Source organism: Centropristis striata, chromosome 15 (assembly GCF_030273125.1).
Source record: "Centropristis striata isolate RG_2023a ecotype Rhode Island chromosome 15, C.striata_1.0, whole genome shotgun sequence".
Taxonomy (NCBI): domain Eukaryota; kingdom Metazoa; phylum Chordata; class Actinopteri; order Perciformes; family Serranidae; genus Centropristis; species Centropristis striata.
In genome coordinates this window covers 9058381-9309438 of record NC_081531.1, presented here as the reverse complement: position 1 = coordinate 9309438, position 251058 = coordinate 9058381, and the positions used below count along the sequence as shown (strand labels likewise).

The 251058-nt window shown below is 38.2% G+C and overlaps 6 protein-coding genes and 1 pseudogene across 9 annotated transcripts in view; 2 read left to right on the top strand and 5 right to left on the bottom strand.

Moving 5' to 3' along the window:
• LOC131986496 (carbohydrate-responsive element-binding protein) overlaps nt 1-5258 on the bottom strand; it is a 38351-nt gene extending 33093 nt beyond the window's left edge. Inside the window, exon 1 of one of the 2 annotated variants that reach the window (XM_059351484.1) lies at nt 4719-5258. In XM_059351484.1, coding sequence (XP_059207467.1) covers nt 4719-5053 — 335 coding nt within the window. In that variant the 5' untranslated portion in view covers nt 5054-5258. The remainder of the gene's footprint in view (nt 1-4718) is intronic. The other variant, XM_059351483.1, reaches the window with a different exon arrangement.
• A 2593-nt stretch (nt 5259-7851) lies between these two features.
• c1qbp (complement component 1, q subcomponent binding protein) lies at nt 7852-13485 on the bottom strand. Its single transcript, XM_059351599.1, has 6 exons — nt 13109-13485; nt 11197-11347; nt 11021-11111; nt 10796-10891; nt 9630-9755; nt 7852-8974 (listed from the first exon to the last, which is right to left on the bottom strand). Exons 1-6 carry the CDS (start codon nt 13359-13361, stop codon nt 8825-8827), a joined length of 867 nt encoding a protein of 288 aa, XP_059207582.1. The 5' UTR covers nt 13362-13485; the 3' UTR covers nt 7852-8824.
• A 2064-nt stretch (nt 13486-15549) lies between these two features.
• Nucleotides 15550-25112, bottom strand: dhx33 (DEAH (Asp-Glu-Ala-His) box polypeptide 33). The gene is made up of 12 exons (XM_059352209.1): nt 24732-25112; nt 23333-23493; nt 22594-22821; nt 21823-21993; nt 20427-20612; nt 20179-20290; nt 19293-19452; nt 19050-19138; nt 18841-18968; nt 18525-18728; nt 17784-17870; nt 15550-17069 (listed from the first exon to the last, which is right to left on the bottom strand). Exons 1-12 carry the CDS (start codon nt 24940-24942, stop codon nt 16761-16763), a joined length of 2046 nt encoding a protein of 681 aa, XP_059208192.1. The 5' UTR covers nt 24943-25112; the 3' UTR covers nt 15550-16760.
• Nucleotides 25113-32887: 7775 nt separating this feature from the next.
• LOC131986313 (uncharacterized) lies at nt 32888-34589 on the top strand (annotated as a pseudogene).
• A 3187-nt stretch (nt 34590-37776) lies between these two features.
• p2rx1 (purinergic receptor P2X, ligand-gated ion channel, 1) lies at nt 37777-60868 on the top strand. The gene is made up of 13 exons (XM_059351779.1): nt 37777-38056; nt 44854-44998; nt 48918-48989; nt 49308-49377; nt 52818-52905; nt 53547-53627; nt 54763-54904; nt 55087-55232; nt 58385-58475; nt 58562-58627; nt 58714-58809; nt 60652-60687; nt 60785-60868. Exons 1-13 carry the CDS (start codon nt 37920-37922, stop codon nt 60788-60790), a joined length of 1176 nt encoding a protein of 391 aa, XP_059207762.1. The 5' UTR covers nt 37777-37919; the 3' UTR covers nt 60791-60868.
• A 2716-nt stretch (nt 60869-63584) lies between these two features.
• Nucleotides 63585-157194, bottom strand: camkk1a (calcium/calmodulin-dependent protein kinase kinase 1, alpha a). Of its 2 annotated transcripts, XM_059351140.1 has the most exons (17): nt 156630-157194; nt 122056-122510; nt 113069-113116; nt 110734-110787; nt 102692-102743; nt 100643-100776; nt 94933-94969; nt 94541-94562; nt 91325-91413; nt 85738-85937; nt 81589-81642; nt 81255-81328; nt 76698-76785; nt 74972-75100; nt 71472-71575; nt 69287-69334; nt 63585-68961 (listed from the first exon to the last, which is right to left on the bottom strand). In XM_059351140.1, the coding sequence occupies exons 2-17, from the start codon at nt 122386-122388 to the stop codon at nt 68889-68891; spliced, it is 1539 nt and encodes a 512-aa protein (XP_059207123.1). In that variant the 5' UTR covers nt 122389-122510; nt 156630-157194; the 3' UTR covers nt 63585-68888. The 2 variants fall into 2 exon arrangements, with proteins under 2 accessions (XP_059207123.1, XP_059207124.1); XM_059351141.1 differs by lacking the exon at nt 69287-69334.
• An 18090-nt stretch (nt 157195-175284) lies between these two features.
• Nucleotides 175285-246437, bottom strand: atp2a3 (ATPase sarcoplasmic/endoplasmic reticulum Ca2+ transporting 3). Of its 2 annotated transcripts, XM_059351486.1 has the most exons (22): nt 246064-246437; nt 226310-226327; nt 225884-225966; nt 216499-216603; nt 214553-214691; nt 208845-208925; nt 208507-208592; nt 207325-207789; nt 199265-199353; nt 198277-198379; nt 196447-196578; nt 191080-191196; nt 190763-190981; nt 189171-189506; nt 185374-185594; nt 183398-183600; nt 180778-180863; nt 180361-180494; nt 178787-178904; nt 176808-176925; nt 176634-176667; nt 175285-176514 (listed from the first exon to the last, which is right to left on the bottom strand). In XM_059351486.1, exons 1-21 carry the CDS (start codon nt 246179-246181, stop codon nt 176663-176665), a joined length of 2976 nt encoding a protein of 991 aa, XP_059207469.1. In that variant the 5' UTR covers nt 246182-246437; the 3' UTR covers nt 175285-176514; nt 176634-176662. The 2 variants fall into 2 exon arrangements, with proteins under 2 accessions (XP_059207469.1, XP_059207468.1); XM_059351485.1 differs by lacking the exon at nt 176634-176667.
• Between the last annotated feature and the right edge of the window lie 4621 nt (nt 246438-251058).

The following is a 251058-nucleotide window of genomic DNA, read 5'->3' as shown; positions in this document are numbered from 1 at the left end:
TTTTTTTTTAAATGTGTCTTTTTTTTTTTTTTATAATTTTGTGTCTTTTTTAGTAATTCTGTCTTTTTTAGTTCATTTTGTTTCTTTTTTAAGTAATTAAGCTTTTTTCTGTCATTTTGTATCTTTTTTGGGTCATTTTGTGTCTTTTTAAAGTAATTTAGTGTTTTTCAGTCATTTTGTGTATTTTTTGGGAATTTTGTGCCTTTTTTGTCATTTTGTGTCTTTTTAAAGTAATTTAGTGTTTTCCAGTCATTTTGTGTATTTTTTTGGAATTTTGTGTCTTTTTTGGTAATTTTGTGTCTTTTTTTTTAGTAATTTTGTGTCTTTTTTTTAGTAATTTTGTGTCTTTTTTTGGTCATTTGGTCATATCCCCATGAAACTTCCCCAATTTATTACTTACATTAAGATTTCAATTAAGTTTTCAGAATTGGCTGGTTGAAATATGTAAATTAGGCATAATCTATTAACATTTAACCCTCCTCTTATGTTGCGGGTCAAATTGACCGAATTCAAAGTTTAAAAATCAAAAAAATTGTTAAAAGTATTTTTTCATAAAAATAAAAAAATAAAAATTGTAAAATAAAATTTACAAAAAAATCACTTTCATGTATAACAATTGTATTTTATATGTTGATTTTTCAATGTACATAAAAAAGTTTTAATGAAAAAAGTTTTTATGAAAAACATTACACTAAATATTGATTGAAATGGTCAATAATGGAGGTATCAATCAAATATAAACAATGATTATTAGGATTTTTTTAGTTTCTTACACTTTTGGATAGTTAAACATGCACTGGGTTATTGCTGTTACTGAAAAAACTAACATAATAGGAGAGTTAAACAAATAGATAAAGTTTAGTGAAATGAACACCTAACTGTGTATTTCATTACTGTATGGCACAGAATGCTGGAAAACTACAGAAAATGACTGCCATAAACTATCCACCTTCCACACATCATGCCTGCGCAAGGTCCTGCATATTTTCTGGCCCAAGACCATCTTCAACAATAACCTCCTCAACATCACTGAACAACAAGACATGTATTATGTACATATACATGTATTCCTTCCACATGCCATCACACTGTACAATAACAAATAATAACCTGGTTCATTACATACTGTCTATGCACTTTATGTGTTCTTTATGCACACTGTTCATTGCACCTTATTTGTTTCATAGCACCAACCTTTTTATACTGTATATTCATATTTATTCTGCACTGGAATTCTATTCTACTCCTTCTTTAGACACTTTATATTTTATTGTATTTTTATTGTATTTTTATATTTTATTGCTTGAAGTATGCCTAGGTTGTTCTTTTTATTTAATTGTGTTGTCATTGTCTATGTGTGCAATGCTGCTGCTACACTGTAGTTTCCCAGCTTGGGATGAATAAAGTCTATCTATCTATCTCTCTATCTCTCTATCTATCTATCTATCTATCTATCTATCTATCTATCTATCTATCTATTATATAGTCAGTAAACGTAGATGGACCTGGATTGGCCATGTCCTCAGAATGGACATCAACACCATCCCAAGAGTGGCACTGCACTGGACCCCAGAAGGCAAGAGAAAGAAAGGGAGGCCAAAAACAACCTGGCGTAGGACAATAGAGAAAGAGCTCCAGCAGCACCAACAGAGCTGGGGGACCATAGAGAAGATCGCCAAAGACAGATGCAAGTGGAGAACCTTTGTTGCTGCCCTATGCACCAGCCGGCGTAATGGGGATAAGTGAAGTGAAGTGTGTGTATTTCAAATGTTTTCGTCCCATTAGTCTAAGAGAAGAGGCAAAATAGCCCAAATTTTCCAAACTGCTGTGTCTCAGAGGGACAGACATGCAGTAATAGCTAGATATGACACACTGGAAAATGTCCGGTCGCCTCCCCCGTGTTAGTATTATGTCCTGATTTTGACTAATAGTGCCCAATCAGCTAATTCACCAGCACACTGTCAGGCTGTTTGCACTCTTTCAGCCTGCTGAGTGCTGCGAGGAGGAGGCCTCCTAATGTGAGGTGCTCAGGGAGTTGCTAGGAAGCCTGGAGAATCATTTTCTACCTGCTTTTAATAGAGTGACAGCACTATATGTCTCACTGCAAAACAGCAGAGACAGCATATTAGTGAAAAAAACATGTTAGGAGAAGAACCAATTAGCAGCAGTTTAGTTAATGAGACACTGTGCAGCAGAGCATTACTCCACACTAATACGTCTCCCTGCTGCACATAATGCTCATAATATACATTACATATTACACCTACATCCATTTAAAAACTGCAAACACACCTTTATGTTTGTTAAGTTCTTCTAAAACTGGAGGATTTATTGATTTTTAATTATTTTTTATATCTTTTATTATGAAGAACATAATGGAGTTAAAATTATTATCCTGCAGCACATTATTTTATATATTATATTACTATTTATATACTGTATATTTCACAATGAAAAATGCTTGCGTTTTGTCTTGTGTTATGAATTGTGCAATTAAGGGAAAAACAACTTTTTGCTGTTACCAACTTGAATGTATAGTATGATATAGTTTAGAAAAATGTTGAATATATGTTTAGTTGTTTTTAGTAGGTTGTGGCAGTGCATTGCAAAATATTTAATCTATTTCATCATGGTCTACTTTATTTTAATTTATTCTTGTTTTATATCAAATATGTTGTAGTTTTCATTAGAATGTGGAAGTGCACTAATGTTGATAGAACTGTCTCTAGACCTATTTTATCTTATTTATTTTTATTCATTATTTAAAACTATAGCCTGAAGTTCTTCATGCCCTGCCTGTAACCAAACCTGGCTCAGGATTTATTGTGCAACTATCATCAAACTATAAAAAATACCAAATTGGCACGGACACTGGTAGGGGAAATGTCTTCTTCAGGCCAAAGGTTGATGGCAACTCTTATGAAAAACATTTTAAATCTGGACTAAAGACTAATGTAAAGAGTAATTTAAAAAAAAGAACCAAACAAACCAACTTAAAATGGCAGGTAAAAAAAAACACACAAATGCTAGTTTGGATTCTATTCCTGTCAAATTACTATGTGTATGTGTGTGTAATAAATTATAATAATAAACACATATGCTAAAGTAAAGCCTGAGGCATCATTTCAGGATCTTGTCTCCTTTCCCTCAGTTACACTGCAATCTCTCCTGTGCTGCCAACTAGAATCAAAGTCCACATTTCAGTGAAGACTTTCCAAGCGGTTGCACAAGAGACAGAAAAAGCCCTCCAACACATCCACATTACAGCCCAACCAGCTGTCAGGCTCATGAGGGGAACCTGCTGAAACACACGCTCGATACAACATATGTAAGTTATGAAGTACAGAGAGATCACTGCAGGGGGAAAGAACTGTCAATTATAGCCTGCAGGTTAAATATACATAATTAATGTGTAGATTTTAATACTTTAATACTACTGTGTAAGGAGGACTGACTTTCTTGTGAACATAGCTCCTAAAAATTAAAATAAAATGTAGGGGAGAGAAGTGAAAAAAAAAAAAGTTGGCTGTAGACTAGGGCTGGGCGATATATCCATATAAAAGATATATCGATATATTTTTAAATGTGATATGGAATTAGACCATATCACATATATCGATATAGTTACATTTTTTTCTTTCCTTATATATAAATACTGCCCTTACTAGGGTTTGTCATATTTAGTTCTTTTGTAATGTCCGTTATTCTTTTCTCATACAAATATATTTATTTCAGAAAAAGATTGGCCTATTTCATTTCATAGGCTATTTTTATTTAAGATCTTTTCTTATTTAAATGTGCACTTTATGGAGCTTTGATTTTTTTTTTTTATGTACCCCTGTTGTTATATAGTATTTATATTCACTTAAATAAAAGGCTTCAATAAAACTACTTGTGATATGTCATATTTGGCTTTGACTGAACATTTGCTCTCACTTGACGATAAAAATATCGGGATATACATACTTTTGAAAATTAGTCTTTTGTAATATTAAACTTTTTTGAGACACTGAATTTTAGGTCTTCATTAAATGTAAGCCATACTCATTATAATTAGAAATAAATAAATAAATTAAGACATGAAATGTTTCATTTTGTGTGTAATGGATCTATATAATGTGTTATTTCTACTTTCTGAATTGAATTACTGACATAAATAAACTTTTCTATGATATTCTAATTCAGAGATGGGCAACTGGAAGCCCGGGGACCGCATACGGCCCTCTGCCTTACTTGAAGCGGCCCTCCGTACAACAACATGCATCTGAGCATGAAATCTTAAAAGTGCAGTGTAAAAATGCACAAAATTACTTCTTGCAATTAATGTTGGTCAGCTGTTCTTGCATTGAAAAAAAAAAGAAATCGCAGTAAGTGGTTGTTTTTTATTTGCTTCAAACCTTTTGTATTCCTATTTATAGTGTTAAACATGCATTTGAGCATGAAATATGTTAAGTTACTGCACTTTAAACATATTTAAAATTGCAGTTTCATCATATCTGGTGAAGTGCACGGTCCTATATATGGCCCTGTGGTAGTGTCGATGAAAAATTGTGGCCCCCTGCAGCATTTAAGCTGCCCATCCCTGTTCTAATTTATTGAGATGCACCTGTGTATCGGGATATGACTTTTGGTCCATATCGCCCAGCCCTACTCTAGACTACACAGAGAAGGGAAATCTGCAGAATGAGGTGTGTGCATGCTGCAGCCTCTGACTATACCTGTAGGCCAGGGACATGCAGTCAAACAGGCGGGTCAGAGTGGGGTCGATGCTCAGGCAGCCGGAGCTGAACCGGTACGTCTGGCACCAGGTCCGGTTCACCGTGTCAAAGTCATATCTCATGGAGCCGCCGCTCTTCCTGCGCGGCGCCGAGTCGCTGTGCGGGGACGACACCATGAAGTGTCCGCTGTGGATGACCTGAGAGCGGGGGAAGGCTGCGGCGGAAGGGCCGCTGCCTGTCACCCGGACGGGCTCACCCTCCGGCTCCGAGTCCGAGTCCGAGTCGTCCTGGAGCTGGCTCTGTCCGGCGGGACAAACTTTCCCCCTGCCCGCCATGGTTGCTTTTACACTCAGTGTTGACCGTCCGTCCGCCAAACGGTGAACTTTCTCCTCGAGTGACTCCCCCTCCTGCTCCTCCTGCTCCTCCTCCGCTGTTGTCTTCAGTTATTCCAACACCTCCTCAGAGTGGAGCTCAGCAGCGAGGCCCCTCATCTGTCAGCTGAGAGACACTGTCTCCCCTGCACAGCACAGCTCGGGACACTATGTGTGGACTGTTGTGCAAGAGCATACTATCATTATGTCAACTTCCTATGGTGGTAAAGTCCTCCTAACCACCAATCACTGGAGACGGTAATTATTAATAGACCGATACGTGCAGAAAATATCAGTATTATTTTTTTTGTATCAAACCCCTACTATTGACTTAACCTGTGACAGAATGTAACAACCGTCATGAAAAAAACACATTATTAGGCAATTGTTTTCTTCAATTTCTTGTTCATTTAATGCCTGGTACAACTAAAGGTACATTTGTTTGAGCAAATATAATGATAACAACCAAACTAGCTCATAAGAGTTTAATTAAAGAGCTGATATCTAGACATTTTCCATGGTTTTCTTGATATTGATTTTGGTTATAATCAAACTGAATTATTGGTATGGCTACCGATGGCATTTGCACCCATTCTGCAGTCCAGTGCTCTGCTGGACAAACAAGGTGATGATGGCACTATTTCTAAATCACCCCTATCGCTATACAGGTGCATCTCAATACATTAGAATAAGATGGAAAAGTCCATTTCCAGTAGTTCAAGTCAAATAGCCCCAACCAAGTATTGAGTAATATAGATGGACATACTGTTCAGAGGCCAACATTTCCATATTAAACATACTTTTGAAAAATGGTCCTGTGAAAATATTCAGACACTGAACGTTAGGTATTTACTAAATGTAAGCCATAATCATTATAATTAGAAGAAGTTGGATAAATTAAGACATGAAATGTTTCATTCTGTGTGTAATGGATCTATATAATGTGTTATTTCCACTTTTTGAATTTAATTACTGACATAAATAAACTTTTCTATCATATTTTAATTTATTGAGATGCACCTGTATGTTCTGTACAAAGATGCATATCATCGACATGTACACTGATACCAATGGATACCGATATATCATCTGATAATATCACACAGATATACTGTATCTGTCTTGTTGAAGTGGAGAGTAAATTTACTAAAGTACTATACTTGAAGAATAGGTTAACACATTCAGTCATCAAACAATATTCCAGTACACATCAAAAGTATTTTTGCTTTCAGTAATTATTTCTGGCCACAAGACTTCACCTCCTACATAAAATGTGTTTCCTATGAAAGTGAGGAGAGAAAGTCCACAGTCCTCTATGTGTTAAAATAGAATCCAAACTTTATCTAAACTTCATAACTAGGTCAGGCTGCCGAAACCTCATATTACTTTAAAGTTGACTTCATTTCTAAAGCACTTTAAAAATCACTCTGTGTGTCTGTGTGAAGCACTTTGATGTAAAACATTTTGAGCTTTAGGTGAACTTTTTAAAGTGCTATAAATGAAATAAAAATATAAGGCTTCAGCAGGATGAGTTTCTGATTCTTTTTATTACAAAGTGTCTTCTGTGTGTTACTTTCCCCCCACTGCAGCTCAACAAAGAATCTCTATCAGGAGACACACAGAAAGAGGGAATTTCACACGAGAAAATAATAGGAAAAAACTTTGTTTGACTGGGTCTGGTTGTTTGGGGATTTTAAAATTCTAATTCACACACAAATACACTTTTATATCATGTTCATATTTTTGTTTTTATATTGTTAATTTTGCTATTGTCATTATAACTTGTTGATGTTATACATGTTTTTTTCTATTATCAGTTTATTACTTTCTTATAACTATTACATTGTAGTTGGAGGCTTTAAATAAGCCAATCTGGGTTTTCTGCCTCTCCCTGCACTTTATATGATTTGTTATTTTATGTAATTCCAACTTTGCAAAATAAAAAAAACATGAGCATGTGCACCAAGTATGTGGTGTGCAACCTATGTCCTTTTTTACTTTAACCCAATATTAAAGGTGGGCTGAATATGAACACCAATTATTTTTTGCAGCGCAAACAGAACGGACAGCTCGATGTCAGTGAGATCTTCACTGAATTTAACAAAAAGCTTATTGGATTAGAAAGGCAAAACTTCACCTTTTAACTGAGAAAATGCTGAAAATTAAATGTTAGAGAAAATGCTGGTCTGACTAAAGTCTTTTAACATTCACAGTCCAATTCTATCCTTAATCATAATGGAAATATTTATTATAATAGAGCCTACAGGTGCATCTCAATAAATCAGAATATCATAGAAAAGGTTGTCAGTAATTCAATTCAAAAAATGGAAATAACACATTATATAGATCCATTACACACGGAATGAAACATTTCACGTCTTAATTCATTTAGTTTCTTCTAATTATAATGATTATGGCTTACATTTAATGAAGTCCTACAATTCAGTGTCTCAAAAAAAACTGTCATATCTCAAAAGACCAATTTAAAAAAGTATTTAATATGGAAATGTTGGCCTCTGAAAAGTATATGGCTCAATACTTGGTTGGGGCTGTTTGACTTGAACTACTGGAAATGAACTTTTCCATAATATTCTAATTTATTGAGATGTACCTGTACACTTTATACAAGTGTATATATATTTAGGTCAGATACCCAGAAGTCAAAACAGTTTCTCTCAACTATTTGTGCTTTGTTGTGTTCTAATAAATATAGTTTTTAAACTTCTGATTTACTTTGCACAAAAAACCCAAAACACCATGTATTAATATCAAACTGTTTAATTGAACACTGATCTTTTTTCTCTTCACATGTTATGGTCTTACAGTCAAATCAATATTAGTCAACATGAACTTCTTTACCAAGCAAGCAAGAAGTGAGGCTCAAGCTGAAAAACCAGGAGCGCTCACATGTGCTGAAGAGGGGGTTGATTATGTAAACCGTTTCACTTTGTGGAGTTTTTTATTTTAAATCTTGACACATTGTCCCTTTAATTGGCTTTCGGATAGTTGGACGTTCACAAATACCGACTGGACCGTATAAAAACCACTACAATTAAGACGGGTCCTCTACAATTGAGAGACATTTCTTAAAAAGATGGTTTCTGCACAGTCATGACCTGTATTAAACAGTCATGGAAAAAAATATTAAACCACCTTTTTTCTTCAATTTGTGTTCATTTTAATGCCTGGTACAACTAAAGGGACACTTGTTTGGACAAATATAATGATAAACAAAACAGCTCATAAGAGTTTATTTTAAGAGCTGATATCTGGACATTTTCCATGGTTTTCTTGATAATAACCAAAATCAAGGAAAATGTCTAGATATCAGCTCTTAAATTAAACTCTTATGAACCATTTTTGTTGTTCATCATTATATTTGTCCAAACAAATATACATTTAATTGTACCAGGCATTAAAATTAATAAATTAAAGAAAACAGTGGTCTAATAACTTTTTCCATGACTGTTTATGACCTTCATATATTTTAATTTAAACTACCTCATTTAAGTTACAGAAAAATAAAGTCACATTTTAACAAAGAACTTATTTGCAGCCAAGAACTGAAGTGCTCACTGTCACCGACACTGAAGCACGTAACCATCAGTCTCTTTAGTGTATCAGATCAATCAATCAATCAGTGCTGCAACATTTGCTTTAGTCGTATTGTATCATGATACTCGACTCTGCCAGGGTGTGTATGGAGGAAAAGTGAAATATAGCTAGTATCTAACATTAGTTACATTTGACAAAGATTTGGAGGTTTTCCAGGAACTTGATGTACTCTTGATGCTCTGCGGCGGTGCTCAGCTCCATCAGTTCATCAGCGAAGGTGTTGTCGACCCCCCGGTCAGCCAGGAAGTCCATTAGGTGGTCGTACAGGGCCTGAAAAACAACAGCAATGAGGTTATCATACGTTAAACACAGCTGTCCGCTCCATTAACTGTTATTATGAGTATTACTATTCAGGGTTCATACACTTTAGCAGTGGTCAAATTCAACCATTTTTCAAGGACTTTCAAGGTAAATTTTCAAGCTTTTCCAGTATCTTACACCTGTTGTAAATTGCATGTTTAAGATGAGTACTTACATACTAAAAGGGGGAGATTTCACTTAACCATACAGACAGAGATGGTATTACACTTTTAGGAGGAACGGTCTTCATTTCAGATAGGCTACTCATTATTTTTACATTAAACATGTGATCATCTATAGTCTACAGATGGATATAGTCAGATTGTAGGGTTGTCAAAAGTATCGATACTCAAAAAAGTATTGATACTAAAACGTTGTATCTGGATACGATACTCATTTTCAAAAGTATCGAGTATCTGAAGCTTGTTATCATAGTTGCAGTTTCTTTTTGCACAACTGTTTTTTATTGAAATACAGTAAGAATTTCAAGCATTTACAAGCACTTTATCCAAAATCCAAGCACTTTTTAAACCTTGGAAATACAACATTTAAATTCGAGCATTTTCAAGGATTTCAAGCACCCGTATGAACCCTGGCTATTATTCTGCGTTTACTGAAACCTTACCCAGTCCAGAGAGTCTGTGTTGAGTGTGTAGCTGGTCTCCTTCCAGTCCGTGTCTCCCTCGGGCTGGAAACTGACCTCACGAATGGCAAAGATGTCACTTTCTTCTTCTCCTTCACCGTGACTCATCTAGAAAATGCAAATCCAGTGTTATTATTGCGTTGAAACTATCAAGAGTCTTCCATCTGTCAGACATGTTGCTGCTGTCAATATTACACACCTGATAAAATAAAGGGATAGTTCAGATTTTTTGAAGTGGGGTTGTATGAGGTATTTATCCATAGTCAATAGAAGGTAGTCAGTACAGCCCCAGTTTAGAGAACCATACCAGTACTCCTTTGTGCTTCTCTAAACTGGGGGGGTGTTAACAGTGTGTCAACTGAAGGCAGACAATGTGTAAGAAAGATGGTGCAATCAGACTGTTTAACAGCAGCACCACATAATACAGCAATGATCATATCACCAGATCACTTTACTGGTTTTCTTTGCTTACATCTCTGTTTACATCCAACCACAGAAAGTATAATGTTTTATATTGTACTTTTTAATACTGCATTATTATACTTATACGTGTACTTTCAGGTAAACACAAATAATACACACACACACATTGCCAAATAGCAGAAATGTATGTATACGTCTTATTTTTTATATTCTTATTCTGTCTTCTATGTGTCTGTATCTTGAGCTGCTGTGAAAACTAAATTTCCCCACTATGGTATAATAATAATCTCATCTTATATTGTAGTATTATCATACTTATAATCATACTAAATACCAAACTTTATACTTTAACATATTTGTGGCAGAGCATACCTTACATATAAATATCTTCTTTTTCTATATTAGGTTTTATACTATACTGTGTATAAAAAAACAAACTGCAATATTAATAATAAATGCCAAATAGCAACCATGTAAGTATATATTTATATAAGATGTTTGTAATGTATGTGTACGTCTTATTTTTTATTCTTTATTCTGTTTATATATCCAAGTCTGTTACTTCAGCTGCTGTGATGACTAAATTTCCCCACTGTGGGATAAAAAAAGTCATATTTTATCTTAATTCACTGACCGTGGATACGGATATCTTACAACCTCACTTAAAACTTAAAACAATCCAAATTCTCTCACAAATCTTAAAAATGAATGCAGTCTCTGTTTACCTCGTCTTCAGGGAAGTGGCAGTCAAATACCAGGGAATGTTTTCCAGCCTGTTTCGTTACTTCAACAACAAAGTTGGGTGTCGACACAATGTCCTCCTGTAAGGAGAAACAGAAATAACATTAATAATGTTCATATTTTAATATTAACAGCTTTATTACATTTCACATACATCCAATACATTTCACTTAAACCCCCAGATGACCAACAGGTCTGTTGAAACTCACCTCTTCTTCTGCTGACTTCTGCTGTCCCTGTTCTGCTTCTTCTTCAAAGTTAGGAGGGATGCTGTTATTGACATTGAATGTGACAGTGACTCTGTAAAAAGAGGACAGATCAAAAGTTCATTAGTTTGCCCACGTGTCAACAAGGATTGGATAACCACCAACTGTGCCAGTCTTACGTTTCTCCAGCAACATTCCTGGTGAGTTTAGCTTCTGTGCCGTTCATCTCCAGCTCCCATCCTCCAGACATCTTGGGCAGGGTTTTGGACTTCTGGATTTTTTTCTCCTCTTTGATTTCATCGGACAGGAAATCCCCGAATGCTTTGTCACCTATTTACAAGACATGACATGTTTTTCAAAAGTGGTAAAACAAATTATTTCTAATCCTGCAATTTCATTAGCTTGGCCGTTAGCACCTATTTCGCATAACATTTCATTCACAATACACAAAACTATTCTATACTTTTGTTTCAGTACCTTAAGGCCTTTTGGAAATTTAAAACATATCTGTTAAACAGAATATGCACATGCTGATGGTTAGCTTAGTTAGATTAATAATAAAACGTTACTGTGTAATTGCATTTTGTTAAGTAGGTTTGCAGTTCACACAGAGTACAGGTACAGCACCCCGCTCGATCTCATTGGACAGCATGTGTCAGGAGCCAATCTGCTACTTGGAGTAGTTAAGCTTTATACTGGCTCTTGGTGCAGTTTTGGCGTTTTTTCCAGCTTTCACCTTGGGAGAGAGGTTGTCATTCTAGTTAGGGCTGGGCGATATAGCGATATAAAAAAATGTATCGATATATTTTTTAATTCGAGATGGAATTAGACCATATCGCATATATCGACATAGTTCACCATTTTTTCTTTTATATATAAATGCTGCTCTTACTAGGGGTTGTCATATTTAGTTCTTTTGTTATTCTTCTCTCACATAAATATATTTATTTCAGAAAAAGATTGGCCCATTTCATAGGCTATTCATTTTCAAGATATTTTTTATTTAAATGTGCACTATTTAAATGTGTGGTCTATGTCTAGTACCATCAGGTTGAATGCACTTATTGTAAGTCGCTTTGGACAAAAGCGTCTGCTAAATGACATGTAATGTAATGTAATGTAATGTAATGTAATGCACTTTATGGTTGATGTTTTTAATTTTTTTTAAAAGGTACTCCTGTTATATAGTATTTATGTTCACTTAAATAAACGGTTTCAATAAAAACTACTTGTGACATGTCATTTGGCTTTAACTTTGACTGACTCTGCGATAAAAATTTCGGGATATACATCGTATATCAATATTCAGCCTAAATATATCGGGATATGACTTTTGGTCCATATTTCAGAACCCTAATTCTAGCTGTATATGCGGTTATGTGCGTCAGTTAATAATATGTAAGCATGCTTTAATATGTGTCTTCATTGTAAAAATGTAGGAATAATAAGTTATATGTTTAATGTTTAATTTCAGTCATGTTCCTTAAAGTTCAACGTTTAGCACAAACAAAGAGTATGTTGCTTATTTTATATTGTGCTGTGTTAAAGATTATGCTATATGGTTTTCTATTGAACTAGAAACCACATTCAGTAAAGAACAAGAAACTTTGGAAGAGTCTTCTTGTGTATTCTAACGAAACACCACTATGGAGCACAATTATTAATAAAATGCATGTCAAAAATTATTCACTTATCAGTCTTTCAGTGATTAACCTTTTAACTTTAACGTCACCATATACCACACAAAATGTAGTGACTTATTTCAATTTTCTGTTATTTATTTTCTTTTAACTTATTTTGTGGAGGGCACTTGAACACATCTTTCAAGGTGAATGCTAACCTGAGGCTAGCAGTCTGCAGTGGGAGGATGCTATGACTCCATTTCTAACAGGAAAACGTGTTATTTCATAACTCCTTAAACACCAGCAAAGTCACGATTAATCGAGCCACATTTGGCGTGAGGACTTCTCTTTACAGCTAGCGTTAATAAGCGTGTTTCTCTCATCATGGAGGTTAATATCGCCCTTTATTAGACGAAGCAAGCTAACGCGAGCTAGCTTATTTAATAAGGACTTTAACATCAAACTTTACCTTCTGTGTGTAGTCCTCCACATCCACATGATACTGACGGACTCAACACTTTTGAACTGAACAGTTTTGGTCTGTATCCCGACGAGGCTCCGTTGTTATTCAGCATCCACAGAGACCGGGTGAAGGGCCGAGTTGTGGCCGAACTTGGAGCGAGCAGAGTCGGGCAGCTGAGTGGCAGAGCTCGGGCTGTGGACGTAGTAACTGAAGAAACGCGAACAGCGGCTCCCACCGCACGAACAACCGACTTAAGCATGACTGTGTAGAAATATAAAGACGTTTAAAGACAGAATAAATGAGTCTGACACAAGACAAGAGCCGGCCGGGTCCCCCTTACTGCTGCTGCTTCTGGAAGATGACAGAAAACACGTGTGGAAGGACACATTGACCTCCGTCACTATGACCTTTACACCGGAAGTAGTACTTTGAAAGCGAAATAAATAAAAAAATTAATTAATCAGAGTTTTAAGGAAATCTCGAATACGATCATAGCTACGTGGATAAGTATTTACAATATAATAAAGTAAATTATACATTTAAAAAAAAGTTATAGGTAATAGTGCGTAACAACGATAAAACTACCCTACAGCGCCCCCTGTGGCTTGATAAGAAAAAAGGTCGTTTTTTTTGTTTTTTTAAGACAGTCAGTTTGTAGTTCATTTTAATGCCTGACACAACTAAGGGTACATTTGTTTGGACAGATATAATGACAACAAGAATAGCTCAAAAGAGTTTAACTTAAGAGCTGATATTTAACCACTTTCCATGGTTTTCTTAATAATGATTTTGGCTGTTATCAAGAAAACCATGGAACATGTCTAGATATCAGCTCTTAAATTAAACTCTTATGAGCTATTTTTGTTGTTATCATTATATTTGTCCAAACAAATGTACCTTTAGTTGTACCAGGCATTAAATATAACAAGAAATTGAAGAAATCAATTGTCTAATAATGTTTTCCATGACTGTAGTTACATTCCGCCACGGATTAAGTCAATAGGGGTTTCATGCAAAAAATAAAACTGATATTTCCTGCTCGTATTGGTCTATTAATAATTACCATCTTCAGTGATTGGTGGTTAGAAGGACTTTACCACCATAGAAAGTTGACATAATGATAGTATGTTGGTATATACAGTCTATGGTTGGTATAATAATGTTTTCCATGAGTGTATCTGTCTCTGTATGACTCCCTATGATAGAAAGTAAATGCATCATCAGTAAATCTAAAAGTTAGGCCAGCATCATCACAGCAAGGAGGCTGTCTCTCATATAATCGCATACAGTCAGAATTGCTACAGATCCACATAATCTGCTGCACCAAATCAAAATCCATGACATACAATCAATGCCTGGCTACGGTGGGCATACGGGTTGCATCATTCTCAGTATTTTTCAGGGTAATAAGGTGAGCCAGTTGCATCATATAGACATGATATGCCCTGTTCTCCAGAAGATGGTGCCGTTTTCACACAACTAACCCAAGACAGCAACCTTTCAGTTGTCCTCTGTCCTACAAATTAGTGAAATGAATGCTTAATTTTTCATCAGATCTTTGCCAACACTGAAAATACATCTGAATGCTCAGTTCAATTCCTCAGGAAATGTGTTCAACATGGAAATGTATTGATCTAAATATGAGTAAATAATTGGGAATGTTAAACTGTAACAAATAGAGCTGTTAACTGCATAAAGCTGCAGTTGTTGGGTTTTTGCAGTTTTGCATCATCTGTGAGTGTCTAGAAAAGCGATATATATATATATATATATGGAATGTATTATTACGATCATCTTTTAAGGCAGCTGACATTTAAAAGAATATATGTTGATTTCATCATGTGAATGTGGAAAAAAACAAGGTCACAGCAACCTTGGAAGACATTGCTCAACTCTACAGTCATGGAAAAAATTATTAGACCACCCTTGTTTTCTTCAATTTCTTGTTCATTTTAATGCCTGGTACAACTAAAGGTACATTTGTTTGGACAAATATAATGATAACAAAAAAATAGCACATAAGAGTTTAATTTAAGATCTGATATCTAGACATTTTCCATGGTTTTACTGATAATAATTTTGGTTATTATCAATTATCAATAATTTTTTCCATGGCTGTATATTAAATTCTGATACAGCAGCATTTAACAGACACACAGATACAGACTGTGGGACTGTTAAAAATCCCCCTGTGCCTCTGAAGCTTTACTCTCACATGTAGACTTTTTCTGTAGAACAGTGGCTTGATTTTATTCGAAATGAAACCAATAGTGGTTATGCAAGACTGATCATTTCATCTAGCGAACGTATTAACATGCAGATCTTAATGGTCTACTCTTCCTTTGCGACTGAAAAAAAAAGTCTTATAAATATGAGCTGTAAGCAAGTCAAACACTGAACACAAACCTCTTTGTAACATGGTCTGATGATTCTGTACCCCAGATGCATTTGGTATTTTAATAGTTAGAAATGTAATTTATTCAGGTTACAGTATATATTTTACAATCCTGAGTCCAGTGTAAAAAAACAAAAACAAGAGGAGCATCCACCCTATTCCTAAACATTGTGTGATTTACATTCTACAAAGTATGAAAGACCTGAGGGATCAGATCGTTAACTATAACCTCCATGCATTGCATACATATGTTGTTGTTCAGCATACGTCTGTGGTTAGTGTGTGTCAGGACTGAGTAACACAACAGCAAAGAGTAGAACCTGGAGAATAAGGCATGCTGCTTCTCCTCATGTGCATGTATGTGGGGATACAATCAGAGATGTGAAAGAAAAAGGCATGCACCAGCTGACAAGTGCTGCATGAAGAGTAATTAGAAAAGTGAAGTCATGTCACTGTGACGTGTAAAAACCTCATAATCCAACTCCAACTTTGGTGATTTTTCATATTTTTTTGTATTTACATAACCTCATAGATTAAGACAAATCTACTGTCCTTTGCATATATAAAACCCCTTAAGACCACTTTGTATAAACCCAAAACTACGTGGTGGGAAAGCTTAAGACAAGACTGCTTTACTTAACTTCTGAGAAGCTAACATTTCAAACACTCCTCATTATTATTCAAAATGACACTGAAAATAACCACGAGCCAGTCTGCTATGAATTTCTGAATCTTGGTGGAAAGGTAACTTAACAATTAAGAATTAACAATTAGAATATTTTATGAGATTAACATATAGAGATTCTATTGAGTTTGATTTAAATTTGAAGAAAAAAAACAAATCATATCAGACAATGCTTACTGGTGAGGTTATCAGTGCTGTTAAAATGCATGCAAATGCTTAAAGAACTGATGCATGGCACCTGAAAAATACTTTTTCTTTAGGTGTTGAACAGGTGGCCGAATCGCAAGACGATTAAACTACCAGGCAGAAGGAACACAGCTTACAAAATGTGAATTACAGTCTTACAGGAAGTCAAAGTTGTGAGGCCTCGATATGCAGATTTCTGCTGCAGTGACACATGCCAAATGCTTGTCAACTGGGAGGTAGTGAAATCCAGAGAAGTTTACCACACAGAAAATGTTCTGTTCTGATTTGTGTCTTTATCCAAATTCAGCTTTGTGAAGAGAATACATGTTCCAGTTGTATTGTCACTGGGTGATCTGAGGAAGGGATTTACTCCAGTCCTGTTTCTCTGTTGGTTAGCTCTTGGAGGGGTGGAGCTTGCGGCCAAAGTACTCTGGTGCGGCGTCCAGCAGCCAGTCGGCATCCACCAGACACAGGTCTCTCATGTAGCAGCGGGACGTGTGCAGCAGCTCGTTGAAGACCACGTACGCCGGCTTGGCCTGGAACAGGACGGAGGAGGGGTGGATGGACACGGGCTGGTGGGTGTCCAGAGCCAGGTAGCTGCCGTCAGGTTGGAGCTCCGCAGCGTTGACGAACATCCCGTGGGCCAGGCAGCGGCGGACGTTCCCCGTTTCTGCTCCGCATGACTCCAGCTTCAAATTGAGCTGGTGAAACAACAAACACAAGCGGGTGAGTTAACTCAAAGAGGTGATTCACTGACAATCTGTGACAGTATTTAGTGATACAACCTCCTGTTCAGGCAGTCCTACATCTCTATGGAAACAGCACAATCATGGATAGAAACAGGGTGAATGAAAGTGTTGCCAATAATAGGAAGAAAGTGGCTCCACATACTCTACATACAGGTGCATCTCAATACATTAGAATATCATAAGTCCACTTCCAGTAGTTCAAGTCAAATAGCCCCAACCAAGTATTGAGTCATATAGATGGACATACTTTTCAGAGACCAACATTTCCATATTAAACATACTTTTTAAAATTGGTCTTTTCTAATATTAACATTTTTTGAGACAATGAATTTTAGGTCTTCATTAAATGTAAGCCATAATTATTATAATTAGAATAAATTAAATAAATGAAGACATGAAATGTTTCATTCTGTGTGTAATGGATCTATATAATGTGTTATTTCCACTTTTTGAATTGAATTACTGACATAAACAAACTTTTCTAAGATATTCTATTTTTGAGATGCACCTGTAAAATGAAGAACTACTGACTGCTGTAACAGTTTCATTAATCGTTACGGAGATAAATGTGGCAGTTACTTGTAATACTGATAGCAGGTAATATTGCCCAGCCCTACACAACACACCGACATACACAGCATTCATCAATGTGTTTCAGATTCATACCTTAAGGCAGATATCTTTGAGTTGTGCCTGGACGTCTTTCACCAGACCCATGTTCCTGCTGTTGACAAAGTTCTCTCGACACCACTCCTGGAACAGCAGACACAAAGCAGATTATATATATATATATATATACACACACAGTACTATGCAAACGCCTGTTTTGATAACAGACACTTTTATTTTGAAAGGACGAAAAGAGACTTGATACTGTCAATCGTAAAACTAACTCAAGTGAGATAAAACAGTAAAGATAATGTCAAGGAGTCAATGTTTTATGTTTTAGCCCTGAAGAGGCATGATGTTAGTTTTCACAGTAATCTTGATATTTAAATGTGTTTTGTGTTTAAATAAGTTTTGGATAAAATTAAACTCAGTAATTCATGCTAGCAAGGTTTGATACAGTAAGCTAGTTTTGCTCCAATTAATACTTGTATTTCTCTGTGTTTTATAATTGATATTGCAACTTTCAGTTTGTAAAACTGTAGCTTTATCCAACTTAATTCTCAGCTCATTTACTTACTGACTGAACGCTCGGCCGTGTTTCAGTTCAGTGATACTGATACGCAGTCAGAGATAAAATGAAAATGAAAAAATGCACAGATCAATTATAAATTCCTCATGATCGACCAAATTCTTAACAACCATTAATCGATCATCGATTAATTATTCCCATCCCTAGCCATGACATCATTTGATTTCTGGGTTTATTCACATACATGTTCCTCCTCCATCTTTACTCACCTTATTACCGCTGACTTTCTTGAACGCTCTGTAAATGTTGAGCAGCGTCATGTGGTCTCCTTCGCTGGAGGAGAACTTCTTGCGTGCGGCGAGCACCTCGTCCCGCCGGGCCGGAGGGTTATACAGCACGGTGTCCACTGACAGCAGGGACACGATGCTCAAAATCTCCTCAGAACAGGAGTAGTCGGGGGACACCAGGATCGTCTGTGAGCAAACAAGGCAGGGAAGTGTTAGGCCGAATTCTGTCTGGCTGCATGTGTGACCCACTCACGCTATGAGCCACAGGCTGTCACTGTCACTTTTTTGTTTTTCTTACCTTGGCATATCTAGGCTCCAGAGGGAAGCTTGCCATCTTCTTTCCCAGAGCAGTGAGGAAAGCCTGGCCGTCTTTCCTCTCCACAGCCCCCAGCAGCTCTAAATGCTCCACAGCAGAGCGGACGGCCTCTGGGATAAACACAACTGGTTACTACGGGCGATCAAGCCTCCAGTATGACCACAGGGCATTCATGATCAATAGCATCTAACCTGGAGAAGGCTTGGACATGAAATCAAAATTCATCACATCTGGAATCCCCAGAGCCATAAGCTGCAGCATCACACCAGCCAGGTTACACCTGCAGCACACACACACACACACACACACAGAGGAAGAGACTATTCAATCATTCTGACCTAGATAAATCAGCACTCTCAGCTTTCCTGCGGATCAGCACATACTGAGCTTTATTATCTGCATGGTGAAAAAATAAAAAGTGTGTCCTACAGTACCTCTGGATCTCAGGCACAGTCATGGGGATGAGGTTGTCGAACTCCTGCTCCGTGTAGAGTCGATAGCAGGAGCCGGAGTCCTCTCTGCCGGCCCGACCCGCTCGCTGCCACGCCTGGGCTTTAGAGACCCGCTGCACCGCCAGCACCTCCAGCCCGCTGTCTGAGGGTCACACAGCACATGTACCACAAGATCAGAGAAAAATGATAGTAACAAATAACAATAAATTCAAACTGAGCATCAGGATGGGGAACAAAGGTGATTTAAGTCAGTGATTCCCAACCGGGGGGGCCCAAAAGATCCACGGGGGGTCGCAAAGCCCTCTTGATTTTAAGGGATGTAATAAATCTAATGGGTTAAATATATACATCTATACCTATAAATTTGATAAAAGTCAATCTCCAAGCTCACAAAACATGGCGAGGCTTCATTCAAGTTTGAATGTCTGCTTTTTCAAAAGTAATTTAGCATATAAGTGTAAATTTAACCTCTTAAAGCCAAAAGTCCACACAAACTTGGTCCCTTGAAAGCAGAAACTACGCTGATTATAAAGATATGTGTCACATCACTGTGCGGCGAAAACTCTAAGCTAGCCCCCAAAGAGGGGGGTCGCCAAAGTTTACAATGGTAAAAAATGTGGGTCCCTCAAGAAAAAGGTTGGGAATCACTGATTTAAGTGACTGTGAACATGGCATGGTTGAATTGAATTACTGACATAAATAAACTTATGCTCTATGCTATTCTAATTTATTGAGATGCACCTGTATATCAAAACTCTACTTACAACTGTATTGTAATAAAAAAAACTAGGTTGCCTCTTCCTCTGTGATTAAAAAAGGCACTTGTTATGAGTAGGTGTTTCATGATTCAATAGACTGCTTTGTTTACCAGGATTGAAACGTTTGGCCTTCACCATGCCCGTGTCTATGACGAACTTGATCCCAGAGATTGTAACTGACGTCTCGGCGATGTTGGTTGAGAGGATGACCTTCCTACAGCCCTAAAAACAGGGTAGAAAAGACAAGACAAACAGTTGGAAGCAGCAGATTTCAGCTGCTCTCTGAAAACAATGTGGCTATTTTTTGTCCCTTTGTCTCCACTCCTCTGCTTCTCCTGCATGTTGCCTGTTTCTCTACCTTGGGAGCCGGCTGGAAGACCCTGAGCTGCTGTGCTGGGGGCAGCGATGCGTACAGAGGGATGACCACCATGGGACCGCAGCCGTCGGGCAGATGCTTGGCGATGTCCCGGCATGTCCGCGCAAGAGCCTCGATCTCCTCCTGACCCGTCATGAACACTAAGATATCATGGGACGGAGGTGCCTCCTGTGGACAACAACAGGACAGCGTTATGTTCCAGTGTCGAGAAGAATCAGCAGCGTAACAACATGCACACAGGAGAACTTGACCCCGAGGTCTGTGTTTTATATAATGCTAAAGGAAAGAGAGCCCATTGTTTTGGCTGTGTCTTAAATTGGAAATAAAACTTATTTCACATGAGTGGTCAAATAAATTGCTATTTGTCAGGATCCTTTGTACTCAACTGAAATAAAAACAATAGATTTGAAGCACTAATACAAACCCAAGAGAAATATTAACCCTCTGAATCCCAAGTAGTTTCAGGGTTGTTTTTTTTTGGTACTCTCACATTTTACTCAATGTGGTCTCATTTTTCACTGGAATTAATCAGTGCTGCACCTCTATGGAAACAACACAATCATGGCTAGAAGCAGGAAGACCACAATCGTGTCTTTTGTGCAGGATAACAGAGTTATAAATGCCATTTTTACAGGATCTGGTTAGTGCAAATAATTTATTTTTGGCAAAAAAATAAAATAATATATATATATATATATATATATTCCAATCACCTAAAAAGGGTGAAATGTCACTTTTTTTTCTTTTTGAAAAGGATATGTGTAGAATAAAGTGATTTCGATAAAAAATTACCATTATAAGCTTAGATTCCATTATTTGTTACATTTGATGCGTTCAAGGACTGTCAGAAAAGAGAAATTCCGACAATAATTTCTGGTTTTACAGTTTCTGGCTTTGAGACAACATGCCCTTCAAACCCTGTTGGGTTCAGATGGTTAACCCTCCTGTTATGTTCGTTTTCCAGGAACAGCAATAATATCGTGGGTCAATTTGACCTGGGGTATGTTTAATTAATTATCCAAAAGTGTCAGATCCCAAAAATCCCAATAAACATTGTTTATATTTCATTAATAACTCTATTACTAACGCAATGGTGTTCTTTACCTCTCACATGTCATTGTTCAATGAGGATAATTCACTAGTTTTTCATAAAAAAATGCATGTTAAAACTTTTTTTTTTATGCACATTGGAAACACCCACATAAGAAATACAATGGTTTTACATGACATTGATTTTTTATTTTTTTATTTTATATTTTTTTAAAATGTATTTTTAAGAAAAAATACTTTTAACTTTTTTTTTTTTTTTAACTTTGAAATGGCCAATTTGACCCGCAAAATAAGAGGAGGGTTACTATAAGAGTTTCCTAAAGTCTACCTGATGGATCTGGAAGACGGAGACGAGTGCAGCCTGCAGGTAGTCTGACTGGGGCTGCTTGGTGTAGTAGATCTGAATGGGATGCTGCCTGCCCTCCAGGTACAGTACAGGTGACTTGTTGAAGTACTCGGAGAACAAATCCACATCCATCGTGGCTGACATCACTATGACCTGTGTAGGTCACACAAAACAAAGAGGTGTCAGTTTGGGATTTGAATATTAGTAGAAGCTTAACCCATTTAAGCCTAAAACACCTGTAAAAAATGCCTGTAAAACCTCTGGACCATTTTAAAATAACCCCCTAAAGCCTGAAGTTCTTCTGGACATTCAACAGAAGTGTCAACTCCTACTAAATAATAGATTTTTCAGCCTCTGTAGCAGATAGAAATGAAATTCAAAAAGTATTTGAGAGCTTATAGCTGTTATATCTGAGCTCCCTCCACTATAGTCGCCATGATTTCAGTTCTGGAAAAGTCCCATGTTGCATTGCGACACTCCCACATGTATTCTGATGCATTTCATTGGCCAAGAGACTGAAAATAGGTGGAAAAAACTACAAATACTACAAAACGACGTATCCACTTTCCGAGCTTTAATGGTAGAATAACACAACAGCGCCCCCGGTTTTAATGGTAGAAATGCAGTAATGCTTTCCAGGCTTAAATGGGTTAAACACACTGACCCAGCAGGAGCAGAAAATGAGCTGATAGAAATTATGTAGAGCAAGCTTTTTATCTCATGAGCATGTGCCAGGACAGGTGGAGCTCCTACCTTCAGAGGAATCTTATTAAGTTCTCTGCGTCTACGCTGAGCAGTCTTGACCACGCCGAACAGCACATCGGTGTGCACGGTGCGCTCGTGGGCTTCGTCCAGGACCACCACGGTGTAGCGCAGCAGCAAGGGGTCTCCGATGGCCTCACGCAGGAGCATGCCATCTGTCATGAACTTCAGCTTTGTCTCAGAGGAGGTGACATCCTCAAAGCGCACTGTGTAACCAACCTGAAAAGTAGTTTGTTGATTTACCAAAAATAGCTTGGAACGACTTACAGGTGCATCTCAATACATTAGAATATGATGGAAACGTAAATTTCCAGTAGTTCAAGTCAAATATCCCCAACCAAGTATTGAGTCATATAGATGCACATACTTTTCAGAGGCCAACATTTCCATATTAAACATACTTTTAAAAATGGTCCTGTGAAAATATTCCAATTTTTTGAGACACTGAATTTTAGGTCTTCACTAAATGTAAGCCATAATCATTATAAATAGAAGAAATGAAATACATTAAGACATGAAATGTTTCATTCTGTGTGTAATGGATCTATATAATGTGTTATTTCCACTTTTTGAATTGAATTACTGACATAAATAAACTTTCTTTATTCTAATTTATTGAGATGCACTTGTATAGGTTTCCCAAATACCCGCATAGTCTATTCTGCAATCTCTTACAATTACACCCCCTTTTCGTAGGTAGGACTGGGGAACAGGGCTATATTGTGCATACCAGTTTGCCGAGCTGAGTCCTCTTCTCCTCGGCCACTCGTCCTGCCAGTGAGATCGCAGCGACTCGGCGGGGCTGAGTGATGGCGATGATGCCCTGCCGTCCGATGCCCGCCTCATACAGATACTGGGGGATCTGAGTGGTCTTCCCAGAGCCAGTCTCCCCTGATCAATGAGAGAGAATGGGTCGGGTTAGACAGAGTTCAGATATCAATATTCTATTGAGTAGAAATCATTATTTCTGAGCATGATTGTTATGACACAAGTGCAACTCAGCAGTGCTGGAAGAATTATTCAGAACTTTTAATCGAGTAAAAGGAGCAACACATTTCAAGAATACCATGTTCCAAGTTATGCAAAATTATTAGCATAACATACTTAAAATACCAAAAGTAAAAGTGACGATTATGCACAATGGCCAATGGTGGAAGTAACCAAGTTCATTTACTCAAGTACTGTATTTAAGTACAATTTTGAGGTACTTGTACTTTACTTGAGTTTTCCACATATTACTTTGTACTTTTACTTCACTACATTTTGAGGCAAATATTGTATGCACTTAAAATGCACTTAAAGTATCAAAAATATAAGTACTCGTTACGCAGATTGTTTTATATATTCAAGCCATATATTTGAAAAAAGTACTTATGTTAGCAGTGTTGTAATTTTGTAAAGATTGTGCTAATGTGAAATATTTAATATACTGTTATGAGGTTTAATTAAAATAAAAGTCTAATCCTTTCAAATTGATCATGTACTTTATGTTAAATTTAACCCGAAACGTAACTAAATATTTATTTTGAAGGTGTATACATAAGAGTGACATGAGCGTGTCATTAACATGACATGGGATGTGTCATGAACATTAATGACACTTTGAAGTAACATTAATGTTCATGATACTTGTCATGTCATGTTTCTGACAGGCTTGTGTGACTCTTATGTAGACACCTTCAAAATAAAGTGTTACCATATCTTGCTTAAGTCACAAAGGCATGTTCAAAAAAAATCATTTTAAAAGTCATTTATTTCTCTTAAGTTACATAATTTACACACAGTGTTATTTCTATGTTAATAGCCATCCTTTGTTACATCCTTTTTGAGTGAAATGATCAATAAATGTCATATGTTACACTTTTGGTGAAGTTTATTGTGTTTCCTGCAAAACTTGGGGGAAAAATGTAACTCATTTTCCCCCCAGAGAGGTGATTATTTTAACAGGGTGACAACATTGAAATAAAATAATTCAGGCTATAACAATCACTTAAATCGAGTTGTGAATCAGAAAAGGGCATTTTGTTGACATTTACAAACGTCACAATAAACAGTATGACAGAGCTGACGACATGTTTATATTTCAGAGTGCTAACGCTGTTAGCATCTTTAGCTCACGAGCAGCTTACCTATGAGAATAGCATTGTGTAGCTGTCTCAGTTGGTTCAGTAGCTGAGGTTTCGCCTGGTAAATTGGAAGCTGTTTCCTCTGGACTTCTAATGGAGTGGTTGCATTTCCCTTTCTAGGCAGCAGCATTCCAGGTTTATTCTTATCGAGACGGAAAAAAACAGACCCCGGCTTGAATTTTTTAGCCGGAGGAGGGTCGGGGTCGTGGGGCATGGTCTAGAAAAAGTGACTATGATAGCGAAACGTACGTAGCGTCTTCTTAAGATTGTTTTAGAGTCAAAAAGAAACAGAAAAAAAAGTATTTTTCACGCTCACTGACAGACGAGCAAGCGTCAGCGTCACTGCGGATGTTTTGCTACCTCTGCAAAAACGTCCCCACGTGGTTCAATTCGTCGCAGTTCATTGACGTCAGAAACACAGGGTGAATTTTAACCCGAGTAAGGACTGTCAGGTAAATTTGACAGCTACTGAAAACCACAGGTGTGCATATACAATCATGGAAAAAATTATTAGACCACCCCTTTTCTCATTTTTTTTGTTCATTTTAATGCCTGGTACAACTAAAGGTACATTTGTTTGGACAAATATAATGATAACAACAAAAATAGCTCATAAGAGTTTAATTTAAGAGCTGGTATCTAGACATTTTCCATGGTTGTCTTAATTATGATTTTGGTTATTCTCAAGAAAACTGTCGAAAATGGCTAGATATCAGCTCTTAAATCAAACTCTCATGAGCTATTTTTGTTGTTATCTTTATATTTGTCCAAACAAATGTACTTTTAGTTGTACCAGGCATTACAATGACCAATATGTTACAGTTTTTCTCAGTCGCTTTGGTGCATTTCTCACATCACTATTTACATTTGCACAACAGTTAATGCATTTCTCAAAACAATTAGTACAAACTGCAAAACCTAGTTGATAACCTGCAAAAGTGTTTCACTTGCTCAAAATGGATAGCTCATTCCTCAAAAGCAAGTATTCTTTTCGATGAAAGTGTCAGTGACATCAAGATGAAAAGTCCTGACACCATGTTTATGAACAAGATAGTCAAATGGCTCTGTCATGTTTTCATTATGACAGTTTACTCTGTAAATGTTTTCCAATACAAAAAAAGTCAGATCTTGGTGTTATTACCTGAAAATGCTCAAAACAGCACTATATAGGCCTACTTTTTTGCACAGCCATTTGAAAACTACAGTAAAGTTACTAATTACTGTATTTAGTGAGGTAACTGAGTACAACACACTGAATATTTATATTTCATATTTTTACTGCATATGCTCTTTGCAAAAATCTTATTTGTTCAAAGCATTTTGCAAAAGAAAAAAACACCCTTATTTACAACAAACATAAACTCCCTTTGGGTAGAGCTGTGCACAACTGTAAACAATATTGCAGCACATAACAGAACTGAACATACAACATACATAGTATTGTAAATCATTGATGCACATCCAGATGTTCCTCTCTGTCTGGCCACATAGTTTCATCTACATCACAGCCAATATCATCTCTTGCAATGCAGCGAGGAAAGTATCTCCTCGAGTGGTGAATCCACCCTCTGCAGGACTCTGCTGTGATGTCATCACATGTCATCCCCTTCCTCCCCGAACCCTCTGCCCTCTGCCACGAGGCTGACCTTTTATTTCTGTGTCAAGGTATTGTAGAAATGGTCCACACTATGTCCTGCCTGGTTCATATATGTTGTAAAGTGTTAATGGGTTTATGGATTCAGCTCTGAGTGATTGTAGAGAAGTGGCTTATCATTGGTTGCAACTAACGCGTCACACAGCCCTTCTAATCAGTGAAAGCAGGAAACATTTTCAGGAAAAAAAAAGATTTAAAAAATTGTATAAAATTTGCTTGACAGATTTGACAACCAGTTCAACATTTTTGTATGTAATGACTCAAACAATGAAATGAGGACTATTAGTTTTACATGGAATGACGATTCAGCATTCACAAGTATAGTTAATTTCGATTATGAAACAGCAGAGAGTTCTATGAAAGCAATTGATGACTGTTAATATAGATGTGAGAAATGCACCAAAGTGACAGAGAAAAACTGTAACCTACTGGAGTGTTGCCATGCTTATTATCTACACCCTGCAAATCTGGTAGTTCTAAACTGTCTCACTTATCTTGTGCGCCCTCTGGTGGCAAGGAAGTGCAGTATGCACACAGAAGAGAACCTTCATATGAATGAATGGGTGCCAGCTTGTGTGAATATGGTACAAGTTCTCTTTAATAAATCCATGGATGCAAGAAAGCTTTTTCTCTGTTGACATGTACATGATTGTGAATGAAAACATGACAAACTGTAGCTTGGGGGCGGGACTTAGCATAACTGAAACGTCTATCATATTACGATAGCTTCCTGGGGCCTAACCCGCTGGAGGGCCACCAGGATTTTCTGTCCATTTAGTTCCATTTCCTCACACTGTTAAAATAATCGTCATTTTTTGTCAATATTGTTTTTTAGCCTAAATCATCTCCTCATTACCACCTATGGTAAAATCGCCTGCATCCTCAGTTGATCAGATCATGTGATTTTACCCCTTTAAGATAATGGCCTATGTCAAGTGTGTGACTTAAGCTGATTTATTATGCCTAATTCAAAATAAAATGTGATTTAGGCAATTTTTTGAACATGCCTTTGTGACTTAAGCAAGATATGGTAACACTTTATTTTGAAGGTGTCTACATATGAGTGACATGAGCGTTATCATGTCATGTTTCTGACAGGCTTGTGTGACTCTTATGTAGACACCTTCAAAATAAAGTGTTACCATATCTTGCTTAAGTCACAAAGGCATGTTCAAAAAATTGCCTAAGTTATTTATTTCTCTTAAGTTACATGATTTACACACAGTGTTATTACTATGCCAATAGCCATCCTTTGGTACATCCTTTTTGAGTGAAATGATCAATAAATGTCATATGTTACACTTTTGGGGAAGTTTTTGTGTTTCCTGCAAATGAGTTAGGCGATTATTTTAACAGGGTGACGATTTGTGATTGACTGTGTGCAGTTTGAAGTGACGGACTGTGCTGCAGGAAGCTGTGCACACACTTAGAGAGATCATCTGGGTTAATGTTGACAAAGTAAAGGTGTCAGTTAGCTTTTGTTAGTCAGTAAACACTTATTGGTTTAATGAGGTGGGACAAGTTAATGACATCTATTAAGTTGTCCACAAGGTAAATAGAAAGTGATACTACAGGATTGGTGGATGTTTGCAGTGTGCAGCAGCATTACTGCTACAGACGGCAGTATTTCAGTCATGTTTAATCGCTGAATGTAGCTCTGTGTTGTGTTGTCAGAAAAGAAGCAATAGTGACAGCTGACTGTCAGTAATTCTTACAGACATCTAAGCCTTTTAGCTTTAACTAATCTTCTCCTATTAAACTAGTGATAAGCTAGTGATGACAGTAATTAGCTGTCAACACTTACCAGGATTTCTGCCAAGAAAAATTCTGACTGTACAGCAGCACAAGCCACTCTCATATTCAATCTAATCAAAAGCAAAATAATAGTTGTTCAAACACCCTTTTCATTAGGACACAGTTAATGCACACATGATATTAAAATATGAATTACAAAGTGTCCTGAAAGTCGTTTTATTTCTTTGTTTGGTTTATGAGAGTTGAGGCATTTCAAACCTTCTTAGCCTTTGGGTCCCGACAAAATAAAGGTCACAATTGTGTTAGTTCCCTTTGATGCAACCACCAGAGGGCAACATGGTGACTTCACCTCACAGACAGACTGACAGACAGACTGTAAATCAGCTTTGTGTGTCTGTTTCATATGATCTGTTTACAGTTTATTTCTGATTCTCATAAGCCTCTTGATGCTGGATTTAGCCGACTACTATGATCTATGAGGAATAAAAATACCCCAGATACAGACAAGGAGATGAACAGACACACATCTAAACAGACAAGCTAATGAACTTAAAAAAGAAATAAATGTCAAAATAACTGTTATAACATCTGGCAGTTAATGTGACTTAATTAGTGAAATGAAATACCAAATGTTAAAGGGTGTGTGTGAGTGTGAGTGTGTGTGTGTGTGTGTGTGTGTGTGTGTGTGTGTGTGTGTGTGGAGGTGACAAAATAAATAAATAAACAAGATAACATAATAAATAAACACAAAGTCTAAAGGGTGTGTTAAGGTTGAATAATAATGGGTCATGGTGTGACATTCAAAGCTACAAATATAAGTACGGATTTTTCTCTTCAGAAAAAAAACCCCAGTAAAATAATTTTCTCATGTTGTTCTTTAATAAACATCTATTGGATATATTATTCTCACCCTCTCCTGCCCCTGGTTAGTGTGTCAACAGCTCTGATTTTAAGCAACAATAGCTACATCCGGAGCCGGGGGGGGGGGGGGATCTGAGGAGCAAAGCGTCCTCAGATTCCTCAAACTTTATCAGGTCAATACAGGACAGCGGTCTGTGAGCATGGCTTCACAGACCGGACTTGTCATGACTCACAGTTGTTTTGAAAGCCACCAGCTTGATTTCGGCAGAAGGACAGGACATTAATCAACACACAGGTAATGATGCAAATTCTCCTTTCTACATAAGTACAGTGCAAAACATTTATTACACCACCAGTTTGTGACACAGCTGTCCTAAATTAACCCTCTGGAGTCCATGAACGCACCTGCACATTACTTTTTCATGACGTGAAGACATAAAAATGAAGCAACATTGAGTCTTGCCATCAGCTGCCCTCTAAAGTTCTGGCTTGAAACTCCATACCAGATTTTTTTTGGATTATATTCGGCCAAGTAGAACCGGATATAATGTCAAATATATTTAGTATGAACATATAGAACTAGAGATTATCCTCATTTTCACTCTTATATGTAATATTTGCAACCTGTGTTCATATTTGCAACATTTAAAATTCTGTGTATTGAAATATAATTTTCAAGATCAGATTTTATGTTTTCCTTTATTTCTTTTGGGTTCAACATTTTTACCAAGTAAGTTAAAGTTAAAAATCAATTATCAGGACATATATCGGTGAGGTAACGCTGAAAAAACTGTAAAGATTTTTTAACAGACATAATACAGGACATAATACATAAGATTTCAGAGGGTTAACAGCATTAGTTATTACCAAAATCAGTTTGTATGTTTCTGTAATGGTTAATGCAGCAGTATATAGAAGCTCTTTAACTGAGTTGATATTTTAAAGCTAAAATATACAACATGGTTAGACATATATACAGACACAAATATAGGAGCGAATAAGTTTTCATGCAGCACAAACAGATGGATGTTAATAACAGAATTTGCACATTACATGCAGACCACTACAACGTCTGCAACTCCATAAAACACTTACTTTTCATAAGGTACGCACACCATCCAGCACATACACATTGAACATTGATATTGGTCGGAAACTATTTGAATATTATTGGAAAATCAAACCTTGTAGCGCACTTTAAAACTCCTAAAGATAGGTAGGCTAAATAGACTTACAGATGAGATGAGTCAGTGTGGAAATCCAGAGTGGATTGTGTTACTGACCAGGTGTAGGCCTATCACACAATGGGGCGGAGCTCCCCTAAAAGGCGTCCGATCAGAAACAGTGCAATGCCGCAACACGTCCTACGTAAATAATATTTTGAAAAATGAATTCAAAAATCTTCAAAATCAAGGATGCACACCTTCGTGCCATGCGCAAGCCACATACGAAATCTGAGGTCAGTCTGACTAACGGTCAGCGAGATATGACCTAGACACACACGCGCTTCTTGATTTTATACATAGATATACCGCTACCAGTGGTGAAATTTAACTAATTACATTTACTTAACTACTGTACTTAAGAACAATTTTGAGGCATGTCTTCTTAACTTGTGTATTTCCATTTATGTAACTTTATACTTCTACTCCACTACATTTTGAGACAAATATTGTACTTTTTACTCCATTACATTTAGGCGACAGCTTTAGGAACTTTTCAGGATTTAACATAAAAACATGATCAATTTAAAATTAAACATGTTTTTAAATTAAACCTCATAACAGTATATTAAGTAGTTAAAATGAGCCGTACATTGAGAAAATTAAAACGCTGCTTTCATAAATGCATCAATAAGAATAATCCAATAATATGTTTAGAATGTATAAAACAATCTGAGTCTGGGTCCATTCTGCTTAACGAGAACTTTTACTTTTGATACTTTAAGTACATTTTGATGCTGATCCTTTTGCACTTTTACTTCAGTAAGTTTTGAATGCAGGACTTTTACTTGTACTGGCGTAACTCTACAGTGTGGTATTAGTACTTTTAGTTAAGAAAGGGATCTGAATACTTTTTCCACCACTGACCACTACTAATTGTTAGATTCATCAGATAACAAGGATGAAGCACTCCTTCAAGCCTCCATATTACAAAGTCATCAATCATTAACATTAGTACAGGTGACCATTCACAAGTCAAATCACACCATTGTATAAGTGCATGTATGGGTCAGTGACAAATAAGGGTTGGCAAGATGTCAAATGGTGTAACCACAAAATATTTTTTTAACGAATTAAAAAAAAAAAAAGAATATAAACATTTTTCCACCTACAGTGTATTTAAGTGGACTTATACATATAATTACTTCATTTTAAGAAACATAGTTCTGAGTATTTCTACATTTACACATTTTGTCAATATTGAGCAGAACATATTCTTTAAACAACCATTTTTTTCTAAAGTTTTGACAAATTGTGTACAATCTGTTATATACCATAATGTTGCAATGAAAATATGGATTGTATTTTTTTTTCTCATTTTAGTTCACTTTTGTTTTCCTGTATTCAGATATAAGATTTTTATGGGGAAAAAAATACTGGTTACACCAACTGACAATGGATTAGATCACGTCATTGACCCGTATGCGTCATGTATGCCCACAAGGAGACACCAGACGAGACGACCACAACCACTTGTCATGTCTAATAGTTTTGTTCTGCACAGGTTTGCTTGTGACATAATGAAGGCTTGCATGATTGCTCTGTTCCGGAGCTGACCTGCATTTTGTAAATATTTCATGTTCCTTTTTCTCTCCTAGTTGAGCAGATGTTACACTTCTCACTGCTGTGGCCTCAGTAACCTGCAGTTCCTCTTTACAGATCAGCAGTCCTCCTTCAGAACTGATCAATGACAATCATGGACAACCAGTCTCATGCACTGCCTAGATAACCAGATAATCACCCATCTGCTTCATTACTGGCATCCTGTGCACTGTCAATATGAACAGAGGTATCACCCTGAGTTTCCTGGAGCTGAAGCTGCACACAGCTCTACACTTCTGTCATGTTATCACATCCTGGCCTAAGGTGAAGAAATCTCCGTCCTCTCTTATGTAACCAGAAGTTCCTTCAGAGCCACATGTGGCGAGGCTGGGAGTAAGGTTGGCACGACAGCTGAATTTAAAACTTCCATACAATACTAGTTTGAAAATAATAATAATAATAATAATAATGATTAAAAAAAACCCAATACTTTGTACTAGGGCTGGGCGATATGGACCAAAAGTCATATCCCGATATATTAAGGCTGAATATCGATAAACTATATATATATCGCAATATAAGTGAGAGCAAATGTTCAGTCAAAGTCAAATATGACATGTCACAAGTAACAATAAAAGATGATAAAATAGGCCAATCTTTTTCTGAAATAAATATATTTATATTTATAACCCTGAAGAGTTATACCCCCGGGGGTGCCCGAGAGGGGGGGAGGATGAACACCCCAACAGGACCGACACACAGGTATCGACCCAAGCTAATGGAATGACGACTACGAGTGCAGTTTGTATTGCGGCAAGGTCTGCAAAAACCCGCGTGGTCTGAAGATCCACCAGACCAAAATGAGATGCTTGACTGGAAGGCAAGTGGTGCAACGCACAGGACCAGTGCCTGGTGAGACGGAGGAGGAGTCCGGCCCGGAGTCACCCCACAGTGCCCAGACCCTCCATGCTCCACAAGCCCCACCCCAAGTCAGGCAGTCAGAACACCGTCGGGTCAAGTGGCCTTTGGCCAAAAAGGTGAAAGAGTGGTGCCAGTTCGATGAGGATGTCAATCAGGTTCTCGAAGCCACAGCCAGAGGGGATGCTGATCAGAAGTTGCGCATAATGAGCGCGATGATTGTCAGCATTGCCGCTGAGAGGTTTGGCACCAAAGAGCGGCGCCCTACCAGCGGTGAAGGGGAGCCTAATCCACGGCAGAAGAAGATCAAACAACTGCGGCAAGAGCTCAGACTGCTGGGACGGCAGTACAAGCAGGCAAGAGAAGAAGAGAAGGCCGGGCTTGCAGAGCTCCGTAACAACATAAGGAGGGACCTGACAACACTCCGCCGAGCCGAATGGCACAGGAAAAGGGGGAAGGAGAGAGCCAAGAAGCGTGCTGCCTTTATTGCAGGCCCGTTCAGTTTCACCAAGAAGATCCTCGGGCAGAAGCGAGGAGGACAATTGGCTTGCACTCAGGAAGAGGTTGACGAGTACCTCAGGGCATCCTACAGCGACAGCGCAAGGGAGCAGGACCTCGGACCCTGCAGCGTTCTGATAACACCGCAATCTCTTCGAGAGAAAGGTCAGTGGCTACCTTCGCAGGTGGTTAGGCCTACCACGTAGCCTTAGCAGCATAGCCTTGTATGGGAATAAGAACAAGCTGCGACTTCCCTTCAGCAGTCTGACGGAGGAGTTCATGGTCACCCGTGCAAGAGAGGTGCTGCTGTATAGAGACTCGAGTGACACCAAAGTCTCCTCAGCTGGGATTGAAGTGCGGACTGGCCGGAAGTGGAGAGCCCAGGATGCGGTGGAGCGAGCTGAAGCACGACTACGCCACAGTGTGCTGGTGGGATCAGTTGCGTCAGGCCAGGCAGGGCTTGGGAGCAACCCAAGACCCCAGTACAACAAGACACAGGGGAAGGAGAGGCGTCAGCTCATCCAGGAAGAGGTTCGAGCAGGAGTGGAGGAGACCCGCTCGAGCAGGATGGTCGGAATGAGACCACAGGGCGCATGGACTAGATGGGAGCAGGCACTGGACCAGAAGATTTCGTGGTCTGACATTTGGAAGGCGGAGCCGCTCCGGATAAGGTTTTTGATCCAGTCAGTCTATGATGTCCTCCCCAGCCCATCCAACCTCTTCTGTTGGGGACTGGCAGAAACACCCGCCTGCCCTCTGTGTCAGAGGAGAGGATCACTGGAGCACATCCTTAGCTGCTGCCCAAAAGCCCTGGGGGAGGGACGTTACCGGTGGCGCCATGACCAGGTGCTGAGAGTCATAGCAGATACCATCTGCACCGGGATCTCTCTCAGTAAGCAACAACAGCCAGCTAGGCACTCCATCAGCATTGTTAAAGCTGGAGAGAAGCCACAACAATGCGCAAGCCAAGCAGCAGGGCTCCTGGCCACTGCTAGGGACTGGCAGCTGAAGGTGGACCTGGGGAAACAGCTCAAGTTCCCAGAGACCATCGCAGTAACAACACTCAGGCCGGACTTGGTTCTCATGTCAGAATCAACAAGGCAGGTGATACTGTTGGAGTTGACTGTGCCCTGGGAAGACCGGATGGAGGAGGCATTTGAGAGGAAGACGGCCAAGTATGAAGAGCTGGCAAGCGAATGCAGACGAAACGGATGGAAGACCCGATGTAACCCCATTGAGGTTGGATGCCGTGGGTTCGCAGGCCAGTCACTCTGCAGGGCTCTCAAGATATTGGGCATAAGGGGACTGCACAGCAAGAAAGCCATCAGGAACACTACTGATACTGCTGAGAAGGCATCAAGATGGCTGTGGATCAAGAGGGGTGATCCGTGGGCCATAAAAGCTACCTAGACACAAGCCGGGGACTGATCATCCTCGGCTGGGTCACCTGGGCGAGGATGTCTGATGTTGAAAGACCCGAAACACCCGATGACCCCAGGTTACATCACTGATGATGTGTCTAGGTTGCACCAGGAGGTGTATAATAAACCATATGAGAAAAGAATAACAAACATTACAAAAGAACTAAATATGACAAACCCTAGTAAGGGCAGCATTTATATATAAAGAAAAAAAAATTGAACTATATCGATATATGCGATACGGTTCCATATCACTTTTAAAAATATATCGCCCAGCCCTACTTCATACCTTTTTTGATGGCACAGCAAAAATGAAAGAAATCAGAGACACAATAATATGAGATTTCTTTCCCTCTTTTACAATTATCAACCTTCACACAGTGCCGTTTAGAGGTGTGAATCAGCGGAGGCCCCACGATACGATGTTTACCCGATACTGATATTTAAGCATTTTGCAATATGGTGAGCATTGGGATACAATATATTGCGATTTAACTGTTTATCTGCATTTTGTGTCCACAAAATTAAATTCAATCAAGAATTGTTTTGTCAAATAAGAGAAAATTCTCAGTGTATTGATCTCACTTCAGTCTTTTTATTTCTCCACAATGAGAGTCAAACCCACAGACTGACCAACAAAGTATTCAGTCCAACTGAACTGAACTGATATCAAACATGTATGGACGACAACAACTGCAGCATTTTATCAAACTTTCAAAAACTTTAAGCTTCTCTGCCCTGAATTTTTTTGAAAGAAACATAAAAAAGCAGAACTTTGCAGAGTTAGATACGATATCCTGAAATTCTGCAAACTGTTGGAAAACTTAATACCGATACTTGGCGGCTGTGAATCAATATAATATTGCCACTCAAAATATCGAGATATTATGCTGTATACATCTTTTCTATCTCACTTCCTTCCCAGTTATTTTATCTGTGCAGACTGGGGTTGAGTATCTGATTGTAGATCTGTCTCTTCTCACAGCTTCATTACTGTCAAAACTATGAATGTGGATATTTTATCATTTTCAAACATGAGGTATTGAAAAAGTATTAAAGTATTGACACTTTTCACAATCTTAGCTGTAATGACAGTCTGTCTGTCTGTCGATCTACAAATAGAAAGTACATGTTTCTAATCTGTCAAAAGCTGAATAGGCGGAAATGGAAGGAAGTGTGGGGGCGGAGGGTAGAAATCTCTAGATGAAAGTGGTTTGTGAACATTATTTGAAGGGCTACTATAAAGTTTCAACTCACGCTTATGATTAGTAAATCATTAATTAGTTGTTTGTTTCATTCGTTGGGCCCCATTTAATCTTTTATTGATGATCTGTAAATTAGATTGCTTGTGCAGCAAAAATGTATATCTAAAGTATAATTTTAAATACTTTAAAAAGGTTTTGATAACTATTTAGTGTCAAGTATTATAATCATCAGTTGAAATTGTATGATAAACATTTTAGATTGGTACAACAATAATAATAACATAAATTATAGCATTACTAATAATGGATAAGCATGAATAACGGACATTTTATGGTTTACTAAAAGTTAAATATTAACAGTAAAATAAGTTGAATAAACTCTGAAATTATTATTTTTATGAGCAGTGACGTTTAGATAGTTTCATCTGCAATACAAACACTCATTTATTTAGTTTGTTTTATTTTATTTTTTGGTTTATTGTGATCGTTTCTTGGATTATCTTCAAACACTTTATATAAATAAATTCTGTACAACATAAACTAAAAGGTTATGTAGGTTTATAAACAATGATATTTAGTCAAATATTATTATAATTATTAAAATTGTACCATCAATTAAAAAATGTTTTTTAAATCAGATTTTACTAAATAAACACATAATATTTTAACTCAACTTTATTTGTAAATCACTTTAAAAACAACCACAGCCGCAACAAAGTGCAAACAAGAAACAATAAAATAAACAAAACAGGAATACACACTAAAATAAATATTTGCTTTGCTTTTAAAAAACAAAACAATAAAAAAATAAAAATAAAAGCAAACCATAAAACACTAAAACAAGCGCAGAGTCTCATGCGCGATGATAATGATGATTATTATAAAGTATTACCTATGATTACAAGCAGAGCCTTAACTCTGTCTTTTTTATCTCCAGCATCCCTTTAAAAGCACTTTGTGCAAATTGGAGCACAATGAATTGTTCCTATAGAGCGTTTTAGGTTATTATTTAGATCGTCATACTGCCCCATTTTATTGCAATCCTTGCAAAATCCGTACAATCCTGCCAAATCCTTGCAATCCCACCAAATTCTAGACATGGTTATTTTGTGGCGATTCCCAATAAATATATATTAATTTGGAACGGGCTTTAACCAGATTTAGATTTGGATTTTGAGCATGATTCCAAAAGAAGATGTTCCATTTGCTAATCTCTGGAGATTAGAAAGCGCTGCGAACAAGTGAAAGAAAACATTCCACAGATGGGAAACCTTTTATGTAATATTATTAATATTTCAATGTATTCATACCGAAATGGAGTTTTATTATGATTGTGCCACTTCCTTTCCTCTAAGAACGTAGATTAGAAATGCAAAGCGTCTCTTGCAGTATATGAAAGGAGAGCAAGTAAGTGAATTTTTTTAGGAAACCCAAAGTATTTCCCCAAACGAGCTGATGATAAAACATAAGAGGGCTTAATGTCTGAGAACGGTGACATGAGAGTAGGCAATAAGCTCAACTGTGGCACTGTGTGTGTTTGTGTTGAGCTTATGTGTCTGTGCCTCGCATGCAGGAAGAGGGTGTCAGTGGAAACGATAAGGTTTGATTGCACAGAGAGGAGGAGAAGGAGGAGGAGGAGGAGGTGGAGGAGGTCCAGCGCTTGTGTGGCAGCTGTTGAGTTATTTGCAAGCAAGTCATGAATGAATTCCAAAACTGTCTTTTCATTAATTTGATGTGCAGCACATAAGCAAAAAAAAGGGTAAAAGGGATGCAGTGAAAAGCCAGGAGATACAGTTGTGATGTGAATGGGGAGGGGGGTGAAAACAGAGTGACCCTGTGCAGGAAGAGAGAGAGAAAGCAAAAGAGAGAGAGAGAGAGAGAGAGAGAGAGAGAGAGAGAGAGAGAGAGAGAGAGAGAGCAGCGTGGGAGGGAGGAAGTCCTACACTTCAGGACTTGTCATGAAGCGTGTCAGACGTTACTTATGAGAGGAGGCAGAGGACCTTCGTCAGCAGTGAAGAACGAGGCAGAGGTGACCAGGAGGAGAAGTGGAGTGTTTTTATGAAGAAGAAGGAGAGAGAGAGCCTCCTCTCTTGTGGGTCAGCCGATGAGAGAAGATGAAGAGCCAAATCACCAACGCCCTCTCCGACTTCTTCTTTGAGTATGAGACCCCTCGCCAGGTGCTGGTGAGGAACAGGAGGGTGGGAGTGGTGTGCCGTCTGATCCAGCTGGGCGTCTTGGCTTATATCATTGGGTAAGACTTGCTACATTCATCCCATTGTTTCTGTGCTGTTCAGAGGGAAAACAAGCAGACTTGAGTGCAGAGAAGTCATGTTTCAACTTGTTTGGAATGATGTAAAATGACCTTTCAGTGTGACCCTGCACATTCCTGCAACTTTATCCTTTATTGTTGGCTCGGTTTAGAGTTATAATATAGTTACATGATGATAAGAGCATCATGTACTGATCATATTGTTGGAAAAACAATTTTTTAAAATCCTATTTGACTCCTGGAGGGTGCCACCGATGGTCAGAGATACTTACTGTAAGTTGGCAGGTAATGTTGACACAGCAAACAGGCACTGCAAACAAACTGCAAGTCAGAGGCGCTCTGCCCATTAAGAGGTATAAGGAGTTAACCAATTATAAAAGGAACTTCAGAAACTTTCTCAAGAAAAACTGACAACATTTTGTGCTATGTTTGAACACAAAACAATAAGCTCAGAGATGGAGAATATACCCAATATGCCAACCCGATTCCAAAAAAGTTAAGATTTAATATAAGATATATATTAAGATATAATGATTTTTGACCTACGTTCAACTGAATACAACACAAAGACAATAGATGTAATTCATAAACTGGAAAAATGTTCTCTTTCTTTCTTTCTTTCTTTCTTTCTTTCTTTCTTTCTTTCTTTCTTTCTTTCTTTCTTATTTCTAAATACATACAATCATCATTCAGTCTTTCTGAATTTGATGCATTCTGTTTTTATTTACATTTGACACAGCATTCCAACTTTTTTGGCATGGGGGTTTTAAGTAATTAACTTTCTCCGACAAAACCAGCACTCCCTTTAAAGGACCATTCATAGAGACAAATACTATTTACTGTAATCTATTAAAAGTTAATTAATGTTGCTGCTTATAACTTTAACTTTAGTCTTCACATGCTTCTTTGTAAATTATGTTTGCGTAACATATTTTTACAATACACAAATTGGTTCAGCTTCATGTGGAGTGGCACCATGTTACAATGGGGGGTGGGGGTGGGGATCTTGCTTCGGGCCCCTAAAAGTGTAGGGCCGGCCCTGCTCTGAGTAATATCTGTTATCTTATCATCTGCCCATCTCAAGTTAAGACTAAAGAATACAACATGCTTGTTGACTGACGCAGACTTTCCCCACACACTTGTTATGACATGTTGGGAGTCATTCCTTAAAAAAATCATTCCGTAGAAGGGAGAGTCTTTCAAATATCATTTCATGAGTTTCTGCTGTTCCAGTACAAATTACTCATTGACCGTTTGTGTTTGTGCATGTTTGCGCTTGTGCATGAGTGAGTGCTTTTTTTCATCCCCAACTGTCTCTGCACCTCTGAGCAGCAGAACCTGAGGAGCTGTGTGAGATGAACACGCTGAGGCATATGCTAACACGTATCACAATCAACCGCTGCCCAATTCGAAGCCAAACGGCAGTGAGACGTGTTACCTTCTGCTGGTGACACTCAGAAACGTGATCGAGACAGACAAATATCAAGAATATTCTCTTGCTAATGGCAAGGTTTGTTTTAGTCCAGGGTGAACAGGAAACTGATATAAACTCGTTGAACAGGGTTCACTTTGATTTTGGATATTGTAATATGATTGGTTGGTTTTAAAGGCTCAATAACAGTAAAGTGATGTGCTTTTCTGAACTTACAAGACTTATTATTTGCCTTTACCCAACTAAACATTATTTCCACAATACTGATGATCTATTCAAAATATTTTGTGAAAACCCCAATACAACCCTAACTCTACAGTGTAGTCACATTATTGATATTGAGGCTTTTAGTGAAAATTATAATGATATTTGATATTTTTTTTGTAATATCTAGCATGGAATAACCAAAAGGCATACAAATAACATGTCAATTTCAAAGTCATTTTGTGTATTGTCAGAATGGTTTTTGCTTTTCATGCAGCAGCAATATATAATAAAATAAATGGTCGGAGCCCGGAAGTGAGGCGACGAAGCATAAAGGCCATTAGAGTATTCTCAGAGTGGGCCAGAGGGCTGGTGGATGGAAACAACAAGAACAGGACAAGGAACTGGACTGTAGCTCAAATATTTTATTGAGTCATAGTTATTTCAGCAGAACCTTTTGTTTTGAAATGTGGTTACATCCTGAGACACCACATGATTTCCTCTGACTTAATGTGTTACTTTGTTTTTTTCCCTAACCTGAACAAGTAGTTCTGTTGTCTAAACCTAAACCTAACAGTAGTTTATAACCAAGTAGTTTATATGTACATCTGTATAACGGTGTGTATGTGAGTATGTATATGCATATGCATCTGGCTTACATTGTTGTTGTTTACGTTGTAGTTTATTTTTCCATTTGAAAAGAAGAACTAACAGCCCCGGATAAGCGGAGGAAAATGGATGGATGGATGGATGAAAAAAAAAAGTAGTTCAGTTTTACAACATTCATGATCATGTAACCGTCAAGTCCTTTATATGTTTAAAACAGCAGCCAAGCAACAGTTTCACAATGTTTTAAAAGCCATAAAATGGGCTGTAAAATTACACATATATAGCTCTAAATGCTTTATATGCAAATGTCCTTAAAGGTGGCGTACTATGTCCTAATTAGGGATGGGAATAATGAATCAATGGTTGATTAATGGTCGTTAAGAATTTGGTCGATCACATGGAATTTTTAATCGATCTGTGTATTTTTTTTGTTATTTAAGTTTTGATTTAATTTCTTTTATGTCAAACATCATACAAAAGACATCAAACTTCAACACAAACAAATCAACCACATTCAACAAAAATACACAGAATAAAAACAAAACAATGCATAAACATGTAAATATAGATAGATCTGTGTATTTTCTAATTCTATCTCTGACTGTCTATCAGTATCAATGAACTGAAACACGGCTGAGCGTTCAGTTCTGCGACCGTAACTCAATTAGCCAATAAGCTGAGAATTAGGTTGGATAAAGCTACAGTTTGCAAACTGAAAGTTGAAATAACAATTATAAAACACACAGAAATAAAAGAGTATTAATTTGAGCAAAGCTAGCTTACTGTATCAAACCTTGTTAGCATGAATTACTAGGTTTAATTTTATCCAAAAATATTTTTAAACACAAAACACATAAAACATTGAACTCCTTGATGTTATCTTTACAGTATAATCTCACTTGATTTAGTTTTACGATCGACAGGAAGCCTCTTTTCGTCCTTTCAAAATAAAAGCGTCCGTTATCTAAACAGGCTTTTGCATAGTACATAGTACACTTTTATTTTGACAATGCATAGCGATTAATTGATTGATCTTTAACGTTAGGTTTCTTCCAAATCCCTATTACACAAAAAAACTTTAAATGCCTAAAATGTCCTTAAAAGTGATGCACTATGTCCTAATCATGTTGCTATAGTGCCTGGCCTTACTACAGTACCTTGCATTGTGCACACTTCAGAGTCAGGCCACAATAAATATGGATGAACATTCCTTCCATTTCAAACCTTGAAAAAGAAATCTTAAGCTGAGGTGACTGTGAAATGCGATTTTAGCTTCCACCGTGGGCTGGTATAAAGGCAAAAAGAACAATCCTGATGTCATTCAAAGATTTTATTTCTTTTAGTGTTAAGGCTCCCGGTGCGTGACAGAACTCCTCCTGTCACCTGCCTTTTGCAGTCATCAGACCACATTTAGGCTGAGCGATGATGGGCATGAAATGAGATGTAATTATAAAGCTGTCCAGATTCTCCTCTTCAGGATTCTAACAGCAGGCTGACAGGTCGGAGCAGAAGTCAGCCTGTATCTTTCAGACACTTGCAGTGAACCGGGGAATCACTGGTTGACTTGTTAGGAATTTTAGATGCATTTTTAGATGCATTTTAACCTCAGGCATGCTGTGAAGACATTTATTATTCAACAGTCTCTGTTTTTATCAGCAAAAAATAAGAAATTATTGTACAAATAGTCGTTGACACACCTATTTTATATATGACATGCAGTCATGGACAAAAATATTAGAACACAATTGTTTTCTTCAGTTATTTGTTCATTTTAATGCCTGGTACAACTAAAGGTACATTTGTTTGGACAAATATAATGCTGATATTTAGCCATTTTCAATGGTTTTACTTGATAATAACCAAAATCAAGGAAAATGTCTAGATATCAGCTCTTAAATTAAACTCTTATGAGCTTATATTTGTCCAAACAAATGTACCTTTAGCTGTGCCAGGCATTAAAATGAACAACAAATTCAAGAAAAAGGGTGGTCCAACAATGTTTTTAATGTCTTTATTCTTGTGATTTCATCATCACAACTAAGAATTCTTCTATATGAAGATGTAAGCACTCATGGCCAGCTACAGTTTGGGAATACACATACCATACAGCACTGCATAAATCACACATGAATGGTTTTTATTAATCAACCGGAAGTTAATCTCTTAATTCAGAAGCAAAGACTAAATTAACAGAGAACAGCAGCCTCAGCAAGCCATAATTAATTATCATCTTGTCACTCTTAAGTTGACAAAAATGCTAATCTATTGTTTGCATTTCATAATAATTAGCTGAAGGTTGACTTCTTCTTTTTTCATTCTAATTTGTCTTAACAAAATGAACACTAATCTCAGCGCCACAGTATGTTGGAAAGAAAAGCCTCCGTGGCTCTCTGTTCTGCTTCTGTCGGGGCAGATACAGATCTCACTTAGACTGCTGTTTTGGAAGATCCTTCCATTATTTCACGCTCATGCGTTTCTTTATTCCATTAATGTGCTCTATTTTTTTCTCCCCTTTCCTCTTCAATGTAAGCTCCAACTTACATAATTTGATTTGCATAACTGATAGAAGTTGTGGTTTTTATCTTGTTGAGCAGCCGGTACATTATTTAGGTCTGCAGTTTGAAGGATGTTACTGGTCGTTTGTTGCTGTAAGGTGCTTTCATTGTACATGGACAAATGAGCTGGTGCTGCAATACATGTGTTCTGTAGGCTTTTTGCTGCGGGGTAATTGCTTTTTCACACCCTATATAAAATATCTATGCATGTGTGTGTGCACATACATCGTCTTCCCAGTGCACGCCAGCTGTCGCCCATATCTCCTGGCTAGACACACAGATAGAGCGGCACGAGCAGAAGCTTCACTACAAGATGAAAAAAAACCAAACTGTACCAGAGAGTGACCAGAACAAACCGTGAATATTTAACTTTGAACCAAAGAGTTCTACTGTGGATTTCATATCTCTTTAAAGATTATCGTCAGTGGTGCAAGAAGCCCTTAGATCCTTTGCTAGTAAGTGAAAAAAAAAGAAAAGAAATACCAGTAGTATTAGTAGTATTGTTTAGCAGAGATTTGATTTAAGCCATTTGGTCCAAAACAGGTCACAAGTAGGGGTGGGCGAAATGGGAAAAAAAAAAAAAAAATCTAATTATTTTTTCAAAATTTCCAATCTGACAATATCCTTTAAAATAATAATGATAATAATAATAATAATCTTTAATTACAGAGCACTTTTCAAAACACATGTCACAAATTGCAATACAAAGACAAGTTAAAAACAGACATACAGCTAAAAATAATGTTAGAAAATGACATAGTTCTGTGCAATTAAAAGACAGTTCAAGGGAAGGGAAGGGAAGGTAAAATCAGGAAAAGCTATCTGATAAAAGTATGTTTTAAGAAGAGATTTAAAATGTGATTTCTTTACCAAAAAAGTGCTAAAATTCTTCTCGCTTATCAACACATCTATGTATGGACACAATGTTTCAGAACAGCAGCTCTTGTTCATTTTCTTTAAACTTTCAAGAGACTCCCAGTTAAACTTCAATGTAGAGACATTAAATAGTTAAACATTCAAGTCGAGTCCTTAGTTCATGCAAGTCAAGTCCCAGGAAAGTCACAACATAAAACATAATTATTCAATGACCAAGGTTAGGTAACTTTTTAGGTTTCAATTTGTTTAAATGTATCCGTTGTTTGCAGAAATTTAACATTACAACGCCAGTGTTTTTATTCTAACGATTGGGTTGATTGGTGACATCGATCATTATTAGGCTAACGTTAGCTTAGCTCGCTACGGAGTTGTGAGAGACCAGATTGTATCTCGCCAGTGGTGAAACTGAGTACATTTACTCAAGTACTGTACCTAAGTACAACTCTGACGTACATGTTCTTTACTTGAGTATTTCCATTTTATGTAAATATAGGCAAATATTGGACTTCTTACTCCACTACATGACATTTTTTTTAAATGAAGCAATTAAACAGTATAACAAGTAATTAAATGCAGCTTTCATAAATGCACCAATGCAAATAATGTAATAATATATTTAGAATATATAAAACAATCTGAGTGGGTCCTTTCTGCATAACAAGTACTTTTTTTACTTTTGAAACTTTAAGTACATTTTGATGTGGAAAATTTTGTACTTTTACTTAATAATTGTTGAATGCAGGCATTTTACTGTAGTGGAGTAATTCTGCAGTGTGGTATTAGTACTTTTACTTAAGTAAGGGATCTGAACACTTCTTCCACCACTGTATCTGGCTAACATCAGTATATTAATAAATGTCTGCACTCTGATGTCCCATTTATCTTTGTGGTCATAAAGGACGACCACCGTAACATTGCACAGCCACCATCACTTGCACATGTGCCCCTGCGAGGTTTGCTGCTGGCATGTGAGATATGTGGAGCAGGATGTCGACATCACCACCATACATGCCCTTGCCTGTGGAGCTGGATGGTTGGCTGGGGTGGAGTGGGACTCTGAGGTGTTGATGGACCTGTAAAGATACTTTCTCTGTCTCCTACAGGTGGGTGTTCATCTACGAGAAAGGCTACCAGTCCACAGACATAGCAGTAAGCTCCGTCTTCACCAAGATGAAAGGCGTGGGCTACACTAACGTAAACGGATCTGAGAGAGTCTGGGATGTGGCCGACTACGTCTTCCCTCCGCAGGTTGGTGACTGGTTGGCTGAACCTTTTCACGCATGCCAGAACATTTGATATGTACTCATCACATGACTCTAATTGGTCAAGAATTTCTTTCGCACCTGGTACAAGTCACTGGCCATGGTTAGGATTATAGTAAATCTGGCCTAGAGTCACATGTCATATGGTCCATATCCACAGTCCATGAATCAAACTGTCAAAGTGAATAAACATAAGTTTATGAGTCAGACTAGCAACGTCAAAACGCTTTGAAGAGAGTTCGAGGTTTAGTCATGCTTGTGTGCCTGTGCTTTGCCAAAGTCTTTGCGTGCATCCAGTAAAAAACTGAACAAACAGCTTAACTAACAGAGACTCTTGTCAAATATATCTTTGTTTACTTATTATGTCACTGTGCCCTGTTATCTTTGGGAATGAAATAAAGAGACACAATGAAGATTGTCATGTTTGCTTTGAGATCTGGGTGTGGACCTTTTTTAATTGAGAGTGGGTTTGGCAAGATAATCCCATCCACAAAGATGAAAAGGTCACTTAGGTATAATTTTTTACTTTGATGAGGTATCAACCAAGACCTTGTATATATTTAATAAACCACATTTTATCAATCACAATGAAACGATTCAATACAGGGACTCGGGTGCAGAAGAAAAGTGGCTGAAACCAGGACTGGTGTAAAATCCAACCTTTAATTAATATCCAAAATAGGCAAAACAATCCAAAAGCAACAAAACATTTTGCATCCCCGCTTCGCTCACCTGCGTCGTTCACTTGCGTCTTTGTCCCGCCCACTGGGGATGTATGGAGAGATGCAGGGAAACGAAGTGAGGAGAGAGGAGACGTTTTAAGAAACGAGACGTCCTTCCCTCCGAAAACACGAAAGGGAAAAAAGCTTCTAGAACTTTCTTTCTTTTAATTATTATAAAATGTAGAAATGTGTTTGTGGTCTTTTTGGTGTTCAGAGCCACAATAAAACTGATTTTCACTTTAAGGCGAATCATATAAATGAAATATAAAACTTGTGGTGACACACTTGAGTTTAATCTGTGATCTGTCTTCTGTCCGGTGTGAAACTACAGCGATGTTGCGATAAGATCAGTCCGATGAGCAGCAGCGTCTAGTCAATATCCTTCAAGCAAACAAACAAATAAGAGCTTTGGGATGGTCGTAAAGATGGCGCACACGAAAGAACTTCCAGTTTAAGCGAGGACAGAGGATAGAGGAGACATAAAATAAGGAACATGGGACGCACACAGGGTAAAAAATGGGGAAGCCTAATCACAAATGAGACACAGGTGTGTGGGGACAAAAAAGGAAGTGAAAGTAGACACAACATACAAGAACCAAAACTACAAAATAAAACAGGAAGTGCACACAAAAGACAAGCAAACCATTATAAAAGAGAAGCAGACCATAACATAGAAACTTGATATAGGTCACACATTATGTTCTAAACAATGACCTCTGTGACAATAAACTTATTCTGGTAGAACACCCAGCATCTTGTCTCTAGTATATCAGTGATACCACCTTACATTAAGCCTGACATTAAAGCTTAACTGCAGCCAAAAAGTATATGAATATATGGATTTAATGGAAAGAGGCGATAAGATTTGAATTTGATAAATTAAAGTAACACAAAATCTGGAGTTTCTGGGACGAACAAACGGTGGACTATCACCCAGGAGAGCGGGGTTTGGGTCCTGTGTAAAAACAGAAGTGAACGATTTTTAACTTAAGTTACGTGAATCATGTTTTTGTATCATGAATCATGAACGTAACTTGCGTTAGGCATGGGACCCTTGTAACTACTTCACATCCGGCATTTATGTACATTTATTTATTTTAAACTGTCTTTTATGACACCTTACCAGAAGTTTTTTTCCCTAAACCTAGGTCAGTGGTTTTACAACATAAATCCACAGAAACTACAGCCTTTTTTACAACCGCAACTGTATGTGTATGTATAATGACGTGCATGCTATTTTTAGATTGCGCCGCTGTACCGCCAGCCGATGGGTTTTACTGTCACACGACCTCCTCTCTGGTTTAGGTTGGAGAAGTTGTTGGGTTGGTACATTGGCTCTTTGGTGTCAGTCAACACTGCACAGTGGTCCAGCAGTCAAATTTGCGCAAAAGGACACCTACTAGTTCGAGTTAAACTGTTTACCGTTGCAAAATAAAGTTCTGACATTGTGGTATCAGACGTCTACTATATATAGTATCTAGTATCTTAAATCTGAACACCCCAGGTTGGTGAGCCCATCTGCTCTTCAATTTCCTACTTCAGGCTGTGGGCGACAGTGCACATGGGGTATCATGTGTTCGTGAAAATCTTGATAATGATTTGGGGTTAGTAACATGGCTGGATAGCTGGCTAGTCTTGCTCTTTGTCTTACTGTCAAATGTATATTTGTAATCTGTGGACTGTGCACAGTGTGATTAACTTCAAACCTTACAAGCATAACGTTAGCTTTCTGGCTCATTAAGCCTTTAAGGGTCATTAACCCCTTTATCGGGCAAATAACCATGTTTGGTAACTTCAGCACACATACCAATAACTATATGGGTTCCTCACAGCCAATCAGCAACGATCAGGCTACGCCACAGACAGTGCCACCATGGCATCTGACCAACCAGTATAATAATAATAATAATAATAACTCAATTGACCTTGGTTTGCAACATAAAAATGAAACATTTTGAAAAAAGTCACAAAAGTAAAAGTCTTGTAATATCCTCCAACAACACTTGGTTGGTAAGTATTTCATTAAGTGCCCTACAGTCATGGAAACAATTATTAGACCACCATTTTTCTTCAATTTCTTGTTCATTGTAATGCCTGGTACAACTAAAGGTACATTTGTTTGGACAAATATAATGATAACAACACAAATAGCTCACAAGAGTTTAATTTAAGAACTGATATCTAGACATTTTCCATGGTTTTCTTGATAATGATTTTGGTTATTATCAATAAAACCATGGAAAATGGCTAGATATCAGCTCTCATTACCATTTGTTTGGACATATTTGTCCAAACAAATGTACCTTGTTGTTGTGCCAGGCATTAAAATGAACAAGAAATTGAAGAAAACAATGGTCTAATGTTATTTCCATGACTGTATAAAGGGCTCTTTGGCAAGTGACCATGCCAAGTGGGATAATGCCCTTTGAGGTTTCCATAATCAGGAATTAACGGTCTCCACATGGGACAGTTCTAGCCTCCCAATCATCCGTTAACTTGTGAAAATGGACACCTTGATGGACATTAACCCTTATAACTTGTTTCATACAGGAAGTCCTTGCTCGTGGCCAGGAAATAGTCCAGCACATAACCACTGTAAACAAAAACTTTTTCCATTTCAGTTTTTGAACAGATTAAACAATTGAAATAAGATGTAAAGTAATAGAGTTCGATTGGAGGTATGTGTACCTGCAGTAAGTATGAAGCTGCAGGAACTGGTTTATACCTGACTTAGCATAACGACTAGCATCAGGGGAAACAGCTAGTCGCCTGGTTTATGGGGTGTTATACCTCACATAACACCCCATAAAACCACAAGGTGTGTTGTTTTTGTATTTATATGTTAATTGGTGAGCTTTTAAAAGGTGCTTGTGGGTGGATTTAGTTAAATTTGAGTAAAACAAACTGTCTGTTTCGCCAGCAAACTAAACTAAACTAAAACTATTAAAAGATTGAAGAAGACAAAGATGCAGGACTTATTGGGATGTGAAAGTTTTGGTTTGAGTTTTGGTTTTCGGCATGGTCACTAATTGGACACAATTTATTAATGTTTGACAGGTTGTTGACAATACATTTTAGCATGTTGCCTCAGAACTCACTATGCCTGGGTCACTATGCCATTTATGGCATAAAAAACTGATTTAATCTTTTTTTTAACATATTACTTGTTTTAATCAACCTTAGGGAGATTCATCTTTTGTGGTGATGACAAACTACATCATAACTGAAGGACAGAAGATGGGAAAGTGTCCAGAGGTAAATGCAAATGCTCCCTCGTTTTTCCTTCTCGTCTCTCCTTTTTACTCAGACTTACACACTTCCATAAATAGTCAAAGCAAACAGGAATTGTGTGTCATTCCAAGACTGTTTCTGTAAGTGGGTAATTGTGAAGCCGTCAAACAGCTAACTGTAATTGCCTCAAGATGACATAAACAGCAGATTCTGCATGCTGCAAAACAGCAAAGTAAAAGCAAAACTCTACTTTGTCATTGTCATATTGTTTTCATGTTGTTTACACCCACATTCCACAGTTGTTTGTCCACTCACTGACCCCGATCTCTTTGTTTGCAACAGCTCAAAGGCAAGCACAACTGCAGCTCTAACGCTGACTGTGAAGGAGGGAGTATCAAACGTACGGGACATGGTAAATCCTGACGGCCCGACAGTGTGTGACATCAGCCGTCCTCACTGAGTAACCGTCTGTGCATCTGTTGCGGTGGTGGAAAGTAACTAAGTACATTTACTCAAGTACTGTACTTAAGTACAATTTTGAGGTACTTGTACATTACTTGAGTATTTCCATATTACTTTACGCTTCTACTCCACTACATTTTAGAGGCAAATATTGTACATTTAGCTGACAGCTTTAGTTACTTTTATAGTCAGGATTTAGCATGAAAAACGTGATCAATTTAAAATGATTATGCATGTTTCTAGAATAAACCACACAACAATGTATCAAGTGGTTAAAATTTACCCTGCCTGGACAACATTAAAATGCTGCTTACATAAATACATCAAAAATAATGATCCAATAATATACTTGCAGCAGGGCTGGACTAGGACAAAAAAAAAAAACGGCCCTGGCATTTTTGCCCTGACCAGCCTACCACGTCTAGTAACTCACCAACTATCTTAGTGCTCTTCTAACCACATAGATAATCTAACCATATCACTCCACACTACACTACATGCAGGCTACATAAGACAGCCCTCACACTTTAATATACATGCAATAACATGCAGCACAACAAAGCAAGCCCATAGGCCTGCAAGAAAATATGAGAGAACACACAGTACTGTGAAAGTACAGTGGAAACTTCATTGCTCACTGTAAAATTGTGCTCTACCAACGCTCAGGAAACAAATGTTTACAGATCGGAAAAGATCCCTTTGGGTGGGCAAATTACCCTACAGAGACAGAAATGTCCTACTAGCACATTTAACACTGCTATTATAACCTTCACGTCTAACTGCTGGTCTGTTTATCATCACCTCCAAATCTATCAACAACTGATCACGCTGACGCAGGTAACAGCAAATTAGCTTCTCAACACTAACAGGACCGACCAACATGTTATTATGACAAGGCACTAGAATGTTAAACTGGTAATATAACTGAACAGTAACAAGAGCAAGCCTAGCATGTTGCTGTGCCAGTCAATGAACTTCAACCAATTAAATGATTAAGTTAAGTCCATAACTGTTAAACTCCATTAAAAGTCCGGACGGGCGAAATTTACAGTCATCAGTGGGACATAGTTGAGGCAGCAGAAACTTTACTCTTCCCGGGCTTCTGCCCCCTGGCTGCGCACGCACCCAGTAATATTTGTAAACAAGTCACAATCTATACAGGAGACGTTGATGATGTAGCAAGTAAACTACACATGCTGTGTTAAAAAGTTAGCAAGCTAACAAAATAAAGTTATTAACCTGACTTCATGATATTTGAGCCAGGCAGAGAAACATTTATTGCTTCTTACCGCATGTTGCCAGTGCCGCCGTCTCTTCTACATTTTTATTTTCTAGCTGTGCCGTGACTGATTATTTGATTGACAGCCGTTGGGCCCAAGGAGGCGGGCTCTCGGACCTCTACCTGTTCTTTTAATTGACCATTGGCCAATGAGAATGAGTCTACCAAAAACAAGGTTGTTCGGCCGAAAAGACCTATCGGGGCGTGACGTGATTGGCTGATTGATTGACAGCAGAAGGGGCCAAGGAGGAGGGGGCCCTCCCTCTACCTGTTTTATTGGCCATTGGGCAATCAGTCTACCAAAAAAGAAATAAAAAAATATGTTTTTAAATTTCTATTTCGTTTTTTATAGTCGTTCAGCCGGACGGGCCATTTGCCCAGTATGGCAGATGTCAGTCCAGCCCTGATTTGGAATATACAATCAATAAACAATCTGAATGAGGGGCCATTCTTTTGTAGCCTACTTTAACTGAATACGGGACATTTATTTGTAGGCTAGTTGAGTAATTCTGAAGTTTGGTATTAGTACTTTTACCTAATTAACCCTTGTGTAGTCCTCCCGTCGACTATGCACTGGTGGTCCTCAGGGTTCAAAAAGGACCCCATGACATTAGACTGGTTTTAGACATGTAGAAAAAAAATATTCACAACTTTTTTTCTCCACATTTAAAGGCAACTCATGACCAACAAATTGATATATGATTTTGATATTTTTTCATTATTATTGGTCAATTTCAAATATACAACATTAGGCCTCATTTAAAGAGAAAAAATGTAATAAGACCTAAATCTTTTTTGAAAGCATTATACATATTTGGATGGCAGCAAACATAATAAAATAATCACACCTGTGGTCCTCAGGAGTCAAAAAGGAAGACTGGTTTTAGGACATGTAGAAAAAATTATGAACAACTTTTTTTTCACCTTTTAAAGGGATCTAGATACTTATTCCACCACTGTCTGTCGCCAAACTCAGATCAGTCCAGATCTTTGGCTTTCTGTTATCTGCTTCTGTTTGGCCAGGGATGAAAACCGATCTCAAAATTCATAAACTCTAACTTCTAGAAGCCAGTGACAGGACCATGATGCACTGAGGGAGGTAAAGGATCATGTCATGTTAACGACCAGTGTATATTTGCAGAATTGGTTATGGCTCTTGAGAACCACTATAGAATGATCTTATGCAGTAGAAACTTAAATACACCGTATGACTCCTAAGGTAAACATTTACATTTAACTCCTGCATTGCTCTTGTCCAGTAGCAAGAAAAACACATAAAAATTAACAGCCTTAGTCTAAGCAACTAGAGTGTGTTTGGATCAGGGCTTGGAGATCACTGAAGCATGCCAGAAAAACCCTGCCTTAAGCAAGTAGACACATGATGCATGTATAATCACAAACGTCATAGTAAACACAAGTTATAGGCACACAGAGACATTGAAAACAAATTCAAACATGCTTTTCTAATAACATATAGAGTATCTTTGAGTTCAAAGAGCAGTTATATAAATTTATTGTCCTCCATCTGTCCCAGGGTTAAATTATGGGCCTTTGAAGTCCTCTCTGTGCCCTACATCGACTTCAATGAGACAAACGTTAGCCAAAGCTTTAGATCTGTCCGTTTCAGACCAGTCAAATTCACCTTGAGGTGCCAGTATCTCTTTAGAGGCGGCATACTGTCTCTATGCTTATGGACAAGTAAACACAGGAGGGCGTCCCTGTAGCTAAACAGACCGGTGGCCTCCAGTAAAAGGTCAGAGACTGAAGCTGAGTGGCCAAACGCCTGCTGGAAGAACTGTCGGTGAACTCAACCAGCACATGATGAGATAGCAACGAAGCCAATCGCATGCAGAGAAATTCTATGTTAGGATCGGGATGAGATAAAGGAAACAGCTACTTCAGCGCTTGCTTTGCTCCCTTGCTCTTCTATATCTTGCTTACTGCTGTTGATGCTAATTCAAGATAAGATGATAAAAGTGGTGGCGGAGAAATGCTTAAAAATTGCTTTAATTTTTCAACTCTATGACTTCTTTTTCATTGCTGCTTGAAAACACATGCTCCAGTTTGAAGTTTGGTCTAATGATGAACTCTAATGATGTTTCTATTTCAAGGACAAATGACGGGAGTCTGTGTGAATAGCACCAAGACCTGTGAGGTGTTGGCTTGGTGTCCCGTTGAGGATGATCATGGCATACCAGAGTATGTAAAAACAATTTTTTTTTAAATTTTTCATGATGCAAGCTGATACTGGCTTGCAATGCATGTGATGATTCTGTGCCATTAGCTGGGTCACATATATTGTCTGTACTTGAGAAATAAGATAAGATAAGATGTGACTTTATTTATCCTGCAGTGGGGAAATGTAGTTGTCACAGCAACTCAAGATACAGACACATAGATATAGAAGACAGGATAAGAATGAAAAAAATAAGACATATACATACATTCTGTAGAAATTATATACATACATTTCTGCTTTTTGGCATTTATTATTAATACATATTTTTTGTGTTTGTTTTCCTGAAAGCACTTTGCATTTTACAGATATTGCATACTGGAAAAATATATTTTAGCATGCTAATAATTAAGTCGTTGCATGTAGCAATATGAACATCAATGAATAAATATATTTGAATATATGCAGAGATATATACAGTATAGTATAAGTGGTATGTGACATACATAATACGGGATAAAAAAATACAGAAGGCCTAATATAGGCCTAATGTGCAAATAAATAAACCGGTAAAGTCATAATATAATAATACAAATATAATTTGTGTTGATTCCTCAACATACTGGTTTTAATGCTGTTCTCTCCTCTGTTTATTCCCATCCAGTCCTCCTATGCTGATGTCTGCAGAGAACTACACGCTGTTCATCAAAAACTCCATTACTTTCCCCTTATTTGAAGTCTCAAGGTGATGGACCTTTCCATTCAAACCAGATTACAATTGTTACAATTGTTTCTACATGTAGATGAACAAATTGAAATTCGCTATTTTACATTAATTGATTACAAAATCATATGTTCAAGCTTTATTTTAAACAGAATAAAAATCAATAAGAAAAATAAAAATAATTAAGGGCATTTATCCAGGCAGGTAAAAATCTGAATTGCATTATGGGAATTGTAGGATCCTGTGATTTTCTTAAATCTGTCCCTCACAAGTTCTCAAACTTTATGAAAGTGTGACACTAAATAGCTGGAGTGTCCCTTAAAGTTTTGCCATAAGTGTTTAAAGGTTCAATGTGTAAGATATGGTCAGACTTTTAGTTTAACGCTAAAGGCTGGAGGGCCGGCGGGACTTTTTGCTTATTTCTGTCTTTCAGAGGCTGTCGCAGACTTAATTTTAAGGCTGCATAAAATATCTTGATATCATATGAAACTAGAAGATCTGAGAAGTGCCGTGATATCTTGTCAGGGAATAACGTTTTAAAGCAGGGGTGGGCAATTCATTTTCCCAAGGGGCCACATGAGATACTGTATAGGCTTATAAAATGCAGTAAAATGGATGCTTTTAGAGCTGTTACTGGTAAGAATATATGTTATGAAAAGACTATGTTAATGTGGAGTTAGTCAAATATAGCAGTAAAAAACAATTTATTTTAAACACAACATGCATTCAAACCACAAAAACAATATAGACCATGTTTCTTATGCAGTAAACAAACAATTTATTTACCCTGTGCAAAAAACAAAGTGTTTTTAACAAGATAAATCTGTGCGGGTGCTTATGCATGCACGCACATACGTAAATCGCCTTCAAAATAAAAGCACTGTGGTTAGATTGATTTCTAATTTCGGGGTAACCTCACGTGGGCGAGACAGGTACTACCAACAGGCCGGATGTGGCCCCCGGGCTGCCTAATGCCCAGATCTGCTTTAAAGTTAGGCTATATTTTAACAAGGGAAAAAATGACAAGGCCATTTCCGAGATATCTGTATGAAAATGGGTTCTATGAAACAAACAAAAAAGTAATTTGAGGTCATGTTTTCCTGGACTTTAACATAGCACTATTTATGTGTTCTATAATGCTCAATTGTGCTTTCAGGAGTAACCTGGTGGAGGGTATTGATGCTCACTACATCAGCAAATGCCTTCATGATCCAGTGACGGCTCCACTGTGCCCCATATTCAAACTGGGAGACATAGTCAGACTGTCTGGCTTCAACTTCGAAACAATAGCCAAAGTGGTAAGTTAGATGATCTCTACCTAACAATGAATGAATAGGAATGATTGTTCAGGTAGAAGAAGATATCTACTCTATCTAGTCACAGCTGCACATGTACTGACTGTCTTTTGGTGTTTTGTTTCTTTTATTTCTCGTGTTTTATGGAGACTTGTATTGAGTATTATGTTCTTGTGTTCTGACAGGGAGGGGCCATTGGTATTGTGGTGGACTGGACATGCAACCTTGATGTGGATGTGAAACACTGTAAACCAAAGTACAAATTCCACGGTCTGTACGGAAACCCTGCTGAGACAGACAAAGCCAGAGCTTCAGTAGGCTACAATTTCAGGTGTGTGAATATACTTCACTGAATAAACATAGGCTCAGGTATTTTTACACAGCAGTAGTGATATAATACGCTTATTGTGGGAAATACACTTATCTGCTGTTGCCACATTAAGCTATGTATGACGCCGGAGCCAGCAGCTGGTTAGCTTAGATTAACATAAACACAGGAAACACCGGGAAACAGCTGGTCCGGGTTTATCGAGTGTACATAACACCTCATAAACCCATAAAGTGTTATGCTTTACACTTTCAGTTTTTGTACAGATAAAACAAACAATATATAAATGTGTTAATTACTGAGTTAGATAGGCTGTTAAGTGAACGTTGTGACCTCTGGATAGAGCTAGGCTAACTGTTTCCTGTTTTTATGATAGCTAAGCTAAATTTGAGCTTCAAATTGAACGGACAGATGAGAGTGCTTGTGGGCGGCTGTGGCTCAGTTGGTAGAGTTGGTACAGCCCTGTGATAGTCTGGAGACCTGTCCGCTTTTGCCTTAAGGGGCTTTAAAATACAAAGGACAACTATGCCACCCTGTGTCATCATAACCTTGATTGGGATAAAAAGAACTCATCCCCTTAAAAAAACCTTTAAAGGAGAAGTGTGTAGGCTTCAGAGGGAGCTAGCAGTGAGGTAGCAGATTGCAACTGAATACCCCTCCCTTTTCCAAGCATGTAGCAGAACCCATGGTGTAAAAAAAATGTGAAATTCCCTCTCTAGAGTCAGTGTTTGGTTGGTCCGTTCTGAGCTACTACAGAAACATGAAGGTGCAACACGATGGACTCTGTAAAGAAGAGCCACTTCCTTTGTAGATATTGTCACAGGTAAAGTTATGCAGCGCTGGACTCAGACTGACATCGCTCTTGCAGGATCGCCAGTTACCTATGACATGGACAGGCCAACAGCTGTTCAAAAGTCTCGTTCAATGATTGTGATACACAAAATGTGTGTGTGTGAGTTGTCCTTACAGGCCTTAAACATGATTGTAGTCACATCTTACTTCTGTGAGAACACAATTATTCAAATATAACAAGAATCTATGCTAATGAAAGCACAACAATGCTTAGTTTCAAGTGATTAGACATCAATGAAAATATATTAAGGAATATTATATTTTTTGCCAATGGACCCGACTTTCACCTTAGAGACTGGTCCTTTAGAGAGGACAAATCCCTCTCACAGGACGGACATGTGCATATGCATAACACAAATGTTGTGTGCAGTCTGACTCACCAGTTGTAGACCATGGCTATAGGCCTGCCGTTGGCTGCAGACGGCATTATTCTGCTATCTTTTGCAGGAGCACCATCGCTGCCTCCTGAATGCTGCCCAAGACGACTGTGACTGTTTTTATCCCCTTTTGTCAGAATGATAACAGGTGCAGGCAGATTGTTCTGAGATGGGTCTGGCTATGTTAGCCTAAGAATAGACCAAGAAAGTAAAATTACAGTATGGACAATCAGGATGACAAAATTCTAGATAATAAATAATGAATAAATAATAGATTGCAAACATGCATTCATGGAAAAAATTATTAGACCACCCTTTTTCTTCAATTTCTTGTTCATTTTAATGCCTGGTACAACAACTAAAGGTACATTTGTTTGGACAAATATGATACATACATGCAGACATTTTCCATGGTTTTCTTGATAATGATTTTGGTTATTATCAAGAAAACCATGAACATGTCTAGATATCAGCTCTTAAATTAAACTTTTATCAGCAATCTTTGTTGTTATCGTTATATTTGTCCAAACAAATGTACCTTTAGTTGTATCAGGCAAGGGTCTAATAATTTTTCCAATGACTGTATATTAATGACTGATCTAGGAAGACACTTTAGGCGCCGAGAGCTGAGCTAGACGACCTCCTCTCCACCACCATGGCAACCTGGAATGAGGACAGAGTATACAAACAAGCCTCATGTCCTGGAGGATCCAAAAAATCTGGAATGAGCAGCAACAGCCAGAGGAAAGAGAGGGCAAACAGCTGTTCACGAAAAGATATTAGCAAACAGACGGTTAGAGAGATGCAGTGGTTTCATTAGTACTACGGGCTTGATTGATTCATCAATCTGAGACCAGCCTGCCGGACAGACAACCTTAACAAGTAGAAGCCTGTAGTAACCAAGTAATAAGCAACTAACAGGAAGTGGAGAGGAAAGCTGCTCTGCTTCATGTCTGTTGAGTTGAGCAGCCTGTCTGGAGTTTATGATGTTTACTTGCCCTCAGTTAAACTGCTCAACGTGGCACTCAAGTGTTCTTCAAACCTGCTATAAATAATATGGGGACAGTCCGCTCGCTGTGCAAACACATAGGATATTATTTGAGAATCGGTGGTTGTGCGCAGTGGATGTTTAGGGGGAGATAGCAGGTTAACAATAAATGCCACATAGAAGTGGTGACTTCATCTGAAAACTGTGAACCTGAAGATTAATTTGAGATGCAGCTCAGCACTGTGTGTCAAGTTGTTCTGGTCAAAAATATATAATTATAATGACTTAATGAATAAATTAATGGATTATTTATTAAAACCTATTATGGTGTATAAAGGGTCATGATGTTAGTGGTGGTTCTTAAGTCCATTTCCATGTTCAACTATGTCTCATAAATTGTTGCAGCAATTTTTGGGTTGATACCATTTGTTACACTCATTTGGTGCTGAATAATGCAATTTTATTGATACCAAGAATGGAGAAAAATGGTCAGAAAAACCCTCCAGAATATAACATCAATATGCCAAGAACTTTGGAACAACATGGAAAAATCCATGAGGTGATTTGGGTTCAAAAACTTTGGTCATTTTGGAGATTTCTATATTTTCTGCACCTCTGTTCTTCAAACTTATTGGCTGCCAGATCTTCTGAACATTAAGTAGTTAATTTGCATTAGGGGCTTGATGATTATAGCTGCATGGGAAGTATTCAATGCCATACCACTATAAATACTGTTTTTATTGGTAATAATTCATTAGATTCTGAAGGTTTAAATGCCACCATGTAGTTTATTATGTGGGAGAAATGTGCTGATATTCAAGCTGCACAGCATTAAGCCTAGTATCAAACAGATGATTGGGGATATGTGGGAAATGTAAATATTTACTTGTGCACGCTTCTATGTAACCCGTTGTGATGGTTCCCACGGCTGTTTCTAGGTTTGCGAAGCACTATTTGGAGGACGGAGATCAGAAAAGAACTCTTCTAAAGGTGTTCGGGATCAGGTTGGATATCATTGTGCAGTCACTGGTGAGTAATATATTTTATTATTCAGATGAAATTCTGACTTAAGAAATAAAGGAAATGTGGAATCATTGGTACTTTGTCATTCACAGGCGAGAAAGTTTGATATCATCCCAACACTGACAGCTATAGGCTCGGGAGTGGGCATCTTTGGAGTGGTATGTTAAAGCCTGACTACCTGCAATTATTATTCATTTTCTGTGGAATACTTTGTATTTTAACTATAATTATTCTGATTTTACAGGCAACTGTAGTATGTGACTTGGTGCTGCTCTATTTGCTACCAAAAAGAGATTTTTACAGAGACATGAAATTCAAATACACAGACACACATGTACAGGTAAGCTTTTATTATACATAAAACGTGATAATAATCTGATATTAATTCTGTTGTGATAGAAATGTAGTATGAACACAAGATGGCAGCAGAGAGGCTTTTAACAATACCACTGCATACAGACACAGAACAGACATCAACAGTGTCATTCTTTATCTGATTTATTTTTTATTTTATTTATTTTGGATACATTTCAGTATTTGTGAAGGAATGCTACATACAGCGTCAGAACTAGTTCACCATGGGCGGATTATGAGACAACAGGCCCCTGGGCACAGATCTTTATTATATTATTTAGCCTCTGTTTGTTGTTGTGTGTCTATTTTGTACTTATCTCTGTATATTTATGTTACTTTATGGTCATTTTGTGTGTCTTTCTAATCGTTTTGTGTCACATATTTTTGTAGTTATTTTTGTCTATGGTTGTTTCGCCACTTTTCTAGTAATTTTGTAGCTGTTTTGTATCTCTTTGCAGTGGTGTTGTGTCTTTTTTGTGTCTGTTTTGTGTATATGTTGTTGTTTTGGTCTCATTGTACTGGCTTTGTCTCTTTGTAATATATTTGTGTCTGTTTTGGAGCTGTTTTGCATCTCTTTGTACTTGTACAGCCTTGTTAGCTTTGTGTGTCTTTGTAGCTGTTTTGTGTTTCTTTGTAGTTTTTTTTTTTTTACTATTTTGTATCTCTTTGTACTTGTTTTGTCTTTTTGAAGCAGCTTTATGTTTCTTTGTAGCTGTTCTGTGTACCTTTGTAGTTGCTTTGTGTCTCTTTTTTGCTATTTGTATCTCTCTGTAATTGTTTTGTCATTTTGTAGCTGTTTGGTGTTTCTTTGTAGCTGCTTTGTGTTTCTTTGTAGCTATTTTGTATCTCTTTGTAGTTGTTTTGTCTTTTTGTAGCTGCTTTGTGCTTCTTTGTAGTTGCTTTGCGTTTCTTTGTAGTTGCTTTGTGTGTCTTCATAGTCATGTTGTCTCTCTTTGTAGCTGTTTTTTGTATCTCCTCCTAGTTGCTTTGTCTCTCTGTAGTAATTTTGTATCTCTTTGTAGTTGCTTTGTGTCTCTAAAGTCATTTTGTATCCCTTTGTACTAGTTTTCTCTCTTTGTGGCTGTTTTGTGTCTCTTTGTAGTTGTGTTGTGTCTCTGTATTTCTTGGGGGTTGTTTAGCCCCTTTTATAGCAATTATGAGTCTCTTTGAAGTTGTTTTGTGTGTCTTTGTAGTCATTTCATGCCTCTTTGTAGTTGATTTGTGTTATGTTTTTGTTCTTTAGAACTTTTCATAGCCATTTTGAGTCTTTTTGTAGTTTTTTTTAATGTTTCTTTGTAGTCATCTCTTCCTCGTTGGTACAAGTCTTTTTGAGTGATTTTGGAGGTGACAGCCAGGGGGGTCCATGCCACTTTTGCCCCCTTGGCCTGTGCCCAGTTGGCCCATTCAGTAATCCTTCCATGACGCACACAGAGAAGGTGAAGAGTCACCTTCAGATTAATGCTGTGTTTACAACCTAACATTCACAGGCTTGGTACAGTAAATCCATTTATCTGATCGAAGATGAAATCTTTCCCCCATCCCTCCCCAGACAGTTCCCCCCTTTAACTGAAACAGGCAGAACATTTTGTATTTACAGCATGACAGCGAGTCGCTTGGTTTAGAAACAAGCGTCTATTACACCCTTGAAGCAAATGCAAGACAAGTCCAAGGCACTGGCCAGTCCAACGTGAGTGCTTGTAGAAGTCTAGACAGTAGAGTAGATTCTTTATTTCCATGTATTTTGTGTGATCATGAGGAGAATCCTTTTTGCCATTACATTAGAGGTCTAAATAGTTGCTATCCTGTGGATTTGACTTTTATCCTACAGGACCCTGACTCAGAGGCATGTAGCACAGCGACAGAGGTATCTAAAGTAAGATAATTATATAGTTCTTACAGCAACGAGGTTTATTTGCTTTTTTGATGATGGCTGATGTTTTATTTATCTGCTTTTCCTGTAGAAGTGACCTGGGAGCAAAGTTTTAGTGGCGCTTTGAAGGAGTACAGAACTGGGACCCTGCAATAGATCCTGCAACACACACACACACACACACACACACACACACACACACACACACACACACACACACACACACATACTGGTTTTCATAGATCATGGGGACTGACTGTTTTAATCATCACTTGTGGGGACCACCCTTTTATAGAGGTTGTAGAGAGCTGAAAAAAATTGAGTAAACTTGCCATAACTCAGTTAGCCTATACATGCCTTCAAACCTCTGAAATTATGAAGTGATGTTTTAATCAGGCTTTATGGGGACATCCGGAAAAACCAGTAAACATGCTTTCAGGCTACATCACTTACATGAATTGGGATATTTCACACAGATTATTTGGTGACTAATGGGGACCTTCTTTTACATAAAACAATGAAAATTAGATCCTTTTCTAAGAAGCAAATTCTATAATTGTGGAATTTGCAAAAATAGTAAAACTTCAATTCAAACCTTGAAGCAATCACACACACACACACACACACACACACACTCTAAATGGACTTGGGATTGGAAAGGACACAGCCTAAAGACTATGGTCCACGTGTCCTCAGCAGCATCTCCTCTCTTACAGCCACCCTGAGTGACTGTGACTCCTGCTGTTGTATGTAGAGCTTTAGCGTAGCTCAGCTGTATGTGTACTTTTTTGGGTGTAGCTCGGTTTGCTTTTGTTCACAATTTTTGGGTGTAACCTCCACCTCCTCCGTATTCGTGCAGGTAAAAGAAACACTTTGTGCCACTTCAGTTTGTCTGTGTGTACACAAGTCGTCAATTACCTCTGTCTAAACACATGACGTGTGAATGTGCCGCTATCGGAGTGACTCATCCCCCGTGTGCACCTTGTGATCGATGAATAGAATTCAATAAAAGATGTACAGTAAGATTTCTGCTTTTTCTTTTGTCTCACAGTGTGAGAAGTCGAACATGAATACAGGCAACACATCAGAATCCTTCAGATTTGTTTTTTTATTGTCTTTGATTATGTCTAGGTGTACAAAAGCATGCAAAAAAATAGCTTCTTTATATATATTGGTACATATTTACATTGTAACAACTGCATTCCATAGGGATGTGCCATGCTTCTGTTTTTGTATGAGCGACACAGGTGAGTGAACATTCAGAGAAATGCACAAGACAACAGGAGACACAAAGACAGCAGGCACCTTCAGCACACAGCAGCCACCTCATCGTCCCTGACTGAGCATTATGTACAAACTCACTCACCCAGAATCTTCCTTTGGACATAATTCTGACTTGAAAACAGGAGAAATTAATTCAGTCACTCGTTTTCTGTGCTGCCACTATGGCAACTGCACTCATTGATTTTTCTTCTGTTTCACTAAGCAGGAAAGCCTTTAGAGTGAGCAAACCTCTGCCAGGGCTACAGTTAATTATGTCTAATATGTTTCTGCATCAACATGGACAGTTGTGCTGATTTTTTAGAGAATATCTGAAGCACGTAAGTGTTGGGGCTTTCTCCAGGGACGAACTGTGCTGCAAAGAGAGTCATACAGGTGAACACTACGTTATGGCCATTTCAGTGTATGCAAATGCTTTAGTCCCACCTTTGAACAACATTAAATTGATCAGGCTTGATCAGAGTTGATACAATATGTCACTACTATCTATCTCTCTATCTATAAAAGCAAGAAACGCCTCAGATTCCGTATGTGGCTTGCGCATGGCACGAAGGTGTGCATCCTCGATTTTGAAGATTTTTTAATTAATTTTTCAAAATATAATTATTAACATAGGACGTGTTGCAGCATTGCACTCTTTCTGATTGGACGCCTTTTAGGGGAGCTCCGCCCCATTGTGTGATAGGCCTACACCTGGTCAGTAACACAATTCACTCTGGATTTCCACCCTGAGTCATCTCATCTGTTAGTCTATTTAGCCTACCTATCTTTAGGAGTTTTAAAGTGCGCTACAAGGTTTGATTTTCCAATAATATTCAAATAGTTTCCAGCGAATATCAATGTTCAATGTGTATGTGCTGGATGGTGTGGTACCTTATGAAAAGTAAGTGTTTTATGGAGTTGCAGACGTTGTAGTGGTCTGCATGTAATGTGCAAATTCTGTTATTCGCAATTCTACTTAATCTCCCACTATACGAATACATACTTTCTACGGGTCTGCACCAGTGTTTACAAAAACTAAAAAAAGATAGTTTTCTGATCATATTTAATAAAGTTGGGCAAACACTTGTAGGGGTGTTTTTTTAAAAATAGAAAAGAAGTCTCAGGAAATCATTGTAAGTGGAAATATGTATCATCTTAATGGATTGATTGACACATCTTGGAGTGTTTATGTGGTCATAAAAGCCCAGTCTCACTCCTCCCTTGTCAGATACTGACACTTTGTCACAACCCCCAGCGTCTGATACTGACACATTAGGCACCTTTGTTTAAACCAATCAGGGGCAATATTAGACAATTGGATATGCAACAAAGAGCGCAAAAGTCTGTCCAGGGTGTACGAGATTGGTGGTCCGCTTTGACCCAGGAGACTTTATTTGGGTCCTGTGTGAAACCAAGAGCCAAAAGTTCTTATTTGGAGTCAATCTGTGTAACGGTGTCAGGTTGTAAGTAGTTGTTTTTAAACCCCACGCTCTGCTCAAACCCTAACCTTAGTCAACTGGTTTTATTGATTCAATTAGAGTCACTTTTCCTGCATAGAAATTTGTTTCCCACTCTATCTGGTTAAAAATGATATGTGTTAAAAACACATATCATTTTTCAAAATGATGAAAATGATGATGAAAATGATGAAATTCAAAATATTCCCAGAGAAAAGCAGAAAAGTGACCCATCAGAGAAATGACTGATGGAAAAGCAATAAATCACAGTGGGGCCGATGTAACCATTTCTTGTGAACATAGAAGATTATGTTGAAAAGCCAATATGCATGTAACTAGCAGAAACTGAAACTGTGTCTGACATGTCCAAGACCGAAACAAGAGGTGCCTTGTGTGGGGCGGTATGAACGCAGACGGCCGTGAGAAAACGTTGGTTTCTGATGAGTTGGGATGAGAATGGATTGGGCCATGTGATATTGTTATTTGCACCAAATCAGTTGTTTGTTTTCTACCAAATTAAAGTGAAATCTGTTTAGAAGCTGACGACAAATGCCCAAAACTGACACAAGCACAGAACAGACACTATAACCTTTGCAAAGGCAATAACAAACCTTAACTGTTGAATAAGTGGTAGCTGGGAGGTATGAAGAGAATGTCCTAGCTGGAGGGTTAAATGTTTTATCTTCGGGGGTGTCTACTGATCAGCCATCACTGTGTCTCTCGAGAAGATCTCTAACACAAAGCTGCTATTTCAAGCTGCTGCTGTGCTCTGAGCCCTACTCATATAACAGGCCTGATAGTCTTCTAGCAGTATGCATCATTTCAGCAGTAAAATCCAGAAGGCTCTTACCCCAGTTACACAACATCCACAATTCTGTTGTTATATGAATATGCACAACATCTGCAGCTGTTACAGCATTTTGACACAGACAGGAGAATAACTTAGTGGAAAATTGAAACATTTAGTTATAAAAATTCTCAAAAACGAAGTGCTGTGACATGCAGATTGATATTAAAAGTACAGGGGACTTTGACAACATACCGATACACAGTAAATATGGTCTTTTACAGGTGAAGCACACAGTTTTTTCCTTGATCAGAAACTGTACAGTGTTAAATAACTGGCAGGTACCAGTAGTGTTAAATGTGACCTCAATAACATTAATATCTATCTGTATGGGAAAAGTGCAAAGATGTATATATCAGCAGTTTTGTATTACACAGACAAAAAAGGATGAGCGGCCTGCTCTGACAGCAGGGGAATAATGCACCAATGACAAAGACAACGACAATATTGCACCTCTGACACGACAAATGTCCGGACAAACACACAAATGTAAAGCCGGCAACATTCTCACAAGAATGTTACAAGTTTTAAACCGTTTCTAAGCAATATATAACACATCATTTCATACTTTTTTGGTTCAAACAGCCCTTCATTGAAGGTTACTCTGCAAACAGACCTCAGCACCTCCTTTCACGTACACCATCCTCAGCAGAGAGAAGGAACAAAAACAAAAGATTATCAAATGAACGACCCTTAATTTCAAACTGCATATACAACATATCCTGTACAAATTAACATCTCTTTTACAGAACATTTAAATAAAAAGATATAAAGCTTTACATTCCCCGGCACACACACCATAATAAAGTTTCCATTCTAATGTCAACAGCATTCATTTTTTATGCATAACGTCTCTGAGTCCCTAAACACAGAGGCTCAAAAGCAGTATCTGGAATGTTTTCCTATTCTGACTGTCCCTCTCTGTTCTCTGTGTTCTTGCTTGCATCCTTCACTGGAGGATACTGAGGGCAAGATTAATAGAGGAAATGCAAAGCGCTGCACTCCCCGTTTCTAATCAGCCACACTGGGGACGGCACTGAAGTGGATGGGGAAGTGTTGTTGTTGTTGTTGGCAGCCTGGGCCTAATCATGACATTGAAATGCTCCTTTTCACTGCGGTGCAAGTGATCAGAGCGCTCTGCCTGCCAAACTTTTTTTTTTCTTTTTTTTTTACAGGCCGATGACCCAGGCTAGCAAAAGAGAGGGGGGGATGAAAAATGGAGTTATATAAACATTTATCTGAGAAAAGCTGCTGCGGAGGCAGAAATGTTCTCATTGATTCGAGTCGGCGAGGACAAAACTGCCCACAGACTCAGCTTTTTTTAAAATTCAACTACCACCTTGAATGGCAAACAAAGGACTTAAATCACAAAAAAACACAATTTTCTTTTCCATTCATCTGCAACAATTGTGCTCTCAGATTGCTTCATGAATGTCACCCAGGCAAAATAGTTAGGGACTGTCATAAAATTACTGGAGTGGGGAGGGCGGATATATTTTAATGCTTTATTTAGGCACTACTCTTGACTTGTTTCAGGTCCTCTAATAAATTAAATGTCATTCAAATTCAATCCAGTTATATTTTATAAACATACTTTTGTATTAGGCTTAAACTGTATCTATGTTTTCATACCTTCCTGACATTCGCATACGGTATATGAAGGTATTTCTATTAGTGTGTGAGACGGAGGCAGTCCGTAAAGTATTCCAAAATAAAATGACAAAAGCTGCCCACAACAGCTTGGTCCGTGCTCACCTTTATCATCGGGACTTAACCCAAAAATTCCCAACAGGCGCAGAAGCTTTGTACTTTCTTAATAATCCTGAAAGTCGCCATTTGTCTCTATGAAACCAATATTTATACGATAATCATCTCCCCAATAACCACCAATGCCTACATGTGAAATGGAATTAACAATCTCCTAATTTATGACAAACATTAAATAATTAAATTTGTTTAAAATTATACTTGTCATGGGTAAAATAAATACCCGAAACAGTGACAGGATGGTTGTGCTTTGCATATGGCAAAGCAAAACTTTATGACCCACTGTGCACACCTGTGATCTTATCCCAATATTTTTATTAATCTCTGAAGGAAATACTGAAATATAAACCTAGGGTAAAAGACACTTTTATAAAGACCAGATAAAGACACTTCTTTGCTCTTCCAAAAAATCCAAAGTGCTGTCCCCTCAGCACAAAGGAAGCGTATATAACCCTTTTCCTTTTTCTGGCCTCTCCATCCCCATAAATAATTTGTGTACAGTCCCTTAACCTGGATAACTTTACATGTATAAATTTAACTTCCTCTGTAAGACCACTCACTGATTTTTAACCTGGACAATGAGGTTATTCTTGCATTTAAATCAGCCCTGCTTCCAAAAATGATGTGCAATAAAGCATTCTCATTTGTAAGAGGAATTATTTAAGGTACAGGCAATCAGAATCCTTTTTTCAGTCGGTTCAAATTTGCCGTTGAACAGCATACTCTTCGAAATGCTCCAATTTCTGTCACAATTACTTCACATCAAATCAAACTGTACAGAACGACAAGAAAGGAAAGAAACAGTGTGAGAGAACAGAAATCATCAGACAAACAAGAATAGGAAAGTGAGCGTGAAATGACTTCTAACACAGAAATAATTACACATTACACAGTGACTCAAGTCACTATGAAATGTGTTCAAGCATGGCAAAGTCGCTGTCCTTCATGTGTGTGAACAGCCTCAGACAGCTGACTTCCTTATCTTTCTGTCGGAGAAGTTCAACGAGTCGGGCTTGAAGACTGTGAAGGCAGCACAGTAAGGACTTCCTCTGGCACAGATACAAGAAGGGGGCTGTGAGACGACAACACTGATGTTACCTCAAGTCGCTATGTACAATAAAAAGCCCTGTAGGTCACTGAAGAGACAATATAGTGTAATTTACATGCTGAAGTCTGTGATGATTATCCTCTTGGTCAGGCCGGCTATGACAGACTGGCTATCCGTTGTTTGATGATGAGGCCCAGCGATTCATCCATGCAGACGCGGAAAAAAAAAGTGACAGTTTTTTTCCCACATTAGAGTGTAATGCCAGCTGACAAACATGTTGATGCCTTTCATCCCGTTAATAATTTGAACTGTTAATGATCCAGAAAGATTGAGAAGAGTTATTGGTTCACTGACGCCAGTCACAACAGTTAGTGGTTGAGCAGGTAAGACAAACAAGATTGTAGATTGTATTCAGAGACTCCATAATGGAGAACGAAAATAGGAAGCAAAAAAAACAAAAGCAAGCCTAAGCATACTGAAGTCTGAATGCCGGCAAAAGCTGAAAGCAGATTTAAAACTTTGAGTCCGTCCAGTGTATAGAAAGATACGGCTGTATTGTGTCACTGATGCTACATCCACACTAATACATTTCAAAGCGAAGTACAGCACAGTGCAAGTCGCAAGTGCAGTGTCGCCCATAGACGTGTTGGTCTTAAAACGAGTTGTGGTCAGGCGCTATCCTGAGGCAGCAGAAACTAATTACACCATTGACCAACAAAAACACGGTCTAAAGTCAGTGGTGCAGTATTTCCTGCCATTAAAAGTGCGCACCAGGTTAACAAGCAAACACTGGTGTAACAAGGATTGCCGTGGGCTCTGAGGGATTGGGTCATAAATATAACATTAACATATAACATTCTGATTAATAGCAGACATGAAATCACAAAAAGAATGTCAGCAGAAGTTACTGATGGGAAAGTTGGATGTACGTGTCTGCTTGATTGTTACCAGAAGTCTCCGTATATCAAAACATTTACAATGCATGCCAGTTGCAAGAAAACAACAACAGACCGCCAATAAAAACAGTGTGATCACAAAGAAAACTAGCGATTAAAAAATAACTTTTTCTTTATTTTAATGACAAAATGCTATCTCAATATTATCACAACTTGTATATATTAATGTTAATGTATGTAATAACTTAGTGCCATTTCTGGTTTTGGCAGCCGACTCTTATAACTCTTGCTGTAATTAAAGTTTTGTTGTTTTCCCTCTGCAACCGACGTGCGTGTGTGACGCTAGAGTGACGTGCTCAACCAAGCCCTCAATCGTGCTATTACAGCTCCCTTTTTTTTTTTAACATCAAATAACCAGCTAAAACCAAAATTTTCAGAGACCTGAACAAACAGGATAGCGGGATAAGAACTACCTAAAATGACAGAAAACATTTTGGGACCTCTTTTGGGACTTTAGCTTTTCGTTTGGCTCATGTCCCTTCACTAACACGGAGGAGTGGGATGTATAACATATACTGCAGCCCACCACCAGGGGGCGATCAAGAAGTTTTGGCCTCACTAGTGTAGAAGCGCAGAACTGTCATAGAGTCTGTCGTCCAGACTAAAATGCAACCACCAAGTTTTTCTTAACCAAAACTTGTCGTTCCTGTATTACTGAATTTTAAGGGTTCGTAAACACTACAGTAGTGTGGACGTGAGGCATCGACGTAGCAAATGACTCGCTTTTTAAAACATAAAGGTATTAGTGTGGATGAAGCTTATTTGAAGGAAATGTGTGGATGAAGGGGTGAGCACACAGTGGTTCAAGCAAAGAAACTTGTTGAAATTTAAGATGTTGAGGGGAGCATCGTTAAGACTCAAGAGGAGGGCTCGTCTTCGTGCAGGTCCTCCAGCTCTCCTTCTCTGGGGCCATCTCCTGTGCTGCTCTTTCTGAAATAAGAAATGAACGGATAGACAGAGAAAGCAGTCAATATAAAATCATTTTACTATTAAACTTGTGCTTCCAAATGCAGCACAACAAGAGAATCTTTTTCCCCCGTTTTTTTGTTACATGACGAATGTTAAAGACACAATGTAAGACAGCATTGGATGACAGCAGGAGGGAGATGAGAAAACTCTCTGAGATGATAGCTGGGGAAGGGTTAGGCTACTCCATTAGTTCTCATGATGGGGAGAAGCGAGTCGAGGAGTTTAAGATGATGATGGGCGCAGCGGCTGGTAGATGTTGGACAGACTGCATTGCACAAAGTGTTACCTGAGCGAGGGGTGAAGTTTTAAAGTGGGCCGGAAGGGCCACGAGTCCCTGCAGCAAAGTGGGAGAAAAGATGGAAAAGTCACAGGTGAGAGGTCAAAGGTCACCTCAGGGGGTCAAAGGCATGGTCGCTGGTGGAGAGGAGGTCCCCCAACACACTTTACCTGACGCTGCTACTTTATGTGTAGCTTCAATGCAAGTGCTGAAATGGCCCATCAATTGATCGACCAACAGAATAATGATCAACAATTAGTTACAAAACAAACAACAAAAAGTTATTGCTTTTCATACAAATATTATAATTTAATATTTTGGGATGCTGACTGCTCAGCCAAAATAAGCAAGATTAAAAAGTCAACTTTTTAAAAAACTTATTTACAGTTTAAACATTTAACATTTTTAAAGGGGCTCTCCACCAATTTTAGAAATCAAGTTCAGGTTACTCATCATATAGAGTACTATTCAGAGTGTTAAAACAGTTGTAAGACGTCTGAAGGAGTTTTGTCTGAGAAAAACAACTTGGTGATGTCACAGTGATGTCATCAGGGTTATCTCAACTAGGACTTGAAACCGACACTGGAAATCTGTGTAACAATCTGAGGATGGATATTTTGAAAAACATGTCCAACAAACATGGTCTAACAATGGCATTGTTGCATTATGGGAAATGTAGGATTGAGTGGGTTTGAAGCCTGACACACTATGGACCAAAAGTCAGGATATATTGGCCCATTGCTGCATATTCTGGAAAAAATATTTAATTGCGATAATTTTTGACTGATGTTGCAAGCGTGATATGATTCATGATATTGGAAAAAGTTATCATTTTTGCAACATAATTCATATTTCTATTGACTATTATATTAAATGTGAGGATATAGAATACAATGTGTTGGCCAGGACATCTCTGCAGCACCACACTACTTCATTGAGGTATGGTAGGTTTGGTATTTTGACACATATTTCTTCCATGGTTTGGTTTCTCAGTTTCTAACTTGACTAAGAAAACCTTAATTAAACCAAGATGCTGTAAAAATATTATCTCATTTCCTCCATAGTGTTCAGATTCAGAGATAATAAAACAGGCCTACTATTTTCCACACAGAAAATGGATCAGGAATCAATAAGGAATTGGGCCGATTAGCAAAATCAATAATGGTATTGATTAAAACTTATCTATATCCATCCCTACTCTTTGGGCTCATAGAGGATGTTGTTTTAATCGACTCAAATATGTACAATAATAATGTCAATAAAGCCTTTAAGGCAAATTTGTAATGTTTGATATTGGCCCCAATAAACAAAACTGAAAGTGAAACAGACTGGTGGGAACAGATGCTACAAAATGCTCCATATAAGACATAAGGTTGTTGTTCAGGGTCTTTTTTCTTTTATAGTCAGAAACTGGGAGCTAACTCACTCAGGGTTTCATCCTACTGAACGCTTTATCTGACAAAACCTCTGTTTTTCTATTTTCCAGCAGGGGGCAGTATTGTTCTAATCTCCCTACACGTCCTCTGAAAACACCTTCACCTTAGATGGCAGCTCTGTGACTGCCTCAGTGTAACAGGGGAAACCTCGGCCTAGATAGATGAGAAATCATCTAATAAAAGCCTCAAAATGGGAGATTAAGAGTCTCCTTCATATTCAGCACTCAGCAGAAGCCAATCTTTATGACAAAGTCTACTGGACACATGGCACAGATTATTGTCCCAAAGGCACCCACAATAGAGCAGCTATAGATGCTCCATCTCACCCACGGCTGCACTGTATATGTTGGAATCACACAAAGGGATAAGATGATTGGCTGTTTCCCCTGTGAGGCGTTCAATCCAGGGAAGAGAAAAACCAAGGTCAGCCTGATCTGTATCATTCTTTGTCACTCTGAATCCCTCTAGCCTTGAAAGCTTAAAGCAACACACAAACACACTTATAAAAGCTGTAAGCTCCACAGCATACAATGAAAGAATGAATTATGGTGCTATGGCAACCCAAAGCAGCAGCTGCTGCCGCAGGAGTGAATGGTAGTTAACCTGAAAGAGCAGACAGAGGAGACAGGTGCGAAGTAGCGATCTATGTCAGAGTCTCAAGCATCTCTGCAATAACAATAAGCCTCTGTGGTTTGCTTCTTTATCTCCATGGATGAGATATAGAGGTAAGTGGTAAGAGGTAAGAGGAGTGTGCTTACATGAGCAGGCTGCCAGGTGCAGACATGGACCTCTCCTCTCTCCTGCTAGGACACTCGAAGGGGTTACTGAAGGAGCGCTTCCTCAGCATGGCTCTGACCAAAATCTGAAATATTCACAGACACAGCACAGTTACAAAGACGCCTGCGGTTCTGCACAGACAATACAGAAGACGGATACATTGTGAGACTTGCACAAAGGGGGTCGAAGCAAACTAGAATATGTGGTTGCAGTTGTTTTTGTGCCATAAACTGAACAAAAAGGTAGAGTGCATATAGCTATTTGCACGAAGCAATTTGCTCAGAGTTTTACTGCATAGTGGGTGGTTTTACACAGAAACTGGTGAGGAAGAATCGCTTGTTTTTAAGGCTTTAAGACTCATCGTGTTACTGTGATTTTTTTAATGAGTATTAGAACCTTTTATCAGACTATGATCAGTGCTTGGTTGATCATTTTAACATGCATTTAGAGTTTCAGTGTGAGACTTTATGATAGCTGATAGATGCAGCAGACTGATGGCTCTGGATGGATAAAGCACAAAGTTGTGTTTATATGTTTATATAACCCCAGTTCCAAAAATGTCAGGATGCTGTGTAAAAATGTAAAACAGAATGGGATCATTTGCATTGAAAACTGTAAAAAGATAATGTAAATTTAATGTTCAAACTCATAAACCTGATTGTTTATTGTAAATATACATTATACATATATAAATTCTGAATTTCATGCCAGCAACAGATTTAAAAGAAAGCTGGGACAGTGACAAAAAACATCTGTTTGGAGAATTCCACAGGTAAACATCTTCATTTGGTAGTATCATGATTGTGTATAAAAGTACTGATATTTGTTTAGCTATTTCATTTGTATTTCATTTGTTTTCTTTTATAGAACTGGTTGAGTCATTTGTATAACACTAAATACAATTTTAAATATAGTTAGCCTAATAGCATAGTTGTCTAAGTCATATTTGAACGTTTTAGGAAAACAAGAAAAAACTAAATTTTTAGCAAGCACATTCATTTTTTAAAAATATTGTAACATTAAGTTAAAATTACTTAGGCATTTATGCTATTAGGCTAATGATTGACAATCTGTGAATTTTCCCTCTAAAATTAGTATCCAAAAATTCCACTTGAGTCAGACTCTACTGTCAGAGACGTGCATTAACAGAAGTTTCACGTTTAAATTGTATTATTATTGGTTTCCAACCTGTTTCTCTATTTGTAAATGTCAATTGATTGGTAGTTTGGTGGCTCCTTGGACAAGATGCCGATACTGTGTTACTGGTTGTATGAATGTTGAATGGTTTACTCATTGTGGCCACCAGTTTATGGATGTGTGTTTGTGAGAATGGGTGAATGATTGTTTGTCCTGTTAAAGCTTTGAGTGGTCGCTACATCTAGAAAAGTGCTTCACAAGTGCAATCCATTTACCATTACATATCATTTCATCATTATTACATGTGTAAAACTACAGTGTTTAAAGTGTACATATGAACACACCATCAACTGCTGCTAACCAGGGCAACTAAATATGCTGTGAGCAATACTGTTGTATGGACTCAAGGTTCACACACAAATCATCTCTTTCCTGTACAGTCATGGAAAATAGTATTAGACCACCCCTGTTTTCTTCAGTTTCTTGTTCATCTTAATGCCTGGTACAATTAAAGGTACATTCATTTGGACAAATATAATGATAACAACAAAAATAGCTGATAAGAGCTTAATTATAGAGCTGATACCTCGCCATTTTCCATGGTTTTCTTGATCAGGATTTTGGTTGTTATCAAGAAAACCATGGAAAATGGCGAGGTATCAGCTCTATAATTAAGCTCTTATCAGCTATTTTTGTTGTTATCATTACATTTGTCCAAATGAATGTACCTTTAATTGTACCAGGCATTAAAATGAACATGAACATTGAAGAAAACAAGGTCGGTCTAATAATTTTTTCCATGACTGTATGTACACTACCGCTCAAATTTTTAAAGTTTAGGGGGTCATTTAGAAATGTCCTTATTTTTTAAAGAAAAGCATAATTTAGTGTTGAAAGGCTGATTGATCATTAAAACACCTGAGCATTATGTTAGCACAGCCCAAAACTGCTTTGAGAAGCAATAAAATTATCCTTCCTATATAGAGGTAAAATTGGAGATTTGTACATGTTAAAATGATTATTTATACCCTTGTCACGTCCTTACTATATTTTTGATTCATTTTGTAACTTATCTCATGAATAAAACAGTTTGTTTTCATGGAAAACTACACTGACATTTTCTGGGTGATCCTAAACTTTTGAGCGCTAGTGTGTACCATGCTCTATCTTTAATAACCTATATATCTCATATTGCATAGCTCATTCCCTTTTCTCATTACACCATTATTACTTTACCCACAAGCCTAATTTCCATACATTTACAAAGTGATACGTTTTATCTATCTCATCCCATCTTATCTCACATCTTACTGTCATTTATTTTATTTAATCTTTACAGGACTAGTGCTATAATTGCATCTTGTGCTTTTATTGCTGTGCTGACCTCTTCATTATACTGTTGACCCGGTAAATAAAACTGAATTGATATCATTGTGATCTTTAGAATCGACCCCCTGCTTCCTCATTAGTTTGTAAACATGTAACGTGTCTATATTGCGCTATAGATCCAAGGATCAATGGTATTAATAATTTCAAATGTGCCCTTTATGAGAAGCTGTGCATGCTTATGCAACTACATGAGCTTGTTTCCAAATTAGTGCAACATTAGAGCATATTATATATATCATATTATATTATACAGTCATGGAAAAAAGTATTAGGTGGTTTATTTTAATGCCTGGTCGACTAAAGGTACTTTTGTTTGGACAAATATGGTGGTAAAAACAAAAATAACTAAGGGTAAAAAAAAAAGTTTAATAAGAGCTGATATCTAGCCATTTTCCATGGTTTTCTTGATAATAACAAAAATCATTATAAAGAAAAAATATGGAAAATGACTAGATATCAGCTCTTATTAAACTCTTATGAGCTATTTATGATGTTATCATTATATTTGTCCAACAAAGAAAACAAGAAAATGAAGAAACCAAGGGCAGTCTAATAATTTTTTCCATGACTGTATTATATTATATATAGAGCCAGATGATGTAGCATCTGGTTTCCCCCATTAAAAGGAAGTAGTTCATTTGCAGTTGGAGTGTTATGGTTTATGTAAAATATTGTACATGTTTACCCTTATGTTCAAAGGAAAAGCTGCAAAAAAAGGTGGGCGCCAATATGCTTTTATTTTATTTCAGAGATAAGAGGAAACTTTGTCCTTGTGATCAAGACTGCCTTCTAAAATGTACAATCACTATGTTGCTGTACTTTGTCACAATCATGGAGCAGAGGGGACTGCAGGCAGTCGTTTGGGAACAGCCACTCTCAGAGCTTCACCTCTCTTGGAAATAATGAGCATAAAATGTATCAATTTGACACAAAAGTGCCTCTCAGGGCTCCTTACCACAGCAGAGAGGCTGGGGACAAACTTGACAGAGTTCTGGATGTCCTCCTCTGTCACCTCCACCACAGAGCAGTGCTCCTCCTCCAGAGGCAGGGGGTCGGTGCCTCCCTGGGTCACCCACTGGTCCATCTGTACGCACACAGGACATGATGATACATGAGCAGCTGTACAGCTTTATATGATGCCCGTTCACCTGTATACATGTTTCAAGTTTATTCTAGAGCTGGGGTCTCAAACTCAACTGTCTCGCTGGAGGCAGTATCAAAATGACCAAAAAAACACACAAAATTACAAAAAAAAGGACTCAAAATGATAGAAAAAAACTAAATTACTTAAAAAAAGACACAAAATGACCAAAAAAAGACACAAAATGACAAAAAAGACACAAAATGACTGAAAAAACGCTAAATTAATTTAAAAAACAAAACACAAAATGACCAAAAAATGAAACAAAATGACCCAAAAAATACACAAAATTACGAAAAAAAATACACAAAATTACTAAAAAAAGACACAATCCCCCAAAAATGACACAACATTATTTAAAAAAGACAAAAAATTACCAAAAAAAAGACAAAAAATTACCAAAAAAAAAAGACAAAAAATTACCAATAAAAGACACAAAATTATATTACATAACATTTCCACTTCTTCCGGTAACAACAACACGGCAGATAATAAACGTTCCGGTAGCAGCTGCCTTTCTTATGGTTAACGTCGTCATAGAAACAAGTGAAACAAAGCTCCAGCTTGCACAATAAAGGGACCTTCCACACACAACACGGTAAAGTGCCATTCATATAAAACTCATATTAAACTTATATCAAGGTAAGGGCCACAAAATATCGTCACAAGGGCCACAATTGGCCCGCGAGTTTGAGACCCATGTTCTAGAGGATGTCTGCAGTTTTTATTCATGATCAAGCCCTGCAGAGCATTCATATTTTATATCATCATTCTAAAGCAAGGCAAGCTGTTTAGATTTATATACAAGCATTTTCTTCCAGTCACACAGCCAACTGTTTTGATAAATGTTGTTTTGCTACAAAAACCCAACTGCAAAAGACTAAAAGGGTGCTTGAGACAGATAATCCATCACGGTGAGTGACCAGCTTATTTTTGTCAAAGTTTTATTTCTCAGGGTGGCAAAGGCTGGAAAACAAGCAGTATGCATGGCGAAGACGGTTTATAGTGGCTGCTATAGTATACACAACATCCCATACCCATACTCCCATACATAAAAAAACTGCTTTAAAAAAATGAGACAGAAATGTTAGTTAATACACAGTGTAGCACTAGCAGAGCATGTTTTGTTTGTGTGTGCACACAGGGTTATGCATGATGCCTAATTATCTCTTGTTCCATAAACACAAACAGAGTCTCTGGTGAGAAAATGACTCACTGACACATGATCAGATTGTGTCATGGAAAGACCGTGGGTAGAGGGGAATAACATCTGTCCATGCTGGTCCTGAACGTCCCCCTGTAACTACTGACTCAGTCCTAATGCAGCCCTCGGTAGGGACTAACAGGTTTCATCATGCCCTGGAGCATCACGGCATGTGGACTGAACCCTCCTGTACGTACCACAGTGAGGTCTTCTGAGCCAATCACAGGCATGCTGTGTCCGAGCATGTAGTCCTTGTTATGATAATGTCTGTTATCCTGGGGAAAAAAATGACCGACCCCGTGGTCTCGTTTACATCTGCTTTATTCTTTGCGTTACCTTGATCTCAGGGATGGTGATCCTGGTATCTGGGTTCTTGTCCAGCATCCGCAAGATCAGAGTCCGCAGCTCTTCACTGATCGTTGGTCTGCAAGAAACACAGAATAATGAGTTGAGAAAATATCTGGACATTTTGAAATTATGAGAAAATGGACATCAGGGATATTCATAGCTCTATTTAGAGCAGCTGTGGCATCTTGTGACTGCTTAAAATAAGCTATGTCTTCTTATAACCCCTGTGTATACCACACACAGACAGAAAGTACACAGTCTTTGTAATTTTCTCACCTTTGTGATAATGCTGGATTATTTTGGTGTCTATTACGTTGTACATGCTTAACTCCTAAAACTTATTGTAGTTGTTGATGGGTAAAATAATCAGCTGTTGAAGTAAATGAAAACTATTTGTAACCGTGATTCCTATCCAGGGCTGCTACTTTTTGATCAAGATAAATTGGAATATTGTTGACTAACTCGCTCACCTAATTAAAAAAACAAAAAAGAAATCATAATTTGATTTAAAAAACGTATCCTCATTAAATCAGCTCCAACATCTGAACACAACATGTAATGAGACTGCATGAAAAAAGAAGTACTGTAGTTAACAAGCAAGCAAAATAATGGATGATTGGTTGAAATAGTTAGCATAAAGTAAGGAATTAACAAATAAAATACTAAAAGTAAAGGATACGCAGGTAAATGAATCAGGGATTAACAAATGCATAAACAGTTGAAACAGTTAGCTAAATGTAGGCTAATGATAAACAGTTAATTTTTTAGCTAAAAGTAAAGGATATAAAATGAATAATTTGCAAGAAATTAATAGATAAGCAAGTGAAACAGTTTGCTAAAATTATGCTAATTATAAACAGTTAATATTTAGCTAAAAATAGGCCTACTGTCATGGATAATGTGTTGAAATAGTTGGCTGAATGTAATGGACAAACAATTTACTAATAGATAAAGGTAATGTACAAATGGTAAAAAATAGGCGAGTAGGCTAAAAGTAATGTATACATGGCTGAAATAGTCAGCTAAAAGTAATAGATCAACAATAATTAGCAAAAACATTATGGATAATCAGTTGAAACAGTTAGAAAAAAGTAGGCTAATGATAAACAGTTAATATTTAGCTAAAAGTAGGCTACAAATACTACTGTAATGGATAATGTGATGAAATAGTTAGCTAAAACAAATGGCCAAACAATATGTTAATATATAAAAGTAATGTATAAACAGTTAAAATATGCTAGTAGGCTAAAAGTAATGTATAAATGGTTGAATTAGTCAGCTAAAAGTAATAGATAAACAATTAATAATTAGCAAGAAATAATGGATAAACAGTTGAAATAGTTAGCTAAAAGTATGTTAATGATAAACAGTTAATATTCAGCTAAAAGTAAAGGACAAAGAATGAATAACTAGCAAGAAAATGAATGATAAACAGTTAAAACAGTTAGATAAAAGAAGGGTAATGATAAACAATTATTTTTTAGCTAAAAGTAAAGGATATATAATTACTAATTAGCAAGAAAATAATGGATAAACAGTTGTAGCAGTTAGCTAAAATAAGATTAATGATAAATAGTTATATTGAGCTAAAAGTAAAGGACACAAAATTCAAAGCTAAAGGTGATGGCTTAATGGTTGAATTCACTGAAATGAATGGCTAAGCATAAGAAATAGCTAAAATAGCTAAATAGCCTCAGTAATGGATACAGTAATTGGATAAAATAAATGGTGGTGCTTAGGGAGTTCTTGAGATCCGACAGCCCTGTGGGGGTGTAAGTGACACAGTGTGGGACGGGGGAAGTAGTATACAGCCTATTTTATTCTTCTGAGCTACTGTAGGTGAAATGCTCTAAAATATATATAACAGTGAGATTAATCTGTGATATCAAGTTTCGAGTTTACCATATGGAGATGGACTTTCATTGTTGCATTTCACTGACACTGATACAATAAAACCATAATGTATGGTAGAAATAGAGGAATATAGAGGTTATTAGTGTCTCAGTAGAATAAATAGATGTGAGCTCAGCCATTGATCACAATGCACTACACCTACAGTATAATGGCCCCATCAGTGCTGACAACAAGGTGCTGCTAACCGTCATTGATTGGTACAGTGTGGAGATGATTGAATTAGGTGATGCGATGTGATACTCTGTCTGGGAGAAAGGTGGCGTTTAATGAACGATCCTTCCCCACAGTCATGGAGTCTGTCGCGGCCACCGGGGGAAGACACTTATCACCGACAATATGACACCCTGTCCTCAGAAATACTCCAACTGCCACTCACAGCCCCTTCACATCGGCTGTGTTTATACTTACTCAGTCTATCACCACTTCCAGCTTCTGCCTAGGTTTCTCTCTCTTGTTCTCCCTCTGTCTTTTCATTGTCATTCACTCAATAAGACTTCCATGTTAACCTTCTATGCAAAGTGAAGAGAGGAAGCACATGTAATATATTCTAGCAGGTCAGGCCTATATGGTATTGCATAATCCATCCATTCTTGATCTGCTACCTCTCTACGAAGCATCCAGACCCCTTAGGTCATCCTGAACTGGCTTGTTGCGTGTCCCAAGAACAAGAACTAAGCGAGGTGAGGCAGCTTTTAGTTATTATGCTCCTCACCTGTGGAACAAACTACCTGCAGATCTGAGGTCAGCTCCTTTAAATCAGGACTAAAAAACTGTTGTTTACTGCAGCGTACTCTTAACTTTAACACTTATCTGCTCTACTCTACTGCCCTTACTTTTTAACTACGCAATGTTTGACTTGTGCTTTTTATTATTTTATCTATTTTCTTATCCTGCTGTATCTTATTTTATCTTATTTGTATTTTTATTCCTATTTCCCTGTTCTAATTGACTGTTTTTACTGTTTTAAATTGTGTCTTGCTGTTTTTAATGTGTATGTAAAGCACTTTGAATTACCTTGTGTTGAATTGAATTGTGCTATACAAATAAACTTGCCTTGCCTTGCCATTCATCCATCCATTTATCTGGGGCCAGGTTGCTGGGGCAGCCACAGCGTCCAGCTCCACCTGGGGGACCCCGAGGAGTTCCCAGGCCATGCGACAGATATAATCCCTCCAGTGTATTCCGGGTCTTCTCCGGGGCCTCCTACCAGGAAGTGCCTGGATCACCTCTAATAGGAGGCTCCCGGGAGCCATTCGTACCAGATGCCCTAACAACCTTAGCTAGCTCCTTTCGACGCGAAGGAGCAGCAGCTCTACTCCGAGCTCCCTCTGGATGTCTGAACCTCTCACACTATCTCTAAGGCTGAGCCCAGCCACCCTACGGAGGACGCTAATTTCAGCCGCTTGTATCTGCGATCTCATTCTTTCTGTCACTACCCAAAGCTCATGACCATAGGTGAGGGTTTGGGACATAGAGTCGTGGAAAAAATGATTAGACCACCCTTGTTTTCCTCAATTTCTTGTTCATTTTAATGCCTGGTACAAGTAAAGGTACATTTGTTTGGACAAATATAATGATAACAACAAAAATAGCCCATAAGAGTTTAAATTAAGAGCTGATATCTAGACAGTTTCCATGGTTTTCTTGATAATGATTTTGGTTATTATCAAGAAAAGGGTGCTCTAATATTTTTTCCATGACTGTAGATGAACCGGTAAATTGAGAGCTTTACCTTCTGACTCAGCTTCTTCTTCACCACAACAATCCGGTACAACGCCTGAATCACTGCTGCACCAAACCGTTCTTCTCACTCTCCGTTCTACCCTCACAACAAGACCCCGAGATACTTGAACTCCTTCACATGAGGCAGTACCTTTCTCCCAGCCAGAGGGGGCAGTCCACTGTTTTCCGGCAGAGAAACCACAGCCTCAGACTTGGAGGTGCTGACTCTCATCCCTACCGCTTCACATGTTTTCAAAATTTCAAGGCCACTCTAGTGGGGCACCTCATCATGCTTTCCTCATAATGTTTTCTCATTTTAAGGGCACCCTTAAAATTTTCTTCACTAGAAAGACACCCCAGCAGGCACTGCATCATCTTTTCTCTATTGTAAGTTAACCATAGAGGATCACCCTTCTCCCAGACATAGAGAGTCTTTCAGGTGAAGAAAACGAGATACAGTTCACTCATAAATAAGTATTTATGAGTGCACTGTATCTCGTTTTATTCACTGGAAAGACTCTGAATACTTGTTTTTCATGTTTTACCTACCGTTGGAGCACCCAAGAGGACACTTTTGCAGCATTCTTTCTTGAACCTGGAGCCCCCCACTGTCCTGTATCCATGTCCACCATTGCCCACATTTGCTTTTTTTAACGTTTGTTTTGATCACATACAAGTGACATTTACCGTGTGCTGGTACTGGCTGTTGTGGCAAGCTATTCATAATTTCACAGATGCAATTTGTAACCGAAAAAGATGAAGAAAATGGTTTTGCCACTGAGGTGCAGATGAGAAGATAGCAAACAGCTAAGACGATGATTACAACTGTGGAGTGGAGGTGGCTTGAACATCCCTGCTGTCTCTTTTAATAAAGTCAAGGAGAGGGAAGGACGCAGGAGATGGACTCACGTTTCCGGAAAATCCACAAGCTTGGTCCTTATCTTGTTGTGCAAAGCCAATATGTACTCGTCAATAAACGGGCACTGCAGGTGGAGAAGAGTAAAGGTAGTGAGAAAAAGAGATAGATACATTGAATTACTTCTGTGCCAGAGAAACTCTCTAGTAGCATTTATTAAAATAAATGATGCCACTAGAAAGCTGTTGTATCAAACATAAAATACAAGTGTTGCTACTGAGGTGCCACTGGGTGCTGTTAACAAGCATGGGTGTCTGTGAAATGAACACTTTTCCCAGCCTTTACTGCTACCTTTTGTTGACCAGATGACACAATGTGCAGACTTGCCTTTCCAAAGACGAAACAGTAGAGAGTAACTCCCATGGCCCACACGTCCAGCGCCTTAAAGAAAAAAGACATTAAATGTGACATAACAGACTGCAAAACATACATTTAGAAACACGCTTCAGCGATCCAAACACCTACTTGCACAAACAAACACAGTGACGTAAAAAATGCAAACTGCCTGCAGTGATTTATGAGACATTTTGAGGTAATTTTTTGGGGGGACGAGCATCGGCAGATCCCTTGGAGATGGATTTGTGTGATCAGGTAACAGAGGCGCTGCAGCTATCCGTCAGGCTCTTTGTCCTCTCTCTCTGTCTGGGTGAATAACTCTCACAGGAATCCATTTCTATCCCTTGATAGATATGGGATGATAAAACTAGCCCTCTGAACCTACATAATCTATCACAATGCCACAGACATGAGTTATCAGACACGCTGCTGTATGACTAACATGTAATGGCCCTGATGTGCCACTGGGAATGACAAGTGAGAGGGTATTAGTGATAGACGAGCGTCAGATATTAAATATTTCACTGCCGATTTACTACAAAATCACAAAAGTTGCTGCATAAGGGGCGCAAAAGCTCTCTGGAGAAGCTTGAATGAATCCACATCATCAGGACTAAAAGACTAATCAGACAGAAAGTGGACAAAAGGACTGCATATATTTCTACAAGCACTCCGAAATCGTTTCTGTCTGCAATCAAATGTTGTAATCTAGCCCCTCTTTTGTAGACACGCAATATCTTTCCTTGTGAAAAATCAATCAGTGTGCCATTGGTGATAAGCACTAGAGGAAGCAACATGACCTGTACCTATGGAAAGCCTCTTAACATTTAATCAAAGCACACTCCTTACTGTAATGACATTTGAGATGTCCATAATAGCATTTCTCATGGTCAGAATTAAAGATATCCACAATAATATTTTACTAGTAGAAAATGTTTTAGTCAAAACTAAATTTAATTATGTGGTTAAGTCATTTTAAATGGCGGTTTTAACATTTAACAGCTAGACTGGATATGTACACTGACCAGCCACTTTATTAGGTACACCAGTACAATGTAATGCAACAGCTCTGTAATTAATTCTAAAATTACAAAGATTGTTGTTTTTCAGGTTTGGTTGACTGTCAGAGAGGTAATATTTCTACTTTATGTTTATTATGAAGGTCACAGTGGGTGGTGGTGGTTGTCTCTCTTAATATAATACACTCCAGTTCAAAACTACTGAAAACTAAAACATCTAAAATAAAGATATATTTGAATTAATAACTCTGTGACAGTGCCAATAAATCAACACAGAACATTATTAAACATTAGAAATAGTGAACTATGTAATAGTGAACAATAGCCTTCCTGTTTGTATTCAAACAAAATTAAGAGAAGGAAATTATAATTTAAGAAGGTTGTTTATATTTGAAACATGTAAAGTGAGAACGAATATAAAATACTATGGAATGGACTCAAAGTGTGTTAACAATAAAAAAAATTATAGTAGAAAATGTCAAAACAACTTTTAATTATGTGGTTAAGTCATTTTAAATGGTGGTTGTAACATTTAACAGCCAGACTGGATATTTGCACTGACCAGCCACTTTATTAGGTACACCAGTACTATCTAATACAATGTAATACAACAGCTCTGCCATTAATTCTGAAGGTTTTCAGGTTTGGTTGACCGTCAGAAAGGTAATATTTCTACTTTATGTTTATTATGAAGGTCACAAAACTATATCTAAAATAAAGGTATAGTTGAATTAATTACTCTGTGACAGTGCCAATCGATCAACACAGAACATTATTAAACATTAGAAATAGTCTTTCCTGTAGTGAACAACAGTCTTCCTGTTTGTATTCAAACAAAATTAGGAGAAGGAAATTATAATTCAAGAGGGTTATATGTGAAACATGTAAAATGAGAACTAATATCAAATACAGACGTTTCAGTTTTGGGGGTTTAACTGTGGAATGGACTACGAAGAACTTTAAAAAATAATTAATGATTATATTGATTGATTAATTTAAATGTATGACAATGATTATTAATTAGACTATCATGTAGATGTAGATGCTGATATTCTGGGGTTTTCCTTGGATGATACAGGATAGTCAAAATAAGCCATGTGCTTCAGCCTAATCCTTTAATTTTTATTTTAATATATGATAAAAGTGTGAAATTTGATTATCAAGATGTACAGTATACAGCTGAAAACGAAGATAAATTATTAATTCATTTTTTATATATTTTAATAGATTCCCACTAGGATAACCTCCCATTTCAGATATCTACAGTCTAATTGGTACTACATAATTTATATAAGGGGTGGGAATCACTAGAGGCCCCATGATACAATATTATTACCATACTTATTTGACAAGACAATATTAATGCTATTTTAAACATTTAAACATTTGATCAATATGCTGTGTATTGTGATAACATATATTGTGATAATATATATTTTGATGGATTCCCTTTTTTCAACTGCATATTATGTCCCCAAAGGTGAACTGACCAGAGTTCAGATCAGCAGTTCAGGATAATGAAGGATGATTATCTTCAGGCGCCATGAGGATATATAAGCTCCCTCTCATCTGCCTTCATTATATCCAGTCTAGTTATTAACTATATACTGTATATATTAACTATAATGTAGGGTGGGGTCTTGGCTGCCGATTAAATCAGTCATTACTTTCACTTGTATTAAAAATCGAAGCTTTATGATTGACTGAAATGCAAATAAAGTGGGTTTATTGTAGAGCCAAGTGGAAATCAATCCGATCGTTATGGAAGAATGGCAGAATATAAACTAGAGGTGGGGGGAAAAATCGATACTATGCGATATTCGCAATATTTTGCGTAGCAATATAATACCGAAAGTATATATATATAAATATATACAGAATATGTATATATATATATATATATATATATATATATATATATACTGTATATATATATCCAAAGTATTGATATTTTCACTTTTAGGAATATACTGAAGTTACTGGTATCATATGAAACTAGAACATCTAAGGAATCTATAGGCACCATGAGTGTCAGGAAATCATGGCGGGAAGTTGTCGAAATAATGCTGAGTGCAAAGCTGCAAAGTTAGGGTTTTTTACATCAACGTATTAGGGCCAAGTATTAAAAAATAAATTAATAAATACGGATCCGCGGCAAGGAAAACACAATTATTCCGACTTTTTTCTCATAAATCTGCAACTTTTTTCTCGCAGATTTGCCACTTTTAATATCGTAAATCGGCCACTTATTTTCTCTAGCAGATTTGCCACTTTAATCTCATAAATTTGCTACTTTTTTCTCAGATTATTACCCCGCTTCCCCGGGTCCATATTTTTTTTTCTTCATACTTGGCCCTAATACGCTGTTGTACTTTTTTATGTTTCATTCAAATCAAATTGAGAGCAGTGAAGCTTAAAGTTGAGGGAAGTTTGATAAAAAGCTGCAGTTGCATGTTTGATATCAGTTCAGTTCAGTTTGACTGAATACTTTGTTGGTCAGTCTGTGGGTTTGACTCCTGAAATAAAAAGACTGAAGTGAGATGAATAGACTGGAAATTTTCTCTTATTTGACAAAACAATTCTTGATTGAATTTAATTTTGTGGACACAAAATGCAGTTAAACAGTCAAATCAAACATATTGTATCGCAAAACTCACCATATAGCAAAAGGTTTAAAATTGCAATAATATCGTATCGTGACTCAAGTTTCGGGATAAAATCGTATCGTGGGGCCTCTGGTGATTCACACCTCTAATACAAACGTGATCATTTGTCCAGCTTGACTGTAAAAGTCGAAACAGTATGATGATGTAGAACATTCCCAAACAATATCAGGTAAGTAACAGCCTGTAACAGCTTGTGATGGTGCAGGTCTCAGCTGTATTACTGGCTTCGTGGTATTAACACCAGCTGGCACACACAGGGGAAAAGACTCACAATGACAATTTGCTCCTTGGATTATCCAGCCGGCAAAGGTCTGAAAGCTCATCTCGCTTTAATGGTTCTCATTTTCATATCATGAGGCTTTAGGCTTAGGCCGACACCTGCAGCTGCTCTAACCACAGGAGTTCAAGCTCAGGCATGCTCGCTGAATGAGTGCATGAATGTAAAGTTAACTCACTTTCCCGCTGAAGCTCTTTCGCGTGTCTGTGAGCGTCTCTGGTGCCATGAAGGCAGGAGTGCCAGCAGTGCTGGACAGCAAAGCATCGTTGCCCTCAAACTGGTTGCTGACCCCGAAGTCTGCGATCTTCACATGGCCGTCGTCCCCCAGGAGCAAGTTAGACGGTTTGATGTCCCGGTGGACGATCTTCTGGTAGTGCACTGAGGAGAAGAGGAAGTCAGATTTTTAGACCTATTATCACATCAAAGCTGCCATGAATCAGTGAAAAAACATCCAGACAATTATCTTAGTCTTAAAACTTTCCAGGAGGTTAAAAAAAATAACAATTTTGAAAAACTAAGGTTTATCCTCTGGGGATGTGTGGTAGGATTTTTACGTCATTTCTTCCCAATCATGTTACTCTGTAAGCTAATAATATCCACAACAACTTTAATTAAAACTGGGCCATTTGTTTTTTAACCCTCCTGTTATGTTCAAATTGACCCATTTCAAAGTTTAAAAATCTAAAAAAAATAGCTAAAGTATTTTTTCGGGATTGAAACTTCTTCTGCATGGCTTAATAACATATAAAATGAAAATGGTTCTTTTCACATATTTGCATGTTCATATTATATAGATACTGTTCAATGGTCAGTCTGACCCTGAACAGAAGAGGTGACTTAATTTATCAACTCAATCCATAAAAGAAAAAAAAAACAAAATGTAAAATAAAATTTAAAATAATTCAATCTCATGTTTTTAACATGCATTTTTCATGAAAAACGAGTGAATTATCCTCATCGAACCTGATCTGTGAGAGGTAAAGAACACTAAACACTAAATATTGATTGAAATGGTCAGTAATGGAGTTATTGATGAAATATAATCAATGTTTATGGGATTTTTTGGTTTCTGACACTTTTGGATAATTGAACATGCCCGGGGTCAAATTGACACACAAACATTATTGCTTCTCCTGAGAAACAAACATAACAGGAGAGTTAACACCTTGTCATAATGTGAGATGGTGCCAGGAAACAACAGTAAGGAATCATGTGGGGAACATGAATATCTACAGCAAATGGTGAGGTTCAATTTGGCTTCAGTTATGATGTTAAAATATCTCACAAGAAACTATCTAAGAAATCATCTAGGGTTGGATCCATCTAGTATCTAGTACATTTATTTTGAATATGTACATATATACTATAAAATGTTTAGTGTTATTCATAAACAATGCAGGGTGTCCACTATATTAATTTAGTGTTAAAGTAAATTATGCCCACCGCTGCTTCAGAAGGGGATTGTTTTGTTGTTTTTTGCATGCATTTACTAAGCGTTACGGTAAGAACCCGCCTTCAAAATAAAAGCAAACACATGTAGCTTTCAAAATAAGAGCACATGGATGTGTCAGCAGAGTCCACCACAGAATTTACAAGAAGACTGTCAAAATACGATGTCATAAAAACCCCCAGAACAACCATTATTGTCCTTGACAACAATTCATTAAAATATGCAACAATTAAGCTGGAATAGTGGCATTAGAATGTGTATCATAGTCTCAGAAAATCCTATGGGAAACACTGGTTCTACAGCTTGTTTTGCTTGTTATGTTCTACATAATTTTATTTACTTTCTAAGTTGCTGATTGATATTTACATGAGCACACCATCCTGGGGACAAACAACCGTTTACCCCCGCTGCTGAAAAAATCCTAGAGGAAACACTTCAATATATATGTGGCAAAAATCATGATTAGACCCAAAAATGAGATGAACAGTGTGAACCTAAGTTGATCTAAGGCTGAAAGTTAAGTAGATCCTCTCAGCCTGAACACTTCCAGCAGCTGTTTGGAGCTAAGCTCTGGACACTTCACTGATTGGATGAGTGCTGGTGTTCTTGTCTGAGGGGGTCTTATTAAAACATGCAGCACTTGACTTATTAGAAGGCGAGACAATTAAATATCACTAGCAGCATTAGTAATACTCAAATTAAACACACAGTCTCAATGACCTACCAGAAGTACTATTGACATGTACAATTTAGGTTTTCTTTTTAACCCAAGTGTCCTATTCGATAAACAGACTACTTTAGGGGCTTACTATGGAGCCTTTAACTGTTCAATATTAAATAAATGAAGAAGTAATCATTTTAATTAAAAAAAATGAATTGAAATGAAATGAAACAATGATTTGTGAAACAATTTAAGTAATTATTAAAACCCAGCTCGTTATTATAAAATGTTCTAATTCTTATTTATTGGAAATTATAATGTAAAAATACCCTTTTAATTGCAACTTTCACACTTTAAATTCATAATGTCACATTGTATATTATTTTTCATCATGTCTCTTATTATGAATCTGGCAAACCCCTCTCAGCCAATCACATGCCTCCTGCTTTCAAATTTAGTACATAAGCACATTAGTTAATGTAATGCTTGAATTTCCCTTGGGATATATAAAGTATGTATGTATATCTATCCATCCATCCATCCATCCATCCATCCATCCATCCATCCATCCATCCATCCATCTATCCATCTATCCATCTATCTATCTATCTATCTATCCATCTATCCATCTATTCATCCAGCCATCCAGTTGCATTCCAAACCACATACCTCTTATAAAAATGTTTGCACATACTGCAGCTGCCCATACAAAATATGTACTGTTGCATGCAGCGTGCATACAACTGAAACATACGTCTCCATCATAACACTGGGGCTTGAACTTTGACCATCTCGCTCATTTGTATGCTGCACAAAGGATTTTAGCCAGAAAAGTATCCCAATGCCAGAAGAGGCTTTACGATCCCGTTGAGAAAAATCACATTTAGCCAGACCGTTTTCTCCTTCAGAGCATCACATCAGTGGAATACAGTCCCACAGTCCTCATCATATCACCTATTAAAAGTTAATACAAAGGAATGGCTTGTTGTTTCCCAAAGATGAGAGCAGTGATTATTATTATTTTATCTGTATGAGATGATGAACTTTGTGTTCTTTTAAGGCCATATTTTGTTTTCTTTTAAATGTTGCACAATGTTATATCTGTTGTTTTTACTTATCCTGAAAAGCCTATTATCATCTGGCAGAAGGACTACCGATGAAAATTAACTCGGATGCATTTACATTGTGAAGAAAAGTTGATTAATGGAGGCTCCCTTTACAAATAAAGAATTGATAAGAAATAAGATATGGAATAAAACTTTTGAAAAGGGGCATTTTGACATTAGAATATATATTATTAAACAAATTCCTTCATGCTGTGTGAAACCACGGTAATAAAGAAATAATTGATAAAATATAATTTTATAATGACATAATTACATATATATAACACAAATTGTTGGTAAATGTATATATTTTCGACAATAAATTAATATATCAGTTTGTAGTCAAGACTATATTTCAGTATAGGCTACTCCAATCAATGGGTTGTATTTAAAAAAAAAAAAGAGAGAATAAGCAATACAAGCCAAGTGGTGTATACAGGTGCATCTCAATAAATTAGAATATCATAGAAAGTTTATTTATGTCAGTAATTCAATTAAAAAAGTGGAAATAACACATTATATAGATCCATTACACACAGAATGAAACATGTTATGTCTTCATTTATATAATTTCTTCTAATTATAATGATTATGGCTTACATTTAATAAAGACCTAAAATCCATTCATAATGTCCATCTATATGACTCAATATTTGGTTGGGGCTATTGGACTCGAACTACACTGTAATAAAAGAAAAACAATAGCTACTCAATACAATTGAGGCAACAGATTGCACGCAATATTATTAATTAAATCTAACTACGTTACAAGTTGAGTTAATAACAACTTAACAGGAAGTGCCTGTCAATTAAAAACGGACTAATTCTACTGTGTTGGATTAATTCGAAATTCTCTTGATTTAGAATTACATACACATAAAGATTATATTTAATGTGATCAAAATAAGTAGATTCTATCTCAAACATTTTAAGTTACTTAAACAACTGCCTCAAAATCAAGGACGCATTTATATTTAATACATTTTTATCAAATATATTAAGTGAAATCAAATGACTACAGAATCATTTATTACAGTGTACTGGAAATAGACTTTTCCATCATATCCTAATTTATTGAGATGCACCTGTAGTGTTAATAGCTTTTCAACCAGTGAAACCTGGATCATCTGGAAATGTCTCTGAAAAATACCAGAAGTGTATATATCCTTCACTTGTACTTTTGTCTAAAATGAACACATGAATGGCATCATGTTTGTTTCTATGAGTGTCTGAAAGCTTATTTTCAAGATGGACCTCACAGCTGAGAGAGCAGCATTGATCCCTAATCATTAGGCTCATCGCCCGGTGAAATGGATCCAGTACAGCAAATGAGGACAGAGCTTTCACTGAACACTGGCTCAATACTGATGAGGTGGACAGCACATATCTACAGCCAGACCCCAGGGCCATGGGAATACAGGGTCAAGAACACTTTGTTCTTTAACAAAAAAAGAAAAGAAAAGGAAAAGCCACCATATCATTTATTTTATAAGAGACGTGAAAGAGCACAGTGTTAGTAGAAATATGAAACAGTGGTTCAAATACTTCAGCTTTTACACTGTGAGTATCATAATGGGTGAGAATAAAAATGGATATCTTTAGAAATGTAATATCCAATGCTCTCCTGGCCACTAGAAACATCCCAAAAAAGGCATGTAGTTCTGTAAGTGGGAGCAGGAAACCAGAGAATTAATCACTTCAACACTAAACAGATTTGGCGTTGTTCTGTGTTAGATCTGGTTTATCTCTGTTTACATCTGATCACAATAGATCTATATTAAGCCTTCTGTATTTTTTCTATATTATGTATGTCATATACCACTTATACTATACTGTGTATATCTCTGCATATACTTAAATATATTTATTCATTGATGTTCATACTACATGCAACAACTTATTTAACTTATCTAACATGCTAAAATATATTTCCTCCAATGTGCAATATCTGTAAAATGCAAAGTACTTTCAGAAAAACAAGCACAAAAAATACATACATATATTAATAATAAATGCCAAATAGCAGAAATGTATGTACATAATGTGTAAAGAATGTATGTATGTCTTATTTTTTCTGTTCTTTATTCTGTTTTCTACAGTCATAGAAAAAATTATTAGACCATTGTTTTCTTCAATTTCTTGTTCATTTTAATTCCTGGTACAACTAAAGGTACCAGGCCATTTTCCGCGGTTTTCTTGATAATAAAAAATAAAATCATTACCAAGAAAACAATGGAAAATGGCTAGATATTAGCTCTTAAATTAAACTCTTATCAGCTATGTTTGTTGTTATCATTATATTTGTCCAAACAAATGTACCTTTAGTTGTACCAGGCACTAAAATGAACAACACATTGAAGAAAACAAGGGTGGCCTAATAATGTTTCCATGCCTGTATGTATATAATGTGTATATAATGTGTATATGTCTTATTTTTTATATTCTTTATTCTGTTTTCTATATCTAGGTGTCCGATCTTGAGCTGCTGTGACCATTACATTTCCCCACTGTGGCATAAATAAAGTCATATCTTATTTTAGATACTCACAGTACTCTATGCCCAGGATGATGTCTCTGAAGTACAGCCTGGCCTGCTCTTCTGACAAAGGACTGTCTGAGGGAACCTCCATCACTGGGCTACAAGTCCACACAGACAGGCAGGCAGGCAGGGAGAAACAAACACACAGACAGCCAGGCAGATAATCCACAGATTATGTATCGCTTGTTTCTATCATTAGCACAGCAATTTGATGCCAAAAGTGAAGATATTCAAATACAAATACACATCTAAGCAGACATGAACATCCTGATCAAACATCACTGATACACTGAATACATCACTAATTCACTAATCTAAACAGCCTCTAGAAAGACAGATAATATTAATATTCATGTTTTATGGCACCGTACTGTGGTTCCAGGGTTTAATTGTGCTTATAAAGGGAATTATATTTTTACTATCCCCGCAGTAACTGCACTTTTATTCATTTATATGAACACAAGGGATTCTTGTTTAAAGCAGAGATCAACTGATCTAATCTGATGCCATTAACAGCTTGTGTTGAACAATCTGGATCCGTTCCAACAAAACTGTTTTTATGAGTCGGTTGTTTCAAAAGATGAAATATTCATTACAACCCCGTGGTCCCAACAGGGGCTGATATTTTCTTTCATTCTTTAGTTCTTACAGTAATTTTTGTATCCTGAGGCATTCAAAAATGTAAAAGGTAGTGTACTGGCAAATATTTTAGGGCTGCCAGTTCACTATCATTTTCAGGAGGATTAATAAGCACTATATAAGCATTTAATAATTGTTTTTAACACACATATTAAGCAGATATAAGGACATCTTTCATGATTATTAATGTGTTATGGATGTCACAAACACACATCTGCAAACTTTAACAGCAGACTGACTAACATTTTAAAACAGAAAGAAAGAAAACAGAAGCCAAACAGGCACCTTCACTGCTTATAAGGGAAATAAAAATATGCTTATATTTTTTACTATAATTTTATAACACGCAATGAAGCATTGGTTGAAATTCAGAATGGTTTTGAATGTCCTGAACAGGTTTAACTAACTTTATTAACTTTACTTATTTTAATGGTTTTAAGTTGCCATTGTCAATGTACACATTTATTAGTAAATTCATTCAAAATGTTTAACTTATTTTATATCATATCAAACTGAATATCTTCAAGTTTTGGACGAACAAAACAAGATATTTAAAGACATCCTAAGAGAAACTGGGACAGACATTTTCATCATAGATCAAGAAACAAATAATGGATTAATCAAGAAAATAATCGGCAGATTAATCGATAATGACAATAATCATCAGTTGTAGCCCTACAAATATAAGCACTGAAGTTAGACGCAGTAGAACGAGTTGCATATATTCTGCCTTACAAAGCCTAACTTCAGTAACTACGCAAAGAGTAAAACTGAGAAAAACTGCTTCAAAGTTTTTAACGTTTTTTTTAAACAGACCGGCCAAATGGTTATAGGTAGTGATATTTGACCTATGACCCCCAAAAATGTAGTTACTGGTTATGCATTGCTGTAAAATGTTTTGCCAGATGGTTATAGGTAGTGATATTTGACCTATGACCCCCAAAAATGTAGTTACTGGTTATGCATTGCTGTAAAATGTTTTAATAGTAATGCAAAAACAGTGTAGTAATTACAATGTTGTTGTCTTCTTTTAGCTTTTATATTTTGTTTTCAGTGAATAAACATTTTCAAAAGGATTCTGTTAAGTGTTTTTAAAAGTGTTTAACAACTCTATTCAAAGATTTGTGTATTATAGACTTAATATTATAAAGAAATGTTGTATTTTAGTCTTAATATAATTTGATCTCACTTTAATTTATCTAGACAATAATTTCCCTAACAAACAAACTTAATAATAATTATAATATAATAATCATTTCTATGTATTCACTATTCAACACAATGAAGAAATACAAGGCTACACTGTATCACAGCCAAAGGAGTCTGCTTTGGTTTGGTGTTTAGATTCATAAATATATCCAAAGCAGACAGTTTTGAGTTGGATTATATAGTAACTGCGATTTTTATATTATTAATTCTCTGAAATACAGAAAATTGAAATCTAAAACTTAATCACAATATAAAACAGATATCAAGGAGATCATTTTTAACTCAAATCAATGACCAAAAATGTAGTTACTGTAGTTAGGCTTTGTAGGGCAGTATAGTAATTAGAGGTAGACCGATATATCGGGCCGATATTTGCATATTTTACTTGTATCGGCATTGGCCGATACGTGCGTGCGTTCGCAGATCAATTAGCCCATTTGACTGAGCCAACACCAGGCAAGGCTCGGTGCAACATCTCCATTCTCTGGTGAGCTGCTGCTGATACCAGAAAAAAGAAAAACACATCAAATATGTGGATCATCTGAGGCGCCTCCACCTCCAGGCTGATAACAGCATACACATTGTTTGCTATCCAACTGTTAATATGTTTTGTTTGTTTTGTTAATAAATGTTTCTTTTTTTGCTCAAATTGAGACTTGTGTAACATTTGTTATCATTGTGTCATTTTTATCATGTAAATGGAGGGAGAAAAGGCAATATCGGCCCAAATAAATCAGCAGCATATATCGGGGATCGGTTAAGACTGATGTCAAAATAATCGGCATTGGCATCGGCCTTAAAAAACCCGTATAGATATAGTAACAGAACAAATAGTACAAAAAGCAGCAGCAGCAGCAGCATCTCACGTGTGAAAGACGGAGTATAAAAACAGTTATTCTTGTTCTGATTAGTGGGAGCTCTATTAATCAGCTCTGTTGTCTGTCATCTTCCTCCGAGGGAAACAAGAGAGCAATCGCTTTCTCTCATTATGAGAACAAATAGAACAAAGGTATACATAACTTATTAATGCACAAATGTGAAATGATACCAGCTGCCCCCTCCCACCTCCATTCTCCGAGAATAACAAAAGGTCGCGGATCATTAGATCATCACGATTTTTTTATGTGGTGTAGGAAGGAACAGCTCGTGCATCAGGATGTGAAACATTTACACGGATTACTGCCACTGGTAATAACTGTGAAAACCTAAGAACATTATGATTCCCTTTGAAGATGAGATGTAGCAAACACCCGCACCGTGTCAGCTTGGAGTAATGAAGGAGAGAACAGTGCAGGGACGGAGGGATGGATGAAGAAATGAGGAGACGAAGGCTTAAATTATTATTATTTTTTTAAAAAGGACGTGTTTTCTACTCACCCTTTACGCATCAGCTCAAACACTGTCAGAAAAAAAAGGGATGAGAAGGAAATAGGAACATGTAAGACCAAACAATGTACTAATAGAGCTGAGTTTGACCTCCTCTGTCATTAAAGCAGCAGCATCACATGAATGTGTCACATTAAGCACATGGAGAGTTTGACGTGTCTCACTAATAAGGGCACCCTAAGTGTGACCTGGCACTGCTGATGGAAGGCTTCTGCATAATGTGTGAGCCCTGAGGTGGCGTGGAAGGAAGCAAGAAGTGATCTGAATTATGAATAAGTTATATGAACACTTGTTGGGCGGCATATGTGCCGAGTGCCAAAGGCTGACAGAGGGCGAAAATGGAGCGAGAGACTTGGACGGAAATAAAAATATGGTGTGCGTACCCATGTGAAGGTTGTCCTCGGCTGGATCATCAAGCACCTGAAACATAAACACAATCAGCATGAATAGAGTCTTTCCACTTGAAAAGCCCAAGGTACAGGTGGGTGTGAAAAATAAAAACTATCTGGACGATTTAAAAAGCTGACAGCATTCAGAACCAAAGTCTTTTCTTCCTCGCCAAGGACTCAGCAGCGCTAGAAGAGATAAATGTGATGATGGAGCCTTGGAAAAACGTTTCTAAATGACCTTTTGCCTTTTTCTTTGTTCTCATATGAAAACTGCATGTACTTCTCAACAGTAAAGACAAAGGTGGGAGCTGTAATTTATACACAGGCTTTGCACGTTTGTGAAAATTCACAGCTCAGTCTGCAGGTGATGGCTGGGGCTAAGGGAGCTTTAGGGTCCTGTTCAATGTGTACAGCTTTCTCCATTTAGGAACACTAGCTGGCTTTAAACACAGATTTTAACACAAAACGAGTTTCAAGGCAAAAGAGGGGCTCCACCTCATTTATGCATCAGTCTGTATAAAAGGTCTTGGGGAGTCCTGCTGCATGTTTGATAAAAGTTACACAAAGCTCTTAGAGTTCACCAGACCTCTGTAGCTCCTTATCTCGGTTCTCGGCTAGCAGCTCAAGGCTACATTAGCGGCTACTAGCATAACACAGACTCCACTGAAGAAGTCTGAAGTCATTGTCTAAAAGCTTAATAAATAATAATAAAAATAATAATAATAATAATACATTGGATTTATAAGCGCCTTTCTATCACTCAAAGACACTTTACAATAGTTTAAACAAGACAAAACAGGAAATGAAAACAAAGAAAGAGAAAGCGGTACGGTTACAGAAAAGAATAAAACCAAGAGAAAAAAAAGAAGTGCAGTGCATTCAAACAGAGTAAGCTAATTGGAACAGATGAGTTTTGATTCTGGATTTGAACAATGGGAGAGAGTCTGTGTTTCTGATGTCAGGTGGGAGTGAGTTCCAGAGTTGGTGGACAAAGCGGCAGAAGGCTCTGCTCCCTTTAGTGGTGAGGTGGGCGGAGGGTACAGAGAGGTGGATGGAGGAGAAAGATCAGAGGGAGCAGGAGGAGGTGGCAATGTGGAGGAGATGGGACAGATAAGGAGGGGCGAGGTTGTGGATGGCCTTGAAGGTGTAGAGGAGGATTTTGTAAATGATGCAAGATTTGACCATGAAGCCAGTGGAGCTGCTGGAGGACGGGGTGGGTGTGGTGGTTTAGGTGATGATGCGAGCTGCAGAGTTTAGGACCATTTGAAGTTTATGGAGGAGCTTGTGAGGGAGACCAAAGAGAGGAGAGTTGCAGTAGTCGATGTGGGAGGTGACAAGACTACGGACAAGCAGGGAAGTGGTGTGGGGGTTGAGGGAAGGGTGGAGACGGTTGATGCTGCGGAGGTGGAAATAAACAGACCGGGTGATGTTATTGATGTGAGAGTGGAAAGATAGGGTGCTGTCGAGGATGACACCCAGACTCTTAACCTGGGGGAGGGGGAGACTGAAGAAACTGTCAACTTTGGAGAGAGTGGATTTGTTGCCAACAAGGAGGATTTCAGCTTTGTCATATTAAATCAGAATGGGATAATTTTCTAATCCTTCCTGACTTATATTTTATGAATATACACTTTATCTGCACTTTTTTGGAATCAGGGTTGTACTAAGAGACCCTCTGAGGTGTAAGCTGGCTGTTCATTTTAGCACCTTGTTAACAAAGCTAGCTAGCTAGCTAGCTAGCTAGCAAGCACTAGCTGCTAAATTAGCTCCTCTCCTTTGACCAAATATGGTTACTATGGTCCACAAACCAATGGGTGACATCCACTGGTAGAATATAACTAAGTACATTTACTCAATTATGGTACTTAAGTACAATTTTGTGGTACTTGTACTTTACTTGAGTATTTCCACATTTCTAACTTTTTACTTTGTAGTATTTCGCTACATTTTGGAGGCAAATATTGTACTTCTTACTCCACTACATTTAGCTGCCAGCTTTAGTTACTTTTCAGGTCGAGATTTAACAATAAAAACATGATCAATTTAAAGTGAATATGCATGTTTATCAATTAAATCACATAAAAGTATATTAAATAGTTTAAATTAGCCCTCCAGGACAACAGTAAAATGCTGCTTACATAAATACATCAATGCAAATAATCTAATAATATATTAAGAACAAGCAGTTGTAAGTACTGTACTGAAGTACAATTTTGAGGTACTTGTACCTTATTTGAGTATTTCCATATTATGTAACATTATACTTCTACTCCACTACATTTTAGAGGCTCCACTACATTTAGCTTAAGTTACTTTTCAGGACAAGATTTAACATAGATACATGATAAATTGAATATGATTAAACGTCAGTATATTAAGTAATGAAAATGAGCCTTATAAAAAATGAAAACAGTGCTTACATATATGCATCAATAATAATAAAAATCCAATAATATATTTGGAATATATAAAACAATCTGAGTGGGTCCATTCTGGTAACGAGTACTTTTTATTTTTCATGCTTTAAGTACAGTTTGATGCTGATACTTTTGTACTTTTACTTAAGTAAGTTTCGAACGCAGGAGTTTTACTTGTAGTGGAGTAATTCACAGTGTGGTATTAGTACTTTTACTTAAGTAAGGGACCTGAGTACTTCTTACACCACTGGTGACATCACAATGGGCATGTCTTATATACAGTCTAAGAGAACAAACCTCAATCTCTAACTGAGCTGTCTGTGCTCAAGTTGCATTGTGGGTAATGTAGTCACCATGTTTTGATGAGGAAAAATAACATGGGGCCAAAAAACGTGACATCTCTGATTCTGTAGCATCGATTTTTATCCTTTTCTTAACTATCTTAGTGTTATAGGAGGGGATATTGTTTTTAGAAGAGATATTTTCACAAATTTTAATCTGGATTAACACAAACCAGTTAATGATCCAGAGTTGACCAGGTTCCCACTGGACTAAATGGCCGATGCTTCTGCAGCTCAGCTCTCCCACAAAACCCGAGACACACAGTCTACCTGCAGCATCGCTTCAAACACAACATCCTGGTGAATTTAAATGACCAGAGAGAAGGTAAACATTAGCCAAGGACACGGGGTGGAGGGAAAACAAGGGCAGGAAATTTCCTCTAAAGCAACAGGAAGACTATTTAGTTTAAACAGGACATGAAATATTCAGTAGCTGAATTTTTGCTCAAACTGTCCTATACATTTAAATAAATGTATTTTTTGCTATTTGTTCTAAGTAAAAGCACAAACAGGAAATAAACTATTGTGCGCAAAGTGCAAAGCATTAGTAGCCTTGTAATCCTATTTGAATCTGTTGACTAATGCTGTGCTGAGGAAGCATTAAAAGGGTTCTTGATTTAGAAGGAAAGCATATAAACTGAGCATGCCTTGGCGAGTATGGGGTCTTTTCCCAACAGTCTGTGACAAATGACCATATCACTTTCATCAGTTTTAATCTGTTCCACTTGGCTTTCATGTTTTAAAAGTATATTCCTAATTAGATGGACTGGACTGCAGCTTCACAGGAATCAGTTGGAAACCGGTAATGAATGTGATCCTGACCCACTTAAATGGATGAACAGAGAGAGATGGAGAGGAGGAAAGCAGGTTTTCCCATTGCCCACATACATATGCCCATTATGAGAGTGAGTGTGAGGGCGGACAAAGACGGGAAGAGATGTGTGTCTCAGTGTGTGTGTGTGTGTGTGTGTGTCTTCACTGCTGTGGCGAGCACACAGGAGCAGAAGTACTCGGCTTTTACTTAAAAACTCAAGATTTCTGGCACACTCTACACCCCAGCGAGCCAGACAGCTTTCCTACCGACTGACTCCCTGAGCTTGACTCCCGACCACGACGGCAGTGCCCCCGCCATCTGCCCAAGATTGAAAAACACTCTGATGATATCGCAAAGGGAGCGGCGGGCATCTTGAGTCACGTCTTGAAAATCAGCTATCATCTCTCATAAACAGCCGCCTCTGTAGAAAGTCTATCCGTCTTCAAATTCCCCGACTCAACCCAGGTTTGAGAGCGTTGGCTGTTGTTAGTATTATCATCTATTTACAGGGTGGAGGCTTTGTTTTCACAGAATATATCGCCTAAACATTATAAATGTCCAGTGACAGAAGTGTGATAGATGTGCTGGAGGGTAAATCAATCTTATTTCCCCATCTGTGTCCAGGCAGCACAGGGTTTATCCACCTTTTTCCGTCTGATATAAACTGATATGACATAAATACAAACAGAGAGCCAGGGTACACAGGGAGAAAGGTTATCTGAAGACACAGTGGTGAACGATTATCCTCACCACAATGGATTTACACTGTGTGTGGATGTCCATATGCTATTATCAGAGAAAATGGCACTTTCCTCTGTTTTTTTTTAAATTGTGTTCATTGTTCATGGAGAAGGTGTGTACATGTACAAAATGTGTGCTCGCAATTAATATGACAAGACTGATCAGAGTGGCGTATCCAGACTATATCCAGATTGATTTTAAGAAAGTCTGGACATCAAAAATTAGATTAAATTTTTGAAAATCCTATCTGGTTATATTTCTTCCAATACGTCCCCGCCGGAAATCGGATTTGATGACAGACGATGGAGCTGCCACACGTTGCCCCCAGCCTGTTCTAATACTCTGTAGATTGTCTTCAAATGGTTCTTTGCCGATTGCACCACACCTCTCGCTGCACAGCGATAGTTCACTGGTGGAGCCTGGGGACTTCTGTGCTGCTGACACCGCCACCTTTGCAGGCGGTGGCCTTAATGGCTGCGTTGATGAATTTACTCTTTATCAGACAGCAAACGAGAAAACAATTAGCACACCCCCACAGACCCTCCGCCTCACTCCTGGCCAGGACATTTACTAGAGGTTAGGGCTGGGCCATATGGACCAAAAGTCATATCCCGATATATTAAGAATATAAAAAAAATAAAACTCCATAAAGTGCACATCTGAATAAAAACATATCCTTAATAAAAATAGCCTATGAAATAAAATAGGCCAATCTTTTCCTGAAATGAACATATTTATATGAGAAAAGAATAATGAACATTACAAAAGCACTAAATATGACAAACCCTACTAAGGGCAGCATTTATATATAAAGAAAGAAAAAAATCCCTGACCATGGCAGCCTATGTCGAGGTATCCTTGACCAAGATACTGAACCCCAAATTGCTCCTGATGCTGCATTCATCAGTGTGTGAATGAATTCCCAATGGTGGCAGGTGGCACCATTTAAGGTAGCCTCTGCCACCTGTATGAATGTGTGTGAATAAGCGTAGTCTGTAGTGTAAAGTGCTTTGAGTGGTCGAAAGTGACTAGAAAAGTGCTATATAAGTGCAGGTTTTTTTTTACCATTTACCATTATAGTCAAAACCAAAGATGGGGACCAACTGACAAAGCCGACCCTAGTGCCCTGCTGCCAGCATGCTGAAAAACTCATAAGAACACATTCTTATCCAGGTATGCTTGTGCTTTATCAGTGTAAAAATGCTGTTTCCGAACCATCTTAGCTTAACAACGACAGTAATTAAAGAAATAGGCAACATAAGAAAATGCAACCAATTCCCAGCATTAATACATGGTTAAGTGTGCTCCCAATATGACTGATGCATTGGTTTGTTTCTGAATGCAAAGGCAGGAACTGTTTGATGTCCAATATAAGACAGAGAGACTCTTACCTCCACCAGCTTGACAATGTTGACATGGTCCAGTTTTTTAAGGATGGCAATCTCTTGGTAGACCCTCTCCAGGGGTCCTAAGATTTTGGGCTGCTCTCCTTGGGCTGCCTTGGGTCCTCTCGGGGGCGGGCGACCTGCAGACCAATACACAAGCCACACACAACTTCACTAACTGACTCATTTGATTGTGATGAGTCTAGTTATAGTAATAAAATGTGTAAGAATCAAAATGAAGAGAAAGACAGAATAAAATGAAAAGGGGTTCATACCCGCTCTCCCTGTGCTATCTGCTGTTATAAATTATAAATGAATTTTTATTTAGGTTTTGATAATATTGTTGTGGAAGAGTTAAAAGAAAGTTGTCTAAACTGTTGCCTGGTTTAAGTTTAACACAATCTTGAAACTTCAAGGGAGATAAAAAAATAACAGTGACACCTCTTCAAACCCACCACCTGTCTGCTGGTAGCAAACTCCTTTTACATAAATATTCTTCACTGAATATAGTTACCCCCTGCCTTTGCACACATTGTTCTTTTTTTCTGACAAACCGTGGCGACCCAATTCACAATAAGATTTCTCTACAGAGTGAGAGAAGAACGAATTTCTGCATAAGTTATTGTTTTCTGCATCATCTTATATTACACGCTCGCCCATAAAGTTGGAATAATTTTGTTTTCAGACACAATCCTCTGTTAATATGGTTCCATTTTCATTGTGATATGTTTGGAACAGATTAATAAATAACGTTTTGAGAAGATAAACACTTCATCTGTCAAGAATAAATCACATTGTCACAATCATTTCATGGAAAGAGGTCAAAAATATTCTATTACAACTTTATCGGCGACGTGTAGATTGTTTGGGTGTAAGTTGTGTAAGTGTTGGCAATATTGACCATTAAGATGTCTGCTTTCTCTCCAATATAACTGAACTAGAGGTCAGTTTGCTTGTGGTGCTTAAAGTGTCAAAAACAGTTGAAAGAATCAAAAGTACAACAGCTATTTCAACAAGATATAAGTTTGATTTGAACTTCGTTAAATGCATATTATTATTATTATTATTATTATCATTATATTATTATTAAAAAAACAACAATAACAAGCTGTAGAACTAATTTCCATAGTGTTGGCACAAAGCGTGTCCCAGTTATTGTTGTTGAAATATGACTTATTATTAACATTACATAACATTACATTACATGTCATTTAAGCTTTTGTCCAAAGCGACTTACAATAAGTGCATTCAACCTGAGGGTACGAGCCTTAGACCACAGGAATCAATTAAGTACATAAATTTAAGAGCCAACTGTAATCGCTACAGGAGTGCTTTACATTAAAGAAGAAAAGAAGAAGAGCATTTAAAAAAATTTTTTTTAGGTGACCATGACTTAAACCTCTGAAGTCCTGGAGATTTTGGTTCAAATTTGTCATTTGATATTTGTACTTTTAATTAAGTAAGGGGTCTGAATAATTTTTCCACCACTGCACATGGGTTTATCAAATAGGCACAAATTAAAAAAAAAGTGTGGTTGTTAAAAGGGTAGAAAAAAGAGATCCTTATTTTAATGACAAACAAGTTGTTTTTATGAAGTTACATAATAATTAGCAGCATTCCTGAGCTCCCTTCAGTTTCTATATGTCGATCATGTTGGAGAGTTTTGTCTTCTTTTGGCCTCTTTCTTTCTACAATTTGTCTGTTGTTGATTTTTTGTCTTTTGGCATTTGCCATCACTGATTTAAAACGTGTTCCTTTTTAGATAATGAATACTTTTGCGATGACTTGAAGCACATGATTTCTCTGCTCCTGAGTTCTGTTTTAAATTTTTTTTTTTAATCTCATGCTGCTTTGAAAAGTCACATATCAATATGATGACTGTCAGACCTCTGAAGTAGCTGACAAAGACTGTCATTCAACCCAATATGACACACACACCTTCGTGGCAGTGTTTGTAATTGTGATTATGCTACTTCCTAGTTAACATCCTCTGTAAACACTTGTACAGACAGTGACAGTGTGTGATTGTGTTCAGGAGAACAGGACAGGACTCACGTGGAAAGCCACACTGCTTCATTAACTTCTTCTTGGACACCACCTTCATGGCCTAGGAGAGTGGAAAATGAGTTTGGTCACAGTGTGTTCACATGTAGAAACCTAAAGAATCATTAATCAATCAATAATAAAAAACCTTATCCAAAATGAAAAAACTACAACTGAAAGCAGGTGAACCTATGAATAAAATAAAGTCTTCTCTCAGATGTACATGAAAACAGAACAGCACAACGTTACACCTTGAAGATTTAACGAGACACATCAATGCTGATACGATCCTCACATGTGCCTTTATCAAAGCCAGAAAGATGAAAGTTTTAAAGTCAATGGATTTATTATCTGTGTTATTATACTTTGTTAAAGGTCACGAGTATCTGCCTCTGAGGCAACTGAATCTTTCATGGAAAAGAGCATTTAAAAAGGACAACTCTTTGTGTGTGTGTGTGTGTGTGTGTGTGAGGGAGAGAGAGATAAAGACAGAGCGGGGACGACTTGTCTTGTTACAAGGAATTGGTTATGCAAAAGCAGAAGAGAGACATTGAATAACATTCAGTGCATGTCAGACATGTGGTTTCACAATGTCTAGTGTCTACGATTTCATCACCACAAGCTGCTGCATTGGGGCGACACAATGACAATGGGTGCAATTCGGGACAGGAGAGTTTGGGGAGCCACAGTACAGGTGTGTTCGCACCAAATGCAAAGATAATTTTCACGGCATTTATCACGCAACTTTGATTGTGGGATTGTTTTTTTTCCTTCTTTTTTCTAAAATTTACTTGTGCAAGATGCACTGATGCATCATCAACCATGGCCTAAATAACCACTATCACTTGCTGAGTTCCAATACCCATGCTTCCCGTACTTACTATACTTAGTTTGAGTATGCAGGGTGTTCCGATTGCGGCGAAAAGAAGTGTACCTAAAGGACCCGGATGTTGCCCTCATAACGGTCAAAACGCTGAGTGTGGAACGATGTACACTATACGCACTCAACGGCCGCCATCTTGTCTACGTAGCGAAAGAGGCGGAGCCAGGCAGCTCGAAAAAAATGTTTGTAATGGCGGCCAACGACGCCGGCGCATTCTCCAAATTTGCTGCATTAATGGAGCTATATTACCGGATTGTAGAAGAAAAGATTAAACAACAGAATAATAAACAGGATAATTTTTTCGCCGTTCAAATCTGGAAGTTTTTTGTGGGTGACGAGCCGCGGCGGCTGTCGCGAGCGTCATTTCCGGTAAGTGCACCACGGAGTATTAGATTTGGAACAACACTCACCTGCTGAAATCTGCGTACTTAGTAAGTGCGGATAGTGTACTGCGTTTAAGTGTACTCATGGAAGTATGGGGATTGTAACACAGCAACTGTTTTACACCTGCTGTGGAAGTCCCAGATATCTTCGAAAACTAAACGCTGTCGTGTCTGGCTTCATAACATCATGTGGAGGTGCACTCAGCTCAGTGAATTTCACCGCTTCTCGACCAATCTGTGTCTGCATGACTGCTGGTCCAGCGTCACTACAGCAGTATGAAAATGAAATTCACTGATTTTGCTGTGATTTAATTGCAATAAATAAATCAAAAGTATGCAGAAATAACTAAAACATGATGCCAATGTGTAAAAAGTCTGAATTCATGCTTTGTCAGGTCTGTTTGCAAGATGACAAGCAAACAGCTTTTAAAATGCTTGTTTTCTGAACAGAGTTTGGATCGATCAGGGCTATGTAGCTTTCCTTACACAGCGTCACATGAATTACACGTATCATATATATAGTATATACACGTATCACGGTGAAATCTTTCAATTTGCAGCACTCGCAGAAATCCTGTTGCATGTAATCATGCTGTGAGAAAAAGTTGCTTAATGTCTGGTGGGGTTATTACTTTGCGTCTATAGCATGCTGGTGACACAATTATCCAAGTTAAATTGTCATATATTGTGATTTATGGCCTCTTACTGACATCCGTTCTCAAGTATACCATTTCTGAGTCTTTCGTTTTGATAGCCAAAACTAACATTCCAGTTAATGCTAACATGAATTAGCAGCAGCTTCTCTCAGTCAGGTTGAGGTGTAGAGAGGCTGTAGTCAGTGATCAGATCCCTCTCCTCCTCCACAGTCCAGATATGGTCTGCTCCCCGTATCGGAAACAAGATGGCAACACAAGATGTAAGGCTGACCGCGATGCTTCCAACAGGCCACAAACCAACGGGTGATGTCATGGTCACTACGTCCATTATTTATATACAGTGTATGGCTTCATCAAAATGATGAGTATTTATTTGATTTTATAGACTACAATGAATAGAAACCTGGGTTTAGTCCAATTTTTGGGACAAACAGGACAGGACAACTGCTTGTAAATACAGTTTTGCATTTTTCAGGGGAAGTCTGGTCGCTCTATATGGAGCTTTAGTACATTATTATTACTTTATTATGGCTATGACTGTGCAGAAACCAGGTTTGGAAAGAAAGCAGATCTTCCCCTGTACGCATTTTCCATGATGTGCTGTCTGTGTGTGTGTGTGTGTGTGTGTGTGTGTGTGTGTGTGTGTGTGTGTGTGTGTGGGAGGATGGTTAATGACTCAGCTACAGAGTCATCAAACAGTTAAAAATTGCTTTTGGGTTGTAAAGTTCATGTCGCTGTATTCGGACAAGGACATTATTTATAGCAGAGATCATTACAGAATCTGGGATTGATGGTGGAGCTCCAGTAACCAGCTGTCATTTCAAAAGCTAAATTCTGACTGTAGGTAGGTGTCAGTGCGTCATCACAGTTTTACTCACAGTTTATATATTGCCCAAACATGAAATTGGGGATGACTATATTCTGCAGTTTGGCAATAACTATGGAAACACGTTTTAAAAAGGTAATTGGAGTTCAGATAAAGACCTTCTCTTTGTGTGCTGAGGAGGTACTGAGTGGTACAGTATGTGCTGTTGACAGTAGGAACTTTATTTTGTAGGAGGTGGAACATGAAAAGGTTTAAGCATGATGCCAGTCATCACATTGTTCTCTCACTGTGCCTTTGTGCCTTTTCTGAGTTCTTCAGCACTCTAATCTGCAGACAAACAAGTCTTTGCAAGTAAACAAGACTTCTGCACTCAAGTTTGCTAAGAGATGAAAATCGAAATTGGTACACCCAAGAAATAAAGGCTGAGTGAGCTGACCTTTACCGAGTGTTGACATCAAGGCCGGATTAACATCCACAGGGGCCAAAATAAAAGGTCGTGTGTCAATTAGTTTGCTGTACTTTAAATAAACAAAGCTTTAAATAAAGAAGGCAATTGTTCCATCACTCCTTGTAATATTTAAATTGGACCAGCTGTAAAAAATAAAAATGCAGAAAAGGCCTTGCTTTGTTTTGTGGGTGTATTTTGATATTAACCTCTGGGTCAAATACATTCATAATTCAATCACTGCTTCACAATAAAAGCCACTCTGTGTTTGCCACTTGAACACTTGTAATGTGCTAGCAGTAGGACGCTTTGGGATTGCATTTGCATCAACTTTAAAAAAGGTCTGACAGCTGTAGAAGAGCAAACAGTAATAGTGTGTTCAGACTTAAGGTGACAAAGCTACTGGCTACAAGTAAGTTTCAATAGAAACAAACAAACTGATACCAAGTGTGACTTTTTTTTTTAAGCATTACAATGATTTTGTGAAGCATCAACCAATCACATACAGTATTGTTCAATATAATAGCAGTCCAATGTGGCTAACCAGATTAATCCAGGTTTTAGTATATTTTTTATTGCTGCATGGCAAACAAGGTACCAATAAGTGCAGTAGATTCTCAGAAAACCAACAAGACCCAGCATTCGTGATATGCGAACCTGGTCTCACAGGAATCCATGAAATAGCCACGGATTCGTTTCACTCAAAATCCGTGGAATAGCCACGGAAGCACTCAAATTTCCGTGAAACTGACACGGATTACGCTACAATGCAAGTTAATGACAGTCATATCTCGTGGCTATTCAATGGATATTTTTTCCTATTGGTTTGTGTCCAAGTCACGTGACTTTCAAGGTTCTGGTAGTCAGAACAAAAAACATGGCGGACAGTTCTCTCATTTTTAGTGAAAAAAAAAAAATCAATATTTTGACTTAGTTTCTGCATAAAAATGGATTTTGATCACATTTCTAGCGAGAAAAATATATGTTTTATTTTCTAAATATTCACTCAGTGAATGTACATAATCACTTTGTATGTTGGAATAGCCACGGGATATGACATTGTAGCGAAATCCGTGTCAGTTTCACGGAAATTTGAGTGATTCCGTAGCTATTTCATGAATTCCTATGAGACCAAGTTGGATATGCATGCTCTGAAGGTTGTGCAATTAGTAGAAAGGGGTGTGTATAATATTTGAATGATTATAACTTTAAGAACCTTAGGAATTTAGTTCATATTTAGCTTTATTGGTTAATATTACCAATTGTGAAAGTGAATGCAATTGATTTACCTTTTACTCCACATAGGACATCAGGGGCAAAAAATACATTTTGTACAAACATGCATGATGACATATGGACATTTCTTTTTTAAATTCTGGATATATTTTATATTATTATTTTTGTCCCAGAATTCTGCTTCCCTGCACAGCTGCTGTGTACATATGTGATTGTGTTGGTTATGGCACCTCCAGACTTCTCCTGGAGGTGAATTTGCGAGACAGGCACTTAATAAATAAATGAAACAGAAGCAGAAGAGGCTGCGCTTCTGCATCTTAGAGCAATATGCTCATAATTAGCTCTTCAAATGCATCGCTCAACCAATTGAAAAATCAGTTGAGTGAATGTTGCACGGATTCATTTTACTTAAGCCCCCTGAGGCTGAAAAACAGCTTGCATCACGACTGGATACCTGCCAATCAAATTGTGTTCATGGTAATTATACAACACAGGACGCCATGACAAGCACATGCAGGATTCAAAGACCATTAATGAAATGCGGATGTGTTGGACAATAACACCTGGTGGCTGCCAACACTCACATGGACATGATTTTGTGTTAAAACAGAACACTGGTAAGAATTAGTCTTCAAATGATTTGATATTTATTCCCAGATTGTCAAGTCAAAAATTATGCCCTTTCCATTCATCTCAAATGTTAGGACCACTGCTTTATCTACATAAATATCACAAAAAAATATATATATTTTCAAGCCCCTGGGTATCTGGTACATACAGTTGAAGTACTGGAGTATCCTGTTCAGATATGATCTTTCCTGTGTCTGCTATGTGTGCGCGAGATGGAATTTGTGCATACTGTAAGTGGGAAATATCCAATCAGTTTTGTGTGAAAGCCACTCAGATTGCCAGGAAATAGAATCAGCCTTCCATGCCATCATTACTCATCTCCTCCTCTTCTCCTGATTCCTGTCATTGTTATTTCAGATGTGCCTGCCATTTGAGCCAGACCGCAATAACCCACAGTCTGTCCCGGAAGGTAACATTTACTATCAGTGTCAACAATCAGCATCAAATGATAGAACACTTCCAAACAAAGCTGAAACGGAGACGAAAACAAGAGAACTATAGCAGACACATGCACAGGAAACAGGTAGATTAATGCACCTATGTATACACAGAAACACTGGAAACAGATGGGACGGATAAAGGAGGTGGAGAAAATGAGCTGCACTGGACATATTTTAATCAGAATTTTTCATTTTGTTGGTTTCAGACTGGGTGCTTGTGACAAAAGGAAAATCTGAGGCTCCATCTGCACCTCTCATACTGCAAGACTGTCTGCAAAAAATATGCTTATATTCTTCTAATATGTTCCTTTTAAAAGGGAATCGTTTTAGTCTTTTTGAAGGGCAATTTTTTTCGTGCAGTGTGGGTAGAGCTAGATATGCTGTATGCAGCGTGCTCTAGCTGTAGAGTGGGGGTCTGAGTGGTGATGGTGGGTGTACAAAGCAGAGCACTTTAGTCCACATGTAGCGCAGATTTTAACCAAATTTCTTGAAAATCTGCAAAAGAAAATGTTAATAAACAATAGAAACCACCATGGGTCACAGTGGAACTGAAAACCACCAACAGATACAATTTACCTGCTATAAGAACACATTGATTTTAAGTTACAAGGATTTATCATTCTACAATACATGGTCTTATGTAGTAGAAATAGGGTGTTTATCTATGAGTGTGAAATGAATAGCGTGAAAATGCCTGCATTCTCTGTAGTTGTGAGTGTCACTGGGTGGTATAAATGGTCATTTTTTATAAGAAAAATAGCTTAATCTTGATCATTTTTATCAATAGAGGGAGCTACATAACACACATTATACAACATTATGGGAAAGACAAAGACTGGGGGTGGTGTTTCTAGTGTTAACATGCGTTTCCATCCACTACTGTTATGTGAATATTTCTGTAGGAGTTGGACACATCCAGAAAAACAGTTGCAGCTAATTATGTACTCAGACCAGATGCAAAGCTAATTTCTGCATCACATTTCTTTGCAAACTTGACTGAGGGATCATATCTGTGTTCATTTACATTACTTGTGTAAGACGCACCAGCGTGAATGACGATGTTATTTCTTTCAGGCATCAACCATGACATGAAATAATCACTATTGCTGCTTTGTATTTGCTGGTAAAGTTTGAGATATGTTGGAAAAAAACGTGTTTACGTTCATAATATCACCTGGAGGTGCACACAGCTCTGTGAATTTGGATGATGGGATTGGATTACAGTGCTATTTCAGCAGTATGATCTCAAAATAAACATATTTTAGCAATTTAATTGCAATAAATTTGTCTAAAATATTCTAAAAATAACTCCATCATAATGCCTATGGTGGAAAAAGTCTAAATTCATGCTTTTTTCAGGTATTTCTGAATAGAGTTCGGCTTGATGCATGGCTTTGTGTATGTTCATGCCGCGTTAAAAATTCACTTAGCGCCTGGTGTGAACACGCCAGTCAGTCAACATTAAACCTTTATTAAACCATGTGTAAAATAAGAGCAGTTCCTCTTTCAGGCTAGGGAAAGATTATAATTTCAGTTAATGTTAATTAAGTGTGTGACTCATGCTTCAAGTTGACCTTTTCTAATACTAAAACAAGACCATGATCTTTCTCAACCTAATCTTAACCAGGTGCCGTGTTGTTGAAACACAACTACTAAAAAGATAAAATAGTTTGCAACAAGCAAATATTGAAGGAAAATGTTGATAAAAAATGTGATCTGGGCAGCATTATGTCTCTTACAAAACATATTCACACCTGCCAATTTGTTGATACGGACATCCTTTCTGGGAGCCAGGGTTGCAGCTCTGCAGGTTGACATTATTTGAAGCTGCATGTCATTATTCTTCCAGGGTAAAGTGTGCATTAGCACTCCCTCATTAAAATAATATCATGCATGTTACAGGGCTCGTCTGTGTCCTTACATAAACTCCTGTTGTTTACCATTCTGCATCAGCCCATTTACAAGCTGCTGTTTAATACTGGGTTGTGTTTGGCTCCGAGCTCTTACTGGCTCCAGTTCAAAAGTACATCTTAAACCCATCCAGGGTTGGCAGCTTAACTCGACATCACTCATCCAAACACTTTTTATTGTTGTTACTGTACAGGGCGGCTTAGTTGTGTGCAAACATAAAACAGCTTACATTTGGAGGGGCCCAGAGCTTTTAAGGGAACAAATCACCTTGATGAAAACACCTAAAATGACCTCATCTCAGTGTGCCGGCTCGTACCAGGATTCTCCCTTGAGAACTGACCTCAGAGCAGCTACCCCAGCACACAAAACAGCAGCTTTGGAGATAGATAATGAAGTCATGGATGCACTTTAAGTGGAACCGGAAGCCACTTTCATTTTCAAGTTTCTTCCAAGGAAACTGATGCAATCTGAGGGGATGGATCTCGCAGCTAAGTAACAAGGTGGGGGGAAAAAAATCAATAGCACTAGTGAGATTCTGTAAAGCTCTTCAGTCCAGACAATAGAGGCTGAGAGGCTGTGCAGCACAGGGGCACTTCAGTTGGTAATCAGAGAGAAGTCTCTAAAATGTAAAATGATCGACTTACATAATGTTTGTCATCATCCTCATTGTAGGCGAGTTTGACGACACCGTAGGAGCCCTGAAACACAACAACAAAAACATTAATTTCCATATGTAGACATATAGCAACACATGAGAACACTACACCGATGAGAATTCAACAATATAACCATGGATTGTGGTTCGGCTTCACATTAAACCAACAAAACGGATTCCTAAAGCATCACTTAGAGAACAGACGGCAGCCTTATACTGACAGAATGTTTTGAAGCCAGCACAGTTTCCATTCAAAAACAACATTTTTATTCTTTGGCAGCACAGAATGGCTCCTCCTACACACATACACACACACACACACACACACACACACACACACACACAGTACCCCAGGTTGTGTGCGTTTACCATCATTTCTTTCCTCGCATGGGTTCTTAAGTGCAAAAAACTGCTTGAGAATCTGATCAAACACATAAAAAATGTAATAAAGCAAGTTATATCACCTTTGATGTCTGGTACAGCCAAATTTACCAGCTGGCTGATGGTAAATGAGTCAGGATTTATTGGTACAGAGAAGAAATTGGTCTTATGGACAAAAAAAAAAAAATCAATTTGTGGGTTTAGTCAACACACACAAGAGTGTGAATTCTAGTTAAGTTATGTAACAAAGTTTTTCAAATGTCACAAATCAAAAGCACTCATATTTCCTCTGTAGATTGTTCTCCAGAATGTTAACGCCAAACATTCACTATGTTTCCTAATAGAGATTGCTTGATGTTTATTCAATTGAACATTTGAAAATATAACTAACAGTCTGATGCTCATCTTCCTCTCTCTTTGCTGTTAATAGGCCCTTTGAATGTTATGTCATACTGATCAAAAACACTGCCTTTTGCATGTGTCTGGCTGGCCTTGTTTTGTTAAATGATGAGCACTTCACTCTTTTCAATTTGCCAGTTTTTCAATTTCCGTCTCTGTTGCTGCCACAGTGAATTCCCTGATGTGTTAACCACAAAAGTGTTTATCTCCAAGCGTCACTTTTTGAAATGCAAAACTTGAGTCGAACTGGAGTGCTGTCAGATTTAGTAATGCTGCAGCTTACTGTCTTCCCTAAAGTTTGAAATGGTGTAGCATTCGACATTGGTTCTATTGCACTTCAAATTCTGCGGAATATAAGACCTTTGGAAGATAGCACCCTGGGAACATAGGAAATAGATCCCAAGAACATAGGACCATTGGAAACATAGGACCATTGGAAACATAGGACCATTGGAAACATAGGACCATTGGAAACATAGGACCTTGGAAACATAAAGCCCTGGGAACATAGGACCTTGGAAACATAAAGCCCTGGGAACATAGGACCTTGGAAACATAAAGCCCTGGGAACATAGGACCTTTGGAAGATAGGATCCTCGAAAAATAGGACCTTTGGAAAATAGGATCCCAAGAACATCAGACCTTGGGAACATAGGACCTTGGAAACATAAGGCCCTGGGAACATAGGACCTTTGGAAGATAGGATCCCAAGAACATAGGACCTTGGGAAGATAGGATCCTGGAAATATAGGACCTTTGGAAGATAGGATCCCAAGAACATAGGACCTTGGGAACATAGGACCTTTGGAAGATAGAATCCAAAGAACATAGGATGTAGGGAACATAGGACCTTTGGAAGATAGGATCCTTGAAAAATAGGACCTTTGGAAGGTAGGATCCCAAGATCATAGGGCTTTGGGAATATAGTACCTTTGGAAGATGGGATCCTGAAAACATAAGACAATGGGAACATAGAACCTTTGGAAGTTAGGATCCTGGGAACATAGGACCTTTGGATGATAGAGCCCTAAGAACATAGGACCCCAGGAACATAAGACCTTTGTAGGATAGGATCCTGGGAAAATAAGTGCATGGGAACATAGGACCCTGGGAGCATAGGACCATGGAAACATAAGACCTGAGGAACATAGGAGCCCAGGAACATAAAATCCTGGAAACAAAAGCTCCTAGGAGAGCATATATGTAGAACTGGGGAACAAAGGACGCTTGGTTCAGTTCCCATTATGTGCATTATAGATTTTGGGACATAGGACCCTGAGAACAAGAATGCCTGCCCAAAATAAACCATCCAGTCTACAGCATGTATTTTATAATCTTATTACTATTACAGTTTACCAGAAAAAAAGTAAGAAGTACAAAGTAAGACAACTTGCAACTTTCAGTGTGTACATGCTGTGAATGTTCTCACTTAACAGATAAATTGAGCAAAGGTTGAATCTTCTCCAAGCTGCTGCTATTCTCCCAAACCACTTTAAATTGAGCAAATGGCAGAAACTTAAAAAAACCCAACATGACAAACTCACCTTTCCAATCTCACTCTTCAGCTTGTACTGGTTCAACTGGATACAGTCCTGTGAGGGGGAGAGAGAAAAGATGGGCACATGAGAAGCTAAATCATCACCATAAACATGACAGAACGAATCCTTTCATCATCTGAAGCAAAGAAAAACAGGGCCGTCTTTGGTACAGGAACAACACGTTCCTGCTGTGTGTGTATATGTGTTGAGAGTCATTTATTTCAGAGATGTAGGTAACGATGCAGTCTGTAGTTTCTGTTTACTGTCTGCAAATCCATTAGAGTGCTACTGCTTAAATGGCTGATTTGCAGTTCCATAGCAACCGCTGCTACAGCAGAGAGTCAGCCGGGGGCACGTCTGAGGAAAGCAGACCACAGCAGGACAGAAAGGGAGAAGGGGGTGGTGGGGAGCATTTCACGGGGGTTTGCTAAAGCAGGGGGTGCACAGACAGCAAAGTCAATGAGCAGAAAGTGAGCAGTGCTATAAGTGTGAAAAAAAGGAGATGGGGCTGTGGAGAAAATGGATTGAAACTCATTACAGTTGGAGGGAGGCGATGGCTTAGTGTGTGTGAGCCCAACTGGTGCCTGAGGCTGGATACTGGGACGTGTTTACAGGATGAGAGGAGGTAGGAGCACACAGATGTAACGAAACACACAAATGTAGCAGAACTGAAAGTAGCGCACGGCATAGGGCAGGACTTCACTCGCCACCAGGCAAGGTATTTTAGAAAACATGACATTATATAGTGGGTTACATAATACCCTTGTTATGTAGCTCGCACTGAGCATGGTGCTGCAGGAGATGTGAGGATTGTGCATTGGAGGGTTATACACTGTAGGGCACGATGGTGAGAAGTATTGTGGGCAGGGATTAGGACAAAGGGTAAGAGATACAGATAGAATAGAAGATGGTGCTTCGGTAGGTGAAGCAAGCAGTGGAAGTTGGATCGCTTTGATTGGTTGGAAAGAGATAAAGAGAATAAAGAAAATAGGGCAGCGAAGGATAAAGAGAAAGGCAAATGAGGAGAAACCAAAGAAAGGAGCAGTAGGAGGGATTGTCTGAGTGGACTTCCATTGGGTTCACGGCTTGCCAGCACATGCTCAGTGGGCGCTGCACTGCAGTTAATACTCTGTCAGGACTGATGGATAAAAAGGGCCGTGCAGAAAGCCTTAAATACATCTGCCACACATGCAAACTCAAATGCTTCACTGGCTCTTTGGGTCACACTGTCACGTTATTGCTTTGCTAACCAGCACAGCCCTGCAGTCTTCCTTCAGTATGCAACACAGCCAGCCCTCCTTTTCCCAGATTCCCTTCACATTACACCATGTCCTCCATTGTATCTGATCAGCACCAAACTCCCCTCATCTTTTCACCCATTACTCAACAACTGATCAATATCACCGCATAACAAATACATCAGTGCCACTGTGGCGGTCAAAATCAATGGCCGTGCATTTCATTCTTGTGATGAATAACGAGCATGCTTGCCTCAGGAAGTATGGTATATGAATTTGTGTTTAAAGTATTTAAAGCCTCTAAGTGTAAAAATCATTATCTCAACCTGTCGATTGAAAAATTATTTTGATAAAACTGCAACCATTGCAGAATAAAAGGGTGCATTATGTGTTGTTTTATATGCCCTCTGGTCTGGTTCAAGTGGAAGAATTATGCAGAATATGACACAAAGGATGAGGATCAACTAGAAGACGCCTCTCTTTACTTTTAGATTAACTTAAGGATGAAATATGAAATGAACACACACAGATTTGGCTCTGTGAGTGTCTCCAGGACTGCCGTAATGATTCCAGATAAGCACATCATTTAATGTGCTAATGAGCTGTGAAGACGGATAGATGGAAGCATTCGTCTTTGCTCAAGGGGCTGCCAAAGTTACTTATTTTCACATTTCTTCTGCTGCTGCTAATTGTAATACACAGTTAGTCAGACGTAACAGATACAACATACAAGACTGTGGGATGTTTGTAGAGGAAACTTCCCAAAGAGACTCATGAATGCAAGCACTTATAGTTAACATAGAGACTTCACTGGTACAGACATTTCCAAAATCACCACAGTCATTTCTACTCCTTTGCAATAAAAAGAGAAAAGCATTTTATTTGAATCCATTTTGATGCAATACAAAGAGGACAAAGGCAAGCAGAGAGGGGACTCGTCAGCAAGGAGCTGCAGAAATCAATTTAGAAAACTGACCCTGAGAATCTTCACAGAGTACTGCTGGATTAGTCAGTGCAAAAAAAAATGTTCAGATTCCTGTTGTTCCTGCTGGTGGATGTCGTTTCCAAGTCTGAAAAGTGAAACCAATGCATTATTTCTCATTTTCAGCAGGGGGCGAATCTACTGGTTGCAAAAAGAAGTTTGATTATAGAAGGCTATGAGAAAATGACCCTACTTCTCATATGATTTATAACCTCAGATAACATTTTAATAATATGTTTTTGGTCTCAATCACTAGTTTCAAGTCTTTTTTAACCCAACATGATGTCAGTTTTGTAAATTATGGTACAATTTGAACAAATATAGATGATTAAGCAGGGTATGCTTTAGTGTTTATACCCTGTGAATAACAAATCGCTACCACAGCGACCTGTCAATAGGATAGAGGCGTAGTAATGCATATTCATGGCACTGTGTATATTTATAACAAGAATGAGAGCCTTGAACTTGTGTGTTTTCATCTTATGGTGTGTTCACACTGGTTGTTATACTAAGTGTTTTTTGGCATGGTACAATGCCACTGACACTGTTGATTGTGCAATTTTAATTCTTTTAGATCTCAGCTCTGCTTTTGATAACGTGGATCACTCGATTTTACTTGAAAGGCTTTGGGTCGGCATTAGGGACACAGCCCTAGAATGGTTCAAGTCTTATCTCTCAAACAGAACCTTCTCAGTTATCTTAGGAAATGCCTCATCATCTGTGGCCCCTTTAACATGTGGGGTCCCCCAGGGCTCTCTTCTTGGCCCATTGCTGTTTTCTGTTTATATGCTTCCATTGGGCCAACTCATCAGTAAACACAATGTGCAATATCACTGTTATGCTGACGACACACAAATTACATTACTTTTTTTTGGTATGTGCTTGTTTCTGTCTTGTACGCTTGTTTTACTTGCTGTTCAGCACTTTGTAACGTTTTGTTTTGAAAAGTGCTCTATAAATAAAGTTTATTATTATTATTATTATTATTATTATAAATACAAAGTCAATGCAAATACACAAGTAATCATTTGTTGTGCTTGTCTGTCTCACAAAAAGACCTGACAAAGTATGAATTCAAACCTTTTACACTTCTGCATCATGTTGTACTTATTTCGTCAAAGTTTTAATCTGCTAGTGCGTTGTCAAACTCGCACAAGTAAGGCAAGGTGAAAATTTGCTTCAGGTCTGGGGTGAACAACTTTGACTCTTTCAGAGTGTGTTTTCAGTTCATTAAAGTTAATCATCATTTTTTGTCTTTTTCAGCATTTGGTTGTACTAAAAGACACTAAGGAGTCAACTTTTTCTGGGGAGTTCATTTAGTTTTAAGCCTGTTTTACGCGATCAAAAATTAGCAACTCAATTAATATTACATTACATTACATGTTATTCAGCTGACGCCTTTGTCCAAAGCAACTTACAATAAGTGCATTCAACCTGAAGGTACTAGCCTTAGACCACAGGAATCAAGTAAGTAACATAACTTTTATGCGCCAACTGTAATCACTACAGGAGTGTTATATAAGTGTAACGCAATGTGCTAAAGAAGAAGAGCTAAAGAAGAAGAGCTTTCTTTTTTTTCTTTTTCGTTTTTTTTATTAGCGACCATGACTTAACCGAGGTATTGTTGGAAGAGGTAGGTCTTCAGCCTGCGGTGAAAGATGTATAAGCTGTCTGAGGTCCTGATGTCGGTGGGGAGCTCATTCCACGTGTCAGGACAGAGAAAATATCAGTTAACATGAATTATGGATGCACATTCCCAACCTAGCTATCACTAGCTGATAACTTAGCTTCACCCTCTTGCCAAATATGGTCACTCTTGGCTCCAAAATAAAAAATCAAGACGACGACAGGCAAAATGCCAAACTCGAAGCTTCAAAACAGTAGTTCACAAACAAATGGGTGTTTTTCATGTTGTTCATCATTTTCAGTTATTATTTCATTCAGTGGGTGCTGTAGATCTTTGTGATTAATGGCTTTATAAATACACTTGACTCGATATCCTGTTTTGCAAGTAAACATTTTGCCCTGTGTTTTGGGTCAGTTTTTCTCAGAATTTTCTGGATAAATTAAAATTCATCCCACTTCCAGAAAGCGGAGAAAATTATACACATTACATTTATGTGTACACAACAGAGTGAAAGACAATAACAAATCCCATGAGAAAGTCAGAGTGGGAACCCAAAGAAGATGTTCCTGCAACAAACAGAAAACAAAAGGAGACAGAAGCTTCTGTGCTTCAGTTAAATCATTATATAATCTATATATACACAGTATTACCTCACGTGGATTAGTATGGGACTTCCCAAATTGCCAGGGAGGATGACTATAATGAGGCTGGGTAGATGGAAACTGACACCCATTATGAAAACATGCATATGTGAATAATTCTTCTACATTTCCTCACTGTGGAAACTGCTGTTATATTAAGAAACAGTGAAAGAACAACAGAATGTCAGCCATAACTGATGTTTGTGCATGCAGGAAAAGCTCCTCTCTGTGTGCTGTGTCATACTGTAGATCCAGGGAGAGCAGGGAAATACAAGCAACATGAGTCCCTTTTATGGTTCAGTGCAAGAGCTGCAACTCCATTTTCAGATAGGAAAGGACACAATGACAGGTCTGCGAGTCTGTGGCAGCAGTCTGTTAAATTCAGAGGGGTTCCACATCCTGGCAGATGTCATGAATATTTAATGTTCACTCCGAATTGGAAAAAGTCAGAGGAAAATGGAGATTCAGCAGTCACCCGCAGCCACAGGATACTCTTTGTTTTTTAGCACAAAGTAATCCTTTTAGCTGCATGTTTCTCGTGTAATAGAAATACTGATACTCATCATTATTATTCTACAGATGTCTCCAAAGGTACAGTTTTAGGACGAGTACAGAGTACATGTGGACTAGGCCTTAAAGCAATAGTTCAGTATAAATATGCCTAAATCTCACCTGTTTGCTGAGAATGCAAGGATCTAAACTTTTCTTATATGTGCACGCAAAATATGAATCTACCGCCAACTCCAGGTTAACTTAGTTTAGCATTTAAGCTGGTATGGTTCTGTCCAAAGTCAACAAAACCAATCGGCAACTCTAAAGCTTGCTAATTAACACTTCGTTCCATACAAAAACCCAAATGGAAAAGGATACTTTGTGGTCTAACGGGATGATGCAGGGTCATGTACAGGACTATTTCTTGGGTTCTATGCAACTTTTTGACGTCCCGTTGGTCGGACAGCTCAATAGTATGAACAAGTGATCTTTCTAGCCAAGTGGTTTTGTGCCTAAAGATAACCGTTTATTGACCACAGCAATGGAACATTATTTTTTAAAGAAGCATGGCATTCTGTCCATGATAACGTATTCTCAACAGCTGACTTGCTCCGGAGCAGGTTATGTTAAGATCAACACGGAAAAGCACCATCAACACTCAACTCTCTTAAAAAAATGAATAATATAGATTCAGCTTGGAGGCATTGACCTCTCTGTGTCATCTTGAACCGTATGTTTCTTCTGGCACTTAGAGTCCTGCAGACTGTCTGCACGTCAAAACCATTTTATTTTACACCAAAATCGTCCTGCAGCAGAGACTCATTGAAGCACTAAAGCCTTGTACAAGTTGTACACTTATGCACAATTATGTTTTTATACATATATTTTTTTATTGGCTCCCAAGTGACACACGCCAAAACAATACATCAAGGCAACATATTAATTTAATTAGACACATTAATGTAATTACAGTCAGATCTACTGGTGGCCTATGGGGCATGATAAAAGATGGAAAAATTGAGTGTGCACACTAGATAATGCTCCCAGATACTTACTTTAATTACCATACAGTGATGTTTTGAGCTCTTTTAATGACTTCTTCCTGTCTTTTACAAGTTCTTCTGCCCACCTCGTCTAGATGTGGATGTTAGTTCAAGTTTTTGCAAAATTTATTTCGTTTATGCAGTCACAAAGTCTGGGATTTTTGCCAACTGTTTCGCTTGTGTTAAACTTAAATTAGCCTCATATCAAAGCTCTTCTTCTGTGAAAGACAGTAGACTTCTCTGTGTCTGTCATATGCTGCAAACACGGATCCTTTCATGTGAACGTTCTAATAACTACATCAGAAATCCCTTGGTTGACTTAACGAGTTGATAATAAGTGTTGCAGGACTGTCAGGACCATAGGTGAAGCCAGATAATGAAATAACACCCTGGCTATGTTGAACTTGCTTTGCCGTACAGGGCCCAGTAGCTTTAATTGTAGTTGTTAAAAAGGGTCTTGATAATACACTGCCAAAATGTATCCACAGTTAATGTGTCAAACTTTATTTAATTTATTTATTAACTGGTATTTTTATAAATGTGTGTCAGTGTTAGCCAGCTGGCTTATTTTCAACAGCAGCTCTTTGGCAAGATGGTTTGAAACCAATTAGTTTCGGCTTTTTTAGGCATCCAGTGCACCTACATGGTTGATGTGGTGAGTCTATCACTCTTTGATTCCCTGCAACTCTGGAAAGCAGGTGATGAAGTAGGTGATTACAGAGGTTTAACACCTTTAAATCTGCTTTACGGGAAGAATGATCAGACATGCAACAGGTATGCAAAGCTTCCAGAATAACAGCCAGCAAGAAGATGATATCTGATATCCTACAAAGCCTAACTGCAGTAACTATGCAAAGGGTAAAACTGAGAAAAACTGCTTTAGTTTTAGTTTTTTTTTCTTTTTTTTTTCTTTAATGTATTTTAACTGGCCAGCCAAACTGGTTATAGGTAGGTAAGTGATATGACACTTATTTCTACATGTATTGATGATGTATTTTTTATGCTCAAAATCATGATGATTTATTTGACCTTTGACCCCAAAAATGTAGTTTTGCTGTAAAAGATTCTAATAGTTATGAAAAATGAGTGCAGTAACTACAATGTTGTTGTCTTCTTTCAGCTTTTATATTTTGTTTTCAGTGAATAAACAGTTCCAAATTAACTTTGTTAAAAGTGTATTTAAAAGTGTTTAACAACTTAACTAATATTAGAGAAATGTTATATTTTAGTCTTAATAGAATTTTATCTCATTTTTTTCACTTGATCACTATGTAGATAATAATTTCCCTATCAGATAAATGTATAATTTCTACTATTCTTGTCTTCACTATTCAACACAATGAAGAAATAGAAGGCTACACTGCTTTTGTTTAATGTTTAAATGTGTAAATATATCCAAATCAGACCACGGTAAGTGCAATTACTGCTTGGTTTTGAGTTGGATATTGTAGTTACTGCAATTTTTATATAATTATTTCCCTGAAATAAAGCAAAATTGAAATCTAAAACTTTGCCACAAGATAAAACAGACATCAATGAGTTAATTTTTAGCCCTAGAAGTGGGAGAATTGCCTGAATAAATACTCCTTGCCTGAATATATTTAACCAGTCCAACCACCAGAATGTCTTTCTGTCAAAGATGCTCTTCTCAAAGCCAGCATCAGAACTAAATGCTCACTTGTTCATGCATTATATAGGAAGCAGATCCGTGACAGAAACTTGCATAACGATGCATTAACATAAAACAGCTGACATAATGGCCTTCTGCTCTTCTTCCTGTGGTGATAATTCAGAGATATTGAGCTGTACAGTACCACTATCTAGTAATGACAGCTGCTCCCATAAGCACAATGGAGCTTCTTTCTATCAGTTTGTTCCACTCCCTGCTATGGTACCACCTGTCACAACCTCTCGCAGCAAGCCATGTCAGTAAATGGCCAAATCAGGAGTGCAGATCAGTGTTATCTGTGTTTTAGGTGAAAGATTAAAGCTCTTCTGCTTTTTGATTAGACTTCTTCTGATATTTACAGGTACATCTCAAAAAATTTGAATATCATGAAAAAGTTCAATATTTTTTGTCAATAATTTCAGAAAGTGAAACTCATACATTATTTAGATTCATTAGAAATAGAGTTGAATATTTCAAGCCTGTTTTTCTTGTAATTTTGATGATTCGTGCTTAGAGATAATCAAAACTCAGTGTCTCAGAAAATTAGAATATTGTGAAGAAGTTGAATATGCTGGTCCTGGGTCAGTGGTGGTTTGGGGCCATGTCCTCTGCTGCTGTTGGTCCACTGTGTTTTCTGAAGTCCACAGTCAACATAGCAGCCATCTAGCAGGACATTTTAGAGTCTTCATGCTTCCACAAGCTCTTTGGAGATGCTGCTTTCATTTCCCAGCAGGTGTTACTGGGCTGGACTGGCCAGCAAACTGGGCTGACCTCAACCCCATAGGAGTCTATGGGCTGTTGTCAAGAAAGGAGAGACACCAGATGAGCTGAAGGCTGCTATAAAAGCAACATGGTGCTGTAGGCTGATCTCCTCCATGCCACCAAGTATTAATGCAGTAATTCATGCAAAAGGAGCCCAACCAAGTACTGATGTATACAAATGAACAGACTTTTCAGAAGCATGACATTTGTGTTTAAAATATCCTTTTTTTTATTGATCTTATGAAATATTCTAATTTTCTGAGACACTGAGTTTTGTGTTTTCATTATCTGTAAGCCAAAATCATCAAAATTACAATAAATACAGGCTTGAAACTTTTCACTCTATGTGTAGTGAATCAATATAATATACGAGTTTCACTTTCTGAAATAATTGACAAAAAATATTGAACTTTTTCATGATATTCTATTTTTTTTTAGATGTAACTGTATTTATCACAAACATAATGATGATGCTGATACAGCCTTTTTAAAAAAAATAATCTAAAGGCTAATAAATATGAAAAAAATCACTTCCTCACCTGAGCGTCTGATATGGAGACACGTTTGGACTCCACGGTGGGCCTGCGAGCCACTCGGGGGGACGTGTTTGTGTATCCTCCTCCAGGCCCTGAGGACCGGTAGGTGCCCCTCTCCTGCAGCGAAAACTTCCTCCCGGTGAGGTGAGGCCGCATCGCGTGGGTCCTCTTGGCCTGAGCCCCGCCCTGCTGAGCGCCGCCGTTCTTCACGCCGTTGGTGGCAGAGCCGTCTGGTTCTTCTGTCGTCATGGCAGCCATGACATCTGTGAGACTGCTGGCCTGTTTGTCAGAGTCAGGGTCCAGCCTCTCACAGCCGGGGTCACTGCTCATAGCCATGGCGGGCTGGGAGGTGGGAGCGACGCAGGAGCAGGTGGCGGGGAGAGTACTGGGGAGCGCCCAGCAGCATCAACGTGACCTGGGCCCGCCCTCCGCTCACAACGTCCAGCGACCCACCAGAGCTGGAGAGAGAGAGAGAGAGAGAGAGGCTGTGAGCTCAGCCCCAACATTTCACCGTCAGAATATCTGTTATTAAACAGCCCAAAAGTCCGAAGAATTTTCCCATTGGACACAAATCCCATCGGACTGACGGCTTGTAATCTAAAAACAAAAAACCACTGCTCCTATTTTGTCCCAAAATATACACTTGAGTTGTTGATATCCAGTGAGAGCACTATGGTTAATGGTTAGATAATAACCAAAATCATTATCAAGAAAACCATGAAAAATGTCTAGATATCAGCTCTTAAATTAAACTCTTATGAGCTATTTTTTTGTTATCATTATATTTGTCCAAACAAATGTACCTTTAAAAGTACCAGGCGTTAAAATGAAAAGAAATTGAAGAAAACCAGGTTGGTCTAATATTTTTTTCCATGACTGTATACTGGCTTTTAGCTAAATGCTAATGTCAACATGCTAATATTTCAACATGGTCTCACAGGAATCCGTGGAATAGCCATGGAACCACCCAAATTTCCGTGAAACTGACACGGATTTCGCTACAATGCAAGTTAATGACAGTCATATCCCGTGGCTATTCCAACATACAAAGTGATTATGTACATTCACTGAGTGAATATTTAGAAAATAAAACATATATTTATCGCTAGAAATGCGATCAAAATCCATTTTTATGCAGAAACTAAGTCAAAATATTGATTTTTTCACTAAAAATGAGAGAACTGACCGCCATGTTTTTTGTTCTGACCGCCGAGACCTTAAAAGTCACGTGACTTGGACACAAACCATTAGGAAAAAATATCCATGGAATAGCCACGGGATATGACTGTCATTAACTTATCTTATTAGCTTATGGGAACTGGTCATTAATCAAGTTAGTATGGTTCAATGTCACCATATTGCAATATGGTGGACTTTATTGCAAATTAACTGCTCCCTAGTTGATACAAAGGCCTCATTTCAAGGGAATAAAAACATAATACAGGCGATTATACACTTATTTTATTCCATTTCTGCCAATAGATGCTCCTGACTCCTACACACTGCTCCTTCGAGTGAGTTAATTTGATTGTTTTTAGCTAAATAAAATTTGCCTTAACCCACTCATCATTTTACAATTAGTTATCTTTTCCCGAACTGCCTGGAGTCTAAAAGCTTATTGTTACCTGTAAAATACTGTCACTTTATAATATCATATTGATTTGTATGGTTAACTTAGATTTTTGTCCATATCGCCAACACAAATTAAAAAAAAACAATTGCATTTTTAATTACATGTAAATTAAAACCTTTCACAGATGTTTGGTTGGCCACATTTAGCAGTGAGAGCACCTGTGAGACTTAAGTTTAATTAAGCAGTTGGGGGGAAAAAACAAAAACAGAAAGCCATCTCTCTCCGTGTGGGTGGTCTGGTGGGTCAAGTTACTTACAGCAGACATGCGCTCATAAATTGAAATAAATGTCCCACTGATAAAACCCAGCCCAAACGCTGCAAAGCTAATTATGCCTTGTGCATTTGCTCATGGCTCCCTGTCTGCCTATGAAATGCTTGTGGGTGGACATGAAAAGGACTGAAGGTATTGTGTGTGTGTGCACAGTATGTGTGTACATATGCACAGACATTTAAATAAGGTTTATTGAGCGTTTTCCCTTTCATCTGGTAATGAAAATCAAGTCAGCTGCAGACTGTAACAGACAGGCAATATCAAAGCTCTCCACTATATCTGTTCAGGTTCTTTGTTCTGCAGATGGAAGAACACAGATATGCAAAGCGGGCCTATGCCCGGCCGTCCAGAGGAAAGAACGGGCAATCAAAGAGTATCCATTACTGTAACAACGGGAATCAAGAGGAAGTGTGGCGGTTGTTTTCTTCTGCCAAAGAAGTGGTCAGTAAATGGGCCATGTTCTGCTATTCCTGAAGTGTGTCAGGAAGGTAGAGCTTCACATTCAAAAATAACACAGTGTTCCACTTTGTCCAGGTGGGTCACACTCATTCAGCCATTTGCACAGTCATGGCTGCAATGTATCACAGTTTTGTCATGCTACCATGGCTCTGGAGATGACAATGTCTGTCTCCTCGTACAATGAAATGAGATTTTTGGTGCCTGTAGCCACACTGCTCATATAAAACTGCACTTCACTGCAGGCAAAAAACAACTTCATGGAGTTTTTATTCCAAAATACTGTGGCTGACGTCTGTGTCACTGCAGTGTGAGCAGTTCATGGGGACTGTTACAATAGCAGGGAGCTCCAGCGCTGTTCATGTTGAAGTGAAGCAGCTGAAAGTCCACAAATCTTTCCATTTACCTCTCTCTCGTCCTCCTCCTGATCTAATAACAGATGAGGACGATGTGGAGAGCCAACAGCCCTCTGTGTCCATATCATGCTAAGCTCTGAGCCCACCTAGGTTTTAGCAGTCCAATCAAATGTTAAAGATATTATTTAAATCGCTCTTGTTACTGTACGCTGCTCAAATATCCTATTTCACTGGGTTAAAGATGCTCACTGGGCTCTAACTTTCCATCATCCAGACTGGTCTCCCCTCAATAAACAATGTAAGGCGTTTGTACAGGCAGCAAAATACGACTTACATTTACGTTTTCAACTGTGCTCCGCCGCCATCTTTCAGTAGTAAATACGAAAAAACAGCAGACTTTCACACAGGAGAAATTACATTTTAAGTAACTTCTGTCTTTCACTTCACCCTTGTAACTTCTTCACTTCTGGTATTTAGTTAATTTACTGTTTAAACTAGGGATGGGAATAGTTAATGGATGATCGAATAATGGTTGTTAAGAATTTGGTCGATCAAATGGAATTTTTAATCGATCTGTGTATTTTTTTATTTAAATTTTATCTCTGATAAAAAGAGATGAATAATTTTATACTGATCAGAATCACTGAACTGAGCATTCAGTCAATGAGCTGAGAATTAAGTTGGATAAAGCTACAGTTTACAAACTGAAAGTTGCAATAACAATTATAAAACACACAGAAATACAAGGGTATTAATTTGAGCAAAACTAGCTGACTGTATCAAATCTTGCTAGCATGAATTACTAGGTTTAATTTTATCCAAAACTTATTTAAACACAAAACATTTAAATATGAAAATCACTATGAAAACTGACCTCATGCCTCTTCGGGGGCTAAAACATTGAACTCCTTGATGTTATCTTTACAGTTTAATCTCAGAGTTAGTTTTACGATCGACAGGATCAAGTCTCTTTTCATCCTTTCAAAATAAAAGCGTCCTTTATCAAAACAGGCTTTTGCATAGTCCTGTGTATATATATATTTTATTTTGACCATGTATGCATAGAGCGATTGATCAATTAATTGATCTTTAACGTTATAGATAATCAAGTTGGCAGGTTTCTTCCATACGCCCATCCCTACACAGTAGTAGTAGTAGTAGTAACAGTGGTAGTATTTTTTGGATACAGGCTTGTAGCGGGCTTGTTATATTAACCCACAAAATTCATCATTTATAAACACTGATATGAAGAACTCAACAAACTGAACGGGAAACATTATTACCAATAAGATGATAAAATTGGTCTGCTTCATTCATAGCTGAAATAAAATAATCCATTCATACAAGTATAATGGCTTGTCATGAATGTCATATATTAAGCCCAGTGTGTCAAGAGGCAAACTGGTTATCAGCCACACACACACACACACACACACACACACTCATCATTTTCCCATCACTTACATATTTCAGATGGCTGTTATTTAATCTATGTAAATTGCGATTGCAGGAGAAAAAAACCCTTTTAACTGTCAGCAGTGAGGGGGAATGCATTGTTTCACTCCTGACTCATTTGAGCAAAAACAAAAAGGAACTGTCATGTTTTGCTAATTCTTATCGCAACCGGTGATTATCCGTCTCTTGAAACGGGTCGCTCTCCACTGCGGCATCGCTCAGCCTGCTGCATGTGTGAGCAATATCCTGGTAGGAGTGGGAGGTGGAGAAGAAGCAGTGGTCTGGTTATTAATTTCATACTTGTATTTGTTTACAGAAGCAGGTAGGCACACAGTTTTATTACAGAAGATAATTTTAATTAGGGTCAGTATTTTTCACTGCAACTCTCCATCTTGTTAAATGTTTGAGATGACATATCGTGACTGCCACACTGTTAGAATACGACAGAGTTCATGCAGGATTAAACTGGTAAATGTCTTCCGAAGTTTTTACACATTTCGGTGAATTTCACCTCTAGTTCTTTTCGTAACTGCGTATATATTTGGAGTTGAGGAGGAGAAGTTATGGGGATTTCATTCCAGCTTCAATATCTATTAAAGATGTGAATGAGCAGAGGCGACAAGATATGATTTTATCCCAATACTTGAGTCATGTCACGATATTATTGCGATTTTAAGCATTTTGCGATATGGTGAGTATTGCGATACAATATATTGTGATTTAACTTTTTACCTGCATTTTGTGTCCACAAAATCAAATTCTATCAAGAATTGTTTTGTCAATTAAGAGAAAATTCTCAGTCTATTCATCTCACTTCAATCTTTTTATTTCTCCACAATGAGAGTCAAACACACAGACGGACCAACAAAGTATTCAGTCAAACTGAACTGAACTGATATCAAACATGTATGGACGACAACAACTGCAGCATTCTATCAAACTTTCCTTAACTTTAAGCTTCATTGCTCATCAAAAAATGGCCTTACTTTGCAGCATATTTTCAACAACTTTCCAACATGATATCCTGTCATGGTGCCTATAGATTCCTTAGATCTTCTAGTTTCACATGATACCAGTATCTCCAGTACATTACTAAGAGTGAGCCCGCTACGGCCTCCAAAGAAAAAACAAAAAACGTCAGAAAATACTGACGGCCTGCTGGCACTAAATGATAGATAGATACTCTATTTATCCGGAGGGAAATTCAAGAAATATCCTGAGGGAAATAGCGATACTTGGTGGTCATGAATTGATATTATATTGCCACCTCAGATATCTATCACCAAGAAAGTCAAGCACCTGGTTTTTCCAGGTTTAGTTATTATTTGTGACATCCTATTTTACAGAGGCTTCGTTAGCTGGCTCAACAAAGCCCGAAGCCCCATGAGGCGGGTCTCACTCGCCAAAACGCCCCTAATTTAACACAGGGATGAGGGAACATAGGGCTGAGGGAACATAGGGCTGAGGGAACATAGGGATGAGGGAACATAGGGATGAGGGAACATAGAGCTGAGGGAACACAGGGATGAGGGAACATAGGGCTAAAGGAACATAGGGCTGAGGGAACATAGGGCTGAGGGAACATAGGGCCGAAGGAACATAGGGATAAGGGAACATAGGGCTAAAGGAACATAGGGCTGAGGGAACATGGGGATGAGGGAACATGGGGATGAGGGAACATGGGGATGAGGGAACATAGGGCTAAAGGAACATAGGGCTGAGGGAACATAGGGCTGAGGGAACATAGGGATAAGGGAACATAGGGCTAAAGGAACATAGGGCTGAGGGAACATAGGGCTGAGGGAACATAGGGATAAGGGAACATAGGGCTGAGGGAACATAGGGATAAGGGAACATAGGGCTAAAGGAACATAGGGCTGAGGGAACATAGGGCTGAGGGAACATAGGGCTGAGGGAACATAGGGCTGAAGGAACATAGGGCTGAGGGAACACAGGGATGAGGGAACATAGGGCTAAAGGAACATAGGGCTGAGGGAACATAGGGATAAGGGAACATAGGGCTAAAGGAACATAGGGCTGAGGGAACATAGGGCTGAGGGAACATAGGGATAAGGGAACATAGGGCTAAAGGAACATAGGGCTGAGGGAACATAGGGCTGAGGGAACATAGGGATAAGGGAACATAGGGCTAAAGGAACATAGGGCTGAGGGAACATAGGGATGAGGGAACATAGGGCTGAGGGAACATAGGGATGAGGGAACATAGGGCTGAAGGAACGTAGGGCTGAGGGAACATAGGCCTGAGGGAACATAGGCCTGAGGGAACATAGGGATGAGGGAACATAGGGATGAGGGAACATGGGGATGAGGGAAAATGGGGATGAGGGAACATAGGGATGAGGGAACATAGGGATGAGGGAACATAGGGCTGAAGGAACGTAGGGCTGAGGGAACATAGGCCTGAGGGAACATAGGCCTGAGGGAACATAGGCCTGAGGGAACATAGGGATGAGGGAACATGGGGATGAGGGAACACAGGGATGAGGGAACATAGGGATGAGGGAAAATAGAGCTGAGGGAACATAGGGATGAGGGAACATGGGTATGAGGGAACATAGGGATGAGGGAAAATAGGGCTGAGGGAACATAGGGCTAAAGGAACATAGGGCTAAAGGAACATAGGGATGAGGGAACATAGGGCTAAAGGAACATAGGGCTGAGGGAACCCCACATGGCTCATGTTCTCATTTCTAACTGGTCACATACAGATGATTGATCAGGACTCCTTCCAGTTATGTCTAAATATTTTTTTAAAAAGTATACATGGAAATACCTTTTATAATAACATGGCTAATACAGCAAACTATTAAGTCATGCTACCTGTGACTTTATAGAAGTCTTCTTTCAGAATCAGCACGGCCAAACGTCCAGAGAACACTACCAACATATTGGTAGCTGTTCAATAAGAGCAAGAACAGAAAGTTACCATGGCAAAACACAATTATATAGTTTGCAATACTGTAATTACATGGCTGTCGTTGCCATGGCTACTACAGCAAACACCTGGTTAGGGATACTGATCATGCTTTTAAAAAACAACTCCTGTGTTAAACTGAAACATGAAAGATCTGTTTAATGCATTGATATTTGCATTGAGCTTCACTGTCTCGACTCTGTGAGACAGAAAAATGTGTGTTTGAAGTTTCTGTGAAATGCACAGAAAGACTGCTGACCTGCACAGGTCACACCTAAGGTTTGAAAATGTCAAGTAGGGAAGTTATGATGGACATTTTCCCATGTTTTCTGATGTTTCACAGACCCAAGTGTTCCAAATAAAACAACATAATTAATTTGTCCATGCTCTTTAGAACCACTAACAGAAGCATTTTCTAATCCGACGCCCCTCTCCATGGGATGACATCATCTGTCACTGCTTTCCAAAACTGTTGAAAAATAGAAATGTTTTAAGAAGTTTTCAGAAGAAGAATGTTTTCAGTTTGGAAAGGCTTCGGGAAATATCCTGGTAATGCTTGAAATAAGGGAACTACTGTTGTCATGGTTACTACAGCAAACACCAGGTTAGGGATACTGATCAGTGGTCTCCCGTGTTAAGATTTTTTGCATTGAGCTTCACCATCTCGTCTCTGTTAGACATTAAATATGTGTGTTTGAAGTTTCTGTGAAATGCATGTGGAACAGAAAGACTGCTGACCTGCACACCATCACCTTTACACACAGACCTGAAAAATACTGTCATGGTAATCTAAGCACACTCCGTAAATGTCAGCTGATCAAAAAGACTGAAATAGGTTATGTCTTATCTTAGCCTTGACCCCTCCTACAGAGAGGGCCACATTATAAACATTAGACTGCATACATCACACTGATGAAGCTCTGGCTGAGACTGCTGAGGGTTAAAAAATGTTTTTTATAAAGAGAAAGCCCATTATGGTAGACTTCAACATCAAACTGTGCTGCAGTGGTTATACACATCTCCACTGTTCCCAACTTTGAAACATTTGAAGCTAATTAAAGGACACATTTCAGGAATTATTGTGTCTGATTAAAGGCCACTGTTTCAAATGAATTACATTTGCACCATGAACATTAAGTTACAGCTCAACAAGTTTGCATATATAAAATATTCCCTCAGCTGTGAATCTGTATCGCTCAGTATGTTTATATGACACTTGAAACAAACGAATTATTGCCTTAATCCGATTATAACTGGACAACTGAAGTGCATGTAAACGTGTTAGTCCGACTAATGTCGGAGTTCTCCAACTCCGATTGAGACACCCAGATAATGCGATTAAAATCCGACTTTCACCGGCATGTATGACAAGACAACGCATGTGCACATGCTCCATCTGCGCTGGTGTATGACCCCGGAACAAAAACATCCAAGAAAGACAGTCGCAGTAGCGGGACGGAGTAGCCGATCAGTAGCGACGGCACAAAGTGTCGAACCGAAGACAGGCTTCTGTTGTAGCCCTCCAACAGCACCCGGTGTTCTCGTCTGCCCCTCAAAATCATGATCCATTTTGTTGTTCTTGTTGTTCGAAAATGCTGGAGCCTGCCTCTCTCCACTTGTTTATTATGATTTAATATGTCAACAGGAAAGGTGGTTGTATCAACCCACTAAAACCACGCATATCGCCACCTAGTGTAGAGGAGGACGACGCGTTCCCGTCAGTTATTCGATTTTCTCAGTTGCAGACTGTAAACTGGGACAAGGACAGAAGTCAGATTAGACGCCAACATCGATTTAAGCATAGCTCGATTAAACTGCATGTAAACACACTGACAAATAGATGTATTGAATATTGCCTCCCCAGCAACACGTTGAAAACGTTGAAAATCAACGTTGAAAATCAGCATTGGCTCCATACATGTTGCTCCACTTCATGTGGCCTCTATAATAAAGACTTTTGTGTATCTTGATGGAGCACACGTGTTTATTATCATAATGTGAACAAAACGGAATTACACAAAGAAACAAAAGGGGAAAGTGTGGCAACATCAATATTTCAAGCTTCAAGGTAAAAAGAATGGATTCATTTAACTAGAGAGAACCTTGAAAACCACATCTGAATATGAAGTGTTTTCAATAGCTGCCATCTTTCAACTAATAGATGGAGAAGCTTCAGCACAGCCAATTACAGTGAGAGGAGAGAGTGGGCTGCGGAGGGTGAACAAATGATTCCATTTGGCTCCATTAGTAGACCACTTTCACCCTTAACCTGGCTTTTATTTGTCTCCGTCATCATGTTGTTGTGTGCACACAGCAAACACACACATCTAGGCCAAAAACAAAATGAAGTTCTGGATTTGCTGGCGGGAAAGACAAAGAGACCTGGAACCAGCCTCACTAATGGACCCAGAGGAAATCGTTCCTCAACTTGCTCGTTTATAGTGGTTTCTAGGTATTATTTATTAATTTTTTTACCTCCTCAGGGGTCCTTGACAGAGAAGCCGACGCAGCAGCTCCAGAGGATATTTAACAGAGAGCCTTACAGCCTACTAGTTTAGCCAATAGAGGAGTCTGACCTTGCAGACCTGCAGTGATTTATGTTCCGAAAAATACTGTGTTTATCTTTGTAACTGCAGTATAGAGAGATGTTAAGAGCAGAGGGCAAGACTGGATGTGGTGCTCTTTCCCTTTGACGGGAGGCAGCAGTGAATTTCTTCATCACCGTGTTCTGTCACATCACAACTTATCTGCAGCTGTGAAATTGGATAGTTTAAGTGAGGTGCACCTCCTTGTTCAACAGAATCAAAGGCGATCAACTTTGATTGTTTGCTGATTACAACCATGTGATTAGAAGACAATGAGCATTGCAATGATGTCTTTTAACAAGTGGTGGAAGGTACTTAAGTATATTTACTCAAGTACTGTACTTAAGTACAATTTTGAGGTACTTGTACTTTTGAGTATTTCCATTTTATGTAACTTTATATTTCTACTCCACAAAGGCAAATATTGTACTTTTTATGCCACTACATTTAGCTGTGAGCTTAAGTTACTTTTTGGGTCAAGATTTAACATGAACAACTAAAATAAATTAATAAAAATAATACAATTAAAGTGATTCCACATTTGTTTTTAAATTAAACCTCATAACAGTATATTAAGTAGTTAAAATGAGCCTGTCTTTCCAAAATTCAAACACTGCTTACATAAATGAATCAATACAAATTAAAATATATTTAGAATATATGTAACAATCTGAGTGGGTTAATTCTGCATAACAAGTACTTTTACTTTTGATACTTTGAGTACATTTTGATGCTGATACTTTTGTATTTTTACTTAAGTAAGTTTTGAATGCAGTACTTTTACTTGTAGTGGAGTAGTTTCACAGTGTGGAATTACTAGTTTTCCTTAAATAAAGGATCTGAATACTTTTTCCACTGCTGCTTTTAACACAAACACATTAAAAAAGTGGAATGCATGCATTTTGTCAGATGATGTTGCGTGTGAGATCTGAGTCATGTGATCATATGATATCAACGTGTATCAATGCCTTACACAGCGTCCCAACTTTTTTGGAAGAGGGATTGTACAAAATTATAGCTTGTATAAAAGAAGTGGACGTAGCCTCTGGGTCTGCAAAGTAAAGCCGATGTGGAAGAACCTTAAAACTGTGTTCTTTTTAATGCTGGCTGCAAAAATAAATCTGATTGTATAGAAGTCCATGAGAAAATTAACCTACTTTTCACTTGATTTTTTTTTAATGTCCTCTATCACTACTTTCAAGTTTTCTTCTGTATGATGAACTCCTTTGGAGTAAAATAGACAATAAACAGGCTTTAGGTGCTTGTGATGGACTGCTCGCTACCATGATGACCTGTCAATCAGAATAGAGCCAGAGCAAAACATATACATGGCACTGTGTACATATACATAGCCATAAACCTGTTTTTGTATTGTATACTGAAGCAAAAATACTTTCAGAACTGAAGGAGAGTGTCCACGGCTGCATGAACTCCTCCAGACACAAGTGGAGACATTTATAACCTTTATCAACTGTGTAACAATAAAACTAGGGTGGATGTATAGATTGTACACAACCTCTTTATTATAGCGGATTCGTTGCTACTATTTTGAAAATCAATTACTAGATCAGGTCACTTTTCAAGCAAAAGTGTCAAATGTTTGGATGGTTACAGAGACACATTTGATGCTTTTACTTTCCTTACAGCATAGTGAACTGGAATGTTTTTGACATATACGAAACTATAAGATAATGTCACCTAAGGCTTTAAAATGTCAAGTTGGGAAGTTATGATGGACACTTTTTCCCCTGTTTTCTGATGTTTCACAGACCCAACAATTAATCAGTTGAGAAAATAACAAGTGTTCCAAATGAAACAACATAATGAATTTGTCCATGCTCTTTAGAACCACAAACAGAAGCATTTTCTAATCCCACACCCCTCTCCGTGGGATGACATCATAGGCCTCTTCTTCCCAAAACGACCCTATGGTTTCAGTTTGGAAAGGCTTAGGGAAATATCCTGGTAATGCTTGAAATAAGGGGACTATTGTTGTCATGGTTACTACTGCAAACACCTGCTTAGGGATACTGATCATGCTTTTAAAAACAACTCCTTTGTTAAACCCGTGAAAGAATTGTTTAATGCATTGATTTTTTGCATTGAGCTTCGCTGTCTCGTCTCTGTGAGACAGAAAAATGTGTGTTTGAAGTTTCTGTGAAATACATGTGAAACAGAAAGACTGCTGACCTGCACAGTGCATCACCATTACACACAGACCTGAAAATACGGCAAGGTAAACTAAGCACACTCCGTAAATGTCAGCTGATCAAAGGACATAAATAGGTTATGTCTTATCTTAGCCTTGACCCCTCCTACAGAGAGGGCCACATTATAAACATTAGACTGCATACATCACACTGCTGAAGCTCTGCCCGAGACTGCTGAGGGCTGTTTGCATCTTGGTGATTAAAAAATGGTTTTATAAAAAGAAATACCACTATGGTAGACTTTAACATCAAACTGCACTGCAATTGTTATACAGATCTCCACTGTTCCCGACATTAAAGCAACATTTAAAGCTAATCAAAGGACACATTTCAGGAATTATTGTGTCTAATTAAAGGCCACTGTTTCAAATTAATTACATTTGCACTATGAAATCTGCTAAATACACCGTATAAGCAGGAGAGTCTGTTTGAACAGTGTAGATTTCTCAGGGCGACCTTCCGTACAAATTATGTACATGTTACCGACCTGCATATACAATAAAGTGACTTTGTAACTATCGTGATTAACAAGGATCTAGTGTGCCTCATCCAGTAGGTTTAGGGCAGTTTGAAAATGTTTCAACCTGTTTTACATTAAGCACCAGGACGGGACAGGTGTACCATATCTTTCCAACAGGTGCATTTGAGTCAGCAGCCGTTCAACAGTGGAACATTATAAGAGCGATGACTCTATGCTGGTTTGCCAATACACAGAAAAAGAAGCAGAAGAGTGAAGTGTTATAGAAACCAAACGAAATGAGGTATTTTTGTGGGCCCACCCAGAATTTAGCATCACCATGGGGTCCATGAGAATTCGTCTATGGGATATTTGCATTGGAGTTTGGTTCATTGCAGAAAATAAGCTCTGTGGCAAACACAGGTTTTGATGCTTACACGTTTTGTTCAGCAGGATAATCTTCATAAATGAAAACCACTTTTTCTATGTTTGAGGCGTTAATGCAGCCAACAGAAGTAAAATGCTAACATTATGCTATCGGCAACTGCACCACAGTCACATGACTGCTATGTCGCTACCGTTAGCTTCAGACAGTCTCCGACAGCTAACTAGTGGTTTTGACAAGCTAGCGAATCCGTAGCCTAATAAGTGTTTATTAACATCATTTACAATGTACAAGAGTTTGCAAGAGCACTGAAACACACGACTAGAGGCTTTGAGGCGGACTAGAGATTGAGAGAGTTCCAAGCTGTCTGGCGTGATGACGTTTAATGTTCCCAACAATCATTGTAAGTTGTACTGTACTGGTTAGCCACTTGTTAGCAACCACTTTAAGTAACTAACGTGAACATCTCTTAACCACAGACCTTATTTCAGGCATCTAACCAAAAGCCCATTCAAAATCCTCATTGAGTTGACAGGACAGACCCCCAGGGCGCTAATATGCTAACTGCCATATCTCATCACCTCAAAAAAACGCAATAAAAGTTGGATTTAGTGATGTGATGTCGCTGGCACAGGTTGCTCAGTGTTTCGCACAGAATTCAATTTTGTGTGAGCAGAGAGGAGATATTCACAGATTCTGTAGTCAATGACTTTAGAAGAGAGAGAGAGAGCAGGACAAGGAGGATCTTAAGGTTGATCGTGGATGGCGTCATTCTCTCAGACAGATGAAATCACCAACTAAACTTTGGGCGGCCGTCGGACTACCTGAGCAGCCTGCCAAAGTCCAGTCTATGGGTGGAAAACACTGCTGCTGATGCTTTAAATTTGCCAGAATGTGTCTCAATGACAAATGCGGTTCAGCAAGATTGAATGAAATCAAGCCAAGTACACCAGACCAGATCGGCAAAACTGGAAATCGATCCAACTCAACCATCCACTACTCACAGTGTTGGCAGGCTGAAGTTAAGCATTAATTAAAATATATAAACTAATGTTATTTAAGGCAGTGAGCACCTTGTTCAACTCCCAATAAAGACAAGACAATTTAACTGCAGGGCTTTACAGATAATAGACACAATTCAATGACTAAAGAGGTTTTTCCTCCATGCAGCTTCTCTCTCTCTCTCCTCTCTCTCCTCTCTCTCTCTCTCTCTCTCTCTCTCTCTCTCTCTCTCTCTCTCTCTCTCTCCTCTCTCTCTCCTCTCTCCTCTCCTCTCTCTCTCCTCTCTCTCTCTCTCCTCTCTCTCTCTCTCTCTCTCTCTCTCTCTCTCTCTCTCTCTCTCTCCTCTCTCTCTCTCTCTCTCTCTCTCTGAGCCCACAGGTGATCACCTTCCTCTGTCACATTGCATCGAAGTCAAACAAAGGACAGGTCACATTAACGGCAGAGGGAAAAACGTGCAGGAGAGGGGTTGCTAACCTAGCAGGAACTGGCTGTTCCTGCTGGATGGTATAGCGAGCCCAGGGAACAGCTTGGATTTGCATGGCTTTTGTGCACACCTGCCCACTCAACCCCCTCCCTCCTCTCCCTCCCACACTCACACACGCTCACTTGACTTTGTTTTTTGGAAAGGATTAAGGGAGACATTTTATCCCCCCCTACATACAATCATGCACATGAGAATTAGCTCTTCCCCATGTCCATCCTGTTGTGGTAGCAAACAGTTGGCAGTGATTATGCCTCATCATCTTAGACTGAGTGAGCCTCATTCATATGGAGCAGAGTTATGGACATCATCTAAAGGGCCTCTGGAAATAGTCAGAGAGCATAGTAATCAGATATCAAGGGAAACTCTCACCACTATGAATAAATATGTTTCATGTCAAAGACAACTTATTCTTAGAGGCAACAACAGATGCAAACCGACACGCCAGTATGTAAAATGTCTCATCTGCATCTGAGTCAGCGATGCCCCCAGAGCACAATAGTGATCAACTCACAGGAAAAAACAAAGTGCCCTTTGAGACATAAATGCACATTATGTAATTTCCTTCTGCTCGTCTCTCAATCACAACAATAACAAAAATCCTACTTTCAGTGTGGTTCTGTGGCCCGTAGCACCTGCAGTCAGCGTCTACCAGTTAGGATTCTTTAAGTGTTCATCGTTCAGCAGAATAATCCACAGAGGTCTCCTCTTCTCCAAACAAATGAACCAGGTGATCAAAACCAGTAAAACCAGAGCTAAAACCAGTTTTATATTAAAAATCAGTGTTTCTCTCATGTTGTTCAGCAGATACAAGACGTCCCAGAGGGGCAGAGAGCTGAGCTGCCAATAATGCTTGCTCAGCTTGTTTCAGCTTGTTTCACTGATAACTTTATATCCAGACATTCAGGAGCAGAGTTATCCACAGAGGCCTTTACTCCTTTACAAAAACAAACATATCTAGTAATTAAAACTGGTAAAAAAAAAACTCTGAACAGTATTTATTTCTTAATCTGTGTCACTCGAACAGCCTTGTTTGGATGATAACTTAAAGGACAAGTCCATTATTTTTAGTTTATTTGAGGTGTTTATATCATTCTGTAGCCCCAGGAGTGTTTGCTGTGAAAACACAATAAAAACAGAATACATAGATACATATATATGTACCCTCATTTTGAACATAACAGATTCTGTTTGTGTTTAAGTTTTACCGAGTATCCCAACTTTCTTGGAGTTGGCCTTTAAGATCCAGATTGAGTGGGCTTTGGTTGACAGCAGGTAAACAGTCCATGTTGGGAACAAGAGAGTTGGAATGCAATCTCATAACCCGTTGGATATCAACTGACCAAGACCATGCTTTCTATAAGTTTAGCTAACTTAGCTTAACTTGCTACTTGTGAAACAATATGGTTGTAGGCATCGTCTCTCAACTCCAACTCTTTTCTAATATCTCAAGTTACTAATCGGACTATAAACGGTGACTGGCACACAGAAAAGGAATTCTTGGTCATCTGTAATCTAATCCACTCGCTGTACTGGAAATCCCAAAATATTGGCCAATATTACCATAGTCCTGTCAGATCACAAACTGTTTTTATGGTTTTGAAATAATAATAAACTCCTGTCCAGAAACACATTAGGAGTGTTTCCATCAGGTACTTTTCCCTCTAGTGAGCCGCTATGGGTCTGGCTTGGGGGAGAGGATCAGCCCAAGATCACCAGTTAGCATTTGCAGACTGGTGCAAACTGGACGCTGAGGGGTTAACGGCTCCTGTCCTACTGACTGCAGCTGGTAAAGACCGCTGCGGCCCGCTTGTGAGTGCTTTGGGACGGCGCTACTCATTAAGAAGAGTAACACCTCTCCAAAAGTCTCCAATAACAGCAGAGAAAGTCGCTAGATTTGTCGCTAGTCGCTTTTTTGAAAAAGAGCCGCTAAAGGGGTCTGAATAGTGGCTAAATATAGTGACAAAGTTGCTAAGTTGCGCTAACACTGCTTGCTGCGTCAGTCTGTTGTCACATTTGAACTCTGTTGGTTAGCCGCTACAAAGTACCTGTATGGGAACAAAGGCCGAGGGGAACTAACTAGTGGGCGGAGCCAAAACACTCAGCCGCTTTGCAAAAAGTACTCAGAAAGCACTCAGTGGAAACACACCTAATATGTGCTTTTTTGGAGGGCATGCACTAGCAATGTATTTTACTGCTTAATTTGGATGATTTTTTGATGACATATTGTACATAAACTGCAGCCAAGGTGAAGATTTAGTCATTTAATGCTACATGTGCAAGCATGTCTAGCAAAAAACATTTAGTTCTCTAATGCCATTAAATTCCACAATCGGACAACACAGCTATGTCACGTTTTGGGTGCATTAAGTGTGAATGTATTTAAGAACACAATGGGCATATCATGTGAAAAATCAACAGCCACTTCACTTCAGCTTAAGTGCTAAATACCAAAGTAAATACAGGCCAAGTCCTGGCTCACACAAAGACTCTACATTATAAACAATTAAAACTGACAGCACAGGAAGTTCACGTCTGTCATCAAAAACCACCTCCACAAAATCTCCCTTTAAACACACAGAAGCAAACACCATAATTGGAGTCCTCTGGGCAGGAAACACTTTCCTGTGTGTTCACCTGCCACAGACTAATCCCTGGAACTCTTTAATTCAATCCACAGGATTAACAGGCCACTGTACGAGACTCAACTCGATGTATCCGTAAACCTGTTAAACCCATTCTCGTATAGCCAATCAATGTGATGTGATTGAGAAAACAGGCTCCCCAGGCTCCACTCTGGACACGGGGTCCATGAGCAGTGATCAATCTGCCTGGACAGAAATACACTCGGGAACAATCAGAACCAAATTCAGGGCCACCTTCTCTGAGGTTGGCTGCCTCGGGCAATAATAAACCCAGGATTACACGGGATATAGGAGTGCAAACTGACAAGTTGGGTGAGCCAATTATTCCTCCTCTACTCACACAGAGACAATGAGCTGCAGCTTCCAGCATGGCTGACCTTCCTGGAATCCTAGAAATGTCGCTAGACAAGGATCTCTAACAAGGACAGACCGGCCCATGATCACCCCCCCTCCAGACAACACACACATGAAAACAGACTGGCAGACGCGACATATTTTCATGTGGGGCGGGCCGTCGGTGGTGGCTCCACCCTCTGTGGCTCCACCCTCTGTCCCACCCATCTGTCCTCTGTCCTCGAGATGCATCTGCTACTAGTTGATCCTCTATTTTTAGAAGGAGTTAGGAGAACTGGGCTGAGTCCAGTAGGGATCGCATGAGAGGCTCAAAGATAATATAGATAAGAAACACAGCAGCCTATCTTCCATCGACCCTCAAAATTCCCATTCAAAGCTTTTGCTATCACGATGCCGGAAATCTGTGATGATGTGAACCTGCAGAGGATTAATCTGCTGCTGCTGTAAATGAGAAGCCATCTATCGTTTCCGCTGGGAGTGATACTCAGTGCCCTCTAAATCCCTCAGAGAGGCAGAATATATCCCAGTGATCTCTATTCATCCTAGTCGCTGCTAGAAACCTGCTGCTGCTTACTCTCATCTTATCGACTAATTCAGACAGACAATAGTCCAGCGTTCACTCCTCAGATTCAGCAGTAATCGTGCATACTATCTGAGTAAGTGCTGAACATAAATCATAAGCACACATTGCGTGTTTTTAATCTGGAGATTTAAAGGTTCTATATGTGAGATTTCACTAATATAGAGGAGTAATAGCATCCTAAGCAGAAAATTAAGTCCCACCCATGTGCACTTTAGTACATGTCCTGCTGCATGTGTGTGGCATGTGCCATTTTGTCACACAGCTGCAAATGCAGATGAGAGACCATCACCTGCTAAGGAAATATCCATGCCTAATGTAGGCTGTGCAGGTTGTGACCCACACGGAAATAAGGTGGTTTGCAGTCTGTTTGACAGCCAAGTGGGGTCAACCACATTACACTTGTTTGCTATTGGCTTTGACTTTTTAGGTCAAATTCACCAATATTGAACTCCACGTGATGCATGGATGCAAATTAAGTTTGGCTCCAGAAGTGAACGTTGTATTAGCCCCTGAAGTGAACAAGAGGCAAGTATCTGCAGTACTCAGTTTGTGGGTAACTCTGAGATCCTGTGCTCTAGTGCAGTGCTTCCAAAATGGTGAGACGAGTTCAGGTGTGCCGTTGAATTTTGTGACCATACAGTATTAATGCAGCATGGCTCACAGCACTATTGCCAAAATGAGTGCCTGCTGCTCTTCTTCTTTAGTGTATAGCACTCCTGTAGTGATTACAGTTGGCTCTTAAAAGTTATATACTTGTTCCTGTGGTCTAAGGCTAGTACCATCAGGTTGAATGCACTTATTGGAAGTCGCTTTGGACAAAAGCTCAGCCAAAAGCATCCAAACAATAAGTAATGTCATGCTGCCGGTAGCAGGAGATCATCATGTCCTCATACCTAAATGTAATGATTGCTTTTTTAAACACGTGGTTAATGTTGTCAAGCAGTTGCAGGCACAAGAGTTAGATGGAGACGCTGTGGCTTAGCTGCTTAAAACACCCGTCTTGTAAATAGTGCCTCTGACTGCAGTCGACATGACTTGCACCTGCTGAAACAACCCATAAAGACCCATATGAGCCTTTGGTCAGAAACGGCTCATATCGCGTTTCGCAGACCACTATAAAAGTAAACACGTCATTATACATAAACACAGTTGTAAAAAAAAGGCTGCAGATTCACTTAATTCAGGCTACAAAACCTAGTGAGGCTTTATAAAAGACAATTTAAACAGTAAATAAATGTACGTAAATGCTGGAAGTGATGTAGTTACAAGGTCGATGCAACTACTGGAAGTGACGCGTTCAGTGATCTTTAAACCACATCGTTTGTTTTCACATGGGACACGAAGCCCGTTGTCCTTGGTGAAAGTCCAGGGTCTGCATGCCCTCTGGACCCCTCTAGCTGACTACTTTTCCCCTCTGGCTGGTTACTCCATGTCCAAGTGTAAAGCCCTGATTACTAGAGTGCAATACATCAGTAAAGTAAAGAAGAAAAATAAACATTCACACAGTGATAAGAGTGATTACATGTGTTATAGAGGCTATACACTGATATGAATACAGGTGTACCTTGAGATTTTGGCTTACACCTTGGTGTGAAAACCACTGCTGAGGTGTAAACATCTAGCATTTCTAATCCCCCACCCACACCTCCAATACATGTTGTAAAGTGTATTATGTGCTTATGTTGCTCCTCCCCTCTCCCCATGTTATGCTATATCTCTTTGTTCAGATGTGAGAGAACGCTGGCGCTGTTTGTTCACTGCTTCTCCATCTGAAGTTTGTTGTATGTATGTTTATGTATATGGGTCAGTGACAAATAAGGGTTGGCAAGATGTCAAATGGTGTAACCACAAAATAATTTTTAAACATTTTTTTTTTTAAAGAATATTTAACTTTTTCCACCTACAGTGTATTTAAATGGACTTATGCATACAATTACTTCATTTTAAAAAACATATTTCTGAGTATTTCTACATTTACACATTTTGTCAATATTGAGCAGAACATATTCTAAAAACAACCATTTTTTTTCTAAAGTTTTGACAAATTATGTAAAATTTGTTATATACCATAATATTGCAATGTAAACGTGGATTGTATTTTTTTCTCATTTTAGTTCACTTTTGTTTTCCTGTATACATATAGATATAGATATCAGATTTTTATGCAGCAAAAAAAATACTGGTTACACCAACTGACAATGGATTAGATCACGTCATGGACCCATATGTCTATTGCCTGTTAAGCATCTTTGGGTGTCTAGAAAAGCGCTATATAAATTAAATGTATTATTATTATTATTATTATTATTAAAAATTAAAATCTACTAAAGTAAATAACAAACTACATTTACATTTACATTTAGTCATTTAGCAGATGCTTTACTAAATAACCCTTGCTTGTTTTATACCTGTGCTTACCCCCTCACGCTGTCAGGCTGATTTACAGAGACACTCTAAGTGAACCCAGATGTCCTCGTCACACAGCACATAGCCACAGGTGTTTTACCCTCCTTATACATGTGTGTGTGTTAATGGTGTGTGACCCGACTGTGTGTGTGAAGCCGTGCAGGTGCAGGTTATAGTATAGCTGTCGAAAAACAGCAACATGGCTAACAAAATCATGTTCGCTTCTCTGACTGTGGATAATGACCCAATGAACATAATTACCCACATAATTACACTTGCTGTGTCGTAGCCATTTGTTTTAAGTGAGCAAAAGCTGCAGTCAATAGTGATGTGACTTATTATAGCCACTTCCTCTGTGACTTTGTTTGTCCCTTCATGTTAAGCCACATTTAATCAGCATTCATTTTTTATAAATTGTGAGTTCCTTTTCTGAACTGCATTTGAGAGAATCATCGCTGAAAAAAAGAGGATGAACAGCTTATCTGTCTCTCACGGCGTTTAAACATCAAAACAAAATGTTAATTTTTTTGAGCTCTTATCTCGTTGGTGCAGGTTCCTAAATTTGCTGTTGGTGGTTGATTTTTTTTTTCTTTTCTTCAAATAACAAACCCCTTAGAAACAAAATCAGACTTGAGGTTGTGTTCTCTGTTTGGGGAAAGGTCACAGGCAGAGGACTACGGCGGCATCGCCATTAGCAAGCTGCTGGGATCACAGACGGAGCCAATGTTTAGCCCAGCAGCCCTCTGGTGACTCATCCTAAAGTTGTTACTCACTAGAGACAGAGAGGACCATTATTTACATTATTTACAGATCATTTGACTGAAAATCCTCAGTTAAGTATCTTATTATGAGGTGTGACACTGGCAAATAATAACATTAAAGGGGACATATTCTGCTCATTTTCAGGTTCAGATTTGTATTTTGGGGTTTCTACTCAAACATGTTTTCATGTTTTAATCTCGAAAAAACATTATTTATTTCTCACACTGTCTGTCTGAACATACCTGTATTCAACATCTGTCTGAAACGCTTCATTTAAGCGCCTGTCTCTTTAAGTCCCCCCTCCTGAAAAATTGTATTCTGCTCTGATTGGTCAGTGTTTTGGGGTCTTGTGCATCTGCATTCTCAGTGTCTTTGCACTGTCATTGCAGCCGGGGAATGACTGTAACTGCACTGTAGGAGCCCTTTCTAACAATATACCGTATATTTGTGACATCACAACTTTACAGAAGTCCTAATTCTAGTGCTGCAACAATTGGTTCGGCCGATTAATCCATTAGTTCATTAAAAAATCTGCAACACTGGTAACATTTCAAGCAAAAATGCCCCTAAAATGTTGTTCTCAGCCTGATAAATGTGAAGATTTTTGGCTTTTCTCTGTTTTATGTAACTTTAAACTCAGTAACTTTGGGTTTTCGAGTGCTGGTCGGACCTCAATCAAGTCGGCATGATGTCAGAACATTCTCCGGCTGTTACTGAAATATTATTTTGTCCTCTCTAGGCATTCAAAGACGCTTAGATTTTGCATTATAAAAGGTCTCGTTGTTGTTTGTAGTACACAGCACTTTCCATTTTTACAAGCTGGCTTTTTTACTTTTTATGACAGCAATTACTGACTAATGTTAGCAGCTTTTTATTTCCCTCACATCTCATGTACCAGTTATGTTTCTAGTGCCAGTTCTTTCTTGAAAATGCAACAATCTCAGCCCTCTGAGCAGTGAGCCTCTTTCTGCCTTCATCAATAATGGTAGCGGCAGCATTGAAGAGTCTCTCTTTCTCCACTCTGGTGCAAGCTACAAAGAGAAATTTAGATGCAGGAGCCAGGAGAGGGGAGACGAGGTCGGCCGATTCTCCAGAACTGGATTGGATGTGAAGAACAGTTTGCTCACTAAAATAGGTTGCTTTCTCTAAAAAAGAGCACTGGTGTCAGCTGGCCCTGGGTCAGATTCTGCTGCTCACTCCTCCAGGGTTTCATCAGAAAGACAACCAGCTCCGCTCTTTCATGCAATTCCATCATCCACACAAAGGGATATTTCTACCGGCCTGTTGCAAGAAGACCTGAGCAGAAATAGTAAAGCATGTCATAAGAGACACTGAAGAAGAGAACACTGTCAGCCGAGATCTTAGAGAAGCTTTAAGCTCCTTCTCTTTAGCTGGCAGAACACACTGAAATCTCAAACCTGCCTTTGGACTCATGAGGTGAATCCTCCCCCAGCAACGCTGTCACTGCTGAGCACTAGTAGACAATGTGCCAGAGCCTCCCCCACCACCACTTGACACAGAATTTATAGAAATAGGGAAGGAAAAGCCTTTTTCAAATGTATTAATTAGTGTTTTTTATGCTGTCACGACACAGGGGCTACTGGAGAAATAGATATAATAATAAATTAACACTGAGCTTTGCCAGGCGACAGCATCCAGTCCCATCGATTGCTAATGCCAAAGAGAGGATGCAGCCCTGCAGGCCTGAGTGCTGATAGCTGGGCCGCAGTGTCCTCTTACATTCTCCATCCGTGCACCGATTGTTCACAGCTCAGCATTGGTTACAGTTCATTTAAGCAAGCATACACATGCAGCCAGAAATGAACCCAGTTACGTTACAGATCAGTGCAGCCAGGTTGCCAGGAAAAAGATTTTGGCATTGTACATATCTGCAAACCACAGATATGTTGATGTGAGAAGCTTTCAGCACACCTAGGAATCGGTATGAGGCAAACCAGGCTGGTCACCTGGTAACAAGAGTCACAGTCAGCAGAGGGATGTGGGTGAGGCGAGGGTGGTTGGATGGGTCAGCAGACACTGGACATTCAGCTAAGAGACTGGAGATCATGTCCCGTGTGAAATCTATTAGGGTTTTTTTTTTTTAATTAACCTGTAAATAACAATCACACATCCCTATGTTACTACATCCAGTAGTTTTTTTCTCAAATCTTTACTGAAACTGCATCCAGTAGTAACCCACCATAACCCTAACCCTTTCCTAACCATAAACATGCATTTTTGTTGTCGAAACACATTCGAGTATTTTTTTCGCCTAAACACAACCAAGTCATTTTGGCCTAAATATAACTGTCACAAAATCACAAAAACTGCAACCCAGTTTGTTGTTTTGTGACATTTAGGGAAAATGTGGAGAACAGGTTCAGAACAGAGTTAAGAAATCTTGAGTCACAAATCTGTGGTTCAGAAACCTCGAGATCCAAAGTACCTGAGGTTTGTAGGAACGTACGATGCCAACATTTTATTCCAACAACCTGGTTGATGCAGTGCTTACTAGAGGTGTGATTTTATCCCGATACTTGAGTCACAATATGATATTATTTTTAAGCATTTTGCGATATGGTGAGTATTGGGATACAATATAATGCAACTGTTTAACTGCATTTGGTGTCCACAAAATTAAATTCAATCAAGAATTGTTTTGTCCAATAAGAGAAAATTCTCAGTCTATTCATCTCACTTCAGTCTTTTTATTTCTCCACAATGAGTCAAACCCACAGACTGACCAACAAAGTATTCAGTCAAAGAAGTTTTTTTGAATGAAACATAAAAAAAAGTCTAATTTGCAGCGTTATTTCAACAATTTCCCGACATGATATCCTGACGCACATAGTGCCTCTAGATTCCTTAGATCTTCTAGTTTCATCTATTCAGGATATTCCTAATTATATATATATATATAGTGGGCTCATATTTAGGATATATATATATATATATATATATATATATATATATATATATATCCTAAATATGAGCCCACTACAGCCTCAGGGGGGAAAAATTGTGAAAATACTGACGCTTAAAGAACACTAAATATCGATACTTGGCGGCCATGAATCAATATAATATTGCCACGCAAAATATTGCGATACCGCGCTGTATCGATTCCCCCACCTCTAGTGCTTACTGCATCCAAATTGCTAATCAAATCTCTACAAAGTTGACACCTTCAGCTACATGGACTTAGCATTAATTCATTTCTTTATATAGAAGCTAGAGCGTGCCACACACCCCCTGTTGTGTGCAACTCACACCTGGTCATTGTGCAAAAACTACCCACACAATTAAATAAGTCCACCATCGCATCAGATGTAAACAAATAAAATACCATCTGTTAATGCATACCCTATTACTACTGTATGTATTAGATAGCTGCCACATGTGGGTTGGGTGGCAAACTGAAACAGCCTGTGGGCATCCACTTCAAGTGTTTACCATTTTTATATAATCCACTTATTTTTTAAGCTAAAATCAATATCTTTCTGCACTTTGTCTTCCCCTCCAGGAGGAAGAGAAATGGTGTAGCACAAGAAGGTGACCTGGAAAAGAGGGAGGCTGTCTACAGTAAACCCAGAGGAGTCTACTGCGACAAGTGGCCACCAAGGAAAAGCTGGTGTCAGGGTCTGAGGAAGAGTTTTGGACAGCACACAGACAAGCCTCTCTAGAGGAAAGACACACACTCAACCAGCCATCAATTATTTCAGTAAGCTCACCGGCCATATGGAAATAACAGGAGGGCTCTGGGAACATGTAGCACAATAACATCTTCAGCTGCCAGGGCATTTATACCACATTCAGATCTAACACTTGAAGCGTGTTTAGGATTAACTTATTTGTCTTGAAACTGTTAGATATTTAACATTAAAGGCTTAAAAAAAATTAAGTTTCATACAAAATAGGGCAGGGCGATATATCGATATAGAAAATATATCGATACTTTTTAAAATGTGATATGGAATTAGACCATATTACATATATCGATATAGTTAAAATTTGTGCTGTGATCCTTGCTCCAGGCAAGCAGCTTTATATATAAATGCTGCCCTTACTAGGTTTTGTCATATTTAGTTATTTTGTAATGTTTGTTATTCTTTTCTCATATAAATATATTTATTTCAGAAAAAGATTTCATAGGCTATTTTTATTTAAAATATTTTTTCTTATTTAAATGTGCACTTTATGGAGATTTAATTTTTTTAAAAGGTACTCCTGTTATACAGTATTTATGTTCACTTAAATAAACGGTTTCAATAAAACTACTTGTGACATGTCGTATTTGGCTTTAACTGAACATTTGGTCTCACTTTGTGATAAAAAATATTGGGATATATATCGTATATCGATATTCAGCCTAAATATATCGGGATATGACTTTTGGTCCGTCCATATCGCCCAGCCCTAATACAAAATACAGGACAGATTAGCAACAGGTTGGTCTAATAACTCAATCAAGCAACAGGAACATGTTGGTGGATACTTTGTTTTCTTTACTGTCAGATTTGGACTTCTTAGAAATGATGTTCTGATAAAAGAAATTAACTGCTGTAGGTTCCCAGTGGGTGTCTCATTCTTGCTGATGTCTCTCACACACAGGCTAATGAGAACGGGGGAGAAGTGCTTGGATGAGGTTAACTAAAAGATCTGAGAACCTCCAGAGTCCTTACTGGCCGTGCTCGGAATAATGAAGGCTAATATGCAGATGGGTATGAGCGCCTGGCACAGTACGAACTAATGAGGACCTGGAAACGTGTTCATGTGTCGACTCTGTACAAACACACATTTGTAACAGACTTGTCTCTCTTCAAGTTTCATAATTATGTTTCTTTTTATGTGGGTGACATTAGAATCGTATTTGGAATAAGATGCAAAAATGTAAGTGTGAAAGCTCAATTACAGCAGGGTCCCCATTTTTCCACTGACTTTGCCTTTGATACATTCTTTTCACATCAATTAAGCTTGACTAAGAGCCATGCTAGTAGCTTTGTGAGGCTCTGTTTGACACAGCCGGGTGTTACAATGCTAGTGTCAGGAAGCTAACAAACTCACATTGACTCACAATGCTAACCTGGTGATGATTAGCAGGTGTAATGTATTCTCATGAAGGGGTTCATATGTAAAGCTTTTGTAGTCCAATTCAAATTTTATCTTTTTTTTAGAGACAAAGGAGAACCTTTCGTAGAGGCTGAGTTAGGACCAGTGGTGGAAGAAGTATTCGGATCTCTTACTTCAGTAAAAGTACTAATACCACACTGTGAAATTACTCCACTACAGTAAAAGTCCTGCATTCAAAACTTACTGAAGTAAAAGTACAAAAGTATCAGCTTCAAAATGTACTTAAAGTATCAAAAGTAAAAGTACTCGTTAAGCAGAATGGACCCACTCTGATTGTTAAAAATATTCTAAACATATTATTAGATTATTTCTATTGATGCATTTCTAAAAGCAGTGTTTTAATTCGTAAATATAGGACTAATTCTATCTATTTAACATACAGTTATGAGGTTTAATTAGAAAAATATCTAATCACTTTAAATTGATCATGTTTTTATGTTAAATCTCGACCTGAAACTAAACGTAACTAAAGCTGTCAGCTAAATGTAGTGGAGTAAAAAGTACAATATTTTCCTCAAAATATAGTAGAAATATAAAGTTACATAAAATGGAAATACACAAGTACCTCAAAAGTGTACTTAAGTACAGTACTTGAGTAAATGTACTTTCCACCACTGGGTAGGACTAACATGTTTGCCACGGATGGACCTTTGTTCATTTGTGCATGTTGAACTGACATGAATGGAAAAAAAAACACAATGAAAGATGTCGTGAAATGCAGCGTTTTCAACTCACTTGTGACTGTAACACATTGTTGACATGTAACGGCTGCAAGTGTGCCCTGCTGGAGCCTTCGGACTGGGTTGTGTATACCGTGTTTACGAGATGAGTATCCTCAGAAGTGAAAAATATTCTGAGAGCTCCGACTTTATGAGCTGTGACGTGTATGCTGACGGTTTCAGAAAATGGCAAAGGTCATTGATTGATTGTTAGTTTTCGGTGATTGGTAAGACAATATATTGTTATTTTAGTCGTATAGTTTTTCTTCGTAATTTTACAATACAAAATGTCTTGAGGGAAATGATGATCCAATGGCCAATACACATTAGCATTTCCTGCATTAACATTGCTAACCATTCACTAGCTTGCTAAATTGTTAGCCTCAGTAGCTTCTAGACATGTTGTTGTTGCCCACTGCTCCTTGCGTGGTGCGTTCACTAAAAAAGGATGGGTTAAAAGCAGAGGTTGAATTTCCCCATTGTGGGATTAATAAAAGTAATTAATCTTAATCTTAATCTATCTCAGCATGCCACCCGTGTACACGACCTACATGTCGTATCTACAAATCCACAAATTCCATCTGAAGGCAGCATAGTTACAACTACGGATTTTAAAACCTTGTAAATGCTGTAAAATAGTTAAATTAAGGCACCAAAACCACTTCCCCAAGGTTAGGAAAAAAGATCTGCATATTTATGGATGTCTCTTTCACAGCACATGTCTATGGGAAAAAGTATTTTTGGGCCAAATGGCATCATATAACGGACAGGCAAGTTTTAATCATTCTGTTTGGCCGCGAGGTCAAAAAGGCTTGGTACTCTTCCTGGGGGCTTGGTACAATCTGTCCTGCAAAATGTCCAAATGGCAGGCAGCTTAACTTGCTAGCAGCACATACCCAACACTGTGAGCAAAATGGTATTTGAAATTATGTTTATAGGCTATGATGTTATGATGTTCTTCCAAATGTTGGACAACTTCTGGAATTGGAAAAACTCAATGGGAGTCTTGTTTAGTTTAGAGGCAGTTTCCACAAAAATGTCTAGTGTTTTATTATGCCCAACATTGATGGTATCTTAATAGTTTTTATTTCCTTTTATGAAGCGTGAAGAGAATTTAAATGTAAGTTAGCATTTGAGGGCAGTTCTGCATTGGACAGAAGGAGCCATAAATCTGAGAGCGAGCTACTGGAAACAGCGCCAGGCTTTGAAGACAATTTGATGTAGTGGCCAAACCATTTGGAATTACAACTTCTGGGTCCATCGTATGACGTCACTGGGCCCATAAAGACTTTTTCCTATTGACTTATTATGAAAAACATGTCTGTTAATCCAAAGATATTTCCTGCATCCCAGTAAAAACGCTTTAATATTTAAATCATTATGTCCTTTCTGCCAAACAAACATTCCCCACTTCAAGTGATCAAGTTTGTCAAGTCCACTTCATCTACTTTTAGATGTTATTGTGATGAGCTGATATTAACCCATTTAAGCTGAGAAAGCATTACCGCATTTCTGCCATTAAAACCGGGAAACGGATATGTCGTTTTGTAGTATCTGTAGTTTTTTCCCACTTATTTTCGGTCTCTTGGCCAATGAAATGCATCAGAATATGAGTGTCGCAATGCAACATGGGACTTTTCCAGAACTGAAATCATGGCGAAAGACAACTATAGCGGAGGGAGATCAGGTGTAACAGGTATAAGCTCTCAAATACTTTTTGAATTTAATTTCTATCTGCTACAGAGGCTGAAAAATCTATTATTTAGTAGGAAGCGTTAACACTACTGTTGGATTTCCAGAAAAACTTAAGGTAGGGGGTTATTTTAAAATCGGCCAGAGGCTTTACAGGCATTTTTTCCAGGCGTTTTAGGCCTAAATGGGTTAAAACGCTACAAAACACACTTTAAAAGCTCAATTATGTGGTGCTTCAGCAGATTCTCTAATACACTAAAACACATGGAAGATAAAAACCCTTCACATATAACGACATGGCCTTACACAGAACCTGGTCTCACAGGAATCCGTGAAATAGCCACAGATTCGCTTAACTCAAAATCCGTGGAATAGCCACGGAATCACTCAAATTTCCGTGAAACTGACACGGATTTCGCTACATTGCAAGTAAATGACAGTCATATCCCGTGGCTATTCCATGGATATTTTTTCCTATTGGTTTGTTCCAAGTCACGTGACTTTCAAGGTTCCGACGGTCAGAGCAAAAAACATGGCGGACAGTTCTCTCATTTTTAGTGAAAAAAAAATCAATATTTTGTCTTTGTTTCTTCATAAAAATGGATTTTGATCACATTTCTAGCGAGAAATATATGTTTAATTTTCTAAATATTCACTCAATGAATGTACATAATCACTTTGTATGTTGGAATAGCCACGGGATATGACTGTCATTAACTTGCATTGTAGCGAAATCCGTGTCAGTTTCACAGAAATTTGAGTTATTCCGTGGCTATTCCACGGATTCCTGTGAGACCATGTTGGTTACACAATACTGTTAACCTACTTTCTATCTGTCATCTCAATGCGGTAAGGCAGAATCCTTGCTTGCTTCACTGTAAACTTTGTGTTTAAAGTGAAGCGATTCCACAAACACCTTGAAAACTTCCAGGAATTGAAGGCTGATTCTACAAAGGAGGCGGCGGACACCGAGCTCACAGTACTAGCTCTGTAACAGAAACACCACAGCAGGTACAGCTGCTACTGTTTTCCCACAGCTGCAATATAAAAGTCTGTCAGACATCAAATAAAGAGCTCTTCACTGTGGATTCCACCGGGCTGAACGTCTTCACACTCTGGTGTGGAAAACATAGTTCAGTCACACATTACATCTCTGAGGGGAACTATTCTGTGAAAGTATTTATACCGCTCTCCTAAAAAGGTTTTTTTCTATATGACTCATTAAGGTTGCAGTCTCCAAAAACAAAGGAAAATAAAGCAGACTTTCTGTTTTAATTAAAGGCTGTTTTTTCAGTGCGCTCATACCTTTAATGGATAAACACTAAAGCAGCAAACCCTACCAGTGCCTAAGCCCACAGGCCAAGGTCACCCACTGATTTCAATTTTCATCCACCCTGAGTGCTCGTGCATTTCACACACACACACACACACACACACACACACGCACACACAGCAAACTGATGATGATGATGACGATGATGAAGGGGCATACATCAAGCAATTAAGGACAGGCATTCTAGGTGAAAAGGGCAAAAAACAGATATCACCATGGAACTTCCTTTACTTAAATGAAGACAATTATTCTTTGTATTATACATTTTCTGGAATTTTATGTTTGAATATGCAAAATTATGCATTGTTTTATTAAATAAGCAAGAGTTTGAATACATTTCCAGAACATAAATATGACCATTGGATACATTTGTTGACAAATTAGAGTCAAAGGTTTTCACAGAAGGAATTTCAGATATATCTTGTTATCACCCCATAATCCTGAAAACAAATTTTGCATAAATTCAGAATAAAATGTTCTATGATTCAGGTTATGAATGATGCATAAACAAACCCCTCGGTGAGAAGCTTCAGAATACAGATGGGGATCAAACTTGAAAGTTTGGAGTATCTACGTGCAACTGAAGTAGAACTTTTTGGCTCAGAGTCAGAAAAATATTTTTTTAAGGAAAACTGTATAAGAACTCCATACATTTTGAATGGGGTAAAATGTTAAACTAACAGAAATCATCATGACTCTCTAGATTAAGACATTTATCTTTTGTATGACATGTTTTCTGAAATTCAGTGTTGAATGAAATATGCAAATGAGACATTTTCTAATGCTAACTGTGAATTTAGGAGAAATCTACTGCTAACCTACCGCAAACAGACAACGACATGTAGTGACATGAATACCTAAATGTGTATTTTGGATGTTTTCTTCCCACTAGTCTGAAAGAAAACATGTTATGGAAGCATCTTAATCTTAAAAAAAAAATGTTTCAGCCTGGAGTGTCTCTCCTTACACACTGAACAAACACATGGGTCTTTCACTTTCACTGTATAAAGAAAAGCCCTTCCTGCAGATGGTAGCTCGACAGTGATCACAATCAATCAGTATGATGTCAAAATTGTTGCAGTAAGAGAAGCCTCTGTTTGTTCTCTGAGTTCAGCTGTTGCTAACATAATGATGAGCGAATGACGTCCAGACTCCACGTTAAACTGTTTGGGACATATTTTAACAACACTACCGTAGCCACACCTGCATACACAAAAACCTGCACACATACACACAAGGATACAAACACACATAAACACACACGATGCTGATTTCTTCCCCCCTCCGCCTTACTCAAGTGATTTCCCAGAGGGTCTGAAGGAGCTGGGAGCTGTTGACATGTCCTCTTTTTCAGTAGCTGGGTCGCCGCTCTGGTATGATTACCAAAGCCCACGTGAAGACGTGTTACAGCCGTCAGCACATTTAGCAACAAAAAGTGGGCAAGGGAAGGAGAAGTGATGCTGAAGTTGCTAATTTGCAACATGCAAACCACAGAAAACATGCAAATACAATAGGACGTTACACCAAGTTGAAACTTGTTCTTTTCACTCCTTCTTCAGAGGAAAACACACCCAGGCAAAAAAAAAAAATCCATTGTTAAAGAACAGGTATTGGCACATTTATGGAAACAATTTGTCATCTATTTTCTCCTTTCACATAACTGGAGAAAAAGCTATTTTGCTGCAAGATTCAGCAGTTGCAGAGGTACAAGAGGATGAAATGCAACGCAGCCACGTGACTCTGTGCACTGTAATAAATTATTCTGTAGTCATTTCATTTCACTTAATATATTTGATAAAATGTATTAAATATAAATGTGTCCTTGATTTTGAGGCAGTTGTTTAAGTATCTTTAATATAAAAATGTTTGAGATGGAATCTACTTATTTGATCACATTAAATATAATCTTTATGTGTATGTAATTCTAAATCAAGAGAATTTTGAATGAATCCAACACAATAGAATAAGTCCGTTTTTAATTGACAGGCACTTCCTGTTAAGTTATTAACTCAACTTGTAACATAGTTAGATTTAATTAATAATATTGCGTGCAATCTTTTGCCTCAATTTTATTGAGTAGCTATTGTTTATCTTTTTTTACAGTGTGTTGTTGCTGTGTCCTGTGTTGTCACAGGCCCATTGCTGGCTTTTAACGCTGATAAAGTTGCTTACAAAACATAACATGAATGCACACGAGGGCAGTTGAACTGCTCAGCAACATTGCACGCAGCCTCAAGCCAATTCGGTCGCAGTTTCGAAATATCATCACACCGTTAAAGCAAACCCACCAAAGTGAAACTGCTTTCTCTTTGCTGAGTAGACGACTCGAGTCATTCATCAGGGGTTAGGAACAAAAAGAAGGGACGCTACAGTCATTTGTTGCATGTCATTCATGTACTCGCTGTTTTTGAAGGTGCAGCGCTGCAGAGTCATTTTGAAGTCATCCTTCAAGTAAATTCAAAGGAACAATTCAGCCCTGTGTCTCATGAATGAGGGATTAGACGACTTGAACAGGGTACAATGAGCACCACTTGAGGCAGACACGAAGCTATCGCTTGTTTAAGTTGGACACAGAGTCATTCTAAAGCAGTGAGAGACATGTTTGTTTTGGATTTTTATGGCTTAAAAGGGAAAGTTCACTCCAAACTAAAAAAATACACATTTGTTCTCTTTCATGTATTTCTATTGATCAGTCTAAAATGTTTCGTCGTGAGGTGTCGAGCGTTCAGCCGTAGAGACATTTATTCTCTCAAATGTAATGGAACTATATGGTACATAGAAAAAATTACATTTCAAAAACTTCCTACATAAAGCAGCTTACATATAAGGCCTTCGGACCAAAGCTTTCTGGAAATTCCCTGAGAGGAAGTGCCCACTGGGGAGCTCCCCCAAGACCTGCTTACTTTTTTTCTGTTTGCATCCACACCACCAATAGAAACACTGATGTGACTGTTACCAGTGGTGTATTGACTGTGTCTGACCAATAAATGAACACTTATGCCTCCAGGCCTTTATACACAATACAGACCAGACACTTTCATCACATACACTTCCTCTTGTGCTGGAAGTGCCGACCCTGAAAAAGGAGATGAAAAAGTTCCTCAAAACGGCGTTCTGAGAACCATGACAGTTCCTATTTCTTACTGTCGGAACACAATAAAAAGGAGGGTTCTTAGAAAAATGAAAATGTTCCTCCAGTCTGAAAACAGCTATAGTTACATATAGTTCCTTGATCCATATATATATAGCACTATAGATAAGAATAAAAATATATGGATTTTTACTTTTGGGGTGAACTTTCCCTTTAAAACATAAGAAACCCTGATGCCCAATGATGTCACAACAACCATCATTAAATCACAACCATACAGTTACTACTACAGTCATACTGACAGATAAAACATACACACCAACGTAAACAACAAACCCCTATTCCTACTTTTTTAATCATAAATCTAATTTTCCTGTTAATTATTTAACAATTTTTCAACAAAATACTAAATAATTTTCCTGTCTGTTAACTAGAGCTGGGAAATCTCTAAAAAATGTATTTTGTCTTAACTGCCCAAAACCACAAAATATATCCAAATTTCAATATTAAAAGCAGAAGAGAATGTTACAAGTCCTCACATCTGAGAAACTGCAACCAGCACATGCTCATTTGTATATGAATAATCAATAACCAGCAGTGTTGCTGTTAATTAATTACTTGCTGTTGACTGATCAATAATCATTTCAGCAGTTGTTTTAATGTCAGACACCTCAGACACGGAAACTCATGATAATAGGTCAGCAGAGGTGGAGATCTGGGATCAGAGCAGACAGCCCTGTCTGCACCCTGGGTTAAATTAGGGCTGGGCGATATGGACCAAAAGCCATATCCCGATATATTTAGGCTGAATATCGATATACGATATATATCCCAATATTTTTATCGCAAAGTGAGAGCAAATGAGTTTGATTGAGACCGTTTAAGTGAAAAAAAAAAATTAAAAAACGGGTCCACGAAGTGCACATTTAAATATAAAAATATCTTAAATAAAAATAGCCTATGAAATAAAATAGGCCAATCTTTTTTTCTGAAATAAGTATATTTATATGAGAAAAGAATAACGAACATTACAAAAACTACATATGACAAACCCTAGAAAGGGCAGCATTTATATATAAGGAAAGAAAAAACATTTTGATAGGATTTATATATAAAGAAAGGAAAAAAATGAAACTATATCCATATATTTTCTATATCGCTATGTCGCCCAGCCCTAGGTTGAATCCCTTGACTCTGGAAAGATCCGAAATTGATTGCAGACCACTTTGGTCTCCTTAACAGGTCCCTGGTTGGACCCCGAACCCCAGTTTGTAACGCACTACGGTTAAATGTCCTACATGGGGTGTGAGGATCCAGCATTTTACGACAGGTGCATGACACAGATCTATGGCATATGATTGAGGTGCATTTTACTGCACCTTCCACTTCCACGGTGCAAAGTGCGTGCCCGCGCGCCTGTGTAAAGTGGTTAAAATCCAGTGCAACTGCAGAGCAGTCAATATCCTGGTGTGGCCGAACAACAACAATAAAACACGGCGGGGAAACACGTGCACTGACATCCATCTGCAATGCACAAGCAGCTCCACTTCCCCATATTTACACCAATAAGCCCCGCGCGAGCCATGACTAAACATTAATGCACTCGCGATGAGATCATCTTAAAAGTTTCACTTACCCAAATGAGTGCTCGGGCGTGTGTGAGCCCCTTTAAAGCCTTCCAGTCTGACGGGATCCAGCAGGAGGAGGGGGGTGTCCCGCTCGGACGCACGGCGCCTGTTTGATTCACTCTACTCACAGCCGATTATTAATACAGACTCGCACTACGCGGACACGCTCCTGTGCGAGAAGTGTGGCAGGATCAGCTGCTGACCTGAGATGTGTCCCATGTGTCACACCCTCTCTTCCGGAAAACGCGGACGGACGGAGCAGCCCACTCTCCAGTGAAGACACCCAGCGGCTGAGTGTACACACACACAGCCCGCAGCTGGCTCTTGGTGCACCACTGCAATGTGCAGAAGAAGAGCCGCTCACACACTTTAGATCGCTTTGGAGCACGTCGACTGCACACGGATAACCCCAACTTTTATTATTCGACAAGAAATGAATCCACGGGTCCTAAAATCCGCCCTGTTTCCGCTGCATGACCAATACCGTGCCATTACTATGTACTTCTACAACCGTTTCTCATTTATAGTATTAAATACAGCACTATGCATGCATTAAATTAGATTTCTAATAGAACTCTCCATACTGCTTTTAAATAAAGATTGCATTTTCCAAACAATGGCTTAATGCAGCAGGAGCGCAGCTAGCGCCCCTGCTGGCCATTTGTCTCTATTTCCCAATTGGGAAAAATTGAAATGAACGTCTCAGTAATTAGTGAAGATAAGCAGAACGGTCATTTGTGACTGCAGAGGGTAACAATCTAATTACTGACTCCTCTCCTCCATAGCCCACTGAACATGTTGTAGGTAATAAATAAATCAGCTACGGCCATTGCAATCAATTACATTAGCAGATAGATACGTTTAACCTTTATTTCCCCATAGGGATATTTGCTGAGAAGTGCTGCTTATACCTCAGATTCACATACATTTACAGCTCAGAGTGAATTATAGTGCAGTACTGTTAGACGCTGAGCAGCTCCAGTGGAGCGATACATAATGGAGATTGGATTCAGAGAGAAATAAAAGAGCCGTCACATTGGTGCCATTCTTCTGTGTTCTCATTATATGATGCTAGATATACACTAAGATTAAATGTCCTCACCGTTTGTGTTTTAAGACTTGCTTGGAGTGATGATTTGTGTCAGTTACCTAGTTAAAAATTCTGCTTCATCTACTCATTTTCCCTCTGGGGGTTTCACACTTACACCATAACCGGTTTCCAGTTGTGATATCACAAGAGCATGCTCTTCCCTTCACACCTTAAACTCAGACTGAAGGTGAGAAACAGATTAATTCAAAAACAGCCTTCAAGTGTCAAACTGTACACAGACATCATTCTGCATTTTGACACATCCAAATGAGGTAACCATACGTTTGAGTCATTTTTGAGTGGAAGGGAAATTCAAATATAGCAGTAACCAAATATATGCTCCATAACTGAGTCAACTGTACAGCTTGAATGAACATGTTTACAGCCTGGTACAAAGAGGATTTTGTCAATGTCAATCAAATTCTGGTGGAAGCCCTGTGAAGGCAATCCAAGCTCAGGCTGAATTTCACTCTGGAAGTCATGTAGAACACCATTAAAGCCTCCAGGAACATCCTAAGTCCAGATATCCTACTGAATAGAAAATATGTCAGCTTTATGGAAATTTGAAATGTAAATATTTACAACAGTCTCCCATTGCATAGAGTCTCTGACATGTTTTTGACATTTTGAAGCAAAAGTCCAGACAAATATTGCATTGAGTCCACAGTTCACCCTATTCATATTCAATGGAAGTCATAGAATACACAAGCAAGTGCTCCAGACCAGTCACACTCCATGGTTATATATATATATATATATATATATATATATATATATATATATATATATATATATATATATATATATATATATATATACACACTACAGGCCAAAAGTTTGGAAGCAAGAAAAAAAAAAAGATCATAGTTTCATTGCTATGCTTTGCAACAAAATAAAGGTGATTATTATATAAAGAGTCACTTATTAGAACACATTTTTTACTATAATTATCAAGTCTCTGGGTTTTTATTGCTTAGATTTTGTGTATCCTTCTTTCTATAATGTATAAATCTGTACTCTTGTTTGTTTACTCAGCTGCTTAAAGTTGAGCCATTTCTGTGGTAGTTTGTCAGAGATATGAACACTGTTGAGAGTTGTTTGGATTTTTATAGGCAAACTCTCAAAAGCCAAAGAGCTAAAGTGAATAATTCAAACTGTGATTTGTTCTTTTACTTTTGCACTGAAGTTGTGACTCTTCCGAATCTTCTCAACCCTAAAACTAAGACTTTCTTTTCTTTTCTTAACATTTGTTCAGCAATGGTCTGGTAATATCAATGTATACCTAAAGGTCAATTAAGGAAAATGGTTCAATTCAATAAAGGTAAAGTATGATCATGCAGTAAACACATCCAAAAATCCAAAGAATCCATACTGGTTTTTAAGAAAGCCATTGTGAACAGAGCATTTAAGTTGCTTCCAAACTTTTGGCCTGTAGTGTGTATATATATATTATTTTACATGTGTTCCCATATTTACCCATGGCTTCTTTCCTCAGCAGCGATGGATAACTTCAAAATAGGCTAATATTTTAAAATGCTGAGCAAAATATGTTTCTAAGTGAGTTTATACATAATTCCATGATTCCATCACATGTGTTATTATGCTTTTTTTTTTTTATTTAACATACACAAATATTATTTTTGACAACTTCATAACCTCATAGCAGACACATTTTGCATGCCTCCTGTGATCTCTGGCGCCTCCCTCAGGGGGACCCGGACCCCTGATGTAACATACAGCAACAACTGTATGGGGATGGAGTGTGTGTCAGTAGGACACTAACACATGCTGACTATTGTAGCAGGTCTATGTCAACATGATTCAGTCTCTCTGTATAAAATATGTTTCATAATCCAACAGAACCCCCCCCCCCCCCCCCCCCCCCCCCCACACACACACACACACACAGAATACCCCAACTTTTTATATAACAAAGTATGAAAAATGTTCAACGCAAAAAAAAAAACTATTATTCTTAGATTATTACTATTTCATTATAATTATTATAATGCTGACCCATTAAATAGCATTTTAGGGTTTTACTTAATGAAGTGGGGCTAACTTTTTCCTTTTTTATTTATTTATTATATATATATTGTCATGGAAAATATATTATATATATAATATTATTAATTATACCATTGTTTTCTTCAATTTCTTGTTAATTTTAATGCCTGGTACAACTAAAGGTACATTTGTTTGGACAAATATAATGATAACAACACATACACAATAGCTTTTAAGAGTTTAATTTAAGAGCTGATATCTAGCCATTTTCCATGGATTTCTTGTTCTTATCAAGAAAACCATGGAAAATGGCTAGATATCAGCTCTCCACGACTGTTTATATTAGCTATTTTATGCATTATTCCATAAATGAAGAGACTGATTCTTTGGTTTGTAAAATACACCCTCAAATTGTCTTTTTTCTCTGACCAAAGGCTAGACAAAACAAAAAACTGAACAAAAAATGTATCCACTCAAGTAAATCCTCACATTTGAGAAGGAACCATCAAACGTTTGGCATTCGAGATAGTTGCCATTTCCTTTTCTAATTGATTATTTGAAATTACACGGCTAAAGAACTAATCCTCATGTCATACAGAGCAGTAAAAAGTACAATATTTCCCTCTGAAATGTAGTCGAAAGTCTAAAGTAGCATGAAAAGAAAATCCTTAAGTAAGTACAGTATCTGAGTAGCTTAAACAACCACTGGACTGTATATTAAACTGTTCCTCAGTGGTTCTAGTGGGGACTTCGCCTTCCCTGTCGTGGCCGTGAGGGAAGTTCATCGTAAGTTCATGTAGTTTCTTGGCAACCGCTTCATCCTCACAGCACAGCGCTGGCTGACACTGTGGGATAAGAGGCAGAATGTCCTCCCTCACAGCACTGTCCCCCTAAAATTTCAAGTATTTTCCAGCTTTTTCTGTCTCAAGGCACTTTTTTAGATGTGTGTCCTCGCAGAGTCCGCAGCAGAGCCAGCAGCCTCTGCTTGTTCTCATATCACTGAGTCACAGTGTAAATCAGCGGCACACAGCCTTGTATGTGCATAGTGAGATCGGCCACATCAGACGGATCGTTATGAGGTCTGTGACTCCTGCTGCTGTCAGAACTTTATCCTGGTTTGACTTTAATGATAACTTGTGTGGGCGTCCCAGAGGTCTTGTTATTTCACCTGCACAAAGTCCAGGGCCTCGAGGTTTACTCAGTGTCTAATCTTTTAGTCTGTAATCAGCAAAGATATAACAATATTCATTGTCAAATAATCCTCATCCAAGCATTTTACTTTACAGTGCTCGCTGCCTAAAGAGAGCACAAAATATAGTGCATAACTTGACCATAGACTGTATAAATAATGAACCTGGTCTCACAGGATTCCGTGAAATAGCCACGGATTCGCTTAACTCAAAATCCGTGGAATAGCCACGGAATCACTCAAATTTCTGTGAAACTGACACGGATTTCGCTACAATGCAAGTTAATGACAGTCATATCCCGTGGCTATTCCAACATACAAAGTGATTATGTACATTCACTGAGTGAATATTTAGAAAATAAAACATATATTTCTCGCTAGAAATGTGATCAAAATCCATTTTTATGCAGAAACGAAAAACACGGATTTCGCTACAATGCAAGTTAAAGACAGTCATATCCTGTGGCTATTACATGGATATTTGTTCCTATTGGTTTGTTCCAAGTCACGTGACTTTCAAGGTTCCGCCGGTCAGAACAAAAAACATGGCGGACAGTTCTCTCATTTTTAGTGAAAAAAATCAATATTTTGACTTCGTTTCTGCATAAAAATGGATTTTGATCACATTTCTAGCGAGAAATATATGTTTTATTTTCTAAATATTCACTCAGTGAATGTACATAATCACTTTGTATGTTGGAATAGCCACGGGATATGACTGTCATTAACTTGCATTGTAGCGAAATCCGTGTCAGTTTCACGGAAATTTGAGTGATTCTGTGGCTATTCCACGGATTTTGAGTTAAGCAAATCCGTGGCTATTTCACGGATTTCTGTGAGACCAGGTTGAAATAATGGACGTAGTGACCGTGACGTCACCCATTGGTTTGTGGCCCGTTGGAAGCATCGAGTTCAGCGTTACACTCGTAGCCATCTTGTGTCGCCATCTTGTTTCCGATACGGGGAGCAGACCATATCTGGACTGTGGAGGAGTGAGAGGGATCTGATCACTGACTACAGCCTCTCTACACCTCAACCTGACTGAGAGAAGTTGATGCTAATTCATGTTAGCATTAACTGGGATGTTAGTTTTGGCAAAAACAAAAACAAAATGTACGTTACTTACCTCAGAAAACTGAACAGCGTTATTGACACGTTGCCGTGGATACGCATTGTTCTGCTTCTCTCCTGATGACGGCTCACCTTGTTAGTGACCTGTCAATCAAAGGTAGCCACGCCCCAAATCATACGATTCTTTATCTTCTATTTTCTTCTAAATTGGGCCATTATTTACACTATTAACGTCAAATTGTCTTAAAGAAGTTTTTTTTTTTTACTAGCGATTGAGACCATAGTGTTGTCCTAAAAAAAAAAATTGAGGTAATAATCAAGTGAAAAGTTTTCTCATTTTGCATTGAAATTAATGGACAGAAATGTTTTTGCAGCTACACTTAGCTCCCCCTGCTGGAATTTTCGGTAGAATGCAGCTTAAGGCACTTCCTGGTTTGCCTCCCTGCTCAGACCCGGAGGTTGCCGCCTGGACTTGACACAAGATGTTTGAACTGCTGCCATCAGGCAGACGGTTCAGGACACACAAAGCAAGAATAATAAGACTCAAAAACAGTTTTTACCCCTCAGCCATCAAGGCCTTAAATGATGCCATGAGGACTTGTATGTAACTTGTAATGTAGTTGTTTGATATGTTCTTTTCTTTGCTTATGTTTGTTTGTTGTGCATACATTTTTTCTCCTGTTTTCTTACATTTCTACTATTTATTAATGATCTCTTTTATGTATTTATTTTAAATCTTGCACTGACAAGGAATGCACTTAATTTCGTTGAACATGTGACAATGATAATAAAGATATTATATTCTATTTCCATACTACCACTGTTCTGATATGTTGCTGTGACTTTACCAAAACACCCAGTTCAATTACAGGAAGTTTTTCAGTCTATTATTAGACATACGATAAGACGGGCCTTCACTGATCCCCAGAGGGAAAATTCAAATTCAATTTTGCAGCAGAACAGAGGCAGCAATAAGTACAGAACAGTACAAATAAAAAAACAAATAGAATCAGAGGTATATACAACCAAATAAGAAGAATTCAACTAATATGATAGTAGATTACAAGAGTGATTAAAGACAAGAGTTACTGTTAAAGTTAAAGTGACACATTACAAGTCAAAGTGAGGGTATGATTAATAGCACAGAGTCTAATAAAGGTAAACAGTGTGCTGTGATAAGCAATGATCATTAGTGTTGTCTGTATTGACAGAACAAAGTAGAAATATAAACTAGTATATGACGTTAAATACAATATAACAACTTACTGTTGTATGATTTAGGGTCGTTTAAGGAGTCTCCCTAATGTGGTTCTCACTCTTGTCTTCACTTGTAACACGTTGAATTGTGCGTCAAATCTGTCAACTTTTCACATAAAGTACTCTTATTTGTCTACTACAAATAGCAATATTTGAAACTTCTCCAACTAATTATCTATAAAAGCAAAAGCGTCTGTGTGTGTGTGTGTCTAGGGAATATCTGTTTCTGCCGTTTCGTATGTGGCTTGCGCATAGCATATCATTATTTACGTAGGACGTGCTGCGGCATTGCACTGTTTCGGATCGGACGCCTTTTAGGGGAGCTCCGCCCCATTGTGTGATAGGCCTACACCTGGTCAGTAACACAATTCACTCTGGATTTACACCCTGACTCATCTCATCTGTAAGTCTATTTAGCCTATCTATCTTTAGGAGTTTTAAAGTGCGCTACAAGGTTCGATTTTCCAATAATATTTGAAAAGTTTCCAGCGAATATCAATGTTCAATGTGTATGTGCTGGATGGTGTGGTACCTTATGAAAAGTAAGTGTTTTATGGAGTTGCAGATGTTGTTGTAGCGCAATTAGCATGCTAAGCGAAGATTTAGCTTTATTCACTTCTTATGTTGCATTATTATGTAATTCAGGGATGACATTCATGTTGCTCAGCGTAATGCCCATAATCATTTGATATGATATACTTACATGTAATATAGTATATTAGCTAATTGGGTTCATGTTAATGTACTTTTAGTGCAGCATACTGTGTAATGTGCTATCACACGATTAGCATGCTAAGCGGAGATTTAAGCCCTTTCTTCTGCCTCAGTTTGATCCATTGAAAACAGTAAAAACAAAACTTTATTAACTGACAGCTAAGCACAATACAGACAGAAAGATAGCGTTTCTGTGTTATAATCTCCCACTATACGAATACATACTTCCTACTAGCACTACACTAGTGTAACAAAATTCAATAACTGATGTCAAATAAAAGCAGTTTCATTGTTACAACCTGCCCCACTACTGGAGTAAGTTGTAGCAAGAAGAATAAAGAATACAGAATAACGACAAATGAACATAAAAAACCCTGCCACATACAGTGATGACCAATCCATAGGAAGATCTAACTCGCTAACCTGTACCTGTCAGTCTGCTGCCTCAGTTGAGTCATGCTCTTGCTGTGCGTTGACACTTTTTTCCCTGCAGTGACAGGAGGGCAGCTGTGTGGAAGCTCATTCTCTGAAGCTTTGTCATTTATTGCATATCTGCCCAGCGTTATACAGACAGACAGATAGACCTTTCTGTCTTTTTCATGCTCATTTGATGCAAATTTTAGCACGTGTGCAATACACTGTGATCAGTTGTTCTCACCAGATGTCTTGTCATGCTGTGAAAAGGAGTAAGACAGATAGAGAAAATGTGTTAGGTTCTCACTGGAGCTAAGTTGTGTTAAAAGTAACCCCACACCTGTCAGCCAATGTTCCACTCGCTGTAGCTACATGGTGATTAGCATAGATGAAATACTTCACATTTTACCTATGATACTACTCTCTAATCTTATACTGCCCTAAAAAGCATAACTGCAGTAACTACATTTTTGTTTGAAATTGAGTTATAACTTAAAATTAACTCCTTGATGTCTGTTTTATATTGTGACAAAGTTTTTGATTTCAATTTTGCTTTATTTCATAGGAATAATGATATAAAAATTGCAGTAACTACAAAATCCAGAAAACAAGTGACATAACATTATAAAAAGACCAAATTATAACATTACTTTATAATATTAAGTCTAAAATACACAAATCTTTGAATAGAGTTGTTAAACACTTAAAATAATAATAATAATAATAATAATAATAAAATATATATATATATATATATATATATATATATATATATATATATATATATATTTAAAAAGAAAGAAGACAACAACATTATAGTTACTATATAGTTATACAACATTATAGTTATTATATAGCGCAGTAACTACATTTTTTGGGGTCAAAGGTCAAATAAATCATCATGATTTTTTAGCATAAAAATTACATAATCAATACATGGAGAAATAAGTGTCATATTACTTTTCCTACCTATAACTAATTTGGCTTTAAAATACGTTAAACTTTAAAGCAGTTTTCTCAGTTTTACCCTTTGAGTAGTTACTGCAGTTAGGCTCTGTAGGGAAGTATAATAAAGCATAGTATGTATATAGTATGATGTAATAAGGTATCATATAGTATAAGATGTAAGATATATATTCAATTTAAAGGCAAATTTAGAAGAAAATGATCCCTTTGTGCCTGTGTGACCTTTCCATTTCTCCATTACTGTGTTTCCTCAGCTGTGCTGTGTGTGTGTGTGTGTGTGTGTGTGTGTGTGTGTGTGTGTGTGTGTGTGTTCCACTGGGATGGTGTCCCCCGCTGACTCTCCCTATCCAGCATCCCTCTGAGGCTCAGTGTGGAAATAACAGCCTGGTACTAATGAGATCCTCTTCTATTTCTCCTGCAGCTCTTGGGATCCCACCTTCACTCCGGGAAGTTCCCCTGGAGCGGGTGTGTGTCATCCTTACATGTGAGATCTGAGGAAGCATGACGGGGCACTTATGACTGTTTGGTAATAATTGCTCGGCAGACAGGCAGGTGGAGGTCTATGTGACGGTGTTTATGCAGACAGCTTAAGAAAATAAAAGGTTTCTGACTCACGCAAAAGTCTGTTTGATTGTCCTGCTCTGATGAGGCTGATCGCTCTGTGTCAACAGTGTGTGTCTCCAGACTCCTCAGGTTGGTTTTCATTACACAAGAGAAACAGTTCCCACTTTAGCTTCACACACACAGGTAAGGTGGTGTACTATCCCCCCCTGCTGGTTCAACAGGTGCAATGCACACTGTGTTGCAGCTTCTCTCCATTGATTTAATGCACTTCTGACAGGATGACACTCCAGCGGCTGGGCTGATCAGATGAGTCACACTCATGTACTCTTTTAGATTTTAAATCTGAGTGCTTTAGTACATTCCCCGAGGCTATCCACTCTGGAATATTAAACCTCTGGCACTCCAAGGTACAGTTCGTTTTTAGTTCACGGCTGTCTTTTCAATTATCTATGTTACTTTGAATATTTTACTATGATTAAGTTATTTGACTTCTGATTTGCAAACCCCTTGCATTTTAAATATGTATCATTTTAGCTTTTTTATTACAAGCATGGTCCTCTGTGTATTGTGATGTTTTATGTATACAGTGTTAAGAAAAAGTATGAGCAGATGCTTCTTGTGAATAGCAATCTCAAAAAGTTTGAGTGTTTTTTACAGGTCAAAGTATCTCTACACCTCACTTACATCTCATTTTATTGTTAGGACTCCAGGTTTGCTAATTCCTGACTCAAATTAGCTCTTAATGGAGTCAGTAGCCAAAGGGTTCCCTTACTTTTTCCACCATCACTTTGAATGTTTAATGGATGTGTTCAATAAAGACATGAAATATTATAATGTTTGTGAGGTATTAGGTCAAGCACATTGCGTTTTTCTATACTTGGGACTTAGATGCAGATCAGATCACATTTTATGACAAATGAATGCAGAAAACCAGGTAACTTCAAAGGGTTCACATACTTTTTCTTGCCACTGTATGTGATTTATTATTATTATTACTACTACTACTATTATTACTTTTGCACTGCAATAGTCTGGCGACCTGTCCCAGCGTCAGCCTGGATCAGCTCCAGGCCCCCGTGACCAGTGGTGGAAAGTAACCAAGTACTATGCAAAGTGCAATTTCTAGTTACTTGTACTTTACTTGAGTATTTCCATTTTATGTAAAGGTGTAAAGGTAAATATTGGACTTTTTACTCCACTACAATTAGCTGCCAGCTTTAGTTACTTTTCAGGTTGAGATTTAGCATAAAAAACATGATACATTTAAAGTTGTTTTTTTATTTTATTAAACCTCATAATAAGTCTATTAAGTAGTTAAAATGAGCCCTATCTTTACAAAGTTAAAACACTGCTTTCATACAGGTGCATTTCAATAAATTAGAATATCATAGAAAAGTTTATTGATGTCAGTAATTCAATTAAAAAAAGTGGAAATAACACATTATATAGATCCATTACACACAGAATGAAACATTTAATGTCTTAATTAATTATTTAATTTCTTCTAATTATAATGATTATGGCTTACATTTAATGAACACCTACAATTCAGTGCCTTAAAAAATTGGAATATTATAAAAAGACCAATTTTTTAAAGTATGTTTAATATGGGAATGTTGGCCTCTGAAAAGTTTGTCCATCTATATGACTCAATACTTGGTTGGGGCTATTTGACTTGACGCATCTGGCAAAGAACTCCATCTCTCTAAAATGTTTCAAAAGATGTCTAAAAGCCCATTGAACTGATGTTTTACAATTCTAATTCACACAAAAATACACTTTTATATCATGCTCATTTTTGTTTTTATATTATTTTTATTATATATATATATATATATATATATATATGTGTATATATATGTGTATATATATATATATACACATATATATATGTATATATATATGTATGTATATATATATATATATATATATATATATATATATATATATATAACCCTAACTGTGCAAATAAACAAATAAACCTAAAAAATAAATACTGGAAATTGACTTTTCCATCATATTCTTCATCGTATTGAGATGCACCTGTAAATGCCTCAATACAAATAATCTAATGATATATTTGGAATATACAAAACAATCTGAGTGGTCCATTCTGCATAACAAGTACTTTTGCTTTTGATACTTTAAGTACATTTTGATGCTGATACTTTTATACTTTTACTTCAGTAAGTTTTGAATGCAGGACTTCTACTTGTAGTGAAATAATTTCACAGTGTGGTATTAGTACTTTTACTTAAGTAAAGTATCTGAATACTTTTTCCACCGCTGCTCTGTGACCAGAGTTCAGATAAGCAGTTAAGGATAATGAATGAACTATTATAGTCGTCCTGTGGCACTATGAGCTCACCAAGGCAAGATTCCTAACATAATTTCTTGTGATGGCAATAAAGTTAACTCTGTGTAAGGGTATGAAAGTCATTTTTGCTCCACACCAGCTGCAGAACACAGGCAGCATAATGCAGCTGGTGTCTGAAGTAAATGAAAGGCAGACATATGGGGCCGAAAACAGACTGCCTTAAAGAGTTTGTTCATTTTATGTTCAGTCTGTTTAACACCACTTAATGTCTGCAGGTCTGAAGTTATGAGCTGATGCATTTGTGAGTTTTCCCCCAGTATTTTACTTTTAAATACCACTGTGAGATTGTGTTGATTGTGTGAGTAGTTTGTACACGGTCTCCCATAGAGTTGGAATAAATTTGTTTTCAGACACAATTCTTTGTTAATTGTGGTTTAATTTTCATTATGATATGTTAGGAAAGGATTGAATAATAAAGTTTTGAGAAGATATACACTTTATCTGTCAAGAATAAATCACATTGTCACAATCATTTCATGGAAAGAGGTAAAAAATATTTTATTTCAACTTTATGTATATATGGGTCATTTAAACCCTTTTGAAGTCAGATATAGTTTTAAAAATGTTTTCTCTTCTGTGTACAAGTTTCTATGATCCTTGGTTCCTTTTTAGAAGATTTAATATATTCTATGTATTACATTTTACACAATCAATTGAAATTTTTACATATGTTTACAGGTGCATCTCAATAAATTAGAATATAATGGAAAAGTCAATTTCTAGTAGTTCAAGTCAAATAGCCCCAACCAAGTATTAGCAATATATTTTGATATAAAACAATCTGAGTGGGTCCATTCAGCATATTAAGAACTTTTACTTTTATTACTTTAAGTACATTTTTATGTTGATACTTTTGTACTTTTACTTCAGTAAGTTTTGAATTCAGGATTTTATTTGTAGTGGAGTAATCTCACAGTGTGGTATTAGTACTTTTACTTAAGTAAAGTATCTGAATACTTTCCCCCCATTGCTGATAACATATTAAAGTAAAGCAGCAGTAGCAGGCTGCAGCTCTTAATTCAGAGTGACAGGATGTGGAAAATAGGGCCTGACCGATGCAGAATTTTTCTGAATAGTTCTGATTTGAGAGGGGAAAAATTAATTATTGGTATGGCTACCGATATTAAGATTTTTGAGCATGAATGAAATGAACCTTTTCTATGTGCATTTGCACAAATTTTGCAGACCAGTGCTCTGCTGGACTAACAAGGTGACGATGGCACCATTTCTAAATTACCCCTAGCACTTTTCAGGTGTATCTCAATACATTAGAATATGATGGAAAAGTCCATTTCCAGTAGTTCAAGTCAAATAGCCTCAACCAAGTATTGAGTCATATAGATGGACATACTGTTCAGAGGCCAACATTTCCATATTAAACATGATCTTTTGTAATATTCAAATTATTTGAGACACTGAATTTTAGGTCTTCAATTAATGTAAGCCATAATCATTATAATTAGAAGAAATTAGATATATTAAGACATGAAATGTTTCACTCTGTGTGTAATGGATCTATATAATGTGTTATTTCCATAAATATTATATATATATTTTTATATTGAGTTACAGTTTTTGCCATAAAGCATGAGTATTCACATAGCTTATAACTATAAAAATACAGTGCTATAAGCAGATTATAATGCATTTGGTATGTAAATAAGGCATTATGGACAGGGGCATCTTGGAAAGTGTTACCCGAAAAACCAATAAAAATATTCCATAAATAAACTTTTCTATGATATTCTAATTTATTGAGATGCACCTGTATAATATAAAATAATATATATATTTTTTTGCTCCCATTGGGTTCCTTCCTGATTAGTATGTGTCTCTTTGAGTGACACCTAAGCCTGGGACAGATTCATAGTCTCATACCTCATATTTAAAAACAGCACATAAAAAAAACACAGCCTCTGAATAAATAACAAGATAAATTATCTTTATTTCCACGTCTTTGTCATTTATAAAATTATGTGTCCACAATTAATATTAACAAGGCAATACAGAGAATCCTTTTTTATTTCTCAGAGGTGGAACTCGGGCTCTAGAGACTGTTTACATGTCTACACAGACAGAAAAAGGGAACGGTGGGTCAGATGTTATTGATATGAACCTGATCGCTCCTTTGCTGTTAGTCGAGGTGGTTATTTTCTTTTACAGGTGATAGATAGAGGACTTTGAGTACCATGCGAGAAGAGCTGTCCCACCCAAAAAAGGATTGTCAGGGGTCTCTAGAGCCTGCATCCACACCAAGCCCTTCAATGTACAGTCATAAAACTTCATAACCCAGGATTCATCACTGCTTATCGCTCAGTGTAAACCAGACACAGTTCATTCACAAATTCTTGAACATTCTCACACCGGATAACTATCACTGAAATGATCAGCGTCACCGCCATTATTTAGCGTAAAGCGTGATTCTTGTCTATCTTAAACATGATAACGTCATATTTTTCTTTTCCCCTACAGTAAAAGACACAAAACCCCAGCAACTGTAAAAACCAAAAATGGGAACAATGAAGAAACAACCTTTTCTATTCTACAAAACAAAAAAAAAAAAAGAGGAGATCCTTAGATACCATGTGCTCAAAGAAAAATAAAAAAAGTTTTCTCGCAAGTCTGTGTGTTGTTGGTAAGTATGTTTCATCGATGTAAGTTATCAAAAAATTAAATATTATATACTGTATAGGTTATTATTACAGTAACAAGGTTCCATGCGATCATATTCTCATCTTCTGTACAGAGTTGAGGATTCAGTAGTAAATAACAAGGCTATACAGACCTATAGTGCCTGGTGGCCAGAGTGCCAGCATGTTACAGAGCCATGGGGACCTGGGACAGGGACAGCTGGTCTGCTGGTCTGGACAGAGGGGCCACACTCTCATTTTGGTGAAACTAAACTCAACATAACGGCTGTTTTATGTCAAATAGAATGAAAATCAAAGCCTTTATTCACTTGACACAAAACCTAGCATTTGGTATAAAAATTGAAGGAAAATTCCACCCTTAAATCTTCTCACACTGTCATCAATTTGGGATGTTTTAGGGTATTTTTTTTTTTTAAACATTATTTCTTACTGAACATTTCCAAGTATGACCCCAGAGAGCATGTGGAGCTGGAAATATCTGGACTCTATGATGTCATGCCATCTAAGTTTGGCTAGTTATCCCCCGGAGTAAGAAAAAATATATATCACCAAGCAACAAAATAGATTACACACAGTTCTGTAATGCTGGACGTGTTTAAGGGTGGATTTTCCTCTCAGTCCTGCTTATTGAAATGAGGTTTGGAAGCAAGGATAAGGGGGAAAAATGAACGCAGATCTGCACAGTGAGTTACTACGGAAGGGGCCAGAGAGCAAAAAAAATCAGTTCATCCAGTTTGAGTTTGATTTAAATTTTCTCTCCTGTGTTATGGATTCAGAACAGGTGAAAAAAAAAGACACAAAATGTTTTTCATTTGTCAGAAGTATTGGTTGCTGTAATACTCATGTTGCCCACAAGAACATAAAATGCAACACAAACTCATGCTCTATTGCAGAGGGCCAAATTGACTTACAATCATGGAAAAAAGTATTAAGACCACCCTTGTTTTCTCCTTGCTTTCTTGTTCATTTTAATGCCTGGTTCAACTATAGGTACATTTGTTTGGACAAATATAGTGATAACAACAAAAATAGCTCATAAGAGTTTAATTCAAGAGCTGATATCTAGACATTTTCCATGGTTTTCTTGATAATAACCAAAATCATTATCAAGAAAACCATGAAATGTCTAGATATCAGCTCTTGAATTAAACTCTTATGAGCTATTTTTGTTGTTATCATTATATTTGTCCATTAAAATGAACAAGAAATTGAAGAAAAAAATAGTCTAATAATAGTCTAATATTTTTTTCCATGACTGTAGATAAAGTAAACGAAGGGCCACACATTGAAACATGAATTGAAACATGAAACGCATAGTGTTGAATTATGTATAACTACATTCATTTTGTGGTCATGACAGATTGATTTGTTGATCAGCTATTTGCCTGCCCAGAATGCATGAGTCCTTGTTTAAAAAATAAATAACTTTCTGTTATAAAATATTGAGGTTTTTTTACATTGGTGTGTCTATCTGGTGCACAAAGAAAAGATTACTTGCCTAAAACATCCTCTTTAATGCTTTTTTTTTTTTTTTTTTAACTTTTGTGCCAGTTGTGTGATCTGAATCGCTGCACAGGTCACTGATGAAACATATTGCATTAACCCGAGATGATAAGTTTGTAGCATAGTTAGCATGCTTGGTCAAAAAATGTCTCTTGATGTTGTATTGCTTAAACACGGCGATACTTTGACATATTTAACATACCGCCTTTGAACTGACAGATGTGATGAAATATCTAGATGTCCACTCTTTGTTAAAAACGTGACATTGAGTCAATTTTTTTCCTTTTTAAAGCATTCATCCTGGTTAATTAATTTGCTGTGTGATTAATGCTCCCTTTTATTGCTTTTTTAGTAAAAGAGTGTTTTTTTGTTTTTTTTAAATGTCGTGGGCCGGACTAAGATGGTCCTCGGGCTGTAATTTGCCCATGTATGCTCTACTGGCCTCAAAAGCATCCATGTTTTCTGCACATTTCTAGCCAAAACAATGTGAAAGTGATGTTACACAACTTGTGAAAACACACAATATATGTACCTTGTGTTTAGAGTGCATGGAGAGTTTAAAAGTCACCTGGAAGAAAACATGAATGCTTGTAGTCCCAGTTAGAACACGGGGAAGTCGAGCACTTCAACCTCGTGTGGCCATAATGGGTATTACAACAAAAACACAGAAACATGACCCAAATGGTAACTTAAAAAAATAATTCACCTGTCATAACTTTTCTTTTTATCTGCTTCTAAGGAACTTAGAACAAAAAATAAAAACAAGACAAAATCCCCACCTGTTTCACAGATGGAAAAAAAATAGGGAACTTAACAATAACCTTTTTTTTCACCTGAATGAAAAAATAATTAACCAGAATTTCCTTTTATCGCTCTCCTCTCAGGGTTTCCGTAATCAATAACTCCCAGTTGTTGACAAATGAATGAAATAAAATGTTGTTTATTAATTTTTCTCATTCATTAGAAGCAACTGACAGTGTGCAGATCTTATTCTTGTTTGTTTGTTTGTTTTATTTTAATGCACACCCTCTCCTCTGTCCTATGTGGAAGCAGCAAGAGACCAAAAACACCACTGACCCAGTCCACAGAGCACCAGAGCCCAACACAAAACCCATAATTAAGACTTAAAGACACAATCCAAACCGTGTGGGTTCATTCAGTCAAATACATTACTATTTAGTCATTATAAAACAATACCAAAGTGAGTCGCTAAAGCACTGAGAGAGCAGGAGGAGCTGAGGGAGCAGCGCACAAAGCACAACAAAAAGGGTTTCCTATTAAACATGCCTCAGACCAGGTGGACATTCAGAGTCTGTAAGACCTCAAGTGATCAGAATGAATATCACCGTTGGGGCACGTATGAGTGGGAGTGGTGGCGGTGGGTAAAAGGCTAATTAAAGGCTAGCAAAAACACATTCATTTCGACCACATGTTCAATGTGGAGGTGCAGTGGGCTGTATAAGGCATGGATGTTAAATGTGCTTAATATATAAATGATTCATGACCAAGTGGGACAATCAAGAAGCGGTTTACTTGCCATTCCTTAACTTACTTTAACTACATCATCAGTGCGATTCAACGACTGAAAAGCCTATCAAGTCAAATCAGACAAATTAATTCAAGTAAGGCTATATGCACACGTAGGTTAGCGCTGGTGCAGGGTTAGAAATAACTGAAGAAATTGAAGGTAGATCCGCAACGTGATGCTCAGAGACGAGTATTATGTACAGAATGTCGGCGAGCTTCATCCTCTTGCTCAGATCTGCCTTCAATTTAAATATCTGACAGCTAAAACTCCAATGGCAGCACAGCAGATGGACATTAAAGTGAGGCTTAACAGGACCAGCTGGGTGGACTGGCTGACAACTAATCTACTGATATGCTGGTTTAGTTGCTGTTTGACATTTTTATTTGTTTTTCGGGTAACACTTTCCAAGATGCCCCTGTCCATAATGCCTCATTTACATACCGAATGCATTATAATCTGCTTATAGCACTCTATTTTTACAGTTATAAGCTGTGTGAATACTCCTCATGCTTTATGGCAAAAACTGTAACTCTATATAAAGCATTTTATAATGACTTATAAGGCCAAGTATCATAAAACTTTAGAATTGCTGTTCACTCACTGACATTCTTTTTGTCAAAGTGTATAGTTAGAATACATTATAATTACTGTTATAATGCATTATAATGTGATTATAGGGTTGGGCTAATCCTAACCCTAAAAAAAGTATGTTTATAATCCTTGTTATAATGCATTATAATTTGATTATAGGGATGAGGTAGGGGGTAATGCTAATTTTACCTCTATAATGCATCACAAGTATGTTTATAATGCCTTATAGACTGTCAGTGAGAGACCAGCATTACCAAAATATTATAATTGACCTTTGAAGTCATTATAAAATGCTCTATAACACCTTATGATTGCCACAAAGCATTACTAATTTTCATGAATGCTTATAACTATAATTATACAGTCATGGAAAAAGATATTACACCATTGTTTTCTTCAGTTTCTTGTTCAATTTAATGTCTGGTACAACTAAAGGTACATTTGTTTGGACAAATATAACAATAACAAAAATAGCTCATAGGAGTTTTAATTTAAGAACTGATATCTAGACATTTTCCATGGTTTTCTTGATAATAACCAATATCATGATCAAGAAACCATGGAAAATGGCTACATATCAGCTCTTAAATTAAACTCTTATGAGCTATTTTTTGTTGTTATCATTATATTTGCTCAAACAAATGTACCTAGTTGTACCAGGCATTAAAATGAACAAGACACTGAAGAAAACTATTTTATCATTTATCATTTTTTCCATGACTGTACATTGCTATATGTAGATTATAACTCATTGTGATACATTAAAGACATGGGGTTTTATAGAAAGTGTTACCTTTTTTTTTTTTAAAGATGTTTACCAAGTCTGTGAGCTGACCTCAGCCCCTCAAATTAAAGAGCCGAAGGAAGCGGCCAAGCGGCGTAAAGCTATTCACACCTTTAGGTGGAGCAACATCCCAACAACCCCACTCTAGAGCCCGATAATGCGCCGACCCCCCCGGGCCCACAGCTGCCTCCTCGACACAGAGTGAGAAAGAGAGACAGAGAGAAAGAGAGAGAGAAGGAGAAGGAGAAGGAGAAGGAGAAGGAGAAGGAGAAGGACAGGCAAAAGGAGAGTAATTCTGCATAAAACACGATCAACAGGAGCTGGAGGACAAAGAGCGATGAAGGAGCAGCACTGTGACAAACTGGCCAGAGAAATAATTGTGTTGTGCTGATCAGGCCTCGCTCCTGCAGAGCTGGCTGGAGCTCACTGCCAGTAGTGTGGGTGGCAGGCAGGAGCCTGGGCGGTACCTCCAGATAAAGTTTTTGCGGACACACACAGAAACAACGGCTCTCCACGCTGGTCGCACCGCGTCGAGAGCCGCCTGTTTTCGCCTTCCACATTCTTGCTGATGCTCTTCTTTTGCCAGTGTGTACACCAGTCTCTTCTCCACGGCAGGCCTCTCCATCTCTCTTTCGGTCTCTGTGCCGATTTCCAATCCCCCTCCCCTCCCCTCCCACCCACTATTCTCCACCTCCGCTCCCCTGTCCTCCCTCTCCTTCCCTCCCAAAGTCCGGTTACTGCACCACTATGTTTGTACTGTACAGTCAGGAAACCAATGAGCAGATATCTTTAAAAAGCAGAGCCCTGGGCAGTTTTATCTTGTGTTTTTTTCTTTTTTTTCTGCAGTTGTTTCTCGCTCTCGCAACTATAAAGACAGGCCTGCGTCTGCCTCCTCACACACACACAAACACACACACACACACAGTTTCATTCACTCACACACTCGTACGAAGCCATGCTCGCGGGAACACGCATGCTCTCTTTCTTGCACACTTGTTCTCATGCAAGCCCTGCTCATTTCTAGTGGTGGTTTGTTGGACATGCAGGAGTGGGGAATGAGGACAGGGGAGAGAAAAGGTTTCTAGCTGTTAAAGGGAAGAGGGTAGGCGTGTCTAAGTGTGGGAGTGTGTTGAGGGAGAGGTCTTATTTCAGCTGCCATCTCCTCCGATATTTCTTCTCCTCATCACCTGCCAGGGATAAAAAAACAACAACAACATATTAAGAATGCATGGTCACTGGTGTGTTCAGTCTATAACTGTTTCTACTGGAGAGAGAAGATAGCATGAAGAGGGTGGAAATAGAGTACCTTTTCACAGAAGGTGACATAAAAAGAGTTTAGGCTGAAGTAGAAATACAGGAGAGAGAAAAGAGCAGAAAAGACTTGTCAGTAAAATCTGATGTTCAGCATTAACAGAAATATTTCAGACTCACAGCACCCATCTGTGTTACAGTCGGTTGATTTATTGGCCCAAAAACATACCTTCTAGATGGTTCCTGGAGATATATTTCAATGCCTCGTCCAGGAGGATAACTGGGATGGAAATCTTCAGGACCACGATCCACTGGGACCAGTGCAGGGGGGTTACCTGGAAGATCAGCTAAAGGACGGAAGAAATAAAAAAAGTCAGAAAGTCTTCTAACAATGCGTCAGATAGTGGACAGAGCTAGGGTGCAGAGAAGCCTTTTCTGAAGTGGTCCTATTCAATGCACTGCAACTCAAGAAACAAGCAAATGAAGAAAACATCTACACCAACAATCAGATCAAACAACGACAGCACATGGAGAAAACACAGCTAAATACAAAAACACATGCAAATGCACAGACCACAATGGAAAAGAGCTACAAAACAACAGGTTTCCAGGATACCCACAATATTTATTGACCTCTGGAAACTTCTGTCGTTGTGGAACTTTTTTCTGTGTGACTTGCAGTGTTTTTGTCCAATGCGTAGATTTGACCTCCAGAATTCCCGCTTAATATACAGTCATGGAAAAAAATATTAGACCACCCTTGTTTTCTCCTTGCTTTCTTTTTCATTTTAATGCCGAGTACAACTAAAGGTACATTTGTTTGGACAAATATAATGATAACAACAAAACTAGCTGATAAGAGTTTGATTCAAGAGCTGATATCTAGACATTTTCCATGGTTTTCATGATAATGATTTTGGTTATTATCAAGAAAACCATGGGAAATGTCTGGATATCAGCTCTTAAATTAAACTCTTATGAGCTATTTTTGTTGTTATCATCATATTTGTCCAAACAAATGTACCTTTAGTTATACCAGGCATTTAAATGAACAAGAAATTGAAGAAAAACAGGTGGTCTAATATTTTTTCCATGACTGTAGGTTCCTACCAATGCTGAAACAAAACCTCCCCTCTTGTTTTCTGTTCTTGTTCTATTTGCATGAGTTTTCTTAAGCTGCAGTGCATGATATAGACAGTCTATGTCAATGAGCTTTCTGAGCCACTGTACTTTTCTATGCAGGTATTTTTTGCCTTCAGAATCAAAGCTCTCAGGAACAATATGCTTTTCAAAAAATATCATCCTTCATTTAGACCAGGCACATCCAAAATATTCCACAAAGGACCATGATGCTGCAGATTTTAGTTCCAACCAATCAAGAGCACACCTGATTCGACTGATCAGCTGTTTGAACCCTGAGATCATTTGATTTAAATGTCTCGTGCCTGTTGTGCTTCTGCTTGGTTGGAAGGAAAACCTGCAGCCACATGAGCCTTTCTGGAACAGTTTGGACATGTCTGATTTAGACCATGTGTAGAACCTGATAATGCAATAACCCCGATAATGTAATAAAAATCTGCACTTGAGTCCATTGAAAATGTAATAAAACCTGATAATGTAATAACTTCCCGATAATGTAATAAAGTGCATTTCCCAATAATGTAATACACTTTTTTTTACCAATAATGTAATAAAGCATAACATTAATGGGAGGTTATTACATTATCAGGTTAGCCTTCATTTTGCAAGTCCTGATAATGTAATAATTCCCCAATATTGTAATAATTTAACAGCAGACCCATTACTTGGGTTCCAGTGGTGATACTGTGTAGGCAACTCTAGCTCAAGAGCTCTAGCGCCACCAACAGGTCAAAGTTGAATGTTTATTAACTTTTGACCCGTTCATCCGTTTTTCACAAATGAGGTATCCATGACACACGAACGCATTCAACAGCTTCTTGAAATCTAAAGGTGCTTGGTGTTATACTTTATTACATTATTGGTAAAAAAGTGTATTACATTATCGGGAAGTTATTACATTATCAGGTTTTATTACATTTTCAATGGACTCAAGTGCCGATTTTTATTACATTATCGGGAATTTATTACATTATCAGGTTCTACACCATGCATATGTAGAATTAGCAGTATGTATCTGTCCCTACATATCCAGAGAAGGGTTCGAGAGTCTTGTGGAGGAATACGTACCGGCAGAGGCTCAACATAGAGGATTAAGAAGTGCAGGGAGAGGGAGAGGATGATGGCTCCCAGCAGCCAGATATTAACCCAGGGAGGCATCCTGACCAGGGACTGGTTCTCAGACAAACTGGAGGGAAGAAGTTTTAATAGATCAAAACATGTTGACATCAGGGACATACATGGTGGTTATTCTATCATGAAAACGACTCTGCCAAGCTCACAAACTTTGAGGTTTTAATTCAGTTTGTTGGAGGAAAAAATTACAACCACATAACAGTTAAAGAAATAAGACGACATTTAATTAAAATGTCTTCGCAATTAAGCTAATAGACTAAAAATAAAGTCTCCGACCATGTAAACATCTCTGTCAGTTTAACCGACTGTCTTGGTTTGGATAACATTTTAGTCGGGCAGCTCTTTATTTCAACCTTCCCTTTCTCAGATTCTTTCCTAAATGAGACATCAGCATTTGTTTCTATAGGGAGCTACTGACAGGCTTGCTCCATGAGCAATCCTGGCAAAAACACCGGGACTTTTCCCGTCATACCACTGTTCCTTTTATTTTCTGCCTCCCCAAATAAGCATTATTCCATTTCTTAAGATGTGTGGCTGAGCTCCCTTCCTTTGCCACATTCCCCAAATGCAGATTCTAAAATATAACTTCGTTATAAACAGCAACACTAAGTCCTTGAGCAGTGAAAAAAGCTGATGTTTGTGATGTTTTTCTGCTATGTGATTATTTCCCAAATGAAGTGCCGTCTGTTGGATGACAGCGTCTATTTTTATTAGATATCAGGCAGCTGTAACATTAAAGAAGCAATACTGCCCTATTAAGCCTAATTGCATAACTACACAAAGGGTAAAACTGAGAAAAAAGGCTTGAAAGATTTTTAATGTGTTTTAACTGGTCAGACAAATGGGTTATATGTAGATTAGTCATATGACACTTGTCAATACATTCCTACATGTATTGATGATGTAATTTTTATACTAAAAAATCATGATGATTTATTTGACCTTTGACCCCAAAAATGTAGTTACTGCATTCTAGTTTTGCTGTAAAAGGTTCTAATAGTAATGCAAAAACAGAGTGCAGTAACCTAAATGTTGTGGTCTTTGGTTTTCAGTGAATAAACATTTTCAAATTAATTTTGTTATATAAATGTATTTAAAAGTGTTCAACAACTCAATTCAAAGATTTGTGTATATTAGACTTAATATTGTAAAGAAATGTTACATTTTAGTCTTAATATAATTTTATCTCACTTTTTTACTTCATCACTATCTAGATAATAATTTCCCTATCAAATAAACTCAGAATTTCTATTATTTTTATGTTTAAATTAGTATATATATATATATATCCAAAGCAGACCGTGGTAAAGTGCACTTAATGCTCGGTTTTGAGTTGGATTTTGTGCTTTTTTATATCATTATTTCTCTGAAATAAAGCACATTTTTAATCTAAAACATTGTCACAAGATGAAACAGACATCAAGGGGTTCATTTTTAGTTATAACTCAATTTTGACCAAAAATGTAATTACTGCAGTAAGACTTTGTAGGGCAGAATAGATGACCGACCTGTTGAGTGCGTTGAACATTTCGATGGTGACCAGCACAGACAGGGCCATGGTTGTTGGGTAGCGGGACTCAAACACATCACATTCTATACCCTTGAACACCGGGTTGTCCTCGGTACACTGCATGAAGTGTCTCTGCAGGGACAGACAGAATTTTAGGTCTTCATTAAATGTAAGCCATAATCATTATAATTAGAAGAAATTAAATAAATGAAGGCATGAAATGTTTCATTCTGTGTGTAATGGATCTATATAATGTGTTATTTCCACTTTCTGAATTGAATTACTGACATAGATAAACTTTTCTATGATATTCTTATTTATTGAGATGCACCTGTATATTCTGAGGATGGGACTGTGCTGCAGTAAATAAAGGAAGACAGAGACAGACGGAGAACAGCAATGCTTCACAACTCACCAGCTGGTAGAACGACACTTGTGGGCCTTCTTCATCAAACAGGTACCACCACGTGGCAGCACCCACTGTTCCAAGACCCACATATCCTACAGGAAGAACAGTCATTTATTAGAGGTTATTATAGTTAAAGAAAACTAACGAAATAACGATAACTAGAATAGAAAAAACATTTTTGTTAACTGATATAAAAATAAAAACGAGTTTTTAAAAAAAATGATAACTAACTGAAACTGTATTGTGTGGTTACAAAACTAACTAAAATTATAGTGAAAATGTCCTTAGTTTTCGTCTTTGTCAACTTTTTTCATACACACACATATGTATATATATATATATATATATATACATAGATATGAAATCTATTTCATCTATCTGGTTTATGACTTAATAAACTTATTGGGGCTGAGATGGATAAGACAAAGGAAATAAAGGCAACATTTATTGTGACTTTTTTTAATCTCGCACCCAACAAATACCCCATTACAAAAACACTAAAACTAAACCTAACACTAAAACAAATAAAAACTAAACTAAAACGCACAAAACTAAAGCATTTTCCAAAAAAAAAAAAAAAAAAAAAAAAAATTAATACTAGCAAACTCACTCTAAAAACTAATTAAAACTAACTGAATTTGAAAACAAAAAATCACAACGAAATTAAAACTAAAACTAATTAAAAATCCAAAACTATTATAACCTTGGAGGTCCTCAATTGTTTTTTTCAGCCAAGGACCGTTACAAGATAGAGAATATACTGGGGAGACGTGGATTTATGTTCCTGGGATTCATTTGACTATTTTTAACACTTCTAGAGGCTTGGTTAAGTGAGAGAAACAACAAAAGAGAATGTGTAAGGGCACAATCACACAATGGCAAATATTCTCCTTCAACATTTCCTTTTTGTGGCAAAGCAACTGCTAACATCCAGCATAACTACCGCCCCGATTTGAATATTCAAAAAGTATTTAGATTAGATTAGATTATAGTTTATTGATCCCACAACAGGGAAATTCACTTGTAATAGCAGCAAAAACAGAAACAAAATGTGTGAATATAAATACAAATTAGAGCACAATATGGCAAGAAATGACAGAAATACACCATATTATGGGATGTCCAAAATTTGGAGAAAGCAAACAAAAAAAGTCTTACTATGGTATGTCGATTTTTTCAAAAATGGTCAAATTTTAAAATGCCTAAAAATATTTAAAATGGCCCAATTATAGTCTGTTGATACATATTATCACATAATTCATTCTGAAATGACAGAAAAACATCATATCATATTATATTATTGTTAGGTTATAATGCAATGTATTACTATTTTTTTAAATTGAAATATTCAAATAGTATTTGGCTAGATTAGAATTTATTGATTCCACAATGGGGAAATTCACTTGTCACAGCAGCAAAAACTGAAGCAAAAGGTGTGAATATAAAATGAGAAATTAAAAATATAAATACCATCAACATTATCTAAAAGCTATGGTGAGTAATGAAATGATAAATGTTAACAAAGGTGTGGCGGTGACAAAAGTGTATTGAACTATGAAGCCTTTTATGAAAACAAATAAAATACATGGAAATGAATGAATGTGTGTAACTTGGTGACAGCTGGCAGTGGCAGACTGATGGACTGACTCTGGATGGAAACTGTTGAAGCTTATAATATTCTAGCAAAAAACAAAATCACAAACAGGTGTGCAGTGTCTTTTGTCATGATCCTGCAGGGCTGATAAATAATACTCATTAAATCTCCATTAGAACCTTTTGAGGTAAAACTTCTGGCATATAACAAGTGTTGGCATATTTTGATGGTAAAAAGCAGAAATATAATATATCATATAAAAATATTAGACCACCCTTTTTCTTCAATTACGTGTTCATTTTAATGTCTGGTACAACTAAAGGTACATTTGTTTGGACAAATATAATGATAACAACAAAAATAGGTCATAAGAGTTTAATCTAAAAACTGATATCTAGACATTTTCCATGGTTTTCTTGATAATAACCAAAATCATTATCCATAAAACAATGGAAAATGTCTAGATATCAGCACTTGAATTAAACTCTTATGACCTATTTTTGTTGTTATCATTATATTTGTCCAAACAAATGAACCTTTAGTTGTACCAGGCATTAAAATGAACATTAAATTGAAGAAAAAGGGTGGTCTAATATTAAGAGTTTTTTTCTCTTAACTCATGGAGACATGAAATAACATTGATGTGTCAGTGAGCATTGTTTCTGCTAGTAGCTATGTGTAATGTTAGCTAGTTGTCAGATGTCTATCAAAAAGTTGTTTTACTTGTCTCTAGCATCTCTGTTTCTTTTTTTAAAAAATATAAAAAATGTCCATATATAAGCTTTCATGACTTTGTAGCAACTTTTGTTCAACCCCAACTGCACCAGATGGTTTGTTATGCAGAACCATCTGAGAATCAGTCATTGGAAAGTATTTGGAAAAGGGCAAGCACTTTCAAAAAATACTTGGCAGGTGATTGGATGAACCATCTGTTTATTACAGTCCATCTACCAAGGGCTAACTTCAAACCAACCGGATCAACCAGCCGGCCAGTTCAGAGAGGAGCAGAAGCAGAAGCAGAGATAATCCTACCTCCGATGGCCAGGTATCTGAAGAAGAGCCAGCCGGAGATGAGGGGCTCCTTGGGGTTGCGGGGGGGTTTGTCCATGATGTCCAGGTCTGGGGGGTTGAAGCCCAGGGCGGTGGCAGGCAGGCCATCGGTCACCAGGTTGACCCAGAGCAGCTGGACGGGGATCAAAGCCTCGGGGAGACCCAGAATGGCTGTCAGGAAGATGCTGCAGACGGACGAGGAGGAAACAGAAACATCAGCTGAGGACGTCAGACTGAAGGGGAAAACTCTCAACCAAGGCTCATTTTCTCTCCTCTCCCCCTCCTTATCTTACCTATCTTCCCTAGTCTAGTCTAGTCTAGTCTAGTCTAGCCTCGTCTAGTCTAGTCTAGTCTTGCCTCGTCTAGTCTAGTCCAGTCTAGTCTAGCCTCGTCTAGTCTAGTCTAGTCTAGCCTCGTCTAGTCTAGTCTAGTCTTGCCTCGTCTAGTCTAGTCCAGTCTAGTCTCGTCTAGTCTAGTCTAGTCTTGCCTCGTCTAGCCTAGTCTAGTCTAGTCTTGCCTCGTCTAGTCTAGTCTAGTCTTGCCTCGTCTAGTCTAGTCTAGTCTTGCCTCGTCTAGTCTAGTCTAGTCTAGTCTTGCCTCGTCTAGTCTAGTCTAGTCTAGTCTTGCCTCGTCTAGTCTAGTCTTGCCTCGTCTAGTCTAGTCTAGTCTAGCCTCGTCTAGTCTAGTCTAGTCTAGTCTTGCCTCGTCTAGTCTAGTCCAGTCTAGTCTAGCCTCGTCTAGTCTAGTCTAGTCTAGTCTAGTCTTGCCTCGTCTAGTCTAGTCTTGCCTCGTCTAGTCTAGTCTAGTCTAGTCTTGCCTCGTCTAGTCTAGTCTAGTCTAGTCTTGCCTCGTCTAGTCTAGCCTCGTCTAGTCTTGCCTCGTCTAGTCTAGTCTAGTCTAGTCTAGTCTAGTCTTGCCTCGTCTAGTCTAGTCTAGTCTAGTCTTGCCTCGTCTAGTCTAGTCTAGTCTAGTCTAGTCTTGCCTCGTCTAGTCTAGTCTTGCCTCGTCTAGTCTAGTCTAGTCTAGTGTCTTAGGCTACGTTTACATGAGAGTCTGAACAGAAGACGCAAAAGTGGCGTCGCGTCTTCACTTTTTATTCCGCGTTTAGACGATCGTTTTCAAGAGGAAATCTGCTGCATACGGTGACGCAAAAGTGTGTGGAATGGGAATGGGTATGCATGCCAGGCGGCATCACTTAAAGCGATAAGAGCATCTATGCTCATGCAAGCACCCTGCTCCCCTGTTGCAAGTCATAAGTTTTTCATGTTGTAAGTGTATTGGTAACACTTTACAATAACCAACTATGTAATGTTTATAGATGGTTTATAAACCATTTATTAACCATTTACAAAGTTCTATACAAATTTAATCGTTAAATGTATTCAAACAATTTCTTAAAAGGTATATGAATCATTTCAAAATCATTAACATACTTAATATGGTGTTAAAAATGTTAAAATGAGTGCAACTAAAACTATTTAATTAATTATAATTTAATTGTTTGTTAATGGTAAAGTAACTATAAACTTACATTAATATACCATCTAGTAGCCATTTATAAATTATTTGGTTAGTTAAACATTAAGAAATTATTATTCTTATTATTATTAATTATTGACCATTCTAAATGGTTTATATACGGTTTATAAATGATGATTAAACATTAATAAACTACCTGTTTACCATTTATAAATGATGGTTATTGTAAAGTGTTACCAGTGTACTGGGTATGTGCTTATGTTGCTCCCCTATCGTCTTGTTATGCTGTATCTCTTCCATTCCTGTCTTCCTGTCCTGTCCACCCTTTTGTCATATTGTATGTATGTTTATGTATATGTACGGACAGTTTGATGGTCATTTCATTGTCCTAGTACTTGTTACTCTGTTCAATGACAATAAAGTTGAATCTGATCTTCTCTCATCTCATCAAAACGTCAGCGTGTGTTGGAGATCCTCACCAGACCACTTCTCCAACATTGGAGGAGATGAGGTATCTGATGAACTGCTTCATGTTGTTGTAGATGGCTCTGCCCTCCTCCACAGCAGCCACTATGGTGGAGAAGTTATCATCAGACAGCACCATCTCGGACGCCGACTTGGCCACAGCTGTGCCAGAACCCATGGCGATGCCGATCTCTGCTTTCTTCAGGGCCGGGGCGTCGTTCACACCGTCTCCAGTCTGTGACCACAAAACAAAGCTTCTGTCATTAATACAGAAGACCTAACTTAAAGGATTGCATATGTGAATGATCCCAAAAGATTATTAATGTATGCATAAAACAGACATCAAGACCAATAATTTCAATAAGATTTTTTTTTCTTAGGCTGCATATATACAGGTGCATCTCAATAAATTAGAATATCATAGAAAAGTTCATTAATGTCAGTAATTCTATTCAAAAAGTGGAAATAACACATAATATAGATCCATTACACACAGAATGAAACATTTCAAGTCTTAATTTGGTTAATGTATTCTAAATATAATGACTTACTTATATATATAATATATAATATACTTATTACTTATATATGGCTTACATTTAATGAAGACCTAAAATTCAGTGTCTCAAAAAAATTGAATATTACAAAAAAGACCAGTTTTAAAAAGTATGTTTAATGTGAAAATGTTGGCCTCTGAAAAGTATGTCCATTTATATGACTCAATACTAATGCACTGAAAATGAACTTTTGAGATGAACCTGTACATTAACAGAGCTAAGTTCTGTGGATACTGCAACTGCATGGAGTTTTATTTAAAAGAGGAATATGTTCTGGGGCAAAATAATAAATAAATCAACTTATTTTTGTAATGGAAACAGAAACAGAATAAAAAATGTGTTACTATTCTTGTTTCCAGTCAGTTTTTACGCAACATATTCTGATTTGATTCATTTTTGTTTAACATGGTTTTCCACATAAAACCTTATTTTTTAAACTAAAATAAAATTGGCCAGAGGCTCATCTAAGCTCTCTCCCTCATTGAGAAATTTTGAATTTGGCCTGTGCCCCTCCCACCACCACCACCGCTGCTGCTGCTGTTCATGCTAAGGTGACTGGAGGAAGAGCAGCAGCACGTTGTGGTGTCACTGGTGAACCAAAAGACCAGTGGAGTAGTATGAAGCATGAGGGCCAGCCCCTAAATGACCTAAAACAACCTCGTGCTTTACCCACACACTCTGATCAAAGCCTAAGAAAACACTTTTCTCATCACCAGATGAGTGACAACTTTGTTAAGCTCCTTTTCTGTAACTGGTACAGCAGAATTAGCAAGGTACCTAACTAGCCAGCTGTCCACTAGTTAGCTAGATATCTCACTAATCCCTCCATTCTCTCATGATACACTGGTTGTAGAAAACAGGCCCAACAGTTGGCTGGTGCCACTGGGTCTAACGGTCCCTCCGCCTCGCTCCCCGAGACTTCAGCGCTGCCAGCCGTCTGTTTCCAGATCTGATGATACAGTTTATGTCTCAGCTGACATGTGTTGTCTCTCTGTCAACTAACAACAATCACCATTTTTGTGGAACAAGCCAAATGACCTCAGTAAACAGCAAAATGTCCATTCTAGTCTAATTTTATTTCTTACAGTGTGTCCGGACTCTCCATAGTGAAAGTCCCCTCCATGCTGGAGGTTTTGGGCATTTGTTTTTGCATATTAGACAGAAATTGGATTTCTGAAGTTGTGACATAAAAAGAAAATAGTCACCGTGTTATGGGATGTCCAAAATTTGGAGAGAAAGTGATACTAGTATGTCAATTTTTGTCAAAAATGCTCAAATTTTAAACTGTTTAAAATGGCCCAATTATAGTCTGTTGATACATATTAGAGCATAATTTGGCGAGAAATAGAAAAACACCATATTATAGGATGTCCAAAATATGGGGAAAACAAAACATGTTTGTTGAATTTTTTTTTAAATGGTGAAATTTGAAAAGGCCTGAAAATGTTTAAAATGGCCAAATTTTATTCTGTTCATACATATTATCACACAATTTATCCCAAAATACACCATATTAAAGGATGTCCAAAATTTGTCATAATATAGTATGTCGTTTTTTGTCAAAAATGGTCATTTTTTAAAATGCCTAAAAATGGTAAAAATTTATGTATTATGGTCTGTTCACACATATTAGAGCACAATATGGCGAGAAATACACCATATTATAGGATGTCCCAAATTTGGATACAACAAAAAAAACAACAACCCAGTAGTGACAAAGTTTTCACAGGTACAAGTCAGTATATGTGAGACATTTAGGGGACATAACTATTTTTTACAAAACTTTTTTTTAAAGAAAGGGGACTTTAAAATATCCATATTACATTTGAGGGGAGATTATTCTTTCAACAGTGACTGGTCTACCAAACTAACAATGACTGGAAACAAACCACTATCTCATTATGCACAGTCTCATTATCGTTTCAGATCCAGACAGGATTAAGCTAAAGCTGAGCAAGTGAGATATATTCCTCTGTCATGGCAGGGCCTAAAGCGGCTTTAGACCGCTTTGAATGCTGGAGTTAGTCTGACAGGCAAATGGTGATATTGTTGTCTCCCTGCCTGCCGCCCATCTTCCCCTCGGATCAACCCCTCTTCTGAGACGTGTGTCAGATAGGACGCAGCAGAGCGGGCCGGAGATGACAGCTTCTGATAGCACTGTCTGAGAGAGCAGCCTCACAGAGACCTGAACATGTCACGCCTCACTGGCCTCTTCTCAACCATTCTCCACAAGTCATTCACATACTGCACAGTTGAAGGAAAGAGAAAAAGCTTCTTTTTTTTTGTTTGTTTGCCTTGAAACAGGCATAAAGATATCTATCTATCTATCTATCTATCTATCTATAAGCGTCTGTGTGTGTGTATGTGTGTGTGTGTGTGTGTGTGTGTGTGTCTAGGGCATATCTTGCTGACCGTTAGTCAGACTGACCTCAGATTCCGTATGTGGCTTGCGCATGGCACAAAGGTGTGCATCCTCGATTTTTTAATCGATTCATTTTTCAAAATATCATTATTTACGTAGGACGTGTTGCAGCATTGCACTGTTTCTGATTGGACACCTTTTAGGGGAGCTCTGCCCCGTTGTGTGATAGGCCTACACCTGGTCAGGAACACAATTCACTCTGGATTTCCACCCTGACTCATCTCATCTGTAAGTCTATTTAGCCTTCCTATCTTTAGGAGTTTTAAAGTGCGCTACAAGGTTCGATTTTCCAATAATATTCAAATAATTTCCAGCGAATATCAATGTTCAATGTGTATGTGCTGGATGGTGTGGTACCTTATGAAAAGTAAGTGTTTTATGGAGTTGCAGATGTTGTTGTGGTCTGCATCAACACACCTAATAACCCTTACTCACATTATTCACATCCATCTGTTTGTGCTGCATATAAACTTATTCCCTCCTATATCTGTGTCTGTATATATGTCCAACCATGTTGAATGATTAAGTCTTTTTCTTAAAATAACTATTTCTGTGTCTCTTTCTATCTCAATGTACATCCATGTATTACCCAATATACACTTCGTATACTAACAAGAGTATTACACCTCATTGTACATCCCACTTTCACACACAACCTCATTTGGCCATAATTGAAAAATCTACTTAATCTCCCACTATACGAATGCATACTTCCTACGGGCACTGCACTAGTATATGATAAAGGAAGTACACAATATGTGGGTTTGCAGGAAGCAGACAAAAGTGGAAAAGTTGAAGGAGTTGGGAAGAAGCACACAGCTCCTGTCCTCACCATGGCAGTGATCTCATCGAATGACTGCAAGTATCCAACGATCTTAGACTTGTGCGCTGGCTCGACGCGGGCGAAGCAACGCGCCCGCTTCACGGCTTCTCTCTGGGCATCCGACGGGAGATCATCGAACTCGCGGCCCGTGTAGGCTTTTCCCGTCACGTCCTCGTCCTCGCCGAAGATGCCGATTCGTCTGCAGATGGCCACAGCTGTGCCCTTGTTGTCCCCGGTGATCATGATGACACGTATACCTGCCTCGTTGCACAGTTTCACTGAACCGATCACCTCCTTCCTGGGCGGGTCGAGCATGCCCACGCAGCCAACAAATGTCAGACCACGCTGAATGGATACAGAGAAGAAACAGAAAGAGAGAGAGAGAGAGGAGGATTAGGTTGCACAAGACAGTATCTGAAAACAGAATCTCACCTCGGAAATCGAATTCACCTCTTTTTATTTGTGCTGCTGCTGAAAACATCAAATTTTTTTTTTTTGGCAACAAGGAATCATTTTAGAGAAGAAGACAGAAAAAGAAAGCGTGAAAGCTTTCAGTAGATAAAGATTGAATCACTGCTGTGATTCAAACATTAAACAGACAGCAGAAGAGATGGCTTTGAAATAATAGTTTGACATCTAGCATGAAGCACTGAAACGAGGAAACAGAAAGCCAGGCTCTGTCCAAAGATAAAAGAACTCAAAATGATTTTAATGAAATATCTCTATTTTCAGCTACGATTTGTTTGTTTTTTAGATGGAAGCATTTCATTCAAACATGAATCATTTCAGAAGGAATATGAAAATTTTATTGTAATTTCAATTTTTACAGTTACTGGCAATACTAACTGGTGTAATCTTCACCATTTTGGGGGGTTTCAAAGGGTTATATTTATTATATAAAGTATATAGTCTATATCATAGTATTTAGTCTATTTACAACTTTGTTCTATTACAACTTAGGATTTACTATTTGCAGTGGTGAAAGTACATTTACTCAAGTACTGTACTTAAGTACAATTTTGACGTACTTGTACTTTACTTGAGTATTTCCATTTTATGTAACTTTATACTTCTATTCCACTACATTTTGAGGCAAATATTCTACTTTTTTTCTACTAAAGGAGAAACCCTTACGCCACTACGTCAAGAAGTAGGAATGTTGCCAATATCATGATATGCATTTTTTTTTACCCATAAAAAAATTAGGTAACGCTTTATAATAAGGTCCTTAATAACCATTAATTAACAAGTAATAAGGCATTATTCTCGCTTTAGATCCGGTAGTTGCAAAAAGCATAGTTAACTTATAGTTAACTTATAATAGATGAGCAATAAAGTCTATTTTAATATCAATAAGCAAACAAAATAAGATTAATAAAGGAATGGCAAAGACATAATGGGTGGGTCATGGGCGTTTGTAATGCCATTATTAACACTTATATAAGCTTATAAACACACAATAATGTTAATAAGCATCTTGTAAGGACTTACAAGGGCCTTATTACTTGTTAATTAATGGTTATTACAAGGACCTTAATATAAAGCGTTGCCAAAAATTATCCCGGTATAATCGTGAACGATACGATATGGCACACCCCTACCTCATATTCTACAAACTTGGTGGAATTCTCCAAGTCCATGTCCTCTTTGCGTGGCGGGACGTCCAGCGTGGCCAGGGCCAGGCAGCGCAGCGTGTCCCGGCCCGTCCCGTAGTCTCTGATCTTAGACAGCAGCTGATCACGCACGGCTGTGGTCAGCGTCACCTTCCCCGTCCCCACCCGCAGGTACTGACAGCGCTCAATCACGCTCTCTGGAGCGCCCTGCCAGGAGAGGAGAACATCAAGCGATGACGGCAACAAATGGAGATGATGAAAAGTACATGTGTCTATGTATTTATGAGTGTATTATTCATTCATGCCTTGATGAACATCTTGCTCTGGGAGCCCGGCTTGACGGGGGTGCAGTACACAGACATGGACTTGCGGTCACGAGAGAACTCCAGGGTGAACTCCTTCTTCATTAACTGCTTGATCACCTGATGGATGAAAAGAGGAGAAATGACAGAGGAGGAGAAGAAGAAAGTGACAAAAAAGCCAGAGCTTGAGCTAAGTAGGTGCATTCGTGGGCAGCTGTCAGGCCGGCAGCCAGCGGCTGACTGAGTGCTTTGGCTGAGCTACTGACAGCTGAAGGACGACACTTTAGAGGCAGCACTCAAACACCTTGTCTGGATGTCTGAACGCCGCCTCAGATGTCTGTGTACAGCAGCACATGATGATAATGTCGACCTGGCTGAGCACGGCCAGCCATAACAACTTGAAGCATAAGAAGAAAAAAAAAGAATAGCGGATCGCTAACAAGAAGGCGGACCAAAATACTTCAGGTTTACTGCAGGACAGTGGTAGAATATAACTACACATTCAAGGTACCTGAGTACAGGTGCATCTCAATAAATTAGAATATCATAGAAAAGTTTGTTTATGTCAGTAATTAAATTCAGAAAGTGGAAATAACACATTATATAGATCCATTACAAACAGAGTGAAACATTTCATGTCTTAATTTATTTAATTTCTTCTAATTATAATGATTATGGCTTACATTTAATGAAGACCCAAAATTCAGTGTCTCAAAAAACAATTTATATCACAAAAAAACAATTAAAAAAAATATGTTTAATATGGAGATGTTGGCCTCTGAAAAGTATGTCCATTTATATTCACTCAATACTTGGTTGGAGCGATTAGACTTGAACTACTGGAAATGGACTTTCTATCATATTCTAATTTATGGAGATGCACCTGTATTTTCATTTTCTGCTGCCTTATTCTATTATATTACACTTTTTTACTTAAAATTATTAGACCACCCTTATTTTCCTCACTTTATTGTTAATTTCAATGCCTGGTATAATTCAACTCTTATGAGCTATTTTTGTTGCCATCTTTATATTTGTCCAAACAAATGTACCTTTATGAAATCTTGCCATTTTCCATGGTTTTCTTGATATTGATTTTGGTTATTTTTCAATAAAACCATAGAAAATAGTCTTGATATCAGCTCTTAAATTAAACTCTTATGAGCAATTTTTGTTGTTATCTTTATATTTGTCCAAACAAGTGTACATTTAGTTGTACCAGGCATTAAAATGAAATTGAAGGAAAAGGGTGGTCTAATAATTTTAGTAATCTCAATTTATTTAATTTCTTCTTATGATATATATACATGATGATTATGGCTTATATTTAATGAAGACCTACAATTCAGTGTCTCAAAAATATTTTAATATTACAAAAGACCAATTTTAAAAAGTATGTTTAATATGGAAATGTTGGCCTCTGAAAATTATGTCCATCTATATGCACCTGTATTTCCATTTTCTGCTGCTTTACACAAACATTTAATTAAATTAAGTGTTTTGCTTGTGTGGTTTTATTCATTTTATTTGGATGAGTTATTATCATTTTCACATTCCAATTCCAATGTCTGAATATTTTTTGGAGTTGAAAGTTTATTGCTTTTTAATACATAGAGATAATTTAATATTTCTCAAAACAGCAACAGCATAACATTAGCAGTTTATGTAAAAACAAAAATGTACTTTATTTATTATTTTCTTATTTTAATTGTCTGTTTTTTATGTATCTAGACATTCATTTCTAAAAACCCAATAAAAATAATTAAAAAAATAAATTGTTTTTTAAAGGGTTCATTTGCATTATTATCATATTATCTATTATATCATTATATATATATATATAGAAGTGGCCTAAAATGGTCCTAAAATGACGTTTAATATCACAGCCATTTCTCTGTCAGTATATCATCCAACAAAAATCAGTTATTGACTCTACAAACATATGATCTTATAAAATATATTGCACAGTTGTAGATTAAACTCCCCAACAGTATATAAAGGAATTAAATGAGCAAATCCATAAACACCTACAGCAGTAAAATGAGACATACACATTAATGCAGCAGTAATATTTATCCAAAAATCATATGTTATATTAAAATGCTGCACAATGAATACTATTACTTTGAGTACTTTTTGCTGCTTATACTTTTACTTAGGTTTCTCATGCAGGACTTTTAATTGTAGTGGAGTATTTTCAGTGTGGTATTCGTACTTTTACTCTGAAAACAGACCTCAGCCTAAAACATCCCAGTTCCTTACGTACTGTATTATCTGCATTTAGTGTCAGGTCCTGTTCTACCAGTAGGTGTCCCTCTAGTTCAGAGTCTGTGCTGATCCCAGTCCACATGAAAGGCTCAGAGGTTAACATGAAGATGCTCAGACGACTGAGACATAAACACTCTGTCATGGGACTGCAAACATCTGAAGGATGTCCTGAAATCTCAATGTGACAAACTCTCCATTAACAATGAAAGCAATGGGAGTTTGTCTCAGCACGGCATGCTGGGAAACTATTCTCCTCTCTTTTCCCTTTTCTAGCCACCCTGGCAGGGATTTATAAGGTCATCTAGGGGTGGGCGATATGGCCCTAAAGATTATCACAGTACTTCAGGGTACTTTTGCGGTATTCTTGACGATATTTTAAAATACTGAAAAATATATGTATGATTATATGTATAAATATGTTTTGTATGTATGTATAAATAAATAAAACTAAAAATAATACTCTTGACTCTTGAGAACTAGCAAGTAATAAAAAATAACCATCTAAGGGGTCCTCCATCAATATTGTCCACTTTGAGACCTAAATGTGAGCAAACACCTCACATACCATTTTCCCAGTCAACAGGGCTTTCCACTAGGACATGGAGTAGCCAGACAGTGTTAAATAATAGCTGAATTTTTTTCCCATAAAAGCTCAAATTTGGTGCCTCTCACACATTCTAATGGCACTATTCCATCATTTACACTGATCTTATCATTGCATATTTTAATGAAATATTGTAAAGGAGAATAAAGGTTCTTGTATGTTTTATTTAAGGCATCTTATTTTGACAGTTTTCTTGTTAATTCTGTGGTGGATTTAACACACTGTGCTTTTATTTTGAAAGCTGCATGTGTTTAGCTAATGTTAGCTCGCGGCTAACGAACGGCATAAAGCAACAGTGTGTTTGGATCATTTGGACCTCTGACGGCCCGGATAGGTTGGTAGTATTTAGTTTGGCGTGCACAGGAGAGATGATGTGGGGACGGGACTGACACAGACAGGTAGGCAGGGCGGCTCGTATATTCAGTGCGTGTGTAGGAGTGTGAATGCGCGCACATGTCTCGCAGGATGACTGGTGAGCATAAATTTATATTATGAATAGTGGAAACGTACTTTCAGTAGCTTGAAATGTGACGTTAGCGCAGCACATGAGACAGTCTAGGTAATTAATGGGGAAAAAATTATACCGGTATAATCGTGAACGCTACGATATGGCACACCCCTAAGGTCATCTCACCTAAAATTACTAATGAAAAGTTTGCTGAGGATGCATGTTACTGTTAAGCACTGGGCCTGTTCAGAAAACATTCAATCATACTTGTGTTTTCTGCCTCCTGTCTTCTGTCGCTACAAAGTTACAAGCATTTGTCACTGACACGCTAGCTGGAAGTGAAACCAACAGGGACTTTAATGACCTGTAAGTGCAGTGGAGAGAACCAGAGGTGGCTGAGTGCTGAGGGGCCTGTCATCCACTGTGTAGAAGCCAAACATCGGCTGAGTGATTCATTCGAGTCACTTTCCACGTTGACCTGACATCTTCTTAACGTGGGATAAGCTGCAGTCAAAATCGTCCGACACTTAAATTAATGCAGCAGGTAGACGTGTTGTCTTAACAGGTGTTGTTAACTTCATTTTAAATATTTTAACTCATAACCAAACACTCACAGGTTCACACCCCGAAGTCAAACATGAGTCTATCAACAACTTTGTGCTTTATTAAACAGTCCTGGAGTGACACGATGAACCTGTTGACTCACTGCAAGTCAATCTGGATAAAAATACTTAAATATGAAATAATCTGGCACAAATATGTATAACCAGGGGCACACTAGGTCATTATGTCATCCCCACAACCAGGCAGAGTACTGCGTGGTATAATGAGCAGAGTAATTACAGGCTCATCGGTATATTCATGCTGAGAAAGCCTGCAGCAGATATGTTGAAGGGAACAATATGCTCAGTGTGGATTCAATGAATGAAGAGGAGTACCGTACTGATCTCAGCAGACAGTTTCAACACCTCACACAGCACAGGACATTAATCTTTGGGAGCTCTGGAGTTTTAGTTTGTGAAGGAAGAGGTATCCCCAAACCTCTCCAAAAGTATAAAATGGAATATAAAAAAGAAGTATGGGGAAATTATATACGGTAAAAAAATTAATGTAAAAAGGAAGCCTATCGCCAGCGGGCAGGTGGCTTTAAAAGAGGTTTAAGATTGCTCCACAGGACTCACGGATTCAATTTTTCAAAAAATGATTAAAAATCCATGAAGCAGAACCAGAGGTAGTCGTTTTGAGACTCACGTTCTTTTTCCTTATCAAAACATGGTGCCTAAATTACCAAGAATACGACTCGGCCTCTAAAAATTGAGAAGAATGTGTAGGCTAATGAACACTGAATCGTAACGCACATGGCGCTGCAATACAGTGACATCTGGTGGTAAAAGTGATGGGGATGGTGCGACACTGAGAGACCCCCTGCCCTCCTCCCATATATATAAATACATACATTACATAAATAAATGGCACACAGAGGAATCAGTTATTTGTTTACAATATTTTGGATTTGTTGCATAGCCTATGAAACATTTGTTATTAGCCTAAGTGAAGTATTGTGGTGATGTAATTGTGTGTGTGGGTGAGTATATGTTGGCTCAATTACAAAAGTGATATGCACATAGTTAATGGTATACATGGTATACATTGGTACAAACAATGGTACAAATAAATGGTACAGAGCCAAAGATGACCTTGTATTGAGTTTGTATAGGCAAAATATAGTGTCAACCACTTCGGGATGGGGGGCCTAGTAAAGTTCTCCAGTTATGTTAATGCCAACCTGGGGACATATGCTCATTTTCAGTTTGCATACTAATTTCATATATTGGGTGTCTACTACAACACCTTTACATGCTTTAATGATGAAAAAACACAAACTTTTTTTCATACCGTCTGTGGCCTGTATTCACACTCTGTCTGAAAGTTTTAGCGCCTTTCTCTTTAAGTCCCCCTCCCCAATCCAGCTCTGATATGTTGCACCTTTGCAAAAGTTGTCAAGTTGTGGTTGAGATACTGGTCTCACACATGTCCACATGTAGCTTACCGAGTTGCAGGCGCCGGCACGTTCCACCTTGCTGAGTCCAGATAGGTCAGTCTTGAAGACGTTCATCTTCTCCACCAGTGTGGTGAGAGCTGTCTCTGTTGCTTCACCCACTTTCTCATAAACTCCTTTGGCCTAGGAGAGAACAGAAGCACATTAAAACTTGCCGCTGAACTGTTTTATAGAGTAATATAGTAGGAATCTCAAGTTTTCTACTAGAGCATGTTTAAGCTGTAATTTACAAAAAAGACAAAACATTTTATTTTTCTCATACTGTCTGCAACTGCTGTACTTGTATTCACCCTCTTTAAGCCCACCTCCCAAAAAGCCGAGTCCTGGGCTTCTACGTCTTGCCATCTCTGTACCACGTTTAATATATATGTGACAGAAAACACGGTCAGAATAAAATTGTTCCCTTTATAATGACACATTTGAGATCAAATCTAATGAGAAACAGTGTTCCACCCATGCATTGTCTCCATTGTTAAATGTGAATAAGCCTCTTGAAGAATGACTCCTAGCAAATATGCTGTGAGCGAATCAGTAGGTCATTCACCTCTGCCTCCGCAACTTTGAGTCATACATGCAAAGTGTTTTTAATGTAGGTGAAATGAACCAGTATTGGCGTACCACACATCATTTGTTAGTGTGACTCGGCAATAAAACACCTCTCTCCCCTGCAGCATTCGGCTGCTCTGCCTTCCTCTCTCTCTCTGCTGGTTTAGCACACTTTGATCTGACACTTGGGTTCTTTATTCAAAAACGTATAAAATTGGTGGCAAAGCGACCATTTACGAGAACAGAAATAGTTAGTCTGGGAGGATGCATGGGAGTTGAGAAGTGCCTTATCCCTGGCCTCGCTCCTCAGCACGGTTACCATGATACCATGGTGATGACAAAGAGGTGAGAAAAGCAATCCAAACCAGAGAAAAAGATCATACGTCAGAGTAAAATTAGCTCGGCTGAAGGAGAGAAAAGGAGAAGGCTTTCTGTAGTGTGTGTGCTCCAGTTCTTCCTTTTATGGAGTCATTGCAGTCTGTATATATACATACTGGACATTTGCATGGAAAAGTAACCTACACAATGCTGCATGTGTCACAGATGGGTTTACTTTGCATAGAAACTTTAAATGATGTCCGGCTTAGAGAGGTGGAAACAAATTATACAAACACGGTTATCTGCATGTGTATATAATTAAAGTTTAAAACTGCAGTCCTTAATATTAGTGCATGCAAGTTACTTCTGATTTGCAGGTAAAAAATAATAATAATAATTACAGTGTCCACAATTACTTTTGTATTATTTGTATCACAGAGAAATGTTGAAATATCTTGAAATTTACATTAATGTTAAACTATTTGAAAAAGTATGAGTGCAGTTTGTTTTACTATAGGTTTCCTCTTTGATAGGAAGACATCGTAAAATAATATAGTAACATTTTGGGGAAAGATCTAAAAAGTACATTTTCAGTTTTGTTTCCTTTTTTTTTTTTTAACCAGAAATAGACGTCCACTATTGGTGTAGTGTGACGGTCCACTGTTGGTAATATAAGAATGTGTGTGTGTGTGTGTGTGTGTGTGTGTAAGCATGTATTACTCATGTTGTGGGGACATAAATCTGTTTACACAGTCACATTGTGGGGACACACCTTCCTTATGGGGACAACATAATGTAAATTTCAGGGTAAAAAGTGGGTTTAACATTAGGGTAAGAGTTAGGAAAGTAGCAGTTAGGGACAGGAATAGGGAAAGTCTCAAGGAAAATAATGTAAGTCAATGTGATGTCCCCGAAAATGATGGAAACATAAAGTGTGTGTGTGTGTGTGTTAATGACCTCATTGTAGTCCAGAGACGAGTCATTGCACATGGAGCACACAGTGGCCAACTCCAGAAGTCCGTCAAAGTCTCCACACTGGACGGGTCTTTCTCCTTTTAGTCTGGAAGGAAAAAAACACGCATACACACACAGACACACAAATGTCACTCAAAACACTTCACAGTTCACTTCGCCTCAGACACACTAACCTAATCAATATTTATGAGTGGGGAAGACATCAGTTGTTCAGCATTCCAGAGTCGACTGAAGAAACAGTGGTTGTACAGTAGTAAACAGTGTGTGTGTGTGTGTGTGTGTCCGTGCGCGTGTTCCTGACAAGCAACGCTGATTGCATGACAACCATGGATCTCTTCCCAGTAGAGACTGCAACGGTTGCTAGCGAAGCTCCCACACAATAACCCACACTCTGCTGTTATGAAATCGACAGGTTCATGCAGAGTCAGAATGCAGTACTCACCAAACAGCTAAATAAACAACATGCATAGACAATGAACTGTACAGTCCTTCGCCTACATAATGACTCGCCACCTACTTATATTCCTCCACAGATGCACAAGATTTAAAAACACCTCTGATGTGGCAGAGATCAAAAACATCTAACACTTATATAGTGTTAAAAACCTTTTTTTCCCACTTTGTTACAACTTATCTCCGAGTAATATGCACATAACAAAATCCAGGACTACGAACTACTTTGCTGGTTATTACAGAAATTGCCATAGCAACACATAAAGCACAGCTACGATAGAAACATTTTTTGTTCATCATCATTAGTTAATATTCACACATCACATTTTGTTTGACTACATTTATATCTTGTTTTGAAAAAAGCAATTCATAAATGCATCAGAAAAGAGGGAGTGAGGTTCATTAAGTTCAGCATAAATTACTTTGGTAAAAAGGCACACAGACATTTTTCATGCAATATGTAAAGGCTGGACAGACTTTTCTCAATAAGTAATACATGTTAAAGTGAGACACTCACATTTGTCCCTCTGGGGCGTATGTGGAACCAGTTATAGAGAACTCATGCAGGCTGCAGCTTGAATCATCTGCCTTATCTGCAACAAACATCTGGAGGGGACAAAAGGTAAACACAAACAGAGCGGTTTAGAGAGCTAATTAGACTCAGTAAATAATCATTTAAAAGGAAACTAATCCTTAAATCATCATTAAGTCTAACTCGCCCATTATACATGTATATATGTATCTGGAATTTAAAAAGGATAGTGCACTGATTTTGCATGAATATGATTCTGCAAAGTTACTCAGAATGGTGATTACTTAAACATACAACTTTATGCATTGGCAACCAATTCTAGAAATTACTATAGAGAGTCATAATGTCAGTTACACAGCAGCAATATCTCTCTAATGTTTGGTGATGTTAGCTATCTTTAGCCAAAATAAGCTACTCGGGACCATTACTAAAATAAATTATTACATTTATTTGAGCAAGTGTGTGCACTGTTGCTCCTGAATGTAACTTTTTATCCGTAGTAAAAAAATAATGTGTCTGTATTGTTTTAAAAGTTAAATAGACCATGATTTTGACCATGAAGCCTCAGACCTTAATGCCAGTTTAAGTGGCATATTACACTTATTTCCAAGTATGTATCCACTTGTATTTTGAGTTTCTACTGGAACATGTTTACAATGTTAAATGTTTAAAGAAACACATTTTTCTCATACTTTACTGAATATACCTGTGTTAGTGTCCTTGTGTGCATTTATCTATGGTTTGAACACTTTGATACTTTCACAGTATTTGTATAGCACCTCGACCTGCTTTATAATCGAAAGTCTTTCTTTCTTTTCTTTTTTTTTTTACAATTTTACTACAATCCTTTAAGAAACGAGTCATCAAATGTTTCACTTGATAAAAAAAAAACAGTTGTTGTTGTTGTGTGCATGTCCTTGACATTGCTTGAATGTGCTCAGAGAGGTAATATAACACCTCTTTTGTTACAGTATGCCAGCGTGGAATGGTAGTGGTGATGATAGTACATCTACAGCAGTCAAATTTCGAAGCATAATTGGCTGATAAGACGGTTCCATCACACATAGTGTGGTGTCAAAACACACTTCAAATAAACATCTAAAGCTGCACCTTGTGTAAATACTAAGAAGCAGGATGCCGCTAACACAAGACCTATTATTACCGCCTTACTTCTAAACTTGTTCCGGATAAATAAAGGTTGTAAAGCATTATGAAACTCAAATAACGGATGTAAACAGGAAGTACTCTGCAGGCTGGAAAAGGTCGAGGTCAACCTGCGGGCAATGGGTCAAAGAAAATCTGGAGTGATCCAGACTGAAGAAATCCCACTTGGGCTTTTCCAGCAGCCGCTGCATCGCCACTACGTTCTCCTCCTGATTCTTTAGTGTTTCTAAACACGTAGGCAACATGGGAGTTGCATTGCTCACACGTCTCGATGTAAAGCTTCATCAATCACTCCCGCTGCCATACACGCTCCAGTCAACTGCTGGAAAACAAAGCATCAGTCGGAGGAAGAGGGAGGAAGAGCCGGAGTCCCAGAGCTCTCAGAGGTTTTGCTTTGTTGGCTGCATTGTTGGCAAATCTTTTTCCTGAAATTCCCCCAGGAAGGACGATGCTCTGGTAATACTAATACTTCAATAAAAACAAGGAGGGAGTGTTGTGACTGGTGGTTTATAAGAATGAAATACACCCTCATTCACAGTCCAAGGCCTCTCTGGGCATCCAAGCACCTAATCTAAATAGCAAACATAAATTCACAATATAGGCTAAAATAATGACCATGACCTCCATCCCTTTATTAATGTTCAGTTTTTTTTTAATAACTTGACACCGAAGTTTAGCAGAGACTAAACACACACAGGCGCAGAGGGAAAACATCCCTATGACCTAACGTAACTCTGTTTGAGACTCCATTAAAACTGACTGATTGAAGAATTAATGAAGCAGCTATTTGGTTAAACTTCATTTCCTCCATCAGTGTGTTTGTGCGTGTGTCACTGACTCACCAGCCTCCACCAATTTAAAAAGGAACACAAAATCGATGGCAGACTTCAGATGAGAGCGAGCTGTCGTCCCTCTGGCACATGAGCCTAAAAGGTACGTTTTAGCCTTTTAATGGAGTAATTATTCCTTAACAACTCTCTGCGGCAACAGGGTTACTACATTTAGTCTGATGTAGTCTAGTCTGGACAAGATGAAAGTCAGTTATAAATAACTGTCATACTGAATCATGATTACAGCCTCGGTGAGATTATAGCTTTTGTGAGAACATGCAATTTTACATTTGTAATTTTTGACATCAAGTGATGACATTTTCCTTCTTTTACTGCAGTAAACAATGAGATTTGAAGCTGTAACTTAATAAATGTAATAGCCAATAAATGGATTTCTGTTCTGTAATTATGTCTTTATATACTGTAGTAGGTTTTATTGTTAGCGGCGGGGTCCGCCACAAGATTTAAACAGCCTAACTATGCATAAGGGAATCACAGAAAGTATTGCATGCATGTAACCCAGCATTACTGTTATTAAGCTGAAGCTGGTAAAAGCCTTAAAGTATTCCTTCATTGGTACCTAGAGTAAACTTCTGAACATGTTTAAAGTGTATAAATGTGTTCTTTGCGTTTTGAAGAATAATAGTTTGCTTAAAAGTATTTAAATTGTGAAACATGAGGTGACTTTATTTTGAATCAGTCACTGAAAAAGTAATACAGTCGAAAGTAACGTATTTGTCATTATATATCTTTTTAAATGTGTCTATTTTCGACAGTGGATTAGTGTTTAATACTGCAGTGAGAGGGGGGGAACAGCCACAATGAGCTGTTAGATGAAAAGCTGCAGACGACAGGCTGCAAAACCTCCATTTTCTCAGCAAGCTAACCAAATTTATTGTGACCTGCTGTTGTGTGGAAAACTACACACACGCATGGCATAATGGAAAAAGGCCAATTACAGTATTGCTTTCCTTCTTTATTAAAACAATGTGTGTTTGTTTGGCTGCACTGTAAACAGATACACCAGCTGTTGTGTTGTAATTCTGAAGAATTAGTAGGGATTGAAGTTAAAAAAAATATCCTGAAATCACCATCAAATTTCTCACTGAAATATGGGTCAAAACGACTGTCTAATCACCCATTAGTGGACTCCTGTTTCGAAGCATTAAGTTTTGCATTTCGGTTGAACATGTTCAGAAGTCAGAAGTGAGCAATATTTGGACGAGAAGATGAAGCATGGGAGGAGGATACGAAGTTATCAGCTTAGGCTAGCACTAGCTAGCTGGCTTGGTTGACAAAATGCATCTGTAATTCAAAATGAAGAGCCGACTCCTTGGAGCAGGGGTGTCAAACCGATCCATGAAAGGGCTGTGCGGCTGCAGGTATTTCTTCCAACGAAGCAAGAGCACACCTGAAACAACAAAGCTGCTGTGTGAAGACAGTTCAGGTTATTGAATGAGTCGAGTCAGGTGTGCTCCTGCCTGGTTGGAATTAAAACGTGCAGTTTGACACCCCTTCTTACACTTTTTGTGGGTTCTGAGGAGCAGGAGGTCCAAATTATACAGTATATATATAGTCTTATTTGGTCGGGTCAGATTTTGTAGCACTGCTGCAGGTTTGTGTGTTAATGTCTATTACCTGACTACCAGCTTTAATTATATGGTGGGTAATGATCATAACGGGAGATAATATTTGAGGTCATGTAAAAGATTCATGCTTATGAACGACAATTACTTATTGGACTTTTCTTCACAGATATGAAATTGCTTAGAAACTTACTGTCACACCCACAGTGGGTTGCAGAAGGTTTTATTGGTGAAGGAGGTCAAAACTGGACTTTCAATAATTATTATTATATCTTTAAATCAGTCTTTGGAGCAAATTCATTATTTTTGGAATCACATTTCTATGACAGTGATTCTTTTTTATCCTGACTGTTATTATATTCTTTTCAACCCCGGCTACTAGTTAATCTCAGCACAGCAAGCTGCTGTTTGTGTTTGTGTTGTATATCTATGGTTCTCTCCCTCTATAAAGGGGCAATCTGGTCTTTTTTGATCTTAGTCAGGTGTGCTCCTGCTTGGTTGGAATGAAAATGTGAAGTTTGACACCCCTTCCTAACAGTGTCTTCTAGTCCAACTGAGGACTACAAAAAAATTAGGCTTTCAGTGGGACCGTAATTTACAAAATGAACATCACGCAGTGTTGAAGAAGATTTGAAACTAGCAGCTGAGTCCATAAACTCACTGGGAAACTAAGATAATTAGGTGATAAAGGAAGTGAAAAGAAGGGTCATTTTCTCATAGACTTCTATAGAGTCTGACTTCTTTCTGCAAGCAGTCAAGTTGTCCATTAGAAAGAGTGCAGGTTCAAAGCACTTCTGCATTTGCATCACTTTTCAGATCTAGAGGTTGACCCTAGATTCTTAATTTTCCCTGCATTTTTGTTTTTTGCATTTTCACTGATTTTTCATTTAATCGTGGGTTGCACTGTCCCTTTAAGGATTTTTTAAATAGCTTTGCCCTTCTGCTTAATTCTTAATTTCACAAAGGTCATGAGGCTCCGTACTAGCTCACTCTATAACAGATCAACAGTGACTACTCGGGGACCCAATAACTTCCTGTAAAGCACATACAGCTCACATTAATCAGCACCTTAAGGAATAAAATAAGGTTGTTCTTTCATCTGTGGTCAGTTTTTCCTCACTATCTGATCCGCTGTGGTCTCCAAGGAAACAAGGCACAGTGTGATCCATCTGACTCAGCGGTAGTGGCACAAGTTTGTATTCTTCTACTCGCTTCCTCTGAGCCGGAGTGGGGATGAATGGTGAGTAACCCTTTTATGTGTGCATGTGTGCTGTCTGCTAATATGTGTGCGAAGGGAAAAGGGAAGCCAGGATCCAGAGGGGAATCCCTGGAAATCCTGCGGATATGGGGATACCCCCGAGGCAAGGAAGACACGTGGTGCTATCAGGGCCACTGGCTGGGGACCAGTCCAAGAATAAGCACAGACGGATAGGCCTGGGTAAACACTCATGTGGGCATTTAAACCTTGACGCCTAAAAACCATAAAGCAGACGCAGCGATCCAAGCACAGAACTAACATGAAGAGGAACAAGTGAAGCAACCACGGATATTACTATCACCAGGAAACACCATGGTAAAAAAAACTGAAAACGGAAGTTTGATTTGTGTTTTGTGTGAGTCTGAGTGTGTATGTGCCCCCTTATCTCCGTCCAGAGAGCTGAGAGCAGCAGGCCGGGGAGTACAGGTGGACGCACAAGGTCAATATTTACCAGCGCCCAGCCTGTCTCGCTCCGTTCCTGTCGGGAGGGTTTGGGGGTTGTGGTGAGATCACTCCTCCGTATTCCTCCTGCTAGAGGGAACTCCCTGCTGCTACGCATTAATCACAGGCACTCCACGTCATCTGGGGGAGCGAGGGGTGGGAGGGGCGTTTATAGTGCGAGTGTCTGCTGTACAGGAAATGCACAGTGCTCTGATGCCAACTCCATTTTGTAGCGGCAAGAAAATAAAATGGAAACACAGAGACAACAGATATCATGTGGATGTTTTTGCTTCATTTTAGCATTTACTATTAACTAGTGAGGGTCATTTGTCCATTGTCGCATTGAATCAAGCAACATCCTCTGGGTCTAAAAACCTACATTATTTTTTCGGCCAGCAGGGGGAGACTCCACTGCAAAAAAGTCAGATAGTATAGAAGTATATGATTAAAATTACTAGTCCTCAGTTGGATTAGAAGACATTTTAAGGCAAAAATTAGGCTTTCAGTGGGACGATAATTTACAAAATGAACATCACGCAGTGTTGAAGACGATTTGAAACTAGCAACTCAGTCCATACACTCACTAGGAAAATAAGATAACTAGGTCATAAAGGAAGTGAAAAGAAGGGTAATTTTCTCATAGACTTCTATAGAATCTGAGTTACTTTTGCAAGCAGTGAAGTTGTCCCCTGTTGGCCATTAGAAAGAGTGCAGGTTTAAGGCATCACTTTCAGATCTAGAGGTTGACCCTTGATTCTTCTTAATATTCCCCATAGTTTTGTTCATTTCATCGTGGGTTGCACTGTCCCTTTAAGGAATGGAGGTCCAATTATACTTTAGTCGTATTTGGTCGGGTCAGATCTTGTAGCACTGCTGCAGGTCTCATGTTTGTGTGTTAATGTCTATTACCAGACTACCAGCTTTCATTATATGGTGGGTAATGCTCATCACAGGAGATAATACTTTAGATCATGTAAAAGATTCATGCTTATGAACGACAATAACTTTTTGGACTTTTCTTCACAGATATGAAATTGCTTTGAAACTAACTGTCACACCCACAGTGGGTTGCAGAAGGTTTTATTGGTGAAGGAGGTCAAAACTGGACTTTCAAAAATCTAATTATTTCTTTAAATCAGTCTTTGAAGTAAATTCATTATTTTTGGAATCACGTTTCTATGACAGTGATTCTATTTCATCCTTACTGTTATTATATTCTTTTCAACCCCGGCTACTTGTTAATCTCAAAACAGCAAGCTGCAATTTGATAGTTTTGATCTCCTTTAAAAAAAACTATGTCTTTGTGCTGGTTTTTGGCATCAATACCTTCTAATAGTAATAACTCCCCTTTTACTCATAAATAAACTAGATTCCAGATTTTCTGTTGCAGATCACTGCCAACACTGTCCATTGACTCCAGGTTTTAATGCTGCCCTACTCATACTGGCCACCAGTACCTATGAGGTCATTAGCTAGGGTGAGAGGTGAGATGGAGGATGTAAGGACAAGAGGTGTTAACTGAGATTAGTTGTGTGTATGCGTGTGTGTGTGTGTGTGTGCAGAGCTGGAGCCCTGAACAGGAGCCAAGACAAACAGCAGTGTTGGCATTTACTCTGTGCTCGGAGCAAAGACGGCTTGCAAGCAGCACACATACTGACAGACAAAGGAAAGGGTGAGGCTGTGTGCTACAGGACTACTCATGAATAGTTGTGGATAAGATCTTTCAGTGTTTGTCGTCTCATGTTATTATAAAAACGATATTTATATCGTCAGACCTACAGGACTGTTCAGCGTGTGGATCGTGTATTGTGTTTATTGAGACAATGTGACATTTTAGGAAATCTTCACTGTGTGTGTGTGTGTGTGTGTGTGTGTGTGTGTGTGTGTGTGTGTGTGTGTGTGTGTGTGTGTGTGTGTGTGTGAGCTGATCAGGTGATACACCGTAGCGCTGTGGGCGCTGCTGGGTCATGCCAGCCTGTACTACTCCACCAGCAGTTATCTCAAAGCTGCCAAAAGGAGGTAAACATTACAACACCTCAAGGATTTTCCATCCATCAGAAAAAAAAAGGAAAAAAAAACACACTGGGGAGAAAAAAAAAGGAAAAATCTCAAAGATGGATAAGGGATTGAGATCAGTAATGAACAGCAAATCCCAGAAGCTTTGTGTGAAATGTCAATCAGAAGAAAGGATGTGGAAATGAAATACTTAAGATTCAGTTTCTGTTATAAATATTGATGTATAGGTAAAGCTGTATGACCAGCAGTCAAACCAACCTGGTCTCACAGGAATCTGTGAAATAGCCACGGATTTGCTTTACTCAAAATCCGTGGAATAGCCACGGAATCAAGTTAATGACAGTCATATCCTGTGGCTATTCCAACATACAAAGTGATTATGTACATTCACTGAGTGAATATTTAGAAAACAAAACATATATTTCTCGCTAGAAATGTGATCAAAATCCATTTTTATGGATTTTAATTATTTTTTAAGTCAAAATATTGATTTTTTCACTAAAAATGAGAGAACTGTCCGCCATGTTTTTTGTTCTGACCGCCGGGACCTTAAAAGTCACGTGACTTGGAACAAAACTTGAAAAAATATCCATGGAATAGCCACTGGGATATTAACTTTCATTGTAGCGAAATCCGTGTCAGTTTCACGGAAATTTGAGTTATTCCGTGGCTATTCCACAGATTTTGAGTTAAGCAAATCCATGGCTATTCCACGGATTCCTGTGAGACCAGGTTCAGTCAGACACTTACTCTGCAGACGGACATCTGGTTGGTGGTGAGGGTGCCCGTCTTGTCGGAGCAGATAACGGAGGTGCAGCCCAGCGTCTCTACCGACGGCAGGCTGCGAACGATGGCGTTCTTCTTGGCCATGCGCCGCGTGCCGAGGGCCAGGCAGGTGGTGATGACGGCGGGCAGGCCCTCGGGGATGGCGGCCACAGCCAGGGCCACGGCGATTTTGAAGTAATAGATGGCTCCTCTGACCCAAGAGCCGCCGTGGACGGGGTCTCCGAAGTGGCCGATGTTGATGACCCACACAGCCACACAGATGAGGGAGATGACCTTAGAGAGCTGCTGGCCGAACTCGTCCAGCTTCTGCTGCAGCGGCGTCTTCTCTTGTTCCGTCGCTGCCATCTGATTACGGATCTTACCGATCTCCGTGGAAACGCCGGTAGCGACCACCACACCTATGGCGCGGCCGGCAGCGATGTTGGTGCCCTGGGAAAAAAAGAGAGAAATTACTTTCATCCTCTGGGGTCGATGATAACTTGCTTTTTTCAAAGCGCCGTAACAAAAAAACGAGGTCACGTGGAGCGCTGCTGTCGACTTCACTCCAAATTATAGACTTTAAACTTTCTCCAGTTTTTTGTTTGACGTTCCGAGGTCGTGTAAAACCAAAGATATGATCGTTTTAAATTGATAGTACAAAAATATTTATTCAAGTGTAAAAGTAGGATGGGACGAGGCAGGCGTGGCATTCTGGGAAAATGGAAAAAAATCATCCAACACTGTTCCTATAAATAAACATGTTTTTATGGGGTCATTTTTTGTGTATAGTTTTATTATATTTGGATTTTAACTTTATATGTTCATATTTGTAACCTATGTTTACATTTTTCAGGTCTGAATTTTGTTTCTGTTTTATTTCAGATTTTATGATTTTTGGGCTGAGTTAATAAAGTGGGTTAAAATAAAAAAAAATAATTGGCAGATCATGTTGAAGTTGTGCTGAGAAAATACCAAATACCAAACATGGATATAGTAAATATGATGTGGTATATAAAGGGCAAATAGGCTCAGACCCCAGAGGGTTAATGGTATTTAAATATCAAAAGTAAAAGTGAAGGCTTTGTAGATTTGCCAATAATGAATCAATCTCTGATATGAAGGCAGAAGATAAAGATGAGTCAGCGAGCTGCAGCGGGATGTGCTTACAGAAAACAGCATGTTCTTCTTGTCTTGGTTGACAGCTCTGGGGTCAGGAACAGGGTCAGTGTGTTTGATGATGGACACAGACTCCCCTAAAGAAAAGATTATACAATACAATAGTGCTGGATTAGATCAGTAAATGCAGCAGGTGATTATAGGAACAACAATTTCATGTGTCGACAAACCCAGTTATGCTGAAAGCCTAAGGGGTAAGAAGAGCCATCACAGACAATATCACTGACACTGAACTTATAATATAATGTTTGGAACCCATTGTTGCATAGTCTGTCTGAATTATACTGTTGAGGAGGTTTGGTTGGAGTCTGAAGAGAGAAGGGTCGTACCTGTGAGGATGGACTGGTCAACTCGCAGGGTGGTGGACTTTATAGAGGTCACTCTGATGTCAGCAGGTACCTTGTCACCGACTGAAACAACACAGAAACAAAAATTATAACCTCAAAAAGCTGCCATTACCAAAAACATCATAGAAAATATAGAGGAAAAAAGAATACTTTAGGAATATGGTGGTGCAAATCGGCAGACTTAATAAAATTGGACCTTCCCCAAAATCCAACACTGGACCTTTAAAAATCTGTAGCAAATTTCACAGCAATTCACCCATTGGTTGTTGACACATTTCACTCAAAGGAAAAGTCAGGGGCTCGTACATCATCTGGGAACAACGAATGTCTAAACAAAATTATGTGCCAGTGCATCCAATAGATTTCAAGTTATTTCATTAGTGAATACCTTGACCTGCTGGTGGCAGGTGTTTTTTTAAATGCAGCAACATTTTTCCTTTAGTGCTCCAAGCAGGTTGTGGTTCAGAGGGTCATCAAAATGGTTAGATTTAATATTATGGGGACTATTAATTACTATACATAATTTAAGAGCAATTCATCAAATAGGTGGCCAAAACAGACATGCATTGCAATCCATACGGTTAGGATGGCTAAAAATGACCAGAAGACCATCCTACAGGAGCTAATAGGAGTATCAAGAAAATGAATAGTGAAGAGGACAAGGTTAGTTTCCATCCTGACAGTTTGGCCTGTGTTGAACCCCTCAGAAAGTCCACTGGTGTTGGTAAGTGTACCTGCAGGTGAACTCGGTTACACCTTATCGAATGTGCGTGTTCAAACAAAAAATCCTTGAGCAAAGAAACATCGGCCTGGCTCAGCCCAAGCTCAAGCTGCAGGTAAACAACGGCTCGATACAACCTTGATGAAGTCACGTTGCTGTTTTAAAATGATCGATTTTTTCCCCTCCCCTTTGTTCTCTCTGCAACTGTGTGTTCCTCTCCTACGCCACTTCCTTACATACAGTATGTCAGACATAAACTACAGATGAAGCCTGCATGAAATCTACAAAATGCATTTCATCTTTTACACCACAGTCTCACCGTCTGCTTATTAAGCCTGCATATTAAACTCGTATTTCATAGCCAGACGATTATAAGTATCCAATGCCCCCAAACAAAATGGTTATTGCTTCCTCTTTGTCAGAGCCCGACAAAGAACATTTAATGGAAATATTCTCATAATGGCAGTTTAGAGATAGCTTGTGAAAACTGGATAGATTGATGTAGTCACTGACGATGATCTCAGAGCTCGGGAGTGTAAAAATGCTCCAAAACAAACCAGACAGATGTAATATATAATCACTCGTTTCCTGGATGATGGACAAGGAAAAAGACCTGATTATTGTTTTGTGTCTCATTAATGCAAAGTCCTAAACCACTCGGGCTCCTCAAGCAGAGAATCCACTGCATGAAAAAGGTTGGACAGCTTAAATGTTCTGCTTCTCCCCCACTCACGTACTACTTCTGTACAAGCAAAACTTTTCAAAGCAATCTCACAATGATAAGTTTCTGAGTGTTTGCTTCTTGATCTTTCCCCATTTCTCTTCAAGCGCCATCTTCTCCTCTTGACATTTGCTCAATCTTTTGAGACCTCGAGGGGAATTTTTCACAGTCTCTAACCTGACGGGACAGAGATGGTGAGAGAGATGGAGCGAAAAAGAGAGTCTGCAGCGTGTTTTGCCGAATAGCCTGTACTTCTATTTCCGTATTTCTCTCTTCATTTCCCCATCCGACACCCATGGATTTGTGAGAGAACACGAATGGAAGAGGTGGAAGAAGTGGAGGGGGAGAGAAAGAGTGTGTTGTGTTTGTGTGGGAGACGGCCGGGGGCTACAGGACTGGCCGAGGGCAGAAAAGAGAGGCTTTTCAAACGCCTACCCACAGGCTCCTGCTCCCCAATCCACTTTCTGCCACGGCCTCCCACAGACACTCTCCATCTGCTAGACGAGAAATGTATCCTCACACACTCACTTCAAATACACAGTCTTTAAAATTATCAAAAAGATCAGAAATGTATGCGAATATTATTATTCTTATTGATTTAAGTATCATAAAGCAAGAAAAATATAGAAAATTAGCATTGACCTCACGCTCCATGAATAAACTGGAACATAGCACATGGATGATGAAAACACATGAGGAGGTCAGCTGGTTTAGCCAGCCGGAGTTCTCCTTCCATTTGGTAAATCTGGACTCCAAACAAGATCTCTTACATAATATACTGGCAGAGAAGTCTTCATTCACATGCAGGATAGCCGTGACTCGTTAGTGGGAATGGCTCGTTGCAGGTTTCCATCTCTTTTTGGTCCTGTGTAAACCCTTTAGGAGTTCCTGACCACTGCAGTCACTCCATTTAAAAAAAACAAAACAGGAAAGTTCCAGTGGAGGCGCAAATCACCACTGTGTTGTAACCGTGGCTGGCATCCCCGGCAATGTACCTACAAGAAGGCAGGCGGGCAGCAGCGGTGGAAACTTGAGTAAATATATTTATGTTCTTTTCTCTCCTCAAAGCCACTTGTGGTCAACAGCGTCCTTTTCCGATACCTCTGTGCAGTTTATTTTACCCCCTAGCTTCAGTTCCCATGGAATAACCACAGGCTAATATGAGGAAAGCCTGGGAAATCAATGGAGGTAAGGAACATATTAATTTGTTTTCTTTGTCACTGTATCCCTACATGTTTTAGTCAGAAGGGTGTGCGTGAAGACCTGACACACATTTTCTAAGTGAGAAGAGTGTGTGGTACAGTTCCTACCTCAGCTGTTTACCCCTGTTTAAAACTGCTTAGCAACAAGATTATGTCAGACAGAACGAACGAAGAGCTTAATATATGACAGTGTGTATTTTACAAATGTGCAGCAGTGTGCATAGCACCACTATCATACCTCTTCTGAAAGTAAACTTTTACAGTAAATGCATTCTGTACTTTAAACAAGCTGGAAAAGCTTCAATTATTGCTTCATCTTCAACAGAGTTTCACACGTATGTGTCCAGCCATCTCTTCAGACTGCAAAAGGAAATATTCTCACCTTCTCCATCTCACCTCAATGGTTGCTAACCTATTTTGGTCTGACTTCACTGTCAAATAAATTCACATACCCCTTCATCAGTTCCCAATGTCTCAATGTAGAAAATATTTGCTGTAAAACAAGTGGATATTGTCATTTTTTTCATACAATATTTATGATGGTTTAGTCAGGAATCATATTACTACTTAGAGTGAAGCTGAATGTTGCACCAGTACTATGTCACTTTTAGCTAACCAATAATTAGCGAGCTGATGACTGTCTATGCATACTTTTAGCTATTTTAACAGTCAATCCAACACCAGCTACCTTAACCATTCCTATTACAAGCTAAAATTATAAAGCCATTTCTTTAAGCAAACTATTTTAACTATAAAGTCGTTACTTTAAGCTAACTATTTTAACTATACCGTTACTTTAAGCTAATTATTTTAACTATACCGTTACTTTAAGCTAACTATTTTTAACTATTATAAAGCCGTTAAGCTAACTATTTTACCGTTTATCCAATAGCCTACTTTAAGCTAACTCTTTTATACAGACTATTTTGTCCAATACTTTTAACTAATTCCTATTTTCACTGTAGATCCATTAGTTTTACCTAACTATTTAAACCGTTTATCCAATACTTTTAACTATTTGAACTGTCTTTCCTTTATTATTGGCCAACTGTTTAAAATAATTTATCCATTATTTGTAAGCTAATTTTCAACTGTTTAGTCAGTACTTTTAGTAAACTATACTTCAACCAATAATGACCTTCCTTTAACTATTTCAACTTTTATAAATTAAGTAGCAAATCATGTGAACTGCTCACTCATTACTTTCAGCTACCCATTTAAACTTGTGTACTTTATTGCTAACTAGTTTTCAAAGTAAGTTTTTAAATTAGCTGAACTACAATCTTTCCACATAGGCCTACACCCCGGGAAATGCAGAGGTCCTGCTGGTTGGGAATTGCAGTTATATGCTTTATATGGTATAAGGACATGAAAAAGAGAATGCTCAATACCAACAACAGAGACAAAATGAAATGTTAAAAAGTAAAAATGTATTTTGTCCATCAACATCAACATTATGTAAATTGAAATGTCTACTTTACTCCCCATGCTGTCTAGTTTATAATTTCTAGGACCTTCTGGAAGTACTTCATGTCTTTTTTTCAGGGCCACTGCTTTTTCATCACAATAAAAAGAACTATCCTTGAAATCTAATTTCAAACCATCGTCCTTAGTTGTTTAAAAGGCACCCTTACAAAAGCATAAAACAACATTGGACATAAAAAAGTTGTTGCTGCACGCTCCACCGTTCCCCACAACAGGACAACCAACGTGGACCCACTGGCAGCTGCTGGCAACCAGCAATAACAACAGATCCCTTATTCAAACAGCAGATGGTTCATTTTAAGTCATATCTGTTCTCTGCTCCACACTGTCATCACAGGTGTCGTTAAAACCTCAACCCCCTGTGAACTTCGTCACTGAGACGAGTCGAGCGGGGCACGGAGCGTTGTCATGGTGACACTGTTGGTGTTGACGGTGGCGGTAGTGGTGGTAGGTGGGGGTTGAGTAGTCATTTTGGTGCTTGCTACCTGTGTGGGCTTGTCTGAGTCTGGCTGTGTGTGTGCACGCATGTGTGAAGGAGGACACCGGCTGAAACAAGCCCAAATTCCAAGGATGTGCTACCTGTCACATTAACACACTCACAACCACACAAGGCGTATTTACCATTTTCTCATGTAAGTAATGTAAATTAGACTTCCTGTAAAAGGCAGGGAAACAATTTAGTTAATGTGAGTGGGGCGGTGTGAGAAACCCTCAGAGATAGTTACTTGGATGGATGATTTCATTTCCAGTTTTTGTGCTGAAATCGAACAGCGCCAGGGCTTCACTGTAACCAACGCAGCATGTATAATCTCTCTCCTCGCCTCTCCGTGCTGTGATTATGAATGAACGCTGCGATCCCTCAACTCCTGAGCTCTCCCTCCTTTCCCACACATCCCTCCGAGCCGTCCGAGACGAATCACTAGCCATGCAAGGCCGAGGATTACGCTCTCAGAAAGCGGTTATTTTGACGCTGAAGTGATCCGCTGCATGTGTGTGCACTCGCACATTTACTCTGGCATACACAGATGTTCTGGAACCAGAGTGACAACAACGACTATTTTTAGACGAGGCTGCCCACACATGGGCGAGTTTACAGCAGGGGAATTGTGTGTATGTGTATGTAACGTGGGGGGAGAGTGAGTGAGGAGCTGACAAACATCCAGCAGTGTCCAGGTGGTGAGACTGAGAGCATGGAAAGCAAAGGGAAAACAGGGAAAGCTGTGGAAAATTAAACTGGGCCTTAAATACAAGGGGTGACCACAGCCACTTACACAGAACCTCACACACACACACAAACAGACACAACTGGAGAGCAGCTTGGCACCTGCACACCCAGAGAAAAGACTCTTATGTAATCTAGTTTGAGATATTCCAATAGTGTTTCCAAACTCATGAATGGGTGGCAAAGGGTGTGTGTGTGTGAGTGTCTGTACACGGTAGTGGCAGCGGGAGCATACAGGCAGCAAGGTGACAGCAGTGAGAGTTCACCGGAGGTAGACAAAGCGTAAATTAGTCTCAGTGAGTGACAGTAAGAGTTTCAGCGGGTGCTGCAGCAGCTTACCTGCCACCTCCACGATGTCTCCAGGGACGATGTCTCTGGCTTTGATCCTCTGGACAGCCTTGCGGTTCATGCGGTACACCTTTCCCATCTCTGGTTCGTACTCCTTCAGAGCCTCAATGGCATTCTCAGCGTTCCTCTCCTGTGCAGCGAGGTGGGCAAAAGAAAAAGTCATGCCAAGGACAATAAAAGTGTTCAAGCTTTTGTATTACATTGTATTGTTTGGAGGAGAGAAGCTGCTAAAAAACTAAATTAAATAAATCATTCAATGAATGAATGAGTGAATGAATAATCCATTATAATACCAAACGAAATACATAAATAAATCTAGCTTTATGGCAGGATAAATAGAGGGAAATGCAAAAAAGAAAAGTCATGTCAAGGACAATAAAGTGTTCAAGCTCTTGCATTACATTGTATTGTTTGGAGGAGAGAAGCTGCTAAAAAACTAAATTAAATAAATCACGCAATTAATGAATTGCATTAAAATACCAAACAAAATACATAAATAAATACATACGTTTTGGGGGAAATAAATATGTATTAAAATTAATAAAAACATTTTAAAGTTAATAAAAACTACATCCAAAAATATATAAATTAACTTTAAATGTACCAAACACAAGAAAAAAAATAGATAATACAGAAATATCTAGGTTATGGCAGGATAAATAGCAGGGGGAAATGCAAAAATCAATTAGACATAAATGCAAAAAAAAAAAAAATCAATTAAATAACGTTAATAACAAACAAACAGATACATAAATGGTCCAACTGAATAGGAAGTTACATAAATAAAGAAGCAAGTTAAAACAGAAATAGAATGTGATTAGATAAGTTTAGAATAAACTTTATTGTCATTGAACAGAGTAACAAGTACTAGGACAACGAAATGCAGTTTAGCATCTAACCAGAAGTGCAGAGTAGTGAAGTGCAAGGGTATGTACATATGAACAGAGTGTATAAATATAGTGCAGGTATGAATCGAATATGCTATAGGATATATACAGTGAATAAATATGTTATAGAAATATATACAGTAAAGAATGTACAGTATGGCAGCAGTGCAGGTAGATGAACATGCATTGTACACAATAAAAAGTTATTAAATATATAATTAGATAGTGTCAGCAGTACAGTGATATGAGTTATGCATAAAAATACACTATGTATAAATGACATATACAGTCACAATATGGATAGTAATAAATCATAAATATGTCAGATTTCATCAATTTATTAATACATATATTTATCATTTACATTTTTTTTATGTATTCACAAAGTAATTTATTCGTTTTTATTTTTTCAGCTTCCTTCCTCCATGATATAAAGTTACAGTATCCTGAAAAGACATGCAAGACTAACACACTAAAAGAGGAAGAGTGGCTTTTGATAGCTTATTCCTATTAGAATATTTAAACAGCACTGTGAACAGCCATGCTGCTAACACTATGAAGAGTTATCCACTTGTTCCACTGAGTCCTAAACTCAGAGCAAGTGTTGATTGACGCCCCGTCTCTATTTTTGACGCTTGCATAAAAAATTCCTGCTTCCTCTTCAACACAAATGAAGCGAGAGGGCACTTTGCATGAGCTCCCTGGTTTGTTTATGTTTTGACTGACGGCTCCGGTGTCGAGCCTCATCCCATTACAATGTGCAGTTCTAACGTACAGATGTGAGCACATGGGGTCAGTCTGAACAGCCGATACAAACACAGCAAAGGTGAAATCCATGAGTCCTTCAACAGCTGGCGAACAGGATACAATGTTTTGACTTTACGGGCCTGTTAGCCGCTGTAACCATGTGAACACCTTGTGGAAAGAAACAGCGATACTCGTGTGTGTGTGTGTGTGTGTGTGTGTGTGTGTGTGTGTGTGTGTGTGTGTGTGTGTGTGTGTGTGTGTGTACACTTTACACAGAGACACAGGATGAAGAGTGTATCTCACCTGCCAGACCCCGATAACAGCGTTGGCGATGAGGATAAGAAGAATAACAATAGGCTCAACAAAGGCGGTAGTTGTCTCCTCTCCCTCCTCAAACAGAGCCAACACCTAGATGAACATACAACAGTACACAGTACATTAGCAAACATTTTAGACTGAAACTCAATTCCCCAGCTGCCTCCACTATATACATTTTGTTACACACAATAGGGCTGGGCGATATGGCCCTAAAAGAATATCACAGTATTTCAGGGTATTTTTGCGATAACGATATTCTTAACGATATTACAAAATAATGAAAAATATATAGAAAATATGATTTTTTTAGTCTGTATATAAAAAAAATGAAAATCATTCATAAATCTGAAATATAGTGTAAATTGCAAGTCTCAACAGTTGCCAAATACAAACATTTTTTTACTTTTGTCTCTTGAATATTAGCAAATAATTTAAAATGACCATCTATGGCAGAGATGGGCAACTAGAGGCCCGGGGCATGAAATCTTAAAAGTGCAGTGTAAAAATATACAAAATGACTTCTTGCAATTAATGTTGGTCTGCTGTTCTTGCACTGAAAAAAAAAATCACAGTAAGTGGTTATTTTTTATTTGCTTCAAACCTTTTGTATTCCTATTTATACTGTTATACATGCATCTGAGCATGAAATATGTGAAGTTACTGCACTGTAAACATGTTTAAAATTGCAGTTTCATCATATCTGGTTAAGTGCACAGTCCTATATGTGGCCCTGTGGTAGTGTCCATGAAAAATTGTGGCCCCCTCCAGCATTTAAGTTGCCCATCCCTGATCTATGGGGTCCAGGGGCCTGCCCCCTTTGTTTTCATAAAAGCCCAAATTTGGTGCCTCCCACACATTCTACTGAGACTATTCCATCATATACACTGATCTTATCATTGCATATTTCAATTAATAATTGAATAATGTAATTAATGGGAAACTCTTACGTCACTACGTCAAGAAGAAGAAATGTTGCCAATATCACATATTTATTGCTAAAGCTTAACTGGGTAATTTATGGCAGTTCATATGTGTTTTACTGACACATTACTTGCAGTAGTTTTATGACTTCATGAGAAGAGAAGGTTGCTGGGTAAACATGCCTCTTCCTTTCACGCCCTGCACACCTGGAATGAGCTGCAAGGCATATTGACCTTGGAATCTCTTCCCTAACTTAACTTGTTAGAAAATACTTTACAAATAGGTTTACAGAATAAGCTTATTGCTTCAACAAAAGCCATTAATTTCCGCCATTTTTCAGCCTCTGATTCCTGTTGTAGTGTTTTAGTTTGCTTTTTTATTTATTCATTATTTTGGGGGATATTCTTTTCACTGTTTACAGGTTCATCTCAATACATTAGAATACGATATAAAAAAAAAGTCCATTATCAGTAGTTCAAGTATTGAGTCATATAGATGGACATACTTTTCTTTTGTAATATTCAATTTTTTTGAGACAAGGAATTTTAGGTCTTCATTAAATGTAAGCCATAATCATTATAATTAGAATAAATTAAATAAATTAAGACATGAAATGTTTCATTCTGTGTGTAATGGATCTATATAATGTGTTATTTCCACTTTTTGAATTGAATTACTGACATAAATAAACTTTTCTATGATATTCTAATTTATTGAGATGCACCTGTATACTTGGATATGAAACTTTTTATTTGGCTGCCAATCTTGACCAGGACTCACTGAAAGACAATATATTGTATCTCAATATGACCTTCTGGTGAATTAATGAATGAATAAAAAAATAAAAGTACCCCGTCATTGAGTGCATTATGTTTCCATCAGGTTTCGTTTTAATGGATTTTTAGCTAGATGTCTGATCACATGCCTCATAACAAAGCATGTTAAAAATACAGACTGTACAATTAAAATGAATAATAACAACACAAAAGGGCAGGGAACATAATGGTGTTATATAAGTAAATATAAGAATATAAGACAAACAACTTCTGTTGAGGTGACAAAAAAAATAAAAATAAACTGTTCAAAACTTATTTTTCTGCTTTAATTATGTCACCTCTTACTTGTTTTACAGTTTTAATATTTCATAGTTGTTTGTACCATTATCAACACGTTTTCTATTTATTGATTGTTTTTTAATTCTTTAGGATTTTATGTAGGTGGTAGGTGATGTATAAATAAAGATGTTATGCGTTTTTCATGCACTTTTAATAGGAACACTGATAATTTAGTGTGTTTAGTGTTTAAGCTTGATCAATATGTAGATTTTTTCAACTTAAATTAGTATTTTCTGTTTCTATAATGAGTTGAGGTGCTCTACAGCTCTTCCTGTTCCTGCACAAGTACTGTATAGGTGCTGGTTATGAATCCCTGGTATGCAGACTGCAGTAACCCTGTGACCTCCACAGCCCAGAGCAGGTAATAAAGTATAGATGGGAAATGGCCAGGGGGTCGAGGCTCGTCCCTCTGCAGCAAATACAGTTTGAGGCTGCAAACATTTCAGGCTGGAAGTGACTAAAAGCACAGGATGCTGCAGAACGCAGTCACAGCACAAGAAAAGCTTTCTTACATCCAGCAGGACATAGAAAACGCTCTGGGCATTTAAAAAATAAACATTTAAATGATGCAGCTCTAATTAGTCCCATATCTATCTATCTATATATATCTATACACTCAGTAGACTGTGTAACTCATTAACTTCTGCTAGTTCATTCATACTTTAGTCAAACTTATTCAAAATAATTGATGTGTTTAATTTAAAAAAAAATCTGTTAAAATAAAAAAATGTAAAAGAAAAAAATGCTGTTAAAATTACAAGAGCAATAAAAATAAATTAAATCCTGCAGGAACTGAGATCATCAGGGAAATAAAATCAGTGGGATTACACTGGATGAACCGAGCTAATTTTAAACACTGTCATTCTTGCAAAACCCAGTTTTGCAGGATTGTATTTCATAGCACGGTTTAGATCCAGTACACCAAAGCTCTTTGGTTTGGTAGGGAAATCACACACAAATTAACATTTACATAAGGATTTTAGGAGATCGACTTGCTTCTCATCAGAACATGAGGCGTGAGTGGAAAGACACTCTAAGATAAAACAGTCAGGCTGAAATTTGTTCATTACCTGCATGTTAAAAGACAGAGACAAGAATTTGGAACTTTTACAAATATTGAATTAACTCCTAGTCATATTTCACTGTAAAAATAATCATGAAAAAGATCTTTGCCGTTACCATGTCATTAACATCTTTGTCTTGAATCTGAGATGTAATCAATGGGGATGCAAAATACATCTTTCAACCAATCACAATTATTGTGGGTGGTGCAAAAGAAGGTTACACTAGCCTTGTCTGTTCTTTTAAATATTATTTTTTGGTTTTTTGGTGATTTTTTTGTCTTAAAATAGACTAAATAAACATAATCTTTAGAAATTTATAATTTTTTTTCTTTTTTTTTGGAAGTTTTTGGGGTTTGTTGCCCGTAGGCAACATTTGTACCATAACGGCGCACAAGTGAAAAAGAGAGGTTTTTTTTTTTTTTCCAATTTGAACATTATTTATTTAATAACATGTCTAAAAGATTCAGTAGCTTCAACAGGGTACAATACAAAAACATTTTTAATTTAAAACATCATAAAAGGAACTTTTTTAACTGGTTTCTTGTCTGGAGTAGCAATATTTTTTTCCAGATGGAAAAAGGGCCAGGAATTACGTTTTGAGTGATTTTTGTGGCGCAAAATGGCAAAACTGTTTCTTTAGAAAAGTCTTTAAAAAAGGGTTTCAATATGGCCTCCTGGAGGTCATGTGACAAATTAAAACATTGCTCGTGGTTCCCTCTACTCTTCCCTCTTTTTAAAAGTATTTTATCACTCAAAAGCATGCATTGTAGAAATTTTGACAGGCCAAAAATGGGAATGTTCCCTGTGGGCAACACCGTGCCATAGAGGGTTATTTAACGCCTCAAAAACGACCACATAGGTTATTTGTACAGGCAGCAAAATACGACCCATATTTAGACTGTCCTCCACTGCCCTCTAGTGGATGTAATAGTAATGAACGGCAATGATGCAGAGTTTTAGTGGCGGAAATCACGCTCGAGGCGGGTAAAAGTAGTGGTGGATGGGTCGAACAAACGTCCAACTTCCACCCAGGAGAAGCAGGTTCATGTCCAATGTGCAAACAAAAGTAAACGATGTGATTTAAACATAAAGGAACTTCCGCGTCTCATGTTTTGTGCATCACCTTTTATTAGCAACTATGTCACTTCCGGTAGTCTCGTCACCCTCTTCACTACTACACTTCGGGCATTTATGTACATTCATTTACTGTTTACACTCTTTTTTTAACGCCTTTACCAGTTTGGTTTTTTTGCCCTAAACCTAGGTCAGTGGTTAGCCAAAATTCCACAAAAAACTGCAGTCTTTTTTTACAACCCCGAACCGCACAACACTCATATGGGTTGCTTATTTTGGGTCGTTGTGGGTGGTATTGAAGGCCACAGTTGGTTGAAGGCAGGTGTTAGAGATGACAATTAGTGTATGTAAGCTGTTGTTATAGGAAATAAAATACATCTTTAGGAAGTCATAACAGAAAAAAACTCCCACTGCAACACAGACGGACAGACTTCAGAGAGAGAGAGAGAGAGAGAGAGAGAGGAGAGAGAGAGAGAGGAGAGAGAGAGAGAGAGAGAGAGGAGAGAGAGAGGAGAGAGAGAGAGAGAGAGAGAGAGAGAGAGAGAGAGAGAGAGAGAGGAGAGAGAGAGAGAGAGAGAGAGAGAGGAGAGAGAGAGAGAGAGAGAGAGAGGATATAATGTGGATCTACTTTTCCATGATCTGATGGGGCCTCATCAGATGATAAAAGAGTCTATTGTCCCCAGTGTATCGAGCAGCAGAGTGAACGTGGAGCGGGCCTGAGCCGGTCGATAGCTCATCATTCCCCATCATTTCAGACGGTAAATCTCCCCACTGACTGGGCCTCAGATTGGAGGGCAACAATGGCAGTCCACTCAGGCGGAGGACCGGCTCAAAAGACACAATCAGCACACATTCAGAGAGGGGTCTGAATACCTCTAACTGCTACTTTGAGGCTGATTAGTTCCAATGGAGAAATGAGCAGGACTTCTTTTGGGGTTTCAGGAACTCAATGAGGGGATCTGGTGGAAATTTAACTGCTTTCATTGGCAATCTGAGACAAAATTAAGCTCAAAACCAATGTTGGGTTTTGAAATCAAAGCTTCATTACCAAAATAAACCTCTCCTTAACAGCGTTCTTCACACCCCGCATGCATAACTGAACGCTGAGGACACATGCCGACAGATGGCCCATTATATCTGAATGTTTTCCAGAGTTTTGGAACATCGCACGGTGCTCAGCGAAATGGAAAAAACAAAAATGTATTCATATCTAATCAGTCAAAGAAAAAAAAAAAAAACACTCTTAAAGGTCATCTATTGAAAAAATGTACTGTAAACAAAAGAGGCTTGAAATCCAATTCAGTTGTCACTTGACTTTATAAGTCCCTTCTGTGCTCTCTACCAACACTAAATCTACTTCACGGAGTGACGTGGAAAACCAAATAAAAGATCAGGCCTCTTTTCTTCCTTCAACTCAAGGGAGGAAGTGCACTGATTGTTTGGCTTTCTGTGTGGCTCTGCTCTATTAACCCCTGAGCAAGGAGTGGGCTGACCTGCTGGTACCTTCAGCAACATGAAAAATAGATCAATTATGAAAGGAAGTAATGAAATGGTTTGATAAATTGAGGTTAATGATGCAGCTCACTGGATGGTTTGTGAATTCCCCACTGCTGTAAATGTGATGTGGTGAGTATTATAAAGTAGCCTAACGTGACCACGTGTGTGTTCTGATAATGAGCTTCACTCGTGTGTCATGCAAAGGAGGCAGGAGAATCTAATCAACTTTGTTTGAATATATTCAAAATATCAGTCAAATGAGTCCCAGGCTGAACTTTCACTCCAGTTCACTCTGCTTCAGCCACTCCCTGATCGTACTGGTGATGTACCAAAACAATGAACAAGTACTAAATTTAGTTTTGACTTTAAACTAACAACCTAACCAAAAAAAAAACATATCAGTGGTATAAATTGCCAAAATTACCCCATTTATCATAGCCAGAAACTGTTAAAACGGAGATTGAGGGATTTTCATATTTCTGACTTTTGTTGAATGAATTGTGACAATTTCTACTGTCAGGAAAAAATAAGCAAATCCAAGCTTAAAATAGTGATATTTCATCAAAATCGCCTCGTAACTTCAGCCGAGGAGGTTTTGGTTTTGTTGTGGTTGGTTTGATTGTTTGTTTCTCAGAAGGAATACGGAAAAACATTGGCCCAATTTCTTGTAAGAAGGGAGTAGCATGGACCAAGGAAAAACGCATTCAAGATAGAGCTTGGTGCTGCATTCATGTGGTGTTGGAATAATCGTTAAAAAGAGTTTCTGAATGGGGAAATTCATTTAAACACCCCATAAGTCGGAAAGTTAATATTGCAAGATGGCTTGGTGGAGGTCTACACTCTCTGAGAGCCCTCGTAGTTCTACATCTCATTTAAGATTTTGCCAAAAATAAACCATTTTCACTAACCACATCCTGAAAAAAAAACATCAAACTCTTTGCTTCTCAGCGCAACCGGGACGCCATGAATGACCCAGCTGATACCAACAGTCACATGGCAAAATGTTGTGAAAAATACACTGAACTGCAAACCTCTCTTGCATTGTGTTTTGCTTATTTGACTGATTTTGGCCATTAGAACTGTTATACTGCAAAAAAAGACATGTTTGAGTTTTTTCCCTACTTCAAGCCATGATTGTGCAGTTTCCACAGAGGTGCAGGACTTACTCACCACAGTGAATACAATATGTAAGGAGCAAAAAGCACACTGAAACAGCTTGGGGTTCAGAGGGTTAAAAGGTTATAGGGGACCATAGGAATATCAACAGACAAGCAAAAGCTGCTCTGCAGTGTAATACTGTGCATTTTGAGTCAAATCTGGTCACAAGGAACCTCCTTTAGTTACTGAGCTGAAAGCACTCCAGGCAGCGATGACATTGTAAAGCATTAGGGTCTGTGCAGCAGTGGAACAGGGGCTGTGTTCCACTATAAACAACCTTTTTAAGTCTGATTTACATGAGGAAAAATGAGCCCACACTCCAAAGTCCTGCAGTTACAGCCCACGCCTGCTCTCCAAGCCTCTCTCTAACACGACAACAGAGAGAAGATATATTGTGTCATATACATTTTTAGAGCCATTTTCCTTCTTTCAGAAATAGCAACAGCAATTCCATCCTGAGACACCGGGGACGTGCTGTAATAGATGAAAAAAAAGCTATTATGCAGCCAGGATTCCCCCACTCCACCCCGCTCCGACCTTCACCACCCTCAGACTGTAACCAGGGTCGCAGTTTGAGGCGCTGCAGCAGAGAGTTTTGATTGATGGTTTATTTTCCAGTTCAGCAGAAGTGCTCTGCCTGTTTCCCCTCAGTGAAACCATATCAACACTGGGTGGAAAAGCCTGAAATACACACGTTTCCACATGAAAATAGACCACAAAGTAGGTTGAGCAGTGTTCTAACAGGGGAATTAAGCTGCCTAAAGCTAATGGAGCAAGACTATTAGGTGGCAATTTCCTGGCAAATGCCCAATTTGGGTCTGAAATCCCACAGGAGGACATCTGAGAATCCAGATCAGGAAATAATAAGATAAAGGCCACTGGCATTTTAAAGTGGTACTGCACACTTTAATGTGTTTTTTTAATTGTTACGGTCATGAAACACGTCTGTGCTGCTGTTAATATTGACAATTCTTATCAAATGTATAAAAATTGCTATTTTTATGTTTTCAAGCTAGCTGAAGGCCCCTTCTAGTGTTTAAAAGCTGCACTAAACCTTCCAAGTCAATGCCGACATAAACTAGGTTTCCATCCAAATGTATGTCAAATTTTAAGTGAATTTCGAGAAAATCGCTAAAAAGAAGAAAAAAAAGTGAATGCTTAATTCCATAGACTACCGTTATAAATATTATTGTTGAGGTAATCAGCAGGTGGTGCCAATTCTCCAGTTGGCAACCATTGTACACCATGACAAAAGGACAAGGACGCAATATTTTTTTGCAATATTTCAAGACTTTTTTTTTACATTCTCAGCTCAGGTTTTTTTATGCACAAATTAAAAATATACATGAAAACAGGTGGATGTGAATGCATCCATGGAGTCGACTGGTTGGGATCAATGATGGACGGCCTGAGAGCTCCCCATAAGTGGGGCCAAAAAATCTTGATTGCCCCCTAGTGGCTGGTTGCAGCCTAGGTCATTAACCCTGCCCTCTCCATGTAAGCGTATAGAACGTTAGCCAAACTAAAAACTCAAAGTACATTTCATAATTTTTTTTCCTCAAGGTAGTTTCCGTCATGAGTTTGGTTGCTATAAAACGGGGATGTTACGTCATGATTGACTTCCTGTATTGTGCTCTGATTTGGGTCATCAGCTCCAAGTGATGTCACCAGTGCAAGATGGCAGCTCCCATTTCTACGATATTTTGGCTTCATTTTCTTACAGTGGGGGGAAAAATATTTGCCGTCCATCTATCTATAAAAGCAAGAAGCTTCTGTGTGTGTGTGTGTTTCGATGTGTGTCTAGGGCATATCTCACTGACCGTTGATTTCGTATGTGGCTTGTGCATGGCACGAAGGTGTGCATCCTCGATTTTGAAGATTTTTGAACTCATTTTTCAAAAATATCATTATTTACGTAGGACATGTCGTGGCATTGCACTGTTTCCGATCGGACGCCTTTTAGGGGAGCTCCGCCCCATTGTGTGATAGGCCTACACCTGGTCAGTAACACAATTCACTCTGGATTTACACCCTGACTCATCTCATCTGTAAGTCTATTTAGCCTACCTATCTTTAGGAGTTTTAAAGTGCGCTACAAGGTTCGATTTTCCAATAATATTCAAATAGTTTCCAACGAATATCAATATTCAATGTGTATGTGCTGGATGGTGTGGTACCTTATTAAAAGTAAGTGATTTATGGAGTTGCAGACGTTGTAGTGGTCTGCATGTAATGTGCAAATTATGTTATTCGTGATTAGCATGCTAAGCAGAGATTTAGCTTTATTCACTTCTTATGTTGCATTACTATGTAATTCAGGGATGACATTCATGTTGCTTAGCATAATACCCATAATCATTTGATATGAGATACTTACATGCAATATACTATACGAATACATACTTCCTATGGGCACTGCACTAGTTATAAAAATAGAAAATCTTAACAGCCTCACACCTGCCACACCCTCCATCTCTTTTTACCATTTTTGAAAATGACTTGGGGTTGCAGTTACACTTTAATTAGCTGAGTCGTACTTACAAAGGAGACACAGGCAGCTAGCAGCAGGATCCTGACCAGGAGGTCTTCAAACTGCTCCACCACCAGCTCCCACAGGGACTTTCCTGAAATATGCATGGACAAACACACGTCATACACCTTCATGCATCACTCAGTTTAGAGCTTGGGGCTTCCATTGACTGCAAGGACTAAAAGTTTGTGCTTATGCTTAAGGGTGGAAAGAATCTGTAAGAAGTATTGACATTAGCTTCTTAGTAGTAACAAACAGTTTTAAAGACAGACAATCCCAGTGTTTACAGAGGAGTAGTGGTGTGTGTGTGTCTATTGGTGGAAAGCTGCAGCAGTGTACACTCCCAAAGTTCAGTATACATAAAAGATCCTGGCTGTAGACACTTAATCAGATAGTAAAGGGAGGAGGATCACAGCGCTGGAAAAATCAATATTTACCTTCTTCAGCTGGGAGCTCTGTGGATGTCACACCACGGCGGTTGTAAAGGAATCGAATTGGCGGGGCCGGAGAGAGTGGAGAGGGTGGAGGAGAGAGACAAAGAGACGTTAATACATTTGATTAACTGACATTGAGATGCATGCACACGTACAAATGAGCCTGAAGAATCGTTGTGCTTGGTTATGATGAGAAAATGCTCAATGCAGGACGGCAGAACAGCAACACTGTTGGATTATTATCTACTGCTGTATTATTACCGATTGAATAACCAGCAGGATATACAACAGAGACAAATTATCCTTTATGGATTCTGTTTTAAATTCCACCTTCAGTAACTTTAGTAGCTTCAGGCCTACAGTATCAACTCAGCTGCATAATGACTCTCAGAACACACTGTCAACAGAGGCTGGAAGAACAAAAAGCTCCATAAAGACCCGTGAGGCGAGTTTGTGATTTGTGATATTGGGCTATATAAATAAAACTGACTTCATAAGACCTAACCAAGGCCTTAGATACCAGTCTGACTGCTCATCTTCTGCTCTTGAAAAGGTTAACTGGAATCACTGATGCTCTGTAAATCGTTTCAAATCACCTCTTAGATGGGACTTGACATGAAGAGATGGAGTGTTCTCAGTTCTGTTGTGTCAGATCGTACGTCTTTGGAATACAAATTTCATTGTAAGCTTTTATAAATGTTTTAGTGCTGCAACAGGTGGTTATTTTTTATTGTTGATTCATCTTTACAATGTTTTCTCAATTTGTATGTATTTCAGTAACCATTTCGCCATTCGCTGCAAGACATTTACTTTGATATCATTGAAGACAACAAAAAATAGAAAATAATCACATTTTAGAGACTGGAAGCTGGATTTTTTCAGTTTTGTACAAACTATAGAAAAAAAACAATCCTTGATCATCGCAGTTAATAGACTACTGTAATTGTTTTAAAAAATAAGTCTTCAAGGGTCCTATATTACTCAGTTGATTATAAATTGGATAAGTTTTATTAATACAAGATAAACTTTATTGATCCCACATGGTAAAAAAAAGTCACTTGTGAAGGCAGCTCAACTCAAATAGGTTGAAAATAAGTGATTGAGTAAAATGCAAAATAAATTATAAATAACTAAAATGTAATATAATAAACAAATAAATAAAACACTGAGCTCATACTTCAAAGTCCTGTAGCTCAAGTAAAAAAACAGAAAAAAGTGATAAAAAGAAAACAAGACGAAAATACAAATAAAATTAATTCAAATAGCTGAATAGACTATATACATTTTTCAGTTAAAAATATATTTCCATGATGGATAATTTCACAGGGTCGAAATAAATTTGTGTGTGGCAACAGTATTTTTTTCTCAAAAGAAAAAAATATATAAAAACAATTATATATATAAAATTATATAGGTATTTAGCTAAAGCAGAATTGGGAACAATCTACATAATTGTTGAAGTTAAATAACAAGTAAAACGGATTCAGTGGTTCCAGCTTTATAAACATTTACAATGTGCAGATTTTTTCATTGTAAATGTAATTTCTTGCAGATTGTATCGTTAGTCGGGCAAAACAACAAACCTCAGTATCTGGGAGCTTGTGATTGGTATTTCTTTAAAATTCTGAACCAATGTTTCCATTAATTGAGAAAAGATAATAATTGAAAGATAAGAAATGTAAAATAATCAGTAGCTGGAGCCCTATCTGAAATGACTTTTTGAATAAAGCTAACTTTTCTTTTCCTCCGTCAACATTGTGGTGATGTCACCGACTTCCACGTAGCGGCCTCAGCCTCTAAACTGTTGCCGTTTATTTCTCAGTCTCCTTTTTTTTGCATCAGTATGTGGGTAACCTCCCACAAAAATGAACCCAAGATTCAAAAGACGTTGCTCTTTCCTTTCACATCATCTTGTCATTTTTCATCTGTTCTGAGAAGAAAAGCTGGATTTCTTTGGCATTCTGAGGCGAGCGGAGCATCTTATCTGATTTGATTAGCCGAACACAACAGCCACCCCACACATGAGTCACCGGTGAGAGTAGAAAACACATCAGTCATATTCTAAAACCATTCCAATTGACAAGTACTGTTGATCAGTGTCATCACAATGAGACACAGACGTGCTTAGTCACCGCGTTTGTCAGGTCCATCACATCTCAACAACGTGACGGATGCTAACGTACATCTGATCGGCACATTTTCTGCATTTGTCTGCCATCAAATTGTCTTTACGGGAAAGAGGGTTCTGTCCTTGGAGCAGTGGAAACCTCGTGCTCCTCTGCATGTTTTGACCAGACGGCGCTACACGAGTCTCAAACGTGACCCTGTGGAGAGAGCAGCTGGAAAGAGGAAGGGCCATGACGAGAGCCCGCAGCCTCCTTCCAAAAACAAAAACCCGCGCAGCCGCTCGCATTACACACAGCACTGGCGGAAAGAGAAATTATTTCACATCATGACTCGTTCCACGGCTCCAAAGCGTGCTTTTTTCGGCGGTCAGGAGAGTAAAAGGAGTCTGGGAATGACGCCAACGGAGATGAAGAAGTCGTTTGATAATTTCAGGTGGAACAACTTTCTTAATTTGGCTTGTAATAAAACCAGAGGGAGCGAAACAGTCTGAGGCATTACAGACAAGCTATTAAAGAACAGAGAAGTGCTTAAATAGGCATTAAAACCCTGAACTTTGATTTTAAAATCCCTCCAATCAGTGGTGGAAAGTAACTAAATACATTAACTCTGATATGGCAAAGAACACAAATTTGCAGTTTGTTAGTTAGTACTTTCACTACACTACATGTAGGACGTAAATATTTTACTGTCTGACAGCTTTAGTTAGTTTTCAAATTAATATTTTACATAAAAAAGCAGTTTTTCCTAATGCAGTACAAATTATTTTTTTCGGTTGTATTTTGATATTTCTGCATACTGGGGTCCATAAACAATGGCATAAATTGGGTTTCACTGGAAAGTTGAGACTTCTGTTGATTCAATGAGACCAATTTTATTCATATCTGATAATTCATGGTAGTAAGTCCATCTTTTAAAATTTGGCCTTGCTGTATAAAAATGACCTGTTGTGACCTTTAGGATAATTTTACAGCCACAAACTAGAGACCTAGAGCATTCAAGGGTACATAACTTTTGGTACTAAGGGGGTTTCTCAGCATACCAATTGACAGCTTGGATTTTTTTCTACGGTGTTTCTCAAGGTCTCAGTGTCTTTGGTCGCTTTCACAACCCAAGTCCGCACGCCCGCCGATAGGAGGGGACAAACGGGTCTGCTGTCCCGGGCCCAGGGTAGGGGGGGGCCCAGAACTGGGCCCTCATTAAATTATGGAATGATTAAAAAAATAAAATGAAATAGGCCTATTTGTGGAAAAAATATGTAATATTTATTTGAGTTAAAAGCTTTTTATTTGTTTTCTTCCTAATTGTCCTTGAACTAGTGGTCATTCTGCAATGGCAAATTAGCTTTAGCTCAGTGGTAGCCTACAGAGTGAAACTGAATGACACAAATGTCATCTTTATGCTTTTATCTGTTTATATCTCACAAAATGCAGGTAGCCCACAATCCACTGCGTTTTGGTTCATTTCCTTTAATTGGGTCAGATTCTGGTCGGATTACGTTCACAGTGCAATAAAACCAGACTAGGGTCCGTTTGGAAACAGACCGAGACCCTCTTGGACTGGTTGTTTTGGTCCGCACCAGAGAACAATCGGATTGTTCACGAGCAACCAAACGAACCGTAACAAGGATTTAACCGCACCAGAGTTCGATTAAAACGGACTAAACTTTGGCTTGTGAAACCGCTAGCGGCTATATGTTTTGCACTGAGGTGATACTTGAGGCTCGATGTGGTGCGGTGATATGTGAATTCCTTGTTGCATAGCAACACAACCATGCTCTTATCGACGCTTCCATCCGTTGGTTTTTAGTAACTAAATGTCCCATCATCCACGGGGCCAACCAAAGCGTCTCATCAGCTTCTTCCTTCATGTTCACTGTGGTTTGTTGTTGTCTGAACTCATGAACGCTAATTGGTGCTCCAGTATAATCGATCCGCCTGAAACTCATCCAGTGAGAAACGTTCCGCGGTGCAAAAATAAGTGCGATTAAAATGCATCAATTTTTTTAACACGTTAATTTTTGTGTAATTAATTCATCTTAATTTACATGTTAAAGTCCCGGCCCTAATTAAGATATTTTTTTTTTTACAGATTCATGACTAGAACAACTTGACAGACAGGTCTGAGCTGTTTATGATCGGCTGAATATTAGTTGTTTTGCATTTTAAACGACGGCCTTCTGGAGCCACTGATCTGTGTGCAGAGGACGACCTCTCTCCGTCAAGGACCATCCTCAGCCGCCGTAATAATAGCTGATGAGTCATTGTGAAAAGCTTTTCAAACTTGCTGTCTGGAGGGTTTTCAGAGTTCAGGTTGGACACGGTTGAACTCACGGGGGACTTTTGGCTGCACTCTGCCAGCTGCAGCAGCAGAAATGTGGAGAAGTGGGTTCTGCTGTTTTCCATGCTCCACCAGTCTGACATAAGCCTGTTTCCCCATTACTGTGCCTCCCTGGTTGTATAATGTTTTTATGGCAGACAGGCTGGCTGCGACTCCAGTGCTGGAGACAAAGATGGACTGAGTGAAAGGACAAGACAGACGAAGGGGGAAAAAGAGAGAGAGCGCGGAGGAGGGAAGGAAAAAGAGAGACAGAGAGGGAGGGAGGGAGGGAGGGAAAGGGCTGGAGGTGTTGAACGGGGTTCCCCGGCTTCCCTCTGCCAAGGATTCCCTCACAGTCATCTGGGCTGTGTCAACCCGAGGCTTGCCCAGGCACATTCCTGAATACTGACTTCACCTCTCCCTCTCTCTCCGTGTCCCCACAGCACCTCCCCGGCCCTCCTCCCTCCCTCCCTCCCTCCTGACCCAGACAATGAATAAAAGAGCTTGTTTACTTGCAGCAGAAAAGCGAGCAGCGCGGAGCAGAGGGGAGACACTTCCTGGAGACAGTTGCCAACAACAGCAGGGAGCTGGTTTCTGTGTCCAGAGAGTCAGGAAGGAAGAAAAGCAGGAAACTGGCCATCTATCTCTCTGCACCGCAAACTGATAAAAGACGCTTTCACTGCGAGCTCCTCTTACTCCTCTAATGAGTCCATTAGATTATTATTAGGCCCCCCGGCAAACATCACATCTGAGCGTGGCCAACAGTCAGAGTTCAGGCCCCTCATGTGTAAACTACAAACATGAGAAAGTTTTTAGTAGTTACCATGGCAACTTTGGCTCATGAAGGCGCCTTGAACACCAGTGATTCATGAGGTAATGTGCCAGTGTCTGTCAAAAGTTACAAAGAATAACTGTAGTCAACATGGCCTTGATGCAGCACATTCTGATGCTAACAGGCTCATTTGTAGCCTCCGTAGGCTAACACACAGTTAGCATGAGTGGAGGCATGCAGGCAAGCCTCCAGATAAACAGCTAGCAGCCGGCTGGTTAACCTCTTAAAGTGGAACACCAGCTAAAGAAAGATTTCCAATATGTTATTTTCATGGACTTGGAAAGCTCAATACATATTTGTGAAATATTCTCTCTCAAAGCCAGAAATCACAGAATCCAATCCACTTTATTTATAAAGCACAATTTTAGCAAATTCAAGGTTTCCAAAGTGCTGCACAACAATAAATAGATAACACAATACAAAGGGATAAAGTAAACAATAGAAGAGTAAAATGCAATAAGATATAATAAATTAAAATAGAATAAAATAAATAAAATGTACTGCACTAAATAAAATATGCATGTATACAAAAAACTAAAACTAAACTAAAACATCTTGAACAACTGGCGGTGGTAAAAAATGGCTTATATTCTCAAACGTGTGATGTCATAGTACGAAGCTGCTCCACAGACAATGAATGTGAGACTGATTTTGTGAACCTACATGGTGTTTTTTCCTTTTTCTTTGTTTTCCTACATGAACTTTCTGCAGTATTCTCAGTTGTGAAACAGAAAATATACCCATACACCCAGAACCTTCCACTGGCTGCTCTCATAGTCATCTGTAACATCTTTCCCACTCATTGTTCATGGAGCAGAGTTTTTACACTGTAGTTTTTGGATTCTGGAGAGACTTCTTCATGTTTGCTCATATTTTTGGAGGTCCTATAAAGTAGGAATAACGTATGAATTTTGAAAACAGGGGTAGTTCCCCTTTAAAAGGATGGAACCGGAAAAAAAAACAAAAAAACAACAACCTCTGGTTTCTAAAATTGTGCTTGTTTGGGATATGGTTTGGGATATAAAATACAACCCAGACTACATCAGCTAAAACATGGCTCAAAAAAGTTATTTTTGTCCAACCCTAACTAGCTGGCAGGCAGGTGGGATTAAAGGTTAAGTGTGAGCAGGGTGCCCTGAGTAGGGTGGGTGCTCGGAGGTACAGTAGTTAGACTTGTGCTGCTTCAGTAAGCGGCCCCAGCTCCAGGATCCCACTCCATACACTAACCATGAGAATGTAAAACAGGCCTATAAATAGCCTGATGGTAACCCCTAATGACACAGTCTACTATAGCTTCCTATATCCACTCACTCCCCTAATGTATTCTCCCACCGGAAAAGGTCTGAATGCATTAACCATATCAAATGTGAATTATAAATGTACCTCACTCTACTCCCTAACCTTATTATCTCTGCTACACAGAGGGCATCACAGGTAACTGCAGGAGAGCCGTCTGCAGCCTGACAAAGTCAATGTTTCCTCCATTTACACAAATGTCAATGGAGGGCTTCCCTTCTCAGAGGAAGTCATATGCATCCATGTCAAGTGGTTGTGTGTCAGCAGCTATCGTTGGGAGCCCCGCTGACCTCTGAACAGCCACCCTGAGGATCAGAGCGTCAGCAGAGGAGGGAGTCACTAATCACTCCTCTGCAGCATAACAACATGCAGCTTCTCTGCAGTCTTTATAGGCCCGGAAACCTCTTAATTCAATTAAAGAGATTAAGATTAAAGCAGCTGCTTTAAAACACACCGATCAAAAAAAAGAACACTGACAGTTTATAGCCATGCTCTGTGAGGCTTCGAGATAAACACTAACACGTGCACGCAAACGTGCTTAAAATGACAATGTTAACATATTAAGTATGTTTCCCATGTTCCCCATATCTATTTACTAAATTTAACAACAGTGTTTCAGTAAAACTACAACAACTTAAAAACCTCATGGTGGCACTGAAGGAAAACGTCACAAATGAGGGATACATCCTCTGGGGACCATGAATGTTCATGCAAAATTGTGTACCAATCCATCCAATGTAGTCTAAAATATTTCACAGGATAACAGAAAATGATCAGTTGGCACTGAAAGAGGAGTCAGGAGCAGTATCCCAATGTCAAGGAAGGATCCTCAAATGGCTGAATTTGAAGGAAACTACGTCATCAACATACGCTCAAGGACTGTCCCAATGTCCAGGATCCTCCAGAGGACAGAGTCCTTCTTTTGCACAAATTCCAAGGATGCATGTGTGTATCGTCTGTGCGCTGCACGTACTCATAAAGCCTTGCGCATACCAGTCTACCAGGAGATTTAAACATGGTGCGCAAAGAAACAGCGACGCCGGCGGCGCAATATCCACTTAAATATACAAGTATTTTCAGTTTACACTGAATGTTTGCCATCACATAACTTACAAAACTTGTGTTCAAAGTCAAGCAAAACATATGCACAAACAAATGACAGTATATTTAGCTGAAAGATAATAAACATCATCTTGATACATTGTCAGTTAAGTTAATTGACAAGAAAATACTTTATAAATGCTGCATAAAAGATTTTGCCATTAAATATTACAGTATAATTTTTAGAGTTTAGGTGTTTATTACATTTAACAGTGAGAAAATGTATTTTTTACAAAAAATAAATGCAAAAATTACAGTGATTGCTTGTATATATATTACAGTATATTTTTTACAAACATGGTGCCAGTGTATTATTTTACAGTGAAGTAATGTGTATATATATTATTAGGAGGAATAATTAAAGTGCTCATTTTATTAATTAAATAAATATTTCTGTGCCTTTGATTGACTCGTTGTTGCACTTTTATTTCCTTTGTTGCATTTGGTGCCACTTACAACAGTTTGACAGTATTTTTTGGTCTATTCCACTGAATTAAACGTATTTAATACATTTTTTTTTAAAAAGATGGTCTATTTTTTAAGATGTCTTTATTATATCTTAATTTTTTATATTGCTTATTGTTTGTAAATGTCATTTTCATGGGTCTTTTTAATGTGCTTTATAATAAGGCTGTTTTGCCTACAGAGTTTAAGTTCTTTGTTACTAATTTTGTAATACCAAGCAAACTTCTTAAAAATGGAATTGCATAAGTGAATTTTTTTTTAAAGCCACAGTAGATTTTCTCATTTCACTGCAACAGACTAACCCTGCAGTTACATTTTCCCAACTAACATTAAGCAAATGTTTAAAAGCTGCTGACACATCCAGACTCCCAGGCTGAGAGCACTTTGACTTTAATATAGTGTTGCATACTCTGGAGAAAGAAAGGGAATAATAGTTTCATTTCAGCGTGAGGCAAAGAATTACATAACCGTGCACAGGGGGGAAATCCACCAGTGGAGAGGAACGATGAGGCGTCCTGCTCAACACAATTATTTTAGCTGCTATGTTTGATTAACTGATCAACCTGTAATTGCCTCCATGCTGGGGACACACACAGGAAACACCATCAGCTGTCAAAGCTGCACACCGATAAGGTTTTTTCTCTGAAAGACTGTCGTGTCAGAAAAGTAGAATTAGTTTCAAAGTGGAGATTTTATCCTTTCTCGCCAATTAAGACGGAACACGACAGGAGATTCAGCTCAATGGCTCCTGCAGCTGCCCATTGGCTGGAGTGTCTCTGACGTCATCGAGCTGTGGTTAGGGAAAAAGAGACTGGATTTTTCCTGGTGATGTTGCACAGGAAAGTGCATGCTGAAATTAAACTATCACTCTCATGTTTGTCCTGTGAGAGTATCTAAGACCCACCTAAGATCTACCTGTGCATGTACATACAGTCATGGAAAAAATTATTAGATAATTTTTTCTTTAATTTCTTGTTCATAATAATGTGTGGTACAACTAAAAGGTACATTTCTAGCCAATTTCCATTGTTTTCTTGATAATAACTAAAATCATTATTAAGAAAAACATGGAAAATGTCTAGATATCGGCTCAGAAATTAAACTCTTATGAGCTATTTTTGTTGTTATTATTATATTTGTCCAAATAAATGCACCTTTAGTTGTACCAGGCATTAAAATTTACAAGAAATTAGAGAAAACAAGGGTGGTCTCACAATGTTTTCCATGACTGTATATTACTAGTTGGATATTTTTAGGACAAATCATATCTTACTGGAAGGACTGTTTTCAGTTACTTAATCTTGATGTCAACACATTTCGGTCAATCTGATTAGGAAATTCAATTGGCCACAAACACTGCAGACTGTAGACTCTCTGAGTCGTGACTACCAAAGATAAGACATCTATGTTTATGCATTTGCTGCACACATCTGGTCTCTAACTGTTGCACATTAGACTCAGCTTTAAATAGACGCATTTCAAAACACAACAAATGAACCACATTTGCTCCACATTTTAGCAGTCACAGTTGGTTCTGCTGGCGAGTTGCAGAGGAAAAAGGAAAAGGGCCTGTCAACAGAGCAGGACATGCATGAGGTGATTAGCACAAAGCTCATATCTCATCAGGGCTTGAAGCTTCCTCTTTAAGGTCACAGCTGTGCGAAGAACCATTTTTTGAACATCCCAACAGGCTGGAGAGGAGCATGGCACCACCCAGTAGCCAATTGGAGACGCTGAATGCTGTGAAAAATAGTCAGCAATCCCCCGAACAGCAGCCCGAAATATCTGTGTTAACACCATGCTATATATAGGGTTTATTCTAGGTTTAGAAACCAGAGCGCCACTTTTATCCAATCAAATGCCTGGTACAGTACAACTTTAGCCATCTGAGCCCTGCAGCAATGGAGGCCATTCAAACTAGTAAAAAATTCAAACTGTGGAATTATTTTTGAAACGGTTGAAAATAAATAAATAACACATACACCCACTAACACAAAATGTATATGTCAGTGTAAAAAATGGTGCGACTTTCAAAACCTACACTTTAACATCCCCATATAGGATTAAAAACCTCCTTGATGTGCCAAAATTATATTAAAGTATAAGTCCCATGAAAAGACCAAAACATACAGTGAATCCCACTGACAAGTCTGTGAAGCCAAAGCCTGATATATCTTATTTCTCTGTGCCATACTGCAACACTGTTGCACTGGGTAACATGTTCCATTATCACAACAAACCTGGGCAGTGTTGTTTATTTTTAAATTATTCCATATACACTGTGGAATAACTGTAAATACTCACTAGAGCACCAAATCTGCAGCAGTGAATAAGTGCACCATTTACTGCTGTTTGAATAATGTTTGCTAAAAAACTAAAGTCCCCAGCTGTTTAATGAAATTATTTACCCTTTAAAAAGAACGAAAAAACTAGCAATTATTCCCCGGCTGCAATGACAGTGCAGAGACGCAGAGAGCACGGATGCAGAAGGCTGATGTATTAGAACACCCTGGACTTTTTCAGGAGGGGGGTCTTAAAGAGTCAGGTGCTAAAACGGAGCGTTTCAGATAGAGGGGAAATACAGGAATATTTAGACACATAGCATGAGAAAAATTATGTATTTTTTGAACATTAAAGCATGTAATCATGTTTTATTAGAAAAGCAAAATACAAGTATGAAGCTAAAAATGAGCAGAATATGTCTCCTTTAAATCTTGATTTTCAGTTAACCGATAAGCAAGGGATTAGAAAAATACATAACACATAATTTCTGTGAAAAGTATAAAGTTGAATTCATAAGTAAAACACCCTAGCTAATATCACAAAACATTAATTAGATATTGCTGCAGATTTGTCTACTTTGGCTACAGTTACACTATGATTAAGCATGAACTATTATTCAATAATTGTGCAAAAGCCACAGTTTAAAATAATGTGTTGGGGTTTTTGTTTTGTTTTTAAGCATGTAAACATGTTCTGGTAGAAGTCTACATAATTCACATAATCACATAATTCTGCTGAAAATTAGCAGAATATACTCTTTTTAAAGTCCCAATTAAATTTAATGAGTTCATTTGCAAAAACAGAAAAAAGCAATTCTTGAAATGAATAAACCAACACCAGCTTGAGGCATAAATAAGTAAATAAACATCATTTAGAAATCTGTGTTTCTGTGAATTCTTTTTTTCCCCCAATCATTTTAAAACATTTAAATGGTGTATTGTTCTGTGAAACAAGGACTTACATCATAAAGTAAAAATAAGAAAAATTTGTAAAAAAAAAAATGTATACAAAATTTAGGGCTGGGCAATATGGACCAGAGTCATATCCCGATATATTTAGGCAGAATATCGATATACGATATATATCCTGATATTTTATCACAAAGTTAGAGCAAATGTTCAGTCAAAGTCAAATATGACATGTCACAAGTAGTTTTATTGAAACGTTTTATTTAAGAGAAGATACATACTATATAACAGGAGTACCTTTTAAAAAATCAAAGCTCCATAAAGTGCACATTTAAATAAAAAACTCTTAAATAAAAATAGCCTATGAAATAAAAAAGGCCAATCTTTTTCTGAAATAAATATATTTATATGAGAAAAGAATAAAGAACATTACAAAATAACTAAATATGACAAACCCTAGAAAGGGCAGCATTTATATATAAAGACAGAAAAAAAAATGAACTATATCAATATATGCAATATGGTCCAATTCCATATCACATTTAAAAAATATATTGATATATCGATGTATATCGCCCAGCCCTAACAAGACTACAATCAAACAAATATTTGCCATTTTGTAAAGTAACATTTAAAAAAATATCTTAAAATTACACCTTAAGTAAATAATGTTCACATCTGTTTGGATGATTTCCGTCTCAGTGAGGACAGGTGTATACGTCACATCCAAACACGTGGCTTTTTTCTTGTTATTTCTCCAGACACTTAAGACGACGCAACTTCTTTCCACACAGCTCATCATACTATACACACAGCTCACTTCCCTCTAAATGCTTTGGAGACTTCACTTCAAGGTATGCCCTGAGGTCAGACGCATACTGTACAGCATATGCCCAGTGTACACACAGGCCACTCAGGAAACACAAACACCTTTAGTACACTACACATGTCCTCAGTGGGACGGCTGTCATGTAGCGGAGCGTTCGCGGCAGCAGACGGCGGCAGCATGTTAGAGCCCGGTGACTCAACATCACCTCGCCATTGGAGCATGATGGTGACTGACAGATGCAGAAGTGGGAGGGAAGAAGTAGAAGAAGAAGGCAAGTGACAAGCTCGAACAGGATCACAGTTCCTTTGAAGGAGGCGGCCGGGCAACACACACACACACACACACACACACACACACACACACACACACACACACACACACACACACACACACACACACACACACACACACACACACACACACACACACACACACACACACACACACACACACAGTGAGCCCACTAGAACAGGGAAGTGACTCAACACCCCAAGGACTTCAAATGACTTTTCTACAACTTAACTCTCCATTTTTCAGCCCACACACAACTCCAACACTGTTACCACAATTTAACTCTCAACTGGACAATTTTCAGAACAAGTAGCGACAGCAAAGCGAAGGCCTCCTGGCTGAGGAGTGTGCTGCAATGTGCAACCTGGGTGTTGTGTGAAGGAGGAGGAGCAGGAAACGGCACAATGTCTCTCGTATTTCAAACGCAGGAGCGAGTAAGTCAGGCTGCTTTTATGTCGAGTTGCAGAACAGGAAGAGAAACAACACAGAGCGAGATCCCACTAGAGGAAGTTGTAATTATTATTTGTGGCAGAAACCGAAGTGAGGAAAGTGCAGTGGCATTGCATCATTTTCCAAGAATTGTATCACCTAATAATTACCCCAACGTCAGACACCTTCGGGATCGCTTGTAGCGACAGAAAACATTTTGGGTGCCAGGTTTTTTTTTTTGCATTTCCACTTTTTAAAGAAAAAAGCTCACACATCTAATTAAAATTACTTAAAGGGGATATTTTAGGCTCTTTTTTTTTAGTCCAACCAATGTGAGATTTTTTGGAGGGTAAAAATTCACAGATTAAAGATACTGCAGCAGATAGAATATTATTTATTTTATATATTTCTACATATTTTTGAGCTGGAATGAAACAACAATGACTATGTGTATGCAAAAGTGGTGCAAAGGCTGCTTTCAAATTGTTATTAGTATGCATTAAACATTGTACACATAATGTATTGTCAACTAAACCACCATCTTTGGGGAAGACATTTTTAATAAAAAAAATAGCTAAATAAACATCAGTAATGTATGTTCAGTATCACAATTACCAACCATGTTGTATTAAAAAAAGGTTTCATATCTCTTACATATCAGACAACATATATGCTGATTGTGATATACCTTTGATTCGCCAATATCCAACAATAATATTGGTCGACTACTAAATTAGTCGGGCTCTAGTCTGAACACTTCACTTTAGCACCTGTCTCTTTAAGGCCCCCTCCGAAAAAAGGCCCACTCTGCTCTGATTGGTCGGAGTTTCTGGATGTTCCGAATCTGCACAGCTCTGCACCATCATTGCAGCCGGGGAATGACTGTAACGGCACTGTAGCAGCACTTTTTATATATATATATATATATAGTCATGGAAAAATATATATTAGACCATCCTTGTTTTCTTCAATTTCTTGTTCATTTTAATGCCTGGTACAACTAAAGGTATATTTGTTCAGACAAATATAATGATCACAACAGAAATAGCTCATAAGAGTTTAATTTAAGAGCTGATATCTAGACATTTTCCAAAGTTTTCTTGATAATAACGAAAATCATGATCAAGAAAACCATGGAAAATGTCTAGATATCAGCTCTTAAATTAAACTCTTATGAGCCATTTTTGTTGTGATCATTATATTTGTCCAAACAAATGTACCTTTAGTTGTTCCTGACAGCTTGTTTAACTGGGTTACGACAGCATCTAGACCTGCTTTATACTCAAAGAAAGGAAATCTCGCTTTTTACAATATGGGACCTCCAACATTGTTGACTGGCATCCATAACATTGAAAACACCCAGTATTTTACAATAAAGGAGCTTTAATGTCTATGAGACAAGCAGAAGCTCAGTGGAGTTTGTGTGCAGACTGCACTGACTAACCAACAGATAAAGAGCCAGGCGGTTTGTCCTCATCTACACCATCGGATGTGAGACGGATCATCTCCGATATTGCTCAAAGCTTTTTCATCATAGACTCTAAAACTAGTCTGCATCATGATGATGCAATGACACGCACAGCTAGGTTGTTTAACCTGAATGTTGCGCAATTGTACTCTTCTACTGAAGGGAGTGTCGAGTGATTTGAAAAGTGATTTATTTAACATACTTTGATTAATAATGCCTCTTAATTATACTTCACTCTGATGTTTTGAAGTCTGAGGAATCTTTGACTGTGTCATTTGTGACATTATAAAGCAGAATATTCTTTTAAATGTTAGAAAAGAAGAAGAGGAATCAATAAATTAACAGCCTGCCTTCTTTCCTGGACACTCCCTCACCTGTGCGTCAGCACCTTGGAAAATTGCTGCCTAGGTCAACCCTTCCTCAGAAACACTGATTGCTCATGAGGACAGTATGGCCTTTCTGTAAATACAGACTGCGCCTTTGAAATTGAGGTTCTGAGTGCACGGGACACAATCATCGAACACCGCAAGCTGTAACAGCACAAACATTCTTGGTGCACCCACACACTGAGAGCAAGTGTGTGTATGTGTGTGTGTGTGTGTGTGTAAGAGAGAGAAACAGAGGCCTGTGACTTCCTCTACTACATCAGAACTATTTCACAATCAAAATGATGAACTCGCTTCTAAATTCTTGTAGTTCTCAATGGTAAATTAACTATTTCCTCAGGATGTGTGAAGGTAGTTGCAAATAAAAAAGAAGAGGCTTGTGGACCATAAATGAGAGTGTGAATAAAAAAGCTCAGCTGCGTTCTATCTGCAGCACAGACCACTTAGAAAAGACTGTCTCTCCCCCCAACATCTCAGAAAGAGATCAGAAACTGTGACGCTGCTCAGAGCACATGAAAGTGCCGACACAAAGCCAGGAAGCTTCTCACCGGTCTCTTCTTTGCGGCATTGAAAGGCAACATTTTATGTGCTTTCCTGTTAGAATCATAAAAGGCAAGAATCCATATCATAAAGAACAAAGTCAAATCAATAATCTCTTCTTCATAATGAGAAAAGAGAAATTAATGAAACAGCTCAGGCTGAATGGATGAGGCCATGTTAAATGTGGGCATGTGACCTCACCACATGTTTAACTTCACAGTTATCTATAGAGGCAATGAGGCAAAACACGGTATAATTGTGGGGATGATGGGACAGCGAACAGCTAACAGACACTTGTCAGATGTCTCAAGAAAGCAGAAATAGTTTAAAAGGGACAGTTCACCCAAAAATTAAAAATAGACATTTTTTCCAATTACCTGTAGTGTTATTCATCAGTCTATCTTGTTACGGTGTTGGAGGTATTAGCCATAGAGATAACTGCCTTCTCTTGAAAATAATGGAACTAGATGGCCTTGAGGTGCTCAAAGCGTTTGTCTCTTTCAAGAAATCCTGACCCGGTTACTCAGTTGATCCACAGACTTTGCTCTTAGACGTTTCATGCAGGGATCATTTTCTTTCTATCAAACTACAAATGTCAACTGAATCAGAAGAAAGCTTGCATCTTCTCATGGACGATATGGCGATCTGTGGTGCTAGCTAGCTCAGGACTTTGGGTAGAAAGAAAATACATCCTACATGAAACTAGGTGTGTGCTAGCCTGGCTAACGCCAGACTATATCACAAAAGAGATCTAGTCTGGAGACCACCTATTCACTTTTCCGTAGAGGAGGCGTGTTTTACGATCGTCCAGAGCTGTTTATTGGGCGCTACGAATGTCGATCATAAGCGTCTGTACGTAGCTCTTATCCAATCGTATCAATGATGATTATTATTGCATTCTCCTCCTCAGGACCCAGCTGTGCCGCAGAGATACCGAACTGGGCTGCCTCCTTTATCTGGTCCTCCATCAAGGCGATCAATGGCAAGACGACCACAACAGCAGGGGTCTCACTAAACCCCAAGCTAGTTGGTAGATTGGGCTTTTGCCAAATCCTGTCGGAAGCAAGGCTAAAACATCCTTTTTGGTGGTGATAAAGGAGTGTAAAGCCAAATGTTGTTCTTCTTTTAAAATAAACTTTGGCTCTAAACTATCTAGAACACTGTCGACAGCTAGATCCAAAGAGAGCTTTGCGTCTGCTGCAGCCATGTTGGATCCGTAAGAAAACTACAAGCTTACTTCTGTTGAATAGTACGCGTCATCGTCTTTCCGTCCCTCCCCGTTCTGTGATTGGAGACCAAAAGCAGGGCTAAGAATCGGCCATGGACACCATGCCGCCTTAATGCCAGAATAAGCAGGTGGTTGATAACGACTGATTTCCCTTACAGACCATTTAAACTTAAACTAGTCCTTCAGTGAGCATAATTCAATCTATGAGGTCAAACATTGTCAAAAAAAATAATTGGCTGTATTATAAAGGCCATCAGGAATCCTTCATGGTTTTCAACAACCAAATCCTTTTTCAAATGCCAAAGAGATCAATGTGTCCCCAGTGTGAGCTCAGGTCTCTGGGTTAAAAATGTGCCTTAAAAACCTGCTGTGTGGTGTAACAACAGGGATTGTGGTCTAAGAAGAGTACTGGTTTAGCATTGCTTATACCATTTGTTCTTAGTGTGCAAGTTTGATTCATTGAGCTTGCTGGTAGGGCTGGGCGATATATCGTTATAAAAAATATATCGATATATTTTAAATGTGGAATTAGACCATATCGCACATTTCGATATAGTTCAATTTTTTCTTTCTTTATATGTTAATGCTGTCCTTACTAGGGTTTGTCATATTTAGTTCTTTTGTAATGTTTGTTATTCTTTTCTCATATAAATATATTTATTTCAGAAAAAGATTGGCATATTTTATTTCTTAGGCTATTTTTATTTAAGTTTTTTGATTTTATTTAAATGTGCTCTTTATGGAGCTTTGATTTTTTTTTAAAGGTACTCTTGTTGTTATAGATTATTTATGTTGACTTAAATAAATGTCTCAATTAAACTACTTTTGACATGTCATATTTGGCTTTTACTTTGACTGAACATTTGCTCTTACTTTGCGATAAAAATATCAGAATATATATCGTATATCAATATTCAGCATAAATATATCAGGATATCACTTTTTGTCCATATCGCCCAGCCCTACTAGCTGGCATTAGCCCGCTTCGTTGGAGAAAAATTGTGCTATAGCAAAGCTGCTAGTTAGCTTGTTTCAGCATGCTACTGGCCAAACAGCTGCTAATTCAGAAAGAGAGAGGAGCTGATGAGTTCAGATCAGAGCAGAGAGTCGCCACTGCTACAGCTACATATTAGAATTTTATTTCCAGCATTCAATTACTATTGATTTTTCATATTTGACTCAAAAAATTAATTCCAACAGACCTAATGGTAAGTAACCAGGTCATGATTAATGGAAAGAGACTGGTCTTGGTTAAAATTGGTCTTTGTAATATCAATTTTTTTGAGACACTGAATTTTAGGTCTTCATTCAATTCAAGCCATAATCATTATAATTAGAAGAAATTAAATAAATTAAGACATGAAATGTTTCATTCTGTGTGTATTGGATCTATATAATGTGTTATTTCCACTTTTTGAATTGAATTACTGACATAAATAAACTTTTCTAAGATATTCTAATTAATTAAGATGCACCTGTAGTTCCATTATATTCTAGAGAAGGCAGATGTCGCTACAGTTGATATCTGCAGCACTCTGCAACTCACCCCAAAATAAATATAGATTGGAATATTCATTTTTGAAATGTCCCTTTAAACTCCCTCTTCCGTCCCAGATATCCAGAGATCGATGGAGTGTGAAACCTCTCCAGTCCCTGAGAGGAATGTTATGTATGAGCCAAACATGTCACATCGTCCTCCCCGCATGTCCTCCTACGGACACTTGGAGCAGTGCGATGACAGCCAATCATGTCGATCTCCCCCCCATGTGCCTCGTTCAAACCGAGACATACCACACAGACTGTGTGACGCACAGTGGACATGTTGTTTGTGGACATGTTGATTTAGGTTAATGATCCTGCTGATAATGAGATCCTGCCTCTGAGTGAAACATAGTGCATGCATGTCAGTGGGAGTGAGGCGAGCATACCACCCGCAAACAGCTTGAAACGGTCGCTCCCTGGAACAAAACACCAAGACTCACACACAGTCCTCGCAGTCAACTACAAGGTCTGCGGTTTGTGAGCAGAGGGGAAGAAGCCGTTTAGCAGCCGCTCATCACTCTGCAATGACATGTACTGAAATAGTAAACAAACCCGAGCTAATTTTATGCACTTTCTTCCCCATTTATTTGGCTGCACGAGAGTGGATAACCCCTTGTAGAGTCAGCCCCCTTAAAAAGGGAAAAAGGGTATTCCCTCCCTCCGTATCTGTAATGCGCTCGCACAAGGCAGGAAGTTCACAGCTAAAAGCGAAAGAGATGTTATCTGTGGTAAGACGTTGCTTTTTTTCCATGAAGTCATCACAGGCCCCTGGGTAGAGTGGCTGGCTGCAACAAAAGGGCTACTGTTTGACTGGCACAATGTGCCGCTCTGCTCCACAGCTTGGCCACACATGCAAATGACAGACAGGCCAGGAGGGAAAGGTGTGGTGATGTCAGGTCCGAGTCAAGAAAATACTCAAAACACCAGCTGAGTGTGAAAGATGATGAAGGCTTCAGGGGAGGGGGGCTGCTGCGTGACCCCCACTGCAAGAGAAGCTGGATTTCCACCAGATAAAACTAACTTCTCTCTCTCTGATAGTGCTTGGACAGCAGAGGTTATTGCCTTGTCTTTATGACCCTAAAATGTTCTAAATACCTTTACTACTTCCCTCTAATCTTGTAATTTGAACTGGAAAGTATATGCCATGTGGAGAACAACTGTTGAAAGTGAAAACAGGTTGTTCAAGCTTTTCTGTTTCATTATCTTCTCCACCTCATCCTCTTCCACTGCAGCCGCCCGAGCCTAACCTGCTCTGCACTTCCTGATCCCTGCATGACAGCCAGGGATGTCACAGTACAGTGGGTCAGGGGGGGCCGAGGGCTGGTTTTCCATGACAATCTTTTCTTTTTTAGTCAATTACTGTAAATGCCACTTATGTAGTTTCAAATTAAAAACATGAGGAGACCTCAGAGCTGGATAAAACAGACAGTTTAATTAATTGATTTTATTGAATTACTTTATTTGTCCAGATGTTTCAGCTTTAACTGATGTGATATGAACTGAATGGTTTCAATGCAGGCATGTGCATGAATGAACGTGCCGCTTACATTTCCACTGACTGTGCGCCACAGGGAATAGGATTGTTTTTTACGCGCACGATTTGCAACAGCCTGATGTATAAAAGGAAGCAGTTGGATTTCCTGGCAAATCAATCGATGTGCGCACCAGTTATGAGACAGAAAAAATAAGATGGAAAAAATATAGAAAACTACTCACCGTTCGCTCCATATCTCTCTAAATTGACTTTGACTTGTTCCAGAGTCAGCCCAGTGTTTTCGTTCACACCGAAGTTGTCTAAAACTTCAGTCGCCGATTTAGTGTGCGCATTTTCCATCTTGGTGGAGCGGGCTTTAGATGAGCAGATCGAAATGCATGTAGTTGAGTAACATCTACTGTGGCAATCGGAGGGAGTGCGGTGTGAAGGGGGGGGTGAAACAGCAGTAAATCTCCACCGATGCACGTTGAGGCGGCTGAGTGTCGGTCGGGGTGCTCGGTCACCTGTCCCCCCTGAACAAAAAAGCTCCGGATCCCGCGGTACAGACGCTGTTGTTGCTCTGTTGATCGACTGCTGCTGTTGCAGCTACTTCATCTCCATCTGAAGGTGTGCTGTGTGTGTGCCGGGGCGGACCGCCTCTTCTCTGTTGAGCACTCCCTCCCGCGCTCCGATTGGCTGCGCGTACCTGAGCGGAGGGTTCCGCTGCCTCGTCAACCACTTTAAATATCTGCCTTCAACACGGGAGACATGCAGCTCTGCCTGCCGCGGGTTTGTTATAGTGCAGGTTGTTAACTTAATGCTGCCGTGTGACGTCATTTTATTGCTCCTTCTAGGGGGAACTATGCATTTTCTTGTAGACTTCAGCTGCGCATCAGCGCCCCTGGAGCTGAAGGGGACAAAGTGCCTTGCTCAAGGACACCATTAAAACAGAACCCAGACTATTATAAGACCACTGCAGAGTTACAGCAGTGGTGGAAGAAATATTCAGATCCCATACTTCAGTAAATGTACTAATACTAACAAAGTATCTGCATCAAAATGTACTAAAATTTCAAAAGTTAAAGTACTTGTTGTACAGAATGACCCCACTCAGACTGTTATATACATTCAAATTCCATTATTGGATTATTATTATTGATGCTTTTATGTAAGCAGCATTTTACTGTTGTCAAGGTAATTTAACTGCTCTGTTAGGTGGTTTAATTTAATATGCACTAGTGCAGTGCCCGTAGAAAGTATACTTGTACATTACATGCAGACCACTACAACGTCTGCAACTCCATAAAACACTTACTTTTCATAAGGTACCACACCATCCAGCACATACACATTGAACATTGAAACTATTCGAATACTATTGGAAAATCGAACCTTGTAGCCACTTTAAAACTCCTAAAGATAGGTAGGCTAAATAGACTTTCAGATGAGATGAGTCAGGGTGTAAATCCAGAGTGAATTGTGTTACTGACCAGGTGTAGGCCTATCACACAATGGAGCGGAGCTCCCCTAAAAGGCGTCCGATCGGAAACAGTGCAATGCCACAACACGTCCTACGTAAATAATGATATTTTGAAAAATGAATTCAAAAATCTTCAAAGTCGAGGATGCACACCTTCGTGCCATGCACAAGAAACAAACGAAATCTGAGGTCAGTCTGACTAACGGTCAGAGAGATATGCCCTAGGCACACACACACACACACACACACACACACACACACACACACACAGACGCTTTTTGTTTTTATAGATAGATACTTTAAATTGATTGTATTTTCTATGATCTACAATCTACAATATCATTGAGCAGATGCTTTTATCCAAACCAGCGTACATTTGAGATATCATACAACACAAGCAAAAATGAAGTCTAGAAACAGGTTTTTTACATGTTAAATCTCGACTTGAAAAGTAACTAAAGTTGTCAGATAAACATAGTGGAGTAAAAAGTACAATGTAGTGTACATAAGTCAGGTATTTGACTAAATCTACCTAGTTACATTCCACCACTGAGATAAAGTATAGCTGCAGAGACTGCAGACAATAGTTTGAGTTGTTGACACAGCCCTGAGGAAAGTTGCACAAAGATTAGGTAAATCTAGCCAATTAGGCATCTTTTAGTCCCTTTCAGACTACAGATAAAAACAAGTGAGACAAAATGAGACAGGCTCATTTTTTAGCTTACAGAGATAACAACTCTGCCCTCCAGGCTTTTTTCCACTTTGATGTTGTTTTAACAACTGACACAAAAAAAGAAGAAAACATGGCTTGTATAGTGTGGTTTGTTGCTGGAGAGTCAACAGAGAAATAATGTTCCCAAGAAAAGAGAGAGACGTGCAGCCTAAAAAGCTTCATCAATAGGTTTTTAATTAGAAAATAAAATAAATGAGATAAACTGAAACGTGCCTACTACAAGCTGCGTAGAGCCTTGGTGTTTAGTGATAAACCAATCTGTTGGATTAAAACCATTATGGAAGTGGACACGTGTGAAGCTGCCTGATCCCTCAGATTTCATTGCAAGTTTTGCAAGTGTTTTGTGGTCTAATTTAAAATAATTGGTGTGTATAGATGTAGTGAAAGAAAAGACAAAGGGAGGAAATTAGTCATATAACTTGCAGGTTATTTGCAAGGAAGAGAGCTTTCACTGTCATAAATAAGAAACTTTTTGCGATTTCTCACACTACAATGCATGGCTGAGTGTTACGGTGGTGCAGTGTATTGAGTCACACCAGGAGGGTCCAGGTTAGGACCCAGCTTGGTTGGGGTGAAATAATAAAAGGGCACCAGCTGCATGCAGTGCAGCCACAATGAGCATGAAGTTCTCTAGTTTTCTCAACTTGAAGGCCACCCTAGTGGGCACTTCATCACATTTTCTCCTCAAAAAGGACAACCTAGAGGACACTGCATCATGTTTTATCTACCATCAGTGCAAAAAAGGGGTTTCTAAAAACAAGATAAAAACACTAAATCTGAGGGAAATTATCTTGCTGCATGGACAGATAATTTGACTTGACAAGATTTCTTAGATTAAGATGATTAAATCTTGAAATAAGAATGTTGAACGCTTAAAATAAGAAAATAACTCTTAAAACAAGATAAATAAAAGCAGCAATGAACTGGCCCAAGCAGAGTGCACTGCAAATTATTTGTTTATTACCAAGATAAAAAAACTTTAGATTTTGTAGTCTTAGATAATTTATCTTGTTTTAAGAGTTAATTTCTTATTTTAAGTGTTCAACATGCTTCTTTTTAGATTTAACAATCTTAATTTTACATATATATATATATATATATTTTTTTTTTTTTTATTTTATTTATTTATTTTTTTTTATTTATTTTTTTTTTTTTTCTTGTCAAGTGAAATTATCTGTCCATGAAACAAGATCATTTCCCTCAGATTTAGTGTTTTTCTCTTGTTTTAGACACCCCTTTTTTGCAGTGACAAGGGCATCTAAGTTGGGCATTTTTGTTGCGTTTTTTTTTTGTTTTTTTTTGTTTTTCAAATATGGGGGCAGCAAGAGGAGTGGTCACTGTTTTTGTATAATTTATTTATAATATTTTTATTACATTTATTTTTTAATAGAATACAGCACTTTTACAAAAAACATGAAAATACAATATAATAAAAGCATACAGGTGCATCTCAATAAATTAGAATATCATAGAAAAGTTTATTTATGTCAGTAATTCAAAGAAAAAGTGGAAATAACACATTATATAGATCCATTACACACAAAATTAAACATTTCATGTCTTAATTTACTTAATTTCTTCTAATTATAATGATTATGGCTTACATTTAATGAAGACCTAAAATTCAGTGTCTCAAAAAAAAAGGAATATTACAAAAGACCAAATTTAAAAAGTATGTTTAATATGGAAACGTTGGCCTCTGAACAGTATGTCCATCTATATGACTCAATACTTGGTTGGGGCTGTTTGACTTGAACTACTGGAAATGGATTTTTCCATCATATTCTAATTTAATAAGATGCACATGTACATAAAAAGTAAGTGCAGTAGAATGAGAAACAATACAATAAATGTCATGTGGACACACTGAGGTGTGATGGTGGTGTTGGCTTGTCACCGGTGAAATGAGCCGCACATTCAGAGCTGCACAATAGCAGCCAAACAGAATGTCTCTAACTGTGACAGCTGTGTTCTCTGTCCTTGCATTCCTGCCAGAGTGTTCACTCAAGGAGACTTGGCTTGAACATCATTCTCAAGTCCATTCTTGGCCGTCCTGGTATTGAGAAACAGCCACGAGTCGTCAGGACCAAGGCTGAAAACCACTGCTGCAAAGGATGTTTACCGACACAGAGGGTGAACCCAGGAAGTCCAGTGAGAGAAGCATTTAAACCTCTGAAGTCCAGGAGATTTTGGTTCAAATTTGTCAACTTCCTGTGCATTCGTTTCTGTCTCTGTTTAGCATCGTTCAGTCCGTCCTTACATCACACGCATGGCTCCTTTTTCTCGAACTTGGCTATCAGTCAGATTTTTCATTTTATTTTAATTAACAAAGTATAAAGCTGCCAGGAACCCAAAATACAAACAAAAGACACAGGTGTCTTTGGTTCTTTTCTTTCTTTTTTTTTTTTTTTACCGCTTATACACACAAAAACAGCAGAAAAATAACAAATAATAAAACTACAAAACAGTCTATTTGCATGTAAATTGAAAATAGTAATAGTTTTCATTGTAGAAAGGAAATTCCCATTTTAAAAATGGTCTAGAAACATAAATGGCACACTGTGAAAGCTCCTATGATTGCACTTTCAACTGGCTTTCTCAGCTTGTCTACACATAATATATAGATAAAGTTATTACTGTAATTAAACATGTGTATTTTCAATAAATAGATGGACTCCAGATGGTTAAGTCAGAATGGAATAAAACATTCTTTCACCCAAAATAAATCCCCCATTTAATACACATTGTCTCTTTGCCTTGTTCTGTTATTTTACATAATCATTTTCTTTTTCTATACTAATTTTCTATGTACTGTTCCATCAACCTGCCCAGGGACTACTGGTGGAAAATAGCAATCTGCTAGAACCTGGCACAATGTATATTCTCTTGTTGTATAAGATTAATGTCTTATTGTGCGCTGTCCCTGTCTTGAAATAAATAAATTACAATTACAATTACCCAGGACATCATTGTTAACTGCAGAAACTTTCTTGCAGCAAAAGTACTCATTATGCAAATATTTTT

What these genes read in the sequence shown, in the direction of transcription:
- c1qbp (XM_059351599.1), bottom strand. Translation starts at nt 13,361, where the DNA reads ATGCTTAAGTCGGTTGTTCGTGCGGTGGGAGCCGCTGTTCGCGTTTCT. An exon ending in AGAAGTCAGCAGAAGAAGAG is followed by an intron (nt 10,892 to 11,020) that starts GTGAGTTTCAAC and finishes TTCTCCTTACAG; the next exon opens with GAGGACATTGTGTCGACACC. An exon ending in ACACAGACTCTCTGGACTGG is followed by an intron (nt 8,975 to 9,629) that starts GTAAGGTTTCAG and finishes GTTGTTTTTCAG; the next exon opens with GCCCTGTACGACCACCTAAT.
- dhx33 (XM_059352209.1), bottom strand. Translation starts at nt 24,942, where the DNA reads ATGCCCCACGACCCCGACCCTCCTCCGGCTAAAAAATTCAAGCCGGGG. An exon ending in TTAATAAGATTCCTCTGAAG is followed by an intron (nt 21,994 to 22,593) that starts GTAGGAGCTCCA and finishes TGACCTACACAG; the next exon opens with GTCATAGTGATGTCAGCCAC. An exon ending in TCTTCCAGCCGGCTCCCAAG is followed by an intron (nt 20,291 to 20,426) that starts GTAGAGAAACAG and finishes CCCTGTTTTTAG; the next exon opens with GGCTGTAGGAAGGTCATCCT.
- p2rx1 (XM_059351779.1), top strand. Translation starts at nt 37,920, where the DNA reads ATGAAGAGCCAAATCACCAACGCCCTCTCCGACTTCTTCTTTGAGTAT. An exon ending in GTCTTGGCTTATATCATTGG is followed by an intron (nt 38,057 to 44,853) that starts GTAAGACTTGCT and finishes TGTCTCCTACAG; the next exon opens with GTGGGTGTTCATCTACGAGA. An exon ending in CCCTTATTTGAAGTCTCAAG is followed by an intron (nt 53,628 to 54,762) that starts GTGATGGACCTT and finishes TTGTGCTTTCAG; the next exon opens with GAGTAACCTGGTGGAGGGTA.
- camkk1a (XM_059351140.1), bottom strand. Translation starts at nt 122,388, where the DNA reads ATGGCTATGAGCAGTGACCCCGGCTGTGAGAGGCTGGACCCTGACTCT. An exon ending in CATCCTGGGCATAGAGTACT is followed by an intron (nt 85,938 to 91,324) that starts GTGAGTATCTAA and finishes TCTTCTCCTCAG; the next exon opens with TGCACTACCAGAAGATCGTC. An exon ending in TCCCCAGCCTCTCTGCTGTG is followed by an intron (nt 71,576 to 74,971) that starts GTAAGGAGCCCT and finishes TGAATATTTCAG; the next exon opens with ATTTTGGTCAGAGCCATGCT.
- atp2a3 (XM_059351485.1), bottom strand. Translation starts at nt 246,181, where the DNA reads ATGGAAAATGCGCACACTAAATCGGCGACTGAAGTTTTAGACAACTTC. An exon ending in AAGTGTCGTTCTACCAGCTG is followed by an intron (nt 180,495 to 180,777) that starts GTGAGTTGTGAA and finishes CTGTCCCTGCAG; the next exon opens with AGACACTTCATGCAGTGTAC. An exon ending in CTCCAGGAACCATCTAGAAG is followed by an intron (nt 176,515 to 176,807) that starts GTATGTTTTTGG and finishes TATCCCTGGCAG; the next exon opens with GTGATGAGGAGAAGAAATAT.